This window comes from Podarcis gaigeae, assembly GCF_964106915.1.
Source record: "Podarcis gaigeae genome assembly, chromosome: 10".
NCBI classification, from domain to species: domain Eukaryota; kingdom Metazoa; phylum Chordata; class Lepidosauria; order Squamata; family Lacertidae; genus Podarcis; species Podarcis gaigeae.
Genome location: NC_139686.1, coordinates 66,944,688 through 67,233,045, shown reverse-complemented (window position 1 = coordinate 67,233,045; position 288,358 = coordinate 66,944,688). Strand labels below are relative to the sequence as shown.

Genomic DNA, 288,358 nt, shown 5'->3' with positions numbered 1-288,358 from the left:
AAAACCTTTCAGGGAAGCATCTGCAACCGTTTGGCACCATTTCTGAGTCAATTGCCAAAAGTCAGGTTTTTGATGAAATTGTGACCCCACGGCTTAGGGATTTTTTCAAAAAAATATTTTTCTGCCGGTCAAGTTGTTGAGGGCTGATTTCTTTTCCTGTGATAAAGAGCCTTCTCTTGTGACCGCCAAACCTTTCAGGGAAGCATGTGCAACTGTTTGGCACCATTTTTGAGTCAATTGCCGAAAATTAGATTTTTGATTAAATTGTGACCCCGGGGCTTAGGGATTTTTTCAAAAAAATATTTTTCTGCCGGTTAAGTTGTTGAGGGCTGATTTCTTTTCCTGTTATAAAAAGCCTTCTGTTTCGACCGGCAAACCTTTCAGGGGAGCATCTGCAACCCTTTGGCACCATTTTTGAGTGAATTGCCGAAAGTCAGAGTTTTGATGAAATTGTGACCCCGGGGCTTTGGGACTTTTTCAAAAAAATATTTTTCTGCCGGTTAAGTTGTCGAGGGCTGATTTCTTTTCCTGTGATAAAGAGCCTTCTCTTGTGACCGCCAAACCTTTCAGGGAAGCATGTGCAACTGTTTGGCACCATTTTTGAGTCAATTGCCGAAAGTCAGGTTTTTGATGAAATTGTGACCCCGGGGCTTAGGGATTTTTTCAAAAAAATATTTTTCTGCCGGTTAAGTTGTTGACGGCTGATTTCTTTTCCTGTGATGAAAAGCCTTCTTTTTCGACCGCCAAAGCTTTCAGGGGAGCATTTGCAACCGTTAAGCACCATTTCTGAGTCAATTGCCAAAAGTCAGGTTTTTGAGGAAATTGTGAGGAAATGCCCCTGAGACGTTACAAATTGGAAACGCTAATGGTAACACAAATGGGGATTGTCCCTATCCGAAGGAGGAGTTGGTAGCCGAATCGGTCTGCACAGGATGCGAGCAACTCCGTCTAATAATTAGAACTCTAAACTGTATATTTAAGAGAATTGACGGCCTATCCTCTCAGCTGCATAGCCTTCAGCAAAAACTGGATGACCAGCCGGCACAGACAGCCCAAGATGGAGCAGTAGATGTTCTATTGCGCCGGCAGAAAGCTCCACCAAACACTGATTGTATGAAGAACTGCAAATACAATCTCAACCCCGCACTGAATCGCCAATCCCTGATTCTACATCCAAGGAAGTTTTCCCTAACCTTCCGTTAAAGGGACCTAAGTTGGACAACGCTACATGGGTCTAAAGAGCACCTCAGATGGCTTCTAAAACTCGAGACATCACAAATAGATCTTTGTGCTGTGCTTCCCTTAGTCCGCCAGAACAGATATCAGAGAATAATGCTGGCTTTCCGCTCTGCAAAAATCCCCTCTCTTCTTATTCAGCAAAAAGTGTTTTTGAATAGTCTTGGCATTTTTCCAATGAGAGTTTTCATGGACTCCATAATTAGACCCCTCCTATCGGAGAGATTAATCAAGGAGACGGTACAACCTTCCCATCCTGAACCACAAAAGAGGGCTGAGCTGTACACCTCATGTCGGGGCCAGTCCCATAGTACCCCCACTCCTACAACTAAACACTATGATTGTGCCAGTAACTCTTTGACACCCCAGGAGGACAGAGAGCTTATCGCCTCCTTTGGAGAGTTACCAGCGATGGAACAACAAGAAATTATAAATAGGCTGGACTCACTTAAACTTCAGCTCCTAAGTATCGCCTGCAATGGAGTTACTATGAATAATACCCACTCTAACTTAGCGGTGCCATGCCCCATGGAGGTGGAAACAACAATCCCCCAATATCCAGCATATAAGGTGCCATCGGCATTGGATGGGAAGGTCTCACTGCTGGAGGCAGACTCTTCTCCTCCCCTTCACACTGGTAACTCATCCCTGCTTTTAATAGACTTATCTGTTCCCTCTGAGATTAACCAATCAAAGAATGAATCTCAGGATAACACTCCCCTGGATAAATCGTCGCCCCTGCACCCCTCCATGCCGGACTTGGAATCAACATACATCGAAGACCATCCACGACCTGAGACGGTAGTGGCCACTCCAAGTCAGGCTTCTCCACCAAAAATCCAAAAATTATGTGAGGAAGACACTATAGTGTCGAGAGTCAACACAGAGTGGACTGAAGACCCAGCAGGACATATAAATCAAATGATCACAAGTGTTTCGGTTAGATCCACAAAGAGGACGGCTCCAGCGGACTTGGCAGGAGCCTCTTCAGAGCCTAGTTGGGCCCGACAGCTAAAATCGCCAAATATTATCTCTACTCACCAGGATGCTAACTCTTTTCTGCCCCCCCAAAAGTCTGGCCCTTGCGACTTGATCGTGCCACAACCGACTCGCACCAGAGCAAAAGACCCACCACAACCGGCACGCACCAGAGCAAAAGACTCACCACACCAGGACGTCAACCCTCAGCAAAGGAAAATAACGGACTTCTTTAAGGGAGCGTCCTTGCTGCATAAGAGCTTCCCACAAGAATTTAAATGACGGTTAGCCGGACAACCCAAAAAACCACCAATATCGATCCTCTGTTGGAACATCGCTAGCTGGCGTAGGAAAAAATGTGATCCAGAATTCCAGTCGTATATCAATTCGTTTCATATCATTCTATTGCAAGAAACTTGGGAGGAGGGTGAAATTGTTATAAATGGATTCGACCTTCTATCTCTTCCAGCTTGCCCCTCCCAGAAAGGAGGACGGCCGAAAGGTGGTCTAGTAATTGGTATCTCACTGAAGCTGCATTTCAAATTTTCATTAGTTTTGACTGCTCCCCCCTATGCTTTATCCGGGTTGATGTCGGGGGGGGGGAAGTATCACTGCTAATCTCCAATGTCTACCTCCCGCCAGGGGGTTCGTCCCTTGAACTGCATGATAGATGGGAAATATTAGAAGATCATTTAGTATCATGCCGAGTTAAATATTCCAATAGCCAATCCTTAATTGGGGGTGACTTTAACGCACGCATAGCAGCAAATTGGGTCGATTTAACTAAAGCTAAATGGTGGTCTGCTCCATGCCTCGACAATTATGATTTGAGACACGCCATGAGGAGAACCTCAAAAGACTCTAAAGTAAACGAGGCGGGAGTACTTCTTTACCAAATGGCTATTCGCTTAAACCTAGTACCCCTGAATGGTTGCTGCCCTCCCGATATACCGGGGGAGTATACCCACCTAGGCATAAAATCAAACAGTGTACTAGATTACCTTTTAGCCTCGAGTGATCTGATGCCGAAAGCTCTCTCTTTTAAGATTGACAATATTCAGTTCAGTGACCACCTTCCACTTGCTGCTATGTTTGACCTAGACTGGCACGGGGACGAGTACAGTCATCCAACTCAATTAGACACTAACACAGAAAACCCGGTAGAGGGCATTAATACGGCATTACGAGTGAAGGGTATAAAGTGGTCTGCAACGCAGGCTCAAAAATATTCTCAATTTTTTCAGCAGGAGATCGTACAAACCTATTCAGCCCTTGACATAACCTCATATGAACACGATCAAACTATTAATCTATTTGCCAATCTGTTGAATGACCTCACGTCATTCTTTACTGTCCCAACCCACCAGGTAAATCGGGCCCACTCCAAGACAGGTGCACTGTGGTTTAACCGTAATTGCAAACAAGCCAAACAACATCTTTGTGCTATTTATAATGATTACAAATCCTCAGGGGCGACTATGCTTCCCAAGGAGTACTATCAGGCAAAATCAGCTTACAAATATGTGCAAAAAAAGGCCAAACAGGAATGGCAACTGAACCGCTGGCATGCACTTATAGCTGCCTCAAATACCCGTAATTCCCGAAAATTCTGGCTGTTGGTTAACAGAAAATCTAAAAGTTACCCACTAACCGTTATTCCTGCCCCAGTTTGGGAATCATTTCCAAGGAACTATTTTGCCTTACCAGACCTTAATATTAATAAAATCGATGGATTCTATGAGCAGCTCCCTCTTTGGCCACCCACTGACCCGGAAGAAATCCACGGACTCATTTCCAATCTCAAAGTTGGAAAAGCCCCCGGTCCCGACCTAGTCCCGGCGGAAGCTATAAAACTTCATGCACACTGGTGGGCGAAAATCCTGGCCGTTACTTTTGATGCTGTAAACAACAGTGGGAAGGTTCCAAGAATATGGAAGGATGCGATTATTATTCCAATTCATAAAAAGGGCTCGACAGATGACCCGGGAAATTACAGGAATATCAGTTTATTGTCAATAATTGGGAAAATATATGCACGGTTCTTGTTAACTAAGCTTACTAAGTGGGCCGAAGAGAACAACCTGATTGGGCCTGAACAGGCTGGTTTTAGACCGAATCAGTCAGCAGTTGATCATGTCTTAGTTTTATACCACCTTGCCCGGAAATATTCCGCCCCAAATAGAGGCCAACTTTGTGCAGCCTTTATTGATTTAAAGGCCGCTTTTGACAGCATCCCCAGGGGATTACTTTGGGGGAAATTAGCACGATGGGGAATAGACAAAAGACTTTTGTGGCTAATAACTAAATTGCATGACGGATCAGCCGCAAGGGTGAGAATCACTCCGGCCGGCGACCTCTCAAATTCAGTAACCATCAATAGAGGTGTCCGTCAAGGATGTATCCTTGCTCCGACCCTTTTTAATCTATTTATAAGTGATATGACGGCGCCTCTGATAGATTCTCAAGAAACGACCCATGCCCCCCGCCTTGCCCAATATCGTTGCCCCCTTCTACTCTACGCAGACGACGCAGTGATCCTATCTTTCTCAAGAGTAGGCCTTAGGAGGGCACTGAAAATTTTTGATGCTTACTGCAAATCAAATTTTCTTACAATTAATCATGCCAAGTCCAAAGTTCTAATTTTCACCAAGAGTCGAAAAACCTATAATTGGAGAATAGACGGAAAAGCCATTGACCAAGTCTTTAAATTTCAATACTTGGGAGTCCTTCTCCAACACAACATGCGCTGGAAGGTCCATCTGGCATATGTATTAAATAGAGCTAAAGCCCTTTCCTTTGCGCTACTGCGTTTTTTCTTTTCAGATGGGGCTTTCCATATTCCATCAGTGTTAAAAGTTTTCAAGGCAAAGGTGATTGCAACAATAGCATATGCAATCCCAATATGGGGGTCCTTTGTTAATCTAACCCAATTGGAGGTAATCCAAAACCAGCTGCTAAGAAGGTTGCTAAAATTACCCAGGTGTGTAGGCAATACTGCTATATGTCTCGAACTAAATGTTACATCTCTAGAAACCACATTATGGAAATGCATCCTCTGTTACTGGTTGGCATTATGGCATAAACTTCCAAATCTCCACTTGATACAGTGTCTCTGGAGAGACGACTTCCCTAGCCCTTGGGCAAAAATAATACATGGGAAACTTGTGTCCTTAGGACTATCTCCATCTGAACTACTAAAATTGGATTTAATTTCTGCCAAGAGAATTATAACTCACAAATTAGAGGAGATGGATTTACAATTTAATATTGCGACAGGTGGTGGCACCTGTTCGCCGATAAACCTTGGCTTAACACCACCAACAAAGCTTCCATCTTATTTAACTACCTTATCTGTGGTGATGCACAGGTACGCCTTTATAAAGGCTAGATTCAATGTTTTCCCATCAAATGTGTTGGGTAACAGACTCTCCAACGGACAGATCTCACTCCTCTGTGACTGTAAAAGTGGATCTACAGAATCATTATATCATACAATCTTCTGTTGTCATATACATTCGGCTTCACGGTCCAAGTTTTTGGCCCCATATTTATCGAGAATAGCTGACAGACCTCAGGAAGCCCAAATAATATACTTATTAAACGATGAAGACTCAAGTAGATCCCTTGCAGTAGCTAGATACCTGATTAATGTCTTATTTCATAAGAGGAGAAATGGATCACTGTATGACTCTGACAGCTTAGCCAACTTAAGAACCATCAATAAGTGCCAGAACTAAGAGGCATATCCCCCCAAATCTGAGGGATTTGAATTTCGGTTGACATAGAGGGAGCTTATTGTGTATAGTTTACTTAATTGAAGTAAAATTGGTTTTATAGGGGTGTTTTAACTTGGAACTGTTTAAATTTTATTGTTTATGGATAAATTTTGATGTATTGTTTTTAGATATGGGCCAATGGCCGTAATAAACCAATCAATCAATCAATGAGGAAATTGTGACCCCGGGGCTTAGGGATTTTTTCAAAAAAAATATTTTTCTGCCGGTTAAGTTGTCGAGGGCTGATTTCTTTTCCTGTGATAAAAAACCTTCTGTTTCGACCGCCAAACCTTTCATGGAAGCATGTGCAACTGTTTGGCACCATTTCTGAGTCAATTGCCGAAAGTCAGGTTTTTGATGAAATTGTGACCCCGGGGTTTAGGGATTTTTTCAAAAAAATATTTTTCTGCCGGTTAAGTTGTCGAGGACTGATTTCTTTTCCTGTGATAAAAAACCTTCTGTTTCGACCGCCAAACCTTTCAGGGGAGCATTTGCAACCGTTTGGCACCGTTTTTGAGTGAATTGCCGAAAGTCAGAGTTTTGATGAAATTGTGACCCCGGGGCTTTTAGGGATTTCTTCAAAAAAATATTTTTTTGCCAGTTACATTGTTGAGGGCTGATTTTCTGTCCTGTGATAAAAAGGCTTCTGTTTCGACCGCCAAACCTTTCAGGGGAGCATTTGCAAACGTTTGGCACCATTTTTGAGTCAATTGCCGAAAATTAGATTTTTGATGAAATTGTGAGCCCGGGGCTTAGGGATTTTTTCAAAAAAATATTTTTCTGCCGGTTATGTTGTTGAGGGCTGATTTCTTTTCCTGTGATGAAAAGGCTTCTGTTTCGACCGGCAAACCTTTCAGGGGAGCATCTGCAACCCTTTGGCACCATTTTTGAGTGAATTGCCGAAAGTCAGAGTTTTGATGAAATTGTGACCCCGGGGGTTAGGGACTTTTTCAAAAAAATATTTTTCTGCCGGTTAAGTTGTCGAGGGCTGATTTCTTTTCCTGTGATAAAGAGCCTTCTCTTGTGACCGCCAAACCTTTCAGGGAAGCATGTGAAACTGTTTGGCACCATTTCAGAGTCAATTGCCGAAAGTCAGGTTTTTGATGAAATTGTGACCCCGGGGCTTATGGATTTTTTCAAAAAAATATTTTTCTGCCGGTTAAGTTGTCGAGGACTGATTTCTTTTCCTGTGATAAAAAACCTTCTGTTTCGACCGCCAAACGTTTCAGGGGAGCATGTGCAACAGTTTGGCACCATTTCTGAGTGAATTGCCGACATTCAGATTTTTGATGAAATTATGACCCCGAGGTTTAGGGATTTTTTCAAAAAAATATTTTTTCGCCGGTTACGTTGTTGAGGGCTGATTTCTTTTCCATTTATAAAAAGCCTTCTGTTTCGACCGGAAAACCTTTCAGGGAAGCATCTGCAACCGTTTGGCACCATTTCTGAGTCAATTGCCAAAAGTCAGGTTTTTGATGAAATTGTGACCCCACGGCTTAGGGATTTTTTCAAAAAAATATTTTTCTGCCGGTCAAGTTGTTGAGGGCTGATTTCTTTTCCTGTGATAAAGAGCCTTCTCTTGTGACCGCCAAACCTTTCAGGGAAGCATGTGCAACTGTTTGGCACCATTTTTGAGTCAATTGCCGAAAATTAGATTTTTGATTAAATTGTGACCCCGGGGCTTAGGGATTTTTTCAAAAAAATATTTTTCTGCCGGTTAAGTTGTTGAGGGCTGATTTCTTTTCCTGTTATAAAAAGCCTTCTGTTTCGACCGGCAAACCTTTCAGGGGAGCATCTGCAACCCTTTGGCACCATTTTTGAGTGAATTGCCGAAAGTCAGAGTTTTGATGAAATTGTGACCCCGGGGCTTTGGGACTTTTTCAAAAAAATATTTTTCTGCCGGTTAAGTTGTCGAGGGCTGATTTCTTTTCCTGTGATAAAGAGCCTTCTCTTGTGACCGCCAAACCTTTCAGGGAAGCATGTGCAACTGTTTGGCACCATTTTTGAGTCAATTGCCGAAAGTCAGGTTTTTGATGAAATTGTGACCCCGGGGCTTAGGGATTTTTTCAAAAAAATATTTTTCTGCCGGTTAAGTTGTTGACGGCTGATTTCTTTTCCTGTGATGAAAAGCCTTCTTTTTCGACCGCCAAAGCTTTCAGGGGAGCATTTGCAACCGTTAAGCACCATTTCTGAGTCAATTGCCAAAAGTCAGGTTTTTGAGGAAATTGTGAGGAAATGCCCCTGAGACGTTACAAATTGGAAACGCTAATGGTAACACAAATGGGGATTGTCCCTATCCGAAGGAGGAGTTGGTAGCCGAATCGGTCTGCACAGGATGCGAGCAACTCCGTCTAATAATTAGAACTCTAAACTGTATATTTAAGAGAATTGACGGCCTATCCTCTCAGCTGCATAGCCTTCAGCAAAAACTGGATGACCAGCCGGCACAGACAGCCCAAGATGGAGCAGTAGATGTTCTATTGCGCCGGCAGAAAGCTCCACCAAACACTGATTGTATGAAGAACTGCAAATACAATCTCAACCCCGCACTGAATCGCCAATCCCTGATTCTACATCCAAGGAAGTTTTCCCTAACCTTCCGTTAAAGGGACCTAAGTTGGACAACGCTACATGGGTCTAAAGAGCACCTCAGATGGCTTCTAAAACTCGAGACATCACAAATAGATCTTTGTGCTGTGCTTCCCTTAGTCCGCCAGAACAGATATCAGAGAATAATGCTGGCTTTCCGCTCTGCAAAAATCCCCTCTCTTCTTATTCAGCAAAAAGTGTTTTTGAATAGTCTTGGCATTTTTCCAATGAGAGTTTTCATGGACTCCATAATTAGACCCCTCCTATCGGAGAGATTAATCAAGGAGACGGTACAACCTTCCCATCCTGAACCACAAAAGAGGGCTGAGCTGTACACCTCATGTCGGGGCCAGTCCCATAGTACCCCCACTCCTACAACTAAACACTATGATTGTGCCAGTAACTCTTTGACACCCCAGGAGGACAGAGAGCTTATCGCCTCCTTTGGAGAGTTACCAGCGATGGAACAACAAGAAATTATAAATAGGCTGGACTCACTTAAACTTCAGCTCCTAAGTATCGCCTGCAATGGAGTTACTATGAATAATACCCACTCTAACTTAGCGGTGCCATGCCCCATGGAGGTGGAAACAACAATCCCCCAATATCCAGCATATAAGGTGCCATCGGCATTGGATGGGAAGGTCTCACTGCTGGAGGCAGACTCTTCTCCTCCCCTTCACACTGGTAACTCATCCCTGCTTTTAATAGACTTATCTGTTCCCTCTGAGATTAACCAATCAAAGAATGAATCTCAGGATAACACTCCCCTGGATAAATCGTCGCCCCTGCACCCCTCCATGCCGGACTTGGAATCAACATACATCGAAGACCATCCACGACCTGAGACGGTAGTGGCCACTCCAAGTCAGGCTTCTCCACCAAAAATCCAAAAATTATGTGAGGAAGACACTATAGTGTCGAGAGTCAACACAGAGTGGACTGAAGACCCAGCAGGACATATAAATCAAATGATCACAAGTGTTTCGGTTAGATCCACAAAGAGGACGGCTCCAGCGGACTTGGCAGGAGCCTCTTCAGAGCCTAGTTGGGCCCGACAGCTAAAATCGCCAAATATTATCTCTACTCACCAGGATGCTAACTCTTTTCTGCCCCCCCAAAAGTCTGGCCCTTGCGACTTGATCGTGCCACAACCGACTCGCACCAGAGCAAAAGACCCACCACAACCGGCACGCACCAGAGCAAAAGACTCACCACACCAGGACGTCAACCCTCAGCAAAGGAAAATAACGGACTTCTTTAAGGGAGCGTCCTTGCTGCATAAGAGCTTCCCACAAGAATTTAAATGACGGTTAGCCGGACAACCCAAAAAACCACCAATATCGATCCTCTGTTGGAACATCGCTAGCTGGCGTAGGAAAAAATGTGATCCAGAATTCCAGTCGTATATCAATTCGTTTCATATCATTCTATTGCAAGAAACTTGGGAGGAGGGTGAAATTGTTATAAATGGATTCGACCTTCTATCTCTTCCAGCTTGCCCCTCCCAGAAAGGAGGACGGCCGAAAGGTGGTCTAGTAATTGGTATCTCACTGAAGCTGCATTTCAAATTTTCATTAGTTTTGACTGCTCCCCCCTATGCTTTATCCGGGTTGATGTCGGGGGGGGGGAAGTATCACTGCTAATCTCCAATGTCTACCTCCCGCCAGGGGGTTCGTCCCTTGAACTGCATGATAGATGGGAAATATTAGAAGATCATTTAGTATCATGCCGAGTTAAATATTCCAATAGCCAATCCTTAATTGGGGGTGACTTTAACGCACGCATAGCAGCAAATTGGGTCGATTTAACTAAAGCTAAATGGTGGTCTGCTCCATGCCTCGACAATTATGATTTGAGACACGCCATGAGGAGAACCTCAAAAGACTCTAAAGTAAACGAGGCGGGAGTACTTCTTTACCAAATGGCTATTCGCTTAAACCTAGTACCCCTGAATGGTTGCTGCCCTCCCGATATACCGGGGGAGTATACCCACCTAGGCATAAAATCAAACAGTGTACTAGATTACCTTTTAGCCTCGAGTGATCTGATGCCGAAAGCTCTCTCTTTTAAGATTGACAATATTCAGTTCAGTGACCACCTTCCACTTGCTGCTATGTTTGACCTAGACTGGCACGGGGACGAGTACAGTCATCCAACTCAATTAGACACTAACACAGAAAACCCGGTAGAGGGCATTAATACGGCATTACGAGTGAAGGGTATAAAGTGGTCTGCAACGCAGGCTCAAAAATATTCTCAATTTTTTCAGCAGGAGATCGTACAAACCTATTCAGCCCTTGACATAACCTCATATGAACACGATCAAACTATTAATCTATTTGCCAATCTGTTGAATGACCTCACGTCATTCTTTACTGTCCCAACCCACCAGGTAAATCGGGCCCACTCCAAGACAGGTGCACTGTGGTTTAACCGTAATTGCAAACAAGCCAAACAACATCTTTGTGCTATTTATAATGATTACAAATCCTCAGGGGCGACTATGCTTCCCAAGGAGTACTATCAGGCAAAATCAGCTTACAAATATGTGCAAAAAAAGGCCAAACAGGAATGGCAACTGAACCGCTGGCATGCACTTATAGCTGCCTCAAATACCCGTAATTCCCGAAAATTCTGGCTGTTGGTTAACAGAAAATCTAAAAGTTACCCACTAACCGTTATTCCTGCCCCAGTTTGGGAATCATTTCCAAGGAACTATTTTGCCTTACCAGACCTTAATATTAATAAAATCGATGGATTCTATGAGCAGCTCCCTCTTTGGCCACCCACTGACCCGGAAGAAATCCACGGACTCATTTCCAATCTCAAAGTTGGAAAAGCCCCCGGTCCCGACCTAGTCCCGGCGGAAGCTATAAAACTTCATGCACACTGGTGGGCGAAAATCCTGGCCGTTACTTTTGATGCTGTAAACAACAGTGGGAAGGTTCCAAGAATATGGAAGGATGCGATTATTATTCCAATTCATAAAAAGGGCTCGACAGATGACCCGGGAAATTACAGGAATATCAGTTTATTGTCAATAATTGGGAAAATATATGCACGGTTCTTGTTAACTAAGCTTACTAAGTGGGCCGAAGAGAACAACCTGATTGGGCCTGAACAGGCTGGTTTTAGACCGAATCAGTCAGCAGTTGATCATGTCTTAGTTTTATACCACCTTGCCCGGAAATATTCCGCCCCAAATAGAGGCCAACTTTGTGCAGCCTTTATTGATTTAAAGGCCGCTTTTGACAGCATCCCCAGGGGATTACTTTGGGGGAAATTAGCACGATGGGGAATAGACAAAAGACTTTTGTGGCTAATAACTAAATTGCATGACGGATCAGCCGCAAGGGTGAGAATCACTCCGGCCGGCGACCTCTCAAATTCAGTAACCATCAATAGAGGTGTCCGTCAAGGATGTATCCTTGCTCCGACCCTTTTTAATCTATTTATAAGTGATATGACGGCGCCTCTGATAGATTCTCAAGAAACGACCCATGCCCCCCGCCTTGCCCAATATCGTTGCCCCCTTCTACTCTACGCAGACGACGCAGTGATCCTATCTTTCTCAAGAGTAGGCCTTAGGAGGGCACTGAAAATTTTTGATGCTTACTGCAAATCAAATTTTCTTACAATTAATCATGCCAAGTCCAAAGTTCTAATTTTCACCAAGAGTCGAAAAACCTATAATTGGAGAATAGACGGAAAAGCCATTGACCAAGTCTTTAAATTTCAATACTTGGGAGTCCTTCTCCAACACAACATGCGCTGGAAGGTCCATCTGGCATATGTATTAAATAGAGCTAAAGCCCTTTCCTTTGCGCTACTGCGTTTTTTCTTTTCAGATGGGGCTTTCCATATTCCATCAGTGTTAAAAGTTTTCAAGGCAAAGGTGATTGCAACAATAGCATATGCAATCCCAATATGGGGGTCCTTTGTTAATCTAACCCAATTGGAGGTAATCCAAAACCAGCTGCTAAGAAGGTTGCTAAAATTACCCAGGTGTGTAGGCAATACTGCTATATGTCTCGAACTAAATGTTACATCTCTAGAAACCACATTATGGAAATGCATCCTCTGTTACTGGTTGGCATTATGGCATAAACTTCCAAATCTCCACTTGATACAGTGTCTCTGGAGAGACGACTTCCCTAGCCCTTGGGCAAAAATAATACATGGGAAACTTGTGTCCTTAGGACTATCTCCATCTGAACTACTAAAATTGGATTTAATTTCTGCCAAGAGAATTATAACTCACAAATTAGAGGAGATGGATTTACAATTTAATATTGCGACAGGTGGTGGCACCTGTTCGCCGATAAACCTTGGCTTAACACCACCAACAAAGCTTCCATCTTATTTAACTACCTTATCTGTGGTGATGCACAGGTACGCCTTTATAAAGGCTAGATTCAATGTTTTCCCATCAAATGTGTTGGGTAACAGACTCTCCAACGGACAGATCTCACTCCTCTGTGACTGTAAAAGTGGATCTACAGAATCATTATATCATACAATCTTCTGTTGTCATATACATTCGGCTTCACGGTCCAAGTTTTTGGCCCCATATTTATCGAGAATAGCTGACAGACCTCAGGAAGCCCAAATAATATACTTATTAAACGATGAAGACTCAAGTAGATCCCTTGCAGTAGCTAGATACCTGATTAATGTCTTATTTCATAAGAGGAGAAATGGATCACTGTATGACTCTGACAGCTTAGCCAACTTAAGAACCATCAATAAGTGCCAGAACTAAGAGGCATATCCCCCCAAATCTGAGGGATTTGAATTTCGGTTGACATAGAGGGAGCTTATTGTGTATAGTTTACTTAATTGAAGTAAAATTGGTTTTATAGGGGTGTTTTAACTTGGAACTGTTTAAATTTTATTGTTTATGGATAAATTTTGATGTATTGTTTTTAGATATGGGCCAATGGCCGTAATAAACCAATCAATCAATCAATGAGGAAATTGTGACCCCGGGGCTTAGGGATTTTTTCAAAAAAAATATTTTTCTGCCGGTTAAGTTGTCGAGGGCTGATTTCTTTTCCTGTGATAAAAAACCTTCTGTTTCGACCGCCAAACCTTTCATGGAAGCATGTGCAACTGTTTGGCACCATTTCTGAGTCAATTGCCGAAAGTCAGGTTTTTGATGAAATTGTGACCCCGGGGTTTAGGGATTTTTTCAAAAAAATATTTTTCTGCCGGTTAAGTTGTCGAGGACTGATTTCTTTTCCTGTGATAAAAAACCTTCTGTTTCGACCGCCAAACCTTTCAGGGGAGCATTTGCAACCGTTTGGCACCGTTTTTGAGTGAATTGCCGAAAGTCAGAGTTTTGATGAAATTGTGACCCCGGGGCTTTTAGGGATTTCTTCAAAAAAATATTTTTTTGCCAGTTACATTGTTGAGGGCTGATTTTCTGTCCTGTGATAAAAAGGCTTCTGTTTCGACCGCCAAACCTTTCAGGGGAGCATTTGCAAACGTTTGGCACCATTTTTGAGTCAATTGCCGAAAATTAGATTTTTGATGAAATTGTGAGCCCGGGGCTTAGGGATTTTTTCAAAAAAATATTTTTCTGCCGGTTATGTTGTTGAGGGCTGATTTCTTTTCCTGTGATGAAAAGGCTTCTGTTTCGACCGGCAAACCTTTCAGGGGAGCATCTGCAACCCTTTGGCACCATTTTTGAGTGAATTGCCGAAAGTCAGAGTTTTGATGAAATTGTGACCCCGGGGGTTAGGGACTTTTTCAAAAAAATATTTTTCTGCCGGTTAAGTTGTCGAGGGCTGATTTCTTTTCCTGTGATAAAGAGCCTTCTCTTGTGACCGCCAAACCTTTCAGGGAAGCATGTGAAACTGTTTGGCACCATTTCAGAGTCAATTGCCGAAAGTCAGGTTTTTGATGAAATTGTGACCCCGGGGCTTACGGATTTTTTCAAAAAAATATTTTTCTGCCGGTTAAGTTGTCGAGGACTGATTTCTTTTCCTGTGATAAAAAACCTTCTGTTTCGACCGCCAAACGTTTCAGGGGAGCATGTGCAACAGTTTGGCACCATTTCTGAGTGAATTGCCGACATTCAGATTTTTGATGAAATTATGACCCCGAGGTTTAGGGATTTTTTCAAAAAAATATTTTTTCGCCGGTTACGTTGTTGAGGGCTGATTTCTTTTCCATTTATAAAAAGCCTTCTGTTTCGACCGGAAAACCTTTCAGGGAAGCATCTGCAACCGTTTGGCACCATTTCTGAGTCAATTGCCAAAAGTCAGGTTTTTGATGAAATTGTGACCCCACGGCTTAGGGATTTTTTCAAAAAAATATTTTTCTGCCGGTCAAGTTGTTCAGGGCTGATTTCTTTTCCTGTTATAAAAAGCCTTCTCTTTCGACCGCCAAACCTTTCAGGGGAGCATTCGCAAAAAAAAAATTCAAAAAAATATTTTTCTGCGGGTTAAGTTGTCGAGGGCTGATTTCGTGTCCTGTGTTTAAAAGCCTTCTGTTTCGACCGCCAAACCTTTCAGGGGAGCATTTAAAATCGTTTGGCACCATTTCTGAGTCAATTGCAGAAAGTCAGGTTTTGATGAAATTTTGACCCCGGGGCTTAGGGATTTTTTCAAAAAATTATTTTTCTGCTGATTAAGTTGTCGAGGGCGGATTTCTTGTCCTGTGTTAAAAAGCCTTCTGTTTCGACCGCCAAACCTTTCAGGGGAGCATTAGCAACCGTTTGGCACCATTTCTGAGTCAATTACCAAAAGTCAGGTTTTTGATGAAATTGTGACCCTGGGGCTTAGGGATTTTTTCAAAAAAATATTTTTTTGCCGTTTACGTTGTTGAGGGCTGATTTTCTGTCCTGTGATAAAAAGGCTTCTGTTTCGACCGCCAAACCTTTCAGGGGAGCATTTGCAACCATTTGGCACCATTTCTGAGTCAATTGCCGAAAATTAGATTTTTGATGAAATTGTGACCCCGGGGTTTAGGGATTTTTTCAAAAAAATATTTTTTTGCCGCTTACGTTGTTGAGGGCTGATTTTCTGTCCTGTGATAAAAAGGCTTCTGTTTCAACCGCCAAACCTTTCAGGGGAGCATTTGCAACCCTTTGGCACCATTTTTGAGTGAATTGCCGAAAGTCAGAGTTTTGATGAAATTGTGACCCCGGGGCTTAGGGATTTTTTCAAAAAAATATTTTTCTGCCGGTTAAGTTGTCGAGGGCTGATTTCTTTTCCTGTGATAAAGAGCCTTCTCTTGTGACCGCCAAACCTTTCAGGGAAGCATGTGCAACTGTTTGGCACCATTTCTGAGTCAATTGCCGAAAGTCAGGTTTTTGATGAAATTGTGACCCCGGGGTTTAGGCATTTTTTCAAAAAAATATTTTTCTGCCGGTTAAGTTGTCGACGGCTGATTTCTTTTCCTGTGATGAAAAGCGTTCTTTTTCGACCGCCAAAACTTTCAGGGGAGCATTTAAAACCGTTTGGCACCATTTCTGAGTCAATTGCCAAAAGTCAGGTTTTTGATGAAATTGTGACCCCGGGGCTTAGGGATTTTTTCAAAAAAAATATTTTTCTGCCGGTTAAGTTGTCGAGGGCTGATTTCTTTTCCTGTGATAAAAAACCTTCTGTTTCGACCGCCAAACCTTTCAGGGGAGCATTTATAACCGTTTGGCACCATTTCTGAGTCAATTGCCGAAAGTCAGGTTTTTGATGAAATTGTGACCCCGGGGCTTCGGGATTTTTTCAAAAAAATATTTTTCTGCTGGTTAAGTTGTCGAGGGCTGATTTCTTGTCTTGTGTTTAAAAGCCTTCTGTTTCGACCGCCAACCTTTCCGGGGAGCATTTGCAACCGTTTGGCACCATTTCTGAGTCAATTACAGAAAGTCAGATTTTTGATGAAATTCTGACCCCGGGGCTTAGGGATTTTTTCCAAAAAATATTTTTCTGCCGGTTAAGTTGTCGAGGGCGGATTTCTTGTCCTGTGTTTAAAAGCCTTCTGTTTCGACCGCCAAACCTTTCACGTGAGCATTTAAAACCGTTTGGCACCATTTTTGAGTCAATTGCCGAAAGTCAGAGTTTTGATGAAATTGTGACCCCGGGGCTTAGGGATTTTTTCAAAAAAATATTTTTCTTCCTGTTAAGTTGTCGAGGGCTGATTTCTTTTCCAGTGATAAAGAGCCTTCTGTTTCGACCGCCAAACATTTCAGGGGAGCATTTGCTACCGTTTGGCACCATTTTTGAGTCAATTGCCGAAAATTAGATTTTTGATGAAATTGTGACCCCGGGGCTTAGGGATTTTTTCAAAAAAATATTTTTCTGCCGGTTAAGTTGTCGAGGGCTGATTTCTATTCCAGTGCTAAAGAGCCTTCTGTTTCGACAGCCAAACCTTTCAGGGGAGCATCTGCAACCCTTTGGCAACATTTTTGAGTGAATTGCCGAAAGTCAGAGTTTTGATGAAATTGTGACCCCGGGGCTTAGGGACTTTTTCAAAAACATATTTTTCTGCCGGTTAAGTTGTCGAGGTCTGATTTCTTTTCCTGTGATAAAGCCATCTGTTTCGAACGGCAAACCTTTCAGGGGAGCATTTGCAACCGTTTGGCACCATTTCTGAGTGAATTGCCGAAAATTAGATTTTGATGAAATTGTGACCCCGGGGCTTAGGGATTTTTTCAAAAAAATATTTTTTTGCCGGTTAAGTTGTCGAGGGCTTTTCCAGTGATAAAGAGCCTTCTGTTTCGACCGCCAAACATTTCAGGGGAGTATTTGCAACCGTTTGGCACCATTTTTGAGTCAATTGCCGAAAATTAGATTTTTGATGAAATTGTGACCCCGGGGCTTAGGGATTTTTTCAAAAAAATATTTTTCTGCCGGTTAAGTTGTCGAGGGCTGATTTCTATTCCAGTGCTAAAGAGCCTTCTGTTTCGACAGCCAAACCTTTCAGGGGAGCATTTGCAAAAAAATATTTTCAAAAAAATATTTTTTCTGCCGGTTAAGTTGTCGAGGGCTGATTTCTTTTCTTGTGATAAAAAGCCTTCTGTTTTGACCACCAAGCCTTTCAGTGGAGCATTTGCAAAAAAATATTTTCAAAAAAATATTTTTCTTCCGGTTAAGTTGTCGAGGGCTGATTTCTTGTCCTGTGATAAAAAGCCTTCTGTTTCGACCGGCAAACCTTTCAGGGGAGCATCTGCAACCCTTTGGCAACATTTTTGAGTGAATTGCCGAAAGTCAGAGTTTTGATGAAATTGTGACCCCGGGGCTTAAGGACTTTTTCAAAAACATATTTTTCTGCCGGTTAAGTTGTCGAGGTCTGATTTCTTTTCCTGTGATAAAGCCATCTGTTTCGAACGGCAAACCTTTCAGGGGAGCATTTGCAACCGTTTGGCACCATTTCTGAGTGAATTGCCGAAAGTCAGATTTTTGATGAAATTGTGACCCCGGGGTTTAGGGATTTTTTCAAAAAAATATTGTTCTGCCGGTTAAGTTGTCGAGGGCTGATTTCCTGTCCTGTGATAAAAAACCTTCTGTTTCGACCGCCAAACCTTTCAGGGGAGCATTTATAACCGTTTGGCACCATTTTTGAGTGAATTGCCGAAAGTCAGATTTTTTATGGAATTGTGACCCCGGGGCTTTTTTCTGCCGGTTAAGTTGTCGAGGGCTGATTTCTTTTCCTGTGATAAAGAGCCTTCTCTTGTGACCGCCAAACCTTTCAGGGAAGCATGTGCAACTGTTTGGCACCATTTTTGAGTCAATTGCCGAAAGTCAGGTTTTTGATGAAATTGTGACCCCGGGGCTTAGGGATTTTTTCAAAAAAATATTTTTCTGCCGGTTAAGTTGTTGACGGCTGATTTCTTTTCCTGTGATGAAAAGCCTTCTTTTTCGACCGCCAAAGCTTTCAGGGGAGCATTTGCAACCGTTAAGCACCATTTCTGAGTCAATTGCCAAAAGTCAGGTTTTTGAGGAAATTGTGAGGAAATGCCCCTGAGACGTTACAAATTGGAAACGCTAATGGTAACACAAATGGGGATTGTCCCTATCCGAAGGAGGAGTTGGTAGCCGAATCGGTCTGCACAGGATGCGAGCAACTCCGTCTAATAATTAGAACTCTAAACTGTATATTTAAGAGAATTGACGGCCTATCCTCTCAGCTGCATAGCCTTCAGCAAAAACTGGATGACCAGCTGGCACAGACAGCCCAAGATGGAGCAGTAGATGTTCTATTGCGCCGGCAGAAAGCTCCACCAAACACTGATTGTATGAAGAACTGCAAATACAATCTCAACCCCGCACTGAATCGCCAATCCCTGATTCTACATCCAAGGAAGTTTTCCCTAACCTTCCGTTAAAGGGACCTAAGTTGGACAACGCTACATGGGTCTAAAGAGCACCTCAGATGGCTTCTAAAACTCGAGACATCACAAATAGATCTTTGTGCTGTGCTTCCCTTAGTCCGCCAGAACAGATATCAGAGAATAATGCTGGCTTTCCGCTCTGCAAAAATCCCCTCTCTTCTTATTCAGCAAAAAGTGTTTTTGAATAGTCTTGGCATTTTTCCAATGAGAGTTTTCATGGACTCCATAATTAGACCCCTCCTATCGGAGAGATTAATCAAGGAGACGGTACAACCTTCCCATCCTGAACCACAAAAGAGGGCTGAGCTGTACACCTCATGTCGGGGCCAGTCCCATAGTACCCCCACTCCTACAACTAAACACTATGATTGTGCCAGTAACTCTTTGACACCCCAGGAGGACAGAGAGCTTATCGCCTCCTTTGGAGAGTTACCAGCGATGGAACAACAAGAAATTATAAATAGGCTGGACTCACTTAAACTTCAGCTCCTAAGTATCGCCTGCAATGGAGTTACTATGAATAATACCCACTCTAACTTAGCGGTGCCATGCCCCATGGAGGTGGAAACAACAATCCCCCAATATCCAGCATATAAGGTGCCATCGGCATTGGATGGGAAGGTCTCACTGCTGGAGGCAGACTCTTCTCCTCCCCTTCACACTGGTAACTCATCCCTGCTTTTAATAGACTTATCTGTTCCCTCTGAGATTAACCGATCAAAGAATGAATCTCAGGATAACACTCCCCTGGATAAATCGTCGCCCCTGCACCCCTCCATGCCGGACTTGGAATCAACATACATCGAAGACCATCCACGACCTGAGACGGTAGTGGCCACTCCAAGTCAGGCTTCTCCACCAAAAATCCAAAAATTATGTGAGGAAGACACTATAGTGTCGAGAGTCAACACAGAGTGGACTGAAGACCCAGCAGGACATATAAATCAAATGATCACAAGTGTTTCGGTTAGATCCACAAAGAGGACGGCTCCAGCGGACTTGGCAGGAGCCTCTTCAGAGCCTAGTTGGGCCCGACAGCTAAAATCGCCAAATATTATCTCTACTCACCAGGATGCTAACTCTTTTCTGCCCCCCAAAAAGTCTGGCCCTTGCGACTTGATCGTGCCACAACCGACTCGCACCAGAGCAAAAGACCCACCACAACCGGCACGCACCAGAGCAAAAGACTCACCACACCAGGACGTCAACCCTCAGCAAAGGAAAATAACGGACTTCTTTAAGGGAGCGTCCTTGCTGCATAAGAGCTTCCCACAAGAATTTAAATGACGGTTAGCCGGACAACCCAAAAAACCACCAATATCGATCCTCTGTTGGAACATCGCTAGCTGGCGTAGGAAAAAATGTGACCCAGAATTCCAGTCGTATATCAATTCGTTTCATATCATTCTATTCCAAGAAACTTGGGAGGAGGGTGAAATTGTTATAAATGGATTCGACCTTCTATCTCTTCCAGCTTGCCCCTCCCAGAAAGGAGGACGGCCGAAAGGTGGTCTAGTAATTGGTATCTCACTGAAGCTGCATTTCAAATTTTCATTAGTTTTGACTGCTCCCCCCTATGCTTTATCCGGGTTGATGTTGGGGGGGGGAAGTATCACTGCTAATCTCCAATGTCTACCTCCCGCCAGGGGGTTCGTCCCTTGAACTGCATGATAGATGGGAAATATTAGAAGATCATTTAGTATCATGCCGAGTTAAATATTCCAATAGCCAATCCTTAATTGGGGGTGACTTTAACGCACGCATAGCAGCAAATTGGGTCGATTTAACTAAAGCTAAATGGTGGTCTGCTCCATGCCTCGACAATTATGATTTGAGACACGCCATGAGGAGAACCTCAAAAGACTCTAAAGTAAACGAGGCGGGAGTACTTCTTTACCAAATGGCTATTCGCTTAAACCTAGTACCCCTGAATGGTTGCTGCCCTCCCGATATACCGGGGGAGTATACCCACCTAGGCATAAAATCAAACAGTGTACTAGATTACCTTTTAGCCTCGAGTGATCTGATGCCGAAAGCTCTCTCTTTTAAGATTGACAATATTCAGTTCAGTGACCACCTTCCACTTGCTGCTATGTTTGACCTAGACTGGCACGGGGACGAGTACAGTCATCCAACTCAATTAGACACTAACACAGAAAACCCGGTAGAGGGCATTAATACGGCATTACGAGTGAAGGGTATAAAGTGGTCTGCAACGCAGGCTCAAAAATATTCTCAATTTTTTCAGCAGGAGATCGTACAAACCTATTCAGCCCTTGACATAACCTCATATGAACACGATCAAACTATTAATCTATTTGCCAATCTGTTGAATGACCTCACGTCATTCTTTACTGTCCCAACCCACCAGGTAAATCGGGCCCACTCCAAGACAGGTGCACTGTGGTTTAACCGTAATTGCAAACAAGCCAAACAACATCTTTGTGCTATTTATAATGATTACAAATCCTCAGGGGCGACTATGCTTCCCAAGGAGTACTATCAGGCAAAATCAGCTTACAAATATGTGCAAAAAAAGGCCAAACAGGAATGGCAACTGAACCGCTGGCATGCACTTATAGCTGCCTCAAATACCCGTAATTCCCGAAAATTCTGGCTGTTGGTTAACAGAAAATCTAAAAGTTACCCACTAACCGTTATTCCTGCCCCAGTTTGGGAATCATTTCCAAGGAACTATTTTGCCTTACCAGACCTTAATATTAATAAAATCGATGGATTCTATGAGCAGCTCCCTCTTTGGCCACCCACTGACCCGGAAGAAATCCACGGACTCATTTCCAATCTCAAAGTTGGAAAAGCCCCCGGTCCCGACCTAGTCCCGGCGGAAGCTATAAAACTTCATGCACACTGGTGGGCGAAAATCCTGGCCGTTACTTTTGATGCTGTAAACAACAGTGGGAAGGTTCCAAGAATATGGAAGGATGCGATTATTATTCCAATTCATAAAAAGGGCTCGACAGATGACCCGGGAAATTACAGGAATATCAGTTTATTGTCAATAATTGGGAAAATATATGCACGGTTCTTGTTAACTAAGCTTACTAAGTGGGCCGAAGAGAACAACCTGATTGGGCCTGAACAGGCTGGTTTTAGACCGAATCAGTCAGCAGTTGATCATGTCTTAGTTTTATACCACCTTGCCCGGAAATATTCCGCCCCAAATAGAGGCCAACTTTGTGCAGCCTTTATTGATTTAAAGGCCGCTTTTGACAGCATCCCCAGGGGATTACTTTGGGGGAAATTAGCACGATGGGGAATAGACAAAAGACTTTTGTGGCTAATAACTAAATTGCATGACGGATCAGCCGCAAGGGTGAGAATCACTCCGGCCGGCGACCTCTCAAATTCAGTAACCATCAATAGAGGTGTCCGTCAAGGATGTATCCTTGCTCCGACCCTTTTTAATCTATTTATAAGTGATATGACGGCGCCTCTGATAGATTCTCAAGAAACGACCCATGCCCCCCGCCTTGCCCAATATCGTTGCCCCCTTCTACTCTACGCAGACGACGCAGTGATCCTATCTTTCTCAAGAGTAGGCCTTAGGAGGGCACTGAAAATTTTTGATGCTTACTGCAAATCAAATTTTCTTACAATTAATCATGCCAAGTCCAAAGTTCTAATTTTCACCAAGAGTCGAAAAACCTATAATTGGAGAATAGACGGAAAAGCCATTGACCAAGTCTTTAAATTTCAATACTTGGGAGTCCTTCTCCAACACAACATGCGCTGGAAGGTCCATCTGGCATATGTATTAAATAGAGCTAAAGCCCTTTCCTTTGCGCTACTGCGTTTTTTCTTTTCAGATGGGGCTTTCCATATTCCATCAGTGTTAAAAGTTTTCAAGGCAAAGGTGATTGCAACAATAGCATATGCAATCCCAATATGGGGGTCCTTTGTTAATCTAACCCAATTGGAGGTAATCCAAAACCAGCTGCTAAGAAGGTTGCTAAAATTACCCAGGTGTGTAGGCAATACTGCTATATGTCTCGAACTAAATGTTACATCTCTAGAAACCACATTATGGAAATGCATCCTCTGTTACTGGTTGGCATTATGGCATAAACTTCCAAATCTCCACTTGATACAGTGTCTCTGGAGAGACGACTTCCCTAGCCCTTGGGCAAAAATAATACATGGGAAACTTGTGTCCTTAGGACTATCTCCATCTGAACTACTAAAATTGGATTTAATTTCTGCCAAGAGAATTATAACTCACAAATTAGAGGAGATGGATTTACAATTTAATATTGCGACAGGTGGTGGCACCTGTTCGCCGATAAACCTTGGCTTAACACCACCAACAAAGCTTCCATCTTATTTAACTACCTTATCTGTGGTGATGCACAGGTACGCCTTTATAAAGGCTAGATTCAATGTTTTCCCATCAAATGTGTTGGGTAACAGACTCTCCAACGGACAGATCTCACTCCTCTGTGACTGTAAAAGTGGATCTACAGAATCATTATATCATACAATCTTCTGTTGTCATATACATTCGGCTTCACGGTCCAAGTTTTTGGCCCCATATTTATCGAGAATAGCTGACAGACCTCAGGAAGCCCAAATAATATACTTATTAAACGATGAAGACTCAAGTAGATCCCTTGCAGTAGCTAGATACCTGATTAATGTCTTATTTCATAAGAGGAGAAATGGATCACTGTATGACTCTGACAGCTTAGCCAACTTAAGAACCATCAATAAGTGCCAGAACTAAGAGGCATATCCCCCCAAATCTGAGGGATTTGAATTTCGGTTGACATAGAGGGAGCTTATTGTGTATAGTTTACTTAATTGAAGTAAAATTGGTTTTATAGGGGTGTTTTAACTTGGAACTGTTTAAATTTTATTGTTTATGGATAAATTTTGATGTATTGTTTTTAGATATGGGCCAATGGCCGTAATAAACCAATCAATCAATCAATGAGGAAATTGTGACCCCGGGGCTTAGGGATTTTTTCAAAAAAAATATTTTTCTGCCGGTTAAGTTGTCGAGGGCTGATTTCTTTTCCTGTGATAAAAAACCTTCTGTTTCGACCGCCAAACCTTTCATGGAAGCATGTGCAACTGTTTGGCACCATTTCTGAGTCAATTGCCGAAAGTCAGGTTTTTGATGAAATTGTGACCCCGGGGTTTAGGGATTTTTTCAAAAAAATATTTTTCTGCCGGTTAAGTTGTCGAGGACTGATTTCTTTTCCTGTGATAAAAAACCTTCTGTTTCGACCGCCAAACCTTTCAGGGGAGCATTTGCAACCGTTTGGCACCGTTTTTGAGTGAATTGCCGAAAGTCAGAGTTTTGATGAAATTGTGACCCCGGGGCTTTTAGGGATTTCTTCAAAAAAATATTTTTTTGCCAGTTACATTGTTGAGGGCTGATTTTCTGTCCTGTGATAAAAAGGCTTCTGTTTCGACCGCCAAACCTTTCAGGGGAGCATTTGCAAACGTTTGGCACCATTTTTGAGTCAATTGCCGAAAATTAGATTTTTGATGAAATTGTGAGCCCGGGGCTTAGGGATTTTTTCAAAAAAATATTTTTCTGCCGGTTATGTTGTTGAGGGCTGATTTCTTTTCCTGTGATGAAAAGGCTTCTGTTTCGACCGGCAAACCTTTCAGGGGAGCATCTGCAACCCTTTGGCACCATTTTTGAGTGAATTGCCGAAAGTCAGAGTTTTGATGAAATTGTGACCCCGGGGGTTAGGGACTTTTTCAAAAAAATATTTTTCTGCCGGTTAAGTTGTCGAGGGCTGATTTCTTTTCCTGTGATAAAGAGCCTTCTCTTGTGACCGCCAAACCTTTCAGGGAAGCATGTGAAACTGTTTGGCACCATTTCAGAGTCAATTGCCGAAAGTCAGGTTTTTGATGAAATTGTGACCCCGGGGCTTATGGATTTTTTCAAAAAAATATTTTTCTGCCGGTTAAGTTGTCGAGGACTGATTTCTTTTCCTGTGATAAAAAACCTTCTGTTTCGACCGCCAAACGTTTCAGGGGAGCATGTGCAACAGTTTGGCACCATTTCTGAGTGAATTGCCGACATTCAGATTTTTGATGAAATTATGACCCCGAGGTTTAGGGATTTTTTCAAAAAAATATTTTTTCGCCGGTTACGTTGTTGAGGGCTGATTTCTTTTCCATTTATAAAAAGCCTTCTGTTTCGACCGGAAAACCTTTCAGGGAAGCATCTGCAACCGTTTGGCACCATTTCTGAGTCAATTGCCAAAAGTCAGGTTTTTGATGAAATTGTGACCCCACGGCTTAGGGATTTTTTCAAAAAAATATTTTTCTGCCGGTCAAGTTGTTGAGGGCTGATTTCTTTTCCTGTGATAAAGAGCCTTCTCTTGTGACCGCCAAACCTTTCAGGGAAGCATGTGCAACTGTTTGGCACCATTTTTGAGTCAATTGCCGAAAATTAGATTTTTGATTAAATTGTGACCCCGGGGCTTAGGGATTTTTTCAAAAAAATATTTTTCTGCCGGTTAAGTTGTTGAGGGCTGATTTCTTTTCCTGTTATAAAAAGCCTTCTGTTTCGACCGGCAAACCTTTCAGGGGAGCATCTGCAACCCTTTGGCACCATTTTTGAGTGAATTGCCGAAAGTCAGAGTTTTGATGAAATTGTGACCCCGGGGCTTTGGGACTTTTTCAAAAAAATATTTTTCTGCCGGTTAAGTTGTCGAGGGCTGATTTCTTTTCCTGTGATAAAGAGCCTTCTCTTGTGACCGCCAAACCTTTCAGGGAAGCATGTGCAACTGTTTGGCACCATTTTTGAGTCAATTGCCGAAAGTCAGGTTTTTGATGAAATTGTGACCCCGGGGCTTAGGGATTTTTTCAAAAAAATATTTTTCTGCCGGTTAAGTTGTTGACGGCTGATTTCTTTTCCTGTGATGAAAAGCCTTCTTTTTCGACCGCCAAAGCTTTCAGGGGAGCATTTGCAACCGTTAAGCACCATTTCTGAGTCAATTGCCAAAAGTCAGGTTTTTGAGGAAATTGTGAGGAAATGCCCCTGAGACGTTACAAATTGGAAACGCTAATGGTAACACAAATGGGGATTGTCCCTATCCGAAGGAGGAGTTGGTAGCCGAATCGGTCTGCACAGGATGCGAGCAACTCCGTCTAATAATTAGAACTCTAAACTGTATATTTAAGAGAATTGACGGCCTATCCTCTCAGCTGCATAGCCTTCAGCAAAAACTGGATGACCAGCCGGCACAGACAGCCCAAGATGGAGCAGTAGATGTTCTATTGCGCCGGCAGAAAGCTCCACCAAACACTGATTGTATGAAGAACTGCAAATACAATCTCAACCCCGCACTGAATCGCCAATCCCTGATTCTACATCCAAGGAAGTTTTCCCTAACCTTCCGTTAAAGGGACCTAAGTTGGACAACGCTACATGGGTCTAAAGAGCACCTCAGATGGCTTCTAAAACTCGAGACATCACAAATAGATCTTTGTGCTGTGCTTCCCTTAGTCCGCCAGAACAGATATCAGAGAATAATGCTGGCTTTCCGCTCTGCAAAAATCCCCTCTCTTCTTATTCAGCAAAAAGTGTTTTTGAATAGTCTTGGCATTTTTCCAATGAGAGTTTTCATGGACTCCATAATTAGACCCCTCCTATCGGAGAGATTAATCAAGGAGACGGTACAACCTTCCCATCCTGAACCACAAAAGAGGGCTGAGCTGTACACCTCATGTCGGGGCCAGTCCCATAGTACCCCCACTCCTACAACTAAACACTATGATTGTGCCAGTAACTCTTTGACACCCCAGGAGGACAGAGAGCTTATCGCCTCCTTTGGAGAGTTACCAGCGATGGAACAACAAGAAATTATAAATAGGCTGGACTCACTTAAACTTCAGCTCCTAAGTATCGCCTGCAATGGAGTTACTATGAATAATACCCACTCTAACTTAGCGGTGCCATGCCCCATGGAGGTGGAAACAACAATCCCCCAATATCCAGCATATAAGGTGCCATCGGCATTGGATGGGAAGGTCTCACTGCTGGAGGCAGACTCTTCTCCTCCCCTTCACACTGGTAACTCATCCCTGCTTTTAATAGACTTATCTGTTCCCTCTGAGATTAACCAATCAAAGAATGAATCTCAGGATAACACTCCCCTGGATAAATCGTCGCCCCTGCACCCCTCCATGCCGGACTTGGAATCAACATACATCGAAGACCATCCACGACCTGAGACGGTAGTGGCCACTCCAAGTCAGGCTTCTCCACCAAAAATCCAAAAATTATGTGAGGAAGACACTATAGTGTCGAGAGTCAACACAGAGTGGACTGAAGACCCAGCAGGACATATAAATCAAATGATCACAAGTGTTTCGGTTAGATCCACAAAGAGGACGGCTCCAGCGGACTTGGCAGGAGCCTCTTCAGAGCCTAGTTGGGCCCGACAGCTAAAATCGCCAAATATTATCTCTACTCACCAGGATGCTAACTCTTTTCTGCCCCCCCAAAAGTCTGGCCCTTGCGACTTGATCGTGCCACAACCGACTCGCACCAGAGCAAAAGACCCACCACAACCGGCACGCACCAGAGCAAAAGACTCACCACACCAGGACGTCAACCCTCAGCAAAGGAAAATAACGGACTTCTTTAAGGGAGCGTCCTTGCTGCATAAGAGCTTCCCACAAGAATTTAAATGACGGTTAGCCGGACAACCCAAAAAACCACCAATATCGATCCTCTGTTGGAACATCGCTAGCTGGCGTAGGAAAAAATGTGATCCAGAATTCCAGTCGTATATCAATTCGTTTCATATCATTCTATTGCAAGAAACTTGGGAGGAGGGTGAAATTGTTATAAATGGATTCGACCTTCTATCTCTTCCAGCTTGCCCCTCCCAGAAAGGAGGACGGCCGAAAGGTGGTCTAGTAATTGGTATCTCACTGAAGCTGCATTTCAAATTTTCATTAGTTTTGACTGCTCCCCCCTATGCTTTATCCGGGTTGATGTCGGGGGGGGGGAAGTATCACTGCTAATCTCCAATGTCTACCTCCCGCCAGGGGGTTCGTCCCTTGAACTGCATGATAGATGGGAAATATTAGAAGATCATTTAGTATCATGCCGAGTTAAATATTCCAATAGCCAATCCTTAATTGGGGGTGACTTTAACGCACGCATAGCAGCAAATTGGGTCGATTTAACTAAAGCTAAATGGTGGTCTGCTCCATGCCTCGACAATTATGATTTGAGACACGCCATGAGGAGAACCTCAAAAGACTCTAAAGTAAACGAGGCGGGAGTACTTCTTTACCAAATGGCTATTCGCTTAAACCTAGTACCCCTGAATGGTTGCTGCCCTCCCGATATACCGGGGGAGTATACCCACCTAGGCATAAAATCAAACAGTGTACTAGATTACCTTTTAGCCTCGAGTGATCTGATGCCGAAAGCTCTCTCTTTTAAGATTGACAATATTCAGTTCAGTGACCACCTTCCACTTGCTGCTATGTTTGACCTAGACTGGCACGGGGACGAGTACAGTCATCCAACTCAATTAGACACTAACACAGAAAACCCGGTAGAGGGCATTAATACGGCATTACGAGTGAAGGGTATAAAGTGGTCTGCAACGCAGGCTCAAAAATATTCTCAATTTTTTCAGCAGGAGATCGTACAAACCTATTCAGCCCTTGACATAACCTCATATGAACACGATCAAACTATTAATCTATTTGCCAATCTGTTGAATGACCTCACGTCATTCTTTACTGTCCCAACCCACCAGGTAAATCGGGCCCACTCCAAGACAGGTGCACTGTGGTTTAACCGTAATTGCAAACAAGCCAAACAACATCTTTGTGCTATTTATAATGATTACAAATCCTCAGGGGCGACTATGCTTCCCAAGGAGTACTATCAGGCAAAATCAGCTTACAAATATGTGCAAAAAAAGGCCAAACAGGAATGGCAACTGAACCGCTGGCATGCACTTATAGCTGCCTCAAATACCCGTAATTCCCGAAAATTCTGGCTGTTGGTTAACAGAAAATCTAAAAGTTACCCACTAACCGTTATTCCTGCCCCAGTTTGGGAATCATTTCCAAGGAACTATTTTGCCTTACCAGACCTTAATATTAATAAAATCGATGGATTCTATGAGCAGCTCCCTCTTTGGCCACCCACTGACCCGGAAGAAATCCACGGACTCATTTCCAATCTCAAAGTTGGAAAAGCCCCCGGTCCCGACCTAGTCCCGGCGGAAGCTATAAAACTTCATGCACACTGGTGGGCGAAAATCCTGGCCGTTACTTTTGATGCTGTAAACAACAGTGGGAAGGTTCCAAGAATATGGAAGGATGCGATTATTATTCCAATTCATAAAAAGGGCTCGACAGATGACCCGGGAAATTACAGGAATATCAGTTTATTGTCAATAATTGGGAAAATATATGCACGGTTCTTGTTAACTAAGCTTACTAAGTGGGCCGAAGAGAACAACCTGATTGGGCCTGAACAGGCTGGTTTTAGACCGAATCAGTCAGCAGTTGATCATGTCTTAGTTTTATACCACCTTGCCCGGAAATATTCCGCCCCAAATAGAGGCCAACTTTGTGCAGCCTTTATTGATTTAAAGGCCGCTTTTGACAGCATCCCCAGGGGATTACTTTGGGGGAAATTAGCACGATGGGGAATAGACAAAAGACTTTTGTGGCTAATAACTAAATTGCATGACGGATCAGCCGCAAGGGTGAGAATCACTCCGGCCGGCGACCTCTCAAATTCAGTAACCATCAATAGAGGTGTCCGTCAAGGATGTATCCTTGCTCCGACCCTTTTTAATCTATTTATAAGTGATATGACGGCGCCTCTGATAGATTCTCAAGAAACGACCCATGCCCCCCGCCTTGCCCAATATCGTTGCCCCCTTCTACTCTACGCAGACGACGCAGTGATCCTATCTTTCTCAAGAGTAGGCCTTAGGAGGGCACTGAAAATTTTTGATGCTTACTGCAAATCAAATTTTCTTACAATTAATCATGCCAAGTCCAAAGTTCTAATTTTCACCAAGAGTCGAAAAACCTATAATTGGAGAATAGACGGAAAAGCCATTGACCAAGTCTTTAAATTTCAATACTTGGGAGTCCTTCTCCAACACAACATGCGCTGGAAGGTCCATCTGGCATATGTATTAAATAGAGCTAAAGCCCTTTCCTTTGCGCTACTGCGTTTTTTCTTTTCAGATGGGGCTTTCCATATTCCATCAGTGTTAAAAGTTTTCAAGGCAAAGGTGATTGCAACAATAGCATATGCAATCCCAATATGGGGGTCCTTTGTTAATCTAACCCAATTGGAGGTAATCCAAAACCAGCTGCTAAGAAGGTTGCTAAAATTACCCAGGTGTGTAGGCAATACTGCTATATGTCTCGAACTAAATGTTACATCTCTAGAAACCACATTATGGAAATGCATCCTCTGTTACTGGTTGGCATTATGGCATAAACTTCCAAATCTCCACTTGATACAGTGTCTCTGGAGAGACGACTTCCCTAGCCCTTGGGCAAAAATAATACATGGGAAACTTGTGTCCTTAGGACTATCTCCATCTGAACTACTAAAATTGGATTTAATTTCTGCCAAGAGAATTATAACTCACAAATTAGAGGAGATGGATTTACAATTTAATATTGCGACAGGTGGTGGCACCTGTTCGCCGATAAACCTTGGCTTAACACCACCAACAAAGCTTCCATCTTATTTAACTACCTTATCTGTGGTGATGCACAGGTACGCCTTTATAAAGGCTAGATTCAATGTTTTCCCATCAAATGTGTTGGGTAACAGACTCTCCAACGGACAGATCTCACTCCTCTGTGACTGTAAAAGTGGATCTACAGAATCATTATATCATACAATCTTCTGTTGTCATATACATTCGGCTTCACGGTCCAAGTTTTTGGCCCCATATTTATCGAGAATAGCTGACAGACCTCAGGAAGCCCAAATAATATACTTATTAAACGATGAAGACTCAAGTAGATCCCTTGCAGTAGCTAGATACCTGATTAATGTCTTATTTCATAAGAGGAGAAATGGATCACTGTATGACTCTGACAGCTTAGCCAACTTAAGAACCATCAATAAGTGCCAGAACTAAGAGGCATATCCCCCCAAATCTGAGGGATTTGAATTTCGGTTGACATAGAGGGAGCTTATTGTGTATAGTTTACTTAATTGAAGTAAAATTGGTTTTATAGGGGTGTTTTAACTTGGAACTGTTTAAATTTTATTGTTTATGGATAAATTTTGATGTATTGTTTTTAGATATGGGCCAATGGCCGTAATAAACCAATCAATCAATCAATGAGGAAATTGTGACCCCGGGGCTTAGGGATTTTTTCAAAAAAAATATTTTTCTGCCGGTTAAGTTGTCGAGGGCTGATTTCTTTTCCTGTGATAAAAAACCTTCTGTTTCGACCGCCAAACCTTTCATGGAAGCATGTGCAACTGTTTGGCACCATTTCTGAGTCAATTGCCGAAAGTCAGGTTTTTGATGAAATTGTGACCCCGGGGTTTAGGGATTTTTTCAAAAAAATATTTTTCTGCCGGTTAAGTTGTCGAGGACTGATTTCTTTTCCTGTGATAAAAAACCTTCTGTTTCGACCGCCAAACCTTTCAGGGGAGCATTTGCAACCGTTTGGCACCGTTTTTGAGTGAATTGCCGAAAGTCAGAGTTTTGATGAAATTGTGACCCCGGGGCTTTTAGGGATTTCTTCAAAAAAATATTTTTTTGCCAGTTACATTGTTGAGGGCTGATTTTCTGTCCTGTGATAAAAAGGCTTCTGTTTCGACCGCCAAACCTTTCAGGGGAGCATTTGCAAACGTTTGGCACCATTTTTGAGTCAATTGCCGAAAATTAGATTTTTGATGAAATTGTGAGCCCGGGGCTTAGGGATTTTTTCAAAAAAATATTTTTCTGCCGGTTATGTTGTTGAGGGCTGATTTCTTTTCCTGTGATGAAAAGGCTTCTGTTTCGACCGGCAAACCTTTCAGGGGAGCATCTGCAACCCTTTGGCACCATTTTTGAGTGAATTGCCGAAAGTCAGAGTTTTGATGAAATTGTGACCCCGGGGGTTAGGGACTTTTTCAAAAAAATATTTTTCTGCCGGTTAAGTTGTCGAGGGCTGATTTCTTTTCCTGTGATAAAGAGCCTTCTCTTGTGACCGCCAAACCTTTCAGGGAAGCATGTGAAACTGTTTGGCACCATTTCAGAGTCAATTGCCGAAAGTCAGGTTTTTGATGAAATTGTGACCCCGGGGCTTACGGATTTTTTCAAAAAAATATTTTTCTGCCGGTTAAGTTGTCGAGGACTGATTTCTTTTCCTGTGATAAAAAACCTTCTGTTTCGACCGCCAAACGTTTCAGGGGAGCATGTGCAACAGTTTGGCACCATTTCTGAGTGAATTGCCGACATTCAGATTTTTGATGAAATTATGACCCCGAGGTTTAGGGATTTTTTCAAAAAAATATTTTTTCGCCGGTTACGTTGTTGAGGGCTGATTTCTTTTCCATTTATAAAAAGCCTTCTGTTTCGACCGGAAAACCTTTCAGGGAAGCATCTGCAACCGTTTGGCACCATTTCTGAGTCAATTGCCAAAAGTCAGGTTTTTGATGAAATTGTGACCCCACGGCTTAGGGATTTTTTCAAAAAAATATTTTTCTGCCGGTCAAGTTGTTCAGGGCTGATTTCTTTTCCTGTTATAAAAAGCCTTCTCTTTCGACCGCCAAACCTTTCAGGGGAGCATTCGCAAAAAAAAAATTCAAAAAAATATTTTTCTGCGGGTTAAGTTGTCGAGGGCTGATTTCGTGTCCTGTGTTTAAAAGCCTTCTGTTTCGACCGCCAAACCTTTCAGGGGAGCATTTAAAATCGTTTGGCACCATTTCTGAGTCAATTGCAGAAAGTCAGGTTTTGATGAAATTTTGACCCCGGGGCTTAGGGATTTTTTCAAAAAATTATTTTTCTGCTGATTAAGTTGTCGAGGGCGGATTTCTTGTCCTGTGTTAAAAAGCCTTCTGTTTCGACCGCCAAACCTTTCAGGGGAGCATTAGCAACCGTTTGGCACCATTTCTGAGTCAATTACCAAAAGTCAGGTTTTTGATGAAATTGTGACCCTGGGGCTTAGGGATTTTTTCAAAAAAATATTTTTTTGCCGTTTACGTTGTTGAGGGCTGATTTTCTGTCCTGTGATAAAAAGGCTTCTGTTTCGACCGCCAAACCTTTCAGGGGAGCATTTGCAACCATTTGGCACCATTTCTGAGTCAATTGCCGAAAATTAGATTTTTGATGAAATTGTGACCCCGGGGTTTAGGGATTTTTTCAAAAAAATATTTTTTTGCCGCTTACGTTGTTGAGGGCTGATTTTCTGTCCTGTGATAAAAAGGCTTCTGTTTCAACCGCCAAACCTTTCAGGGGAGCATTTGCAACCCTTTGGCACCATTTTTGAGTGAATTGCCGAAAGTCAGAGTTTTGATGAAATTGTGACCCCGGGGCTTAGGGATTTTTTCAAAAAAATATTTTTCTGCCGGTTAAGTTGTCGAGGGCTGATTTCTTTTCCTGTGATAAAGAGCCTTCTCTTGTGACCGCCAAACCTTTCAGGGAAGCATGTGCAACTGTTTGGCACCATTTCTGAGTCAATTGCCGAAAGTCAGGTTTTTGATGAAATTGTGACCCCGGGGTTTAGGCATTTTTTCAAAAAAATATTTTTCTGCCGGTTAAGTTGTCGACGGCTGATTTCTTTTCCTGTGATGAAAAGCGTTCTTTTTCGACCGCCAAAACTTTCAGGGGAGCATTTAAAACCGTTTGGCACCATTTCTGAGTCAATTGCCAAAAGTCAGGTTTTTGATGAAATTGTGACCCCGGGGCTTAGGGATTTTTTCAAAAAAAATATTTTTCTGCCGGTTAAGTTGTCGAGGGCTGATTTCTTTTCCTGTGATAAAAAACCTTCTGTTTCGACCGCCAAACCTTTCAGGGGAGCATTTATAACCGTTTGGCACCATTTCTGAGTCAATTGCCGAAAGTCAGGTTTTTGATGAAATTGTGACCCCGGGGCTTCGGGATTTTTTCAAAAAAATATTTTTCTGCTGGTTAAGTTGTCGAGGGCTGATTTCTTGTCTTGTGTTTAAAAGCCTTCTGTTTCGACCGCCAACCTTTCCGGGGAGCATTTGCAACCGTTTGGCACCATTTCTGAGTCAATTACAGAAAGTCAGATTTTTGATGAAATTCTGACCCCGGGGCTTAGGGATTTTTTCCAAAAAATATTTTTCTGCCGGTTAAGTTGTCGAGGGCGGATTTCTTGTCCTGTGTTTAAAAGCCTTCTGTTTCGACCGCCAAACCTTTCACGTGAGCATTTAAAACCGTTTGGCACCATTTTTGAGTCAATTGCCGAAAGTCAGAGTTTTGATGAAATTGTGACCCCGGGGCTTAGGGATTTTTTCAAAAAAATATTTTTCTTCCTGTTAAGTTGTCGAGGGCTGATTTCTTTTCCAGTGATAAAGAGCCTTCTGTTTCGACCGCCAAACATTTCAGGGGAGCATTTGCTACCGTTTGGCACCATTTTTGAGTCAATTGCCGAAAATTAGATTTTTGATGAAATTGTGACCCCGGGGCTTAGGGATTTTTTCAAAAAAATATTTTTCTGCCGGTTAAGTTGTCGAGGGCTGATTTCTATTCCAGTGCTAAAGAGCCTTCTGTTTCGACAGCCAAACCTTTCAGGGGAGCATCTGCAACCCTTTGGCAACATTTTTGAGTGAATTGCCGAAAGTCAGAGTTTTGATGAAATTGTGACCCCGGGGCTTAGGGACTTTTTCAAAAACATATTTTTCTGCCGGTTAAGTTGTCGAGGTCTGATTTCTTTTCCTGTGATAAAGCCATCTGTTTCGAACGGCAAACCTTTCAGGGGAGCATTTGCAACCGTTTGGCACCATTTCTGAGTGAATTGCCGAAAATTAGATTTTGATGAAATTGTGACCCCGGGGCTTAGGGATTTTTTCAAAAAAATATTTTTTTGCCGGTTAAGTTGTCGAGGGCTTTTCCAGTGATAAAGAGCCTTCTGTTTCGACCGCCAAACATTTCAGGGGAGTATTTGCAACCGTTTGGCACCATTTTTGAGTCAATTGCCGAAAATTAGATTTTTGATGAAATTGTGACCCCGGGGCTTAGGGATTTTTTCAAAAAAATATTTTTCTGCCGGTTAAGTTGTCGAGGGCTGATTTCTATTCCAGTGCTAAAGAGCCTTCTGTTTCGACAGCCAAACCTTTCAGGGGAGCATTTGCAAAAAAATATTTTCAAAAAAATATTTTTTCTGCCGGTTAAGTTGTCGAGGGCTGATTTCTTTTCTTGTGATAAAAAGCCTTCTGTTTTGACCACCAAGCCTTTCAGTGGAGCATTTGCAAAAAAATATTTTCAAAAAAATATTTTTCTTCCGGTTAAGTTGTCGAGGGCTGATTTCTTGTCCTGTGATAAAAAGCCTTCTGTTTCGACCGGCAAACCTTTCAGGGGAGCATCTGCAACCCTTTGGCAACATTTTTGAGTGAATTGCCGAAAGTCAGAGTTTTGATGAAATTGTGACCCCGGGGCTTAAGGACTTTTTCAAAAACATATTTTTCTGCCGGTTAAGTTGTCGAGGTCTGATTTCTTTTCCTGTGATAAAGCCATCTGTTTCGAACGGCAAACCTTTCAGGGGAGCATTTGCAACCGTTTGGCACCATTTCTGAGTGAATTGCCGAAAGTCAGATTTTTGATGAAATTGTGACCCCGGGGTTTAGGGATTTTTTCAAAAAAATATTGTTCTGCCGGTTAAGTTGTCGAGGGCTGATTTCCTGTCCTGTGATAAAAAACCTTCTGTTTCGACCGCCAAACCTTTCAGGGGAGCATTTATAACCGTTTGGCACCATTTTTGAGTGAATTGCCGAAAGTCAGATTTTTTATGGAATTGTGACCCCGGGGCTTTTTTCTGCCGGTTAAGTTGTCGAGGGCTGATTTCTTTTCCTGTGATAAAGAGCCTTCTCTTGTGACCGCCAAACCTTTCAGGGAAGCATGTGCAACTGTTTGGCACCATTTTTGAGTCAATTGCCGAAAGTCAGGTTTTTGATGAAATTGTGACCCCGGGGCTTAGGGATTTTTTCAAAAAAATATTTTTCTGCCGGTTAAGTTGTTGACGGCTGATTTCTTTTCCTGTGATGAAAAGCCTTCTTTTTCGACCGCCAAAGCTTTCAGGGGAGCATTTGCAACCGTTAAGCACCATTTCTGAGTCAATTGCCAAAAGTCAGGTTTTTGAGGAAATTGTGAGGAAATGCCCCTGAGACGTTACAAATTGGAAACGCTAATGGTAACACAAATGGGGATTGTCCCTATCCGAAGGAGGAGTTGGTAGCCGAATCGGTCTGCACAGGATGCGAGCAACTCCGTCTAATAATTAGAACTCTAAACTGTATATTTAAGAGAATTGACGGCCTATCCTCTCAGCTGCATAGCCTTCAGCAAAAACTGGATGACCAGCTGGCACAGACAGCCCAAGATGGAGCAGTAGATGTTCTATTGCGCCGGCAGAAAGCTCCACCAAACACTGATTGTATGAAGAACTGCAAATACAATCTCAACCCCGCACTGAATCGCCAATCCCTGATTCTACATCCAAGGAAGTTTTCCCTAACCTTCCGTTAAAGGGACCTAAGTTGGACAACGCTACATGGGTCTAAAGAGCACCTCAGATGGCTTCTAAAACTCGAGACATCACAAATAGATCTTTGTGCTGTGCTTCCCTTAGTCCGCCAGAACAGATATCAGAGAATAATGCTGGCTTTCCGCTCTGCAAAAATCCCCTCTCTTCTTATTCAGCAAAAAGTGTTTTTGAATAGTCTTGGCATTTTTCCAATGAGAGTTTTCATGGACTCCATAATTAGACCCCTCCTATCGGAGAGATTAATCAAGGAGACGGTACAACCTTCCCATCCTGAACCACAAAAGAGGGCTGAGCTGTACACCTCATGTCGGGGCCAGTCCCATAGTACCCCCACTCCTACAACTAAACACTATGATTGTGCCAGTAACTCTTTGACACCCCAGGAGGACAGAGAGCTTATCGCCTCCTTTGGAGAGTTACCAGCGATGGAACAACAAGAAATTATAAATAGGCTGGACTCACTTAAACTTCAGCTCCTAAGTATCGCCTGCAATGGAGTTACTATGAATAATACCCACTCTAACTTAGCGGTGCCATGCCCCATGGAGGTGGAAACAACAATCCCCCAATATCCAGCATATAAGGTGCCATCGGCATTGGATGGGAAGGTCTCACTGCTGGAGGCAGACTCTTCTCCTCCCCTTCACACTGGTAACTCATCCCTGCTTTTAATAGACTTATCTGTTCCCTCTGAGATTAACCGATCAAAGAATGAATCTCAGGATAACACTCCCCTGGATAAATCGTCGCCCCTGCACCCCTCCATGCCGGACTTGGAATCAACATACATCGAAGACCATCCACGACCTGAGACGGTAGTGGCCACTCCAAGTCAGGCTTCTCCACCAAAAATCCAAAAATTATGTGAGGAAGACACTATAGTGTCGAGAGTCAACACAGAGTGGACTGAAGACCCAGCAGGACATATAAATCAAATGATCACAAGTGTTTCGGTTAGATCCACAAAGAGGACGGCTCCAGCGGACTTGGCAGGAGCCTCTTCAGAGCCTAGTTGGGCCCGACAGCTAAAATCGCCAAATATTATCTCTACTCACCAGGATGCTAACTCTTTTCTGCCCCCCAAAAAGTCTGGCCCTTGCGACTTGATCGTGCCACAACCGACTCGCACCAGAGCAAAAGACCCACCACAACCGGCACGCACCAGAGCAAAAGACTCACCACACCAGGACGTCAACCCTCAGCAAAGGAAAATAACGGACTTCTTTAAGGGAGCGTCCTTGCTGCATAAGAGCTTCCCACAAGAATTTAAATGACGGTTAGCCGGACAACCCAAAAAACCACCAATATCGATCCTCTGTTGGAACATCGCTAGCTGGCGTAGGAAAAAATGTGACCCAGAATTCCAGTCGTATATCAATTCGTTTCATATCATTCTATTCCAAGAAACTTGGGAGGAGGGTGAAATTGTTATAAATGGATTCGACCTTCTATCTCTTCCAGCTTGCCCCTCCCAGAAAGGAGGACGGCCGAAAGGTGGTCTAGTAATTGGTATCTCACTGAAGCTGCATTTCAAATTTTCATTAGTTTTGACTGCTCCCCCCTATGCTTTATCCGGGTTGATGTTGGGGGGGGGAAGTATCACTGCTAATCTCCAATGTCTACCTCCCGCCAGGGGGTTCGTCCCTTGAACTGCATGATAGATGGGAAATATTAGAAGATCATTTAGTATCATGCCGAGTTAAATATTCCAATAGCCAATCCTTAATTGGGGGTGACTTTAACGCACGCATAGCAGCAAATTGGGTCGATTTAACTAAAGCTAAATGGTGGTCTGCTCCATGCCTCGACAATTATGATTTGAGACACGCCATGAGGAGAACCTCAAAAGACTCTAAAGTAAACGAGGCGGGAGTACTTCTTTACCAAATGGCTATTCGCTTAAACCTAGTACCCCTGAATGGTTGCTGCCCTCCCGATATACCGGGGGAGTATACCCACCTAGGCATAAAATCAAACAGTGTACTAGATTACCTTTTAGCCTCGAGTGATCTGATGCCGAAAGCTCTCTCTTTTAAGATTGACAATATTCAGTTCAGTGACCACCTTCCACTTGCTGCTATGTTTGACCTAGACTGGCACGGGGACGAGTACAGTCATCCAACTCAATTAGACACTAACACAGAAAACCCGGTAGAGGGCATTAATACGGCATTACGAGTGAAGGGTATAAAGTGGTCTGCAACGCAGGCTCAAAAATATTCTCAATTTTTTCAGCAGGAGATCGTACAAACCTATTCAGCCCTTGACATAACCTCATATGAACACGATCAAACTATTAATCTATTTGCCAATCTGTTGAATGACCTCACGTCATTCTTTACTGTCCCAACCCACCAGGTAAATCGGGCCCACTCCAAGACAGGTGCACTGTGGTTTAACCGTAATTGCAAACAAGCCAAACAACATCTTTGTGCTATTTATAATGATTACAAATCCTCAGGGGCGACTATGCTTCCCAAGGAGTACTATCAGGCAAAATCAGCTTACAAATATGTGCAAAAAAAGGCCAAACAGGAATGGCAACTGAACCGCTGGCATGCACTTATAGCTGCCTCAAATACCCGTAATTCCCGAAAATTCTGGCTGTTGGTTAACAGAAAATCTAAAAGTTACCCACTAACCGTTATTCCTGCCCCAGTTTGGGAATCATTTCCAAGGAACTATTTTGCCTTACCAGACCTTAATATTAATAAAATCGATGGATTCTATGAGCAGCTCCCTCTTTGGCCACCCACTGACCCGGAAGAAATCCACGGACTCATTTCCAATCTCAAAGTTGGAAAAGCCCCCGGTCCCGACCTAGTCCCGGCGGAAGCTATAAAACTTCATGCACACTGGTGGGCGAAAATCCTGGCCGTTACTTTTGATGCTGTAAACAACAGTGGGAAGGTTCCAAGAATATGGAAGGATGCGATTATTATTCCAATTCATAAAAAGGGCTCGACAGATGACCCGGGAAATTACAGGAATATCAGTTTATTGTCAATAATTGGGAAAATATATGCACGGTTCTTGTTAACTAAGCTTACTAAGTGGGCCGAAGAGAACAACCTGATTGGGCCTGAACAGGCTGGTTTTAGACCGAATCAGTCAGCAGTTGATCATGTCTTAGTTTTATACCACCTTGCCCGGAAATATTCCGCCCCAAATAGAGGCCAACTTTGTGCAGCCTTTATTGATTTAAAGGCCGCTTTTGACAGCATCCCCAGGGGATTACTTTGGGGGAAATTAGCACGATGGGGAATAGACAAAAGACTTTTGTGGCTAATAACTAAATTGCATGACGGATCAGCCGCAAGGGTGAGAATCACTCCGGCCGGCGACCTCTCAAATTCAGTAACCATCAATAGAGGTGTCCGTCAAGGATGTATCCTTGCTCCGACCCTTTTTAATCTATTTATAAGTGATATGACGGCGCCTCTGATAGATTCTCAAGAAACGACCCATGCCCCCCGCCTTGCCCAATATCGTTGCCCCCTTCTACTCTACGCAGACGACGCAGTGATCCTATCTTTCTCAAGAGTAGGCCTTAGGAGGGCACTGAAAATTTTTGATGCTTACTGCAAATCAAATTTTCTTACAATTAATCATGCCAAGTCCAAAGTTCTAATTTTCACCAAGAGTCGAAAAACCTATAATTGGAGAGTAGACGGAAAAGCCATTGACCAAGTCTTTAAATTTCAATACTTGGGAGTCCTTCTCCAACACAACATGCGCTGGAAGGTCCATCTGGCATATGTATTAAATAGAGCTAAAGCCCTTTCCTTTGCGCTACTGCGTTTTTTCTTTTCAGATGGGGCTTTCCATATTCCATCAGTGTTAAAAGTTTTCAAGGCAAAGGTGATTGCAACAATAGCATATGCAATCCCAATATGGGGGTCCTTTGTTAATCTAACCCAATTGGAGGTAATCCAAAACCAGCTGCTAAGAAGGTTGCTAAAATTACCCAGGTGTGTAGGCAATACTGCTATATGTCTCGAACTAAATGTTACATCTCTAGAAACCACATTATGGAAATGCATCCTCTGTTACTGGTTGGCATTATGGCATAAACTTCCAAATCTCCACTTGATACAGTGTCTCTGGAGAGACGACTTCCCTAGCCCTTGGGCAAAAATAATACATGGGAAACTTGTGTCCTTAGGACTATCTCCATCTGAACTACTAAAATTGGATTTAATTTCTGCCAAGAGAATTATAACTCACAAATTAGAGGAGATGGATTTACAATTTAATATTGCGACAGGTGGTGGCACCTGTTCGCCGATAAACCTTGGCTTAACACCACCAACAAAGCTTCCATCTTATTTAACTACCTTATCTGTGGTGATGCACAGGTACGCCTTTATAAAGGCTAGATTCAATGTTTTCCCATCAAATGTGTTGGGTAACAGACTCTCCAACGGACAGATCTCACTCCTCTGTGACTGTAAAAGTGGATCTACAGAATCATTATATCATATAATCTTCTGTTGTCATATACATTCAGCTTCACGGTCCAAGTTTCTGGCCCCATATTTATCGAGAATAGCTGACAGACCTCAGGAAGCCCAAATAATATACTTATTAAACGATGAAGACTCAAGTAGATCCCTTGCAGTAGCTAGATACCTGATTAATGTCTTATTTCATAAGAGGAGAAATGGATCACTGTATGACTCTGACAGCTTAGCCAACTTAAGAACCATCAATAAGTGCCAGAACTAAGAGGCATATCCCCCCAAATCTGAGGGATTTGAATTTCGGTTGACATAGAGGGAGCTTATTGTGTATAGTTTACTTAATTGAAGTAAAATTGGTTTTATAGGGGTGTTTTAACTTGGAACTGTTTAAATTTTATTGTTTATGGATAAATTTTGATGTATTGTTTTTAGATATGGGCCAATGGCCGTAATAAACCAATCAATCAATCAATGAGGAAATTGTGACCCCGGGGCTTAGGGATTTTTTCAAAAAAAATATTTTTCTGCCGGTTAAGTTGTCGAGGGCTGATTTCTTTTCCTGTGATAAAAAACCTTCTGTTTCGACCGCCAAACCTTTCATGGAAGCATGTGCAACTGTTTGGCACCATTTCTGAGTCAATTGCCGAAAGTCAGGTTTTTGATGAAATTGTGACCCCGGGGTTTAGGGATTTTTTCAAAAAAATATTTTTCTGCCGGTTAAGTTGTCGAGGACTGATTTCTTTTCCTGTGATAAAAAACCTTCTGTTTCGACCGCCAAACCTTTCAGGGGAGCATTTGCAACCGTTTGGCACCGTTTTTGAGTGAATTGCCGAAAGTCAGAGTTTTGATGAAATTGTGACCCCGGGGCTTTTAGGGATTTCTTCAAAAAAATATTTTTTTGCCAGTTACATTGTTGAGGGCTGATTTTCTGTCCTGTGATAAAAAGGCTTCTGTTTCGACCGCCAAACCTTTCAGGGGAGCATTTGCAAACGTTTGGCACCATTTTTGAGTCAATTGCCGAAAATTAGATTTTTGATGAAATTGTGAGCCCGGGGCTTAGGGATTTTTTCAAAAAAATATTTTTCTGCCGGTTATGTTGTTGAGGGCTGATTTCTTTTCCTGTGATGAAAAGGCTTCTGTTTCGACCGGCAAACCTTTCAGGGGAGCATCTGCAACCCTTTGGCACCATTTTTGAGTGAATTGCCGAAAGTCAGAGTTTTGATGAAATTGTGACCCCGGGGGTTAGGGACTTTTTCAAAAAAATATTTTTCTGCCGGTTAAGTTGTCGAGGGCTGATTTCTTTTCCTGTGATAAAGAGCCTTCTCTTGTGACCGCCAAACCTTTCAGGGAAGCATGTGAAACTGTTTGGCACCATTTCAGAGTCAATTGCCGAAAGTCAGGTTTTTGATGAAATTGTGACCCCGGGGCTTACGGATTTTTTCAAAAAAATATTTTTCTGCCGGTTAAGTTGTCGAGGACTGATTTCTTTTCCTGTGATAAAAAACCTTCTGTTTCGACCGCCAAACGTTTCAGGGGAGCATGTGCAACAGTTTGGCACCATTTCTGAGTGAATTGCCGACATTCAGATTTTTGATGAAATTATGACCCCGAGGTTTAGGGATTTTTTCAAAAAAATATTTTTTCGCCGGTTACGTTGTTGAGGGCTGATTTCTTTTCCATTTATAAAAAGCCTTCTGTTTCGACCGGAAAACCTTTCAGGGAAGCATCTGCAACCGTTTGGCACCATTTCTGAGTCAATTGCCAAAAGTCAGGTTTTTGATGAAATTGTGACCCCACGGCTTAGGGATTTTTTCAAAAAAATATTTTTCTGCCGGTCAAGTTGTTGAGGGCTGATTTCTTTTCCTGTTATAAAAAGCCTTCTCTTTCGACCGCCAAACCTTTCAGGGGAGCATTCGCAAAAAAAAAATTCAAAAAAATATTTTTCTGCGGGTTAAGTTGTCGAGGGCTGATTTCGTGTCCTGTGTTTAAAAGCCTTCTGTTTCGACCGCCAAACCTTTCAGGGGAGCATTTAAAATCGTTTGGCACCATTTCTGAGTCAATTGCAGAAAGTCAGGTTTTGATGAAATTTTGACCCCGGGGCTTAGGGATTTTTTCAAAAAATTATTTTTCTGCTGATTAAGTTGTCGAGGGCGGATTTCTTGTCCTGTGTTAAAAAGCCTTCTGTTTCGACCGCCAAACCTTTCAGGGGAGCATTAGCAACCGTTTGGCACCATTTCTGAGTCAATTACCAAAAGTCAGGTTTTTGATGAAATTGTGACCCTGGGGCTTAGGGATTTTTTCAAAAAAATATTTTTTTGCCGTTTACGTTGTTGAGGGCTGATTTTCTGTCCTGTGATAAAAAGGCTTCTGTTTCGACCGCCAAACCTTTCAGGGGAGCATTTGCAACCATTTGGCACCATTTCTGAGTCAATTGCCGAAAATTAGATTTTTGATGAAATTGTGACCCCGGGGTTTAGGGATTTTTTCAAAAAAATATTTTTTTGCCGCTTACGTTGTTGAGGGCTGATTTTCTGTCCTGTGATAAAAAGGCTTCTGTTTCGACCGCCAAACCTTTCAGGGGAGCATTTGCAACCCTTTGGCACCATTTTTGAGTGAATTGCCGAAAGTCAGAGTTTTGATGAAATTGTGACCCCGGGGCTTAGGGATTTTTTCAAAAAAATATTTTTCTGCCGGTTAAGTTGTCGAGGGCTGATTTCTTTTCCTGTGATAAAGAGCCTTCTCTTGTGACCGCCAAACCTTTCAGGGAAGCATGTGCAACTGTTTGGCACCATTTCTGAGTCAATTGCCGAAAGTCAGGTTTTTGATGAAATTGTGACCCCGGGGTTTAGGCATTTTTTCAAAAAAATATTTTTCTGCCGGTTAAGTTGTCGACGGCTGATTTCTTTTCCTGTGATGAAAAGCGTTCTTTTTCGACCGCCAAAACTTTCAGGGGAGCATTTAAAACCGTTTGGCACCATTTCTGAGTCAATTGCCAAAAGTCAGGTTTTTGATGAAATTGTGACCCCGGGGCTTAGGGATTTTTTCAAAAAAAATATTTTTCTGCCGGTTAAGTTGTCGAGGGCTGATTTCTTTTCCTGTGATAAAAAACCTTCTGTTTCGACCGCCAAACCTTTCAGGGGAGCATTTATAACCGTTTGGCACCATTTCTGAGTCAATTGCCGAAAGTCAGGTTTTTGATGAAATTGTGACCCCGGGGCTTCGGGATTTTTTCAAAAAAATATTTTTCTGCTGGTTAAGTTGTCGAGGGCTGATTTCTTGTCTTGTGTTTAAAAGCCTTCTGTTTCGACCGCCAACCTTTCCGGGGAGCATTTGCAACCGTTTGGCACCATTTCTGAGTCAATTACAGAAAGTCAGATTTTTGATGAAATTCTGACCCCGGGGCTTAGGGATTTTTTCCAAAAAATATTTTTCTGCCGGTTAAGTTGTCGAGGGCGGATTTCTTGTCCTGTGTTTAAAAGCCTTCTGTTTCGACCGCCAAACCTTTCACGTGAGCATTTAAAACCGTTTGGCACCATTTTTGAGTCAATTGCCGAAAGTCAGAGTTTTGATGAAATTGTGACCCCGGGGCTTAGGGATTTTTTCAAAAAAATATTTTTCTTCCTGTTAAGTTGTCGAGGGCTGATTTCTTTTCCAGTGATAAAGAGCCTTCTGTTTCGACCGCCAAACATTTCAGGGGAGCATTTGCAACCGTTTGGCACCATTTTTGAGTCAATTGCCGAAAATTAGATTTTTGATGAAATTGTGACCCCGGGGCTTAGGGATTTTTTCAAAAAAATATTTTTCTGCCGGTTAAGTTGTCGAGGGCTGATTTCTATTCCAGTGCTAAAGAGCCTTCTGTTTCGACAGCCAAACCTTTCAGGGGAGCATCTTCAACCCTTTGGCAACATTTTTGAGTGAATTGCCGAAAGTCAGAGTTTTGATGAAATTGTGACCCCGGGGCTTAGGGACTTTTTCAAAAACATATTTTTCTGCCGGTTAAGTTGTCGAGGTCTGATTTCTTTTCCTGTGATAAAGCCATCTGTTTCGAACGGCAAACCTTTCAGGGGAGCATTTGCAACCGTTTGGCACCATTTCTGAGTGAATTGCCGAAAATTAGATTTTGATGAAATTGTGACCCCGGGGATTAGGGATTTTTTCAAAAAAATATTTTTTTGCCGGTTAAGTTGTCGAGGGCTGATTTCTTTTCCAGTGATAAAGAGCCTTCTGTTTCGACCGCCAAACATTTCAGGGGAGTATTTGCAACCGTTTGGCACCATTTTTGAGTCAATTGCCGAAAATTAGATTTTTGATGAAATTGTGACCCCGGGGCTTAGGGATTTTTTCAAAAAAATATTTTTCTGCCGGTGAAGTTGTCGAGGGCTGATTTCTATTCCAGTGCTAAAGAGCCTTCTGTTTCGACAGCCAAACCTTTCAGGGGAGCATTTGCAAAAAAATATTTTCAAAAAAATATTTTTTCTGCCGGTTAAGTTGTCGAGGGCTGATTTCTTTTCTTGTGATAAAAAGCCTTCTGTTTTGACCACCAAGCCTTTCAGTGGAGCATTTGCAAAAAAATATTTTCAAAAAAATATTTTTCTTCCGGTTAAGTTGTCGAGGGCTGATTTCTTGTCCTGTGATAAAAAGCCTTCTGTTTCGACCGGCACACCTTTCAGGGGAGCATCTGCAACCCTTTGGCAACATTTTTGAGTGAATTGCCGAAAGTCAGAGTTTTGATGAAATTGTGACCCCGGGGCTTAAGGACTTTTTCAAAAACATATTTTTCTGCCGGTTAAGTTGTCGAGGTCTGATTTCTTTTCCTGTGATAAAGCCATCTGTTTCGAACGGCAAACCTTTCAGGGGAGCATTTGCAACCGTTTGGCACCATTTCTGAGTGAATTGCCGAAAGTCAGATTTTTGATGAAATTGTGACCCCGGGGTTTAGGGATTTTTTCAAAAAAATATTGTTCTGCCGGTTAAGTTGTCGAGGGCTGATTTCCTGTCCTGTGATAAAAAGCCTTCTGTTTCGACCGGCAAACCTTTCAAGGGAGCATTTGCAACCCTTTGGCACCATTTTTGAGTGAATTGCCGAAAGTCAGAGTTTTGATGAAATTGTGACCCCGGGGCTTAGGGACTTTTTCAAAAAAATATTTTTCTGCAGGTTAAGTTGTCGAGGGCTGATTTCTTTTCCTGTGATAAAGAGCCTTCTCTTGTGACCGCCAAACCTTTCAGGGAAGCATGTGCAACTGTTTGGCACCATTTCTGAGTCAATTGCCGAAAGTCAGGTTTTTGATGAAATTGTGACCCCGGGGTTTAGGCATTTTTTCAAAAAAATATTTTTCTGCCGGTTAAGTTGTCGACGGCTGATTTCTTTTCCTGTGATGAAAAGCGTTCTTTTTCGACCGCCAAAACTTTCAGGGGAGCATTTAAAACCGTTTGGCACCATTTCTGAGTCAATTGCCAAAAGTCAGGTTTTTGATGAAATTGTGACCCCGGGGCTTAGGGATTTTTTCAAAAAAAATATTTTTCTGCCGGTTAAGTTGTCGAGGGCTGATTTCTTTTCCTGTGATAAAAAACCTTCTGTTTCGACCGCCAAACCTTTCAGGGGAGCATTTATAACCGTTTGGCCCCATTTCTGAGTCAATTGCCAAAAGTCAGGTTTTTGATGAAATTGTGACCCCGGGGCTTAGGGATTTTTTCAAAAAAAATATTTTTCTGCCGGTTAAGTTGTCGAGGGCTGATTTCTTTTCCTGTGATAAAAAACCTTCTGTTTCGACCGCCAAACCTTTCAGGGGAGCATTTATAACCGTTTGGCACCATTTCTGAGTCAATTGCCGAAAGTCAGGTTTTTGATGAAATTGTGACCCCGGGGCTTCGGGATTTTTTCAAAAAAATATTTTTCTGCTGGTTAAGTTGTCGAGGGCTGATTTCTTGTCTTGTGTTTAAAAGCCTTCTGTTTCGACCGCCAAACCTTTCCGGGGAGCATTTGCAACCGTTTGGCACCATTTCTGAGTCAATTACAGAAAGTCAGATTTTTGATGAAATTCTGACCCCGGGGCTTAGGGATTTTTTCCAAAAAATATTTTTCTGCCGGTTAAGTTGTCGAGGGCGGATTTCTTGTCCTGTGTTTAAAAGCCTTCTGTTTCGACCGCCAAACCTTTCAGGTGAGCATTTAAAACCGTTTGGCACCATTTTTGAGTCAATTGCCGAAAGTCAGAGTTTTGATGAAATTGTGACCCCGGGGCTTAGGGATTTTTTCAAAAAAATATTTTTCTTCCTGTTAAGTTGTCGAGGGCTGATTTCTTTTCCAGTGATAAAGAGCCTTCTGTTTCGACCGCCAAACATTTCAGGGGAGCATTTGCAACCGTTTGGCACCATTTTTGAGTCAATTGCCGAAAATTAGATTTTTGATGAAATTGTGACCCCGGGGCTTAGGGATTTTTTCAAAAAAATATTTTTCTGCCGGTTAAGTTGTCGAGGGCTGATTTCTATTCCAGTGCTAAAGAGCCTTCTGTTTCGACAGCCAAACCTTTCAGGGGAGCATCTGCAACCCTTTGGCAACATTTTTGAGTGAATTGCCGAAAGTCAGAGTTTTGATGAAATTGTGACCCCGGGGCTTAGGGACTTTTTCAAAAACATATTTTTCTGCCGGTTAAGTTGTCGAGGTCTGATTTCTTTTCCTGTGATAAAGCCATCTGTTTCGAACGGCAAACCTTTCAGGGGAGCATTTGCAACCGTTTGGCACCATTTCTGAGTGAATTGCCGAAAGTCAGATTTTTGATGAAATTGTGACCCCGGGGTTTAGGGATTTTTTCAAAAAAATATTGTTCTGCCGGTTAAGTTGTCGAGGGCTGATTTCCTGTCCTGTGATAAAAAGCCTTCTGTTTCGACCGGCAAACCTTTCAGGGGAGCATTTGCAACCCTTTGGCACCATTTTTGAGTGAATTGCCGAAAGTCAGAGTTTTGATGAAATTGTGACCCCGGGGCTTAGGGACTTTTTCAAAAAAATATTTTTCTGCAGGTTAAGTTGTCGAGGGCTGATTTCTTTTCCTGTGATAAAGAGCCTTCTCTTGTGACCGCCAAACCTTTCAGGGAAGCATGTGCAACTGTTTGGCACCATTTCTGAGTCAATTGCCGAAAGTCAGGTTTTTGATGAAATTGTGACCCCGGGGTTTAGGCATTTTTTCAAAAAAATATTTTTCTGCCGGTTAAGTTGTCGACGGCTGATTTCTTTTCCTGTGATGAAAAGCGTTCTTTTTCGACCGCCAAAACTTTCAGGGGAGCATTTAAAACCGTTTGGCACCATTTCTGAGTCAATTGCCAAAAGTCAGGTTTTTGATGAAATTGTGACCCCGGGGCTTAGGGATTTTTTCAAAAAAAATATTTTTCTGCCGGTTAAGTTGTCGAGGGCTGATTTCTTTTCCTGTGATAAAAAACCTTCTGTTTCGACCGCCAAACCTTTCAGGGGAGCATTTATAACCGTTTGGCCCCATTTCTGAGTCAATTGCCAAAAGTCAGGTTTTTGATGAAATTGTGACCCCGGGGCTTAGGGATTTTTTCAAAAAAAATATTTTTCTGCCGGTTAAGTTGTCGAGGGCTGATTTCTTTTCCTGTGATAAAAAACCTTCTGTTTCGACCGCCAAACCTTTCAGGGGAGCATTTATAACCGTTTGGCACCATTTCTGAGTCAATTGCCGAAAGTCAGGTTTTTGATGAAATTGTGACCCCGGGGCTTCGGGATTTTTTCAAAAAAATATTTTTCTGCTGGTTAAGTTGTCGAGGGCTGATTTCTTGTCTTGTGTTTAAAAGCCTTCTGTTTCGACCGCCAAACCTTTCCGGGGAGCATTTGCAACCGTTTGGCACCATTTCTGAGTCAATTACAGAAAGTCAGATTTTTGATGAAATTCTGACCCCGGGGCTTAGGGATTTTTTCCAAAAAATATTTTTCTGCCGGTTAAGTTGTCGAGGGCGGATTTCTTGTCCTGTGTTTAAAAGCCTTCTGTTTCGACCGCCAAACCTTTCAGGTGAGCATTTAAAACCGTTTGGCACCATTTTTGAGTCAATTGCCGAAAGTCAGAGTTTTGATGAAATTGTGACCCCGGGGCTTAGGGATTTTTTCAAAAAAATATTTTTCTTCCTGTTAAGTTGTCGAGGGCTGATTTCTTTTCCAGTGATAAAGAGCCTTCTGTTTCGACCGCCAAACATTTCAGGGGAGCATTTGCAACCGTTTGGCACCATTTTTGAGTCAATTGCCGAAAATTAGATTTTTGATGAAATTGTGACCCCGGGGCTTAGGGATTTTTTCAAAAAAATATTTTTCTGCCGGTTAAGTTGTCGAGGGCTGATTTCTATTCCAGTGCTAAAGAGCCTTCTGTTTCGACAGCCAAACCTTTCAGGGGAGCATCTGCAACCCTTTGGCAACATTTTTGAGTGAATTGCCGAAAGTCAGAGTTTTGATGAAATTGTGACCCCGGGGCTTAGGGACTTTTTCAAAAACATATTTTTCTGCCGGTTAAGTTGTCGAGGTCTGATTTCTTTTCCTGTGATAAAGCCATCTGTTTCGAACGGCAAACCTTTCAGGGGAGCATTTGCAACCGTTTGGCACCATTTCTGAGTGAATTGCCGAAAATTAGATTTTGATGAAATTGTGACCCCGGGGATTAGGGATTTTTTCAAAAAAATATTTTTTTGCCGGTTAAGTTGTCGAGGGCTGATTTCTTTTCCAGTGATAAAGAGCCTTCTGTTTCGACCGCCAAACATTTCAGGGGAGTATTTGCAACCGTTTGGCACCATTTTTGAGTCAATTGCCGAAAATTAGATTTTTGATGAAATTGTGACCCCGGGGCTTAGGGATTTTTTCAAAAAAATATTTTTCTGCCGGTTAAGTTGTCGAGGGCTGATTTCTATTCCAGTGCTAAAGAGCCTTCTGTTTCGACAGCCAAACCTTTCAGGGGAGCATTTGCAAAAAAATATTTTCAAAAAAATATTTTTTCTGCCGGTTAAGTTGTCGAGGGCTGATTTCTTTTCTTGTGATAAAAAGCCTTCTGTTTTGACCACCAAGCCTTTCAGTGGAGCATTTGCAAAAAAATATTTTCAAAAAAATATTTTTCTTCCGGTTAAGTTGTCGAGGGCTGATTTCTTGTCCTGTGATAAAAAGCCTTCTGTTTCGACCGGCAAACCTTTCAGGGGAGCATCTGCAAACCTTTGGCAACATTTTTGAGTGAATTGCCGAAAGTCAGAGTTTTGATGAAATTGTGACCCCGGGGCTTAAGGACTTTTTCAAAAACATATTTTTCTGCCGCTTAAGTTGTCGAGGTCTGATTTCTTTTCCTGTGATAAAGCCATCTGTTTCGAACGGCAAACCTTTCAGGGGAGCATTTGCAACCGTTTGGCACCATTTCTGAGTGAATTGCCGAAAGTCAGATTTTTGATGAAATTGTGACCCCGGGGTTTAGGCATTTTTTCAAAAAAATATTTTTTTGCCGGTTAAGTTGTCGACGGCTGATTTCTTTTCCTGTGATGAAAAGCGTTCTTTTTCGACCGCCAAAACTTTCAGGGGAGCATTTGCAACCGTTTGGCACCATTTCTGAGTCAATTGCCAAAAGTCAGATTTTTGATGAAATTGTGACCCCGGGGCTTAGGGATTTTTTCAAAAAAATATTTTTCTGCCGGTTAAGTTGTCGAGGGCTGATTTCTATTCCAGTGCTAAAGAGCCTTCTGTTTCGACAGCCAAACCTTTCAGGGGAGCATTTGCAAAAAAATATTTTCAAAAAAATATTTTTTCTGCCGGTTAAGTTGTCGAGGGCTGATTTCTTTTCTTGTGATAAAAAGCCTTCTGTTTTGACCACCAAGCCTTTCAGTGGAGCATTTGCAAAAAAATATTTTCAAAAAAATATTTTTCTTCCGGTTAAGTTGTCGAGGGCTGATTTCTTGTCCTGTGATAAAAAGCCTTCTGTTTCGACCGGCACACCTTTCAGGGGAGCATCTGCAACCCTTTGGCAACATTTTTGAGTGAATTGCCGAAAGTCAGAGTTTTGATGAAATTGTGACCCCGGGGCTTAAGGACTTTTTCAAAAACATATTTTTCTGCCGGTTAAGTTGTCGAGGTCTGATTTCTTTTCCTGTGATAAAGCCATCTGTTTCGAACGGCAAACCTTTCAGGGGAGCATTTGCAACCGTTTGGCACCATTTCTGAGTGAATTGCCGAAAGTCAGATTTTTGATGAAATTGTGACCCCGGGGTTTAGGGATTTTTTCAAAAAAATATTGTTCTGCCGGTTAAGTTGTCGAGGGCTGATTTCCTGTCCTGTGATAAAAAGCCTTCTGTTTCGACCGGCAAACCTTTCAGGGGAGCATTTGCAACCCTTTGGCACCATTTTTGAGTGAATTGCCGAAAGTCAGAGTTTTGATGAAATTGTGACCCCGGGGCTTAGGGACTTTTTCAAAAAAATATTTTTCTGCAGGTTAAGTTGTCGAGGGCTGATTTCTTTTCCTGTGATAAAGAGCCTTCTCTTGTGACCGCCAAACCTTTCAGGGAAGCATGTGCAACTGTTTGGCACCATTTCTGAGTCAATTGCCGAAAGTCAGGTTTTTGATGAAATTGTGACCCCGGGGTTTAGGCATTTTTTCAAAAAAATATTTTTCTGCCGGTTAAGTTGTCGACGGCTGATTTCTTTTCCTGTGATGAAAAGCGTTCTTTTTCGACCGCCAAAACTTTCAGGGGAGCATTTAAAACCGTTTGGCACCATTTCTGAGTCAATTGCCAAAAGTCAGGTTTTTGATGAAATTGTGACCCCGGGGCTTAGGGATTTTTTCAAAAAAAATATTTTTCTGCCGGTTAAGTTGTCGAGGGCTGATTTCTTTTCCTGTGATAAAAAACCTTCTGTTTCGACCGCCAAACCTTTCAGGGGAGCATTTATAACCGTTTGGCCCCATTTCTGAGTCAATTGCCAAAAGTCAGGTTTTTGATGAAATTGTGACCCCGGGGCTTAGGGATTTTTTCAAAAAAAATATTTTTCTGCCGGTTAAGTTGTCGAGGGCTGATTTCTTTTCCTGTGATAAAAAACCTTCTGTTTCGACCGCCAAACCTTTCAGGGGAGCATTTATAACCGTTTGGCACCATTTCTGAGTCAATTGCCGAAAGTCAGGTTTTTGATGAAATTGTGACCCCGGGGCTTCGGGATTTTTTCAAAAAAATATTTTTCTGCTGGTTAAGTTGTCGAGGGCTGATTTCTTGTCTTGTGTTTAAAAGCCTTCTGTTTCGACCGCCAAACCTTTCCGGGGAGCATTTGCAACCGTTTGGCACCATTTCTGAGTCAATTACAGAAAGTCAGATTTTTGATGAAATTCTGACCCCGGGGCTTAGGGATTTTTTCCAAAAAATATTTTTCTGCCGGTTAAGTTGTCGAGGGCGGATTTCTTGTCCTGTGTTTAAAAGCCTTCTGTTTCGACCGCCAAACCTTTCAGGTGAGCATTTAAAACCGTTTGGCACCATTTTTGAGTCAATTGCCGAAAGTCAGAGTTTTGATGAAATTGTGACCCCGGGGCTTAGGGATTTTTTCAAAAAAATATTTTTCTTCCTGTTAAGTTGTCGAGGGCTGATTTCTTTTCCAGTGATAAAGAGCCTTCTGTTTCGACCGCCAAACATTTCAGGGGAGCATTTGCAACCGTTTGGCACCATTTTTGAGTCAATTGCCGAAAATTAGATTTTTGATGAAATTGTGACCCCGGGGCTTAGGGATTTTTTCAAAAAAATATTTTTCTGCCGGTTAAGTTGTCGAGGGCTGATTTCTATTCCAGTGCTAAAGAGCCTTCTGTTTCGACAGCCAAACCTTTCAGGGGAGCATCTGCAACCCTTTGGCAACATTTTTGAGTGAATTGCCGAAAGTCAGAGTTTTGATGAAATTGTGACCCCGGGGCTTAGGGACTTTTTCAAAAACATATTTTTCTGCCGGTTAAGTTGTCGAGGTCTGATTTCTTTTCCTGTGATAAAGCCATCTGTTTCGAACGGCAAACCTTTCAGGGGAGCATTTGCAACCGTTTGGCACCATTTCTGAGTGAATTGCCGAAAATTAGATTTTGATGAAATTGTGACCCCGGGGATTAGGGATTTTTTCAAAAAAATATTTTTTTGCCGGTTAAGTTGTCGAGGGCTGATTTCTTTTCCAGTGATAAAGAGCCTTCTGTTTCGACCGCCAAACATTTCAGGGGAGTATTTGCAACCGTTTGGCACCATTTTTGAGTCAATTGCCGAAAATTAGATTTTTGATGAAATTGTGACCCCGGGGCTTAGGGATTTTTTCAAAAAAATATTTTTCTGCCGGTTAAGTTGTCGAGGGCTGATTTCTATTCCAGTGCTAAAGAGCCTTCTGTTTCGACAGCCAAACCTTTCAGGGGAGCATTTGCAAAAAAATATTTTCAAAAAAATATTTTTTCTGCCGGTTAAGTTGTCGAGGGCTGATTTCTTGTCCTGTGATAAAAAGCCTTCTGTTTCGACCGGCAAACCTTTCAGGGGAGCATCTGCAAACCTTTGGCAACATTTTTGAGTGAATTGCCGAAAGTCAGAGTTTTGATGAAATTGTGACCCCGGGGCTTAAGGACTTTTTCAAAAACATATTTTTCTGCCGCTTAAGTTGTCGAGGTCTGATTTCTTTTCCTGTGATAAAGCCATCTGTTTCGAACGGCAAACCTTTCAGGGGAGCATTTGCAACCGTTTGGCACCATTTCTGAGTGAATTGCCGAAAGTCAGATTTTTGATGAAATTGTGACCCCGGGGTTTAGGCATTTTTTCAAAAAAATATTTTTCTGCCGGTTAAGTTGTCGACGGCTGATTTCTTTTCCTGTGATGAAAAGCGTTCTTTTTCGACCGCCAAAACTTTCAGGGGAGCATTTATAACCGTTTGGCCCCATTTCTGAGTCAATTGCCAAAAGTCAGGTTTTTGATGAAATTGTGACCCCGGGGCTTAGGGATTTTTTCAAAAAAATATTTTTCTGCCGCTTAAGTTGTCGACGGCTGATTACTTTTCCTGTGATAAAGAGCCTTCTCTTTCGACTGCCAAACCTTTCAGGGGAGCATTTGCAACCGTTTGGCACCTTTTTTGAGTCAATTGCCGAAAATTAGATTTTTGATGAAATTGTGACCCCGGGGCTTAGGGATTTTTTCAAAAAAAAAAATTTTTCCCGGTTACCTTGCTGAGGGCTGATTTCCTGTCCTGTGATAAAAAGCCTTCTGTTTCGGCCGCCAAACCTTTCAGGGGAGCATTTGCAACCGTTTGGCACCATTTCTGAGTCAATTGCCGAAAGTCAGGTTTTTGATGAAATTGTGACCCCGGGGCTTCGGGATTTTTTCAAAAAAATATTTTCTGCTGGTTAAGTTGTCGAGGGCTGATTTCTTGTCCTGTGTTTAAAAGCCTTCTGTTTCGACCGCCAAACCTTTCCGGGGAGCATTTGCAACCGTTTGGCACCATTTCTGAGTCAATTACAGAAAGTCAGATTTTTGATGAAATTCTGACCCCGGGGCTTAGGGATTTTTTCCAAAAAATATTTTTCTGCCGGTTAAGTTGTCGAGGGCGGATTTCTTGTCCTGTGTTTAAAAGCCTTCTGTTTCGACCGCCAAACCTTTCAGGGGAGCATTTAAAACCGTTTGGCACCATTTTTGAGTCAATTGCCGAAAGTCAGAGTTTTGATGAAATTGTGACCCCGGGGCTTAGGGATTTTTTCAAAAAAATATTTTTCTTCCTGTTAAGTTGTCGAGGGCTGATTTCTTTTCCAGTGATAAAGAGCCTTCTGTTTCGACCGCCAAACATTTCAGGGGAGCATTTGCAACCGTTTGGCACCATTTTTGAGTCAATTGCCGAAAATTAGATTTTTGATGAAATTGCGACCCCGGGGCTTAGGGATTTTTTCAAAAAAATATTTTTCTGCCGGTTAAGTTGTCGAGGGCTGATTTCTATTCCAGTGATAAAGAGCCTTCTGTTTCGACAGCCAAACCTTTCAGGGGAGCATTTGCAAAAAAATATTTTCAAAAAAATATTTTTCTTCCGGTTAAGTTGTCGAGGGCTGATTTCTTGTCCTGTGATAAAAAGCCTTCTGTTTCGAGCGGCAAACCTTTCAGGGGAGCATCTGCAACCCTTTGGCAACATTTTTGAGTGAATTGCCGAAAGTCAGAGTTTTGATAAAATTGTGACCCCGGGGCTTAGGGACTTTTTCAAAAACATATTTTTCTGCCGGTTAAGTTGTCGAGGTCTGATTTCTTTTCCTGTGATAAAGCCATCTGTTTCGAACGGCAAACCTTTCAGTGGAGCATTTGCAACCGTTTGGCACCATTTCTGAGTGAATTGCCGAAAATTAGATTTTGATGAAATTGTGACCCCGGGGCTTAGGGATTTTTTCAAAAAAATATTTTTCTGCCGGTTAAGTTGTCGAGGGCTGATTTCTATTCCAGTGCTAAAGAGCCTTCTGTTTCGACAGCCAAACCTTTCAGGGGAGCATTTGCAAAAAAATATTTTCAAAAAAATATTTTTTCTGCCGGTTAAGTTGTCGAGGGCTGATTTCTTTTCTTGTGATAAAAAGCCTTCTGTTTTGACCACCAAGCCTTTCAGTGGAGCATTTGCAAAAAAATATTTTCAAAAAAATATTTTTCTTCCGGTTAAGTTGTCGAGGGCTGATTTCTTGTCCTGTGATAAAAAGCCTTCTGTTTCCACCGGCAAACCTTTCAGGGGAGCATCTGCAACCCTTTGGCAACATTTTTGAGTGAATTGCCGAAAGTCAGAGTTTTGATGAAATTGTGACCCCGGGGCTTAAGGACTTTTTCAAAAACATATTTTTCTGCCGGTTAAGTTGTCGAGGTCTGATTTCTTTTCCTGTGATAAAGCCATCTGTTTCGAACGGCAAACCTTTCAGGGGAGCATTTGCAACCGTTTGGCACCATTTCTGAGTGAATTGCCGAAAGTCAGATTTTTGATGAAATTGTGACCCCGGGGCTTAGGGATTTTTTTAAAAAAAAAAATTTCTTCCGGTTAAGTTGTCGAGGGCTGATTTCTTTTCCTGTGATAAAGCCTTCTGTTTCGAACGCCAAACCTTTCAGGGGAGCATTTGCAACCGTTTGGCACCATTTTTGAGTCAATTGCCGAAAGTCAGAGTTTTGATGAAATTGTGACCCCGGTGCTTCGAGATTACTTCAAAAAAATATATTTCTGCCGGTTATGTTGTCGAGGGCTGATTTCTTTTCCTGTGATAAAGAGCCTTCTGTTTCGACCGCAAACCTTTCAGGGGAGCATTTGCAACCGTTTGGCACCATTTTTGAGTCAATTGCCAAATGTCAGGTTTTTGATGAAATTGTGACCCCGGGGCTTAGGGATTTTTTCAAAAAAATATTTTTCTGCCGGTTAAGTTGTTGCGGGCTGATTTCGTGTCCTGTGATGAAGAGCCTTATGTTTCGAATGGCAAACCTTTCAGGGGAGCATTTGCAACCCTTTGGCACCATTTTTGAGTGAATTGCCTAAAGTCAGAGTTTTGATGAAATTGTGACCCCGGGGCTTAGGGATTTTTTCAAAAAAATATTTTTCTTCCGGTTAAGTTGTCGAGGGCTGATTTCGTGTCCTGTGATGAAAAGCCATCCTTTTCGAACGCCAAACCTTTCAGGGGAGCATGTGCAACTGTTTGGCACCATTTCTGAGTCAATTGCCGAAAGTCAGGTTTTTGATGAAATTGTGACCCCGGGGCTTAGGGATTTTTTCCAAAAAATATTTTTCTGCCGGTTAAGTTGTTGCGGGCTGATTTCGTGTCCTGTGATGAAAAGCCTTCTGTTTCGAATCCCAAACCTTTCAGGGGAGCATTTGCAACCCTTTGGCACCATTTTTGAGTGAATTGCCTAAAGTCAGAGTTTTGATGAAATTGTGACCCCGGGGCTTAGGGATTTTTTCCAAAAAATATTTTTCTGCCGGTTAAGTTGTCGAGGGCGGATTTCTTGTCCTGTGTTTAAAAGCCTTCTGTTTCGACCGCCAAACCTTTCAGGTGAGCATTTAAAACCGTTTGGCACCATTTTTGAGTCAATTGCCGAAAGTCAGAGTTTTGATGAAATTGTGACCCCGGGGCTTAGGGATTTTTTCAAAAAAATATTTTTCTTCCTGTTAAGTTGTCGAGGGCTGATTTCTTTTCCAGTGATAAAGAGCCTTCTGTTTCGACCGCCAAACATTTCAGGGGAGCATTTGCAACCGTTTGGCACCATTTTTGAGTCAATTGCCGAAAATTAGATTTTTGATGAAATTGTGACCCCGGGGCTTAGGGATTTTTTCAAAAAAATATTTTTCTGCCGGTTAAGTTGTCGAGGGCTGATTTCTATTCCAGTGCTAAAGAGCCTTCTGTTTCGACAGCCAAACCTTTCAGGGGAGCATCTGCAACCCTTTGGCAACATTTTTGAGTGAATTGCCGAAAGTCAGAGTTTTGATGAAATTGTGACCCCGGGGCTTAGGGACTTTTTCAAAAACATATTTTTCTGCCGGTTAAGTTGTCGAGGTCTGATTTCTTTTCCTGTGATAAAGCCATCTGTTTCGAACGGCAAACCTTTCAGGGGAGCATTTGCAACCGTTTGGCACCATTTCTGAGTGAATTGCCGAAAATTAGATTTTGATGAAATTGTGACCCCGGGGATTAGGGATTTTTTCAAAAAAATATTTTTTTGCCGGTTAAGTTGTCGAGGGCTGATTTCTTTTCCAGTGATAAAGAGCCTTCTGTTTCGACCGCCAAACATTTCAGGGGAGTATTTGCAACCGTTTGGCACCATTTTTGAGTCAATTGCCGAAAATTAGATTTTTGATGAAATTGTGACCCCGGGGCTTAGGGATTTTTTCAAAAAAATATTTTTCTGCCGGTTAAGTTGTCGAGGGCTGATTTCTATTCCAGTGCTAAAGAGCCTTCTGTTTCGACAGCCAAACCTTTCAGGGGAGCATTTGCAAAAAAATATTTTCAAAAAAATATTTTTTCTGCCGGTTAAGTTGTCGAGGGCTGATTTCTTTTCTTGTGATAAAAAGCCTTCTGTTTTGACCACCAAGCCTTTCAGTGGAGCATTTGCAAAAAAATATTTTCAAAAAAATATTTTTCTTCCGGTTAAGTTGTCGAGGGCTGATTTCTTGTCCTGTGATAAAAAGCCTTCTGTTTCGACCGGCAAACCTTTCAGGGGAGCATCTGCAAACCTTTGGCAACATTTTTGAGTGAATTGCCGAAAGTCAGAGTTTTGATGAAATTGTGACCCCGGGGCTTAAGGACTTTTTCAAAAACATATTTTTCTGCCGCTTAAGTTGTCGAGGTCTGATTTCTTTTCCTGTGATAAAGCCATCTGTTTCGAACGGCAAACCTTTCAGGGGAGCATTTGCAACCGTTTGGCACCATTTCTGAGTGAATTGCCGAAAGTCAGATTTTTGATGAAATTGTGACCCCGGGGTTTAGGCATTTTTTCAAAAAAATATTTTTCTGCCGGTTAAGTTGTCGACGGCTGATTTCTTTTCCTGTGATGAAAAGCGTTCTTTTTCGACCGCCAAAACTTTCAGGGGAGCATTTAAAACCGTTTGGCACCATTTCTGAGTCAATTGCCAAAAGTCAGATTTTTGATGAAATTGTGACCCCGGGGCTTAGGGATTTTTTCAAAAAAAATATTTTTCTGCCGGTTAAGTTGTCGAGGGCTGATTTCTTTTCCTGTGATAAAAAACCTTCTGTTTCGACCGCCAAACCTTTCAGGGGAGCATTTATAACCGTTTGGCCCCATTTCTGAGTCAATTGCCAAAAGTCAGGTTTTTGATGAAATTGTGACCCCGGGGCTTAGGGATTTTTTCAAAAAAATATTTTTCTGCCGCTTAAGTTGTCGACGGCTGATTTCTTTTCCTGTGATAAAGAGCCTTCTCTTTCGACTGCCAAACCTTTCAGGGGAGCATTTGCAACCGTTTGGCACCTTTTTTGAGTCAATTGCCGAAAATTAGATTTTTGATGAAATTGTGACCCCGGGGCTTAGGGATTTTTTCAAAAAAAAAAATTTTTCCCGGTTACCTTGCTGAGGGCTGATTTCCTGTCCTGTGATAAAAAGCCTTCTGTTTCGACCGCCAAACCTTTCAGGGGAGCATTTGCAACCGTTTGGCACCATTTCTGAGTCAATTGCCGAAAGTCAGGTTTTTGATGAAATTGTGACCCCGGGGCTTCGGGATTTTTTCAAAAAAATATTTTTCTGCTGGTTAAGTTGTCGAGGGCTGATTTCTTGTCCTGTGTTTAAAAGCCTTCTGTTTCGACCGCCAAACCTTTCCGGGGAGCATTTGCAACCGTTTGGCACCATTTCTGAGTCAATTACAGAAAGTCAGATTTTTGATGAAATTCTGACCCCGGGGCTTAGGGATTTTTTCCAAAAAATATTTTTCTGCCGGTTAAGTTGTCGAGGGCGGATTTCTTGTCCTGTGTTTAAAAGCCTTCTGTTTCGACCGCCAAACCTTTCAGGGGAGCATTTAAAACCGTTTGGCACCATTTTTGAGTCAATTGCCGAAAGTCAGAGTTTTGATGAAATTGTGACCCCGGGGCTTAGGGATTTTTTCAAAAAAATATTTTTCTTCCTGTTAAGTTGTCGAGGGCTGATTTCTTTTCCAGTGATAAAGAGCCTTCTGTTTCGACCGCCAAACATTTCAGGGGAGCATTTGCAACCGTTTGGCACCATTTTTGAGTCAATTGCCGAAAATTAGATTTTTGATGAAATTGCGACCCCGGGGCTTAGGGATTTTTTCAAAAAAATATTTTTCTGCCGGTTAAGTTGTCGAGGGCTGATTTCTATTCCAGTGATAAAGAGCCTTCTGTTTCGACAGCCAAACCTTTCAGGGGAGCATTTGCAAAAAAATATTTTCAAAAAAATATTTTTCTTCCGGTTAAGTTGTCGAGGGCTGATTTCTTGTCCTGTGATAAAAAGCCTTCTGTTTCGAGCGGCAAACCTTTCAGGGGAGCATCTGCAACCCTTTGGCAACATTTTTGAGTGAATTGCCGAAAGTCAGAGTTTTGATAAAATTGTGACCCCGGGGCTTAGGGACTTTTTCAAAAACATATTTTTCTGCCGGTTAAGTTGTCGAGGTCTGATTTCTTTTCCTGTGATCAAGCCATCTGTTTCGAACGGCAAACCTTTCAGTGGAGCATTTGCAACCGTTTGGCACCATTTCTGAGTGAATTGCCGAAAATTAGATTTTGATGAAATTGTGACCCCGGGGCTTAGGGATTTTTTCAAAAAAATATTTTTCTGCCGGTTAAGTTGTCGAGGGCTGATTTCTATTCCAGTGCTAAAGAGCCTTCTGTTTCGACAGCCAAACCTTTCAGGGGAGCATTTGCAAAAAAATATTTTCAAAAAAATATTTTTTCTGCCGGTTAAGTTGTCGAGGGCTGATTTCTTTTCTTGTGATAAAAAGCCTTCTGTTTTGACCACCAAGCCTTTCAGTGGAGCATTTGCAAAAAAATATTTTCAAAAAAATATTTTTCTTCCGGTTAAGTTGTCGAGGGCTGATTTCTTGTCCTGTGATAAAAAGCCTTCTGTTTCGACCGGGAAACCTTTCAGGGGAGCATCTGCAACCCTTTGGCAACATTTTTGAGTGAATTGCCGAAAGTCAGAGTTTTGATGAAATTGTGACCCCGGGGCTTAAGGACTTTTTCAAAAACATATTTTTCTGCCGGTTAAGTTGTCGAGGTCTGATTTCTTTTCCTGTGATAAAGCCATCTGTTTCGAACGGCAAACCTTTCAGGGGAGCATTTGCAACCGTTTGGCACCATTTCTGAGTGAATTGCCGAAAGTCAGATTTTTGATGAAATTGTGACCCCGGGGCTTAGGGATTTTTTTTAAAAAAAAAATTTCTTCCGGTTAAGTTGTCGAGGGCTGATTTCTTTTCCTGTGATAAAGCCTTCTGTTTCGAACGCCAAACCTTTCAGGGGAGCATTTGCAACCGTTTGGCACCATTTTTGAGTCAATTGCCGAAAGTCAGAGTTTTGATGAAATTGTGACCCCGGTGCTTCGAGATTACTTCAAAAAAATATATTTCTGCCGGTTATGTTGTCGAGGGCTGATTTCTTTTCCTGTGATAAAGAGCCTTCTGTTTCGACCGCAAACCTTTCAGGGGAGCATTTGCAACCGTTTGGCACCATTTTTGAGTCAATTGCCAAATGTCAGGTTTTTGATGAAATTGTGACCCCGGGGCTTAGGGATTTTTTCAAAAAAATATTTTTCTGCCGGTTAAGTTGTTGCGGGCTGATTTCGTGTCCTGTGATGAAGAGCCTTATGTTTCGAATGGCAAACCTTTCAGGGGAGCATTTGCAACCCTTTGGCACCATTTTTGAGTGAATTGCCTAAAGTCAGAGTTTTGATGAAATTGTGACCCCGGGGCTTAGGGATTTTTTCAAAAAAATATTTTTCTTCCGGTTAAGTTGTCGAGGGCTGATTTCGTGTCCTGTGATGAAAAGCCATCCTTTTCGAACGCCAAACCTTTCAGGGGAGCATGTGCAACTGTTTGGCACCATTTCTGAGTGAATTGCCGAAAATTAGATTTTGATGAAATTGTGACCCCGGGGCTTAGGGATTTTTTCAAAAAAATATTTTTCTGCCGGTTAAGTTGTTGCGGGCTGATTTCGTGTCCTGTGATGAAAAGCCTTCTGTTTCGAATCCCAAACCTTTCAGGGGAGCATTTGCAACCCTTTGGCACCATTTTTGAGTGAATTGCCTAAAGTCAGAGTTTTGATGAAATTGTGACCCCGGGGCTTAGGGATTTTTTCAAAAAAATATTTTTCTGCTGGTTAAGTTGTCGAGGGCGGATTTCTTGTCCTGTGTTTAAAAGCCTTCTGTTTCGACCGCCAAACCTTTCAGGGGAGCATTTAAAACCGTTTCGCACCATTTTTGGGGCAATTGACGAAAGTCAGAGTTTTGATGAAATTGTGACCCCCGGGCTTAGGGATTTTTTTAAAAAATATTTTTCTGCCAGTTAAGTTGTCGAGGGCTGATTTCTTTTCCTGTGATAAAGAGTCTTCTCTTTCGACCGCCAAACCTTTCAGGGGAGCATTTGCAACCCTTTGGCACCATTTTTGAGTGAATTGCCGAAAGTCAGATTTTTGATGAAATTGTGACCCCAGGGCTTAGGGATTTTTTTCAATAAAATATTTTTCTGCCGGTTAATTGTCGAGGGCTGATTTCTTGTCCTGTGATAAAAAGCCTTCTGTTTCGACCGCCAAACCTTTCAGGGGAGCATTTGCTACCGTTTGGCACCATTTCTGAGTCAGTTGCCAAAAGTCAGGTTTTTGATGAAATTGTGACCCCGGGGCTTAGGGATTTTTTAAAAAATATCTTTTTCTGCCGGTTAAGTTGCCGAGGGCTGATTTCTTTTCTTGTGATAAAAAGCCTTCTTTTTTGACCACCAAGCCTTTCAGGGGAGCATTTGCAAGAAAATATTTTCATAAAATATTTTTCTGCCGGTTAAGTTGTCAAGGGCTGATTTCGTGTCCTGTGATGAAAAGCCTTCTGTTTCGAACGCCAAACCTTTCAGGGGAGCATGTGCAACTGTTTGGCACCATTTCTGAGTCAATTGCCGAAAGTCAGGTTTTTGATGAAATTGTGACCCCGGGGTTTAGGGATTTTTTCAAAAAAATATTTTTCTGCCGGTTAAGTTGTCGAGGGCTGATTTCTTGTCCTGTGATAAAAAACCTTCTGTTTAGACCGCCAGACCTTTCCGGGGAGCATTTAAAACCGTTTGGCACCAATTCTGAGTCAATTGCCGAAAGTTAGGTTTTTGATGAAATTGTGACCCCGGGGTTTAGGGATTTTTTCAAAAAAATATTTTTCTGCTGGTTAAGTTGTCAAGGGCTGATTTCTTTTCCTGTGATAAAAAGCCTCCTGTTTCTACCGGCAAACCTTTCAGGGGAACATTTGCAACCCTTTGGCACCATTTTTGAGTCAATTGCCGCTTAAGTTGTCGAGGTTTTTTTTTCTGCCGCTTAAGTTGTCGAGGGCTGATTTCTTTTGTTGTGATAAAAAGCCTTCTGTTTTTACCGCCAAGCCTTTCAGGGGAGCATGTGCAAAAAAATATTTTCAAAAAAATATTTTTCTGCCGGTTAAGTTGTCGAGGGCTGATTTCGTGTCCTGTGATGAAAAGCCTTCTGTTTCGACCGCCAAACCTTTCAGGGGAACATTTGCAACCCTTTGACACCATTTTTGAGTCAATTGCCGAAAGTCAGGTTTTTGATGAAATTGTGACCCTCGGGCTAAGGGATTTTTTCAAAAAAATATTTCTCTGCTGGTTAAGTTGTCGAGGGCTGATTTCTTATCCTGTGATGAAAAGCCTTCTGTTTCGACCGCCAAACCTTTCAGGGGAGCATTTCCAATCCTTTGGCACCATTTCTGAGTGAGTTACCGACATTCAGATTTTTGATGAAATTGTGACCCCGGGGCTTAGGGATTTTTTCAAAAAAATATTTTTTTTGCCGCTTAAGTTGTCGAGGGCTGATTTTCTGTCCTGTGATAAAAAGGCTTCTGTTTCGACCGCCAAACCTTTCAGGGGAGCATTTGCAACCCTTTGGCACCATTTTTGAGTCAATTGCCGAACGTCAGGTTTTTGATGAAATTGTGTCCCTCGGGCTAAGGGATTTTTTCAAAAAAATATTTTTCTACCGGTTAAGTTGTTGAGGGCTGATTTCTTGTCCTGTTATAAAAAGCCTTCTCTTTCGACCGCCAAACCTTTCAGGGGAGCATTTGCAACCATTTGGCACCATTTCTGAGTCAATTGCCGAAAGTCGGGTTTTTGATGAAATTGTGACCCCGGGGCTTAGGGATTTTTTCAAAAAAATATTTTGCTGCCGCTTAAGTTGTCGAGGGCTGTTAATAAATATTTTTTTTTTAAAAAAAGTTGTCGAGGGTTGATTTCTTTTCCTGTGATAAAAAGCGTTCTGTTTCGACCGCCAAACCTTTCAGGGGAGCATTAGCAACCGTTTGGCACCATTTTTGAGTCAATTGCCAAAAGTCAGGTTTTTGATGAAATTGTGACCCCGGGGCTTAGGGATTTTTTCAAAAAAATATTTTTCTGCCGCTTAAGTTGTCGAGGGCTGATTTCTTTTGTTGTGATAAAAAGCCTTCTGTTTTGACCGCCAAGCCTTTCAGGGGAGCATGTGCAAAAAAATATTTTCAAAAAAATATTTTTCTGCCGGTTAAGTTGTCGAGTTCTGATTTCGTGTCCTGTGATGAAAAGCCTTCTGTTTCGACCGCCAAACCTTTCAGGGGAGCATTTGCAACCCTTTGGCACCATTTTTGAGTCAATTGCCGAAAGTCAGGTTTTTGATGAAATTGTGACCCCGGGGCTTAGGGATTTTTTCAAAAAAATATTTTTCTGCCGCTTAAGTTGTCGAGGGCTGATTTCTTTTGTTGTGATAAAAAGCCTTCTGTTTTGACCGCCAAGCCTTTCAGGGGAGCATGTGCAAAAAAATATTTTCAAAAAAATATTTTTCTGCCGGTTAAGTTGTCGAGTTCTGATTTCGTGTCCTGTGATGAAAAGCCTTCTGTTTCGACCGCCAAACCTTTCAGGGGAGCATTTGCAACCCTTTGGCACCATTTTTGAGTCAATTGCCGACATTCAGATTTTTGATGAAATTGTGACCCCGGGGGCTTAGGGATTTTTTCAAAAAAAAAATTTTCTACCGGTTAAGTTGTTGAGGGCTGATTTCTTGTCCTGTTATAAAAAGCCTTCTCTTTCGACCGCCAAACCTTTCAGGGGAGCATTAGCAACCGTTTGGCACCATTTTGGAGTCAATTGCCCAAAGTCAGATTTTTTCATGAAATTGTGACCCCGGGGCTTAGGGATTTTTTCAAAAAAATATTTTTCTGCCGGTTAAGTTGTCGAGGGCTGATTTCTTTTCCTGTGATTAAAAGGCTTCAATTTCGACCGCCAAACCTTTCAGCGGAGCATTTGCAACCGTTTGGCACCATTTTTGAGTCAATTGCTGAAAGTCAGATTTTTGATGAAATTGTGACCCTCGGGCTTAGGGATTTTTTCAAAAAAATATTTTTCTGCTGGTTAAGTTGTCGAGGGCAGATTTCTTTACTGTGATGAAAAGCCTTCTGTTTCGACCGCCAAACCTTTCAGGGGAGCATTAGCAACCGTTTGGCACCATTTTTGATTCAATTGCCGAAAGTCAGGTTTTTGATGAAATTGTGACCCCGGGGCTTAGGGATTTTTTCAAAAAAATATTTTTCTGCCGCTTAAGTTGTCGAGGGCTGATTTCTTTTGTTGTGATAAAAAGCCTTCTGTTTTTACCGCCAAGCCTTTCAGGGGAGCATGTGCAAAAAAATATTTTCAAAAAAATATTTTTCTGCCGGTTAAGTTGTCGAGGGCTGATTTCGTGTCCTGTGATGAAAAGCCTTCTGTTTCGACCGCCAAACCTTTCAGGGGAACATTTGCAACCCTTTGGCACCATTTTTGAGTCAATTGCCGAAAGTCAGGTTTTTGATGAAATTGTGACCCTCGGGCTAAGGGATTTTTTCAAAAAAATATTTCTCTGCTGGTTAAGTTGTCGAGGGCTGATTTCTTATCCTGTGATGAAAAGCCTTCTGTTTCGACCGCCAAACCTTTCAGGGGAGCATTTCCAACCCTTTGGCACCATTTCTGAGTGAGTTACCGACATTCAGATTTTTGATGAAATTGTGACCCCGGGGCTTAGGGATTTTTTCAAAAAAATATTTTTTTTGCCGCTTAAGTTGTCGAGGGCTGATTTTCTGTCCTGTGATAAAAAGCCTTCTGTTACGACCGACAAACCTTTCAGGGGAACATTTGCAACTCTTTGGCACCATTTTTGAGTCAATTGCCGAACGTCAGGTTTTTGATGAAATTGTGTCCCTCGGGCTAAGGGATTTTTTCAAAAAAATATTTTTCTACCGGTTAAGTTGTTGAGGGCTGATTTCTTGTCCTGTTATAAAAAGCCTTCTGTTTCGACCGCCAAACCTTTCAGGGGAGCATTTGCAACCCTTTGGCACCAATTTTGAGTCAATTGCCGAACGTCAGGTTTTTGATGAAATTGTGTCCCTCGGGCTAAGGGATTTTTTCAAAAAAATATTTTTCTACCGGTTAAGTTGTTGAGGGCTGATTTCTTGTCCTGTTATAAAAAGCCTTCTCTTTCGACCGCCAAACCTTTCAGGGGAGCATTTGCAACCATTTGGCACCATTTCTGAGTCAATTGCCGAAAGTCGGGTTTTTGATGAAATTGTGACCCCGGGGCTTAGGGATTTTTTCAAAAAAATATTTTGCTGCCGCTTAAGTTGTCGAGGGCTGTTAATAAATATTTTTTTTAAAAAAAAAGTTGTCGAGGGTTGATTTCTTTTCCTGTGATAAAAAGCCTTCTGTTTCGACCGCCAAACCTTTCAGGGGAGCATTAGCAACCGTTTGGCACCATTTTTGAGTCAATTGCCAAAAGTCAGGTTTTTGATGAAATTGTGACCCCGGGGCTTAGGGATTTTTTCAAAAAAATATTTTTCTGCCACTTAAGTTGTCAAGGGCTGATTTCTTTTGTTGTGATAAAAAGCCTTCTGTTTTGACCGCCAAGCCTTTCAGGGGAGCATTTGCAACCCTTTGGCACCATTTTTGAGTCAATTGCCGAAAGTCAGGTTTTTGATGAAATTGTGACCCTCGGGCTAAGGGATTTTTTCAAAAAAATCTTTTTCTGCTGGTTAAGTTGTCGAGGGCTGATTTCTTGTCCTGTGATATAAAGCCTTCTGTTACGACCGCCAAACCTTTCACCGGAATATTTGCAACCGTTTGGCACCATATTTGAGTGCGTTGCCGAAAGTCAGATTTTGGAAGAAATTGTGACCGTGGAATTTTTCTGCATCCAGAATTGTGCCCTGCTCAGCTCACCCTCCACCATCAACCTCCCTATTTTCACGTTCTGGGTATGTGTGCAACTCCTCTGTGTGGTAAACTACAAATTATTTATTGTTGTTATTTATTAAATTTGTATACCGCCCTTAATCTGCATCTCTCCCCCCCCCCCCCCGCTATAGAGTGGCGTAATCCCTGTTTATCAGAGAACTTGGGGTATTGTAGTTTTGGGAGGGGACAAGGGGCCTCATGGCAACTGTCAGCAATCTTAACAAACTACTGTTCCTAGAATCCTCAAGTGGCAAGTTTAAATGTGTAGTGCACATAGGGCCTAAGTCAGACTGCCCCTATTGAATAATCCATCCGCCATCTGAAATGGTTGTTGTTGTTGTTTAGTCGTTTAGCCGTGTCCAACTCTTCGTGACCCCATGGACCAGAGCACGCCAGGCACTCCTGTCTTCCAATGCCCCCCACAGTTTGGTCAAACTCAGGCTGGTAGCTTCGAGGACACTGTCCAACCATCTTGTCCTCTGCCGTCCCCTTCTCCTTGTGCCCTCCATCTTTCCCAACATCAGGGTCTTTTTCAGGGAGTGGCCATGAGGTGGCCAAAGTATTGGAGCCTCAGCTTCAGGATCTGTCCTTCCAGTGAGCACTCAGGGCTGATTTCCTTCAGAATGGATAGGTTTGATCTTCCTGCAGTCCATGAGACTCTCAAGAGTCTCCTCCAGCACCAGAATTCAAAAGCATAAATTCTTCAGCAATCAGCCTTCTTTATGGTCCAGCTCTCACTTCCTTACATCACTATTGGCAAAACCATAGCTTTAACTATACGGACATTTGTTGGCAAAGTGATGTCTCTGCTTTTTAAGATGTCTTTTTTAAAGATACTTTTTAAAAGATGTCTCTGAAATGCTAGATAACACTATTAAAGACTGCAACCTTGTGAGTTCCTCATTTACTATCACTGTGAGCTGACAATAACATCTTACAGCACATGCAATATTATGATCTAGCACCTGACTAGTTCACTATCTTTGTATAGCTGCAGACCCACAGAAGTGTGCAGATATGATTTGCCTTTTGCAGTCCCTTCTTTGTGCCCATATCCCATGCGCTCCTTCGCATGCACGATCCACACATTCACACTGGGGGGTGGGGCGGAACTAATGGCCTTTGGTGCAATGTTCCCACATTGAGATTGTCTCCGGGGAAGGAAACCGTTTTGTAAGCTGAAACAAGTTTCTGGGCTCTATAACAAGAGTCAATACAATTATCACAATTTGTGGGGTACAACCTAGTCAGTTTACTAAGACTGCATTTTTATTTGTTTATTTATTTATTGCAAAGAAATGAACCTAGCGATGCTAGTAGTGCTATAGCGCAATTTTAGTAAACTATGCATAATCCTTGTTCTGCACATTACAGCAATTGGATTATTTTATTATTGAGGTTGCTTAGAAGTTTCAGCACCACAGATAGCTCCAGGTGAGCAACTTGTTTCAAGACAGGTTGCGCGCAGACTGAGCCTCTTTTGCTCATAAGAGCCAGTGTGGTGCAGTGGTTAAGAGCCGTAGTCTTGTAATCTGGGGAACCGGGTTCGAGTCTCCGCTCCTCCACATGCAGCTGCTGGGTGACCTTGGGCCAGTCACACTTCTGTGAAGTCTCTCAGCCCCACTCACCTCACAGAGTGTTTGTTGTGGGGGAGGAAGGGAAAGGAGAATGTTAGCCGCTTTGAGACTCCTGAAGGGGAGTGAAAGGCGGGATATCAAATCCAAACTCTTCATAAAACATCTCCCTGTTTCCACCCTTTTGTAACTACAGTGCCTGGAGCTGGAGACTTCTCTACTCCTCAACCTTTTGCCTGGTGCCCTCCCTTCATCACTGACCGGTGACGTCTCAGGGGGAGCAGGGGTTAGTTCCTCAGGCTCAGAGGAAGGTGCCTCTGAAGGTTCAGGCCCTATAGATCCAGGGGGTTCTTCTAGGGCAGGGGTCAGCAAACTTTTTCAGCAAAGACCTTGTGGGGGGTCGGCCTATATTTTGAAGGGTGGGCGGAGAACGAATTCCTATGCCCCACAAATAACCCAGAGATGCATTTTAAATAAAAGGACACATTCTGCTCATGTAAAAACATGCTGATTCCCGGACCGTGCTAGACACTGGGGGCCATGACACCCACCGAAGTGCAGTGGTACCTCGGGTTAAGAACTTAATTTGTTCCGGAGGTTTGTTCTTAACCTGAAACTGTTCTTAACCTGAAGCACCACTTTAGCTAATGGGGCTTCCTGATGCCGCCGCGCCGCCAGAGCACGATTTCTGTTCTCATCCTGAAGCAAGTTCTTAACCCGAGGTACTATTTCTGGGTTAGCGGAGTCTGTAACCTGAAGCGTCTGTAACCAGAGGTACCACTGTACATTTAATAGCTGGTATTTGTACATCAGCAAAAAAAAAGGTATGGCACACAACCTCTCGAACCCCCAATTGAGAAATGTTTTGGAGCATGACACCACTGAAATTCTGATTTAGCAAATAGTCACAAATCCAATTTCCACGCTACACATTTATGAAAGCCTGAATGAGGGGGTGCTGTGCTCTCTAGCCCCATTCTGGAGTGGCGTAGGAATTATGATTCAGCAGAATCTTATTCAGTGGAACCCCCCATGGCCACTGTATTGGCCAGGAAACCATGGTTTTAATTGCATATTACCCTCGGCTGCTACTCACATCCCACTCACTCACTCACTCACTCATTCACACACACACACACACAACCCACACAAACTAATAGCTGGCTACCACTGTGACGATGATGCTTCCCTCCTCTGCATCCTTTCCTGTTAACAGCTCCACCGATCCCTATATCTCTCCTTATAATATAGCAAACACAACAGTAATTGTTCACACTTTTATAATCACCCTGTAACTTCAGCAGCTCAGCTGATGGGGAACAGAATCATAGAATCATAGAGAGTTGGAAGAGACCACAAGGGCCATCGAGTCCAACCCCCTGCCAAGCAGGAAACACCATCAGAGCACTCCTGACATATGGTTGTCAAGCCTCTGCTTAAAGACCTCCAAAGAAGGAGACTCCACCACACTCCTTGGCAGCAAATTCCACTGTCAAACAGCTCTTACTGTCAGGAAGTTCTTCCTAATGTTTAGGTGGAATCTTCTTTCTTGTAGTTTGGAACCATTGCTCCGTGTCCGCTTCTCTGGAGCAGCAGAAAGCAACCTTTCTCCCTCCTCTGTGTGACATCCTTTTATATATTTGAACATGGCTATCATATCACCCCTTAACCTCCTCTTCTCCAGGCTAAACATGCCCAGCTCCCTTAGCCGTTCCTCATAGGGCATCGTTTCCAGGCCTTTGACCATTTTGGTTGCCCTCCTCTGGACACGTTCCAGTTTGTCAGTGTCCTTCTTGAACTGTGGTGTCCAGAACTGGACACAGTACTCCAGGTGAGGTCTGACCAGAGCAGAATACAGTGGCACTATTACTTCCCTTGATCTAGATGCTATACTCCTATTGAGTATCTCCTATAGGAGATATTTCATTCAGCTGAATCCAGATTGGCTACTAACCCTGACGGCTAAGTTCTCCTTCCACTATTGGACGGTAGTATGCTTCTGAATACCAGGTGTGGCGATCATACAGGGTCCCCGGATGTTTAACGGTCTATTGATCCCTGTGCCACCACTGTGATCGCTTCCCCGCTGCCACCAACCCATTACTCTCGGGTAAAACACTGAGTCCAGTCAGTTGTTAAAAGTGAACAAAAAAACCCAAGTTTATTTTACAAACATTAACAAGTTTATGGTTCCTCAGATAATATTCCTGTCAGTATCTTAACTTTAAGGTCCGTATAGTTAAAGTTATGGTTTTCCCCAGTAGTATGTATGGAAGTGAGAGCTGGACCATAAAGAAGGCTGACTGCCGAAGAATTGATGCTTTTGAATTATGTTGCTGGAGGAGACTCATGAGAGCCCCATGGACTGCAAGAAGATCAAACCTCTCCAGTGGCGTAGCGTGGGGGGTGCATGTTGCTATCAAAGGGTTAAAAGGTAGCAGAAACGCTCTAATCACTGAGCAGCTGGAGGTCATTAGGCTTCCAGGAACATGAGTTTGTATAAATAGTCTCCTGTGTGTTTGTTCTTCCCTTTCTCCCCTTTTTGGGCGTGTTTGCTGAGATGTGTGGTTCTTCGCCAGGGTTGTTTTTTGTTTTGTAAATAAACCTTATCTTTGAGTTACAAACCGCATGCTCCAAGACTCCTCTTTGAAAAGATACTGCCTCTCCTGCCCTTCTTCAACTGCTGTGCGAAATACTCTGCTGTAGTGGGACTTGTGACGATGGAAGCGCACTGGGCATTTACATTAAACTAATTAAAGTTTAATGGGACAGTGCAGGGGGGGCCGGCCGCACTGGGCGCAACATCTGGGGGTTAGGGTTAGGGGGCGCAAATCCACAGGTTAGGGGGCGCAAATTACTTGCCTTGCTCCGGGTGCTGACAACCCACGCTACGCCACTGAACCTCTCCATTCTTAAGGAAATCAGCCCTGAGTGCTCACTGGAAGGACAGATCCTGAAGCTGAGGCTCCAATACTTTGGCCACCTCATGAGAAGAGAAGACTCCCTGGAAAAGACCCTGATGTTGGGAAAGATGGAGGGCAGAAGGAGAAGGGGATGACAGAGGACGAGATGGTGCGACAGTGTTCTCGAAGCTAACAGCATGAGTTTGACCAAAATGCGGGAGGCGGTGGAAGACAGGAGTGCCTGGCGTGCTCTGGTCCAGGAGGTCAAGAAGAGTGAGACACGTCTAAACGACTAAACAACAACAACAAAGTTAGTCATGTCCATTAATTTTAATGTCTTTAGCCTGAGCATGACTAATACTGAATACAACCTAATGGGATTCAGTGCTGTGCCAGGGGGGTTCTCTTGGTGCAATTGGACTTCCTTTCCTCCACCCTGTGCCCCCCCAATCTTCTCCAGATGATTCCCCAACCCTCCAGCGCTGTTTTTGAGGGTGTGCAGGAGGCTGGAGGGGACAGGAAAAGAAGTTCCATTGCACACCAGCTGAGCGTTGGAGATGGCCCCATGTCTTAACTTGATGTTGAAAAGCTGGTAACAACAGAGACAACTGCATCTCCGATGGGAGAGAATTCGACATCCAGGTGCCATCACAGAGAAGGCCCTGCTCCACATTGTCATACAATGAACCATGGCTGACCTTGGGCCAAGCACTATCTTGTAGCCTAACCTAACTCATAGTGTTGTGATGATAAAATGGCACCAGCTCCTTGGAGCAAAGGTGGAATAGAAATCTAATAAAAATCAATACGTTTGTCACAGGCAGATGCTGAAATTTTGTAATCTGAATTAACTAACTGTGGACTAGGAAATGACTAAATGACTAAACAACAACAACATCTTAACATTAGTTTCTTTACCAGCCTATACCTTCCTAATACCTTCTGACTGGTTATCTCAACTGTTTGACTGACTCCTCGTAACAAATTCTCTCCCTCTCTCACACCAGACTAGCCCAACCCACAAATTTATCTTCTCTGTCTCTCCTAACTCCAGACTGTCTTCTCAACAACTCTAACTCCCTCCACAAAAACTCTGTGCTTAAAACCTTATACAAAGTTAACTCCGTCCCTTGGGTTCCCATTGGTTAGTCATTTTACAATTAGTTATCCCTTTCCTTATGAACCCAGTATGATGTCACACACCTAGGAGGACAAACGCCACACCAGGTATTAGAAATGGAAGGAGGGGAGAGTGCTTTGGGGCTCCAATCCAGCTTGCAGGTTTCCTATAGGCATCTGGTTGGCTGCTGGGAGAACAGCTGGGCTGTTTGGGCTACTGGCCTGACCTAGGAGTTTCTTCTTATATTCAGAGCTGTCGGTACAAACAAGCTAAGAAGGCTTCAGAGACCAAAACATATTTCTCCTCTTTTTATCATTTTCCTTCTTTGCCACTTTCTTTTCATTTTTAGCCTCCAAATATTCTATTATATTCAAAATATTCCTTATATTCTCCTTCATTTGTCTTCCTGGTAGGAACCCGGCTGGATCTTGATGTATATATTCATTTAATATTTTTTTAAATCTGTTAGCTAGAATATTTGCAAACAATTTGCAATCGTTATTTAACAAGGAGATAGGCCTATAGTTTTTAATCTGCAGCAAATCTGCGCCTTGTTTTGGAATTACTGTTATATAGGCCTGTTTCCATGTTTCTGGGATTTCGCCTGTGTTCAATATTTCATTCATGACATCTTTCGATGGGTTCGCTAATTGTTCACTAATTGTTTATCGTTTTCCTTCTGTGCTATATAGTGGTACCTTGGCTTGCAACCGTTTTGGATTACAACCGTTTTGGATTACAACCGTTTTGGATTAAAACCACGTCAAACACTGAAGTGTGTGTCCCTTTTTTTGGATTACAACTCATATTTTTCAGATTACAACCATTTATTTTTTGGGGGGAGGCCCCACTGGCGAAAGCGCGCCTTGGGTACAACCTGTTTTGGTTTACAACTGGACCTCCGGAACAGATTATGGTTGTAAACCAAGGTATCACTGTATTATGAAATCAGATTTGTAGTGTTTGCTTGAAATGGATCCCTGTTTCCTTGTTGTAAGCCTCTTTGAGCACAAGCAACTGTCAACCCATGCCACTTGGAGCATTATTATTTGTGTGTGTGGAAAAGCAGTATACAAATAAATCTAATAAATGAATGAAAGAATGAATGCCAGTCACCTCCAAACCCTACTTAGCATCCCATGGGCTGGCAGTCTGGCTGGAGCAGGATGTTAGTTCCATTATTAGGAAATGTTAGGAAAAAAGAAATTTCTGCCAAATGTGTAATTAGTGTTTATTGAGATTTAAAAGCCCATTTTTCATTCACTCTCTCTCATATGCCATCTAAAATGTCCTCCTATTTGGTCCTTGGCTATTCCCCCCTTTTTGTTACTGCATATCCATTTTTAAACATCTATTTTTATTTCATTTTTTTTGAATTATAGGCATTTAGCCTGATTTCTGAAGAGAGCAAGTTATCCTTAGCCTCTGTACCAGATTGAAGGAGTGGGTGTTTGGCAGAGTTCACTCTCATAGTGAGCAGTGAGAATCAGCTGACTTCCTTTTCCCCCCTTCAAATAAAGTGAAAGTTGATTTAGCACCTACCCACTTAAGCAAATTGTTCTTTTTTGACATGTGAAAAGATGTCACTCCATTTATGCAACATAAAGGTAAAGGACCCTTGGACAGTTAAATCCAGTCGAATTTGCCTTTGTGTGCAGTGCTCATCTCTGCTTCCAGGTTGAGGGAGCTGGCATTTGACCGCAGACAGCTTCCTGGGTCATGTGCCCAGCATGACTAAACCACTTCTGGCACAACAGAACATCGTGGCAAGTGCCAGAGCACATGGAAACATCATGTACCTTCCTGTCACAGTGGTACCTATTTATCTACTCGCACTGGTATGCATTTGAACTGCTAGGTTGGCACGAGTAGCCAAAGTGAGCCACTCTGGACATGGTTGGATTCCAGTTCTCATCAACCCCAGACAACATGGCCAAGGGCCAGGGATGATGTAACCCAGCAATAGTAGGGACGCAGGTGGCGCTGTGGTCTAAACCACTGTGGTCAAACCTATCCATTCTTAAGGAAATCAGCCCTGAATGCGCACTGGAAGGACAGATCGTGAAGCTGAGACTCCAATACTTTGGCCACCTCATGAGAAGAGAAGACTCCCTGGAAAAGACCCTGATGTTGGGAAAGATGGAGGGCACAAGGAGAAGGGGGCGACAGAGGACGAGATGGTTGGATAGTGTTCTCGAAGCTACCAGCATGAGTTTGACAAAACTGTGGGAGGCAGTGGAAGACAGGATGCCTGGCGTGCTCTGGCCCATGGGGTCACGAAGAGTCGGACACGACTAAGCGACTAAACAACAACAACAACAAATCTCCCTACAAACAAATTGGGATGTATGCTATCTATCTACAAACAGGAAGTATCTAGTCAATGTGATATGTAGGTTGGAATTTAAGAACAAGCCTTGAAGGTGATCTTGAGAACTATTACTGATTTAATAAAAGGCGAAGGTCCGTAACCAAAAACGCCCAACATTTTCCTTCTCCTTATAAACCAACATGGCTCCCTTTGCTCCTAACCTTCTAGCTGTCAGCAAGCTGTAAATGTTAAATAAAGCAGTACAGATATCACTTCCCTCTCCACTTTGGTTTCGCTGTCCTTTTGTAAGCGTCTTCATAGACCATGTCTGAAAACTGTTGGCTTGTTTACCGGGAAGATTTGTAGGCATGTAGCGTCGGCTGTTGGGTCCCAAATCTTCCCGACAAGATTTGTGGCTTTCATTATAACTTTCTGCAAACTGGATTGGTTTGGCAGCTCTTGTGGGCACTGAAGCAAGGTTTCCCCATTGGGACTTGGAGGAGCATTTTAAAGTTTGAAGCAGCCATCCTGACATCTACCCCTCAAACCCTGCCAGCAGCAGGGTTTGAAAAATGATCTGTAGGGGAGTTGACTGACACATGACTCTTTTTTTGCCATTATCTTTGTTTCTTACCTGCTTACCTGTCAGCCTATGATTCATGAACTCATCCACTACCTTGCAGATCTGTCTTTCGACAAAGACAATAGGTTGTTTTTAAAAGCAGGAATAACGAACGATTTTAACATCTGTCAGAGCATAGTTTCTTCTCCGGTAGATGCCGCAATGCAGTCGGGGGCAAAAGTGGACAGGAACGGAGAGATATGGAGCACTAGGGAAACAATTATGAAGCGTATAAAACAAAACGTTTGATTGCAGCACAGCGGTATGGGATTGCAGGGGAAAGACGTTAATCAAAGATTAATTGGAATGGGGATACACTTATGTGATGTACTGAAGTTCTTACCCTGGGCCAGCAGGGGATACTGTAGATAGTTCAGGTCCACATATGCAAATAAGGGATCGAAAGTGACGTTCAGTGATTGGATAGTTACAGAACGTTCTTACAGTTACATTGTACTGGAGCTCTATATAAGGCTGGCTGAACCCTTCAGTTCAGTTCTGTTCTGGCCTATGAATAAACAAAAGCTGTTTGAAGAATCGCTGTGTCGTCTGATATGTTCACCCACAACTTAACAACTTACACCATAGCTCCATGGTAAAGCATTGGTTTTGCACACAAAAGGTCCCAGTTTCAGCCCCCAACATCTCCAGGCTGTGAAAGGCCCCTCTGTCCCCAAACCCCTAAAACTCAGACCTTGGTGATTTGGCTGCCATATAATGTATAGGGTCTAGCACCAACTGTGCAAGGTAGTACACTGCCCCTACTCCTCAAATCCAAGCAGCCTAGGCCAGGATGTTAGAATTCCTGCTCCATGATTGCAGTCATGGGATTGTTGTCTATCACATGATGGTATATGTTTTGACTCCAGAGTGGGAAGTGAGGGAGACAGGATGTTTGTGTGTTACTGTGTTTCCTGAAGTGGGACTATTGTCCTTTTTCTCTTTGTTGTCTGATGCTAGAGAGAGAGGGAGCCATGTTGCAGTGCACTTTGTGTGTTTATATGTAAATAAAGTAGATTAGCCAATATGCTGAGTCGCTGAGGTCTGTCACGCGCATGATGCGCAAACTCTGCGGATCCTTAAGTGAGCCGGTGTCGGTTGGCATCGGTCGCTGTGATGTTTGGGCTGAAGAAAGCTTTAAGCAGAGGCTTGACAACCATATGTCAGGAGTGCTCTGATGGTGTTTCCTGCTTGGCAGGGGGTTGGACTCGATGGCCCTTGTGGTCTATTCCAACTCTATGATTCTATGATACTTATGAAGCTCCCGAATGATCAACCAGAAGGGAGGGAACGGGCCAGTTGGGCATGTGTCTCTGCCAGGGTCCTACTCAAGTGTAGGCTGAACTCCTGACACAGGAGTCTCCCAGGCCTTACCAGACACCCCTAAGATTCCAGAAAAGAGCTAGTGTCTCCCTGAAACTCAGGTAAATAACTTACGCAGTAACAAATCATAAAGAAGTTCGAGGAAGTGGGCCCAATACCAAGGCTTGACCCAAAATGGAAGCCAGTTTTAAATGAGATAGATTTATTTTTAAAGAAAGGAGTAAAATCGAATAAAGATAGCCGCATGTAAGGCGACGGAAAGGCCCAAAAACTACAGATCTAAAATACAGTTGACAATGACGGGCATAAGAATCAGCCCATGACACACACAATATAATCTCCCAGAGGTTGCATAGAAACAGGTAAGAGACAAAGGAGACGAAGGCGAAAGCTAGCTTTATGGTAAAAAGTACTTTCTGGCACTTGGGTAGACGGTTTTTCCACAGAAATGAGTCCCTAATTAGTAGGCTTCCTCCATGGCCTTGAAGCCCAGAGAACACAGGTGCTTCAACTTGATGAGATCATCCTAATTACTGGGAAGTAGCTTCGTTCCAAAAGGCCAGCTTTTTACCCAGAGACCCAAGCTAGGGAACAATTTTCTTGGCCGTTTCCAAATGCATAGTGAACAAACAAACAACTTTCCAAAATGCATAGAAGATTCTGACTGGCAGAAACACTTCAAGGTCATTACAGATGGTCACACAATCTTAGTGGGAAGGCTACCTGGTGTGTTATAATCATATTATTATTATTATTATTATTATTATTATTAATAATAATAATAATAATACCCAGCCCATCTGGCTGGGTTTTCCCAATCACTCTGGGGGGCTTACAGAATATAAAAAACATAATAAAGCATCAAACATTAATAACTTCCCGTTATAGGTGTCTTCTAAAAGCTATGTAGTTCTTAATGTCCTTGACATCTGAAGGGAGGGCATTCTCCCATGTTGGCAAACTTGGAAGCATTAGCACATCCGTAAAGTTCTAGCATTTTTCAGGAGCTTTCCCCCCCTTTGACTGTTAGTATATGCGGGTGGCGCTGTGGTCTAAACCACTGAGCCTAGGGCTTGCCGATCAGAAGGTCGGCGGTCGTTGCTCGGTCCCTGCTCCTGCCAACCTAGCAGTTCGAAAGCACGTCAAAGTGCAAATAGATAAATAGGTAAGGTGGGAAGGTAAACGGTGTTTCCATGCGCTGCTCTGGTTCGCCATAAGTGGCTTAGTCATGCTGGCCACATGACCCAGAAGTTGTATGCTGGCTCCCTCGGCCAATAAAGCGAGATGAGCGCTGCAACCCCAGAGTTGGCCACAACTGGACCTAACAGTCAGGGGTCCCTTTACCTTTACCTAAAGTTCTAGCATTTTTCAGATGTCCCCCCCCCCCTTTGACTGTTAGTACATGCTTTATTTTATTTTTTAAAAAAAACTTAATACAAAGTTAAAGTACAGTAGACACTCGGGTTGCGAACGTGATCCATGCGGGATGCATGTTTGCAACCCGCAGCGGTGCATCTTAGCACACACGGGTTGTGATTTGGCGCTTCTGTGCATGTGCGACTGCCTAAACTCGGAAGTAACCCATTCTGGTACTTCCGGGTTTCGGCGGGTCCGTAACCCTAAAAAACGCAGCCTGAAGCATATGTAACCCGAGGTATGACTGTATACTAAAATTACCCATAAATACCAGAAGAAAAGTATATTCACAGTTCTATTATCCTATTTTCTCTTTGGTTTGGAAAAGTAGTTTTATCCAGCAAAGCCAAGGACTGGCATCCCGAATGGTACTTAGAGGTCCCACACTTCTTCTGCATAATGTGAAGACGCTCCTCTGTTGTACTCTTTCTTATTTATATGTGCACTAAAGTCATACCAATCCACTGTAAAGATGTCAAAGTGTTTTTGTTCTTCTAATAAGGAAAGCATCCGAGTAAGTTTTTCTCTTAAGGCAATGTGCCACGTTTTGCTTTACCACTTTTCCAGCGTTACTCCTTTCATATCCTTCCAGTACAGCTTTTATTTAAAATGCATCTCTGGGTTATTTGTGGGGCATAGAAATTTGTTCATCCCCCCCAAAAAAGTATAGTCCGGGCCCCCACAAGGTCTGAGGGACAGTGGACTGGCCCCCTGCTGAAAAAGTTGGCTGAACCCCTAGCGGAACCATTTAGGTGGATTCCTCCCTTTTACTTTGTGTTTTATCTGTTGTTTTCCAGTTTTTGATACTCTTGTTTTTTTGTTTTTATATTTATTGTTCTTAGTCTTGAGACCTTGAGGCTGTAGTGAAAAAGCGAAAAGCAAAAGAGAGCAGGCAAGCGGGCAGAGTAGCAGTCTTTAAATATTAAATAAATTCATATCTGTGCCCAAAGTTAATGGAAGCAATCCTTTCGGTTAACAGATCTGCTTCTGCTTCAACAGAGGACAAAAGAAATATCACAAGTGGCAGTGTCATATGGTACATTCTCCCTCTTGCCTTGTCCCTCAAAGCTGGAGAAGAAAGCATTCCTCATTCCTGCTCCAGGCTACAGAGATGACTGTTTGTTTTGGAACATGAAAAAGAGTTCCTTTCACTATTCTCCTTTAAGTCATACCCTGGATGCAGTAGGGAACTCATCTGGATTTATTTAATCTTCACAGACAGTAATGGGGGAAAAGAGGTTTCCTTTACTCTCAATTTTGCTACAAAAGCTTCCTTAGGCGCTCTCCATAATTCAGAGATATTAATTGCCCAGCCAGCTGAATGAGTAACTGATCCTGGGGCAGCCTGACTCGACACACCGCCATCAGCTTTCTCCTGCAAAGGTCTTTTCAATTATCGCTTCAATTAATCGTTTTTCCAAGAATGCAATAGTGAATCACCGCCGGAAAGAAGGCAAACTTTTTGCAGCTTGAATATTTTGCTGAAGGTTATTACGGATAACTTCTAGTCTCCAGGATTTACCTGTGATAGCGGCGCCTCACAGCGGATGGAAAGGCCTGTTTTCTGTGACAAAAGAGGCAGGTGAGTCATGCTCCTCCTTTATCTTACATCATAGCTGTCAAGTGTCCCTTATTTGAAGGGACAGTCCCTTATTCCAGCGCCATGTCCCACTGCTGTCCCTTATTGATGGATGTCCCTTAAATGTCCCTTAAATGATGTCCCTTAAATTTCAAAGGAAGCAGCTCCTCTCCCTCCCTCCCTCCCTGCCGGCCAGGGAGGAGGGAGGCTCCAACTGTGTTGCTTGGCTGTGTTGCTCACCCAATAAGAAGTCTAAGAATGGCTGGGGGGTGGAGCTTGCATGCCTTGTGTGTGGCTAGTTAATGCAAGCTGAGGGGGTTTTTGAATGCTGGACGCCATTTTGTTGCACGTGCTGCTGCAAACTTTGCAGTGCAAAGCCAGGCCGGGGATCCATCTTAAGTTGAGGCTGCAAAGGCCTTGTGGTGCATGTGATTCAGATTCTATTCAGTTGAACCTCTGGTTACAAAGTTGGTTGGACAGTGTTCTGGAAGCTAACAGCATGAGTTTGACCAGACTGCAGGAGGACAGGAAGACTGGAGTGCCTGGAACAGGTGAGGCTGCAGGTCCCTTATTTTGGCTGCTGATCCCTTATTTTCAAGGCTGCTGGTATGTCTTACATTACCCCTGCCCCATTGTAGCAGGAAACATGTATAGGATTGCCCCAGACAAGACCCAGATGTTTGAAATATATTGAAAAGAAACTCATCTGATTTTCCAATTATCACTTTTTTTTTCTAATGTGTGTGAAAATAACTTTTTAAGGATTTTTCCGTTTGTAATCTAATCGAGCACATCTTATTAGATCCTTCCGTGTATAATCTTTCTCCCAGTGCAGCTGCATGAGGAACAAGTCTGGCCTTGGGAGTAATGATTTTTAATAACATCTTGTTCCAGAAGAAGCCAACTGTAGCAGTCACTATCATGTGATGCTCGCAGATGTAGCCTGCCCTACTGATTAGCTTTCTTTTCTATATCGTCTTCCACAAACTGTGCAGCACACAAGGCTTAAAAGGGTAAAAAAAGTCAACTGAAATGAAAGAGCTGGTCTTCTACCACATAAAAGCCACTCCTTAAACCAACGGTCACAAGGTTGGAGTAGATTTTAAATACATTGCATGTCAGTAGATTATTTGATACATCCTTACAAAAGAATATATTGTGCTCTAGCAAAGCAAAATGTGCTGTAGAGGGCTTGGTGCAATTATTTGCCTGGAGCAATGCAAACCCACTACTGGATTTTTGGTGAATTTGGACAGAATTTTCTACTGAAGCTGTTCCACAAAAGCATTTAGTACACACATTGCTGAAGAACCTGGGGCTCTTCAGCTAGTATTCTGGAATAATATATACTCAAAACCCCGCTTTTTCTTGTAACACCCAAAATCTGACTTTGTGAAAAATCTGGCATGGATCCTCGATATTTTGTAGTGTGGCGCGTGCACAAACATCATCCCACTTTTTATAGGGGTGGTTGGGGTTATGGTTTGGGAGATTTCTCTTTCTGTGCAAGGTATCTGCTTGCAAGCTCAGTTCAGAGGAGAGAGATGGCTGAGAAAGACAGTTGTACTGAGTCCAAGAACTGCAGACAAAACTTCACTCTGATAGCCAGGTTTGCCATAGCTCAGGAAGACATGTAGTTCCTCTTCTAATCCCCTATGCTCCTATAAAATCAGCAGATGGTATAAAGGTAAAGGGACCCCTGACCATTAGGTCCAGCCGTGGCTGACTCTGGGGTTGCGGCGCTCATCTTGCTTTATTGGCCAAGGGAGCCGGCGTACAGCTTCCGGGTCATGTGGCCAGCATGACTAAGCCGCTTCTGGCAAACCAGAGCAGCGCACGGAAACGCCGTTTACCTTCCCGCCGGAGCGGTACCTATTTATCTACTTGCACTTTGACGTGCTTTTGAACTGTTAGGTTGGCAGGAGCAGGGACTGAGCAATGGGAGCTCACCCCGTTGTGGGGATTCAAACCACCGACCTTCTGATCGGCAAGTCCTAGGCTCTGTGGTTTAACCCACAGCGCCACCCTCGTCGCTAGCAGACGATATACTAGGCATTAAATAGGAGGAGGGGAGAGAGGACTGTCACTGTGCCCATAACCATAACTCCCAACATTCACAGAGTGGGGGGACATGAGGGTACATTAAGAGTGTGAACAGTGGAACATTGGAAATGGAACATTTCTCAATTCAGGCACAACCCACAATTAATGTGGAAAGGAAACACAGTGACATACGAGTAAAGGGCAATGTCTGCCCTGAGAAGGCTTATGTGTAAATGATAAGGAACTATACAGTATGTGTCCACTCCAGTCTGGAGGAGCTGAGAGATTCAATTTGCTTTACCCCATCTGCAAACCCAGCTCAAATGATTTCATTTACCCATGTGTCACTCACGGGACATCTATTTGACAGGAAGAATGTGAGACTTGCTGCTTGCTGCTAAAATGATCCGTTGGTTGATTTTGCTTAATGAGATTTTAATTTGAAGATCACAGTATGCTTCATTTCACAGAAGGAGCTGAAAGTTATTTATTTATGCAGGACAGGCACGCATACTTACACACCGCCTGAAACCCAAAGGTTTCCAGAGTGATGCTCACCAGCATACAAAAGGTCAAACATAACTATTCACAGTAAATAAAAGCATTAAAAACAAACAAACACATTCGCCAACGTATTGAAACTATAAAAGCAATTTATAATGCAAAACAGCACCTCAGCAGAAAGAGACATCCGTTCTTTAAATGCCCCCCCCCCTAAATCAGAAAGGAAAATGTCTCGATGTCTAAAAGCTGTTAATGTAAGGGAGAAGCATAGCTCTAATGGCAAAGAGATCCAGGGTGCCACAACAGAGAAGCCCCTGCTTCACATTATTGCACAGTGAACTGCAGTTGTCAGTTGAACGACAAGCATAGCTTCCACCCCCAGATCTTAAGGCACAGGTTGGTAGCTATGGGGAGAGGTGCTCTTTCATATGTTTGGGTCACAAGTAATTTAGGGTACATACTGTGTGCTTTTGAATTATGGTGCTGGAGGAGACTCTTGAGAGTCCCATGGACTGCAAGAAGATCAAACCGATCCATTCTTAAGGAATTCAGCCCTGAGTGCTCACTGGAAGGACAGATCGTGAAGCTGAGGCTCCAATACTTTGGCCACCTCATGAGAAGAGAAGACTCCCTGGAAAAGACCCTGATTCTGGGAAAGATGGAGGGCAGAAGGAGAAGGGGACGACAGAGGACGAGATGGTGGGACAGTGTTCTCGCAGCTACCAGCATGAGTTTGACCAAACTGCGGGAGGCAGTGGAAGACAGGAGTACCTGGCGTGCTCTGGTCCATGGGGTCACAAAGAGTCGGACATGACTAAACAACTAAACAACAACAACAATATGACTTAGTCAGCACCTTAAACTGGGCTTGGGAGCCAACAGGCATCTAGAGCAGCTCTTGTAAGACTTGTGAAATATGACCCCATTTTGTAGTGCTAGTCAACACCTTGGCAGCTGCACTTTGTACCAGCTGCAGTTTTCAGACCTGTCTTCAAGGGCAGCCCCATGCCGAATGCACTGCAACAGACTAAACATGAGATTGCCAGAATGTTTGCAACCATAGCCAGGCTATCCTGGCCCAGAAAGATCCATAGCTGGCAAAAACAGCTGGAGCTGGAAATAGGTGACTTACCTGAGCCTCAAGCGACAATTGTGACTCTAGGCATACCTTAAAGGTATAAAAGTGTAAAGGACCCCTGGACGGTTAAGTCTAGTCAAAGGGGTGTGGCACTCATCCCACTTTCAGGGCAAGGGAGCCGGTGTTTGACAACAGACAGCTTTCTGGATCATGTGGCCAGCATGACTAAACCACTTCTCGCGCAACGGGACACCGTGATGGAAACCAGAACACACAGAAACGCTGTTTACCTTCCCGCCACAGCGGTACCTATTTATCTACTTGCACTGGTGTGCTTTCAAACTGCTAGGTTGGCAGGAACGCAACAAAAGCTCACCCCACTGCGGGGATTCGAACCGCCAACCTTTCAACCTTTCACAGTGCCACCCGCGTCCCATGACACCCTACGCCATGAGCCTTCTCCTTTAGGGGCAGCCCAACACCTCCAGAACAGGCTGTCAACCCAACTATTGGATTGAGAACTGCCTACCATCAACAGGGCCTCCATTTTGAGTGGATTCATCTTCAGTTTCCTGACTCTCATTTAGCCACTTTTTGCCTCCAGATACTGTTCTAGCAACCTAAACAGCATCTCATGGGACTTTCTTTGGAACATTCATAATAGGATTATGCTGCTAAGTGATTATTAAATGACAGGCTTTTGAATTAGGTGATTCTTTTTGTATTCAATTATCTTGTTGTTGCGTTTACGCTTCTCGTACAGACCGGTTTGCTACACATTTCATGAGTTCTCGGCGTTATTGAAACGATAACTTTACAAATAACTGTTTTCCAGACTGTGGAGGTCACTGAGGAATACCATGTTCTTTTCGGCTAAGCCTATTTGCAGTGCAGGCGGGAGTTTTCTGTTTGACACATAAGAACATAAAAGGTCATTCTGACATATGCGCGTTCTCTGGTATTTCCAAGCAGAAGTGGTATTTCTCTGGAGACTCCCGTGAGACAGGCAGCCCAGTTCCATCTCCTGCTGCTGCGATTCTGGAGCAAGCAGAAGATTGTGCCTCAGGGTGAAAGTGGCAACTTGAGCAAGTAGAGCTCCCTCTCAGCACCCCTTCAGTGGGATCTTACACAGCTGAATGCGTGATTTTACTATTCTCCAGAAGCTCTGGAGCCAAGTGAGGATTCCCAGGTAAGATCCTCCCTCTATTGTGTGGGCAGGTAATCCCTCCCCTACCTGGCCTGGTCTCCTTGGCAACGCTTCCCCCAGGTGGGATTGGGCAACTGGCTGAGGTAGGCGGAGACCTCCAGGTATCCCACCTGAGGGAAGGCAAGCCAAGCCTATGCTGATGGAGCCGCTCCAGATCTAGGGGCTGTGCGCATCCACGCAAAGGGCGCCCCCCGTTTTAAGCGGGGAGCGGTCATTCTGCTGGGAGCCGCCCAGAGTGGCTGAGGAAACCCAGCCAGAGGGGTGGGGTATAAATAATAAAATTATGATTATTATAGTTGTAAGATGGAAAGAAGCAAGAGGGGCTATCGGTTGGTTTAGTTTCACACTGCAGGGCAGACAAAAATGTGTTTACCTCACAGCAATGCTATGGAATGGATAATTATTATAATGTTGATTTTCACAAACAAGATCGGGGGGGGGGGGGAGTGGTTGAATGGTGGGTGGAAAACAGATTTGAAATTTACGGCATGTTGTTCATTGAAAGAAGACTACATGAAAATCATGTACCGGTAGTATTAAACCTCAATCAAATTAGCAAAGATGTATAGAACGAGCTCAAATACTTGCTAGAAATGTAAAGAAAAAGAAGGTACCTTTCACCATATGTGGTGGACATGTAATTAAAAATTTCTGGGGAATGATATATAATGAAATGAAAAAAAATATTTAAAATAACTTTTGTTTAAAAAACCAGAAGCTTTCTTATTAGGGATTATAGGTACTGAGATTCCAAAGGACCAGAAAAGACTGTTCATGTATGTGACTACAGCCGCACAGATACTTTTAGCCCAGAGATGGATGGAAGAGACAACCCCGACCAGAGAAGAATGGCAAACCAAGTTGATGGACTATGCCAAAATGGCAAAATTAACTGGGAAGCTCAGAAATCAAGAAGAGAAGAACTTTAAAAAAAGAATGGGGAAAGTTTATAATTTATATATGAGATCATCGTAAGCAATTTTAAACACTAGCAGGATTTTAACCACACTTGTAATGTAACGGAATGTATGGATAATTTAGAAAGACAAAAAATTGGAGAAGTATTGATATGCCGTTGAAAATATTATCAATACGACCCGTGAAAGGGATGGATGGAAGTCAGGAGATTCAGAGTAATCTCAATATTTGGATTCTGAATTAGTTTTTGGTGTATGTTTATATTTTTGAAAATCAAATAACAATTTATTTATTTTTTAAGTGGTTGAATGGTAGCATATGGCTGCCATGAACTTTTATTGTGTCAAAAATAAGGCAATTTCCTATAAACATATTCTCTCTCTTCGCTCATGCATTCATACATCATTGGTTTAACTGCCGATGCCATGTCCCACACTTGGTTTAACCAGCCCATTATTGATGGGGTATATTTTAAAGAGGTATTCTTGCACCCATCTTACATAGGTGGCACTGACTGTGTGTCACCAAAACCAAGGGAGGTGGAGAAATGTCTTGTTATGGCCTTAACTACTGAACCTAGCAAGGCCTTCTTTACTCATTCTGCTTGTTCCTGTGACTTGCTGAATCCCATAAAAATCTCCTTCATTGCATGCTTTAATTCCCAGGGACAGATCCCCTGAGAAAAGGACACTGTTAGTCCAACCCTGTGCATTCTTATTCCCAGGTATGTGGCTATTGTTAAATTGTGGGTGAACATATCAGACGACACAGCGATTCTTCAAACAGCTCTTGTTTATTCACAGGCCAGAACAGAAATGAACTGAATTCAGCCAACCTGCTTATATAGAGCTCAACTACAAGGCAACAGTAACAATTTTCTGTAACTATCCAATCACTAGGGACGCGGGTGGCGCTGTGGGTTAAACCACAGACCCTAGGACTTGCCGATCAGAAGGTCGGCAGTTCGAATCCCTGCGACGGGGTGAGCTCCTGTTGCTCGGTCCTAGCTCCTGCCAACCTAGCAGTCTGAAAGCTCCCTCGGCCAATAAAGCGAGATGAGCGCCGCAACCCCAGAGTCGGTCACGACTGGACCTAATGGTCAGGGGTCCCTTTACCTTTACCTTATCCAATCACTGAACGTCACTTTCAATCCCTTATTTGCATATGTGGACCTGAGTGAAAACTATCTACAGTATCCCCCTGCTGGCCCAGGGTGAGAACTTCAGTACGTAACAGATATAGGATTGCAGCCTCTAGACAAGCAAAACTTGTCATTCATTCATTCATTCATTTGATGGCACTGCTCTTATGCCTTCAACAGTATCCTACACAAATATAAACTAGGACAAACTTTTCCCACTTCTTTCATCTGTGTCAGGAAAAGCTTTACCAGTTTGTTTCAGCCCAAAAGTACAGTGGAAGGGCCAGTAAATATGGGATGTCCACGTAAATTTGAGTGCCGTTCTACTATGTTATTTGTCATGATATAATCTTTTTTAAAAAAAATCTTCAGTCTTAACTTTTTATTTCCCTTTCCATTCTTTCCATCAGATAAGTTTGCTAAGAAGAAAAACCGCAACCCAATCAAAATGTGCTCAAAACCTAAATCCAACAAAATAATTCTTTCTAGAAATACAAGGCTAGGTTTGTATCACACCACAGGGAAGAATGGCTCCCCCCCCCCCCTTCTCCTTGAAGGCTGGTCAAAAAGCAATGTGCTAAAAGGTTTCCTTTGAAAAGTCAGTGTTCCATCAAATTCTATTATGTAGATTTGTGTTATCCTTTATTGTACATCATCACAATAATCCATGGCTCTGAAATGCAATCCCCTCTGTTTTCCACATGTACAGACGAAAAGCTCTCTGTGGGTATCCATTAAATGTTTTTCATATTTATTACTTTATTATTTTAGAGATGTTAATTATAATAACAGCAATAAATTGTTTGGTAATCCTGTGGTGCCAGCTGAATAGAATAAACATTACTATTTTTACCTTCGTAGGAATGACATGCTTTAATCCTTTTGAAAGACTGTGTTTAAAAAAAAAAAAGGAACTAGAATTTTTGGAATAGAGGCAGAGGGCCTTCCGGAGATTAAAATAATGGTCTCTCAGTGCTAGATAACAAAAATATCGCAAATTAAAAATGAGCAATGATATACCCTGTGATCTTCAGCAATACTAACTCATAAACAAAGGATTAAAGAACTAACAGAAACACTCAGAATCCAAATTGTTTCATGGGATCTACTTTAGATTAATTTCTTACGGTCTTTCTAAGTCAATGATGCTGCTATAATGATCGCTGATGGACTATTTCTTCACAAGTGGGAAAAAAAACCTTGTAAGTATCTACTTTTTTTATTGGTTGAAATGCTAAAAGAGTAAAAGACAAAAACTACATGGCCTCATGTACCTTGAGACCATATTCTGGGCAAACACATCCAGCACAACCAAGAACCTATTGCAGTTGTATCCATTGATCGGGTGGAGGATGAATGGAGAAGAAAATTAAGTAAGGAATTGTTATGTACTGAGTTGAATAGGATCAAAAATGCAGCAGTCTGATTGGTCCTAGAACAATAGGATCCAAAATGCAGCAGTCTGATTGGTCCTAGAACAATAGGATTCAGAATGCAGCAGTCTGATTGGTCCTAGAACAATGCAGCAGTATGATTGGTCTGCAGGAGCCACCAGATCCAGCTCCAGATGGAAGTGAATCCACAACCTGATTGGCCTACAGGAGAATTCCGGAATTAGCCAATCACGTGCAGCCCATTGTGTAAATAATGTATATAAAGCAGATACTTTGGGGGAACTTTCATTCCTCCTCACCACTATGAGCTGAATAAAGAGCATGAAATCCACTCTCGACTCTGAGTATATTTCAGGAATGCCTGCATTTATCTTTCTTTTGTGATCTACTTCAGTGACTGCAGCATGCTTGCTTGGCTAAGGCAGCCTTGGCTAAAGAGCCTTTACTGTCATAGGAATTGCTTCCGCAATGAGCTTTGTTGTTGCTTTTTAATTGGGTTTTGAAAGTATGTCTGCCTATTAGTCCTACTCCTAATTAGCAACTAATTGGGGCACTAATTGTGAAGTATAAAATCATTACTGTTTAGCAGAAACTTGAAAGCTTGCATATTTTAAAAGGAATCATTTTTACCTGTTTAGAAACTTGTGGGTGCAGTTGAAAGAAAGTCGTCTTCTCTGAGATTAGCCGTTGCTGTTATCGCATTACAGTGGTGCTCACTTGCCCAGTTAAAGTTCCTCCCAAACTCTTCTCCCCATGTAAAATTGGACACAAGAACTGATTAAGAGACAGGTAACAAATCTCATAGTCAGTGAGCATCATCTTCTAAGCCATCATCTTGATTTTAGAGACCGCTATCAAATCTAGCGGTGGGGCGATCTGTTTTGTTATAATTGTGCTATCTAACATGTGTCAAAAGTCTACTGGATGGAACCCAAGACCCTTTGACTTTGGGAATCAAGACGCATGGGGATTTCTCTCTCTTAAGTCTTGGAATTTAAAGACTTTTATTAAGATATTCGCATGCACGGTTCTACATTTATCTTAATCTTTGTAAGCTAATCAAATGAATGAAGGTAGCCTTGACACATGCAGCTATAAGACTAATTGTGGGGGATATGGCCATGATGGAAGCAGTGTGCCTCTGAATACCATTTACTGGGAATCACAAGGGAAGAATGCTGTTTTTGCGTGTCAATGTCCCCAAGCCACCCCCCTAAATGAATCACAATTCACAACTAATTTTTGTTTAAGGTTTTTGGCATAATTTTGGCCACAACTTTATTAAAAAACATAATGTGAGTGGTTGCTTAGGCATTGGTTAAGGCTATCTGTCCCCGCTCCTGGACAGAACTGACTTCCAGATTCCAGTGAAAGCCAGTAAGGGAAAACAATATTGGGGAGAGAATGGGACTGGGCACCATACTGTCACCCTTCCCCGCATGCTCCCAGGAGGTTGCACGGCCCTAGCCCCTTGCCAGGGATACGGACAAAAGCATGGCGAGCCCCTGGATTCCTTTAATGGAATTCCTTTGCAACAGCAGCATTGGAGGGGCAGGCACAGCCAACCCTTACCCCTCCACCAACCAAATTTTAACCAATGCCTAACCGCAACCTTACAAGTTGTGACAATTTGCTACGCAGTAGGCAAAAACCAAATGGCACCAGCCGATCTGCCAAATGGACAAAAATCCTACCAGGCCCCTGCCCCAAGAGCAGACGACCCCATGACAGACATAGCAAGGTCAAACGCAACAGCCCTAAATTAGGGAGGGTGGGCGAGCGGGCGATCCGATGCACGCAAAAGAGACTGAAAAAAGCTGTGTGCCAAGAATATGTAACCTTTGTGCCAACCCTCTAAATTATAACATCAAAATCTCCCCAACAACCCAACTTGGCCCACTCACAGTCATGGCCACTCAAACGGTTCCACCCAGAAACCTAGAGGGGGTGTCTTGCTAGACCCCACCGCAACACGTGCTCTCCATGAAGGAGAACACACTTTCCCTAGTATTACTTTTGAGCTTCCCATAGGTATCTGGTTGTAAAAACAGGGTGCTGGACTAGTTGGCCCATTAGCCTGATCCATCAGGTTCTTCTTATGTTCTTAAACATCTACCATGATAGGTTCTAAAGTGTAGGTGGGGTCCCACGAGGCAAGACACAGTGATAACAGCAAGAAACTTTATTGAGCTAACAGAACTAGACAACAGGGGCAAAGCAATTGCTTATATACATTTCTGAAGGCCTGAGCCACTCCCACTCCCAATGTGATTGGCTATCTAAACTTCCAAGCTGCGAATCATATTTCAGAGTTTAAAGGCCAGTGGCAGAGGTCCCAATCCTGAATTGTTCTCTGATTGGATATCATGTATCAAATCAGAACACAGGGGCTCAGAATCCTTAGACCAGACTCAAGCTCAGGCAAACACAGGCCACCGAATACATAACAGGTACGGTCATGTATTTACCATCTGATGCATAAGGTATCTACTTCCTTATAAGCTCACACAATACTACACAGATAACTTATGTAACCAGGAGGCAAGTGAAATGTGTATTCCTACTTAGCTGGGAATAAGTCCCCAAGATCAGACCAGATTGGGCATGTTCAGGGTAGTATGGATTGATGCTGAAATCCAGCATCACCTGAGTTCTGAGAGTGCGGCTTTCTCCCAATTGAAGTGCGGAGTGTTTGAGGACTGGGACATTTGCAGGGAAACAAAATGTTTGTTTACAAAGCTATTGTACTACCAACCTTACTGTATGCTTATGAAACATGGACCACTTATAAACGCCATCTCCAACTGCTCAAAAGATTCCATCAATGGTGTCTCCAAAAAATTTTACACATCACTTGGGAAGACAGGTGAACTAATTACCAGTGTACTGGAAGAAGCAAAGATTACCAGTATTGAAGCAATGATTCTTCAACATCTACTTCGTTGGAGTGGTCATGTTGTGTGGATGCCTGATGATCGTCTTCCAAAGCAACTACTCTATTCCAAACTTAAAAATGGAAAGCGTAATACTGGTAGTCAACAAAAGAGGTTTAAAGACTGTCTCAAGGCAAATCTTTAAAAATTAATATAAACACCAACAATTGGGAAACACTTGCCTGTGAGGACTTCAAATGGAGAACAGCCTTTACCAAAGGTGTCATGGGCTTTGAAGACACTCGAACTCATGACGCAAGGGAGAAACGTGCTAAGAGGAAGGCATGCTTGGCAAATCCACACCGTGATCAACTCCTGCCCGGGAACCAATGTCCCCACTGTGGAAGGACGTGTGGATCCAGAATTGGCCTCCACAGTCACTTACGGACTCACTGTTAAAACCGTGTTTATGGAAGATAATCTTACTCGGCTATGAGTGATCGCTGAAGAAGAAGAAGAAGAAGAAGAAGAAGAAGAAGAAGAAGAAGAAGAAGAAGTCCCAGTGAAATCAAGAGGACTTGCTTCTGAATAAACACACATTGGAATGGGGTGCAATGCAGAACCTGGGAAGACTTGTCCCTTGCAATGTGTTCAGAAAACATGCTGAGCTGAGTGAACTGTCCTCTGTATATAAGAATCAGGGATGTAGTCAGCAGGGATGGAAGTTTTGTTATTTAAAAACCCAACAAAACAAAAAGCCTTGTTCAGGCAAGAATAGGACTAGGCCTTAGACTATATTTTTTCCCTTCGTTAAGCCTAATGTTTTCAACCACTAGGAGGCATAGTGATCCTATCTGTACTACTTTCAGAGAGTTGCGGAAATACAATTTAAAGCCTCAGAATGTCATTGCATCTTCTTTTGTTTACCCCTGCCTCTGCCCCCCCTCATTCTCTGTTGTTTCTCTTTTGTCTATTGTCCCTTAAATGCATTAACATTTATAGAGTACCATCTATGGACTACCTGGAGTGTAACAGCTGTGCCACGCACAGAGGTGGCGCTTAGATAGATTGATAATATGCATACTTTCTTAGGAATAAGTCCCATTGAGCATTCTGAAATTTACATCCATACAACTGGGTTGTATTTCATCCTGCTCCATGTTTTATTCCATATTATTTCATTGCTATGTTTTTATTGCAGAATGAAGATTTGAAAAAGTTTTTGCGAAACAAAGAGATCTATTATTTTAAAATTTTCACTGACTGGCCTCTTTATTTTCTTAGCATCCTGTTAATTTTCAGACTAGGGCGTATATCAAACATGCTTTCATAAGCCATCCAATTAAAAATGTCTAAAAGTGAGAGAGAATGTGAACCTGGAAGGTTTGTTTAACAGAGCTGGATGAAGCAGAAGCAATTTTAAATGAAAAGACACTCAGCTGAGGCTTTGCTGGTTTAATCCGTTGTTATAAAAATAAGGAGCATTTTTGCAACCCTCCTAAGAAAATGAGTTAGAAATTGTCCTCTTTCCCCCTGAAAAAATCTTGCCCATGGGCTATTTGCATGCTTAGCTTCCAAGCTAATGAGTTAACGGGGGGGGGGGGGGGGAAGAAGTTTGGTTACATGAGAGAAAACCAGCTAGACAGGTTCAAAACCAGTTAAGTAGAACCAATGTCATTTGCCTTATATTTTAGCCCAGCAATTCTCTATTCAGAAGCAAGTTCTATTGCACCCACATGTCATTGGTGTTAAAATGCCATATTTTTTCTCATTTAATCTGGATTTACCCTTTCTGCGGGGGGAAAACAAAACTTTTTAAAAAAAAAAACTGTTGGCAACAGCTTGTTTTCTATATCTGAACAACTTGTTTGCAGTATTAAGCCCCCATCTGGAAGCACTATAGGGATGGGGAAGGGACGAAGCAGAGGCAGGAAAGAAAGAAAGAAAGAAAGAAAGAAAGAAAGAAAGAAAGAAAGAAAGAAAGAAAGACTTTCTAACTGTTAAGGGAAGATCCATACACTCAGTAAATTGCATCCTCCACTGGAGTTTTACACAAGACTTCCATCCCCACCTTTAAAGAATTTGGGGTTCTAAAATCTGAGGCCTAACTGTGCATCCTCACTTTTGACTTTCAGGAGTCTCTTAAAGACTTTTTTATGTCAACGAGCCTATCCAGTTATTTAAAATGTGCCTTAAGCAGCCAGCCATTTTAACCATCGCTTCAAACTGCTTTAAAAATGTTTTATGCTGTTGTGCACTGCCGTCACGCTTTGTGAAAGTGTGCCATATGAATTTTTTTTTTATATAAACAAAACAACAATCTACTCAAAAGCAAGTCCTATTGAATTCCAAGAGAGTGTGCAATGGAAAAAATTTTCTACTGCAGGGATGGCGAACCTACAGCCCTCCGGATGTTGCTGGATTGCAACTCGCATCAGCCCCAACCAGTGTACGCGATGTTGGAAATACTGTATCTGAAGCCGGAGTTGGAAATACTGTGTCTGAAGGCCCACAAGTCTCCTATCCCTATCCTACTGCAATTCCTGTACTCAGTGAGATTTGCCACAAACTACTCAAGCTGCCAACGTGAATGGGATTGCCATTTTACAGCCTGATCCTGTTCGTATTTACTCAATAATAATTGCAGTCTTCATTTTGGTGGTTCAAGCTGTTGTCCCTAGTGCAGTTAGGTAATTTCAGACTTAACAGTTTTCTGTTTTCTGGAAGCCCTTCTTTAACATTTTACTTCACTTTGGAGCCCCTATTTTATGGGAGGGATTCCAGCACATACCGGAAATTTAGGGTTGCACAGTTAGTGGATCAAAGTGCTCTGTTGCATTGGCAAACTTTAAAAAAAGTGGCTTTGGGGGGTTAGCATAGCGAAGGGGATGCGGGTGGCGCTGTGGATTAAACCACAGAGCCACTTTTTTAAAGAGCCTAGGACTTGCCGATTAGAAGGTCGGCAGTTCGAATCCCCGCGATGGAGTGAGCTCCCGTTGCTCGGTCCCTGCTCCTGCCAACCTAGCAATTCGAAAGCACGTCAAAGTGCAAGTAGATAAATAGGTACCGCTCCGGCGGGAAGGTAAACGGCGTTTCCGTGCGCTACTCTGGTTCGCCAGAAGCAGCTTAGTCCTGCTGGCCACATGACCCAGAAGCTGTACGCCGGCTCCCTTGGCCAATAAAGCGAGATGAGCGCCGCAACCCCAGAGTCGGCCACAACTGGACCTAATGGTCAGGGGTCCCTTTACCTTTATAGAGAAGGGGAAACACACTGGAAAGTGTGGAATGAAGTAAGTTATAAGAAAATAAGGGAACGAAACTTTACTTGTTTTTAAACAGTTTTTTAGTTTTGTATTTTGTACTTTTATATTTGTTATTTTTTGTGTTTGTGTTTTGTTTTTATTACTGTTTTCTTGTATAATTTTTAAAACTTCAATAAATATCTTTTTAAAAAAAGAAAGAAAGTGTGGAATGAAGATTTTTAAAAAAATAAACAGCAACCCGCAACAAAATCAGGATGACACCTCCCGGTTGTATAAGTCCTCCAGGAAACAAATCAGAGCAGATGCTCAATAAAGGCCAGACATAGACTATCCTAAGGCCTGCATAGCTCAGTTGGCAGAGGTTGAGACACTTAACCTGAGTGTCATGGTTCGAGCCCCACGTTGGGCAAAAGATTCCTGCATTGCATGGGCTTGGACTAGATGACCCTCATAGCCCCTTCTAACTCTATAATTCTATGATCCTCCGCGTACGCTTTGCACAAGCAGATCAGAATGACAGCCCCTCCCGCGTCCCCATTTTCCAGGGACAGTCCGGGATTAACAGAAGCTGTCCCGATTTCCAATTTGATCCCAGAATGTCCAGCTTTTCCTTGGGACACCCCTATTTTCATCAGAAAAATGTTGGAGTTATGCGAGATAAGTAACTATGCAACCTTTAGAAGACATCTGAAGGCAGCCCTGTATGGGAATTTTTTTTTTAAAAAATGTTTTATTATGTTTTTATATATATTGGAAGCCACCTAGAGTGGCTGCGACAACCCATTATTATTATTAGGGCTTTTTTTCAGGGGAACTCACTGGAACTCAGTCCCGACATCTCTCAGATGTGCGCTATTGCCATTATAAGAATAAGAGAACAAGGGAGGTGCTAATGATGAGCTCCAGCACCTCTTTTTCTAGAAAGACAGCACCTATTATCTATTATTATTATTATTATTATTGAAGAGGACATCCCTATTTTCATCAGAGGAATGTTGAAGCGTATGGAGTTATGCAACCCCCAAGCCAAGGAGATAAGGAACTATACACAGCCTTTAGAAGACATCTGAAGGCAGCCCTGCATGAGAAAGATTTCAATGTTTTATGATGTCTTTAATATACATTGGAAGCCGACTACAATGGCCAGGGGCAACTCAGTCGGATGAGTGGGGTATAAATAAAATAAATGATGATAATGATGATGGAATAGGACATCCCTATTTTTGTGGGAGAAATGTTGGGAGGGTGCGGGATGAATGCTACAAAATGTGACATATAATGAGTTGAAAAAAATGTTTAAAATAACCTTTTCTAAAAAAACAACAACCCAAAGCCTTCCTTTTAGGAATTCTAGGTGCCAAAATCCCATGGGAGCAGAAAAGACTATTTATGTATGCAACCACGACTGCGCAGATGTTATTGGCCCAGAGATGGAAAGAATAAAGTCCCTACCAGAGACGAATGGCAGATCAAGTTGATGGATTATGCTGAAATGGCCCAAATGACCGGAAGAACCAGAAATCAGGAAGACCAAAATTTTAACAAGGAACAGGGGAAATTGATAATTTATCTTAAAAGACCATTGTAAACAGTTAAAATCGTTCATAGGATTGGAACATGGGTAGGCAAACTAAGGCCCGGGGGCCGGATGCGGCCCAATCGCCTTCTAAATCCGGCCGGAATCAGCATGTTTTTACATGAGTAGAATGTGTCCTTTTATTTAAAATGCATCTCTGGGTTATTTGTGGGGCACAGAATTCGTTCGTTTTCTTCCTTCAAAATATAGTCTGGCCCCCCACAAGGTCTGAGGGACAGTGGACCGGCCCCCTGCTGAAAAAGTTTGCTGACTCCTGGATCGGAATATCACTTGTACTTTAATGGTGAATTTTGGACACAACAGTTCTGGATTATTATAAAAGATGCAGGAGGAAATGATGGACAATAGGGCCCACAAAGGGGAGGAGATTTTTTGGAATCTTGTTTTTATGTCGCATGTTGGATATGTGAGTGTAACCTTTTAATCTGAAAAAAACCAAATAAATATTATTATTATTTTTAAAAAGAATGCTTCAAAATGTGCTGGCATTAGGGCCCCTCCTACAGAGCGGGGGTCCTGATTCCCCCACCCCCGCCAGTCCTGCCGTGAGTTCCAGGGGCGGGATCCCCGTGACGCGTGGGCGTCCAAACCCACGCGATCCCGGCCACGGATTTCAAAGCCCCACGCGGACCCCTGAGGGAACAGGCCGGGCCATTTCCCCCCTCAGCGACCACTACGCGCGTGCTCAAAATACGCCTTCCCCGCGCTTGCTCTGTGCCTGCGAGGACGACGACGGCGACGGGAAAGGGATATTTATTTATTTTCCTGAGGGAAAGAATGTAAAATAAATAAAAAAAAGAGGTGGGCGGCTACACACAAAACACACGCACAGGCCGCCCCGCCCTTTCTCCCGCCCTTCGCCCCGCCTCATGGCCGCCCCGCTCGCTTCCTCGCTGGGCCAGTCACGGGCTGAGGTGGCAGTTCGCTCCTGGCTCCTTCCTTCGCTCGAGGCCCCGGTGGGCGTGAGGCGGCGGCGACGGTGGCAAGCGGCGCTCCTTCGCCTCAGCGAGCGAAGAAGAGGAGGAGGATGAGAGGCGGCTGCAGCAGTGGCGAGGCGCCTCGGCAGCGAGTCGCGCACTGAGCCGCCTCTCGACACACGCCGCCCGCCCGCCTGCCTGACCGCCCGCCATCCCGAGCGGGGCTTTTACCTCAGGGCGCTTCTTCCCGCGCCCGCCAGCAGAGGCCGCCGAAGAGGGCTGGCGGCGCCGGCTGCCCCATGTCCCGCAAGGCCAATGTGGAATATACCCTGAAGAGCCTCAGCAACCTGATGGGGGAGAAGCGCCGACGGCAGCAGCAGCAGCCGGCGCCCGCCGCCGCCGCCGCCGAAGGCTCGGCTAGCCTGGGCGAGAGGAGCCTGCTGGCCGCCGCCGAGTCGTGCTCCAGCCTCCACAGCCAAGCGTCCGGCGGCGGCGGCGGCGGCGGCTGCTCGGACTTGGAGCGGGCGGCCCGGCGGCAGTTCCAGCGGGACGAGACGCCCAGCTTCGTGTACGTGGCGTCGGTCTTCTCGGCGCTGGGCGGCTTCCTCTTCGGCTACGACACGGGCGTGGTGTCCGGGGCGCTGCTGCTGCTCAAGAAGGAGCTCCACCTGGACGCCTTCTGGCAGGAGCTGCTGGTCTCCAGCACCGTGGGCGCCGCCGCCCTCTCGGCGCTGCTGGGCGGCGTCCTCAACGGCTGGTGCGGCCGGAGAGCCTGCATCCTGCTGGCCAGCGGCATCTTCACGGCCGGGGCAGCCGTGCTGGCGGCCGCGCAGGACAAGGAGACGCTGCTGGCCGGGCGCCTCGTGGTGGGGCTGGGCATAGGTAAGAAGCCACCCTCCCCTCGGCTCCCCCTGGGAAAACTTGTGGCATTGCTGTCATCTTTTTTTTTTTTGGCATCCTCCGCGCACCCCTTTCCCTGCAGTGTTGTTGTTTAGTCGTGTCCGACTCTTCCTGACCCCATGTATATTATTTTGGGGATCATCTTGTTTGCAGGATTGTTAAATGGTGGCTGCCTTAAATATGTATTGAATTCCACAGCATCCTAGCATTTTGTGAAATAGGGTAAGATTGGAGGACTTAGACTAAGATTGTTGTTGTTTAGTTGTGTCCGACTCTTCGTGACCCCATGGACCAGAGCACGCCAGGCACTCCTGTCTTCCACTGCCTCCCGCAGTTTGGTCAAACTCATGCTGGTGGCTTCAACAACACTGTCCCCTTCTCCTTGCGCCCTCCATCTTTCCCAACATCAGGGTCTTTCCCAGGGAGTCTTCTCCAAAGTATTGGAGTCTCAGCTTCAGGATCTGTCCTTCCAGTGAGCATTCAGGGCTGATTTCCTTCAGAATGGATCGGTTTGATCTTCTTGCAGTCCATGGGACTCTCAAGAGTCTCCTCCAGGACCATAATTCAAAAGCATAAATTCTTCAGCGATCAGTCTTCTTTATGGTCCAGCTCTCACTTCCATACGTACATCACTAGTGGGAAAACTCAGTGGTCCTTAATTCACATGTTGTTGTTTAGTTGTTTAGTTGTTTAGTCGTGTCCGACTCTTCTTGACCCCATGGACCAGAGCACGCCAGGCACTCCTGTCTTCCACTGCCTCCCGCAGTTTGGTCAAACTCAGGCTGGTAGCTTCAAGAACACTGTCCAACCATCTCGTCCTCTGTCGTCCCCTTCTCCTTGCGCCCTCCATCTTTCCCAACATCAGGGTCTTTTCCAGGGATTCTTCTCTTCTCATGAGGTGGCCAAAGTATTGGAGCCTCAGCTTCAGGATCTGTCCTTCCAGTGCGCACTCAGGGCTGATTTCCTTAAGAATGGATAGGTTTGAGTTTGATCTTCTTGCAATCTATGGGACTCTCAAGAGTCTCCTCCAGCACCATAATTCAAAAGCATCAATTCTTCGGCGATCAGCCTTCTTTATGGTCCAGCTCTCACTTCCATACATCACTATGTCCTGCACTGCACACACCACACTTGCCCGCCCCCCCCCCCCCGTTTCAGCTCCACTTTGGGGCATTGCAACAGACCTGCGTGCCTGTTTGTTTCAGTGGAAATGGACTGAGACTGTTTCGTGAAGGAATCTTGCAGCTTGCCTCTTTTAAGTCTCTCTCTCTCTCCCCCCCAAAAGCTAGTTTCTTTGCACATATGTAGAGTTTCCCCGCATATTGTAACCAATGCTTTTCTTAGAGAAAAAGGTGCCTGTGGCAGTGCTCGCCATAAAGTGGTTACAGTAAGTGCCACACTTTTAACCAGGGATTTTCTTCTTTGGCGATCACCTGTAGCCGAGTAAGATTGTCTTCCATACACATGGTTTTACAATGAGGCCAATTCTGGATCCACATGTCCTTTCACAGTGGGGACATTAAAAAAGTGCCAGAGCTTGCCGTAAAGTGGTTACAGTAAGTGCCACACTTTTAACCAGTGTTTTTCTTTTAGAGAAAAAAGGTGCCAGTGTTCACCATAAAGTGGCTACAGTAAGTGCCACACTTTTAACCAGGGCCTTTCTTCTAGAAAAACGTGCCTGTACTGCATGCCCTTGAGTATCCCTAGAAAAAAAAACACTGGTTGTAACATACAGCAAACTTTTCTTGAGGGTAGTATTGGCGGGGCTAGAGGAGAGAACTCCTCTTCCTCAAAAGACCCCCAATTCTGTGGTGTGTGCAGTGCAGAACAGGTAACTTTGTCAAACTGCTCGGGGTTTGCACCCTTGTAACCTCAGCGTTTTTCCATTTAGAGCGAATAGATGGCTTTCCATCTCCCCTTTCATCTGTCCACCTCTTAGCCTGGATAACTTTAGAAATTAAGACTTCAGCTCTTAATGTCTACTGCCAAGTGAAGAGCCTGACTCTAATGTAAGAAGGAAGTTGTTAACAGGATGTTAGTCATTATTATTTATCATCATTGTAATTGTCTTTTTAAAAGAAAAGCCCTATGTTTATCTGTTCTCAAAGGGAACTGTTTGTGCTGTTAAGTGACCCTCATTGTCCTTTTGCAAGTCAGAAATTCATTTTAAAGGTGATCATTGTTGTCACTGCCAGTGCTGTTTTCTTTATCATAGAATATTTAATGTAGCCTAGCTGGCAAAATACACTTATATTGTAGCTTGAAAGTGGTGCTTTATATTTTTGAAAGATGTTCAGGAGGGCTAACCTTGGCTCAAAAGACCCTGAGTTAAAATTCAGATGATGCAACTAATGGTATTGTGGGGAGAAACGTCACATCTCTGAAAAGGCACCATTTATCTGTACAGCTGGGAAAGCAATTCCACAGTTAATTTGTAGCATTACTTAAGTAAGTTTAAGTACAGTAATGGCAAACAATCTTTACCTGTTTCATTTTTTTCTCCTAGCATATTGAAGGGTTCTTGCTGTTTCTTATGATGCCATCGTTCAATAATGCACAGTATCTGAAAGTTGAGCTTTCCCAGAACTTACTTTATGAATTGACCTTGGAGGATAAACTTGCTAAAGTCTTTTAACAGTTGACAACACATAACCTGCAACCATACAAACTTGCCTCAGAGTAAGTCTCATTGAATCATGTGGGACATCTGCATAGATGTGTGTAGGATTTTGCATTTAGTGGCATACATTTTTGTAGAAGGAATATTTTTTGTAGAACTTTTATTCAGTCCTCCTGGCAAGGAGTTTAGGGAAGCCTATATGATCTTCCCACTCTCTTTCCCCCATAACTCTCTAGGATAGGCTTAGACTGAGAGTGTAACTGTGAAAATAGTTTTAAACCCAGGCATCAGCCCTGTACAGCTTACTATTTGTGTAGAAAAATGCTGAGGAAGAAAGCCTAGTGATAAGTGCTGGTCAGATGATCAAATTATTAACAATGGAACACGTACACCTTTTCTACTTCATTTTTTAACAGTTCATTTGGAATTTTGTTTAAGTATGTCTAGGTGTCTACGTTCGGTAATCTCAATCTTGGACAAAGGCAAGATGGCGATAGAGAAACCTCTTTTCTCTATCTTAAAAGTTTGTGGTTTTGTTATTTTGCCCATATTTACCTTTTCTTCTCTTGGTATATTTTCTTTTTTTCTGGCTGTTTGCAGTGTGAAAACTTTGTCACTGATTCAGCCCATGCCTTCAGTTACATCTTTTCTTGGAGATCATTCAGCACTATGCTGTTCTTTTTGTCATAAATATTCTGATTTCAATCTTACTTCCGTTTGTCTCCTCTAATGTGATCTGTTAGAATTGGATCCTGTGGGCAGAGTCTGTTTCCATTTTTTTTAACCCTTTGACAATATAAATGAGAACTAAACCTTGTAATCAACAAGTACTACAAATACGTGAGATCACACTTGTCTCTTGCCATTGGTTTTTCATTACACACCTTTTTTTAAATAACTTGCTCAGTTGTGATGCATACTTCAAGCTTATTTCTTGTTGGGAGACAGAACCAGCTAGTTGAGAACCATTGTTGCATTGCTTTTCACAGTTTGCATCTGTGAAGCTGTACTGTTGCAAGCTTTTGTTATCAGAAGCATGGGATGTGCTTTTCAAACAGAGCAGCAACTTTTTGAAAACAGATAGAGGGAGCCTCTGCTCTCAGCCATTCATTGAACAATTACAGGAGTTTGTAGAATACTCCTTCTGAGAAAAAAAAAAATCCTTCCAGTAGCACCTTAAAGACCAACTAAGTTAGTTCTTGGTATGAGCTTTCGTGTGCATGCACACTTCTTCAGATACTTCTCCTTCTGAGAAGTTAGTGTAATTGTATTGGCATAAGGCTGGTGAATCGTGAGTAATAATTCATAATTATTCATACTGCTCAGCTGTGTTTATTTCTGGGAATTCATAATTTAGTGTGTTTACACTTGAAGTACATATATTTGACTCTTCGTTTGTTGTACAAAGCTTTTGGGTACTGTAATTATTGGGACTGAAGTGCAGTTAGACTGGATCTAACCCTCTGCAGAAAAGGTAATTTGGCAATTAGTCTTAAAAGTAAAAATGAACATTATGGTTTTTTTCTTTATATGTGCACCTACTTTTAAATTGATATAATTTGCATAGACTAACTAACCTGTATGTCAGTCTGTGTTCTGCACGTCTTGTAAAGGAAAATTAAGCAACATGATATCTCCTTTAATAGGTTTGAGTTATCAGGTTTTGGTCTAAACACTTACGCTTTAGTGGGAGTAAAACCCTGGCTTGCTGCCCTTCTTCATTTGTTTGATTCAACCAGATTTGCCCATTGAGTCATGAATAGCATGGATTTAAACAGTAGTCCATTTAATTCAGTAGTCCTAGGTCACCAGATGGAACCACTTCAGTGTGAATAATGGATTTCAGCCTTAGGTGCTCAGCAAATGTATCTGATGTGAATTACTTGGTTGTAAAATGGTCTAGAAAAATAGTGAAATAGTTTAATGATGGTGTCTGTGTGTTTATAGGTGTAGCCTTCAGCAAGCTTTGCTTTTTTCTGTTGGTAAGATAAGAACTTAAAAAACTTGCTTTAGTCTGCAGGGTGTCTTAAAAGTGTCTGTTGCAGTATAAAAGCAAGCAGGAGTGGACCTAGTTTGTAGCAGGATGCTTGGAAGTCACGTGGAAGTCAACTGGGTTCTTTGTAGAAAAAAGATAATTAGTTCAGTTCTAAGGTGGAATGAACATCTCTGAAAGGCTTAATCAATTATTTTCAGGTTCTGATAAGCTGAACACAACAGCTAATGGAAAAAAACGTAATCATACCAACCAAATGGAAATAACCCAAGACTACTTCAAGTATAAAGTATTCCTGTGACTGTAATTTGTTTTGAACTGTTTTAAATACAGAATTTAAAATTGATGTAACCTGTCCTGGGACATTATTGTAAAGAGTGGGTAATTAAAAATAATAGTAGTAGTAGCAGCAAGATTTAAAGCAGAGATGAGAACCTGTAGACCTTTAGAGGTTGTTAGACTAAGTTACCATTGGCCATGCAGGTTGGGACTGATGGGACTTGGGAATCCAACAATATCTAGAGTGCTTCTAGTACCATATCCCTAAATTTAAAGGCCTCTTTTCTGCTCTTGAAAAAAATCACAATTAACTTTTTCATTGTCAAATCGACCATCAGAGGGAGCTAAGGGGCTTAAGTAACTTCTTGAGGGCTGTAAAAAAACCAATAAACATAGCTGAACAGTAAGTGTATGTTCAGATTAGACATAATAGGTTGGAACACTAAAGAGCAATAAGGAAAACTGACTCATCTTTTCTGTGTTCTTGAGCTATGGGGCACTAGTAGAAGTTTTCATTTTGTGTGTATTGTGACTTAATGTTTTAGACAAGGCTATTGTCTTTACTGATTTTATATTTTATCTTTCAACATCGTTTCTTGTTTTGATGTATTAAAAACTGAGTTAAATACTCTTAAATAGTGGTACCTTATTAAATTATCACCACTGCTCTCAATATGAACATGGTTGGTGATGCTGAATTGATGCCAAATAACTGCTATTCAGTTGATTAGTATAAAGTGCTAGACATTATAATTCATGTTGTCATGTTGATTGTTGTTCAATAGAGCAGCTTTGCAATTAAGTCCACAAAATTTAATAGCCAGCACACCTGTGTCAGTGCTTTTGTGGAATTCTGATGGAAAGGGGAGAAACAGAGAATCCAGCTGCCTTTGCCGATAAGAGGTTTATTGCCTTGTTGTATGGTAAAAGTTCTTACTTGCCACTGGTATATACACCAGCATTCGAAATTTGCCAGGTACATTTTGCACCTGCCTATCAGCCACCTGCGACCAAGTGGAGATGCCTGGGTGCCATCCTGGCTCCTGACATCTCCACCATCTGGAGGTGCATGCCTGGGGATCCTTGGATCTTGACTATTTTCACACACTAACAACACATATCTGTTATATTTTATCTGCACAATCAGAATGTATTTCAGGAACAAAAAAGTCATATTGAAAAATACAACTTTCGAACCGTCTGGCCCCAAAATGGCAAGTAGGCATTCCGTTTGCAAACTGTGTAAACGTTTGTTTGTGACTGTAAACCTGGTTTAAGGAGCCATTTGGCACTTGGCTTATATATTGAGGAGTTTCCAACACAAATACTGTCAGCTAGCCACATACCTGTGATTTAGTAATATGGCTGTATAACAATATCCAGCCCATGCTTTCCCCCCAACAACAGATCAGTGCTTAATAGCTTTAAAGGAAAAATTTGTAGTGAGTTTGCTTCTAATTTTGCATTGAAAATACAAGTATAACTGTGTGGGATGCAGGTACAAACTACTGTTTAATGTTTTTGTTTAAGGAACAGTGCATGTTGTATCCATTTTCTATAACCTCCACACTGACAAGTGAGGAGAAATGCTAGAAGTTTGCGCTTGGGTGAGTTGTATGCATTAAAAAAATAAAACACTTCCATATAGGCTTGTTTCTTAATTTCAATTTCAGTTAGCTTTCGCCAGACCTCCTTGTGTAGATGTTGCTGAAGTTTTTGCATACAGTTAACATACTTTGAATACTGGAAAGTATAGCAGCCTGAAGCCTTCTAATATGTCAGCTTTTTTAAAATCACTGAAAACTCTAATGCCCCGAACGACCACTTTTGAAGTGAAATATTTATCCTTTAGTAAAACAGAACCTTGAAGTTTGACTGCTGAATGCTTTAAAAAAATACTTTACATTTAAAACACATTTCTCTTCCCTCCCCCCAAGTCATGGAAACTGTAGTTTACCCCTTTCAAAACTACAATTCCTAGCACCCTTAACAAACTGCAGCTTAAATGTGTGATGTGTGCTGCCTCTCACATTGACTGAGGGTATCCTCTCCCTCTCGTCTTGGAAAAACAGATTCACCCAGTGAAGCAGCTGAGTGAGTTCTGGTTTGTGATGGCCATCTCCAGTTAAGAATTCTATGTGTGATATATAAATCATTGTAGCTACGAATGGCCCAAGACATTACCTTCTTGAAGCATAAAGTTCCAAAGTTATAGTGAATGAGCACACTATTTCCCATTTGATATCAATCCTAATCAAGTTGCTTATGCTGATGTGTGAAGCCCATGCCTGACAGAAATCACTGTAAAAGTGACTTGTTTTTCTCATTATCATGTTAGACAGCCATGACTCTGTACAAGGGTATTACATATGCAAGAAGACCACTTGCTTGAAGGTGAAGTTTGCAATCCTGGGCATACGTATTTCAAACTATTAAACAAAGTAGGATTGACTTTGAGGAGATTTGCACAGGCAGGGCTCTAACACAGATCCAGGTATAACGCTGGACAAAATGGAATGAGATGGAAAGTACATACCTATGCTGGTTGAGTAGTCAAATCATAAATAGTCAACTAGACAATGGAAAATAGTGCAGAACTCAAATAGTTGGAAGGCATAAAAAAGGAGTAGAAATGTGGCCTCAGCAGATGTCCTGATATGCGGGAGGGTATACCCTAGATTCTAGGATTTGTGAGTTGCTACTCCCTAAGCCTGGGCATGGGACGCAGCTGGCTCTGTGGGTAAAACCTCAGCGCCTAGGACTTGCTGATCACATGGTCGGCGGTTCGAATCCCCACGGTGGGGTGAGCTCCCGTCGTTCGGTCCTAGCTCGTCGTTCGGACCCAGAAGTGTCTGCGGACAGCGCTGGCCCCCGGCCTCTAGAGTGAGATGAGCGCACAACCCTAGAGTCTGTCAAGACTGGCCCGTACGGGCAGGGGTACCTTTACCTTTAACCCTGGGCATGATACAGTACATGACACTATCTCATTTTTCTATTCAGAACACCACTGATTTTTAACTCTTGGTTTGGCAGATATTTATGAATAATTTTTAATACCTAAGTTAAGACTTGAGCATATTTTTTATTCTGTTTCCTTTCAAATTAGGTTGCTTTGAAACATGCTTTATTTGTTTTTGTTTTTTAAATCTGATTTTAAAAATCCATTCCATCCACTCAGTGTGGCTAGGAGCGATTACAGTACGAGAGGTCAAACTTAAAGTGCAGCAGCTACCAAATTAATGGGGGCTATGTACTGACAGCCAGTGTCTGCAGTAAATAATGGGAGTGATGCTTATTACTAATGCATGAACAGATTTCTGTTGTTACTTGACAGTCAACCTATGTTGACTGTTGTTCTTCAGTACATCTTCTGTACAGGGACTGCTTTGTAAGACATACAAATGAGGTGTGGGTTGTCTGTTCCTCTTTGGAAACTGCATAATGAGCATTCCAGTATTTGAACTGCTTCTGGTTCATTAGGGAAATCAGTAGATGCACATGAATTTAAATTAAGATGTGTAAGTTATTCAAATTACTTGACTGCTGTATAACATCTTGCCCTTAGAAGGCGATAGATATTTTCAAGGTGAAAAACTTGAGCGGAATAATTGGAAATCTACAGAAATTGAGGTCCCTATTTCTGTCTGTGGGAGTGTTTAAGCGTATCATCCATGTTGTAATGAAAATCCAGAGACTGGTTGCAAGAAGGCTGCTACTGATGTACAGTAGTAGTAGAACAGTGAAGATAACCCAATTTTCCTGTTCGTAGCATGCTGGAGTTGCAGAACTCTGGACTTGAGATACTCATGTTTTGCAAGTAGAAGCACAGTAGATAGATACACTAAATTTCCTTTACTGTCCAGCTTAGATGCTTTCTATAGTATAGACAATAGAACAACTTCTATTGAAAATATTTGTCTTTTTGTGTATGTGCTTGAGAAAACCTGGGATTCTCAGATAAGTAGAAGGGGAAGATGCAGAGTTGAGGCAATGAGGCTTGTAGTGACTTCTCTGTCCACTTCTACTAGTCCTTTACATTTGTTTTATGCTTCTGTTTATATTTGGGAAAACCTAAGACTTGAGATTTAACAGAAGGGCATAGGTTTCAATGCTAAAACAGTTTCAGATTCTTAATGACTGCAGTAATGTCAGCTTCCAGGGAAGTCAACTTGGAAAGTGCAATTAATTACCAAATACATTTTGGTAATATGCATTGTTTCTTTGCCTGGGAAACAGCAAGCAGATGTTTGACATGATTCATTGCACTTTGAGTATTGCTTCATGTCGGCGTATTAAATCCCTGAAATTATACACATAATCTACTTGGAGATCTGATTACAGTTCCCAGTTTTTAATGACATAGTACAAGAACCCTTCCACGGGGATGCGTTTTGTTGTTCCATGGTTTCTCATTCTGTTGCATGGTGATGTGAAAAAGATAATGAAGCATTCTGTCAAGCAATAAGCTTTTTGGAAACTGAGTGTGAAGTGACATGTGTCATCGAGAAGCTGCATTATAGGGTTGTTTTAGTTATCCTTGAAATGGTTGGTTACCCAGACAACCAGCAGCACTTTTTCTATTCCCCTGGGCGGACTGTTGCCCAAATAGATGTAGAGCTGGTACAGACATAATGCTGCCGATCTCTTCACCATGGTTAAAAGATCAGGAGCAATTCATGGACTCCCTTCATTTGCTAGTGTTAATTAGGGTGTAGTAATATTCCTGCAGTGAAGGCAACCAGCATTCATTTCCTACTGATCTGATGGTGATTTTAGAGACTTGTTCCTTGCACATTCCTTATTCACGTAACCAATAAAACCAGTAGAACAGTAAAATATAATGTGCACCCCTGCAGCAGAGTAAAAGCCGCTCTTTTAGAAAAAAGATGTCAGGTAGCAAGAAGCCACACAGTTGGAAAGGCATTTTATTATTATCGCTACCTGCAAAACTGTTCATACAGTCTATTAAGCATTGTAAAAGATTGGTAAAACATGCCTCAAGCAGGCCTGTGTGGCGCAGCCACAAGCCCGTGTTTTGGTACGATAGGGTGCTCCTCAGAACGGCATTGGTTTTTCAGCATTTTGGTGTCTGCTTATAGACAATGTGTTTTTGCTGCGTAATTGCTTTGAGTTTATTTACCTCTCTTGCCCCAATATGAAAAATATTTTAAGTATTAACTGAGAACGTTAACCATCCATGTCATAGGGTAGGACACTTGATGCAGGTACTTTTACATGTTGTAGGGGCATAAGCTTTTATTCAGAAGCTGTGACTAGTTTATATATAGATTAGACTTCATGTATTAAGATTTTGTCTTTTTTCTTTATTTGCCCTCGGTGTTCATTGCTTTTATGCTCTCTTTAATTATTGGCTCGAGGAGCAGTCATTAGACAAAGGAAGATAAAGTTAATCACTTCATTCTCCCCAGTGGAAAGTGACTGAACACTGGACCAAAATTGACTTGAGTGGGTCTCTGAATTGGAGGTTACCAGGTTCAGTTAATTAAACAGGAAGGATACCACTCCTGTGTCTGATTGTAGTTGGACTTAAACCTGTGGATAGGGACCTTTTTTAAAGGACTTTTTAAGGTCTGTAAAGCTGGTGTAGAAGTGAACATGCAAACAACCTTCTTAACGTCCCTCATATTAACAAAGCTTGATAAATAGCTGTCAGTGGAAAAAGCCTTTTGTTACTGTGACAAACCTCAAACATACCAGCAAAGAGGGAAGGAGACATCAGGGTTTGCTCTGGCAAGACTCTCAGCTCCCCATGATAGAGTCTGTCACTCGGCTATGCTACTAACAGCTGCCATGATGGAAGGATCCTGATGACACCAGTATATCCATATTATTGTGATTTTTTAAAAGTAGTTAAATGTTACTTGTAAATTGCCTTTGAAGGACTTGTATCCAGGAAAACAGGATATAAATTATTGTAATAAGTACGTTTCTAAAAATGCTATCCTTGTTCGTTTTTGCTTTGTATAATACTATTCCTGAGCAGTTGGTTTAGTAGGTACATGATAAAAATATACCTCCTTCAAGATGTTAGCTTTCTAGTGAGTTTAAGGCATCATTTTTATCCAACTTTTCCCTCTCCCAGTCACTTTCCATTCAATAACAATGATTCATACTCAAGCCTAGGGTGTAGTTCATGAGCACAACATTGAAAGAAAATTATTAATGAAAGTGTCTTTTGGTCTGCAGAGAAGCAAAAAAGAAGCTGAAGGCACTTGAAGTTTAATATTGGATAAATTCTCTTGCATCTTCAGTGTTGGATTTCCTCTAAAGTGGCTAAGTATCTTAAAATCTAGTTTTATATGTAGAAGGAGTCCTTTTGAATTAGCTGTGGAGATTGCATTTTAGGAAATTTCCACGCTAAAATGCAAAGCCTGAGAGTGGTTCAAATATTAAAGTACAGGAGTTGTCTTCCTCTGCTATTCATGGTGCTGTACTTGCTCTGCTATTCATGCTATTACCTCTGCACTCTCCCCAATTTTACAAAATCAGTTTATCATGAATGAGCCACTGTGGCATCCTGGCAAATAAATACCTTTGGTCTCCTAACCACTTTATAACTATGCTGCAAAATTGATATTGAAACACCATAAGAAAGACAGGCTACAAGAAGGTAGAGTGGAAATTAAGTCAAGCACCCTTCAAACCTGTGGATGAATAGGAGAGATTTCAGCACATGCTTAGTCCTTCCGTTGAAATAGACATAAAAAGTGTCAAACCCTAGTAGGGCACAATTCAGCCAATCACTTATTACTCTGCCACTTGGGTTATTTTTCAGTAATCCCTCATATTACATGCATTTGTATGGGCGGGGTATAAATAAATTATTATTATTAATATTATTATTATTATTATTAGTCTTGCACGATTTCAAACAAATGTGGTAGAAGGCAGGATGGTTAAAATTCCACAAATCAAATCCCAAGCATAACAGAGAGCTTAAAAGCTCTTTTCATTCTGGGTCCACTTGTGGTTACCTGGAGCAAAAAGATCTTTTAAGCTCTCTACTTTGCTTGCTGGGCAATGTCTGCTCAGCGCACCACCTCTGCAAGGCTCAGGGATGCATTTGCAGGACAAAACTGGCACATCAAGTGGGCCTCCCCCCCCCCAAGCAAGTCCAAGAGCTTGAAAGCTTTTTTTTTTAAATGTGGGTAATCTAAACACGCATCAGCAGTGGTGACCACATGCTTGAGGTCCTAGACAGTTTTGTCTGCCTGAGCTCCACCATAATCAGCAACCTTTCCATTGATTCTGAGCTGCACAAGTGTATTGGCAAGGCTGCTACAGCAATAGCTCGCCTCTCCAAAAGGGTATGGGAGAATGTGATGCTAATGACCAATACCAAGATGAAGGACTACCAGGCTTGCATGTTGAGCACACTGCTTTATGGGAAAGAGTCGTGGGCAACTCACATCCACCAGGACCAATGCCTCAGTGCCTTTCATATGTGCTGCATTAGGGAAATTTTGAGCATTGCATAGCAGGACCAAACAATGATCTGCTCTCCGAAGCACGCATTCCCAGCATCTTTGTACTCTGATCTCAGTGATGTCTATGCCAGCTTGGTCATGTCCACAGAATGGAAGATTTATTTATTGAATTTATATGGCAGGATCACCGAGGACATGCTCTGTGGGGAGGTGGCTTCAGGCACTAGGCCTGTTGGCAGACCAACTCCATGTTACAAAGATGTCTGCGATCTTGACATGAAGGATGGCAACATTAAACCTGCCATATGAGAATCCCTTGCAGACAGTTACAATGCCTGAAGGCAGGTTGTGTATCCATAGCAGTGACTAGAGGAGGTATGACTGCTGGGAGGAGTGCAGACTGAAGAAACACCATTGTGCATCCGTCATCTGACCCTGCTGCAACAGTACATGTCTCTTCCATATCGGTCTCTACAGCTATAGCAGGTGCTGTAACTCACCAACAGTTTGATTTTACCCCTGAAGGTGCACCCTTCCATTGTCTCCCAAGACAGATAGATGCCAGCAACAAGGACAACAAGAGACTGAATATAACCTAAGAACACATTTTTAATCTTTGAATCATGCTGCTGAATTTTATTTGCTTAGAAACAGCAGCCAGATTTCTGTCGGGTGCAATCCTTATGGATTTGCAGTTCTTATGGATTTGGCATTAAATACTAGTGAACAAAGTGGGACTGAGTTCGGAGTATATGGCCATAAGATGGCTGTAACAAGTGTTTTCAAGAAGCAGCAGATGGTAGTAACTGTACAAAATAGTGCTGGCTAAAATAGAATGTGATGGAAAGTAAATATCCTTGTTGAAGTACAGGACCATCCATATGGGCTCAATGGATGATCTTGCCAAGTTACACTTCCTAAATTTCTGCACCGTGATGAGTAGCTAGTCGTGGGTTCATTTGGAACCTCGTAATAATAAATACAATATGCAGCATACTGTATTTATAATGCCCACACCTAAAGTAGCTTTTATCTGTCTGACAGATGGTCATGATTCAGTTTTATGAGATAAATGTAGACCAACATATTTATATTCAGGTTATTTTTTCCCCAAAAAAATACATACTAGAAAAACAGAGTTCAAATTGGTTTTAAAAGCTCTTCAAATTATTCTCCCATTGATGTTTGGAATATTTGGATTTGTATGATAATCTCAAGAGCTTGCAAGGCTCCAGGTGAAAATATGATGGCACCCACCTTAATGGTCATGTTGTGAAACCCTAAAGTATTGTAGATGTAAGCATTGATTTCCCACTTCCACTATACCATGTTGGCTCAATTTGCCATGAAAAAAGATACATCTAAAGGAAATTTTCCAAATGTAATAGTCTAGAGTCTACTGTTGCTAATATTTTTTATTTAAGACTTACAATCCTTATTTTCCTAAATCCAAGGGATCTAGCATCTAAAACAATGCAACATGGGGGGGGGGGATACAAAAGTTTAAGCAGCGTACATCAGTGAGACAAAACAGAACAGATAAAAGCAGCAGAAGGAAACAAAACGAATGATTGATACCAGTATCATAAAACCATCTCAGCCAGCCAAAAACCAGCCAGAATGTCAAAAGGGAGAGAATGAAAGGTAATGGGTACATGGCTTGGAAAGCTATTGCACCCAAAGTAAACATTTTAGAAGGATTAAATCACTTGTACCTTATGGTGATATTCAATTATATTTTATTCAGAGTAGACCCATTGAAATGAAGGAACATTACTAAGTTAGGTCCATTAATTTCAATGGGTCTACTCTGACTAAAATTTTGTTACTACCACCAGGACCTCCATACACACTGTCCAGGCTAGCACCATAGAGAGGTCACTTCGGTGTTGCTATTGCAGTGGTTTGACTTCACCCCCAGAGGTGGTCTATTGTCTTTTGAGCCAGAGGATACCAACAATATGATAGGGAAGCAGCCAGGTCACACTCAACTTCTAACAACTGGTAAGAGCAGTTCTTAATGCCAGTTGTTTTATTGGTGGCTTTTTTGTGCAGAAAATACTACAGTATATTGTTGAATCCACACACACACACACCCGCACACACACACACACACACACACACACACACACCCTGCCACCTCTGCGTTTCTACTGCGTCTATTAACACTCCTTCCAGATCCTGCAATTGAACAGTAAAAACTCTTATCTCAAACTGTCATGCAAGTGATGGAAAAATCAGAAGTGTTAATAGACCTTTCTGCCCAGCAGCTAGCAAAAAGCCTGAGGATTTATTCATCCCATGTGATTTGGAACTGAGAGTTTGCTAACCAGGAGGTGAAAGAGATGAGGCAGCACGTACTGAAATTAAATATTTGTTTAAAAGGTAGAACTTCATTAGTTACCAGCAAGAGCAAGTTGGGGAACTTGATGCGCTCGAAACAGCTTAAGGTAATCTTTTATAACCAGCATAGCTGGGAGGGCTGAGCTGAAGTGTAGCCTATTAATTTTGGGGAGAAAGGGAGGTTTTCAATGGATGCACTGTTTCCTGAATAGTCCCTTTAGCGTAGCTCCTTTACATTTTCATCTGTTTGCAGGGATTGTTTCCTCCTCTGTGTTGCTGCTGTTCCTAGTGCCCCTTTCCTCTAGCTTTGCTCTTTTGAATGATCCTAGCCACTCAAAAATAGTGAAAGGTAAAGGACCCCTGGACGGTTAAGTCCAGTCAAAGGCGACTATGGGGATGCAGCACTCATCTTGCTTTCAGGCTGAGAGAGCCGGTGTTTGTCCACAGACAGTTTTCTGGGTCATGTGGCCAGCATGAGGAAATGGCTTCTGGCGCAACGGAACACCAAGACGGAAACCAGAGCACACAGAAATGCCGTTTACCTTCCCGCCGCAGCGGTACCTATTTATCTACTTGCACTGGTGTGCTTTCAAACTGCTAGGTTGGCAGGAGCGCAACGGGAGCTCACCCCATCACAGGGATTCGAATTGCCAACCTTTCAGTCAGCAAGCCCAAGAGGCTCAGTGCCACCCGCATCCCTTTTTAATACTGTTCAAAAATAGTATAATAAATGTGGCAGTATCATAAAGCTACGGTATGTCACCAGTCAGATTTTGTTAATGGCACAAGTCTCAAAACCAAATCTGAGGGGTGATTGGCTGGTCGTATCCTAAGATATTTAGCAGCGCAATAGGATAACACTGAACTTATATTGTTTACATTTTAAAGATTTGTCTAGTATCCTTCCGGTTGCCTAATCTGACTTGAATTTGTCTTGAATTATACCACTGATTTAATTTATGAAACAAGTCGTTTCAAAGTAGATAATTGTTCGTGGAGCATTTTTGACCCCACATCAGTGGCTGTTATACTCATAGCTTCTTCCTTTATACTGATGCTGATGTACTTGCCCAGAGCAACTGCATTTATTTAGACTAACAAAAGCTTATTGGAAAATGCCAAGGTGTAATTTAAACACCCCCTTTTGGAACACAGGGATAATTAACTTATCTTTTGTTAGGAATGTCCTGCATTATCTAAATATAGTTCACATAAATTAATGTGCACTGCTTGATTCAGTTAATGTGTATAAGAAGCAGCACTACTTTGAAGTGACCTGCCTCTTATCTTCACAGCCACATCTGGAACATGAGTTGGTGGATGTGTCCTTTAACTCATTAAGTGTAAGCTCTGTGCTTGATATGACACATCTTTTGTTATTTTCGCTGTTGGATGCTGCATGTTGTTTAAGTAATCTTGTTATCTTTATCATGTTGAAATGTGGGGGTTTTGTATATTAGTATATTTGCTATCGTTTTGCGGTATGTTATTATGAATTTTTTTGTGGTGTTTGTTTGAAATGTATTCGTGTTTTCTTTGTTGTAAGCCACTTAGAGCATGATTTTTTTTTGTTTGTGGAAAAGCGGCATACAAATAAAATGCATAAATGAATGATTATACAACCAAGTTTTTGTATTTCTCTTGCAAGAAATACAGAGGGGCTTCTCGGTAGTGGCACCCGCCCTGTGGAACGCCCTCCCATCAGATGTCAAAGAGAAAAATAACTGCCAAACTTTTAGAAGACACCTGAAGGCAGTCCTGTTTAGGGAAGCTTTTAATGTTTAATAGGTTATTGTATTTTAGTGTTTTGTTGGAAGCTGCCCAGAGTGGCTGGGGAAACCCAGCCAGATGGGCAGGGTATAAATTATTATTATTATTATTATTATTATTATTATTATTATTATTATTATTATTATTATTATCTTCTTAGGACATACGATATCAGAAGCTTGCTAACATTGGCAAATATTAAAAGTTGCAAACTGATTTACTTTTTTGAGGTATTATTTTAATAAAGTTATCTACTAGTGTGTTTGTGATCCATGAACTTCAGATTGACTTTGGAATTCGAATATACCATCGTAACTAACAAACTTCATGTTAATGCCTGTCATTTCTGATACATTTCTGAAGCATGCCACGGTTCTCCATTCTGAACATGAACTCAAGTTTTCCGTATTGTTTTATTTTGTCTAAAAGTTAATGAAAGGCTTTGGGGATGCAGTCCCATCAAATAATTTATGGGGGGGGGGGACACAGTGGGACCTTGGCCCATAGGAGTTGGCTCTTATGAATATAGCTAAGCAGCCATATTTCCTTGGTTGTTCATTAACTTGTACATCACCTAAAAACTTGTATCCGCTGCAAATTCTTTCTCTAGAATGAAATATTTCGCCATAGTGCAAACATTTCACAATGAGAATGATAGACTTTGAAAAGCAGTGTGTAGTGTTAATAAGTTGAATTAGCTGGAGGATCTTAAAGGGGGAAAATAGACATTAAAATGTTCAAAGCTGCCACCGTTCCTCCTACCTTGTAATGTGTAATGTAAACATTGTGTAATGTGTGAATCACCATCTGCCATCCCCTTGATTTGTGGCTGGCAGGGAGAAGCCAAGTCTTAGAAAGAAGGCAGAGAAAAATATATATAGATAGACAATGCAGATAATGCACATTTTGTAATGTTTAGTTTGGCTCTGACTCTAATTGTGTCCTTAAGCATTAACTTGCACTCCTTCATCCCATTTCAGTTTAACATGGTGGGGACAGAGTTGGCAGAAGAGAGGTTCCAGCAACTTTGTTGTGTGGAACTGAAAACCATAACCAGCTCTTTTGTATCTTTCAATTTATCCTATCTCATAATTTCCTGTAATTGGTGGTTTAGGCCATCTGTTTGGCTGGCATAATACCGTGTACAATATGCTGCTGGCAGGTATCTGTTGAACGGTGGCCACAAATTGGAGAAGCTGACATGAGTAGCCTGGGCTCATCTATCACAAAGCATTTGAAGATGAAAGGGATTTCATCTTGGTTGTAACATGTACAAATGGCTGCTAGGAGAGTTTCTGCTACATGTTTCTAGTTTGCCCCTTGCAGAGTCCTGCAAGCTCAGTACACAGTGTTCTTCAACCGTGGCTGCCCACATGTGGTCCCATCATCTTCAGCTATAGCTTAGGGATGATGAGAGTTGCAGCCCAACAACATCTGGGTACCCAAGGTTGAAGAACATAGGGTATGGCATTTCAGCTTATTGAGGCTGTTCAAAAGAAAGCTTTTTTTGTTTGTTCGTTACTGTCTTTAAAAATCTTAGTGTTCTTAGGTGCAAGATATTAGTCGTGCAACAAAATCCATGCCAAGGCAGCCAAATTGAGAACCAAGAATAGTGAAGAGTGTAATTCGGATAAAATACAGCTTCTCCCACAGAGGCTGCCTGGCGCTCAACTCACCTGGAATTGAATTATTTCTGCAAGCTCAGTGCAGATAAAGTATGGGCCAACAATTCAGTCGGTCACTGGACTTCTTAGCATTTAAAATAATAATAATACTACTACTACTAATGATGATGATGATGATGATAATGATAATAATAATAATAATAAATTAATTCTTAAGACTCCATTTCTGCAAAAGTTACTTCAGGCACAGAGATCTGCTCTATGCCCTTCCCTGTGAAGACAGAGTCAAAGTGTATCTGATACAGTTCTTCTGGCTTTGGTTTCGAAAAGGGGTTGGTTTCTAGCATCTGACTTGATACAGCTGAATTGGCAGAATAAGTAAGTTTTCGATGGATATAAGATTATAATATTCTTAACTCTCTAAGTACTTAGACTAATCTCTAAGTATTAGGTGTGCTTTGAGACACGAGTTGGAAAAAACACAACATAAAAAATACAGCCACAAAAACCAGTTAGCTTACTTTTTTCTTAGGAAGTTGTAGCAATTTGGTAAGATGCCTGTTACTGAAATCTGTTTTAATAAAGTGCTTTGTGGACGAGCTGGTAATTTAGTTCATGTCAATGGAAATACACCAGTATGAGGGAGTCATAATGTAGCCCGGGTTGGTATTGGGCTAAGATATGTTAAAGTGCCAGATGACATATGCCCTGTTCTATTAGGCTTTAATTGCCTTTGATGATTTTTTTTTTTTCAAATTCTTTTTATTAATTTTCGCTTAAATAACCAAAAAAGAAAAACGAAAAACGAAAAACAGTTACAACCTGTCAGGGAACTGCCATCGGAGAGTCAGGTGGTGGAAGGGCTCAAGGAGGCCAGGAGAGCCTCGGATGCGGAGGAAGGAACCAGTAGGGGGAGAGGGAGAGTTCCTGCAGAAACTTAATCGGAGGAAGGGCTCCAAGATGTTTCCAGTGAGAATAGCGGGGAGGGCTCAGGACCTCCGCTGGGGACGCCCACTCCGCGGAGGAAACTGTCACGCAGAGAATCCAGAAGACGAGTTTCCGTCAAGGAACTCTTATGTTGGAGTAAATTCCGGAAACGCCCACTGACGGATTCTGCCAGCGATTGAGGTAGCCACGCACCCATGGCTCCTCGGACTGGGAAAGTTTAGGAACTGATGGTAAAGCTTGGAGGCTTTAAACGCTTATGCACGAGCAGCCCCCTTTTCCCATTACACAACCATTACATAAAACCCCAAAAACACAAAAAGAAAATTAAGTAAATTTCTGGGCATAACAGAAAAATAGTGACCATTTCCCATTACAATTCTTTGTCTTCTCATTTGTCTCTTTATATCTTTAGATACTTAAATCGTTCCTTTGTACACCTATTGACTTCCATGCCTTTGATGATTTTTAATGGTTACAGATATCCCTTAATGGATTGCTTACAACTCATTCCTTTTTTAGTCGACTATGTTGTTTGCTACTATTCTTTTGTATTATGATTTGAGATGAGGGATATAAATCCCTTCAAACATATAAATAGTCACCACGCTTCCTACATGTTCAGCTTCTGTTTGCTTATCTATTGACAATCTCTTTTATCTGATTATTTTCAACTTGCAGTGCAATTCTCTATGCTCTATTCACGATCAAATGATTTCTCCTCCGTTTGGAACTCTTATCTTTCAGATGCGCTGTAAACATGCTATATTTATATAGCATGTACTTTGGTTTGATTACTTATTTGAAAGGTAGAACATTTCCTCCTGTTTATGATTGAGTGTCATGATTGTAGATAACACATGCCAATGATAAAATAATAGTTCTTATTTGTAAAGAGGTTCATACTGAATTTTAATTACTTTCTTCCAGGTATTGCTTCTATGACAGTCCCAGTATACATTGCAGAAGTTGCTCCACCTCATCTAAGAGGCAGATTAGTGACTATAAACACACTCTTCATCACAGGAGGACAGTTCTTTGCAAGCGTTATAGATGGAGCCTTCAGTTATCTTCCAAAGGATGGGTGGAGGTTAGTGTAATCTTTTTGTTTGTTATTGAAAGTAAAGTTAGAGCTGCACTGCCATTTAGATTCAAATGCTGTGTGTGTGAAATGTGTGTGTAGTACACACAAATATTTATTTGTATACACACATGATAAAGATACATTTTTTGTTTGCAATGTCTTTTGTACTCTTTAGTGAAAAAAATTAATTACCCTTTTTAAATCACAATAAGGAGCAATAATAATAATAATAATAATAGTTGCAAAGTTTTTATCGGTGGTTGCAAGAACCAATGATCCCTATATTCTGAACAAAATGCTTGTTTAACCTGCAGGTAGGCTGTTTGAATTGTGTATTGCTTTGTAACGATTTGTTGGGTCTTTGGACCGTAATAAAGATTGATGATGATGAATAATAATAGGTGACAAAGAAACTATCCAGATGTGTTACATTTTACAGATTACATTTTTATTTTAAACCCAACAATTTTAGATGCAAATCTAAATGATTTAAATGTAGACTTTGTTTTTGCACACTAGGAATCTTCCTTTTTGTGGTTTTAAGTTGATGCCCTTAGAATGCTAATTGGCTTTGAATAATGGCAGCAAATCCAGCTGAAATTTACTAATGGATTGAATTAAGGAGCTATGGATTTTATCTTTCAACATTGTAATTTGCAGGGTGGCAAGATCTATAGCAAATGTAATCAAGATGCATGCTAGCTTTCTTGGAGACCCATGGCTTCAATTCTGTGGTTCTCAGTACAATATCATGTAAAGTCTTGATTCTTCTGTTACCCAAAGAACTAATTTTAAGAATCCCCGAAGCTAATTTTTTTAAAAAAATTGCTTGGTTTTGAATAGACCATCTTCTGTCTGTGATCTAGAAAAATCATTAAATGTAGCAATAGCACCAGCTTGGATGGCTTCAAAAGAGTGCTAGACAAATTCATGGAGGATAGGGCTATCAGTAGCAATAATAATAATAATAATAATAATAATAATAATAATAATAATAATAATAACAACAACAACAACAACAACAACAACAATTTATTATTTATACCCCGCCCATCTGGCTGAGTTTCCCCAGCCACTCTGGGAGGCTCCCAATTGAGTGTTAAAAACAATACAGCATTAAATATAAAAACTTCCCTAAACAGGGCTGCCTTCAGATGTCTATAGGATAGTTGTCTATTTCCTTGACATCTGATGGGTGGATGCCACTACCGAGAAGGCCCTCTGTCTGGTTCCCTGTAATCTCACTTCTCGCAATGAGGAAACCGCCAGAAGGGCCTCGGAGCTGGACCTCAGTATCCAGGCTGAACGATGCGGGTGGAGACGCTCCTTCAGGTATACAGGACCGAGGCCGTTTAGGGCTTTAAAGGTCAGCACCAACACTTTGAATTGTCCTTGGAAACATACTGGGAGCCAATGCTGATCTCTCAGGACTGGTGTTATGTGGTCCCCGCGGCCACTCCCAGTCACCAGTCTAGCTGCTGCATTCTGGATTAATTGCAGTTTCCGGGTCACCTTCAAAGGTCGCCCCACGTAGAGCGCATTGCAGTAGTCCAAGCAGGAGATAACTAGAGCATGCACCACTCTGGCGAGACAGTCTGCAGGCAGGCAGCGTCTCAGCCTGCATACCAGATGGAACTGGTAGACAGCCACCCTGGACACAGAATTAACCTGCACCTCCATGGACAGCTGTGAGTCCAAAATGACTCCCAGGCTGCGCACCTGGTCCTTCAAGGGCACAGTTACCCTATTCAGGACCAGGGAATCCCCCACACCCGCCCACACCCTGTCCTCCAAAACAGCACTTCTGTCTTGTCAGGATTCAACCTCAATCATGATGGCTATGTTCTATCTCTGCATGCCCACTGAATGCCCAGTGCTTGGAATCACAAATGGGAAGAGCCCTGTTTCACTTAGCTCCTGCTTGCAGGCTTCCCTCAGACATTTGGTTGAGCACTCTGTGAGCGTGATCCCACAGGGTGCTTAAGTATTTTTAAATGGTATAGTTTCATGCCTGTTTAGTTAGTGAAGAGAACTTGTTTGTACTTTAAAGATGCATTATAGAACCCTGGGTGATAGCCAACTAACTCACCATAAGATTTCCTCCTGCATGGTTTGTGTATTTTTAAACCGAACTGTAATAAAAATAATATTTGAATTATCAGGGGAGGGGAGCTCCTTTTTATAGAAAATTGCAATAGTGTGCTTGAATTGATTTAAGAGTGAGTTGGGAGGTGTGGATTTCAGATTCAGTTTTTTCCACTTGCCATTACAAGAAATTCTGTCATAATAGTGAAAGGAACAAATATTACATGTTAGTAACATTAAAGTAAAACATTTACTTAAAGCAAAACTTACTTGTATGTTAGTAGCATTAAGTAAAAACATTTTAAAATATAATAACATTAACCATTTGTTAGAAGCCATTGCAATCTGCAAGTCAGTAAATATCTTTAAAAATAGAATGGCCAACTTTTGGAATGCTAATTACCAAGATAAAATTCAACCATGCTGCTGGTTTTGTGTTTTTGCGTACTATAGTAATCCATAAGATTTTCATTACACTTAAAAGTATCTGAACATTTTTGCTATTCTAAATGTAACACACTTACCAATGTCATTTTAGCAGGAACAGCAGCTTATCTTATCAAGGGACAAAAGTGAAATGGAACTTTTCTCCCCCAGAATGAAGTACTTTTATTTTTGATTCCAAGAAAACCAACAGTACAAGAATGCTTCCAGCCCAGTGTGGAACAATTTGGAAAAATAGTTAATGATTCAGTATGTAAGGAATTGTCAATTAATGTTGTTTACGATGCGTCAAGCTCTTGTTTGACAAACATGATGGCAGATGCGGGTGGTTGCTCTTGAGTAACCAGGCAGGACTCTGACCTGTCTTTTACAGGTTTTATTGGTGCAAACTATTTACAGTGCATAACCACAAAGTTCATGTCCATCTTAGTCACTTGCAGAATCCGGGAGTGGCCCCTTCCGGCTTTTCCCCAATGTAAGAACTTAGACACCCCAAATCTCCACCTCCCCTCCTTGGATCAGGTTTAAGGTGCTGGTTTTAACCTTTAAAGCCCTATCCGGCTTAGGACCCTCGTACCTACGGGACTGCCTATCCTGGTATGTCCCACAGAGGAACTTACAGTCTTCAAACAAAAACATCTTGAAGGTCCCAGGCCACAGAGAGGTTAGGCTGGCCTCAACTAGAGCCAGGGCTTTTTCGGCTGCAGCTCCAATCTGGTGGAACGCTCTGTCACAAGAGACTAGGGCCTGCAAAACAGAGCTGTTCCACCAGGCCTTAGGCCAGGGCACAGCCTGACTCCCTCCTTTGGCAATCTTTACAGAACTTAAGCTTATGGTTGCCATCAATTTGATTTTAATTACTTTTTATAATGAAATGTTTTTAGAATGTTTCACTATTTTATTGTTGTTAGCCGCCCTGAGCCCGGCTTCAGCTGGGGAGTGCGGGATATAAATAAAATTTATTTTTATTATTATTATTGTGTTTCACATCCCTGTGCAAGCTGGGCGACGGAAGGGGCGCACATCCCTCCTGGCCAGCTGGGCTAGGTGAGGCGCTTGGGCTCTCAGTAGCATCTTTGAGCCCTCTCCTCGCTTGGCTGGCCCCTTCCCTCTCTACTCCACTTGAGGTTTGGCTTTCTCCACTGCTGGAGCTAGTGTCGGAGGTTTTCTGTATTCCCCTGCCTCCCTCCCCTGTTCTGATGGCAGTCCCCTTACACATGACAACTGTGATTGTCTTCTATATTAGATCCATAATGGGAGAGAATAATATGTCAGCTGTCATGCCACTGTAGTTGTATGCCTCTTTAGTTGGTCTGGAGTTGCATTTGTTCAGCGAATTTGCTGTTTGATACATGTAAATAATTGTAGTTCTCAATCTAATATAAGTTAACTTTGGGCTAAGTTTATGTTATCTAACAGTAATTGAAATAACTGATTTGCAAACAGCAATGTTAAAATTATGTCTGCAGGGAACAACTGAAAACCTGTTCAAGAGTTCTTGGAATCGTCTGATACAGAAATCTCAGGATATAAACTATGTTACCTCCATCTGCTTATTTAGAGAAATACTGAGCGTATTCAGAAAGCGGCTTAAAGCCTTGCTGTTCTTTATGGAGAGAATCTTGATAAATTTGCATTAAAAATGTTTCTTTTCTTTCCCCCAGATATATGTTGGGCCTCTCGGCAGTTCCAGCTGTAATACAGTTTTTTGGCTTCCTCTTTCTTCCTGAAAGCCCCCGTTGGCTTATTCAAAAAGGACAGACTCAAAAGGCAAGAAGAATCTTGTCTCTGATGCGGGGTAATCAAACAATAGATGAAGAATATGATAGCATCAAGAATAACATAGAAGAGGAAGAAAAAGAAGTTGGTGCAGGTAAGGCTGAATTTCTGCTTTCTTTGTACGTTTATTAATGAGTGACAGTGTTAACAGTATTTTAGGTTAGTTTGAAATAGATTTTATATTATTACTCCTACTACTACCACGACTACTAATATTATTTGTATAGCACCTGCAGGTCTCAGGGCAGTTCTCAACTTAAAATCACAATATTAAAACACAACATACATAATAACAAGGAAAAAAAAGAAGAACCAATAATTTGCAACCCATGGTTTCAGGCAATCCTAATTGGTTCTAACCATACTCCCAGTGAAAATAAGATTAAACTAAGCTCTATGCTTTATACAGCCTTGCTCCTACATCAATTCTATTGGTATTTTTCAGAAGAAATTAATATGTTAATATCAGACTTGGTTCCGTACTGTAACATAATGAAATTATAATTGTCTTAAGAATTGCTAATGAGTTTCAAGGATTCAGTTAAACAGGGGAAGCCAATATAATAATCAGCCATATATACTTTTTCAAACAAATTAATAATTTGAAGGATAATTTTTGTTCTGTTCTCAATTGACTGGGTGTATATATTCTAATTGTCACAACCTAATTATATAATTGCTTGTCAGGAGTAACTCACAAGTGCACGCTAGCTCTGATATCCTTCAGTTGCAATATTAAAACTTGGGATTCTACAGTGACCTTTCAGTCTGTTGCCTCTCTTTATTCGCAGTGGATTTTGACGTGTGAGGTTTCCAGTATGGTTACAAAGAAATAAAGGCAAATTCCAACTAGCATATTGAATTCTTGTGAGTTGCTTCTGTTAGCTTTTGGGTCATGCAAATTATACTTGCCTTATACAGCCACTTCTGTGCATTTTCTGTAACCAAACTGGAATGAGACTTCAGTCATAGTGAACATGTTTGTGAACGGAATAAACTTTTCAACCCATGCTACTAGTGTTTGAACTTCCCCATTTATACCAGTCTCTGTTAGAGTTTATTTAACAGGATTAGGTTTTTTAATCTGTTAAAAAGTATATAAACACGGACTGGCAGTATACAGTACAGATCCAGTGGCAGGGAAATGCAAGAAGCAGATTTATGTTTTAGATCAGGGGTCAGCAAACGTTTTCAGCAGGGAGCTGGTCCACTGTCCCTCAGACCTTGTCTCTCAAACTTTTTAGCAGGGGGCCGGTCCACTGTCCCTCAAACCGGACTATATTTTGAAAAAAAAAAAATGAACGAATTCCTATGCCCCACAAATAACCCAGAGATGCATTTTAAATAAAAGCACACATTCTACTCATGTAAAAACACCAGGCAGGCCCCACAAATAACCCAGTGATGCATTTTAAACAAAAGCACACATTCTACTCATGCTGATTCCTGGACCGTCCACAGGCCGGATTTAGAAGGTGATTGGGCTGGATCTGGCCCCCGAGCCATAGTTTTCCTACCCATGTTTTAGATGCTTCTTCAGAGAGAAGGTGGGTTGGTCTATTGTTGTTATCAAATGAGCCGTGCCAACTAGGGTGAATGTCCACTGATGCTTCTGCAGGTGATCCCACTGGCTGCTCTGGGATAGAAGGGTTAAGGTGGTCTCAGACGTAGCTTGGACCTAAATGGTCCAGGGCTTTGTAATTCAATACATGGACCTTGAACTTGGCTTTGTAGTAGATGGGCAGCCAGTGCAGATTCTTCAACAATGCTTTCATATGTTGTCAGCCAGATGCCCCCATGAGCAATCTGGCTGCTGCATTCTTCACCAGTTGGCGCTTCCAAGGACAGCCCCACGTAGAGGCATTGCAGTAATCCAGCCTTGAGGTTACCAACACATGGGCTATAGTTGGTGGCCCTGTAAGGAGGATGCTGTGAAGTAGTCCAACTGGAGCGGGCAGTGAGGTACCGTATTTTTCTCTCTATAGGACACACTTTTCCCCCTCCAAAAATTAAGGGGAAATGTGTGTGCGTCCTATGGAGCGAATTCAGGCTCCTTGGCTTCAGCAGTAGCAAGCGAAGCCTCCGAAGTGCAAAGGGAGCGCTCCGAAGTGCAAAGGGTGTGCACCGACCCCTCTTGCTCTCCAGGCTTCAGGGATAGCCGCCTGAAGCCTCTGGAGCGCAACAGGAGCTCCCACTGTGCTCCGAAGGCTTCGGGTTCCTTTTGCTGAAGCCGGGAGAGCAAGACTCTCCTGGCTTCATCAGAGAGGGAGAGCTGCGCAGCGCCCCTTCAGCGAAGCGGGAGGAGAAATGGAAGGGGCTCCGTTTCTCCTGCCGCTTCGCTGAAGGGGCGCTGAGCAGAGAGGGGGAGAATTTTTTTTTCCGTGTTCTCCCCCTCTATAACAAGGTGCGTCCTATGGTCGGGTGCGTCCTATAGAGCAAAAAATACAGTAATCTTTTCCATCCCAAGCCTTCATTACTTGGTCCCAAGATAATGACATAGGATGAAAAACTTGAATGCAGTCTGTTTCTACCACAGCATTTCCCAGTGCTGGAAAAGGGGTGAAATCTTAAAATCTGCAAAACAGCCTATCTCTTCTGTGGCCTGTGTTTACAGATCCCCATGCAAGTGTTTCGGTTTCTTTGGATTGTGGTGGTTATCTAGGCTGAGATCCAGAAAGTCCCCCCCCCCCCAACTAGTTAAGCCAAGAGGTTTTGGCTTCTGTTTTTGTGAATTGAAACTGTGCATTATTGCAAACCACTTCTGAAACCATGTGGACTTTTAAGAGCTGTTTGTGTTAAGTCTCCGGGGTCTGTAGCTAAAATAATAATAATAATAAAAATCCTCTGGGCTTGCCTAAACTGTGCTGCTTAATGTTGCTGTTTGGCGTCTAGCCCGTGATGATTTTTCCCATGAGATGTGGGTCTGACATAAGAGTGTTAAAGTGAATCATAGGTTAAGGTTTTTTTATGCATTTACTCACTTGCTGTTCTGCACACTAAATATGTAACACAATATTATGTGTTGTTGACCATAAGGGGGAAATGGCTTATGGCTTATGGCTTTTTCTTGGATCAGAGTTTATTCTAAAAATGGAAATAAAATCAAATTATTGTGATTCAAGGGTTGTTATTATGTTTGTGTTGAGATATTACCAATTCTTGTTTTTCTCATTGATGGTAAAATGGGGTTTCTTAAAAATGACCCAAGAAGTTCCTTCTGGTACTGTACCCAAATAATTGTTTAGGAAAAATATATTTTTCTTAAAGGGAATTTTGCATTGGTGAAGAAGCTCTTGACACTGATATGAGAGGATATAAGAGGATTTTCCTCATTTACCTTTCAAGATGCAAAACAGATTCTGAAACACTGGCCTCTTATTTATAGTGTACGGATTTAAGCAGATTAATGTATAATTCTTATTTCCTGTAAAGCAGATATTAGCAGGATAAGTCTGGTCTCAAATTTATGCAGCCCTGACTACTCAAACTTCAATTTATCAATATATTTCTTGCTCATGGGACTTTGGAAAGTCATGATGAAGGGTTTCAGATAAGTTCTTTCCTCCTTAAAAACTCAGAAGATTTTAACATTTCAGAGCTAGCAGTTTTAGTGAGCTTCGAATGCAGTGATATTCGGTGATCTTGTTTGTGTTCATTCTGTTATGACTTTGGCTTTCAGGTCAAGCATTGTTGTCAACACTGCATTAGAGGAGTTCTGTTTTTAGGATTTCCTCTTTCCTAACAAGAAGCTGGGAGAGGCAGCACATGAACCTTAGTACTACCACAAATTTCATTATGCAGGGGTGGAGATTTCTTGAATTTACATCACAGCCTGAAATACAAACAATATCAACATTGCACTATTTTTGCATCAAAAAGATTGCTTATAAATAATGGAACTAAAGCTCAAGCTCTATTGTATTTGAGTGGTTTTCTGTGACTTCAGTGATTATACCGGAATTGGATTATTCTCTTGCATATTAGCATTTTTTTTATAAGAGCGAACAAGCAGTTCTAAGAGGGAGCTCTGAAGTGTTAACATTCTGTTAAAACTAAATTAGATCTGTTAGAAGCAAGAATAAAATGACAGTTTATGGCAGATTCTAAACAAGTGAATAGCTACAGAAATGCCTGTATAGAACATCTTTATTCACATTTTATTTCAAAAGTGCTGCGCTTTATAGTATTTAGCTTCCATTGCTGTGACAATGGAAAACAGTTTTCCCAGTAGCTTGCAGCATTTGTAAATGCAGAACAAGAAAATGTTTGGATATAGCTACAGTCCAACAGCCTTGAACAAACAGATGTATTAAACTGAAGTTACAATTTTGGCAGTACCTTATTTCTAGAAGTATGAACACAGAAAAGGTTTAAGTTGACATGTGTTGCATTTGCCACGCATTGATATTTTTGAATTGTTATTTTAAAAAAAGACAAACTGAAATCATTGTGAGTCTGCCAACCAAATGACATGGACTTTCACCTTGTATCTCATTGAGAAACACTATTTTGCTGCCACCCACTGCTTTTAGACACCTGTTATACCCCAATCATGCATGTATATTCAGTATATACTGTATGTCTTTTGTTCTCGTATGTACTTTGTTCAAAGGGACTAGCCCTAGCCTTCAAGTAAGTAACCTTTCTTAGCATCCTATGCCAGGCTGAAGAGAAGAAAGCCTTAAGCCCCAGGCAACTGAGGGTTTGTACCAGTCTACTGCTGCAAGCGCTGGCCACAACATGTGGGTAGCATTCCCCCATGGTCCCAGTTTTCTGATAGTTTGGTTCTTTAAGTGCTCTTAAAAACATGCTTTTCCTACATACCTTGAAGGTTTCTACTTCAGCTGCCTTTCCCCTTTCCTTATTTTGCCATTCAGCATTTCATTATCCACCTTAGAAGGAGCAATTTGCCCTTGTTTGTTTCAGAGCCTGTTCTGTTTTATTTTGTGCCTTTATATCCTTCCTGGCTTCCGTTGAACTCCAGGCAGCATGTATAGGACTCCTGGGAAGTGTCCAAGCCAATCCAGGCCTATGTAGTTTCAGCAGAGTTAATGTATTGTATGCCATGCCCTGGGATCTGGAACCCTGATGCTACATAAAAACAGTGCTCAAGTAGGTGACTAGTTCCCAGTTCCTTATTTGCTTGCAAGTTCAAAACACTGAAAAGAATGAAAATTCATTCATCCCTGAACCCCAGATAGCATTTGTGCCCCATATAGTATATTTCCATGACTGGGGACTCACACCTTTGAGTCCTAGAACAGTTGTTTTTGGCCCAAATTACCTTGCTTATGAAATGCTCATAATAAATTAAATCAGCAACTGGTTGTGCCTACCCCACAACATGAATCACACACCCATCCATCTGGGGGAGTGTGCCTTGTGAGATGACATTGGATCCTGCCTAGCCCAGAGCTTCCTGCAGGCACATAGCATAGTCGGCTGCATCTGTACATACTAACAATAGCTAAAATGTGTAAAAAAGAAGATGATGATATGCTTTGGGCAACAAACAACAAATCATGCACCCACAAAATAAAGTATAATGATATTGATAATCATATTAATTGTTCCTAATTATTTTTTGTAGATTGATAGAAGATTAAATATGAGGATATACTAATCTTATTGAAAGGAAAATGGGGTCTAGCATATGTTTTTATTCCTGATAAACATCGAAAAGGGAATATTGAAGAATTGTTGACCTTTATTACACTGCTTTGTAATAAGAATTATAGAGAACATACAACTCCCGAGTTTCATCACTGCCTCCTGTGAGAGCAGTGATCGTAGCATTACGCAAAGCAATAATACATGTAGATGGTGTGACTTGTACTGGTGTTTGGAGTGGTTTACCATGTACAGTGGTTTGAAAGCAGCCTATGAATTAGTACAGTGATAGGCGGTGGCAGCAGCAGCAACTCCTTTCCAAACAGGGTTGGATGAAGCAACTGGGTCAAGTGGCAGATTCAGCAGTTGTTACTTCTAAGCTGCTTGGCGATTCCCCTCTCTTGGAGGACAGAGCTTGTACATGCTATGTAGCCTCTCCGGTTCCCCCAGACCTAGCCTGGTACTTTAGGTGCAGTGAATGATGCTAATCTGCTATCATTGTGAGGAGTAAGATTCAACTGTCTGTCCGGGCCGTTTTTGAATGCGCAATAGGGAAGGAGTGCCAGCCCTTCACCACTAACAGCAAAATATTTGGGGCCAGACCTGCTTTTAAAACATGTTTTTGTGGTTTTCCAGAGCTTGGTTTCAGCTGTGGGGAAGCTGAAGTATACTCTCTGCATCAGTGAGATTGCTTCTGAGTTCATCATCGTCCAACCTTTTGTAGAATCCTTTTCAGTGTATCCTAGCAACAAGAATGGCAATATGCACAAAGGCCATTAGGGACCCTTACTTTAAAAAATTTAATCTACCCTCAGTTTTAAAAAAATCTACAAATTTAAGATAACTTGAAGTCTAAAGCACGTCTACTAAAGGATTTTCTAATTCTATTGACTTTTTCCAGAATAGTAGTAACTACAAAATATTATACAACAAATATTATAACCCTTGGAAAGGTTAATCAGTGTAACAGACTTAATGGTTTAAAATCTTTATTCTTATGACTACATGTTTCACAAATGAATGTTTGGTTAATTGTGTTTGCTTGAGTACTTAAATGATAATCTGAAAAATAACATTTCCACTCAGCACCCGTCATCTAGATAAATATTTAACAACCTGTTTGGACACTGGGCAATAGGAATCCCTGGAGTCCTAAAGAACTGCTGTTTCCCCCTTTAGTGTATGTTTACTGCTTCTGCCCTGTGGTCTGGTAGTCCTTGGAAGCGCTGTGGTTTGCTCTTCCTTTTTTCCAAGCAACCAGAATGCATTTTTCCTGTGGTGCGTTTGTCTGAGGTCAGATACACCTTAGAAAGTATTTTCTGCACATAAAAGGTAAAGGACCCCTGGCAGTTAGGTCCAGTCGCGAATGACTCTGGGGTTGCAGCGCTCATCTCGCTTTACTGGCCAAGGGAGCTGACGTTTGTCCACAAACGCTTCTGGGTCACGTGGCCAGCATGACTAAGCCACTTCTGGCGAAACCAGAACAGCGCACGGAAACGTCGTTTACCTTCCCGCCGGAGCGGTACTTATTCATCTACTTGGACTTTGACATGCTTTCGAACTGTTAGGTTGGCAGGAGCTGGGACTGAGCAACGGGAGCTCACCTTGTCACGGGGATTTGAACTGCCGACCTTCTGATCGGCAAGCTCGAGGCTCAGCGGTTTAGACCACAGCACCACCCACATCTCTAAGGTAAAGGACCCCTGACAGTTAAGTCCAGTCGTGAACGACTCTGGGGTTGTGGCGCTCATCTCGCTTTACTGGCCGAGGGAGTTGACATTTGTCTGCAGACAGTTTTTCCGGGTCATGTGGCCAGCATGACTAAGCCGCTTTTGGTGAAACCAGAATACTGCTACACAATAAGTACAGAATCTCCGACCCAAATGGAAAATGCAAAAGGTTTAACACTTTACAAAAAATCATAGAATTGTAGAGTTGGAAAAGAGTTCATCTAGTCCAAAGAGACTTAGACATGTCTTCTGCTCTACAGCAGACACTCACTGAGATTTCACTTACAGTACAACACATTATATGTCAACTCAGAAGTCGATTTCTTTGTGTTTGATGGGGTAAGTGGTACAGGATAGCAGCCTAAGGTTTGTTTAAGGGTTTGGGGTTTTTTGAGGGAGGACGGTTCCTGTTGCTTTTACAGCTGTAACTCCACAGTCAAGGTCAATGGGACATTGCTGACTTCCCATGGTATGCATGGGGTCAGCCCAGTGTAGTTGGTTTTTTAAAAGATCATTGTCATGCTTCATTCTCCCCACCAGCCACTTTCGGTTTGTATTATTTAGCTCTTGTTACAGAACTTGTTTCTTCCATATTTAACTTCATTGCTGGCAGGGATGAAGTATGGTGCATGGCTCTCATTCTGCTAAGAAAACAAGGAAAGGGGCCTTTATTCAATCATCCATTTTTTTTCCTGGGAAGCGTGGCTTGACGTTCTGATTTTAATCCTGAGAATAAATGGTTACAGTGACATTTCTAGACTTTATAATATGATAGAATATTTTGACATAATTGAAGGTGTTCCATTCCTTTGAAAATAGCCATGCCCTGTCCCTGTGAGAAGTTAACAAAACACCCGGGTAATTGAAACTGTGCTGGAGAGTAGAACAATACTTTATTCCAACAGAAATAATTAAATCAGAGCAGGATGACCTTGGCACCATGTTATTTTCCTGTTGATTTCTTAAGTATCTGAGGAAGACTTGGAATAAAGAAATAAGCTCTGGAACCCCTACTGGAAGATGCATAGTCTTTGTACAGTTGTAATAAAGTGAGCATTAAAACCTCTGTTTCAAACAATTAAACTGTATTGAATAGCATAATAGGAAAATTCTGGAGAAATAATTAGTTATGCATGCTATTTTGATTTGAAAAACTTTTATAGAGGTTTATAGACCACAGATATAATTTTAAAATGACAAATCAAATAAATAAGCACTTTAATGTTATTTGATAGGAAAACATATCATGGGAATAAAAACTTCTCATCTGCAGTTGCTGATGTGTTTTGGAATTGTGTAGTGCTTTCGTTCATTAATGAGAACTTCATTGGATTTTGTTTAGTGATAAATTGCCTTCAAGAAGGGTAACATATGGTTCTGCCTAGGTAGAATAAAATTGTGGTTGTGAAGTAAATTTCTGGCATTGGTAAAATGGGCTAAAAGGCTGCATTTGGTTTTCAAGTAGAGCTGTTTGGAGTCAAATCTGCAAAGTGAACTTTCTTGTACAGGCAATTCTCAGCTTACACTGGGGTTACATTTCGGGGATAATGCATAAACTCAAAATCACATATAGCAAAGTGCATGGGATTCAGTGGGGGATGGGATTGCCAAGGTCTTTTTTTCCTGGCCTTCCCTGGCCTTCTTTCTTTCTTTCTTTCTTTCTTTCTTTCTTTCTTTCTTTCTTTCTACCTGCCTGCCTACCTATCTACCTACCTACCTACCTACCTACCTACCTACCTATTTTATTGCCGAGTGCATAAAGCTGAATGCGCACAAGTTAAATAAACATAAGTTGTCAGTTACCTGTATCCTAAAACGTTGGTAGGAAAAAACCCAATACTTTTAAGATAGCACTGAATGACCATAAACCATGCATCTTGTTATGAACTGCTGTACTTGACTGTTTTGTCTCCTTGCTTTTAAATTGGTGGTACCTTTTAAAGAAGCGAAATCAGACTCTATGTTTTAGATAAATGAATTTATTAAGCCAACAGTAAGTGTCTTACAGTTTTTTTTACTAACAATTAAATAATTTATACCGTACATTATTTATAATGGAAAGGTTGGCTCTCCTGAATTGGATAGTTGTGATTTAATCTTTTTTTTTTTAAGTGAGCAGATTGGACCTCCTTAAAAGGTACAATTGAGAGATCTAAATTTGAGGCTGATGAGTTAGGTTTTTGTGTTACCTTTCGTCCAAATGCAGCAGTTAACTGTATTTTAATATAACAGTGAATCAACCTTATTGGGTAGCGAATGAATGCTGTTAAGCAAATAGAAAAAATCATATCTAAGGTTACGTATAATTTATTCCCTATAAATATTGATTTTGAGCCGAACTTCATGGACAGTGTTGTCTGAATGCCATGCATTTAATCTCTTGTGAATATATTGACCTAGGAGTCACTGTACTGAAGACGGTTGAGCTACCTCAGCTGCTTTTATTTCTCTTGGTGAATTCTCCAACCCTCACCATGTATAATTAAGACATGCTAAAGATGGTTTTCTATATGAAGGCAGACAGATAATACAAGAAAAGAGAGTGCTTAGGGAAGGTCCTAGAGGAGCAATAAGCTTGAAGAAACAATAGCTGCTTCGTTTACCAACAAGCAATGCATGGGGAGTGAAGACATCTCTTATATCTTATTGATTGGAAGAGAACTGACTGATAATTTGTCATTTAGTATACTAAGCACTCATCCTGCTGTATATGGTAAGGATGTGTGTACCACACATCTATTCAGTTTTTGAGTTTTTGAGAAACTTAATGACTTCTCACAGCTGTCCATGGAGGCGCAGGTCAATTCTGTGTCCAGGGCAGCTGTTTATCAGCTCCATCTGGAACGCAGGCTGAGACCCTACCTGCCTGTGGACAGTCTTGCCAGAGTGGTGCATGCTCTAGGTAGCTCTCCCTTGGACTACTGCAATGTGCTCTATGTGGGGCTACCGTTGAAGGTGACCTGGAAACGAAAACTAATCCAGAATGCGGCACCTAGACTGGTAACTGGGAGCGGCTGCCAAGACCACATAACACCAGTTTTGAAAGACCTACATTGGCTCCCAGTACGTTTCTGAGCAAAATTCAAAGTGTTGGTGCTGACCTTTTAAGCCCTAAACGGCCTTGGTTCAGTATACCTGAAGGAGCGTCTCCACCCACATCGTTCACCCCCGGGTGCTGAGGGCCTTCTGGCGGTTCCCTTGCGAGAAGCGAAGTTACAGGGAACTAGGCAGAGGGCCTTCTCGGTAGTGGCACCAGCCCTGTGGAACGCCCTCCCACCAGATGTCAAAGTGAAAAACAATTACCAGACTTTTAGAAGACATCTGAAGGCAGCCCTGTTTAGGGAAGCTTTTAATGTTTAACAGACTATTGTATTTTAGTATTTTGTTGGAAGCCGCCCAGAGTGGCTGGGGAAAGCCAGCCAGATGGGTGGGATAAAAATAATAAATTATTATTATTATTATTATTATTATTATTATTATTATTATTATCATCATCATCATCAAGACTGAAGATTATCAGTACTTGTTTTTATGCCTGTATTGTTGCAGTAGATACTTTTAATTACCATGTTTTATATATGTGGGGAATAGTGTCATAATTTAAATTTTTAGAACAGTGCATAATTTTAAAGACTAGAGCAATATCTGAATTATAAAACCTGCCGTGAGTATGCAATGGCTATAGTATTATATTTTTATGGATTTTAGTTGCATTGCTAATTTTAAAATATGGACATTAAAATTAATAGGGGAATAGCATAGAGAAATAACCTTAGTGCTTCTTGTTTTTTATATAGATTTCAGCAGCAATTGTATAATTAACCAACTTTCATTTTCCCTGCTGGTGTTGTATATCATAAGGTCTCCCAAACTTGGGTGTTCAGCTGTTTTGGCGCCATAATTCCCATAATCCCTGACCACTGGTTCTGCTAGCTAGGAATGATGGGAGTTGTAGACCTAAGACTGGGAAACCCTGGTATAGTGTATCCCTTCTTTCAGGTCCTGCAGTATTTATTAAACTAAAGTTACTGGAAAATTATTAATTTAAATTCTTACCCTTAGACCAGTATATGAACAATTGTTGCATATATATCTGAAATTAATTAATTTTGCAAGCCATTTGTAATGTGGATTTGATGGCACTATCATTTTTGGCTTTCTGCTTTCCTGAAATACCCACCTTTATATATCATTTGTCTTCCAGAGGCTTGAAACATTTTATTTCATTGATTGTTAAGTCCCAGCATGACAACAGTCTTGAAACCACTTGATAGTTATTCATCTACTATACATAATAAAGAATGTATGAAATCCGCTGTGGAAAAGCGTGTGGAAAAGTTCAAAATATGGGATGTGGTTGGTTGCCATAATGGGAAATACTGATTGATGTAATGAATTTCATTTTTCTTTACTTTTTCAAGCTGGACCTGTGATCTGCAGAATGCTGACCTATCCTCCAACTCGAAGAGAGTTAATAGTGGGCTGTGGTCTACAAATGTTCCAGCAACTGGCAGGTATTAACACAGTCATGTATGTATCACTTTTTCAACTTTGGTTTTTTTTATTTAAAAAACATGTTTCATTTGGTACAACAGAAAATAGACAAAAAGCTTTCAGTGACATGTATATTTTTCAGATAGTATAGAGGGCGAGGGGTGACCAGTAAAGAAAATGTCAGCAAGCCCAGAAACAATGGAAATAGTATAAAGGTGATTTATAAATTGACATAATCCACTTGTAAGAAACTCTCCATTTGTTGCGATAAAGCATGGGATGCAGTGCAGGAAATCTTGTCATATTAATTTGAGATGTTTGGAGATACTGTTGTAATTGTTACCCAACAGTGGCAACTGTTTAAGTTTATATATACATCCACATGTAATAATATTTTGTAAATTTAATAATCACTTTTCTACTGTTTACAGTGTTCTGTAGATTCCTGTGGTTTTCTGTTTTTCATATCCCTGGGGACCTTCTCCTTTGTTTTAGATGTGTGCTTTTCAAATTTTGCATGAAAATGCATTATCAACTGCATTTAGACTAATGTTCAAGGTAACAGAGCAGATTTTTCTGCAGTGCACCTATTTAAGCATGCTTCCCTAGGAGGCGAAACAAAATCCACAAAGTATAGGATTGGCATCAAATTACTTTGAAAATGTGATGTGTGCATATGGTAAATGAGAAAATATCTGAAGTTCCCGAAGAAAAAACACAGTTGGAGTAGGTCCAAATCTTTTTTCTTTCTCTGGAAATATATTGAAACCCTGTAAGATTTATGGTACTCATTAGCTGACTTTGCTTATCCTAAACTTACAGATGTGCTTAGATCAGAAACACCTTACCAAGCAGTAGTTTTTGCAGACTGTGAATGGAACAGATCTAGTTGACAATGAGGAAGTGGAGAAGGGCGGAAGTTACTGCAAAAAAAACTCTTAAATTCTAAAATGCGTTACAGCAGCTCTGGTGTGGATTTATTAAGTAAATCTTTAGGCACCAAGTATTAGAAACACACAATTCAGTGTTAAATTGATTTCCCTTCAGTTTGTTTTTTGGTGTTTGAGATACAGACACACACAAATGTATGTTAGGGGACTCGCACTGTGAAATGCTTTGATTGAAAACCTGTCGCCTTGCTAGATATAAATTGTAGTATATGACAGCAGACTGCTTGGTAACCTTCAGCACATTCTATGACCTATACATTTTAATGACTTACTAACGTAAAGATGCGGCACTGCACACATTTAGCCTTCTGCCATCTTTTCCAGCTGACTGTATTTTAAATGAGAGGACCATGGTAGCAGAGTGAACCATAGCTTTTGCATGTTGGGTAGGGAGGGAAATGTGCTAAACAAGGTTTTTCCATGTGCAGCTGTTGAAGAAACTGGTCTCATTATATTTACTACATGTTTTGTACAGAAGGGTCATAGTTCAGTGGTGGAGAATCTGCTTTCCATATAGAAGAAAGTTTCCTTTTTGGAAACCTTGTACAACTAGCTGCCAGTCAGTTTAAGCAGTGCTGAGCTAATGGACCAATGGTCTCAGCCTGTATAAAACAGCCTCATGTGTTCCTATATATTACTTTTTGTTTGCATTTTTATAACAGTGACTTGTGATCTGATACAAAGGAGGAAAATAAGCAAATTCAGGTACTAAGTCTTTCACGCTATTATGTAATGAAGTTACATAACAAACCAGCTGGAATAGCAGCTGATGGAGACGGTTCTGATAGAAGAGGAACCAAATAGCATTTGGACCCAGCTGAGCTGATAAAGGAGGACTAACTGTTTCTTTTCTGTCAGTTGCAACCAAGTGGAAGATTCAGAGAGCCCGATATTACTGCGTCCTAAATCCTAATTGAACTCTGACTCCATTAGTTTCCCTGCATAACTTTTACGATCTTCAAAATTTATTATTGCTCATTTTATGCCTGCTGATTGTCACTGGTGTGGCGAACCTGTGTTGAGAACTTGGGACTGGGCTAACATCCTTGAATGTAGCTCCATAACCCTTTCTAATATCCCTGCACAAAGAAGGGTTAGGCTTCTTACTGTGATATGGTATAGCAGTCAGAGTGACACCAGAAATGTCAAGGTTTAAGGCTCCACTTGATAGATGACGTGGGGCCAATAATTCTCTCAAATGAAGGTGCTGTGCCCCACCCCAATCTCATTGACAAATGCAGTGATTTTTATGTGGACGGGCATCATGTAACCTTATATCTGCAGCCTAGCTGGTGGCATTGCTACGTGAAGAAAGTCTTAAATAAGTTTAAAAACAAACAAATGGGAGAATGCCATAGGCAAAATCTAGTCTGTTTTGGGAAGGGTATTGGAGATAGGAAACTCCCGACTTACAGGACAGTAATTGTCATTCTAATGGTGGAGGTCATTTAGAAATGCTTTATTGGCCTTGTAGACTTGCATCCTCATAATGTGACACTTGATCGTGGGGATTCAATGATAGGAAGTATAATTGAAAACTGTAAATCAGAGTGAGGATATTCAAATGTCAAAGGACTAGGAGATTAAATGACCTGCTGATAAACTCTAGCAAAATGATGTTGCATGAAATCATACAAAATTAGTAGAAATTAGTAGGAATGTTTTACTTATAACCTTAAGAAACTGATATGTCTTAAATATGAAAACTATCAGTTATTTTAATGATTTCAGACAATATTTTTGTGGCTGTGAGATCCTGTGTAAGAATTCAGTAGTATTGCAGACTTAATAATTTTGCTTTGGGAGAAATGTATCTTGCTGGTGCCTTTGTATTCTTCTCTGTTCCTATTTTTAAGCCATTTGTGTGAGTCTTTCACAGTCCAGCCATTTCTCCTCCTTGATCCTGCCAGGAAGTCATAGTACTATTTGATTTCAGCCTGTTGCCTTGGTAATAACTGTAATGTCACAAATTCAGCATTATAACTTCACTGCATGATCAAAAAGCTGTGAGTGTGTGCTATGTGGGAGAGAGCCCAAAGGCTTTGTTGTAATACACAGCTTTGATAATTAGTAAAACTGAGAGAGAACGACTTGCTTTTTTCAAACATAGCAGCCTGCCAGATTTGAGGTGCTGAAATTCATCTCATCTCCATTAAAAAAAAATGTAACGTTCAGTCAATCGGTTTCCCTTTCACAATATTCCTATGCATCCTTCCCACTACTCATCAGATATTTGTTGATGTTTGGAAGAATACATAGCCAACATTATCTGTATTAAGAGCAAGGTATGGAAGGTAGGTATGTTTAAAAACCTCATTGTCACTTAAGTCACTTTAGTCTTCCGTATTTAAATGCACACTTGAGATGTAAGCCAAATTCATAAATTTGTTAATAAGGTTGTGCAGGAGGTTTCTTGGGCTCGTTTCTCGTATGTTTTGAAAAACACTGATCAATCAGGATGTTTACTCAATTGTTCATCTTGGAGTTGGAGCTATAAATACTGCACTTTATACAACCCATTTTTCCTTTAAAAAAAAAGGGGGGGGGAGAGACACGATTTGCCATGAGGTGAAATCTTTTGAAAGATGGTCAGTGTGAAATCTGATGATGGTTGGCAGGAATTGAACGCAACCCTTCCTGCTAAAGTTATTATAGCAAATGGCACCATGTCTTGCACTTTGTGGATTTTAGTCACCGTTATTTTGAGAGCGTCAAAACAGGTTCTGCTGGTGAGAGACTGACATATCTAGGTAACCAAACTCAGTTGGAGTTTAACAAGAAACAATCTCACACCGAGATTAAGTGAGTGGGCAGGACTTGATGAAAAAGAGTCGCACCTGTGACATGCTTCTCTCCCCCAGGAGGTCTTTTGAAAATAAGGTCTTTTATCTTCTGACTGAGGTGTACTTTCCAATAGGAGGCAACTCCTTTATATATTCTTAAATGCAGTAACTCGATAGTGTGACCTGGGAGTTTGATGGGTGTGGGTGTGGGTGTGGCTGGAATGTGGTTTGTTTGGTTGTTGTTGTTGTGTTGCTTTTGTTGTTTTTAAGGGATGGCATCCAATTTCGTTGCACTTGTGCAATGTTGCACTTGTGTAATGACAATAAAGAATCTATCTATCTATCTATCTATCTATCTATCTATCTATCTATCTATCTATTTTATAAAATGCGTAGGCAGTTAGCAGAAGAGACTTGCTATATCAGTTGGTCCAAATAGGTTCCAGTTTATTTTAATGCACGTTCTGCATTAAATTAATAGTCCACAACTATTTGTTTATTTGTTTGACGACTGTGACAACCCACAGTTGGTCTTTTCGTGTTAACTGAACATTCTCACCTCTAAGACTCTCCTTCAGTATTGCTCTACAACGACAGCAGCAAGATGAAAGGGATACAGGATCCATTCAAAAATTTGACTAAAATAGGATAGAGGATAGTGCCCCTTGTGGTATTTTGTATCCTTAATGCTTCAACAAAATGTTGCCTGTAGCATTTCTTTATTCTCTCCACCCCTCAGTGCAATATATAAGCTGGCCAACACCTTTTGAAGAATATTAAAGCTTAGCTAGAAATGACAAAAAAAGATTATTCTTGCACAAGAAACTAAATTCCCTATCCAGCTTGGGAACTGCGTATCATTCTAATCTACCCCTGAAAGGCATCTTACCTATCAATTCTCCTGCTGTACCAGAAGTAGGAAGAGCCTTCTTTACATATCTCTTACATGTGATCTGATAGCTTATGAATAGTCTCTGAGAAGGTACCTGCTTGAATAGCAAGGTATAGAGAGTCTGGGGAGGAAGGAATATCTCTCCTCTATGCCAACTCTGCCCCAGCTTCTGCCAACCTAGCAGTTCAAAAGCATACCAGTTCAAGTAGATTAGTAGGTACCACTGTGCACTCTGGCACTTCACGGTCCTCCGTGCAGTAGCGGTTTAGTCATGCTGGCCACATGCCTCAGAAAGCTGTGGACAAACACTGGCTCCCCTTGGCCTAAAAAGTGAAATGAGTGCTGCACCCCATAGTCGCCTTTGACTAGACTTAACCGCCCAGGGGTTCTTTACTAACACATCTATGACCTTGGTGGCTCTTGGAGAAGGGAGGATTATTGCCAGTGCAGCAAATTGCCTGCTTGGTTGCTGCAGGCGACGCTAACAATAAATCATGTGGCAGTTTTCATATGCATGCGTTCCTGAAAAGTCTAGGTAGCATGTTAATTTATATTTTATAATTTATATCTGGTATGCCCCACGGAGAGCCTCAAGGTCCATAAATAGCAACACCCTAGTGGTCCCGGGCCCTAAGGAGGTTAGATTAGCTTCAACCAGAGCCAGGGCCTTTTCAACACTGGCTCCGGCCTGGTGGAACGCTCTGCCTCATGAGACCAGGGCCCTGCAGGATCTGATTTCTTTCCGCAGGGCCTGTAAGACAGAGTTGTTCTGCCTGGCCTTTGGCTTGGAGCTAATTTGATTCCCTCCCTCTCTTTCTTTTTCCTTTTTCCTTTCTCCTGTGATGAGGCTGCATTTTAATATTTTAATGTTTCAATATTTTAATTATTTCAATCTTGTTTTTAAGTTGTATTCATTCAACTTGTTTTTATTATTGCTTGTTAGCCGTCCTGAGCCCGGACTTGGCTGGGGAGGGCGGGGTATAAATAAAAATTATTGTTATTATCATTATTAGTCTTTAGCAACAGTAGCCAGGTGAAGAGGGACCACGATGACTTCTGCTGCTCTTGAGGTTTGCCTTTTTTGGAAATCTTAAAACCTCCTGGAGGTTGTGTTTTGATACGTCCATTGTATCCAGGACTTAAGTGTGTTACAGATGTTGTAGTTCTGGGTGGGTTCACTGCTTGCCCTACCAGTAGCATTGAAAACGACTCCTGCTGTTCAGCATTCATTACGTCCTACCATTTACCCTGTAACAAGTTTATATGTGGAGTTCCTCTCCCCCCCATTTAGAAAACACATACACAGACAGAGAAATGCATTATGAGATGTGATGCGTGTAATGTGCCTGGGAGTGGAGTGTGGCTTATTAGTAAAATAGGACAGTTCTCTTGGGAAATATGCTCTCATTTTGAATCATTTCACCCTCCTCTTGCTGTGTCTACTTCATCTTAAATATGTCCATTATAGTAGAATAGTTGCTGTGAGTGACACACATATAATTGGAAAATGTTTCACATATATTTTGATTTGAAGTAGTCTTGTAAAAGTCAACTGAATTGTTCAGAAACATAAGTAGGTTTGGACTACTATATTTTCAGAGATGAAGACTTTTTTTGCAAAAATATCTTTGTATATTCCTTTTTGTTCCTTTTTTCTTATGGGATTAATTAAATTTAGAGATCTAATCATTCTCTCATGTGAGGAAAATAATCTGATAAGGAAGCTGTAGCTCAGGGGTAGAAATAGCTGTTACGTTTTGCCTGATTAAATATAGAAAAATTAAATATATTGCAGTGATTAACAAAAACAGAGATATTAAATTCTTATAGCAACTGTTCTCTTTATTTTTTAAAAAACTATAGGTCAAGCAAAACTGTCTAGAATTTTCTCTTTGGGCAGCATCTCATTCAAAGAGTCTGAAATTTAAAAAAAAACACATTTTATAGTGCAATCCTCTACATGTAAACTACATGTAAACCTATTAAGCTGAATAGAATTTACGGTACTTCCAAGTAAGTGGAATAAGATTACAGCCTCAGTCACTTTCTGCAGGCTTTAAAATTCTAATAGGTGTGGGGCTCTTTAGGTTGCTGAACTACAACTCCCATTGACCCTGAACATTGGTCATATTTGCTAGGATTCCCCCCTTCTTTCCAGCACTTGGATCCCTTTGTGTAACTTCCAGAATACACAGTCTTAGATGATGGACCCCTTTGAGACCATGATTGAGATGGTTTTGATTAACATAAAGGCAATAATGAAATAACTGAGTTCTTAATCATTCCTGAATTATATTTAGTGATAAGGTCAGAGTTGCCACAAAGAGCAAAACACTTTTATTAATCCTTATTTGCATTGCAACAATTATTTAAAATATTGTCTTTTGCAAATCCAAATATTTAGTTTATAACCTGATTTGATGAAATTATGGCAATGGTTTATTTGTCATGGATTATATTGGATTATATTTTAAGGTATTTTTCACTTTTGTGATTAGAATTTCTCCACACTCATAAAGTTGAAAAACTTCTAATGAAAGCCAGAAAACTGCTGCATTCACATGTAGCTCCAGCGTTTTTAATGAAAGTTTGATATTGATCGGATCCAAATGGGGTTTTTTGAAATGATGAAATTTTTCAGCTCTCTGAAATGTGCCACGGATAATATGCATCTCCTTGACGTGCGTGTGTTGTCTGTATTTAAAGTTTATTGTTTATTCCTTAGGCAGTACCTCCTGAATCACATTCTATTCTGTCTGGGTCTGCTTCAGCAAAGATGATTGAGGGATTGCAACCTGGGGGCAGTGGAATATATCCCAGAATGCTGTGTCGATAGTCTCATCTTTCTATACAGTAGCCCTTTTCACATACTTTTATTCTTTATGCATGATAGAACAGTGGAGCTGTGACCACTTGGATTTAATATGCAATTATGCCTAGGGACGTGGGTGGCGCTGTGGGTAAAACCTCAGCGCCTAGGACTTGCCTATTGCATGGTCGGCGGTTCGAATCCCCGCGGTGGGGTGCGCTCCCGTCGTTCGGTCCCAGCGCCTGCCAACCTAGCAATTCGAAAGCACCCCCGGGTGCAAGTAGATAAATAGGGACAGCTTACCAGCGGGAAGGTAAACGGCGTTCCATGTGCTGCGCTGGCTCGCCAAATGCAGCGTGTCACGCTGGCCACGTGACCCGGAAATGTCTGCGAACAGCGCTGGCTCCCGGCCTATAGAGTGAGATAAGCGCACAACCCCAGAGCCTGTCAAGACTGGCCCGTACGGGCAGGGGTACCTTTACCTTTACCTTTACCTTTACCTTTACCTTATGCCTAGTTACAGAGTCCAGCATGAGAGTCCAACGACCTCTTGCTCGTTGTCACCAATTTAACCAGTGTAGTTTATTGGTTGTGTGTATTCTAAGCATCCATGCATCCAAGAGGGTGAATGAGTGTGCAAAAAGCATATGCCTACTTGAGGCAGCGTGATTAAAGCTAATTTGGCCGTGTCTTTATGGCTTTTTCTGTGTTTGCCTCTTGGATTTGTAGTATTTTTGATATAGAGCCAGTTAATTTAATGATTTAATTGAAGAGCTCATTTCTGTCAAGGAGTCTTTAAAATGTGCTCCAAAATATGCAGATTGGGGTCTAGTGCTTAAATGCAGAGTTGAGAAAGACATGTTCAGAAAAATAAGTGCAGAAAAACACACACACATGAATAAATATAGTGGGCAAAAACTGAAATTCCTGTCATATCATTTACCCCCAGTAGGAAGGAAGCCTCATTTATTTCAACAGAGCTACTTCTGAGTAAAGCATACCAGTTGTGTTTTATTCAGCAAAGACAGCACATTGAATGAATGAAATGATAATGAGGAAGGTGCTCTAACAAGCATACCCCAGTATCCTCCTCCTTCTCTTGCCTTTCTTTCTTTCTTTCTTTCTTTCTTTCTTTCTTTCTTTCTTTTGCAGCTCTGGGAGGGACCCTTCCCAAATCACAGATGAGGGCATCCACATTTCTTCCTCTTAATGCTCAGCAACAGTGATTAAGCGATGGTCATTTGCAATTGTGCTGCCTGAGTGTTAAATCATAATGGCTACATCTGCATGTTGTGTGCTAACTTTCTTCAGAAATGTCTGGTCAACCTTTTTAAAAAAGAAAGAAAGAAAGAAAAGAATCTGGGCCCTGTGCTGGCCTTGGTCACACCAGAATCCTAACCCTTCCACCCATCTGTCTGTAGACCTGCCTCAATTCTGTTACTCCATTTCCCTTCCAGTTCTTCAAATCCCCTAATAGTCATGATTTTCCACATTCTGTATCACAAAAGATAGCAATAAGGTGACAACCCTGGATTTGACTTACTTTTAAACCTTTTCCAGGCCATATTCAGTCCAGATTTCCTCTAAACAATTTACATTGGTGTAAAGAATGAAGGTTTACACATTCTCTTCGAGGAGAGCCGCCTGAAAGTTGGGATGGCTATCGGCCAGCCTGTTCCTTGCCTTGATAACCCTTCCTTTTAAGTGAGAAGGAACTACGGACCAGCCCAGCACATGCTTTCAAAGCCCTCATCTCTGAGCAGCCTCCTCACCTTAGGAAGGGACATTTTGGAACGCTTGAAGGTATAGATTGCATTGTCAGAAATAGAGGGAATATTGCTACTTCAAGATGTGTATACAATGAAGCATCCTAAGACAATTAACAAGGCTGTGGATGTTGGCTGTTCTTGATCATAACTTCCAAAAGTTAAATTCTGGGATTTGTAGCTGCCAGACATTTTCTTTGTAGGTTCCCATTGATCACTGAATAATATGCCAAAACAGATGGAGCAGAAGCAAACATTTTAGGTTTGTGTGCATCAGGAGTGGATGCTGCCAAATTAGTACTCAGATGGCAAACACATTAATATTACTATGCAGTTAACTACCAGGGCCTAAATAGTAATTTTTGGTACATTTTGTAGGGATGGGGCAAAAATACCCCCAAGATTGAATTAATGTTTGGTGTGGGTGTGGTAAAATCAAATAACCCTTCCCGGAAAGTGTAGGTTTAAGAATTTTTAAGCAGCAAAAATGCTTCAACACTTCAAGCAACTCACTTGCCCTTAGCATCCAGCAGTCACCCCCACCTAAACATTCATCAATTTTAGGAAAATTAGTACAGTCAAACCTCGGTTGTCTAACGTAATCCATTCTGGAAGCCCGTTTGGCTTCTGAAACGTTCGACAACCAAGGTGCGGCTTATGATTGGTTGCAAGAGCTTTCTGCACTCAAGTGGAAGCCACGTCAGATGTTCGGCTTCCGAAAAACGTTCAAAAACCAGAGCATTTTCTTCTGGGTTTTCAGCATTCGGGAGCCGAAATGTTCCAAAATGGAGGCGTTCGGGAACCGAGGTCTGGTTGTAGTCTTATACTGAATCAGACCACTGATCCATTTAGCTCAGTTTTTTATTCTGGCAGGCTGCAGTTCTCCAGTGTTTCAGACACAGGACATTTCCAACCTTATCTGGAAATGCTGATACCTTCTGCATAAAAAACTGATGCTGTATGAGCTACATCATCATCAAAACCCCCACATTCCATGGATACGAACAGTTCTGTGAAAGTGGGGATGATACTCAGTTCAGTTTGATTTCATTTACATTGTGTCTTGAAAGCACAGAAGAATAAATTTAATTGGTCTTGTGGCACATTGCTTACTACTTACTTATGTAATTGTTGGTGTTGGCAACACTCTCTGTCTCGAAAGACAATGGAGTGTGCTTCTGGGGGGCGAAGACAAACTTCTGCATTCGCAGCACCAAAGTGACCCCCCTAGAGTCCAAGCCTGGGCAGGGTATATGGCGGTCCTGGGCTGCCCAGGTGACAAAATCCCCCCTCTGTTGGCTTCATTGATGTGGTCCAAAAGAAAGCACAGCAATATGTTTGGCACCAGCTTGGCTGCAGGAGTTGCCAGAAGGAGGCATACAAGGTGCCATCCAACTATTTTAGGGACTCCACTCCGGATTTGTGTAGAATTGACTATTTAGCCTTTTCTTCTCCTGAAGATAATTCCTCAAGGCAGTAGAGGTTTCGGATCAGAGTTTTCCTTCCGCTATATGGGCTACCTTTCCAGGTTATGTAATACATAGAAAGTAATGACATTAACCTTCACTGCCCAATGGATAGCTTCACTTTCTTCCTCATGTGTAGTGAGTGGTAGATAATATCCGAGCACCAAAGGAATAGCAATATGTAACCTGATTTGCAGGCGGTTTGCATGAGGTGTATGTCTAAGTAAATGCATAAAAGCCTTTAACTCGCACGGGTCTAGATTGTTGCTGCAGATGGTGAAACAGTCTCTAGGCAACTATGCTGAAGAAATACATGACCCAGATGCTCTTCCATAATGTATGTGAGTAACATGAAAACTCGGGGTCAAGTCTGCTATAGGTCATGAGCCACCTCTTGGCCCCACTGAACGTATTTAGTAAATGTGTTGTACACAGCCTGGGAGCAATCTATACTACGATATTTAAGCATACTGAAGCTTTAGTAACTTAGTTTCACAGCTTAATTTTGTAATGATTGTCACTGCGTGTTAAAGTTATTTCTTATATCAACTCCTGATTCGTAGCTGGATTGTTTTAATTACTAGTGTGCCCCTACCCTGAAATATTTGGATAGAGAGTGGGTTCTAAATATTTTAATAAATATACACATACACAAAAATGCTATTCAGAACTAACAACTATGCCTGTTGCTTTAAAATTTAAGATTGGTGGGCACCTAAAGATATATGCATTTATATTCTTTATATATAATTAGTCTAATATAATATCTCAATGTTTGATTATGAAAAGAAAACCAGTATTCCCAGGAATTGTCTGGTTTTAGGCTGGCGGCTCTTACTGATGTTAATTAAGCAGTCCTAAAAGTTTAGACGTGTTTCTTTTAAAAAGTTAATTTATGCAAGGTAAATATTACTGATGTAGCACATTTAATTAAAAGTTGAAAAGGGAGAAAATAATGAGATGGTTTCTGTGTGTGAACTTAAACTTGAAGTGTTCCTGGAATTTTAAATACCTTCACTATGCTATTCAAGAATAATTTGGTTCAAGAGAATGATTTCATTAGGGGATAACACTCTGTATGCAAAGAAGTCTGTATGTTAATGCATTTTCATAATGTTGAGGAATTGTGCAGTCTTTTCTATTTTTTTTACTATGTCATCATAGTAAGGGATGTTGGCAGGGGGGAGGGGGACATAGAATGTGTAATTTTAAGGTACCATGGCTTGAATTATCTACCAGTCCAAAAGCTAGACAAGAGCTTTGTCATATACTGTACCTTAAATAAGAACAGGAAACTGTCTGCCCATTTACAACTTAGTCCAGTACCACCTAATGACCACACTATATATTGGCCTTATCCACACAGTTTTAGTTTAGCTGCACTGTGACAATTGAGTATTAAACAAAACAAAATATGCATGGCATGATTTGCTCTCCCTTCTCTCACTAGGAGGCAGCCTTCTGAAATGGGGAGCCTTTCATTGGTGAACGTTGAGGGTTCTCAAACTCATGAAAAGGGCGTCAGTGCATGTCTTCTGCACGGGGTACTTGGGGTTCTAGTAAAAGACAGGTGAACATAACCACCACATTTGCACATAACATTAAACCCAAAGCATGGCTTCCTCAGAATGAGGAGGCAGGTGCTTTGCTCCTCCCAGGTTCTTTTGATTTGACATGTCAGTAACTCCAAGGAGTGGATAATTCTAGCTTTCAAAAGTATGTTTGAGTTGAATACTATTTTGCCCACAAGCAACAACATACATTGTGTTGATCATTGAAAACAGCACAGGGGTTTTCTAGCACTCCCAACATTTTTGTATTGGGGATGTGTGTTCTGAACATGAAAATCTCATCCATGAGATTTTACAGTGCCTCTGGTACTGAATAATAATCATTCAAAGTGGCTTCTTTCTACAATTTTCCATTTTGGAGAGGTCTGGTGTCTTTATTCTAGATGTATTGCCTCTAGTGTTCAGTTACAGATAGGTAGCCGTGTTGGTCTGCCATAGTCAAAACAAAAAAAAATTCCTTCCAGTAGCACCTTAAAGACCAACTAAGTTAGTTCTTGGTATGAGCTTTCATGTGCATGCATGCAAGTGTATCTGAAGAAGTGTGCATGCACACGAAAGCTCATACCAAGAACTAACTTAGTTGGTCTTTAAGGTGCTACTGGAAGGAATTTTTTTTGTTTTGCCTCTAGTATGCTTTTGTCACCACAATTAATTTTCAGATGTGGAATTTATTTGTCTTAGTCCGTTACAATTTATATTATTATTATTATTATTATTATTATTATTAGTTTATTTATACTTCGCCTATTTCTCTTATGGCACTCAAGGCGGCTTACAGATTAAAAACAAGAACCTCTCAAAAAAACCAGAAAATCAATAATTAAAATACAATTGATAGAATTAAAACTATATACATATATAAGATCCGTTTAAAAACATACCAGTGACTACAATAAAAACAGCAGGGCACCAGCTCTTTAATTAAAAGCAATCAGTTCCCAAAAGCCTGTGGCAACAAGAAAGTACTCACCTGCCAGTAGGACAGCAAGGAGGGAGCTGGTCTAGCTTCTTTAGGGAAGGAGTTCCCAGAAGTCTGGGAGCAGACCACTGATAAGGCTGTCTCCCATCTCCCCACCAAGAATGCCTGAATATTGTGAATGTTCTGTTCAGGATTCAAGTGTAGGGATATCGCGGAGTGGGCAGTGGTGTCCGGAGGGATCACACTTCCCCACCAGAAGGCAGCCACAGTCTGCCTGCGCGCGTGACCCTGGGGTGCTTAGCATACTCCCCCTCACAGACAACGTCATGGCTGTCTAGAACATCGTTCCCTCTGTCTGACCTTTTGCGGTCTCAGCAGTCTGCGGTGTCCTGTCTGTAACCTTTGTCTCTGAGACCTTTTGTCTCCTTCATCATACACTGTGCAAGGGGGAAATGACGCTGTGGAAACAGGTGCCAAAATAACTTTGTACCACCCCACGATCTCGGGACCGAAGATGTGTAAAGGTCACAGCCCAAAATGTATCTGCCTGGTTTGCATATTTGTCTCAATAAAAGGAGGCTCCACAGGGCTAGCCAGCAGCTTGCTTCAGCTCACCTGTGCGCAGCTCACCTGATGACCAACCCCCAGTCTTGTGCCTTCACTTCACAAACATAACCATACCAATCTAGCAGTAGAAATACACAGGTATGTCCTGTTGTCTTGCCTGTTCCTTTATTGAGTGCGGACATGTTTCTTGCTTTTTCGTTTTTTATGTCCTTGTTGTCTAATTTGTATTGTGGGTAATGCACCATTGACAGTTTGTTTAGTTGCATCATAAAATTTCCAGTAATAATAATAACAATTTCTCACCAAAGTTGACTTATTTTTTTTCTTTGCTAAATGATATCAATAAATAGGTGGCCTGCTGTGTTAAGAAATTAGGATAAGGTTTATAGGAGAGGTGTCTATTTACTGTGCAGCAGATTGCCTCAACTGATAAAACGGTTTCAATCAGTACTGGTGATTAACACACGGTAGTGACATAATCTTGGATTGTTTTCAGACTTCCTGTTTGTTCAAACAAATGTTCAACAGTGTTTGTGGGGAGGTGAGACAAGGTTAGATTGAGCATCCATTCTGGTTGCCGGGAGGTTATAAAACGTTGTGTCAAGCAATGGTTATCCAACTTTCTAGCACATTTTCCTGACACTCTCCTTCAGCAAAATGTTCAGTTTTGGTGGAAAGGGGGTTTGCTACACAAGAGCACCAAATTAGCTTTAGCTGCACAACCTGGGATTGTTGGTATGCAATTGAATTCCACCTGAACATAGCCCTTAAATTGGTTTAATGTTTCATATTATTGCATTTATTTATTTATTGTAACTGTGTGTATTTGCTAAGACTTTTCACCAAAAGCAATAAATACAACGCAGTACTGGAATGGATGAGGCACAATCCATTCTGTTTAAAGACTGTGTAGATGTGCAGCAGAGGAAGACACGCCACATCTGAGAGAAGAGTAGCAAAGATTAATAAGCACTCTGATGAAAGCGGTAGAAGTAAAAAAATAGATACAAGTCAAGTGCTTTAGCATGATTGCCTATACTTGACTTGAACTAAGAGATACTCATACATGGCTACACCTTTATCAAGCTATCTTGCTCCAAAACACTGGAACATCAAGAAAGAGTTTAAAAATAGCTATGTGGTAACCACTAGACAAGGATTTTGTCTCGGCAAATGGATTCGAAAACCACATTAAGGATTGAACATGGTTATATTGTCACAGAAAGCATTACTGAAGCAATTTAGATGATGCTCCAAACCAAGGGTTTCTGGTTCTGGTTTGAATGGAAAGCAGTAAAGCATAGTTTGCTAACTGGGACATCACAGCAGGATGTCAATATCAAGTCAGGAAATAGAAAGTGGAGTTGCATATAGTGGGGAAAGGCAGTATATGCCCATCAGCTTGTTCCTGATCCATCATATCATGGTTTGGGCTACGGGATGGTCTGAACTGAGCTAGGGTATGTGTTGCTTTCTTCTCAGAACTTCAGGAAATTTTCTATACAGTCACCGATGTGAATGTGCAAAAGCCCAGAAAGATGGTGAATGTGTTACCTTTAAGCAGGCGTGGCTAACCTGTTCAACTCCCATCAGCCACACCTAGCATGGTCAAAAGAGCATTACAAGTTAGCCTCATCTGCCCTAAAGGGAAAAAATAAATTTGCTAATCCTTAAGAAATATAGTTTACTTTTACTGGATCATGAAAGTAAGTATGCATGACTATATTAAATACACTATCCATTAGTATATTACAAGACCATTGTGGGCTCTTTTTGTGTGTGTGATAAACTGATTTTTAACCTCACGTGTTGAAACAGTTGTGGGACAGTTTTTGCTACTCAGGAAAGTAATATCTTGCTGCACATAATGAATGGATTGTACTCTTTACGTTCAGCTTTTTTTTCAGTTACCAAGCTTTAAATGGAACACTTTCAGTTCAGTGATTTCTCCCCTCCACCCCTCTCGTTCTTGTCATATATCACTGCCTTGTAAAATGTTCCTTTGGTTTGCGTGAGACTAACCTGGGCTCAATGGTTGCAAAATTTCAAGATAGCAGCACTGTTTTTTGATTTGCGGAAATGGAGGCGAAGAATAGCCAATAGCTGGGTTCAGACACTGGGTTTTAGCATAATGTGAATCAACCGACTTTTGTGCTTCAATCTTCCCCTCTCCTTCTGACAGGAATTGTATATATTAACAACATAAACCTGATTTGGTTAAGCACAGTCATATTTGAACAGCATTTTGAATTTCAGTATCTCACTGTGTTTCTACAAGATACCTTTTCTGGAGTCAAATGGATAAAATAGTCCCATAAGAATTGGTATTGTGAAGGCAGAAAAAGGTACATGAGTCAGTTGTAAAACTATTTGCTTCAGTTCTTTTCTAAAGCTTTAACAATTTTGCTAGAGTGCTGCTTGTGGTATCATTTTGCCTTGAGCTGAGTTTGCAGTTGAGTTACAAGTTGTGGAGAAAGCGGTTTCCTAGACACTTTCCTAAACTGCGTTAATGCGTTAAGAAATTGTTCTTGCTATTTTTGCATTGTAAAAGGTATGTAAGAATATAATGGCTCTGAAAGAGAAACTACTGTAGCTGCTGAAAGGTGGTTTTGCCCTGGAAACATTCATCCTATTTAACTGTGATTGAAAAGTCTGTCAAACCACTGAAAAGCCAACTTCATTAAGAATCAGTTTGCAAAAGATAGGTAAAGGTAAAGGTACCCCTGCCCGTACGGGCCAGTCTTGCCAGACTCTGGTGTTGGTGCGCCCATCTCACTCAAGAGGCCGGGGGCCAGCGCTGTCCGGAGACACTTCCCGGTCACGTGGCCAGCATGACATCGCTGCTCTGGCGAGCCAGAGCCGCACACGGAAACGCCGTTTACCTTCCCGCTGGTAAGCAGTCCCTATTTATCTACTTGCACCCAGGGGTGCTTTCGAACTGCTAGGTTGGCAGGCGCTGGGACCAAACGACGGGAGCGCACCCCGCCGCAGGGATTCGAACCGCCGACCTTTCGATCGGCAAGCCCTAGGCGCTGAGGTTTTACCCACAGCGCCACCTGAGGTATACATACTATGAAGGTTAAATAATTACAGAGTTAAGAAACTAAGAGGATGACAGCATCGTTTTCACTGCGGAAACACAGCGTTCACTTGTTTGGGTTTCATATCCAGCAGTTTGATGAGCTAAACAGAAAATCTAAATTATGAATGATACTGAGAGTTGGGATTTCCTCTTTCTCTTACCAGCAGTGACACAGTGACATCCAAAGAAATAGTTTAAGATTTCAGATTGAGGATTAAAAATTGCAGGCAGTAATTTTGAGCCAGATGTAATTCAGAGGAGCAAAGGGACTAACAAGCGCATATTACTGAAATGTCAATATGTAGTGAGTAGGAACATTTGAAAAAGGAAAAGAGTGGTGATTGTTCTGAAATACATTGATATATAAAATTTACCTTTTCACACATTTTAAAGGTCCGCCTTTCAGCCTTTGTCTAATTTGCCTCTTTTGTCTCAGTTCCAGTGTTCCTGAATTGTGTTCTTAGCCTAGGATACTTAGTCTGTTCATTCCATCATGTGAAAGCATGGTTGCTTGTGCTAAATACAGAGTTGATACTTATGGGTGAGAGAGTGTTTCAAAAGCACCACTTCCTCAGAAGTATACTGTTTATTGTGAGGGCTCCCTCTGGTGGTCTGTGCTACCAACTCTGAGAAATACAAGGAGCCGTGGCTTGTCCACTGGAATCTTTTTCAATTTAAAAGTTGGAGCATCTGAGAGGACTTCTAACAAGAAAAGCTTTTTTTTTTTAAAGTGTCCTTAGTTGAGCAGGTAGCAGCTGTCTGTTTGCCAACTATGCTTGAAAATGAAGTTTAATCAGTTAGACTTTTGTCATAGTCAGGAACTGATAGGGATTTATTCCAGACATAATTATGGCTTAGCATTATGTGCACAAGGCTGGAGTGCCCATATTTCCCTTTCCTGGTGCTCTGGTGTAGCTGCAAAGAGATTGGAAGCTCTTTTTTCTGCTTTCAGGCAACTCTGGTTAGTCTTGCACTGGGATGCAGAAGCTGTGCTCCTCCATGTGTTGCCATGCTGAAGGAAGTTCAAATCCAATAATATCTGGAGGGCCACAGAGTTTCCCCGTCCCTGCCTTAAACTATAGTTAAGATTAACCACTGCTTTTCTGAGTTCAGATATAATGAATAATTCTGGTTATCTTGAAACAGATGCAAACCCTGCCAATCTACTCATGGCTGTGTCAGAGAAAAAAGGAGCATATGAGATAGGGACGAATTCACTATGGTTTAAGATTGTGTCTAAACAATAGAGACCCTTTCTTGTGAATAGGAGGCTGAATGGAAGCTTTGTCAGAGTTTTCTTGTGGAAAGCACGGATAAATTGAATCTGCAATCAGACCCCTGCCCTGAAAGCAGGAGGAGAAGGACTAATGTAATAATAAGGAAAAAAACATGAGCAAAAAGGAGGAATTGGCTCTGAGAGGCTTTGAAAGTACCAGCATCCTCTGGTATTTTATGTGATGGTAAAATAGAAATGATTTGGTGATTCCAGGATATTTCAGTTATAGCAGAACAAAAGATCACAACCATTATGTTTCTTTGGATCATAAAATCTTTGTGTGTTGATGAGATGGCATTTCATACAAATGAAGTGCAGACTTAAAATGAAAGCTGGACTGCAGCATTTTGTTTGCTGGGGACTTCATCAAAACTTGAAAGATTTTGCAATTTGGAATCAAGAACTTGAATGCTTAAACAATTCTCACTGAAGCATTTCGGAGTGCTAGCATTTGTAGTAGTAATTTAGAAATCTATTTTGAAATTTGACATGCAATCTTGTCATAAGAACACACTACCAGCCGTTCAGGACAAAGATGAATCCTTCTGCTTTAAAGGTTGGCTTAAATTTGTCATGTTTAAGCATAAGATTTCAGACTCCCCCCCCCCCAAGTTTATAACACTTGTTAAATTCCATTATTTTGAAATGTGTACTAAATAGACTGCTCAGCAGACCCACTAGTGACAAGCATTTTTATCGCCTGCAACAGCAACACATTTTGTTTGAATGCAGTATAGACACTGGAAGAGAGTAGCCTTTTGTCATCATCAAAGGCCCTTCTTTGTGTTCCTCCTCCACAAGAGGTCCAGAGGGTGGCAACATGAGAATGGACCTTTTCTGCAGTGGCTCCCCACTTGTGGATTACTCTCCCCAGTAATGCTCACTTGGCACCTTCATTACATATCTTTAGGCATGAGGCAAAAACATCCCTCTTTTCCCAGGCCTTTGGCTGATTAAACAATCTATGCCCTTTTAAACTGTTTTTGTTTATTACTATGGGATGTATTTTTATGTTTTTATATTGTAAACTGCCTTGTGATTCCCTGATGAATGGCAGTATAGAAATTATAATTTAACTTACAGGAGTTGTTGTTTACTTGTTTAGTTGTGTCCAACTCTTCATGACTCCATGGACCAGAGCATGCCAGGCACTCCTGTCTTCCACTGCCTCCCGCGGTTTGGTCAGACTCATGTTGGTAGCTTCGAGAACACTGTCCAACCATCTCGTCCTCTGTCGTCCTCTTCTCCTTGTGCCCTCCATCTTTCCCAACATCAGGGTCTTTTCCAGGGAATCTTCTCTTCTCATGAGGTGGCCAAAGTATTGGAGCCTCAGCTTCAGGATCTGGACTGGAGTCCAGGATCTGGACTTCTTACAGGAGTGGAGAATAGCAATTAAGAGTTTTTAATTCTTAAATTTGTTAAGAATTAACACTCTTAATTGGTGTCACGTTCTCCATGGCAACATTCCATCCCTTTCTCATGTTCTTCTGTAGGAAGATCTCTCCAGTGTTGTCCCCAACTGGCCTCAAAGCAACAAGGATTTGTGAGTGTCAGGAGAACAGTATTCCTAGGACATGTGTTGGAAATTTCAGAGCCTTTTAAGCGACAAGTTTCTGGAGTCTCCCGAGTCAAGCTGCCAAGCAAAGCACAGGACATATTCAGTTCCTTAGTGCCATTGTAAAAGAAAACATTGTAACTACCCAAATGTAGAAACCTCATACTGTACTCTCCATAATGAAAACCCATATATGAAATCATTTTATCATTGACCAAATCAGGGGCAATGCTTTTTATTCTCTTTTATTTGACTTTTCAGGTATTACAGTGCCACCATTATGCAGATGTCAGGTGTTCAAGATGACCGGCTTGCAATTTGGCTTGCTGCAGTGACAGCATTCACTAATTTCATTTTCACTCTTGTTGGAGTCTGGCTTGTTGAGAAAGTGGGCCGGCGAAAACTCACCCTCGGAAGCTTAGCAGGTACAACTTTCATTATTGTGTGACATGTTGTTTCAGGCCAAGATGGACTGCGTAGGAGAAAGTTTATTGAGACAGGGAAATGCAGTAACGATGGCAGAAGATTGCTCTTAAAGCTTCTTAAATTAACAAGCCAAGTTGGGGTCTGTAGGTCTGTAGGAAGTGGCAGGCCTTGATCAGGTGTGGCATATTTGGGGTTCTTTTGGATGAGTTGCCTCTCTGCAGGTTTAGAATGAAAGGTAATAAGCATATATGCCCCCATAAGCAATCACATTATAAAATTGTAGAGTTGGAAGGGACACCAAGTGTCATCTAGTCCAATCCCCTGTGATGCAGGAGTTTAAACTACAGTGTTACCTTGGTTTACAAACTTAATCCGTTCCAGAAGTCCGTTCTTAAACCAAAGCGTTCTGAAACCGGGTGTGCTTTCCCATAGCAGCAGGAGGGACTCAATTTACAAATGGAACACACTCAACAGGAAGCGGAACGTGTTCTGCTTCCAAGACAAAGTTCAAAAACCAAAACACCTACTTCTGGGTTTGCAGCGTTCTTAATCCAAGTTGTTCGTAAACTAAGCTGTTCTTAAACCAAGATACCACTGTAGATCATACATGACAGATGGCCAAACACCTTCTGCTTAAAAACCTCCAAGGAAGGTGAGTCCGCCTGGAACTCCCTCCTGGGAGTCTGTCCCACTCTCAAACAGCTCTTAACTGCCAGAAAGTTTTTCCTGATGTTTAACAAGCATCTCCAGTGTGGTGTAGTGGTTAAGAGTGGTAGTCTCGTAATCTGGGGAACTGGGTTCGAGTCTCCGCTCCTCCACATGCATCTGCTGGGTGACCTTGGGCCAGTCACACTTCTCTGAAGTCTCTCAGCCCCACTCACCTCACAGAGTGTTTGTTGTGGGGGAGGAAGGGAAAGGAGAATGCTAGCCGCTTTGAGACTCCTTAAAAAGGGAGTGAAAGGCGGGATATCAAATCCAAACTCTTCTTCTTCTTCTTCTTGTAACTTGGATCCATTGCTTCAGTTCCTAGCCTTGGGAGCAGGAATAGCAACCAGTAACAAGCAGTTATGAATCGAAGACCTGGGATAGCCAAGTTGTTAGAGAATGAGACGCCTAATTTTAGGCTTGTGGGTTTGAGCCCAACATTAGGCAAAATATTTCTGCATTGCAGGGACTTGGACTATACAGTGGTACCTTGGGTTATATACGCTTCAGGTTATATACGCTTCAGGTTACAGACTCCTCTAACCCAGAAATAGTGCTTCAGGTTAAGGACTTTGCTTCAGGATGAGAACAGAAATCGTGCTCCAGCGGTGTGGTGGCAGCAGGAGGCCCCATTGGCTAAAGTGGTGCTTCAGGTTAAGAACAGTTTCAGGTTAAGAACGGACCTCCGGAACGAATTAAGTACTTAACCCGAGGTACCACTGTATGACCCTTACGGTCCCTTCCAACTCTACAATTCTATGCTTCTTAAGTAACAATGTAGAATGGTAAGACTTCGTAATAGCTAATCTTGATAACAGTGTTGCACATTAAAATAATGTAACTCTCAGTCTTCTGTGCAAATTCTTAAGAGTTTCTAAATTAATTTGCCCGTGTAAATAGTTTTTATCCAGCCTGGTTTGCATTGATAAGTGAACTAGCTATGGCGTGCTCATCTTTATTTAGTGTTCACTGTTGTATGCCTAGACCTGGTTCACACAACATGGTAAACCAAAGTTAGACTTCCCTAGACCCAGAGAAGAGCTCACAGCTGCTTTGCTGGTCTTTTTCGTTCCTCCTGAACAAAGCCAAAGCTTGGCTTTTGTGTCTGCACTGCAGTTTGTGGGTAAGCTCTGTCCTCAACCCTGAGCGGTAGCCAAGAACAAACCTTGGCTACAGCATGTGATCGTGAGATGATAGCTGACCTGTGGAACCCAGTTTGGATGACATACCGAGCCAAATGTTGACCTGGTTCTGCATAGTGCAGCAGTAAAAGGGAGAAAGGAAGAGGAAAGACTGTGAGCAGCTCTCCATGGTCTCCACATCTGCATGCTCTTGGTAAGCCATAGGTTTGCATGATATAAGCCAAAACAAATAAATACCAAATACAGCTTCTATTTAATTAGCTGTCTGCTTTTGATTTGATTGTGCTTTCTATGTTAAAATTCCAAGAGATACCCTGTTCTGTTTGCCCTAAACCACTGTAAGAGCTAGTAATGTAAAGCATTTTGTAAATAGTAATTTTCAGTAACAATGAGTAACTAACTTTTCTCAGCTGGTGACTGTTTTCAATTTCCAGTTGCTTTTTTGAAACCCTGTAGTAATTCAAGCATTTTTTTAATAAAGAAGTCAGTCTGCTGTTTTTCTGAAAACGGGTTGTTGAAACTCCATCCTATTCAAACCTGTAGAGTACTGTAAGTTCTGCTGACAGATTTCAGTGAATACATCTTACTATAAAGAGACTGGATTTCAGACTGAATGTCGCAGATTTTTCAAGTGCTTCAACATGCTTCAGCATGTTTCAGAGATGAGAAGGAAGGGTCATTGCCCGCTTGATCTAAATTTTCAATGCTGCTGAGAGGCAGAACTATCCTTTCCCTCAAAGTACCTACACTTAGCAAGTGAGCTGCAAGAAGAAGCCAGTATATAGCATGCCGTTAATTCATGATTTAAAAAATCCATAACATTTTAAACCACTTATGAACACCTGCTACTTGGCTCGCTCTGACAAAGTGTTGTGTTCTCATTTTCGAGGAAAACCTGCAGAGGGCCTCACTTGTCTCTTGTTTGGGGAGGCTTAAAGTTACAAGGTAGTGTAGGACTTTGCAGCCATAAGGTTCCAACCTCCTTTCTTATATTGTAAAGATAAATCATTTCTTGCCTGGTCTGTGCAACATCTTTTTCTTGTTTATAGATGCCATAGAATGAATTTGGGCCTTCAGGAATGCAAATCTCTGAAGAAATGTTGTCCTCTTAATGCTACCTGCCATGTTTTCCTCAGATAAACAGAATTCTGCACTCAGTATTTCTTAACAAAAGGACTATCTAAACACCTGTTTACTTCAGCCTCAGGTGTTACAAGGCAGATTGGATTGACAGATGCTAGAATTGGATGCTATTGTGACATTCGCCTTTTTGTAGATATCATTGTATCTGAGCATGTGGATGAAGTGCCAACATGTTGTGAGGAATTTTTAACCAAAGTAGCAACTCGGTCCCATGTTCCTGGCCATCCTGTGTTATGTGATGTTCTTGAGCGTTGCATATGTCAAGGAGTTAGGTGCCTAATATAAATACTTTATTGCAACGGACAAAGTCAGCTCAACATTGTTAAACTGAACAAAATAGCAGTTTTCTGCTAAAGAAGCACATTTGTGTTAGTAAAATTCTGTTCTGAACTAAAGTGTTTTGTTTCTTTCTTGTAGGCACTACAGTTGCACTTCTTATTTTAGCTTTGGGATTTTTGCTGTCAGCTCAGGTTTCACCACAAGTCACTCTTAATCCCGAAGGCCCTTCAGGTCAAAATTCTACCTGCACAAAATACAGGTAAGTTGCTGTGATTTCCTCATAAAAACCTCTGATGAGAATCCAATTTATTTTTCTAGTGTGTTCAAAACACATTAGGGGCATTCTGTTCCTTCCTTCATAGGGTTTGTACCTTTGCAGTTGAGGTGTGCCAATGAGCAATGTTAGTAGCTCATTGTATTTTGATTGCTATTAATTGTATATCAGCAGAAGATGTACTGACCTCTTTGGTAGTTGTCTGTCTGCAGTAAAAACTTAGAAAGAACTCAACTTGTGCAGAACTTACTCCATGCACCTTTCCTGTAGAGAATTCCTAAGTTGGTCCAATTGCTTTCCTAGGGTTCAGGAAACTTAGTCTATTACTTGGGTCAGAGTGGGGGCCCTTCAGCCTTCCATTTATTTTATTTTTTGTTCCATTTCCTATTAGGCCCAAGTGGTCAGGAACGATGGGGAGTTGTAGTCGACAACATCTGGAGGGCCACACATTCCCCATTCCTGATTTAGGCAAACACTTTGGCTTAGATCCGAAGAGCCCCTGGCACAAAACAAGGCAAGGCATGCTTACTCACAAGACTCATGCCCTGCAAGATCACCAAGCATGGAGATGCTCTCTGGGTTGGGGAGTGCCACTGGGTCTTGGGCGACCAGGCTGTGCCCTCCCCATCACCCTATGAGATGCCCATTGTTGTTCTCGTCTCCCTGGGAGGAAAGAAGGAAGATGGGAGTCCTCGTTCCCCAGCCAGGGCAGCTGCCTTCTTCCCCCAGTATTAACTCCCCATGTCACCTCCTTTTCCCCTCACCTGTCTCAGCCTGGTACTCCACTTCGGAGTCCGATGATGCCTCAGGACTCATGGCAGGGTAGCTTCTACATTGTGCAGTTTGTGCAAACTGCTACAGCACGATTGCTTGACGAGACTTCAGTTCTGTCGGCATATTATGCTTTTGCTCAACAATCGTCTGTGGTTTCACTGTGGTATATAAAGCTCTTAATAGCGTGGGACCTGGTTACTTAAGGGACCCCCATGCTCCATGTATGCCTATTTGATTACCGTATTTTTTGCTCTATAAGACTCACTTTTCCCCTCCTAAAAAGTAAGGGGAAATGTGTGTGCGTCTTATGAAGCGAATACAGGCTGCGCAGCTATCCCAGAAGCCAGAACAGCAAGAGGGATTGCTGCTTTCACTGTGCAGCAATCCCTCCTGCTGTTCTGGCTTCTGAGATTCAGAATATTTTTTTTCTTGTTTTCCTCCTCCAAAAACTAGGTGCATCTTGTGGTCTGGTGCGTCTTATAGAGCGAAAAATACGGTACTTTGTTTGGGAGACCTTGTACTTTTACGATTTCCACATAATATTTGTTCCACATTTCTGAGAAGTTTGGGAGAACTTGTACTTTTACGATTTCCACATAATATTTGTTCCACATTTCTGAGAAGTTGTTCCTTTAATGTTCTCTGCTCTTGTGAGCCATTCTCACTACATTGTTTTAGATGCTTGCTTCAAACTTTTCTTATCCGGGAAAATGATTTGATTACTTATTATTTGTTTTAAAGTGTTGTTGGTTTTTTATATTCGTTTTTAATTATGATGGTTTTTAATATAGGCAGTGACTGATTTGCGCGAAGGTTGTGTTCTAGACCTCCGCCCCTTTCTGTGATGTTTGTGGGTTACATCCAGGTTTGCCGTGGTTTGCGCATGTGAGATCATGCACATAAGATGCATCTGAAGTGGTCACAGCCTGTTTTTCCTTCACAGATTTTAGCCCTATGTAGGTTTGGAAAATTCTTTTGAAGAAGTGGTTTACAAATATTCTAAATAAATAAGCATTTCTTTGTAAAGAGAAGTTGTCAGAACAACAAAGGAAGAGGGCAGTATTATATTTTAAGCTAAACATATTTATAGAAATATAATGACTTTTTCTCTTCCTGATGAAACACTGACTGAATTGCATTTGGCAATACAGGAGGCATAGATAAAAAAAATTATAAATTAAAGGAATGCTTGTAGAAACTGATCTGAACTTGAGCTTATGTCTCACAAAGCTGATTCTTGCAATATTGCCAGCTCTCCTCTAAGGGATACATTACTTGGATGAAAGCATGATATTATACTGTATCTCAGCTTACATTTACAGCGTATCTGCCACCTATAAGCATATTGGAAACCAATAGCAGATGCCTGGAGTGTTGGAGATGAAGGAGCTGTGCAGAGTTACTACTATATAACACTGACTTCTTATTTCACAAGTAATACCTAAAAAGGTGAATTTTAATGAGTTCAGTTTGTGGGTGCAGACAATTGCTGAAGTAGGGGACAGTGATACCTTTATGTTCATGGAGCTTCTGATGTGATATTTCTCCTCCTTGTAAGGTTTTACAGCTGTCAAAAGCTTTGGATATCGCCCTGCAATTCCAGCTGACCATGTCTATCTAATTTATAATTGCTGGAAATTTAGTCAAATGAGAACGGTAATTCCCATCTGCATGCAAACTGCCAAAGAAATGCGGTTCCATGTATAGCTTTATAAACAAACTTCTGTCACAGAAGTTTCTCTAATGCCAGCGTAGCATAGCTTTCTCATTTGTGTGTTGATTGACCCTATCTCTCTTCTCCCAGTACATGATTTCTTTGCTATTACTAGAACAAGATTGAAGACGGAACTAACTCCAGATGATAAGAACAGAATTGCTTTCACAACTTAGGGAAAGCAATTTTAATGCACACATCTCTTTTCGTGGTAGGGTGTTTGAAGGGCAAATAGCCTACTGCAGAGAAATGTGGTAGAAATGCAACTTAATATGGTAACTCCTCGATTTAAAACCTAGTTCACATAAAATGAAAAACAGGTTCCGGTTATAGTACAAATTAGTGGAGAAATGGAACCTGAGATTGTAGTTTATTGGTGGCATTGTGGAAATTACATCAGGTGTAGAAAACATTGTGTTATTCAAATGTTTTGGACTACAATTCCCATCATGCCTGACCGTGCTGGCTGGGCTTATGGGAGCTGTACCCCAAACATCTGGAAGACTTTACATTGGCTACATCATCTAGCAATGGATGAGGTACACTTTCAGTCTAACAAATGAAGTTGAGAGCAGAAGAGAAACAGTTAACGGTACTCAGATCATATTCAGGTGCGCTGGATGAAATTAAGGTTGGATTATGCTATTAGATTCTAATAGGTACGTTGAAAATACTTGACTTTTGTGTTTCTTTCGCTGCTGTGGATTGGCATGAATACATTTTAAGCAATTTCATTAGACGTTCAGATTGTGGATTATATCTGATTGTGCGGAATTGACATAAATTGCTTTGGGTGCCCACTGGCTAGGGGTGGAAAATTTGTGTACGTTCCTGATCACGTGTCTCAAAAAAGATATTATAGAGCTAGAAAAGGGCAGAAGGGGTTGGGCAGTCATCCAGAATGATAAAGGGGTAGAGCACTTTGGAGCTCTTTTCTTCGGAAAAGAATAATGTGGAGAATTGGGTGGAGCACTTCTTACTCTCATTGTAGCTGTTAAATTGCATGCTCCACTCCTTTATTAAATAAAAGAACACCCAGTTACTTTATTGATGCAATAAAAGAGAACCAGAATATCTACCTCTTATTAGACTACAAACTCTGCAATTACTTTTGGGGGTTCGGGCAGTGGGTTTAAAATATTTTTTAAAAATCAATTATACTAAACAACAAAAAATCCCAAACTTTTAAACTTCTAAGGTGTCACATACTATCTTGCATATTTGTAATAGTTCTCAGTTAATTTAAGGTCAGTAGAATAAGCCGATTACCTTAATCACTATGGAAATATTTGTGAATCTCTCATTCCAGATCCTTATTCCACACTGTAATACTTAATGGTTTGGAAATTAATCATAATTTGATAAAAGTCTAGGCAACCCTTTTGTTCAAAATAACTTTTACAAACTCAGTTTTCTTTCTTGTTAGATACCCATTTACCATATTTTTCCCTGTATAAGACTAGGTTTTTTCCCTAAAAAATAATGTCAACAATTTGGGGGTGTCTTATAGACAGATACATCTGCCCCATTTTCATAAATCAGAATCCCCCCAAACAGGGGGTGTCTTTATACATGGGGGCATCTTATAGATGGAAAAATACGGCAATTTTTTTATGCATCCACTGTCTTAATAGAAACAGTGGATATCTTAAATAGTATTTACTCTATTTAATACTCTAACAGTATTATGGTAATATTCCAAATAGGAGATCTTAAATGCTTGTCTTGCTACATGAAACTCTTTTACACTCTAATGGTATTATGGTAATATTCCGAATAGAATGAAGCCTTGTGTAATAATAAATATTGTTCCATATTTACATAATTGGTACACTTTTTCCATTACTACACTTTCAATTTTGAGCAAGGACTGTTAGAGGAGCAGAAATGTACTTTATTGAGCCTGCTTTTTAAGGCACAAAGGTGCCCTAAGACATAGTAGATTAGCCCTAAGAAGCAGGGTGGGGGAAACAAATTGACTTAAAAAGATTTTTTTTAAAGCAGGCAGCGCATGCTCAACTATGAGACATGGTACGGGATTCTAGTTGTGTTAATTTACCATTTACTACTCAGTTTTGCAGCCTTTGTGGATCAATGTAAAAATGCGAACTTCTGTATAGATATTTGTGTGTCTGTGTGTGTGTGTTTTCAACAAAACAGAAATCTAAATGTTCTGTTTTGTGTAACTTAGATCCAGACATTAAATGGGGCGGCATTCCTACATGTGTTTTCCTCCAGACAAACGTCTTCTAGAGCCAGTTGTGTGTAGAGTTCATGTGAGGCAAAGATGACAATCTGTTGCCCCAGCACACACCAATGAATGAGTCATCTTCACAGAATTAACTTTGCAAATTAGTCATACCAATCTTCACTGCTGACTGAAATGAAAGTTTTGGTATAATAGATGCATGGTGTGTCGAAATAGCACATTGTTTGCTGCTTCAAGATTTAGTGATGGCCACCAGCTTGGATGGTTTTGATTAGGTCGATAGGGCTACTTAGCCACAATAGTTGTGTCCTGTGTCCACAGTTGGAGGTAGTATGCCTCTGAATACATTGCTGAGAATTACAGGTATATCACTTCCTGTTTCCGGCGGTGGAAAATGGCTGATCCCACACGATCGGACCTCAGCTGTTCCGATAATTCAGGGCTGATATGGGGGGTAATTAGCCCTGGCAGCCTCCCCAGGGCAGGGGAGGACTGTCTCAATGACTTGCGGTCTGCCCCAGATTGCCGATGTGGCAGACGGCAGGGGCACTGGGTCACGGAGTTAGGGACGGCTGACACTCCTGCGACGCCACCCCATAGCCGGACGCATCTGTTTGGGAAAATATAAAGATTTGGAAAGAGATCCTCATCACGACGTTTGGAATGTGGAGGGGCTTGGTATTTAAAAAAAACATTCTTTTATCCTTAACATCAACAATCCGTAATGCATGCCAAGCCTCATTAAGAACTTAAATTGCTCTTCAGAAAGTGAGTTCAGATGGACCTTCATATATAATTGGGATCTACTCACAGCCACTTCTCTTCTAAGACCGGAAATGTCTGTTAAAGACGAAAACAAAGGACAAAATGGCTTCTACCCACTACATCTTTATTGAATATCTGAAATACTTCCCTGATTAAGAGAAACAGGAGCTAACTGATGGTTGGTTATAAAGACTGGAAACAATATTACATATACAACTGTTTGGAAAAAGATGTTTTTTTGATTACGAGCGAGAGAGAGGGCTAAATGGATGTCTGGCAGCCCCCCTCTAGGGCCCGGAGGGGGGACTGGGAGGATTCCAAAGGCCAATTGCTAACTGTCTGATATATGGCTACATTGCAAACAGTCTGTTTAAGATAAATCAACAAGGAGGTTACAGAAGGAAATTTCTCTCTGTTTCTTTGATAACACCTGGACGGGAAAGATTAACGATCTGGGAGCTGCCAAAATAACAACTCTCAAAGAGCTGGACAAAACTTTGAAATTGGATACAGTTAAATGACGCGGTGCGATGAAAAAACAGCTGAAGGAGTACAATATACGGACAAATCTGCACTCCATAGAAAAAAAAAAGTATCTGTTTTCTGACATGAATGAGGATCGTAGAACCAGAGTCAAAATGTGGAGGGGGAAAATCGGACATGGAATTATGAATAACATTGAGGATGATGAGAGGCAAGACTATGATGTTGAATGCGCTTCGAAATTCAGACCGTGGGAAGTCAAAACAAAATTATTACAATTTGGAAGACAATTGGACCTTTTTTATTTTTATTTTTTATTTTTATTGGATTTGATTTGATATGTTAATTGGATGTTTTTATTGGAAAATTAATAAACGCTTTTTTTTAAAAAGAGAGAGAATTAGAGGTATGGAGTGTACCATTGCCCTTTTGGATTTCCTGTACGCATCTGATTGGCAATTCTGCAAACAGGACGTTGGACAAAATGAACACTTGACTTGACTGAGCAGGGATGTTCTTATATTCTTTAATGTAGCAACCAGCAGATGCTCCATTAAAAACTGGTCTGTATTCCATTGGTCTGCTCATCCATGGTCTAATCTGTACCAGCATTTAAGTGCCCTGGGATTTTAAAAGCCACACTTTACTCCAGTTAGTGCCCTTTAAAACATTTCTATGTTTTGTTACAATATAAAATACAAGCCCCATGTAGCTGACAAATAGAGGTTCTGGTGGTTTCCATGAAAAGCTCCGAAGAACCGAATCCCAGAATGAAGCACATGTGCCTGTTCCAACCATTTTCCACTGCTCTAATCAAAATGTAATTAAAATTCTATTGGAAAGCTCATGCTGTAGAGCTGAAGAATGACCTTATAATAAATCCTGAAATTGACTGAGCAATAAAAGCTGTTCCCGGGTACTATCATTTAACCTTTCTTTAGCATGTTTCTCTCTCTATTAAATCTCCTAATTTAATTTAAAACCCTGGAGGGTAGCATCTCTCAACACAGAGAGTCCAGACATCTGTCATGTTAGTAATAAAATATGAAATATGAAATTAATTTTATTTTTAGGTCATGAAGAAAGGAGTATTATTTTTTTTAGTATGTAATAGAATGTTGACATTTTGCAATGCCACACTCTTAATTTTTGATAGGTTAGCTGTCACAGGTTAGGCAGGCAGCTAATGGATGATGGTGGTTGGTTGGTTGGTTGGTCTATACCCCTCCTTTTTCTGACATAGACCTAAGGTGGATTACAAATAAAATAAGAACAGGTAAAAACGGGGGTGGGGGGATTAAATAATAATAATTGGTAGGCGTCCCTACCAAGCGTGCCTGTGGTGGTGGGCCTCTCACAAAGATCTCAAAACCCAAGCAGGGTTTGTATGAGAGAAAACAGACTTTCAGATAGTTTGGACCTAAGCCAGCACTTTGAATTGTGGCTGGAAGAGGACTGTTAGTCAGGAGTTGTTAGGTTCCATATAGCCAGCCCCACTCAACAATCTGGCTGCAGCCAGTTGAAGTTTCTGAGCACTTTTCAAAGGCAGCCTGACACGGAGAGTGTTAGAGTATTAGATGAGGTATGCTTGATATCACCAATGTGCATTGGAAAACAAAAGGTTTAAAATAAATAGTATAAGGGGGAAAACACTGACCTTGAGATACAATGGCAGTTCGGGTTACATACGCTTCAGGTTACATACGCTTCAGGTTACAGACTCCACTAACCCAGAAGTAGTGCTTCAGGTTAAGAACTTTGCTTCAGGATAAGAACAGAAATTGTGCTCCGGCAGCGTGGCAGCAGCGGGAGGCCCGATTAGCTAAAGTGGTGCTTCAGTTTAAGAACAGTTTCAGGTTAAGTACAGACCTCCGGAACGAATTAAGGACTTAACCCGAGGTACCACTGTATAAAGTGTCCCTTGTGTTGCTGTATTGCATTTTTATTATATAATACAAGGGGGAAGTAGAACAAAATCTTGCTGGGTAGGGTGCTCCTTTTCAGTGTTCCAGATAGAGTACCCTGAAATAAAGCTCTTCCAGGGACAGGGAACCTGTGGCCCTCAAGCTCTTATTAGACTACAAGTTCCATCATCCTTGACCACTGGTCCTGTTGGGAGTTGTAATCCAGCAGCATCTGCACAGCCATAAGTTTCCCATCCCTGCTCTGCTCTGTTCCCCATTCCAAGTTCCACATCTGACTTCCATAAGCATAGCTGTCAACCGTCCCTTATTTGGCGGGAAACTCCCTTATCCCAGTGCCGTTTCCCGCTGCTGTCCCGGATTGATGATTCCCTTAAATTTCCCGCGTTTCATGCTCACCCGGCTCGGGAGGGAAGCAGCGGCTCGGGGTCCTCCGCCTCGAGAGAGCGAGAAAGAGCACGCGCACGAGCTGCCACGCCTCCGTCTCTCCCTTTCCCCCCTCAGGGGCGCTTTGTGAGGAGGCGGGTGGCAGGTGGGCAGGCAGCCCCTCTCTTGCGAGACTTCCGCCGCGCTGCCAGGGGAAGCTGGAGGTGGCAGTGCCGGTGGCAGTGACTGAGGAGGCGGCCTGAGGGAGGAGGAAGAGGAGGGGATGGGGAGGGACGCAGAAGGGCGGCGCTTTAGTGGCCACGGCGGCAACCGCCTCATGCCAGGCCTGCGGGCAGCGTAGGCGAGAGTCTCTCTCCCTCCCTCTCTCTCAGGTGGGGAAGGGCCGATGGAAGTCCTCCCGCCAGGACGGCAGCCCCGACGTGCTGCTTAGCATACCCTCCAACCAGTGCAGCATCTTAATGTAGTGATTTTCCCCTCTGCATCCCTTTCATAACTCTCTTTTTATAAATCATTTGTCCATCCATAATTCAAATTTTTACTACAAGTTTTCTGTCAATCCTACCAATGTATGTAACTCTATAAAATAGCTTTTCAATTAAATTATAGACTTTCCCCATTCTTTATTAAAGAGGTCCTCTTCCTGGTTTCTAATTCTGCCTGTAAGCTTTACCATCTCGACGTCGTTCATCAGTTTTGTCTGCCACTCTTCTTTGGTCGGAGTCGTAGACCCTTAGGATCATCTAGTCCAACCCCCCGCAAAACACTGTCAGTCACAGCCAAAGCAGCATGGCTCCATCAGTATAAGCTCCATGTATGTATAAGCTAAGCCAAAATCCCTTATTTTGGCTGCTGATCCTTTATTTTTGAGGCTGCTGATACCTTATTTTCAAATCTGTAAGTTAACAGCTATGCTTAAGGAAAGTAGAAATGTTAACACAGAAATCACCGTAGCACTACATTGAATTCCTTCCCTAGTTTGAATGTATCATTGTTCACTTTTGCTGCTCCTAGATTTCTGTTTGCTTTGTTCTTAAGTGTTGTATTTTATTGCTTTCAGAGATTGCTTTTTAACTGTCGTGTTTTATATGATAATTTATTTCATTTATGAATAGCTTCCCATGAGGCATCCCAGAGCAATTTGTAATGTAAGGACATAAAAAAACAAAACAGTTGGATATATTAAAAAGTTGTAAAAAACTGAATATAAAAATAATTTTATAAAACAATTATAAATATAAAAGCAGTTTAAAACAACAGCACATAAAGTCAATGTCATTCAAAGACAGATATCAACAGGGATAAATATTTTAGGGGGGAAAGGTTTTTTATTATTATTATATGGTTTTGATAGGGAATTATACTGTTCTGGGTATTTTAATGGAACAACATACATATAGTATTGAAACTGGAATCTTATTACTTGTATGTGGTGGGTTAGGATAGGAAGCTGCCACCTTGCAGAAGCTGAGCAGGTCTCAGTGTGGTCACCTGGGAACGACGCGGATGCTACCTTGGGTTCCATGATGGGAAAAAGGCAGGATATAAATGTAATTTTCCAAAGTACATTTTCCAAAGGCCACTTTCAGTCTTGTAATGCAGTTTGCAACTAGGTACATGGGAAATAGCCCTGGAATAGAATAGACTGTGCAGCATTTCAGTACTAGTTCTAACAGCTAAAGAATGTGAGCTACAGCTGTGACAATTTCCCTCTCTGTAGAGGACAAATCTAAGCCTGATTTCTATGTAGCAGACTGACAGTCCGATTTTTCACCTTGCTTTCCTCCATAACAACAGCCTGTCGGGGGATTATTACCCACACCCTTGTATAAGCACACAGAATATTTAGTGTTTAAGGAAGAGGCATTTAAATATATTTTGTTTACTTAATAGAGCTTAATCAAGCATTCCAGAAGATACCTGAGATTAATAGCATATAGAACTTTATACATTACAAATCTAAAATATTGGTTGATGCATTGCTAAGAAACCCTTAATTACCTGATTCAGCAAGGATACAATTGGGCAGCAAGCAAAAGATGATATAAAATGAGAGGGTGGTGGAAGATGTTCAAAGAAAGGCATGTTTATACCCCAGTTATTAGTTACCAAAGAAAAACAGCCCCATTCCACAATATATCCAACTTAATGAAAGGTTGATAAACCATATACCCAAAACACACTTCTGCAACAATCTTGATTAAGCAAGAGAATTTTAGCAATATCTAATAGAACTACATCAAATACCAATGATTGCTTTTTTTAAAAAAGGCATGTCTAAAAAAAACCCTCCACAAAACCTAAATTATACAAAAGTGTGTTTGGCTCACATCTAAGGGTACTAAAAATATCAATGTTAAAAATAATATTTGATGTAAATATAACTTGTTTAACTAATCTATAAAGGTGGGTTGAATGAATCAGGCCAATCCAACGTTTTCTTTTTGTACCAGGGGACAAGCATATTGTTGCTAAATAGGGCAGGTAGAGTAGCAGTTGTTTGAACGTTTGTTGATATCAACTTGATCTGCACCTGCAGCGGCTCCACTCATGCCCTAGGCTTCAAGGCTATATGGTGCACAGTTCTAGCCTGTCTCTGAAGTACATTAAAGGTAAAGGGTAAAGGGACCCCTGACCATTAGGTCCAGTTGTGGCCGACTCTGGGGTTGCGGCACTCATCTCGCTTTATTGGGCAGGGGAGCCGGCGTGCAGCTTCCGGGTCATGTGGCCAGCATGACTAAGCCGCTTCTGGCAAACCAGAGCAGCGCACGGAAACACCGTTTACCTTCCCACCGGAACGGTACCTATTTATCTACTTGCACTTTGACATGCTTTCGAACTGCTAGGTTGGCAGGAGCAGGGACTGAGCAACGGGAGCTCACCCTGTCACTGGGATTCGAACCGCCGACCTTCTGATCAACAAGCCCTAGGCGAATAGAAATATGTATTCTATTCCCATTTTGACAGATCTAATTGTGCTGCATTGGGGTACAGAAAATTAGCCATAGGGCCTCTCTCTGGCACCAGCAAAAATAGGTGCTTTGCAACATAGCACACTGTCTGTATCGCTGCAGGAAGTGGCTGACCGGACAACACGTCCGATCTCCTGCACATTACCCCAGTAGTTGGAATATATTTTCCTCTTCCTTCCCTGCTGTGTGTTGCTAGGTGAGAATCCTCATTTATTGAAATGTGTGACAGCTTTAAAGCGGTGGACCTGCTACTTGTAGCTTAGCCTTTTGCAAGGAAATCCCTCTCTCGTTTGTCAAAAGAAACGAAACTTCCATAAATACTCCGTACACCAAGGAATACAAGATGTTCTGAATCTGAAGCACTTCTGCTCTTCTTGAAACTTAATTATAAGTTGTATTGAGGTTTTTAAGTATTTTGAAAGCTTTTCCTTTGACAGGTTGATTCATACTCCTAGAAGTATGATGAAATTTTTGTTGTGTTTCTTTTTATGCAACTCTGTTTACATGAGCAACTAGGTGTAAGGTAAATTATTTTTGCAGGTTGCAATATTGTGTAGAAACAGTTAAATTAAATGTTGTGCTTTTGGTTGATGCTGAGTTAGTCTGCTACCTAAAATAAAAAAAATGGTATAATATAGGTAGTGACTGGTTATTTTACTAAGCAGTTGGCTGTTTGCTTTATATATAATGAGAGGCAGCTACTTTAGTCAGTTCATAACATTTCAGAGTAGTTCTAGCAGTATCCAGTCATGGGGGAGGGAAGATTTTCCTTAAGACCGTTGTGTATAAATTAAGGTTACCAGATTTTTTTTCCAATGAATCTGGGGACACTTTTCAACTTCAATGGATTTTGTACGGGGACTGATTTGTAAATCCGGGGACTGTTCCCAGGAAACGGGTACGTCTGGTAACCTTAGTATAAATGGCCTCTCCCCGCTACTGCATTCTTGATCATGCTGGCCTCCACCGCAGTTCAGGATGGGCGGACTATTGAGAAGGAAATGGCTACAGCAAGTCACACAGGCCATACCTGAGCAGAAGAGCAGTGTCATAGCCAATGTACACCTGGAAAACTGTGCATTTACTGCACTGAGTTATAAACAGTTGGATTTCCTGAGCTTAGGGAGGAGGGGAGCAGAAACTGAACAGGCAAGTGTCTCGTAAGTGTAAGTGAACAAAAGTGTGGTTGTTCCATAGTGTGTGTGCCCAATGTGGAAGCACTCTTTGAGAGGACCAGTTTTGTGATAAAAGATTGTGTATTTAGCATCACCTGAACTAAGGCCTGTTCATAAGGTAAAGGGACCCCTGACTGTTAGGTTCAGTTTTGGAAGGCTCTGGGGTTGCGGCGCTCATCTTGCTTTACTGGCTGAGGGAGCCGGCGTACAGCTTCCAGGTCATGTGGCCAGCATGAATAAGCCACTTCTGACGAAACCCAGAGCAGTGCACAGAAACACAGTTTACCTTCCCACCAGAGTGGTACCTATTTATCAACTTGCACTGTGTGCTTTCGAACTGCTAGGTTGGCAGCAGCAGGGACCGAGCAACGGCAGCTCACCCCATCATGGGGATTTGAACCACCGACCTTCTGATCGGCAAGCCCTAGGCTCAGTGGTTTAGACCACAGCGCCACCCACGTCCTGTTCATAGGTCCCTATAAAATCAGTGCTGTGATTCCTACTTGCCACAATAAAACTACCCAATTTTTACGTGGTTTCCTTAGAAGAACAAAATAATACATCTCCTTAATCAGACAAAGGGCCTATCTAGCCTAGGATCCAGTTTAAAGTGGCCTAGCAGAAGCTCACAAGAGCACCTGAAGGCAAGACCCCTCCCCATCATTTACTCAGGAAATAGTTGCAGTCATTGAACAAAAGGACAGAGTCTTTCCCTCCCCACACCATACATAATTAAACCTCTTATCGTCCTCTCTGTTGGGTTCTTGTCTTTTTTTCTAACTTAAAAAGCTTCAAACCTTTTAACCTTTTCTCATATAGAAAGTGCTCCCAACCCCCTAGATAATTTTGCCTGCCTTTTTCTGCAGTGTTTGGTTCTCCAGTATTACCTAACACAATATTCAATATGAGGCTAGATCATGTATTTACATAAGAACATTATTACATTGGCCATTTTTATTTTTATGATCATTCAGTCCTTCTCCTAATAATTCCCAGCATGGCAATTTGCCATGTTCACTGATTAAACATAATGAGTTGACATTTTTCATTGAGTTATTCACAGTGATTCCATGCTCCTTTTCCTGACTGGTTACTGTCAGCTTGCATATGTACCAATAGGGTAAAATATCCTAGTTTCAGAGCTTATCATTTTATACCTGCATATATTTTACTCTTTTGTTGTGCTTTCCCAATTTGGAAAGGTTCCTTTGGAGTCATCTTGTCTGCTTGGTTTTTTTTACCACCCTGAATCATGTTTGTGTCATACACAGATATGGGTGCTTACCTGCTCACCTCAAGCTTCAGATATTTCTAAAATAAATATCATCCCTGCCAATACAGATCCTTGTGGAACCTGAATACTTTCCTTCTTTCCACTGTAATAGTCGGTTGATTCTTTCCTTTCAACCTCCCTTCAACCTTACAGTCCATTGGAGAACCAATCTTCATATTCAGTGACTCCTAAGAGCTTTTGGTGATGGGTTTTGTCAAAAGCCTTTTGGAAGTTCAAGTATTCAGTGTCTTAATGTGTTTGTTGACAGGAACCTCTATAACAGGCATAGGCAAACTCCGGCCCTCTAGATATTTGGGACTACAATTCCCATCATCCCTAGCTAACAAGACCAGTGGTCAGGGATGATGGGAACTGTAGTCCCAAACAACTGGAGGGCCGGAGTTTGCCTATGCCTGTTCTAAAAGTTTGATGAGGCAGGATTCCCCATTGAGGAAGCGCTTCCCATTGGCTCTGTACTTTGTTCTTCAATATGCTTAATAATGCCTTCTACCAATTTACCATGGATAGACATTAGACCAACAGGACTATAATTTTCCTGCTCCCTTTGAACCTGTTTTTCAGTGTTTTTACATTGGCTACCTTCTGATTATCCAGTACTGAAATATGTAAGACGTTACACATCTTTGTCAAAAGATGAACCATTTCACATTTGAGTTCCTAAGGAAGTCTCAGGTAGGAAGAAGTGACATCCTCTGCCAGTTGTGCAGGGCATGGAAGGCCTCCCTGGCCCAGCAGTAAACTGCACTGGGCCACAACTGGCACCCCTTGTGAAAGCTGAGCAATATATTCCACTAGATTCCTCCTATTAACATTATTTTCCCAATAACGTATTTATATGTGTAAATTTACTGAACATGTGGACAGTAACTGGACATACCACCAATACCTCATATGTCCTTTATGTTAGAATTCCTGCTTTGTGATTGCAGTCATAGGATTGTTGTCTATCACATGATGGTGTATGTTTTGACTCCACAAAGTGGGAAATGACGGATACAGGATGTTTGTGTTACTGTGTTTCGTGAAGTGGGACTATTGTCCTTTGTTCTTTTTCTGTTTGCTGTCTGATGCTAGAGAGGGAGCCATGTTGCAGTGTTCTGTGTGTATTTATATGTAAATGAAGTAGATTAGCCAAAATGCTGAGTTGCTGAGGTCTCTTATGCAAGCTGCGAAAACTCTGCGGATCCCTAAGTGTGCCGATGTCTGTTGGCATCGGTCGCTGTGATGTTCGGGCAGAAGAAAGCTTTTGAAACCCCGAATGATTGACCAGGAGGGAGGGAACATGCCAGTCGGGTGTGTGTCTCTACCAGGGTTCTACTCGAGTGTAGGACGAGCTCCTGACACTTTATAGTGGAGTATAATGCCACCATTGCCTTTGGTTTTAAAATATATACTTTAAAATTGTAATATTAAACTGTTCCTTTTTGGTGGCTTATAGTCAGTTGTGCACAGTTTATTTCAAGGGTCAGCTATTAATCTGGCTCAGCTATTAATCTTACACGTAATTTATGGATAATAACCAAAAACAAGGTGAAAGAAAATGAGCTGGTCTCCATGTGGTGGTAATGTCATTTCCACCACTGATACTGGATGACTTCATATTACACGCACTTGCAAAGAACAGCCCTCACCTTTTTACAGACTCAAACCCTCAAATAAATAGGGACAGAAAAGTCACAATTGCTAACAGTACTTGGAATCTATCCCTTTCTGGAAAGTAGTAAGCATACTCAATTGATTAGTAGCTTTGAAGTTTATATTTGTCAGATCTATGTAAAAACTAGTAAATTTTGTTGCTGTTTGGTGTAAGATGTGTGTTTGGTTTTATTGTTCATCTGAAGTTAGGGGTGTATGTAAGAGTGTGTGAGTGCGTAGAGATGTGCACAAACACACAAAATATATGCTATTTTGACTGATGATCAACCCTGCCTTAATTATCATTGCTAAAACTTAATTTCAATTCAACAGTGTCTTAATTCCTTCCTGTCTGCAATTGGTAATTGTAGGGATATTTTTCTTATCTGTCTACTTATTGAGAAGAAAATTTCACTGCTGTCCAATGATGACTTATCCATCAAACTGGGCTTTTCTGTCTCTCCAGATCCAGAGTTGGCCATCCCTCCTCAAACCACTTTATAACTGTTGTATGGGGCCATCCATCTGTCAATTGCTTGATGTCATATCAGGCACAGGAAAGATGGTTGTGGTTCACCCAAAATTCCAGAGGTTCGCCACCACCAGTTTAAACCATAGTTAAAAATGAACTATTAACGTGAACAAGCAGTGTGCTGATGTACACTTTCCAAGCAAAACACAAGTTGGAGACAAACCATTAAACTTAGATCATTAGCATGATTTATATTGCTAGTCCAGCTTCATCAAAATTTAGCAACAATATTCCTGATCCAGCTGATGTTTCCCCTATCCGTCTGCTTCTGTTTCAAAGGGAAGCTTTCAGCATGCTTAATTATGTAATTAAAACCATGGGAAAATCTGTACTACTTAATTTTGACGGGATTTTATTCTGTATGTTCAGCTTATTTACCTTTTATTTTCAGCAATTGTGCAGATGTTCTCCGTGCAGCAAAACTTTCTCAGTTTTAATGTTAGCAAGAGTTACCAAAAGTTGTTGATATCCAAGGTACAAACTTGCCCTGTGAACCAGTCTGATTGCTTCCATTGGCTAATTGATGTTTTGCTGTGAAAAGGTTGGGCTTATTCTTGTGATTTTTCATTTCTTTCAGCTACTGTAATGGGTGCATGCTGGATCCAATTTGTGGCTTTTGCTACAAACTAAACAAGTCAAGTGTTGTGGAGTCCTCCTGTGTCCCTGTCGATAGGAAGTCTACAATGGAAGCAGCCTGGGGCAGGTACGTTGCTTTTGTGTTGCTTAATTTCATATTAAAAGGACCTTAATATCCTTTTATAAGAAGTGCCACTGTTACACTTGTCCTCAAACTGGTATTTTGTCATTATAATAATAATGTGCACCAGAGGTTTCCTCTTGTCAAAAACCCTCTCATTTGGCTTCCATTTCCCCCCTTTCTCAGAAAATAAAAACGCTGTAGGATGGAATCATTTGTGAGTGCTGACTTAAAGGTCACATCACACTTTCTTTTTGAACATCAATGGCAAAGACAAAAACAAACCTTAATAACCCTTGTGCCAAGACCCAATGCTGACTCTGGCAGTGGAGGAACTTAGAGCACATCAAATTGATGAGGTGGCAAGAAGCAAAAATAATTAAAGATGACACAATGTTGCAACAGTAAATATTGCATCATGCACCCTGATCTCTGAGCAGCTTTCAGGGGTTCATGAGCCATTTTATTCCCATTTTTTATTCCCAGGTAGAGGGGCATAGAAAGTGATAGTAGGGAGAAAGGCCAAAGGAAATAGATAGTGGTAAATTCAAGAACATGCTACTCACTGAATTTCAATGAGCCAAAAGGCAGCCAGTGTGTGCATTCACAAAGTAGCCATCTCTGATGCTACCTTCTAATGTGCCATATCCCTTCATGCTCCTTTAATATGTCCCACCAACCCAAAACTTGTGATTTATGGTTATAACACACACACACACACACACACACACTCTTCTTTTCATTCAGATACCTCTTGAAAAGCAAATACCAACTCATAACAATGTGAAAGATTACATACTATTTTGTGTCATCCGTGTCCCATTGACCTGCTGAAATTTCACTCCTTTTTAGTATTTTCATGCGATGCATCAAACTGCATAGCTGTCAGAATGACTGACTTAAACTGTGCTTGAGAAGGTGGAATTATCACTTGGGTTCATACAAATCTAGTCACAGTTGTCAAAAGTAATGGGCTGTTTGTTAATGAGTGTCACACTCTTTTCACACCATTAGTGCTTTTTTTAAATATGTCCACATCAGTGTTTATAAAAGTTCCTAATTATTTGGTGCCAGTAGAAGTTTGGTCTTACATCAATTGCAGCAATGCATAATACCTCTCAGTTTTAGGGGGATTTAAGAATATGGCCCCTCTCAATATGTATTGTTCCATGACGTCCCAGTCTCTGAGCAATTCACGATTCCAGGGTTTCCAGGCGCTTATTTACCCAGGGTTCGGTTTCCTTGGCATGAGGGACAGCAGAGACTGTGGTGTCTTAATGATATATGGTTTATTTACGCATAAATGCAACCTGAGCCTATGATGGAGGAGCTCACAGCATTAACACTGCAGAGGGTCTTGCTTCTCCCATAGCCACAGTCTTTGATTCAAGCAGAAATCAAGCATGGCTCTCACTCTCAGGCTTCTGCCTGCAGCCTGCTTCCAGTCCAGCTCAAACACACACCGCACTTTTGTCTTTTTCACTACCAGCCAAGTGAGGGAAAGGGCCCTCCCATTTGCTCTCTGGCACAGTGCAACTTCTTTTCTTATACTAGTGACCAATACAGCCAATGGGATCTTCCATTAGGTTTTAACCCTTGCTGGATCCAGGTATTAGAAAGGGCTTAGGCATCATAACAACCTAACCCCCACCCTAACGCAGAACAGTATTCTCTTTAGTCTTCCACTCCTTTCCCCCCCTTTCCTCAAAAGACAAAGAGATTGAAGAATTGTAACCATTCCAAAAAGTTGAGATATTTTTGGTCATTTTCATAAGTCTAATTTTCCTGAGATAGATTAAATAATCCACTTTAATGAAAGGTTAATTATTTAAGATTGGATCTACTAATTGTATTTGTAACATAACTTCAATGCAGTTGTGAAATATGTTAAGACTGGCTAGTTTAATAATGTATAGGTCAGTCAGGTTAGTAAATGGTATTTGTATAATGTGCTATAAGAATGCATGAAATTTATATTTAGTACTCAAAGCTGCACCAATGAATTGCACTACCTTTTGAATGTATCATTCAGGATTAGAGCACAATCATGCTGTTAGTTCATTCATGTGGGAAGAACCTAGTTCTGTCATCTGGAAGCTTCACAATTCACCTTCCGACTCTAAAACAGTTGAAATATTTCAAGACAAAAATCAACGTCAAGTGTGATTAATGTAATCATTGTTCTTCTGACAAACATGTCTCTGTGCTCTTCTATTCTTATGCTGTTGATTACAGCTGTTATAATTGTACTTAATGATGGCTAATGACTGAAATAGCGTTTAGAATAATAGGACATTAAAGCAAGGCTATGCGCTGTTCACTTCTTTCTGTTAAGAAGACCTTTCACAATGGTGCGAACATAAAAGACCAACTAAATACTGTTGCTTGCATGCAAAAGTTGCTTTCTTGCAATCCAATGAAGTGCGAGCCTTGTAACATAAGGAAAAGGGAATATCACATTGGAAGAAGAAGAATACAACAAATTGAAAAGAAAACCCAACTTGGTTTACTCTGTAAGGACTAAAATCAAAGTCATGTTTGAAATTGATGGCATTGGAGAACAAGCTTACGTCAGGACATTAGAAACACTTTAGCTTTAAGTCTCATTAAACCTGGGCGAATGCGAAAAGCTTCTTGGCAACCCAAGTAATCATTGCAGTATTCTTGGGAGGTGTTATTCACTACTGAATAGCTTGTTTTCTATTCCCTGATTTTGATCTGCTTAAGGACCAGTTTGCTAAGTATATCGCTGGGTGGTTGCAATGTGTTCAAGGGTACCCTTCTCAATTGAAAAGTGGAGGAGTTACAAACCTTTATAAGAACAGGAGGGTGGATGTGTTCAGAATGCAGACAATATATTTAATGTCCACCTCGCTTAGTGTCTTTGGCCACACTGTGACATTCTGGGGTGTTAGATGTTCATGAGCATTTTCTGCATTGGTGTCAGGATGATTGGTGATAAAAATTCTGAAGGCTGCAGAGCATAGCTCCTGGTGTTTCGGCTCTAGACTAACTTTCTGGTTTGTATACAGTAGCAAATGCCTTGTTTGGGCGAAACCGATTAAAATGACACCATTGTGCCCTCAACTGCAGTTCAGTTGCCTAGTCACTTGCTTAGTGTCATAATAAATTGTATGAAAGCTGGACAGAGTTAAGCAAACAGTCTTCCCTATTCATGCAGCTGTGCTTTTCCCTGTGCTGTGCTGAGGACAGACAGCGCACATTTAGTGGTGAAATTCAGGATTACTGAAATTCAGGATTGCAGTGGCCCAGCTGCACATCATGGTAAACCATAGAATTCTGTGTATGTTCCCCTACCCCTAGAGCAGTGTTTTTCAACCCTTTTTGGGCAAAGGCACACTTGTTTCATGAAAAAAAATCACGAGGCACACCACCATTAGAAAATGTTTAATATATTTTTCTTTAATGGCAAACAAAAACGTTGCAGACCGTTCTCTGCTCAGCGGGGATCGATCCGCTGATCCCCGCTGAGCCAGCGGATGACAACTCTGTCTCCGCACTGTGTGCGGAGAGGGAGATGTCAGAGCCCCGCTGCTCTCTATGGGGAATCGGATGAGAGCAGACCGCCTGTCCGCTCTCATCCAATCCCATCTGATTTTATCCCCACCCAGGACAGATGGAAAATAGGGTGGACACAGTCTGGCGCCCGCCTAGTGGGCGAAAATTTGACTTTTTTTAAAAAAAATCTCTTTAATTTTTTAATTTTTCCCACGGCACACCAGGCAATATCTTGCGGCATACTAGTGTGCCGCGGGACAGTGGTTGAAAAACACTGCCCTAGAGCAAACAACGATCCCTACCTTATTTCTGCATCTAACCTGGGAGTTATAGTTTGTTTCTCTACAAACCAACCATACTTGGTTAGTCAAGAGCAAACCTTGTCTGAACATGGTTGGGTGTTTTGGAACACGGCAAACCATGATCCTCGGTTTGGATGTAATACTAAGCCAGGGGTTGTGATTTTCGCTACTGCTGGGGGAGCAGTGAAGCAAGAGCCATCTGTGTGCTCACAGTAAACCATTAGCTATAGTTTGGCTCTGTTCGTCTGTCACAGTAATGCCTGTGGGAAGTAGGTTGGCCACTGTGAACAGGATTAGGTGTGCCTTTGGGTTCTTCGAGACACACAAAAGTAACAACTTATTTTCCTTTTGAAGCTGGTTATTTATGTGCATTTAATAGCTTACTGGCCCACTTTCTAGAGCTGCTAAACTTAAAAATGAGTTGCTGTTCATATAGAAGAATAGAGCCCTTGATGAAATATACACGAGCAGCATAATGTGTAAGGTGAATAAAAGGTAAAGATAAAGGGACCCCTGACCATTAGGTCCAGTCGTGGCTGACTCTGGGGTTGTGGCACTCATCTCGCTTTATTGGCCAAGGGAGCCGGCGTACAGCTTCCAGGTCATGTGGCCAGCATGACTAAGCCGCTTCTGGCGAACCAGAGCAGCACACAGAAATGCCATTTACCTTCCCGCTGGAGCGGTACCTATTTATCTACTTGCACTTTGACGTGCTTTTGAACTGCTAGGTTGGCGGAGCAGGGACCGAGCAACGGGAGTTCACCCCGTTGCAGGGATTCGAACCGCTGACCTTCTGATCAGCAAGTCCTAGGCTCTGTGGTTTAACCCACAGCGCCACCCGCGTCCCTGTAAGGTGAATACTTGTACAATTAAGTCTCAATGCCTTTGGTTCACAGACAAAAAAACCACCCATGTTCTCAGACATTCTGTTAATATAGTTGAGAACCTAAGTATGGCCATTCTGAGTCAGACTAATATCTATCTAGTTGTCATTGTTTTGAGAAGTGGACAGCTGGTAATCAGAGACAGGGTATTGACATAATTATCCTCACATTTTAAGCTATTTTAAAAGCAGATAAGGACTATGCCCTAAATATTCCTCTCTCTTAATTTTGTGAGCTTAAAAGTGCTGTGAGGAGAAAACTTCAAAAACATGATAGCAGCATTCCTCCTTTTAATAACGCTCAGTGCCATATTTTTAATTTGCTGTTGGTCTGGCGCTTGTTGCTGCTTCTTCCTGGAAAAGTCACAAGAGAAGATACGAAGAGGCCTTCCTATCTAGCCCAACATCCTGCTCCCATAGTTGTTAGATGCCTATGGGAAACCCACAAACAGGACACAAGGACAGTAGTCCTCTCCTTCTGTTGTTACCAAATGATTGGCATCTCACCCTGGAAAGAGTTTATCCCTGCTCCTGCCAACCTAGCAGTTCGAAAGCATGTCGAAGTGCAAGTAAATAAATAGATACTGCTCCAGCGGGAAGGTAAACGGCGTTCCGTGTGCTGCTCTGGTTCACCAGAAGCGGCTTAGTCATGACCCGGAAGCTGTACGCCGGCTCCCTTGGCCAATAAAGCGAGGTGAGCGCCTCAACCCCAGAGTCGGCCACGGCTGGACCTAATGGTCAGGGGTCTCTTTACCTTTTACTAGACACAAGGTCTTGCACTAGCTGTTTAGGAATGCATACACTACAGTCAAACTTCGGTTCTCAAACGGCTCCAATGCCGAACATTTTGGCTCCCGAACACCGAAAACCCGAAAGTAAATGCTCCGGTTTTCGAACCTTTTTCAGAACCTGAACATCCAACACAGCTGCTGCTTGAGTGCAAGAAGCTCTTGCAACCAATCAGAAGCCGAGCCTCTGTTGTCAAACGGTCTTCCGGAATGGATTACATTCAACAACCGAGGTTTGACTGTATTGAAAGCTAAGGACAGCATGAGCATTGGTTCTTAAAAGCAAGAATAGTAAAGGTAAAGGGACCCCTGACCATTAGGTCCAGTCGTGACCATAGCTGTCAACCGTCCCTTATTTGGCAGGAAACTCCCTTATCCCAGTGCCGTGTCCCGCTGCTGTCCCTTATTGATGATGTCCCTTAAATTTCCCGGGTTTTAAAGGAAGCAGCTCCTCTCTCCCTTCCTCCCTGCTAGCTAGGGAGGAGGGAGACTTCAACTGTGTTGCTTGGTTGCGTTGCTCACCCAATAAGGAGTCTAAGAACAACTGGGGGGTGGAGCTTGCATGCCTTGTGCCAATCAAATTGACCGCGTTGCCTGGGGACTCACCCTTGCCCAGCGCTTCCCAGCGGAGAGGTGACGGTGGTTTTCCTAGCTGCATCCCCTTTGCTGGGTTGCTGCGCTGTGGGAACCACTACTTGAGGCTTCGTTTGGCTGCTGGATGGGCTTTTGCCTTTGGTTTGGAGGGGCTCAGAAGTTGAACATACCTGTGCTCAGAATCAGATGGCTACGTCATTGACGGCCCACTCACCCTTGCTGGGGAAAAGGTCTGTCTGGAGCGGGGACACATGGTGGGGGTGGAGGAAACTCCTTATTTTAGCTGCTAATCCCTTATTTCGAGGCTGCTGGTCCCTTATTTTCAAATCTGTAAGTTGACAGCTATGGTCGTGACCAACTCTGGGGTTGCGGCGCTCATCTCGCTTTATTGGCCGAGGGAGCCTGCATACAGCTTCTGGGTCATGTGGCCAACATGACTAAGCCGCTTCTGGCGAACCAGAGCAGGGCACGGGGACGCCATTTACCTTCCCGCCGGAGTGGTACCTATTTATCTACTTGCACTGCTTGCTTTCGAACTGCTAGGTTGGCAGGAGCAGGGACTGAGTAATGGGAGCTCACCCCGTTGCGGGGATTCGAACTGCCAACCTTCGCATATCCTAGGCTCTGTGGTTTAACCCAAAGCGCCACTTGCGTCCCAAAGAATAGTAATGACACCCAATAAATCGGTGAACATGGGGGAGGGATTCAAACGGGCACTGCTTCTGCACATCTCTGCAAAGTAGTTTGTGCTTAGCCGAAAGCAGTCTAAATTAATGGTTGTGGCCACACTGTTTGGTGGGATTTCATATGTGCTGTGAGGAATTACTTTCTTTTGTCTCTCCTGAATCTCATCTGTCCTCAGCCAATTCTGTTAGGCGGCCCAGAGTTCTGTGCTGTACAAAACAGAGTAGAATGTGTCTGTAGCTACTCTGCATACTAATAATTTTATAATGCTCCCATGGTCCTGCTTAGGCTCAAGTTAGATGTTACTTTAGTTGTGTGGTTAGCACGTAAGAGACCCAACATGGAGGCCCATTGGCCTAAATATTGGGAAATAATTGAAAAAATTGGAGACAATTGGAGGCTGCTAAGCTTGGAGAAATTGAAAACTAAGGTACGAGATTGGCTGCACTATGCGCAAATTCAAGAGGTATTTAAAATAGATAAAAAAGTTGGATTCCAGGTGGAAAAATCGAAACTAGAGACTGAATTGTTAGAGCCAAAAAGTAAGCTACTTTCGAGAATGTATAACTTGCTGCTTAAGTGGAATACACAGGATGAGACAGTCAAATCCGCTATGATAAAATGGGCTCAGGATGTGGGGCATAACATTATGTTTGCAGACTGGGAAAGGTTATGGAACACCGGTTTGAAATTCACGGCTTGCATTGCCTTGAAGGAAAATATTATGAAAATGGTATACCGGTGGTACATGACCCCAGTCAAATTAGCCAAGATATATCATCTGTCTGACAACAAATGTTGCAAATGTGGAGAGGCGGAAGGGACATTCTTTCATCTCTGGTGGACCTGCCCGAAAGTGAAGGCCTTCTGGGAAATGATCCATAATGAACTAAAAAAGGTACTGAGATTTACCTTACCTAAAAAACCAGAGGCCTTCCTTCTGGGCATGGTGGACCAGAGAGTGCTTAAGAAGGACAGAACCTTTTTCATGTATGCTACCACAGCAGCAAGGATCCTGATTGCAAAATATTGGAAGACACAAGATTTACCCAAGCTGGAGGAATGGCAATCGCAGTTGATGGACTATATGGAACTGGCTGAAATGACTGGCAGAATCCGAGACGTGGGAGAAGAAACAACGGAGGAGGATTGGGAAAAGTTTAAGGACTATTTGAAAAAACACTATAAGCTGTATGAATGTTAAAAAATGCACCTTTCAGGAAATTCTAACTTCAGCAAATGTAAGTTAATGAAATGAAAATTAAGACACAAGAATTTTAGAGGTAAAATAATGAAATAACTTTATTGTGTTTAATACAAAGCATACAAGAATTGGGTTACAGTAAAATTGAAATTAGGGAACATGATAAAATGGAAGATACAATAAGTTTTGAAATAAGTTAACAAATTGCTGATGCTTTATAAGACAGAGAACGCAGGGTTCGGAGGATGTGGGGAAGTCCTATAGATTAGATGGAAAAAGAATATGGAAATTTGTTATTTTTCTATCTTATTCTCTTAACTCTTTATTCTTTTTTCTGTATTTCTGTATTTCTAAAAAGTAATAAAAATATTTTAAAAAAAAATAGTTGTGTGGTTAGCGACCACATCAGGGGATTTCCTTTTCAATGAATACTAGTTGCAGAGGGCTCCAGTTGTCATTGGGAACACATGGGGCAAAAGTTTAGCTGTATTTTTGACAAAAATCACACACAACTAACCCCTTAAAGAAGAGAGTGACTCTGATTGGCGCCAATGGGAGGTTTTCTTTGTAAGGCGTTTCTTATTCATTAGAAGCACAGCTGGGGATGGAACAGTTAAACATCACTGGAGATATTCTGAAGTATAAAGAATGTATATTGTGCTATATGTATTAATTTATTATGGCAGTTACACATACACACACACCCTTTGCATGATGTCTGTGGAAAGTACAAGAGGAGCAATATGCATAAATCTGTTTTAACAACAAGACTTCTATGCTTCCACTTTCTCAGTAATTTTGAGGGAAATGTTGTTATCTAGCCTTATTATTTTATAATCCACATAAATCATGACATGTTCTTGTTTACAACTCTTTAGCCCTGACTCAGATAATTTTTCTGCAAATTATTTTGCCATAATTTTTCTCCTTTTATCTTTGCATTTCCATTAATCTGAGTTAATTGTTGGAAGAGTGTCTAAATAATTGATATATGCAAAAACTAAATAAAACTCAAGATGTTGTGGCAACTCATGCAGTATTAAGTTAGGGCATCTAAGCAAAGTGGTCAAAATAACCACATTTTTACGGTACTTCCATAGCAGCAGAGTTGTGAGCATGCTCTCTGTTTGTTTGCATGTGGTGATGTTATGCTCAGAATACACTTTTCACAGAATTCACTGTTGTCTCCATCCAAATCACCTTGATCAGGCTGTGACCTAATGGAAGAAGTGTTCCTGGCTAATGGCCGCTTAATGCTCAAAATACTCTTTCCAAAACTGCTTTTTATATAGGGCAGGTGATGGGTGAAGAGACAGGGACCACAGCTATTCCCCCTGTCCCCTAGTTCCCAAAGGCATAGTGATTCTGAGCTGGAAATAAATGACCATGTGAGAAAGGTCTGAGCAGCATCTCCCAAACCATACTTCTTCCACTTAAAGCAGCTTGGTAAGGCCAGACAGCATCACCTTGCCAACAAAGGACCGTATAGTTAAAGCTATGGTTTTCCCAGTAGTGATGTATGGAAGTGAGAGCTGGACCATAAAGAAGGCTGGTCGCCGAAGAATTGATGCTTTTGATTTATGGTGCTGGAGGAGACTCTTGAGAGTCCCATGGACTGCAAGAAGATCAAACTGATCCATTCTGAAGGAAATCAGCCCTGAGTGCTCACTGGAAGGACAGATCATGAAGCTGATGCTCCAATACCTTGGCCACCTCATGAGAAGAGAAGACTCCCTGGAAAAGACCCTGATGCTGGGAAAGATGGAGGGCACAAGGAGAAGGGGGCGACAGAGGACGAGACAGTTGGACAGTGTTCTTGAAGCTACCAGCATGAGTTTGACCAAACTGCGGGAGGCAGTGGAAGACAGGAGTGCCTGGCGTGCTTTGGTCCATGGGGTCACGAAGAGTCAGACACGACTAAACAACAACAACAAGGCCAGGTCTTACATTTGAAAAACAAGAATATTGCTGGAAAGAATAATGGAAAAGGCTGTTACACAGTGGTAGAGCAACTGTTTTGCATACAAAAAGTCCCAGGTAGACCAATGATGTGACTTGATTTCCTGTGGAACACGTGTAATGTGTCATTTCAGCCTCAACCTTCATCAGTGGCCTGGATCTTTTCCTGTGTTCTGTGTTGAAGATACTGTCCCAGAAGGCGCATATTCGCTAGACTTTGGCTATAGTTACAAGTTTAGAGCTCTGTCTATACTGAACATGAACTTGAACTAGTACCTGGCATCTCAGGTGGTGCAAAGGGTCATTGTGGCTGGCTGTTAACCAGAAGGTTGGTGTTTCAAGCCCACCCAGGGATAGCTGTGGGCAGGATTATTGCATTGCAGTGGGTTCAACTAGATGATCCTTGCAACTTAAAATTATTTGATTCTATACACATCAGAAATATATGCTGCTTTCTCTCCATGCCAAGCCAGCTCCTATACCTGATATTTAGAAAACATTTTGTGGGCATGCCATGTTCCCTGTTAATAAAGAGCAAGTTGAAGAGTGTCTGCCTCTCTCCTCCACCTCCCCATGGTTACTTTTAACAGTTATTCTGGAAAGTGACTTGCACCAGCCCTTTAATAATGCATCCCTTGGGCTCCTTGGAATTCCTGCTTGCTTTGGCAATAGCAACAAAGCTGATTTAAAACCGGCTGGCATTCTGTTTATACCTCTCCAGTGGTTTGCTGAAAAAATAGGTCTGAGGCAGATGGAGAAGAATTCCTGGAGCTCTCAACTTGCCAACACTAATGAGCATGCTCAGAAGCAACAAGCTCTGGGAATGGCTAAAGAAGCTATGGGAATTGGAGAGGCTAATTAAATGTGACAGTTGGGAAAACAAGCTGCCAGGCATTTTGGCTTTCTGATCCTGTGTGACAAGGAAAGTGGGGAGTTGGTGGAGCCAAAGTCAACAAAGCAATTGGAAAATGTATCATCCAGGGAACACCTGACTCCAGTTTGAGCTAAGAGAAGATAGCACCTTTGGCCCTGGGCTGCCATGGCTTTTCGGTTGCTGAAGGAAAGGCTTTGAATCCCATCAGCCCTGACTCAGCTGGAAGAACGGAAGGAAGAGCCAAACTCAGTGGAATGCTGAAAGTCTCAAGAAACAGTAAAAGGCTGAGATTGCTTTGACTATGCGAGGACTTTTTTGTGGGAGCTGTTCTTTGGACATACGCAGTGTGACATCATCTAAATAATCCATCAGAGTATCCATCTTTGTCTCATATAATAAGGTACAGGGCCATATGCTATGTGGCAGGGGGTTAACCCTTTCTCCTGTGCCATATTTCAAAAGCAATCCACTCACCCTGGAGTTGCTGTTTGTTGCATTAAGGCAATCGTGGCTGCTCCCATGACTGTTTTTTTTTATTTAGAAAAATAGGAAATAATTACTACTGTCAGCAGATCACCACCATCTAATCTATTTTGGCCTAAATCACCTGCTGCAATATGCACAGGTATCTGAGGCTGGTGAAGAAAGGAATCTGTAAATGAGGTGAGAAGTTGTAATTCCATTTATCTGCCCTATTTTTCTTTCTATCTGGTAGAATAACTGAGCATCTTTGCCCATTCACCCTTATTTCCAGAAATATTACCTCATGCAAATTGAGAGAGTGAAGGCTCAGGTTTCCTAACAGTATAAATAGCATGTTCAGTTATTTGCTTTTAAAAGAAATTAGAGGCACGAGAGCCTATCGTGAATCTCTCAGATTCGTGTCTCGTTTGTCATCCTAGTTTGTGTTTCAGGGCACTGTAGCCATTAATGGAGTGACGAAGGAAAGAAGATTTTTGGTGTTTCCAGCAAGGTTGGGAGGAATGAGTAAGCAGCTTCATTTCCTGCTGCCTTCCATGCAGGATTTTTGAAGTGCTGCGGTTGAATGAATAGGTCTATCATCTTCACATTCACCCCTACCCTGCAGCCAGCTAGAAATCCTAACGTCTCCTAAGTCAGGGCAGGAGAATTTTTTGGCCCTCCCGGATGTTATTTGCCTACAGCTGACATAATCACTGACCATTGACCATGCTGACTGGGTTTGATAGAAGTTGTAAGGCCACAAGTTGTCCACAGGAAGACCCCTGTGAAGATGTAAATGGAGAACATCCTGAGTGCTATACGTGCAAAGATGGAAGTTATTTCTGCCCAGGGTTATAAGTCACTGCATGCCTGTGTATACGGAAACCAATTTGTAGAGTTTCACCATCCTTTAGCATGCCCAAGAATCAGATCCCCAGATAGAGAGGTGAGGCTATGTAGACAGGGGATGCTTGATTCTTGACTTGCAGTCTGGGACACTGCCAAACATGCTGATTCTCCCGGTTCCTAGGATCTCAATTGTGTTAAAGGCAGAAGACTGCTGTGCTGGTCCCGGGGGTTAACCCGTGAGGCAAGGTACGAGTCTAGTCCGAGGTCGAGGGTGCAATAGGGAGGCAGTCTGTCAAAACGGAAGCTGGGTACAAGGCAGGGAGTTGAGTGAGGTCAGGAGCTCTGGCAGAAAGGCAGGAGAGGGTCAGGCAGGAACAGGCTACCAACAATGTTGCTCCCGCAACCTGGGACTGGGGCTGGCTGGCTTTTATCTGCCCTGAGGCATAGGGCGGCCCCAGTCCACAGGTGACTCGCCTCTCCTGGCCTGGAGGCGAGCACTCCTCCTGGGGGAACTTAGTTCCCTCCGCCTCTCTGCCCCGAGCCTTTGCAGCTCAGGAGAGGCTGGAGGGTTACTCGACCCAGAGGCAACATCAGCTTCCTCTGACGGGGCTGAGAGTGGAGCACCTGCAGGCAATGGGTCCTCCATCACCTCAGGAGCCAGAGCAGACTCAGCTGGTGCTTGCACCGAGGATCCAGCACAGGTGAGGACCCTTCAGGCTCAAGCCCCAGCCCCGGCTCAGCTGGTTCTGGAGGCGGGGAATCCTGTGCAGGCTGGGATCCCTCAGGTTCAGCCTCCGAGTCTGAATCCCAGGCCACACCTGCTCTCCAGCCTTGTTCCTGCAGTAGAGATTTCAAAGAAAATGCAGTGTGGCTCCCAGGTGCAGAGCATATAGAGAGGCACTGCTTCCCTTATGACAGGGGTAGGCAGCCTAAGGCCCAGGGGCCACAAGCGGCCCACGGGGGTCATTTAACCGGCCCCCAAGCTGCCCCCGAAACAAGCTGCCTGCTTGGCGAGTCCCCGCACGCTGCGCTAAACCGGCACAGCACGGGGACTCACTTCCACGGTGCTGGAAGTCGCATCTGTGCAGACGCTGGAAATCGCGGCCGCACGTGGGCGATCCAGCCCATGGAGGGATCTCTGCTGGAGTGAACCGGCCCAGGCGAGGTCAACCTTGCCAACCCCTGCCTTATGAGACCTCAAGATATTCGTGTGCTCCTGCTTAGCATATTCTGCCAGTTTTAAGGATGGGCGTTTTGATAATTACAAATGTAAGCTACTGAGCAGACAGCTTCATACCGCCTAACAGGAATGCAAGATGACAAACTGACTAGCATCTTTATTTACTGCGTTCCTAAGAAAACATTGGACTTCACTTTAGTGGGCAGCTGCAGTGCTGCCTGAAAGGAATCTACTAAGCCAATTACAGTATTGTTTGCTTCAAGACACTTCAAACGTGGATAATCAGCCACTATTCATCACTGTGCACCTGCTCAAAAAATACTAACGCAATACTAAAAGGAGCTGATGGGATGTGAAGCTGTTATCCTATTGTCCGTAATTTAAACTGACGTAAATGCAAGAATCTGGCCATACAAGGTGGGTCAGAGAAAGAGTTAGATGTGTTGAATCCACTTGTTTAGTAGGGGAGAAACCCACAGCGCATGTGCATAGTGCTGCTCTTCAATGCAAAGACAAAAATTGCCTCCATCACCCTTAATTACTAGCAATAATGGGAGAATATATAACTATTTTACCATGTAAGGCTTATCACAAAGGCTCTCATGGTTACTGGAGTCAGCCATCACACTTCAGACAAAACAAGCGGATGAAATGAGAAAGAAGAGATTGTGGTTGCAGCTGATACGATCTTTACAATATGGGTTTAAGCCTACATGAGATTTGATTTCTTTATTTTCTATAAGGGACTGCCAGATATAAACATTTTCAAGTTCAAGGTGGCTAATGGTATGAAAAGTACCAAATACAGACAAAGCACTCAAAAATTAAAGCCAAACTGATGGGGGGAAACTAGACTGTGAAGGGGAGCAGTTTAGGATTTGTATTGGACACCTGCCTGCATTCAAAGCATGCTCTCTCCCTGTGGCTTTCAAATCTGATCATAGACAGGTTCCCCAAATCAAAGAACTGGCTGAGCTTCTAGGAGAAACCATTTCCCAATCCCAGTTCTCACTTTCCTCCCTTCTCCATGTGATAATGGATCTGCATACGCAGTTGCATAGAGAAATACGAACAGCCATGCGTGAACTAGAACTACATAGGGAAGTACTTACCAGCTGGCATATGCTGCTGTTGGTAGTCTCTGAACAAAGGAAATGGGGCCTATTTATTTTGACTGCACGCTTGCAGTCAGAATTCGGTTAATTTTTTACATTCTACAGCATTCTGGTTTTTATGTGCTTCAGAAATGTTGTTATTCTTTCCCCGTGAGAAACTTGATGATCATGGCATTCCGCCTTCTGGGCACTTATGCCTTCTGTAGCATGGGGAAACACTTCCACAACGGTGGGTAGAATCTTACTCCAGGGTCCTAAAGGAACAGTGTGTGTGTGTGTGTTTCACTTGCAGAAAAGGTTCGAGGCAGTTCTGAGCTTTAAAAGAATCTCGGAAGAGCAGCAAAGCAACAAGAGTCTTGAGGCATCTAACAAATTAATTATACAGCATAAGCTTTTGTGGGCAAGTGGGCTTGACGGCTCAATGCCACCAGTTTGTTACTGAGCTCAGTTCAAGATTCTGGTGCAGATGTACAGTGCCCTATACAACTTAGGACCACAATATCTAAAATACCACCTCATCCTTTGTATACCTGAGAGGCCCTCCTGCAGATACCATCTCATCAGGAGGTTCATTCCGTATGGTGTAGGAATCGTGCCTTTAATGTGACAGCACCTACCCTTAAAAACTCCATCCCATAACATATCACACAAATATCATCTGTTTTCTTTTCAGCAACTGTTGAAGACAAGCCTTTTAAGTGGAGATATTTACCCCACCCTGTTCTGTATCTGTCTGGATCCGAAACTGGTTTTCTGTATATTTTTATGGCTATGTTTTTATTGTAATGGCTTTCGGATGTTTCATGAGCAACTGTTCCTAAGTAAAATAAATGAATAAAATTATTTATTAGCTTTTTAGGTACCACGAGACTTATTTTGTTATGGGTGGGGGGTTTGGGGGGAGGGGGTGCTGTGGGAGACTGACACAGCTACCCCTGTGGAGATCAGAAGAGCAGCAATATTTGTCCACCTTATCCTCTGAGACAGGAGAATAAGCAACACTTCTGAAATACACAGGGCATCAATTTTTGTCAAGTTTCTGTCTATAAGAATAATTCAGCAATGGAATAAGCTGCCTGCGGTATTATGGAACGGTCTTCTTCTAGAGACTTTGCCTGCATGCAGTGATCTGCTTTTAGCCAGTAGGTACAATGTTTCTTTGGTCTGAGTCTGCCTGCTATAACTTAATGATTCTTATTCTTTCCTCGTAGCGCTCACTTTATCCTTAAGCCTTTGTTTTGCTCTTTGCTTATAGATGTTGGTTTTACCTTTAAACCTTTGTTTTATATGCTGGCTATCTTGCAGATGTTCAAATGAGACCAGATTCAAAACTGAAGAGACATATTGGGCATATAACTTCTGCCCTACACCATACTCTTGGACAGCGCTCGTGGGACTTATTTTATACCTGGTTTTCTTTGCACCAGGTAAACAGATTTGGCGTGTTTAGTTGTCATGTGAAATAAATTGGACCTGTGGAGCTGCTTTATTCCAGGAAAAATTCTAGGACTGATAAAAGTCTTAGACATATTTGTGTGCCTGCCTCACTTCGAGGAGAAAATGATGAGCAAACTGCCTCTCTTGCCTTTATTTGAACACACTGTGTCCTTGGCCACCGGATTGAAAACCTCTGTTCTCTGACAAGAGTGGGCAGGGAGATATTGCTTTCAAATAACTGGTATAACCCAGTTCACTCACTCATCACTCTCCCCCCCCCCCCCCCGTGAAAGACGTCTGTGTGAGAGCCTCAGGCTCATATTGGATCAAGAACTCTCCTGGAATGTAACAACTCAACAGATTGACCTTTGCAATAATGATTAATATTATCTTGCTGCTCAGCCTTTGTTTTACTATACCTTTTTGATTTTTCATATTTTTTCCCCAGTGTTACAGGAATTTCTCCCCCTTTTCCAGTTCCCTTAATGTTGCTGTTCACTTCCTTGATTTTAAATTTAAATGAAAAATCAAAGGAGGGGGATTAAGGCTACATTCTCCTGCCATTTCTGCATATTGTTAACACATTCCATACCTCATTCCTTTACTTAAAATAATCCCCCAAAGGCCCACGTATCTCTTTGCTTTTCTTGGTGCCCTTGCCAGTTTCAATATCCTTTGTATATTCTTCTTGCTAAAACTATCGGCTCCATGTGCCGAGTGTCAGTGTGTTGAAGAGTTAGTTCATTTTAGCATTGTAGGAGCAAGACCTTAGTTTACGAACTTAATCCGTTCTGGAAGTCCATTCTTAAACCAAAGCGTTCTTAAACCAAGGCGTGCTTTCCCATAGCAGCGGGGGACTCAATTTACAAATGGAACACACTCAACAGGAAGCGGAACATGTTCTGCTTCCAAGGCAAAGATTACAAACCAAAACACCTTCTGGGTTTGCAATGTTCTTAGTCCATTAATCATAAACTAAGCTATTCTTAAACTAAGGTACCACTGTATTTAAATAATTCTATTCAAATGACGATTTTCTGAACTACAGAAATATATACAATAAAGAGTCATCTTTCTAAGCCATAGGAATACATACAATAATGGTTGGAATACCTCCATCTATGCATCAATAAAAACAGGTTGACTTTTCGCCTTCCTGTTCCCAAAAGCATCCTTTCATCAGATCCACAGTTAGGTATTCTTCAATCTCCATTTCCTTCTGTCACTCCCAACAGACACTAGTGTGTACTGAATAATATCCCCCCCCCCCAATATAAGATTTAGATCTCTGAGTAACTTAATTTTTCCTCATATGACGGCTTTCCACTGAAGTAAAATATTACTGTTCCAACATTTTGTTTGTACCACATCCCATTTTTGAAGATTTGATGTGAATGTTTATTAAAATTAATTTTGTGGCATGTTTCTTTTAAAAGGAATGGGACCAATGCCATGGACAGTAAATTCTGAAATATACCCCCTTTGGGCTAGAAGTACAGGAAATGCCTGTTCTTCCGGCGTGAACTGGATTTTCAACGTCCTAGTGTCACTTACATTTCTGCACACAGCTGAATATCTGACGTACTATGGTAAGAAGTTAAATAGTACCAAGATCATTGCGTTTAAGATCCTTGGAATTTTAGCTTTTCATCAGCTAAGGTCTCGATGGGCAGTTTAGCTTTCCTTTTTCAAGGCCTCTAGAAAACTTGTGTATATATCCTCATTTCAAGACTTTGTGTTGCTAAGTTCTGTTTCTAAAAAGCATTCCCAAAGCTGTATTAGTGCTTTCGGTGGTTTGTGAGTAGTTAAACTTCCAAGTAGTAGATGTTTTACATTTTTTAATCATTTGGCTTTAAGGACAGGGCCACCCATCACTGAGTCATCCCAGGCCAGTTTCAGGGTTGAGATGCCCTTGGCCACATGCTCTCTGTTGGTTCCCCAACAGTTGTACCCATAAATCCTAGCTCTCCCAAAACGTAATGCTTGGCTGTGTGACATTGTGGTGACAAAAACCCATGTTGGCATGGAACAGTGGAAAGTCTGGGACATTACACTTTAGGAAAACTAAGGTGGCATCCAGGGCCTGGTGTGGAGACTCAGCAGTTACCACCATTGACAGGGGAGCCTTGCCAACTTCACCATGATGCCAGGACGTGCCTGGGGCCACATTCCTGAGTGCAGGCCTTCAAGTCATGCTGCTTGTAATCTAGCTGATAAAGGTAAAGGGACCCCTAACCATTAGGTCCAGTCGCAGACGACTCTGGGGTTGCGGCGCTCATCTCGCTTTATTGGCTGAGGGAGACGGCGTATAGTTTCTGGGTCATGTGGCCAGCATGACTAAGCCACTTCTGGCGAACCAGAGCAGCACACAGAAACGCCGTTTACCTTCCCGCCGGAGCGGTACCTATTTATCTACTTGCACTTTGACGTGCTTTCGAACTGCTAGGTTGGCAGGAGCAGGGACCGAGCAACAGGAGCTCACCCCGTCGCTGGGATTCGAACCGCCAACCTTCTGATCAGCAAGTCCTAGGCTCTGTGGTTTAACCCACAGCACCACCCGCGTCCCATAATCTAGCTGATAGCTTTGCCCTTTTCCCCAAAACCCATATTACTGAGTTCCCGCAGTCTCTCTCTGTGGTAACCTGCATTCTTTAGGAAGTCTCTTTACAAAATACATTTTAAATGAGATTTGAGTGTTATTGGGATGCCATCATGGTTTTGCAAAAATTAAATATTTGGAATCTTGACCAATATAATTATTTGAATGCATATTCAAATAATTATTTGTTTCTGAAACCTTCATTTTAACTTTTCTAAGATATATAGTAGATCTTTTATTGTTGTGACCTTGTATTTTGTTTTAGAGGAAAACTTTCCATTAACTCTGTGTCTGGGGGGTTGTTTGTTTGTTTGTTTGTATTGCAGGAGCATTCTTCCTTTATGCGGGATTTGCTTTTGTGGGACTCATTTTCCTCTACGGCTGCCTTCCTGAGACGAAAGGGAAGAAACTGGAGGAAATTGAATGCTTATTTGAGAACTCACTGTGTACATGTGGCATTTCAGATTCAGATGACGGGAGGTATATTGAATATATCCGGGTGAAGGGAAGTAATTACCATCTTTCTGACAATGATGCTTCTGATGTGGAATGATTTTCAGCTGCTGGTGTATTTAATCAAGCCGGGGTGTTGTTGTTTTTGGCAGGGGGGGGTGGTGGTGGTGGTGAAGGAGCTGTTCTTGATGACCTCACTGCCCTGCTTCTGGTCTAGTTCTCCTTTCTACTGTCTTATCCAGCTTCACATTCCTGTTCCAAACCATGTCATTTGAGACGAATACAGCAAAACAGGACACTGATCTTTCAATTAGTCAAAATGGGACAATTGTGAGGGGGAGGGAATTATTCTGGGAGGATACAAACATTCCAGGTGGGTGTATGTCTGAGGTCCTAGAATTGACAATACCAAACTCAATTGATGATATATACCATGCATTTTTGTCCCACTTGAAAAAAGTGAAAAAGAACAGTTAGTCAGAAACCAGATGAATCATTAAAGTACGGTTACCTGGCAACCGAGGGTTGATACAAAAGTGCTCAGCCTCTTACAAAACAAGCGGGAGAGAGAGAGAGAAATCGGCTGCCAGCTGTGGAAATTGTAATTTAATATTATTACTTCTTTCAAAAGTAGATTAATTTGTATGCAAGGAGAAGGCAGGGTGTTGCAGCCCTTTGGGCTGCTTCCTTCCTTCCTTCCTTCCTTCCTTCCTTCCTTCCTTCCTTCCTTCCTTTGGGCATGCCTATCTTTGTAATAACTTGCCACTGTTTTACGACCATTGCTCTGCACAAGGGACCCCCTAGAACAGCCACAGGGCAGGTCTGCAGAGAATTTTGGCGCTGGTTTTTAGCTTGCTCTCTTGGGTAGTGTTGTGGGTGGTTGCTTGAAACACAACTGCACGCGAGCAATTCAGGGTAGCAGTCTGTTTTGTTCAACAGCAGATCCATGCACATTGCTTCCTTGAACCTGGTAAAATTTGACAAAAGCCGATCCCTTCATGAAGCCACTTCTCCTTTATGAATCTATGGGTAAGCTAGAACTTCTACCATAAATAGGGTGAGGGGGCAGATACACAGAGCTTCCTAGCGTCCATTTATTTCCCCTTATTCTGCCCTCCCCAAAGAATGGAAAGCACCATTGGAGCAACTAATGTTCATCTCTAATCCTCCCAGAGATCAAACAAACAAGTAGGACCTGTGCACAGGAAACGTTCCATTAACTTGGTTGAGCACCTTTTATTGAATGAAACTTGCTCATGGGTAAACACTACAGAAGACTCTTGGCCATTGAGGAGAGCATGGTTGGTAATAGAGTTCTGGATTAAATCCTGTGCAGAACCTTCACTTCCAGCTAAACACAGAAAAGTATAAACGAAAGGGCTCTAGTACAGAAATGAGTGTGAAGCACTCTAAACACTCTGAAAGCATACATCAGGAGCGGGGGTCCTGTGGCCCTTGGGATGCTGTTGAACCTAAATTCCCATCAGCCCCGGCCAGTGTGGCCAGTGGTCAGAAATGGTGGTAGTTGTAGTCCCAAGGCGACAAAGTTCTCCTCCTGCATATAATTGTATGCCTAAGGAAAAGGTGGTTCTGCAGAAGACCAAGAAGTTAAAAGCACATGCCTAGGTTATCAACTAGGGACGCGGGTGGCGCTGTGGGTTAAACCACAGAGCCTAGGACTTGCCGATCAGAAGGTCACAGTTCGAATCCCTGCGACGGGGTGAGCTCCCGTTGCTCGGTCCCTGCTCCTGCCAACCTAGCAGTTCGAAAGCACGTCAAAGTGCAAGTAGATAAATAGGCACCGCTCCGGTGGGAAGGTAAACGGCGTTTCTGTGTGCTGCTCTGGTTCGCCAGAAGTGGCTTAGTCATGCTGGCCACATGACCCAGAAGCTGTACGCCGGCTCCCTCGGCCAATAAAGCGAGATGAGCACCGCAACCCCAGAGTCGGCCACGACTGGACCTAATGGTCAGGGGTCCCTTTACCTTTACCTTTGAGGAAAAGGTGGTTCTGCAGAAGAACAAGAAGTTAAAAGCACATGCCTAGGTTAGCAACTGCACTAATCAAAGAGTTAGTACTGCCATCGAATTTCTGCTGTGTCGAATGGGTGTTTTCTGTTATTCCCTTCTGATTCTGCTTCCCTTGGATAGTATTTGGCTCAAGAGACTTTTGGGATTTTTAAAAAAGCCAGTTAAGGGGATAATATTGTAGACCCCGATCTGTAGCTTATAGCCTCTTCCAAATTGCATTTAAGGCATATGCATCCTCCTTTGTGACTGGGAGAAAGGAAATAAGAATTTCCTTCAGCAAAAGATACCTTTAAAAGGCAAATTAATCGTTCATTTTTTAAGTGCTGCTTGTAAAACCCACATTTGAAAAGCTGTTTGGGAGGTTTGGCATGAGAGTGACCCCAAAGAGGACTTGCATTCCCACTGGCTCTTTCTGCTAAACATCCACCTGCCCTTTTAACCTTTTGAAGTTTCAGGCAGGGAACTGATGGAAAGGAAGCACTGTCTTTCTCAAGTGTAGAGCTCCATCTTTTCAAGCTAGCTGCTCTGTTTCCAGAACAATTCCACATTTTCCACAGCCACCGTTCAACTTTGAAATGTATGGTTCCATCAAACGAACAGCGTTGCCTTAAAATGGGTTTAATCTGCATCTGCCTTTTAAAAATGGGCAAATACACCAAACCGGTCTGCTTTTATGATGAAACTGGTTTCTGCCTGCCCCTTAAACATCCTCTTGGAATTGGTTGCTATGACCAATAAAGTCCAATCATAATGAAATCTGTGCCAAAATGCTGCCTTTAATAGGGCCAGCCCTTAAATAGGCCTTCACTGGTTTTCCTGCCTAAAGCCTTAATTGAGGGGAAATGTGTGAAAGGTATGCCCAGGAGGAGATTTCAAACTGATCTCAGAAATTTGCAGGGTTGGGACTTAAAGCCACATGGGTGTTTAATTGGTGATCTATTCGTCTTCTGTGGCTCTGGTTATCTGCTTTGGGACAATAAAAATTGCTCCTTGCTCCCCCAATCAGATCAAAAGACTTTTGCTCTAGACCAGTGTTTCCCAACCTTGGGTCTCCAGCTGTTTTGGGACTACAACTCCCATCATTCCTAGCTAGCAGGACCAGTTGTCAGGAATGATGGGAATTGTAGTCCCAAAACAGCTGGAGACCCAAGGTTGGGAAACACTGCTCTGGACAGAACCTTGTCACAAGCCCATGTGTTGAGCATTGCAAATAGTGTTCCCATTTATATTAACTTTCTTATTTTTCCAGACTTCGCTGAGGTCTTTATCAACGGAAAAGCATTAGCCAGCATTTGGGTTCTTTGACATTCTCTCAAATGACGTTCAGCCATCCGCCATCCTCATCTCTTTTTCTGAAACATATTTTATCTTCTTAGGGAGTATATTTTTTCAAAGCCAGGCCTGACATTTCCCCCCTCTCTCTACCTGTTAGAGGCCGAAAGCAGTATATTTGAGCTCACTAACAAGAGCACAAAATCCACAGCCACCTTTTTTTCCATTGCTTTATTTTCCCTTCTAGACACGCTGGCATAAGTCTTCCTTTTGATGTTGCTTTATGCTGTAATAATGCCTTAGTCACAGTACCAAGAATTACTTATAATAACAATGAATCGAATGTTACTTGAAAAAGTCCTACAAAATTGGGGGTTTTATTTTTGGAATCTGTGAATGTTTATAATCAAAGAGTAAAGGAGAAATGTTTCTATTTTACAGCATATTTTTGTTTATATTTTACATCTTAACTTTGTCAGAAAAGCCTAGTTTTAATATTCGAGATACAGCTATTTAATTACAATAGATGATATGTATTTTAGCCCTACTCAAGAGTAGACCCATTGAAATCGGTGGACGTCACTTAAGTATGACTAATGTTGAATGTTCTCCAGTGTAGCAGGTCAATCTCTTCTACTAGGACTTTTATTTGTAACAGAACACGGACAGCATACCTAAGCACAACACTTTTATTCAAACTTTCTGATGCCCACATGTTTCTCTAGGTCTGTTTGATTCAGATCTATTGTGCTTCAGGACAGTTAGTAGTTTCAGATATGGTGTATTTGAGAAATCTTAAAATACCTCTTCTAAGAACTCATCTTAGCCTAGCAAAAGCAATCTGCAGGTCGGCGGAGGCTTCCAGTCTGAGGATCAGGTCCTTTGGGCACAAAAAGTTGCAGTGCAAGATTGGAGTGGTGGCATCTGTCTACACCTAGGGTTGTGTGTGCAATGGACCATACCAGTTCGGGTCCAAGGGAGCACATTTGATAAGGCAGATGATTGGTACTGTATGCTCACCATCTTATGGCTCTAATTACCTGTTTTGGGACAATAACACTTATTTGTTGCTTGTCTGATTGAATCAGAAGGCGATTGCTCTAAATAGATGTTTGTCACAAACCATGCAGCCCACTCTGGGATGATCTAAAATAGCACATCATTGTTACAAACACACCTTTGGAAAATAATGATAATTCAGGATTGTTGGTTAATTCTGTCTCTCCCCCTCCCGCCCCAGTTTATCCATATCTTCTATTTTGTTCAACATTCAGGTAGATTTTTATTTGTCTCATAGTATGATAGAATGGTATCATACTATACAAGAATATTTTACTCAACATGGGGCTCAAACCCACAACCATAAGATTAAGAGGCCCATGCCCTACTGATTTAGCTAAGTAGAAAATATTCATTTATTTTCTGTTATACACCCCCCCCCTTAAGTTATTAAGTATGAGTAAATAGGGTGAGTTCTTAGGAACTTAATAAAAACAAGTAGCCTTGCTTGTTATATGTCCGCCAAACTAAATTTCCATAACTTTTATTGTCCTGTGAATTATAGTGAAAGCACTGTTACGAGCAAAATGAGAGCAGGAGATCATGTAGAATTTATTTTGAAGGAAGCTCACATTAGGAATGGGAAGTCAATATGTTTTTAATGTCTAAGACCACTGAGGGAAATGCCAAGGAAACAGGTTATGATTGATGCCCACTATTAGTAAGGATGAGGTGTTCTCGTTGAGATTTCTATAAAGATTAAATTCTATAAACATTAAGCGGGTTTGGAATGTATTCAGTAAATATACCAAAATAGTAGTCTCTGTCCCATTCAACATAGAAGGCTTTGTACAAGGATGTGTGCCATCTTGGACATAGAGCAGCTCGCCTATATAGGACCAAAAAGAGGGGTCTCAAAGCAGGCATTGGGAAAGACTTGCCAACTTTGTGCCAGTAGGTGCCAGTTCATCCTCCAGTATCTCCTACGGTGACCCCAGAAATCCACATGACACCAGAAACTGTTGGCTGTTTCTGCTCTGTTCCTATTTGCACTGGCTTGGCCCCTCCTATATTGACCATGCCCCTTTAAACATGGTCCTTTAAACATGCTCACGTTTCATTGGATGCCAGGACAACCCACCCTCCCACCTGTTCAGAACAGAAATGATGTACAAATTCTTGGCGAGTGAGTTCAGTAGTAGCTGATGCAGATGCCCTTTTCACCATTGAGTGCCCTCACCATTTTCTGGTCCCATGTCTCAGAGATGTGGCATCCATTATGCCATGTCCCCACGGTAGCCATTTGTGCCTGCTGCCCATGGCACCTTCTCAAAACTCCAAGAATGCCCACTGGCCCAGAAAGCTTGGTGGCTCCTGGTTGAGAAATTTACAGACTGCGTATAAGCATATAGCCAACATACATGCCAAGCAATGAGTCAGCATCGTGCACCAAGAAGAACTGAGTTGGCTCTCAGAATTGGATGGATTCAGAAGGGTGTGCCCATTTAAAAATAAATAAAGGAGCACCATTAATTACAGCGGAAGCCCATATTTGGCCTGATGGTTGTTTGGACTCCAGCTTCCCCTGCTTCCAATTTCCTTCTCCCCTTTCTGAAATTTACCTAGTGGAAGATCGTTTCAAGGCATGTCAAAGGGCCAGCTTTAACTTCCCAGTGTCTCTAAGCAACATAATGTACCTAATGAGCATGCTTCTGGATCCGTTGCTTCTGGATCTGTGAGTTTTTATTTTGACGTCTTCTCAGCTCACTCAATTCAGATTGGAGGAATTAAAATTAATTCTCAGCGGCAGTAGAAGGGGGGTGAAGAGTGTCCATTGTGTCACCAGTAGTCACAGGGACCTAAAAGCTGAACTGTCCACCAACCCCAGATTGGAGTTCGAAAAGCTAGACTTGTTTTTGAGCTAGGTCCAGGGCGACAAGGTATGTTCACCCAGTACTAGCTCAAAACGAGTGATTCAGAAGTTACTGCAACTTTGGTTGCGTTCTATAGATATGAGCCCATGGATGTTTTTGTACATCTTCCATTTGACTTGATGGCCCTTCATAGGAGAAGCTCCCAGTGGACTGTGCCCGTGGTTATCGCTAAATGTCAAATGTGTTTCCCAGTAGTCCTTAAAACTTCTAGAAATGTGAGAGAAGCTGCAATGAAATCAGTATTTGAAAAATTAATGTGAAGATAAATTATCTGAGTAGCACTTTAATCAATTGATTTGTGCGTTTTTCTTTCTTTTGCCTCTTTTCTGGATGTGTATCAGGCCAGAAGCAGTGAGGCTACAATATGTGTTTTATGGGGTTTTTTTATTATTAAAACGTGTGTTATTGCGGGTAACTTTGACAGCTTAAATGTAGCTACTGATGACAAAATAATCCTGAATTATTCTTTGGATTAAACAAGTCACATTTTTTTTTCTTGCAAAATTGTTGTTTTCTATAAATAGCCTTGTGTACAGCTACCATTTGGTGTAACCTAGAATGGTTTCAGTTGAGATGATGTTTTCAAGGTAAGAAGTCAGCAAAGTATATTCTTCTCGGTAAAAATGGCTCCAGTACTGGAGAGTAAATTATTTAAAGGTAATTACATAGATTTAAAAATAAGAAAAATATTGGGAAGTTATTTATTTTGTGTATTTTCATATAGAGAAAGGTTTTTAATGTGCCAATAATAATCACTGTGGTGTTTTGTAACAAAGTGCTAATGTTGTTCCAAGTACTGTATATGAAAATATTTTAGCCAACAGATTTGTTAGTACAATATGAAAACATATTTCCTAAACTGACTTGCATCTCTTGAAATCAAAGCAGTTAAAATTAAGTTAAGAAACTAGTTTCTATAAATTTTTGTATGTAATAAATATAAACTATATTACATTCAGGAACTGGGCATGTGTAACTATAAAGCTTTACATATAAATATATAATGTTGGAGTACATATATTCTTTGGGTCTTTTCCAAATAGATGTTGACATTTTATTTTATTTTATGTAACATACCAAAGAAGGGAAGTAGATGTTTTCTACTTCAAGGGTCACATGGATTGATATAAAAGAAAAAAATCTGTATTAGAGCTGCCTCTGTCCTGGAACATGTTTAAGTACATGATTGGTACTGTACTGTATTGTTTTATGTTTGTTTTTTAAAGTTCCCGGCACTTAGAAAGCTAGATGTCAGGGATTTTCTTTTTATGGAAGAAAATTTAGTTATACATTTGTCTTACCTCCCCTGCTGCAGAATATTCAGTCATATTTCTCCTCTATCTCTCCACCGATCTGCCGCCCAAGTCTGAATTGGCGTTGTCCAAAAGCAGTTACGCCTCATCACAAGCATTTGTTTTCACATGCAGGTGATTTTTAGGCAAACACCTCGCCGCGTGAAATTTGGGTGGTGAAATAACACGTGAGAAATTCTGCCTGTGACATCAGAAAGGCACGTATTGAATCAGTCATCCTCCCCTCCCTCACATTTAACATAACGCCGTTTTGTTGCTCAACCAACCAAGCCTATAATGTATAAAAAGTGGTGTAAATTTTATGACAATGTAGTGCTACACAGTTGAATGTTTTTATGTTCAAATTACCCTCCTGAAAGTTCAGTGTCTCTCTACATAAGAATAAATATCTTTATTAAAGAATTGTCTGACAATTGTAAATGAACAAAAATAAAGGTGAGGCACTTGATTACAAAATCTTTCTTGGGGTTTTATTTGTGCTTGACAGAGTTTTAAAGAACATTGTCAAGAAACTGCTGTGACAGAACCTGATAAGGAATTCTGTGAATATGTTTCGCAAAATGACACTTACCTCTCCTAAGTGGTAGTAAAATTCATAGAACATTAAACTCCTGAAATCTTGCTGAACGATGCAGCACAAAGGTTCTGATTCCAATATGATGTCAACCAGTCTCAGATTTTGGCATTTGCCTTCATTCAGCAAACTTTAAACAGTCATACCCAGGAAAATGGCGCTATGGGCTCCTGGAGTTGTAAACTTTCCTTCAGTGAACACCCTTAACTTTAGAGCCCAAGGTAACTTAGCTATGGTCTGAAACTAACTTTTTCTCTGCTCCAAAACAACCCCGAAAAAGAGATCCCTTTTCATGTGAAAAGGTCACTTTTGAAGCACTTTTTGATTTTATGGCAATTAAATTGATAAATGTCAAGACACGTCATAAAATCCATAGTGATCTATGTAGCATTTGGTCATTTGTTACTTTTGACCTATTAAAGGCTGCTTTTTGTGTCAAAAGTTAACACTATGCTTCGATTAAAACCACCCACAAATTGTGACTGTGAAAAGCAAAATACTCTTTTTAAGGCAGCTGGTATAGAATTCAAATGTCTATTTATTTATTTTTTTAACAATCGCCTTAGCTAGGAAGTCTTCTCTACGCAGACACCCACCTAGACCTGGCAGCAAAACTTAAAAATTGCAAATGGGTATCTGAGGCCTACAGCTGTGCATGCTAATTTGGACAAGAAATGGCATTTTTCATACAATCCTCAGATCTTTACCCAGAAGGCAAGTTTTAATGTCGTCATATGGTAAAACATTAGGTCTCCCCCTTGTTTCTCTTTTTTTTAAAAAAACAAAGATTTTTATTAAATTTTCAAAAGTTATATAAAAACAAAACAAAACAATAATAAAAAACAGACAAAAATAAAAAACAAGTATAATTTCAATCGCTTTTTTTCTTATAACTAACTTTCCCGACTTCCTCATACCTCCCCTCTCTGTATTCCAATTTCTATTTTATTAGTTCAGCAAATCCTTTCCCTTAATTTTCATTTAATTTTTGACCTTTCTTTTCTTTTTACTTATCCATTACAGCTGGAAACCACATAGTTTCTAAACCAATGTCTTTCTAACATTCATTAATTTTGCAATGTTTCTTGAGATAGTCCTTAAATTTCTTCCGATCTTCTTCCGCTGTTTCTCTCCCCTGGTCTCGGATTCTGCCAGTCATTTCTGCCAGTCCCATGTAATCTATCACCTTCATCTGCCATTCTTCCAAGGTGGGTAGATCTTGTGTCTTCCAATACTTTGCGATGAGTATTCTTGCTGCTGTTGTAGCATACATAAAGAATGTTCTATCCTTCTTTGGCACCAATTGGCCGGCAGGTCTCCCCCTTGTTTCTCAAGGTATACCGTAAGTGAACACAAGTGGAACTAAAATACAGGTGAAACTCAGAAAATTAGAATATCGTGGAGAAGTTCATTTATTTCAGTAATTCAACTTAAAAGGTGAAACTAATATATGAGATAGACTCATGACATGCAAAGCAAGAGTCAAGCCTCTATTTGTTATAATTGTGATGATCATGGCGTACAGCTGATGAAAACCCCAAATTAACAATCTCAGAAAATCAGAATATTAAATGAAATCAGCAAAACAAGGATTGCAAATAGACCAATATTGGACCTCTGAGAAGGAGAAGCATGCATATGGACTCAGAGCTTGGTTTGGGCCCTTTTTGCATCAATTACTGCCTCAATGCAGCCTGTGGCACTGCTGAGTTGTTATGGAAGACCAGGATACTTCAATAGTAGCCTCCAGCTCTTCTGCATTGCTCAGTCTCTTTTTTTTCTTTTTTTCTTTTTTCTTTTTAATATAATTTTTATTATTTTTCAATACAAAAAAATACAATTATGCCAAATTTTCACAGATTTTCACAAATTTGTTACTTTTTAGACTTCCTTCGGATTCTCTGACAATCATCCATATTTACTTCTCAGTTTACGCATTTCTCTGTTACGCATTGCTCAGTCTCATGTCTCTCATCTGTCTCTTGGCAATGCCCCATAGATTCTATATGGGGTTCAGGTCAGGCAAGTTTGCTGATTTCATTTAATATTCTAATTTTCTGAGATTGTTAATTTGGGATTTTCATCAGCTGTACACCATGATCGTCATAATTATAGCAAATCAAGGCTTGACATATCTCGCCTTGCATGTCATGAGTCTATCTCATATATTAGTTTCACCTTTAAAGTTGAATTACTGAAATAAATGAACTTCTCCCCAATATTCTAATTTTCCGAGTTTCACCTGTACCTATGTGAAAACTGCATGAAGATATTGCTGAGAAGCGATCCACCTTAATAGCGTCAAGATCCAAAGGCTGAGGGTTTGGCCACGACGGTGATTTTTATTTTGATCTGCCGGAAGGTCGTGCCGTGCAGACTGCTTTTCAAGTTATCCTCAGTTTCAGCAAGGTTTGCCATGAGGACGATCTGCAGGAAGAACTTGAGATCCAAAGCTTTCTGGGTGTGCGGAAAGTGGTTGCACAGCTCTTTGGATCCAGGCCTCAACTTACAGATAATAACTGCCCGTCCTGCTGATCTGCAGTCTAACCGCAGTAGACTTGATGATTTTGCATCTTCCCTGAATGCCACCGATGCAAGATGACAGCGAAACCTTTTTCTGCGTGGGCGCGAATACCGCTTCCCCTCCTGCTATTCCCTGGTGCTTTGATGCAATCCTGCCTAATGAATTTGCTGGGGAGAGGTGGGGGGGTATGTTGTGTGCTGTGTAGTGGCATCAAAGCAAAGTCACAAGTCAGCAGCACCTGCTGCTTGCTTATTACTTGGAAAAGACGGGAGTCGTCAGAGATAACATAAAAGTAGCCGCAACGGAGTAAGCAATTTTCTTATGAGCTAGAGAGGAAGATGGCTTATGCCCCCTGCTTGATAGCTTTTAAATAAAACTTCCCGGTGGGGTCAGAAATCATTACTACCTATCTGATTCGTTGGGAAAATGCAAAAGCTTTAGATCTGGAGATGGAGAGCCCGAATGAGATTCCAAAGAGTGATTGTCTGCGACGATTCTGCTCCACTGGCTTCATTCTATATCGGCAAGATTTTTTATATTTTTGCTATTTACATATGCTTGTTGTGAGCAAGCTGGCATCTCGGCAGAATGCAGCTGCTGCCACAAAATTCAGATTAATCTGGACAAGGGGATGCAGAGTCAGGAGACTCAGGTATCCTAGGAAACAGCAGCTGGAATTGCCGTTGCCTTCATATAGGCTCTAAAGTTGATGTCTCCTTGTGGACGGGCGTGCATCAATAACATATGAATGAAGCGGGTTGGTGACTTCGGTTACGCGGTGCCACATACGGCGTGGTCACAGACGCCAGATTCCATGTGACAATCAGCCTTTTTTCTCTGCAATGTGCATCACTGGTGAGAACATTGACCAAGGGTGACCTTATGAGGCCACTGAGGTCTACCCTTCTGACAGTGTTCGTAAGGCTACTTCACATATTATCCAACATGAGCATATTTATCTAGCAGAGATGCACTACTAATCACAGTTCCTTGGAATTTGGAAATGTTCAGAGGGCCTTCTTGGTGGTGGCGCCTGGTCTGTGGAATGCCTTCCCATCAGATGTCCAGGAAATAAACAACTCTCTGACTTTTAGAAGGCATCTGAAGGCAACCCTGTAGAGGGAAGTATTTAAACGTTTGACGTCTTACTGTGTTTGATGTTTTAATTTGCTGGAGGCTGCCCAGGGTGGCAGGGGCAGCCCAATCAGATGGGTGGCATATAAATGAATTCTTGCTATTATTGTTAATATTATTAGCCAGTGTAATATATACAACTTCAAACTGCTTCCCAGTGAAGAAAAGTAGTATTTAAATATGGAACAACATAACCGAGCACTGGTCGCTTTTACTCAAATGGTGTCTTGCATACGTTTTGAAATAATTGTTGTATAAATAGCATTGTCAACGGCACAGCAAAAATCCCTACACCCAAGCAATTTACAATCTTGGTCTGCAATCCTAAACGCACTTACTAGGGAGAATGCCTCGTTGAACTCAGGAGGACTTACTCCTGAGTAAACATGCTTAAAAGGTAAAGGTACCCCTGCCCGTACGGGCCAGTCTTGACAGACTCTGGGGTTGTGCGTCCATCTCACTCAAGAGGCCAGGGGCCAGCGCTGTCCGGAGACACTTCCGGGTCACGTGGCCAGCGTGACAAAGCTGCATCTGGCGAGCCAGAGCTGCACACGGAAACGCCGTTTACCTTCCCGCTAGAAAGCGGTCCCTATTTATCTACTTGCACCCGGAGGTGCTTTCGAACTGCTAGGTTGGCAGGCGCTGGGACCAAGCAGCGGGAGCGCACCCCGCCGCAGGGATTCGAACCGCCGACCTTTCGATCGGCAAGTCCTAGGCGCTGAGGCCTTCCTAAGATTGCTAGCCCTCTATATGAGCAGATGGATTTTTGAAGGTAACTGTGATGGGACCACTTTATGAAACATTACTGGGAAAGAATAACTATTAAAGGTTGGATGTTGATTCTGGACCATGTGGCCATATTTGCTTGGCAGTACTATTAATTCTGTTGGAACTGATTCCTTTTTGGCAAAGGTTTGAAGGCCCTTTTTGAGGTGACGGATGTAGCTGACAAAGGAGCCTGTGTGGAATGCAGCCTGGAAATCAAATCCTCTTGCAAGCAAATTGAGTTTTGGAAATGGTTATTTAGTTAGATAGCTTCCTGCTGGAGAATCAGTGTATGTATCTGCACAACTGGACCTCGCCCTTTCCAAATGCATTAGATTTCATAGTGAGATATCAAAATCCCAAAGGAGCAGAAAATCCTATTTATGTATGCAACCACAGCTGTGCAAATGTTATTGGCCAAGAGATGGAAAGAGGACAAAGAATAGCAGATTAAGTTGGTGGATTATGCCAAAGTGGCAAAAATGACCGGAAGAGTCAAAAATCAGGAAGACCGAAATTTAAATAAGGAATAGGGAAAATTTATAATTCACCTTAAAAGCTTTTGTAAACAGTTAAAATCATTAGTAGGATTGGACTAACACTTGTAGTTTAATGGTGAATTTTCGATATAACGGAGATGTAAAAGATTTGGATTATTATAAAAGATGCAGGAAGAAATGATTAATAATAGGACCCACAAAGGGGAGGAGGGAAGTCCTGGAGATTCTTTGGAATCTTGCCTTTATGTTGTATGTGGGATATGTGAATGTAAAATTCTAATTTGAAAAACCAAATAAAAAACTTTAAAAAAATCATTGGGAGATATAAGCAGCTGAAGAACGATGAAAAGAGTTTTTCCATTAAAACCCTGCAGTGCAGAATTCAGAGAACAGGTACCTAATTGAAACTACAAACAGCACAAACAAGCCTAGGATCACAGGTTTCTAAAAGGAAACATTTATTCTTGTGAAGTATCCTTATGCTGGGCCAAACAGCTGTTACCCTGCATATGGAATTTCCATGCTTGGTCATGGTGCCTAGTTGATAAATTCATTTCTACGACCAGAAAGCCAGCTTGGCAGGTATGCTCCTCTACATTAAGAAACTTGCTCTGGCTCCTGGTAACCATGACTACAATAGTACAGCCAAAATGCAAATGAGGTCATGTGATTAGGATTTCCTTGAGCCTTAGCCTTGCCCATATATAACCAGCTTGATAATTTAGCACTGACAAAAGTAGGAGCATGCATATATATATATATATGAGATAACATATGGTCAATGAAAATGCATGATCTCCTATCAGAAATCAGCTGCGCTAATTAGAACTATGCTTGAACTTATCTTCCAGCCTCTAAATCCCACAAGGGTAAGACAAATACAGTGTACAATGTTTACTAATCTTCAGTCCATGGGGCCTTTTGAAATTGGATTTTGAATGATTTACACGTTAAGTTTTCGAGTTATTTTAGCAAGCACTCCATCTAAGTAGGTAGCGATTGATTCACCATAGCTTATATTAAAATACATTATAAAGTATAGGTAGTGTGATTTATAAGGGCATGTTCTATGTGCCCTCCTTCAACCAAGTGAAATGTTCAATGGAAATGTTCTTTTGGGACTGAGAGCCTGTGGAGGATCCTGTTAACTGTTTTGCAGTGATGCACTGAAAACCAGCTGTCTCTTTAAGGGGCTGCATTCCTAAATATTTTCCACGATGAACTGCCAAAGCACTCTTGAAACGACTTAGTTATGTGGGGACTGTGCCCTGATGAAAATGTGTTTTGATTTATGTCGAGGCTGAGAAGAGAATGGATGAGCAACAGTAGTGAATCCATGTCGCAGTGCCCCGAGGTGAATTCAAAGACTGCACAAACATACACAGCCAATATATCTAAAAAGGCTTTCCTCTTCCTGCATTTGTTTTATGCAGCCTCAGCTAGTGCTACCATAGATTACCTTGTATTCTGTAACATTTGCATGGCAGGTGGAGGAGGAGGAGAAGAAGAAGAAGAAGAAGAAGAAGAAGAAGAAGAAGAAGAAGAGGAGGAGGAGGAAGAAAAATAAGAATTTTTATTTATACCCCACTCTCCCCAGCCAAGGGCGCTCAGGGCGGCTAACAAGCAATAATAAAAACAAGTTGAATTAATACAACTTAAAAACAAGATTATAATACAACATTAAGATGCAGCCTCATCGCAGGAGGAGAAAGGAAAGAGGGGGAGGGAATAAAATTGGCTCCAAGCCAAAGGCCAGGCGGAACAACTCTGTCTTACAGGCCCTGCGGAAAGAAATCAGATCCTGCAGGGCCCTGGTCTCATGAGGCAGGCCGGAGCCAGTGTTGAAAAGGCCCTGGCTCTGATTGAAGCTAATCTAACTTCCTTAGTGTCTGGGACCTCTAGGGTGTTGCTATTTATGGACCTTGAGACTCTCCGTGAGGCATACCAGGAGAGGCGGTCCCGTAGGTACGAGGGTCCTAGGCTGTGAAGGGCAGGTACAGCTTCTCACATTGCACTTACAGGATGGGAAACACTTCATTTTCTGGTTCTTACTTATCATTCACCACCCAAAGGCACAGTTGACTTTGAGAAATGCTAGCTTAGAATAGCTTTGCTCCCATACTGTGCATTTAGACCGGAAAACCCCACCTTTTCCTTGCGGCACTCCAGCCAAACAAGTATTCCAACAAGGAACTTGAATCCCTTGATTATTAGGCTGCTGGTTGCTCAGACAAGAGAGGCAGTGGCAAACCACTCCTTAGTTTTGTATTTGAAGAGATGGCTTTGTCTGTGTAAGCTCAGAGAATGGGCAAGAACAAAAATGTTGCACGTTTATTAGTAAAAGTAAAGACTTTCAGCTCACAACTTTTGGAAACAGTATTCTTAACTACTAATTAGAGTTATCACATACATCCCAGTTTATATATAATATATACACTCTTCTGATGCATAATTGATACTCTTCTTTTTGCTTGCTTTGCTGAAATGTGTTTATTGAATTGATTTTTATTACATAAAGGACATTTGAACTGGATGAAATATTGGTCCTGTATGTGTGCTAGACAAAGTGCGAGATTGGCTTCATTATTATCAAATAAGGGAGGCCTACAATTTAGACAAGAAAATTGGCTTCCAGGTGGAAAAATCAAAATTGGAAACAGAACTGTTAGATCCCAAAACTAAGACACTATCAAGAATGTATAACTTGCTGTTGAAATGGAATACTCAGGCTGAAACGGTGAAATCTGCTATGATAAAATGGGCACAAGATGTTGGACATAACATTATGTTGGCTGACTGGGAACAGTTATGGACCACAGGTATGAAATTTACGGCATGTAATGCCTTAAGAGAGAATATTATGAAAATGATATATGACACCAGTCAAGCTTGCAAAAATTTACCATTTGCCCGATAATAAATGTTGGAAATATAAAGAAAATGAAGGTACATTCTTTCACCTTTGGTGGACATGCCCAAGGATTAAGGCTTTCTGGGAGATGATATATAATGAAATGAAAAGGGTATTGAAATATACCTTCCTGAAGAAACCAGAGGCCTTTCTCCTGGGCATGGTCGGCCAATTGGTGTTAAAGAAGGATAGAACTTTTTTAATGTATGCCACAACAGCAGCAAGAATACTCATGGCAAAGTATTGGAAGACACAAGATCTACCCACCCAGGAAGAATGGCAGATGAAAGTTATGGACTATATGGAACTGGCGGAAATGACTGGCAGAATCCGAGAACAGGGAGAAGAGTTGGTGGAAGAAGATTGGAAGAAATTTAAAGACTACTTAGATGAATACTGTAAAATTAAGGAATGTTAGAATGATGTCGGAATGAAGTTAAGTGGTTTTGGCAATAATGTTATAAAAGAGTATGTAAAAATGGATTGTTATTAGGCGAGAAGGTAAAGTTACAATACATTAAGGTAAAGGATTAAGATAAAAACAAAGAGGGAAAGGACTTGCTGAATTAACCAATTGAACTGGAATTCAAAAAAGGGAGGCGTGAGGAGGTCAGGGAAACAAGTAAATGAAATATAAGATATGAAAAGATTGATTTGTTTTTAACTGTTTTCTATTTTTTGTATTTTGTATTTTTTCTTTGTATTTTTGTACTTTTTTATTTTTCTTTTTTCTTCTTTTTTCCTTTGTAACCTCTTTCTTTTTGTAAAACTTTAATAAATATTTTTTTAAAAAAAAAAAGGCAGCATCTTAAAAAGCAGAGACATCACCTTGCCAACAAAGATCCCTATAGTTAAAGCTATGGTTTTCCTAGTATCTGTGTATCTGAAGAAGTGTGCATGCACACGAAAGCTCATACCAAGAACTGACTTAGTTGGTATTTAAGGTGCTACTGGAAGGAATTTTTTTTGTTTTGACTATGGCAGACCAACACGGCTACCTATCTGTAACTGGAACTATGGAAGGCACCACATTGAGCCGCATGAAATGGAAGTCCATCAGTGTATCTGAAGAAGTGTGCATGCACACGAAAGCTCATACCAAGAACTGACTTAGTTGGTATTTAAGGTGCTACTGGAAGGAATTTTTTTTGTTTTGACTATGGCAGACCAACACGGCTACCTATCTGTAACTGGAACTATGGAAGGCACCACATTGAGCCGCATGAAATGGAAGTCCATCAGTGTATCTGAAGAAGTGTGCATGCACACGAAAGCTCATACCAAGAACTGACTTAGTTGGTCTTTAAGGTGCTACTGGAAGAATTTTTTTTTTGTTTTGACTATGGCAGACCAACACGGCTACCTATCTGTAACTGGTTTTCCTAGTAATAATAATAATAATAATTTTTTATTTATACCCCGCCCTCCCCAGCCAAGGCCGGGCTCAGAGCGGCTTACAAGCAATAATAAAAACAAGATGAATGATTACAAACTTAAAAACAAAAATAAAACACAACAATTAAAATAATGGAACATTAAAATATTAAAATGTAGCCTCATCGAAGGAGGAGAAGGAAAAGAAGGGGGAAAAAGAGAGAGGGGGGAGGGAGGGAATCAAAAAAACAAGATTAAAATAAAACAAAACATTAAAAGGCAGCCTCATCACAGGAGGAGAAAGGAAATAAGAAAGAGGGGGAGGGAATCAAATTGGCTCCAAGCCAAAGGCCAGGCGGAACAACTCTGTCTTACAGGCCCTGCGGAAAGAAATCAGATCCTGCAGGGCCCTGGTCTCATGAGGCAGAGCGTTCCACCAGGCCGGAGCCAGAGTTGAAAAGCCCCTGGCTCTGGTTGAAGCCAATCTAACTTCCTTAGGGCCCGGGACCACTAGGGTGTTGTTATTTATGGACCTTGAGGCTCTCCGTGGGGCATACCAGGAGAGGCGGTCCCGGAGGTACGAGGGTGTGATGTATGGAAGTTAGAGCTGGACTATAAAGAAGGCTGATCGCCGAAGAATTGATGCTTTTGAATTATGGTGCTGGAAGAGACTCTTGAGAGTCCCATGGACTGCAAGAAGATCAAACCTATCCATTCTGAAGGAAATCAGCCCTCAATGCTCACAGGAAGTACAGATCCTGAAGCTGAGGCTCCAAGACTTTGGCCACCTCATGAGAAGAAAAAACTCCCTGGAAAAGACCCTGATGTTGGGAAAGATGGAGGGCACAAGCAGAAGGGAATGACAGAGAACGAGATGGTTGGACAGTGTTCTCGAAGCTACCAGCATAAGTTTGACCAAACTGCGGGAGGCAGTGGAAGACAGGAGTGCCTGGCATGCTCTGGTCCATGGGGTCATGAAGAGTCGGACACGACTAAACGACTAAACAACAACAATGTGTGCTAGTTCTGCTAATCTGTTTGTATATATTGCCTTTCCCAAAAATGTTGAGTGCAAGGCAGTTTAGTTACTAAGACTGATGAGACTGGTAAGCCCAGAATGGACACTTAAATCTTGCCTGCAGAAGATGGAAAGGACCAAGTAAAGAAAATAGTCTTGTGTCTTTCTTCTGGATTCTTCCTCTGCCAGCAGGTTGGTATAGATTCTAAGAGAAGCACTTTCAGTTTTCGGTTATGTAGGAATTATAGCACCCTCGAGTGTCCTGCAGTAGAAACACCTACTTGGCCAACGTCTACTGGTTTGTGTGATGCCTGTCAAGGAAAATTGTCGTTGTTGTTTTATATGTGAATCTGCTTCTGGTGCTTTAAAACACAGTTTGAATGCCGGAGAACACACACACAAACCTTTTACATGACAACATCTCCTGAATGAGAAACATGCTACCAGAAGGACCCAGCTGAAGCAGGGTCAGCAAATCTTTCAACAATGCTCACTGAGAAGGAAAAAGGCACAGCATATTAACCTTCAGTTAATCCCTGCCTTTCTTGCAGTACTGAAAGAACAGCAGTTAATGTCTCTCTTCTGACCCAAAACATTTCCTAACAAAATGGGATCGTGGGAAATAATCAGAACGCCAGAGTTTAAAATGAAAGTGGAGGTTCTGTTCAACCACAGCTTGTCAGGGCTGACTGACACTGATGTAGCAGTGCTGAAGCAGGGAATACAGTCAACAGCCAATAGAGGATTTGGGTGTCACAGCAGAGTTACGTTTCAAAGAACAGGGAGTAAAAGAAAACAATTTTATTCCAGATTGCAGATCACATAGCTACTGAATAAAATAAGAGTAAATATCAACCTTTCAGGCTCAAGAAAATCATCCAAACAAAGTAAAAGCCAATAGTGGTTAAATTAAGTTAAACAGCTGAGAAATGATGTTTTGGAATATGTTTTTTATTTTATATACTACCATTCGTAATGTTTATGCAATAGCAGATTACAATGAAGTAACTTTGGTTAACAGTTCTAATTGCACAATGAATTTCTATGTTCCTGCTCAGCAATTTCTAATGCAGATAATGAAAAGAGTATTTTGTGTGTTGACAACAGAGGTGGAAACAATTGGTTCTATATAAAGACTCCCTTTTCCACGATCCTATTCAGATGTAAGGGGCCTTTTCCAAGCCATCAGTTTCTTGGCACATGAAGAACCAACAAGCTTGTCCTATCCTGTCCCTTTCCTTTCCATTCCTCTTCCTTTTGCACAGTCACTGCAGAGGAAACACAGTTTTATAAACCACAGTTTTTGAATATAAACCCAGAAACTGTGTTTTAAGTGCTGCCCCCCAACCAGCACTGCAAACTAATTCTGGTTGTAGTCAGTGCTTAAACCGCAGTTCTCCAGTTTGGAGATCACAGGCAAATATGGTTTAAGAAACCTGTAAGTTTTTTCTGCAGCTGAGCACACATGGAGGAGGTTGAGGGATGGGGTAGAGGAGGGCTTGTTCAAGCTTGTTCCTCTACCAACAAACCATGGTTTGTCCAAGCAACTTGTTACCTCTGAATAGGTCCATTGCCTTCAGGAAGAAAAAGGCAGAATTAAAATAGAGACATTTCTTTTACCATATGTTCTTATCAGTTGTGTATACTACAGAAGGATATACTGAATTTTTTTGGGGGGGAGGAGCAAACAGCTGTGCAAAAGAGGTCGCCACCCAACGCAACACACCTTGTTTAAACTGGCTCCAATTAACACTAAATTAACCATGCTTAAGCCTGTTACAATCACTGTAGTATACATTTAACCCTATGTTTCATCATGGCCAAGGGATTTAACTGTGTCTGAGCAGGACAAATATGTGTGTCCACATTCTTTAAAAAGAATAAATCGGTCAAAACTCCCATATTTATGAAACAGCTAATAAGCATATAGATTGATTTGATATGACTTCTTTATTTAATCACACCCCTCCCCTTTATTACTGTAATCCAGAATGCCTAAGTTTATTTTGCCATGTACTGTTTCAAGAGACAAACTCTTAACTCTCAACAAATGGGTGCTTCTCAGAGCAGTGCTTCAGCTTTCATCTGCAGGAATGTTCTGCCCTCCAGTGGTCTCTACCTTGCTGGCGGAAGTGGTGATTTCAGCACTATGGACAGAGGATGGCACGGTATTACAGCTGCAAGCCTGCATTATATTGCATTGCACGGCTGCGTCAGATTTTTCTATTTCTTCAGCACGTGTCTCTGTTTGCGACCAAGCGTTGAGCTGCGCCTTGAAATTAGCATGTTTATTTTCACACGATCTGTGTGTTTGAGCTCTGTACAACATATCTTTCTTCAGGGGCCTGGCTGGTTTTGCCTGGGGGTGAATGTCAGTTGTTTTCTTGTCGAGGAAAATGGAATACATGGCCGTTGACTGGCAACTGCACCCCAGCTTTTGATTTCCTGAAACTGGAAGTGGATTGCCATCATTTCTTGCAAAAGAGTTTTCAAAGTATGACACTGCTCTTCCATCCTGCTCTTCCTCTTCAGACTGTTGAAACAGAATTGTCAGTTTAATTGTGCACGTCTGGGTCCAGTGAATCACCATTATAGTTAATGTCATATAGGAATGATTTTTGCTGTTTATGTGACCCGCTGTATTAAACCCTGCTCATAAATATATACACTCTACTGGGCTAAAAAAACAAAACAAAAAACCATTGGCACCCCTGCTTATTCCCAGACACTTGGATAAGCTTGTGTAAACTCAGTTGTGGCAATATTTGCCTCGCTTTACCTCAGCAGATGTAGTAGTGGCATAGCTCTCTGTTCGGTTTGGAGAATAACTAGGTGACTGGTTGCTTAGCTGAGATTCTTCATCTGAAACAATATATATCTCAAAATTCTAAGCACTAACAAACTTTTCTAAAAGAATGTTGTCTAATTTCCCCATGATTTAGAACCAATGGGAGGGAAACATTTTTTAAAAGATGAAAATGACTAAGTGGCAAGGGACAGTGGGAAGGAGGAAATTAAAGGACACTTATTTTGCTCTGTTGTCAAGAGCGCCATATGGCTTTGGACTGGGTGATATCTTCCACCGCAGATTCTCCCTCCTCACCCTCATAGGCTTGTTCCGCCCAGTGGTTTATACGATATCTTTATTGTCATTGTCCCATACAGAACAATGAAATTGAAAATCTACATAAAACATTCAAAAACCCCTAAAAACTCTGAAACCCCATTTTAAAATACAATATACTATAGAGACTTCTTATGCTGTGTTTAGAACCAGAATTGCATTTGTGTAGAAACTGTTTCTCAGGCGGCTAGTCCTGGTATTTATAACCCTATACCTTCTTCCAGAAGGCAGAAGCTGAAAGAGATCATTTCCGGGGTGTGCACTATCCTGCACTATCTCTGCAGCTTTCTTATGGCACCTGACAGCATAGATTTGATCTAAGGTGGGAAGAGTGCACCCAATTATTCTCTCTGCAATCTTTACAACCCTGAACAGCATTATTTTTCCCCTGGCCATGCAGCTCCCAAACCACACACACAGACCATAAGTTAATACACTCTCCACAGTACAATGGTAAAATGCCATCAACAGGTCCATCAACAGTGGTTTACCTATTTAAGAAGAGTTAAAGCTACATAACAACTCATTAGGTGAGATACTCAGACTTAAAGAACATGTGTTCTGTTCTTCTTGACCATTAAGAAAACTAAGGAATCTGAAATTAGTACTAACTTTTTTGTTTTCCATGCTTTGAATGCTGATCATAGTAACTGCAGGTTTCCTTTCTCGGGTTGTTGTTGTTGTTTTTGAGAAAATTAAAGATGGTGTTAGTCTAACTTCATTTACTGTACATTTTACTTTGGGTTCCTCAGTTTTGTTTCAGGCAAATCCCATAAATTGTTGACCAGTCATTCCAATAATATTGCACTAAGCAGCTCACATTCTCCTATTTCTACCATGATCTCAAACCATAAGCTTCGAAGTTAACCCAGGAAAATGGACATAACTTGCCTTTTACATAAAGAAAGATTACTAGGTCATTATCTGTCTTCATAGCAACTGGCCCACTGGACCTTTGCTAAATGACTTAACAAGGTGTAGATATTCACTCATGAGACTGCTGCACAACACTGACTCTACATAGAAGAGGTCATTCAGTATAAGGAACCAGGCCTCCTATACTTTCTTCCTAGGCTTCACAATCCTCACTGAATGAGACACAGGTTAAGTGGAAAGGACTAGAGGCCGACATGCATGTAGGACTGAATTTCTGCTATTGCTAAGTGGTGGGAAGGAAGAGTAAAAGGCAACACCTATCAAGCCAAGTTGACCTAAGGACCTTCTCTCACCTGCAGCTGCAGATGGGGAGTTGTGCTTCATTGTTATTGCTACAACTACTGTTTGTAGAGGGCTGGACTATAGGCAGTCAACCCCCAGATTGCACCCTGAGACAAAAGCACTGTAGCTTCTCGTTCATGCACAAACACAGCTTGCTGAAATGAAATGGGGAAAGTGAGGCTCCTCTTTGCAGGAGTTTGTTCCCCCATCTTATTGAGTGCTGCCTTGGCCCTTCCAAGTCTGGCGAGTTTTCACCTGCATCTCCATCATTCTAGGCCGTTCCTCTGTCCTGGTCTGAACCAGGTAAGGTATCTTTTCACCACCAGATGAGACAAATGAGTTTATTCAACATCTGATGCTATTAAAAATGGAGAGTATGATTAGGAGAATCATCTCGCCCTTCATCTGTGCAGCTCCACTGCCTGAACCAATTGATCTGATCTTCCTAAGTTCTGCTGCTACAGTGATCTAGCTCTTTTCTCCAGATGTACTCTAGGAGTGTGGCTCTCAGATTTGCTGAGAGCAGTTTGGGGGAATGGCAGGCAACTGGACCACTGTAGAATGAGAACAGTCTCTAATATTCCAGCTTTTCCCTTATCACACACACACACAAGAGAAATAAGCGCTGAGCTGATAGGGAAGGGTAACACTTGAGTGTATCGTGTGCAGTACATAGGCTCTTGTCACACACATTTGAGATGAGCCATGTGGTGTTTTACACTATGCTTTTGTTCTTGTAATGCGCTTTGTTTCAATATGTTGGAAGCTGGCTTAGAAGGGGTAACGCTGAAAGATGACCTAGAAAGTATGGGCCCCTTTGGGAGGAAGGGTGGGATATAGATTTAATGAATAAATAAAACAGACAAATTAATTAATAAAACACTTCAGGAAAATCAAATACGGTTTCTCCTCATCACAACCTTCATATCTGATATAAATCCTTGGGAATTTGCCCACTTTCCACAGGAGTGATGAGTGGCAATTAGCCAGTCCTCTTTGGGTTAGTAATAGTTTCCCACTTCATAATTAACTCCCCCTTAACAGCTGAATCATACTCTCAAAAACAAGTCAGTTGCCAACATACTAATGCCATTCTCTATACAGAACCTAACATTTTGTCATACTGAGTTTGAGAAAACAACTAAAATGTCAAGGTCTTGATGCTTGGTAATCTATAGAAAGGGCTGTCAATTTTATACTTGAAAAAAAATATCAAAATTCCACTCCAAGGTAACCCAAGTAAAAGCTACCCATAATAATAATGGCATTTGCCATACTAATTTCAAATTATACTAACTTTAATAATTGTTTTGACGTTATAGCAGAGCTAGAAAAGAAAGAGCAAAGAGCTGTCATGGAATCATATAGTTGGAAGTGCCCATGAGGGCCATCAAATCCAACCCCTGCAATGCCCAACGTGGAGCCCAAACCCATGACCGTGAGATTAAGAGTCTCATGCTCTACTGAGTGAGCCATCCCAGGGTAGGAAATACTGATCTCTCTCTTTCACTGCTCAGCCTTTTGCTCCCACTGAATTCTTAAGGGCTGATTCTACAGGCTGATCTAGATGTGATAACAAATGTGGGTTGACCAACAAAAATGGAAACCCTACAGCAAGTTACTCTGTTCACCATGCCCACAGGGGCATGGTGAATGCTAGGTGGGGGAACAACCTGCATGATGCTATCCTGTCCTGGAGTTCCATAGTATCTACCTGCTTGCCTGCTACCTATATTGCCATCTACATTCTCGGCTGTGATATTCCATCACTTTGCCCCTGCTTTCTTTATTGCATTCTCCTCAGCTCCGCCCACAATTGATTCTGATTCCCAGTTTAGTTCGCATCATGATGTGTCTGTTTGCACATACTCTCAGTACAGTGGCATGAAATGCAGTGTTTGAAACAAATGTGAGTCGTGCTCCTCTAAGTAGTACTGCTAACCTGGAACATTTTTGAAAATTTACTCTTCAAAACATACCCCCCTAAAGAATTTTGCTTAATATTTGGTGTAGCCCACCAATATTCAGACAATTAAGGAATAGTCAAGAGCCCAATCTAAGCTCATCGGAAGAGACTTCCTTTCCTCATATAATGAGAAAAGTGCTCAAGATGCCAGGTTTCAGCACCAGAGGGCACACAGCATAAATGAAAACATGCCATATTCTACTCGAGCTGCTTCCCTTTACACACAATGCAAACCATACAAAGCTTTTACCTGTTCAAGTCCAAATATCTGCAAGTTACTCAGATTATGTTCTGCCCATCCAGCCTTCCTGCTGCAAAATATTGGGAGAGGGGAGTCACTTCTATTGCAGTTTCAGTCCCTGATCACCAAACTAAAACTAACATTGCTAGTGGTGTTTTGGTATGTTACGGTAGCTATAATTAAACTATTTATAGTGTTAACTGAATAGTTTATACCTTTTTGAGTAATGGAGATCTAACACTAGGACCCTGATCTGAAAACGCCTGTTCTATGCCACACTGTAACAGTAGAAGTCAGAGGAATAAGATGCATTATCATATAAAACATTAGCCTAATGGGACCAAAGACTGTAATTCTAAAATAAGTCATATGCTCAGCCTTTATCTTTGTTCAAAAATAACTGCATACAATAGGCAGTAGGTTTCCTTGCTCAATAATAACTGCTAAACATTCAACAGGTATTACTGTATTTCTTAACACAACCATTTTTGTTATGAAACAAAGTTGGGGAAGGAGTGTGAGGTAGCTTGCAACCTGAAATGGAGTGATAGCATGGGATCTTCTGATGTAACACAAACACCAGCCTAACCTTTAGTGTGATATGCTGGTATGTCCTTTTGTCATTCAGATCAATTTAAAACTCTTAGGCCTTAGGGCAACTGCACAATGACTTACTCTGAGAAACTGCAGTAAGTACACAAACATCTAGGATGCTTTGCTGAACAAAAGCTATCACTAATTAACTGCTATCACCTCAGGCGATGACTTTGGCAGGGGTAACCAACATGTTGCCCTCCAGACATTGTCCGACTTCAGCTTCCATCAGTCCCAGGCAGCATGGCCAATGATCATGGTGCTTGTAGTCCACCAGATATGGAGGGGGCCGTGTTGGTTACCACTAACCTGTGGTGTGCAAGCTGACAGATGTGGATCATAAAACTAAGCTTTTAAAAATGCACACATTGAACCGGACACTGAAACTGGAGAGCCAGAGTGCTATAGAGATTGTAACAACAGAAATACTTGAATATATGCACTAGGCACCATATCACTACTTTAAAGGCTAAATCAGGGGTCGACAACCTGCAGCCCATGGGCGACAAGCGGCCCACGGGGGTCGTTTAAATGGCCGATGGACCGCCCCCAAACCGAGCCACCCGCTCTGTGAGTCCCTGCTCATTGCGCTAAACCGGCACGGAGCAGGGACTCACTTCCACGGTGCCAGAAATCGCATATGCGCAGACGCACTCTGGCTGACGGAGTGATCTCCATGGGAGTGAATTGGCCCAGGCGAGGTAAATCGTGCCGACCCCTGGGTTAAATGAAGCACAAATGCTTCAAAGACTTACCTTTTCTCTAAGCAAATTTGCATGCTGTCTGCTACCTTGATATTTCTCTTTTGGCTTTCAAATCCCACTGAAAATAAAAAAGTTATAAAATATAACTTCAGATACATCCATAATAACCATTAAACAAAAAAACAAAAAACAACAACCATGTATGTACCGCACATATGTGATGTGTTGTGTTTTAGGTGTGGAGAATCTTAATGAAACACTTTCCCTGGAACAATTTCTCCATTAATTTTAATGGGAATCCATTCGCTCACTGACTTCCTCCCTGGAAATGAATGGGAATCCCCACTTGTATAGAAGCTTCATATACACACATAGAATTCTGGATCAATATGTCTATCTGTAATCTAATTCTAAATGCAACCAGATAACCAGCAGTGATCATTGTTGCTGCATCTCCCCATAGCTCCATGACAAGAACAGTTATGTATGCTGTTAATCCACTTCCAAATTTGGCAGGAAGCCAATGCACTGCACATATAATGATGATATTGGTAACTTATTTTAAAAGACAAGGGTATTGGTAATAAGCTTAAAAGCCAAGATGTATTCTGCAGAAGTGGGGCTTTGCATAGAGGTTGGCTCTCTGTCCTCTTTCTTGATGGAATCCATGCAATAATATGGGATAAAGTTAAGTGGGATGCAATGCAAATACATTTGAGAGAAAGCAAATATGGTTCCTCAGTTAGGATTCTGGGCCTAGTAAGATGCAGCTTCAGCACCCAACCCTTCCCTCTAATTTCTCCCAGACAAGTGAATGGCTGCCATTCCCTTACATGGTGAAAAAGAAAGCAGTGTGTAAGAGACGTTGTCTCAACCAATAGCACCCTATGGTGAGTGCAGTGCATCTGTGTGTATCCCCTTCAATATATAGGTCCTCAAGAGGTCCCTTTGATATATAGGTCCTCATATGAAGCACTTAAGGGATGCGGGTGGTGCTGTGGGTTAAACCACAGAGCCTAGGACTTGCCGATCAGAAGGTTGGCAGTTCGAATCCCCGTGACGGAGTGAGCTCCCATTGCTCGGTCCCTGCTCCTGCCAACCTAGCAGTTCGAAAGCACATCAAAGTGCAAGTAGATAAATCGGTACCGCTCTGGCGGGAAGGTAAACAGCATTTTCATGCGCTGCTCTGGTTCACCAGAGGCAGCTTAGTCATGCTGGCCGCATGACCCGGAAGCTGTATGCTGGCTCCCTCGGCCAGTAAAGCGAGATGAGCGCTGCAACCCCAGAGTCGGTCACGACTGGACCTAATGGTCAGGGGTCCCTTTACCTTTACTTTATGAAGCACTTTATGAAGCACAAAGGACAATTTACTAATTGTATTATTGGGCTCCTTAAATATGAGAAGACCTCTACATTGTAATTACTTTACATTTACCTGTATTTCCAAAGTTTTTAGCATTCTCTTGCTGTTCAGAAAACATTACAGGCTTTCGTTCTTGAATACAGTAATCTCTTGGCTGATTAATGGACTCCTGGGTACTTGCATTTAAGCTCTGGCTGTTTGGGAAGAAAATCTGCTCTGGAGCTGTGAAAATGCCTCTGAGGTCTCTTTCAGCATGGCACCTGTGAGCACAACTTGACATCTGGTGCATTTCTTCCATATCGTAAGGACTAGGCATTCTGGATATTTCATTTGCATTAGCTGAATCGGTAAACAGCTGGTCGATGATACTTTTGTTACCGAAAGAATGGCTGGAATCGGAAGAAGGAGCAGTTGGAAACTGCTGTTTCTCCTCTTCAAAGAAAGCTGCAATGGGTCGAGAGCTTTCACCAGCAGTAGCCTCTAATATGTTATTCACAAACCCAAACAATGGCTCTTCATTGCAATGGCTTCTGAAATTTGTGTCATCACTGACCTTGGGAGACTTGCCAAATGGGTTACTATAGTCTGGACTTTGTGGGGATGGGGTGGAGAAAATGAAAAGGTGAGCACTTAAACAGCTAAGCAACATATAATCTGCTGACATATTATATTAATAGTATAAACCTGCATGGGACGTGGGTGGCGCTGTGGATTAAACCACTGAGCCTAGGACTTGCCGATCAGAAGGTCGGCGGTTCGAATCCCCACGACGGGGTGAGCTCCCGTTGCTCGGTTCCTGCTCCTGCCCACCTAGCGGTTCAAAAGCACGTTAAAGTACAAGTAGATCAATAGGTACCGCTCCTGCAGAAAGGTAAACAGCGTTTCCGTGCGCTGCTCTGGTTCACCAGAAGCGGCTTAGTCATGCTGGCCACATGACCCGGAAGCTGTACACCGGCTCCCTCAGCCAGTAAAGGGAGATGAGCGCCGCAACCCCAGAGTCGGTCATGACTGGACCTAATGGTCAGGGGTCCCTTTACCTTATAAACCTGCATGTTCTTCACTTCAATATGATCTCTCTCTCTCTCTCTCTCTCTCTCTCTCTCTCTCTCTCTTTCTTTCTCTCTCTCTCTCTGTCTCTCTCTCTGGAATTACCCAATTTTTTAGAATTCCGAATACTTTAAGCACGTTATATCTCGATTATGAAGAGAAACTGGGACCTTGTTTTAGTCTTTTTCAGAATCATATGAAACATCTTATTTTAAGCAGTTGTGACTAACTAGTTCAACCACTGTATGTCACTGCAGCTCCACTGCAGTAAACTTGACAGTAGCAGGAGGAGAGGAATAAAGCACTTTTGCATGAAAAGCACAGGGAAAGATGTTAGCAATATGCAACACCTAATGGGCTATCATGCATACTGTGATAGAATTCTGAAAGCATGTTCGGATCCATAATGGCTCTCGGAATACTATCATGCCATACTTAACAATACATTTTAAATGTATTGTTAAAAATAGGCCGTGTGTTTGCTGAGAGCATCAGTTGTCTACGATCCCATTTGTGCAAGTATGGTTTAATGAGACAAAAGAAGCTAATAATTGTCACGCTGTGTCATTTCAATAGTCCATTTGGCTTTGTTCCCTGTTCTGTTTATGTAATTTATGAGAGCGTTCTGATCCTCTTTCGTCATAAGCAAATTCATAAATTAAGCACAGTGATTAATGCAAGGACTGGCAGAAGAAATTTACATTAAACCAAAGCGTCCTGTAGATGTTTGATATGCATGGTGCAGGGATCACAACTGTGATGTTTGGTTGCTTATCTGATGTGCATACCCACCCACGTTGTAATGATCTTATATTGGATCATCCTTTTGCATATAGGCTTAAGTTTGTAGTCAAAAATGTCAAGGCCCCAGCCATGCAATCTGTACATGACAAAATTAGAATGTATAGATTGGGTGGCTGCACCCTGCAGGCAATGGGCTCTATGACCGTAGGCCCCTCTGCAAATATGACAATCCATCATGTGATGCTAGGACTGGAGTTGTGTGTGAGGGGAAACGTGATTCTGATATGCTCACCATGCCTAGTCTCCAATGTCTGTACAAAGCTCCAGCAATACCACAATATGTGTTGTGAAAACAACTCTAGAATCTGAATTCTCAGAACAACAAAGAACTGAATTCTCTGTATATGAAAAACAAAAAGCACAGCAAGCCTAGTACAGTAATATCTTAGCTCAAGTGTTATATTCAAGATGCAAAAAAACCAAAAAGTAATATAATTATGCACTTCAGAAGCCATTATATTTTTAAGCGGATAAAAATCCACTCTGCATTATATTTTATTTGCAATATAAAGCCTGTCCCTACCTATTCAATTGCTGGAAATATAGACCAGAAGCTGTGTCTACATCTGGGTTACTGAAATTCCTTTGCCTGCAGGCAGCCTTTGAAAACCAAGGTTCTTCACATATAGTATTTGCTGGCTGAGAAGACTGTAGGCACTGTCAACAGATTATAAGAACACTTTGTAGCAGATGCAGTATGTCCTTGGACACTTGCTTAACTTCTAAAACCCTGGGAAATCTGTTTTTTTTTTCCTGATAGACAATCAAATGAACCTTGAGACTTTCTACTAGCATACACTGATTTACTTATGCTTATGAATCTTATTTTAAAATAGTATTTTGATGATTATGGGTTTATATGCCACCACCAGCACTATTTGGGGAAAGACAACTATTAAACAAAACTATGCAATAAATGTAAATCACTAGGGCATAAACTTTTATTGTACAAGATCTCACAGGAATTTTAGCAAGAGCCATTTGGTGGATGCAAAATATTATGCTGTAACTAGCATAGAGCCAACAGTGACACAACTGAGTGTAACATAAAAAGCTTGGTAGGCATGTTATAAGCATAGCTTACTTGGGACTGAATGTTCTGCTTTTCTGATAGATATTTTCTTCTTTTTTCTAATACCTCCTGTTGTAGCCTATTATGACAAGGAAATTTAATAATAATAATAATAATAATAATAATAATAATAACAACAACAACAACAACAACAACAACAACTTTATACCCTGTCCTCCATGGCCAGGACCAGGCTCAGGGCAGCTAACATCAAATTATATGATACATTAAAAACATAAATCAAACAATCGATTAAAATACAGCTTAAAATCAGGAGCAGAATAAAATCAGATGGCAACCCACGGATTGGGTTGGGATACTATAGGGGTTGGGAGTATTGAGTGCTCACCAGGCCCAAATGTTTGTGCTCGTCTTATATGAGCCAGTGGAAAGGGTTAGGGAGGCCACTTGCATACAGGGTCTTATTAAAAAAAGAAGAAGAAGGGGTCAGACTGGACCCCAGCCAAAGACCTGGAAGGACAGCTCCATCTTGCAGGCTTTGCGGAAAGATATCAAATCCCGCAGGGCCCTGGTCTCTTGCAAAAAAGCGTTCCACCAGGCTGGGGCCAGGGCTGAAAAGGCCCTGGCTGTGGTCAAAGCCAGTCTAATCTCCTTGAGGCCTGGGACCTCCAAGGTGTTATTGTTTGAGAAAAAAATTGTATATTTTCAGAGGTACTGAGATTTGCATCTTTATCAGAGTACGTAGAGGGCATTTGGTATTCTTGGGTTTTCTTGACGCTGACTCGGGCAAAATTAAACTCTTACACTGTAATCCTATGCCTATCTACTCATGGCCTTAGTGACAAACTTCAGGTGTATAGCAGCAAAAGGAGGCTGTGGTCTCCTCCAGGACCTTGAGTCCAAGCTAACTTGTATATTGTGGCATAAACTTTCATGTCCCAGACTCCACTTTGTCAAATGGATAGTAATCATAACACCAAAAGGCCAAGCCAAGCAAAAGATAATGAGGTGCGTCACCACTTTATTATGCAGAGCCCAAATAAATAAGTCATGTTTTATTATTTGAATAAATAATGTTGATTCTGAGCCCAATAGCTTTACTAGGGGCACTAAAGAGGGCTTTCTGCTGTGACAGGCTCCCAAACACATCTGTACATGGAACACCTCTTTTAAATGTAAAAAACATTCACACTGTTTTATACCAACAGGAAGATCTATTAATCGGTTTAAAGCAGGAGCTCAAGCTGTATGCAACCACTGTCAACGTCACCATTCTTTCATAATGTTAAAACTTTTCTCAGCTTGTCTTGTTGGGATCCTCTGACTTCAGAAAGAAACGGTAGCATCTCATGGCGATTGATTTTCATAAGGGATCAGAAAATTCCATAGCATTCTTATAGGCTACTGACATTTTCACTTTAATGTGTGAGAGATTGTGGCATATATAAGAAAAAGAGCTAAGAATCTGTGATGTGCAGTGATTATTAAAACATTTGCCTGGGATGTATTCATTTCAGCTAGAACCTATAACTCTTCACATAGCTGCACCTGCATGCCAATGTAGTCTATGATAGGTAGGTAGGGAGGTACGTACGTCGGTAGGTAGACAGATACAACGAATCAAAATATTACAATTCAGAAAATTATATTGGGATGTACCTGTGCTCAGTGTCATCTTGGTATGGTTTAGACTGCCTATGTTGTGGTGACTCAGGAAGTTCTACATTGTGCCTTCTCAGCGGGAATTTTACTCCTCTGTTAATATCCACATGAACTGCCTTTCGAACATTTTCTGTAATGAAAGTACTCAAAAGATTAACAGTCCTTTGAGTGAATTAAAGAGGGACATCCAATGTTTTGGTAAGACTGCAGGACCAAAACACTTTTTAAACAGTGCTATACAGTACTCATTACTGTTGCTATGTTCATTGTGGGTTACAACTTTTTCAGCATTATGTTTTCATTTTTAGTTAGCAGGACATTCAATGAACACAAAAAGGTTGTGGTTCAGATTTGATGAAGTAGGAGTAAATTTGATGGAGTGAATGTTGGAGAACTTAGCCACATTTTTCCTATGGTGATGCTTTTAATTGTAAAACTTTGACAATTAAGTTTGCAGTTAAACTCACCAGAACAATCTTTCTTGGTAGATATCTGATTAACAACACACAGATTGAGGAGATCTAAGCTGACAGCTGAGCTTTTAAGGGGAGAAATTCCCAACAGCTTCATCTTTGATTTAAGCTTTTCTTTTTCGAAGAAGTCCTATTATATTAAGAATGACAGGAAAATGTCATAACAATGTACACTTCCTTGCTAAAGAAACAGGCCCTTAGTCATACATATATGCCACCTCAAGGCGGCAAACAATTACAAACTGCCTTAAAAAAAAAAGAACTTTCCCTTGATCATTCCACCAAGATCCTCAAAACAGCTAGTGCCATTGGCAGCAAAAGAGAAGAGTTAGCAGTTGTGAAAGAATTCAGCCTGAAAGTAGAACCTTGAAAAGGACACTGACAATATGAACCGAAAAAACATGATTTGGGAATGGCTGACTTGCATGGGTTTTTAATTCCTCATTTCCAATCACGGGACATTTCTGTCTACAAGCAGAAAAAATGGAGTGTTTGAACACTGTGAATGGCTTCATATTATCACATCTTCCTCTCTGGAAAAATTAATCTGTTTCCAGACTTCAATGATGCTAATACTCTCTTCTCTGTTGTTGATTTCTGGCAAGCAGAAATCACATTTGCACTTGCCTCCTAATTCAGTGTAATCCCTCCTTACCTTCTGCTTTCTTTTCTCCTTGGTGAGCATGATTCTTTTACTTGAAAGATTTAAAAGAAACATGAATTTGTAATTACATTCGTAATATACAGAAATAATAAATGATTGCAGACATTTACATACAGCATGTTTAATACTCTTCTATTTACCAGGTCATCAGCTAAAGCAAATCTGCACTAATCAATTGAATGCTTCAATTCTTAAATGCCTGTTAATTCGAAGTTTTAAAGCCAACTAGCCAGTAATAGACTTTTCTCCGTTGGAGGGAAAACAAATAAAATAAAGGAAAATACTTAAATTCTACATTTTGATCAAAGGACTTGAGCACAACAGCGCTCTGCCTACTTGTGATTCCCAGTGACTTGACATTCCAACAGTGGAGGCAGAACATAGCCATTGCTAGTCTTACCCTCTGTGGATTTGTCTAATCCTAGGGCCTCATCTGAATCAATAATTCTTCTTAAAAAAAAGCAATTCCTTTAAAAAATCAACGTGACAAGAACCCTTCTTGCCAGTCTTGGATGCAAAAGGAATTTATACTTGGAGAAACATTCCAAACATGAGAAAGTCAAGCATGTTTATACTTTGTGTCTTTCCAATGCACATATACAGTAAAGAGGTGTGAGATCTTCTTACAACAAAAATGTTCATTAGTGTGTGGAGTTAAACCCACATCTTATATGCGGAGGGCAGCCTACCGCATGGTCAAAGTGTGGTGAAAATAGTAATGATTCCCAGAATACAGATGCCTCAACATAGAATCACAGAAGAATTGGAAGGGACCCTGCGGGTCATCTAGACCAACCCCCGACAATGCAGGAATATGCCTGTAGCAAAAACGTCTACCACAATTAGAATATTACTCTTTATCTCTCTCTCTCTTCACCCTCAGTCATGTGAGCCTTGACCTGAAGCGGTGAAGCCCTGAGGCAGCTTTTATCACCTGAATGAATACTAGGCCTCAGTCAAGGCCTGTGTGGTTCTAGGACCACAGAGATTGAGGTTCTGGAAAACTTGGGTCACGGAATGAATTTGCCATCTTCGGCACATCCGCTTCTGTCATCCTCAAATGCCCGATTGTGAATTATAAAGAGTACAACTTTTTGAACTGGCAAACACAACGCTCATTGGAAAGCACTTTTAAAAATCAAGTGTTCTAATGAATAGGGAGAGATGCTGTCCTTTTGCACCTGAGCTGCACAGATCAGTTCCAATATGGCTGCCATCTTCTCCCCAAACAGCAGGCAAAAATTCAAAGCCCTCCCCTTGCAAAAATAAAAATAAAAGCTTCATTGTTTATCTATTGTGGTCCTGCTTTGGTGGCCCTACAGCCCCCAGAACCACAATAAGTGTAATGTGATGATTTAAAGAAACCAAAACCTACATTTGAGGAAGCGTAACATAATGATTTAAGGAAATCTACATTTGCAAATCTGCATTTGAGGAACTTAATATGCTCCCAGCTGTCTTGCAGCAATTCTTTCACAAAACCTTTGCCTGAGGTCAGAGGCCTTCATTTCTGCTGCAAGCTGTTTGCTTTAGCAGTTATGAGGCCCTTTTGGCTGCACTCACCGAGAGCCACCAACCCAGTTCATTTTCTCTCCCAAGAAAACAGAGCGGTCTAAGGATGATTTATTTATTTTATATATAAAAAACCACCCTTCTAGGTAGGCCTTGCAGGAAGGCAACTGGCTCTTGCAATGAGCCCCCCAGGAATGAATGTGGCACGAAGGCCAGACTCCTCTGCGTCTCTCTTCCCCTCAGAGACCATCAAGGCCTCCCTGGAGCTCTGGAAGGAGCAAAGTCAGAGGCAGCTTTTCTCCAGCAGTTAAATAAGGAATAGAAACCAGAAATATTATTTTTTTAAAAAAAAAAAAAAGGCAGGGGGCAGATAAGGGTGTAATCAAAAGGCTTGAGGAGCTGGGGTAGAATTAGACAATGGCCAAAGTTCCCATCCCATCTGATTTAACATCCACACAGAACATTGCGTTCCGCCCCCCTCTCGTCTCTGCATGTGTGTTCATGGCCATACATGATTTAAACGTGTCTGGGGGGGGGGCTTGTACTGTGTGAAAGATATAGAATCTCCACCCGTTTTCACCCCAGCATTTGGAGTTATGCGAGATACAAGTAACTTTAGAAGACATCTGAAGGCAGCCCTGTATAGGGAAGTTTTTTTAAAAAAAAAATGTTTTATTATGTTTTGATATATGTTGGAAGCCTTCTAGAGTGGCTTGGGCAACCCAGTCAGAAGGCTGGGGTGTAATAATAATAATAATAATAATAATAATAATAATAATAATAATTTATTATTTATACCCCGCCCATCTGGCTGCGTTTCCCCAGCCACTCTGGGCGGCTTCCAACAAAACACTAAAATTCAATAACCTATTAAACATTAAAAGCTTCCCTAAACAGGGCTGCCTTCAGATGTCTTCTAAAAGTCTGGTAGTTGTTTTTCTCTTTGACATCTGGTGGGAGGGCGTTCCACAGGGCGGGCGCCACTACCGAGAAGGCCCTTTGCCTGGTTCCCTGTAACTTGGCTTCTTGCAGGGAGGGAACCGCCAGAAGTCCCTGGGTGCTGGACCTCAGTGTCTGGGCAGAACGATGGGGGTGGAGACGCTCCTTCAGGTATACAGGACTGAGGCCGTTTAGAAGGCCTTCTGGGAAATGATATATAATGAGTTGAAAAAGGTATTTAAGTATACCTTCACTAAGAAACCAGAGGCCTTCCTTCTGGGTATTGTCGGCCAGAAGGTGTTAAAGAAGGACCGAACATTTTTTCTGTACGCAACAACGGCAGCAAGGATACTTATCGCCAAGAACTGGAAAACGCAAGATTTACCCACATTGGAAGAGTGGCAGATGCAGCTGATGGACTATATGCAATTGGCCGAGATGACTGGCAGAATCCGAGACCTGGGAGAAGAGAGGATTGAGGAAGACTGGAAGAAATTTAAGATGTATTTACAAAAACATTGTAATTTGTTTGAATGTTAAGAAGGATGCTAGATTATAAATAATTGGCCACCACTAAATTAGATCTGAATTTGATTATAAGTGAGGTTAAAGAAAACACAAACCTTTTGGAGAATTATTAGATTGTATTTAAATGAGTGGATACAAGATTGTAAACAAGTTGATAATTTGCTTGGAAAAACTTTTTAACGATGTAAGTGGGAGCGGGAGACGTGAGGGAGTCCAAAGAAGTGATGAAACCACGTTTTGATATAAGTAATGTTGTTTATTATTTGGGTATTTGTATCAAAAAACTTTAATAAATATTTATTTTTTTTTAAAAAAGGACTGAGGCCGTTTAGGGCTTTAAAGGTCAACACCAGCACTTTGAATTGTGCTCGGAAACGTACTGGGAGCCAATGTAGGTCTTTCAAGACCGGTGTTATATGGTCTCGGCGGCCGCTCCCAGTCACCAGTCTAGCTGCCGCATTCTGGATTAGTTGTACCTTCAAAGGTAGCCCCACGTAGAGTGCATTGCAGTAGTCCAAGTGAGAGATAACCAGAGCATGCACCACTCTGGCAAGACAGTCCGCAGGCAGATAGGGTCTCAGCCTACGTACCAGATGGAGCTGGTAGACAGCTGCCCTGGTCACAGAATTGACCTGCGCCTCCATGGACAGCTGTGAGTCCAAAATGACTCCCAGGCTGCGCACCTGGTCCTTCAGGGGCACAGTTACCCCATTCAGGACCAGGGAATCCCCTACACCCGCCCGCCCCCTGTTCCCCAAAAACAGTACTTCTGTCTTGTCAGGATTCAACCTCAATGTTATAAATAATAACATTATCATCATCATCGGGGCTTTTTTTCAGCTGGAACTCTCCGGATCTCAGTCCCGACATCTCTTCGTTGGGTGCTATTGCCATTATAAAAGAACAAGGAAGGCATTCCTGATGAGTTCCGGCACGTTTTCTAGAAAAATAACACTGGTTATTGTTGTTGTTGAAGAGGACGTCCCTATTTTCATCACTGAAATGTTGGAGGACATGAAATTAACCTACCACAGATCATATTTGTAGAGGAATAATTTAGTAGTCTGGTGTCACCCTACTGTGGTCTTTTGAGCTATGATCCTCTTTTTTCTCAAGGCTGCCAAGGGCTATGATGTTGTCTTGTTCTCGGGGACTGGGTCTCCCCAAAGGTTCTAGAAAGTTAAACACAAACACAAAGTCACAACTACCGGTACTTTGAAGTTGGCAGGTTTAAAATCAGCTTGTCGGGAGAAAAGATGGTTCATAACTTGAGGGTTGCATGTTCCACATTTGGATTAGTTACCCTTTAACAACCTTAAACCGCCATGTCATGGTCACAGTAGGAATTACAGTCTTCTTTCTCCGCTGTTGGGTGTGAAACCAGAAAGGTGTTAATTCTGGAACAAAGCAGAATGCAGACAAGGATGTGATCTCGTGTATATGGTGTGGAATATTTGGTACTGAACGCATTGTTTTCCCCATGCACCTTAGTTAGCACTATTGTTTTTGCTGTCATATCATTCGCAGGTGCCTTTCCTCAGCAACCCAGCTCATTGCCCTTGGGTCCTCAATTAAAACTGCATCTGCAGATGAGCCCAAAGCCTTTACTGAACACTGTAAAAGCAGCAACAGGTTTCTGCACAAAGACTATGGCTGCCACTTGTAGCAGATTTGCCTTTAAAAGGTTGAGCACAGCAAGGATGGAAACATATTTGGGGAGCTATACATGAGATTCCATTCTCTTTTATTCTTTTTCCCCAAAATTTTTAAATTAGTTTTCACAATATTATAAACAAACAAACGCACAAAACAGACAAACATAAATAATAGCCTTATTGAAAATTACAGTTATTCACTTTGTTAAGTGACTTCCACGCTTCCCCTTGGTTGAATTTCATTGCATGTCCTTTTAACGGTTTTCCAAATCCCAATTTTTATGAAATTTAACTTAAACATTAACATCCTTAGATCTTCACCTTATGGAATTAAACATATTAATTCATCACTTAACATAAATAAAATCCTTAGCCCATTAAGCATTTGCAAGCTGTTTTCAGTTAGTTTAACTTAACAAATTTAACTAAATAATCATTAAATTTATTCCACTCTTCCTGATACTCCTCCTCCTTCTGGTCGCGGACTCTTCCGGTTAGGTTGGCTAGCTCCGAAAAATCCATCATCTTCATCTGCCATTCTTCTATCGTTGGTAATACTTGGGTTTTCCACTTTTTAGCTAACAAAATACGAGCAGCAGTTGTGGCATACAAAAATAGTTTAACATCTTTCTTGGGCAATTCCAAACCTGTTATTCCAAGAAGAAAGGCCTCGGTTTTCTTTATAAAAGTATATTTCAACATTTTTTTCAATTCATTATAGATCTTTTCCCAGAAGTCTTTCACCTTGGGACAGGTCCACCACATATGATAAAGGGTTCTTTCCTTTTCTTTACATTTCCAACATATATTGTCACAATTATGATATATCTTTGCTAATTTTACAGGAGTCAAATACCATCTATACATCATTTTCATTATATTTTCCTTTAACAAAGTACATGCGGTGAACTTGACCCCTTTCTTCCACAATATTTCCCAGTCCTCAAACATTATATTGTGTCCTACATCTCTTGCCCAATCTATCATCACAGATTTAACTTGTTCATCTTTTGTATGCCACTCCAACAATAGCTTATACATTTTAGATAAATTTTTACCTTTAATATCCAACAACTCTGTCTCCAACTTAGATTTTTCAAAAGCAAAACCATTTTTCTTATCCAATTTATACAATTCATTGATCTGGTGGTAATGTAACCAATTTAGCTTATCTTTAACTTGATCAAATGGTTTTAATTTGTAACCTTCCTCTTCTTCTATTAATAAATCATAATATCTCAACCATTTGGTGTCCATATTTAATTTTTTCTGGGCTCTTGCCTCCATTGGTGAAAGCCATCTGGGTGTCTTTCTTTCTAAGAGATCTTTATATTTTATCCAAACATTATACAACGATTTCCTAATTACATGGTTTTTAAATGTGTTATGGGCCTTTACCTTGTCATACTATAAATATGCATGCCAGCCGAACACATTGTCAAATCCCTCCAAATCTAATAGATCTGTGTCTTCTAATTGCACCATTCTCTTTTATTCTGGGTAACCTATTTATTTGCTTTATGTATTAAGATTTGTTAAAAAAACAGAAGCTTTTCTGTTGGGTATTTTGGGACAAGAGTTGCCAAAAGAAAAATGGACATTATTTATGTATGCTACAACAGAATGTTAATAGCACAAAACTGGAAGACTGGAGGAGTACCATCCAAAGAACAATGCAAGAAAATTTGATGAACTATGTAGAGTTAGCAAAATTAATGGACAAGTTGCATGAAAAGGACAATAGTGACTTTGAAAAAGAATGGGACCCCTTTACAACATATTTGCAGAAACAAACAAAAAAAATGGACTCACTGGCAGGATTTAAATAAACATTTACAATTTTATTTACAGAGAACAAGAAATATAACAATGGGAAAACATAGTATCACATATAAACAGTAGATTTTACCATCTGATGTAACAAACCAGAAATGGAGGTTGAGGGAAGTCAACAGGGAGGGGGGAAATTGGAAAATAAATGTTTATTAATGATTATGCATATTTGTTGCAAAAAAGAAAAAAAAATTAAGTAAATATATATTTCATGCTTGGTTAACGTGCTATGTTTTGTGCAATGTGTTATAATTATAGCACTATGTATTTATATATAATTAGATATGGGTGCTAATTCACTTGGTGTGATTTTAAAATACTGCAAGCTGAAAGATGTTGCATATCTTGCTCATATGGTCAGCTTTGTGCAATGTGTCATTTTTGGAGTGCTGTGAGCTTCTTATTATATATGGGTGATGATATTTGACATCAGAATGCTGCATACTGCCTCATTGGTAGAGAAGTGGAATATAAATGGTTAAATGAAAAAGCTGAATAAACGAAGCTTGCTGTGCAGACTGTGTTCCATCAGTCTTCACTTTGGTTTGCAGTTACATCTAACTTTGGGCTTCCTGACTCATTGCAGAACTCTGCTTTCAGTAAGTTCTCCAACTTGCCCTCTTGCTACTGTCATGGCAGTGCTCTAGAAATCTTCCAAATACCACATTATTTGGTCCACAGGCTTTGCCTCCAAAACCCATCCATGCCCTCCCCATTAAATGGCTGTTCCATTCTGAACCATATCATTTGTTTAAAAACACTTACAATTAAAATAACCAAACTGTATTTTTAAAAGACACACACACACACACACACACACACACACACACACACACACACACACGTGTGTATATGTATATTTCTGGATGTTTATGTGTCTAACAGTGAAATTAGATCATAGTGACCTCCATAAACTGTTAACAACCTGCCTGCATAGATTTAATTTATTTCATTTGACACTTTGGGGCCACTCAACACAGACAGATAAACTAGAGTTACCAACCAGAAGCCGTTTTTAATGGGGGTGCATGAGCTTTCAAATCACACTCATATGCACTACATTGTTTATGAGAAATGATGGCCACATTTGTTGTGTGTGTGTATCTGCAATGTGTACACCTGCCCCTTAATTACAGGGATGTGGAGATGATTGGTGCCATATTTTGGGGTGAACCTGGCAAGATGGCTTGCATATGTGATGGCCTCTCAGTCATAGGTCTGCAGAAAAGCTGAACAGCATTGACTAAAACCCAGGCCATGAAACATGAGCAGTATTTCAGCTGCTTCCCGGTGTGCGTTGGTCCTCAAAGGAAGAAAACTAGATAGGACATGAATGGCTATTAGTCACATTGTAAAAGAAAAAGACGTTTCAAGCCTCTTGTTGCAAAATGGATCGTTGTGTTGGTGCTTACAAGTATTTTAATTAAGAAATTGTTTAAAGCATGTTAAAGTGGTGTACTGGATGTTTTCCTTGTATGCACCGTATTTTTTGCACTATAACACTCACTTTTTTCCTCCTAGAAAGTAATGGGAAATGTCTGTGCGTGTTATGGAGGGAATGCCTATGGGTGGCATGCCTACGGATTTTCCTCCTCTAAAAACTATGTGCGTGTTATTGTCGGGTGCGTGTTATAGAGTGAAAAATATGGTAACTTAGGGGCCAAATTCCACAATCGGCCAAGCCAGCAGCAGAAAGAAAAAGTCCACGGAAATGAGAACTGCAGCTTGAGCTCATTGACACGGGCACCATGTTGGCAGTCAATTGGGTTGCAACCTAAAATACTAAAAAGTGGGAAAAGTTCCACAGTTAATGTGGTTAGGATCACAGCCTTCATGAGACAAGTCAGCATCAAAACAGTGCCATAAAAAAGTTGGGCTTGCAGAAAGTGAAAACCTCAAGCCTTAAACTGTATTCTTGCTAGCTCACAAACAAGAATAGAAGTTTATATATGTACTGTACGTTATTTAAATCAATGTCAGGATGAGGGCAGCAATAACCACACAGGGTTTTTTCAGATGATAATTACTGTGCTGTGGTCTTCTTAGCACTTTGTCTTTCAGTTCAGCACTTAGCGCATGAGGAAGTTTCTGCTAGCCAAGTTCTTCTATCAATGGAGTGCTGTCAGAGAGCCCTAACATCCTTTTGTCCTTTTGAGGTTGCCACCATTTTTCTGATGCGGCATCTGTGCCTTTAGCAGAAGCAGAAAACAAAACTTTTCTCGACATGCAATTGCATCAATATGGTACCAAGGCCCTGTCCCCCTCATCTCCAAAGCAGCAAACCTATTTTCTATTGCTCAAGGGTCTGTCTGAGAACAGTATAGAAATGACTAGAGAGCTCTTCTCCTTAGTAGGCCATCTGAAAAAACTGCCTTCTTCCCTACAGAATCCCCCTTAGGTGTTAAGATCAGCAGAGGTTGTTCCATCACTCTCTGAACCTTGGGGGGTTGGCAGCCCAGCAGAGGGCATTCTCTGTGGTAGCCCTTAAATTGTGGAACTCCCTCTGCACAGAGGTGGGTCTGGCATCTTCATTATACAGCTTTCAGAAGATGCTGAAGACATCACTTTAACCTGGCTTTTGACACCTGAGATGTATATTTTTAGGACCCACCTTATTTCTGATTGGAAATTATTTAAAACTGCTTTTAACAATGTCTTTTAATCGCTGTAATCCTCCTTGGGACCTTAGGGTGAAGTGTGGGTTATTAATAATAGCAATAATAATACTTTGATGCTCACTGGAAGGACAGATCCTGAAGCTGAGGCTCCAATACTTTGGCCACCTCATGAGAAGAGAAGACTCCCTGGAAAAGACCCTGATGTGGGGAAAGATGGAGGGCACAAGGAGAAGGGGACGACAGAGGATGAGATGGTTGGACAGTGTTCTTGAAGCTACCAGCATGAGTTTAACCAAACTGCAGGAGGCAGTGGAAGACAGGAGTGCCTGGCATGCTCTGGTCCATGGGGTCATGAAGAGTCAGACACAACTAAACAACAACAACAATATTTTGATGTGACTAAGACGGTGGCGCTGTGGGTTAAACCACAGAGCCTAGGACTTGCCAATCAGAAGGTCGGTGGTTCAAATCCCCTTGACGGGGTGAGCTCCCATTGCTCGGTCCCTGCTCCTGCCCACCTAGCAGTTCGAAAGCACGTCAAAGTGCAAGTAGATGAATAGGTACCGCTCCTGCGGGAAGGTAAACGGCGTTTCCGTGCGCTGCTCTGGTTTGCCAGAAGCAGCTTAGTCATGCTGGCCACATGACCCGGAAGCTCCTTCGGCCAATAAAGCGAGATGAGCACCGCAACCCCAGAGTCGGTCACAACTGGACCTAATGGTCAGGGGTCCCTTTAGCTTTACCTTAAGAATAGTTTGCACATGCAGATTCATTCACAGAATTCTCAAGTCACCTGACCAGTCCCCATTCCAGGGATGACTTCGTTTTGTTTTTTTAAAAGTTAATTCCAAGTTTTGCATCTCTGATTGCAAGGCTCATTCAAATATGCAAGGCAGCACTATGCCCGGGGAACTTGCATGTGCGAACCCCTCCTTTTAAAATCCCTGGATGTGAGCAGGGACAATTTCTCAGCTTCCACTGCCTTGGCTCGCAATGCAACCCTTTTGGGAAGGCTGCAACTGGGCAGCAGAAGCAACGGGGGGAGAGAAGGGCAAGTTTTTGCAGACTAGGCTACAGATCGATCTCGGAAAGCCTGTGATGATGGGCGGAGCCCCTCCTTCCACCTCTCTGTTCCACACCTTCCCCCAGGACAGGAACATGTGCGGGGCAGCAGATCCCGAAAGATCACCGAGATCACCGCATGCCACCACTGGGAGAAGAGAGAGCATAGCTCTCAACCGTCCCTTATTTGGTGGGAAACTCCCTTATTCCAGTACAGTTTCCCACTGCTGTCCCGGATTGATGAGGTCCCTTAAATTTCCTGGGTTTCATGCTCGCCCGGCTCGGGAGGGAAGCAGCGGCTCGGGGTCCTCCGCCGCGAGAGAGCGAGCGCACCAGCTGCCGCGTCTCCGTCTCTCCCTTTTCCCCCTCAGGGGCACATTGTGAAGAGATGGGTGGCAGCGGGCGGGCAGGCAGCCCCTCTCTTGCGAGACTTCCGCCGCGCTGCCAGGGGAAGCCGGAGGTGGCAGTGGCGGCAGCTGAGGAGGCGGCCTGAGGGAGGAGGAAGAGGAGGGGATGGGGAGGGACGCAGAAGGGTGGCGCTTCAGTGGTCGTAGCGGCGCCGCAACCGCCTCATGCTGGGCTTGTGGGCGGCGTGGGCGAGAGTCTCCCTCCCTCCCTCTCTCTCGGGTGGGGAAGGGCCGATGGAACTCCTCACATCAGGACGACGGCAGCCCTGACGTGCTGTTTAGCATCCCCTCCAACCAGTTCAGCATCTTAATGTGGTGATTTCCCCCTCTGCATCCCTTTCATAACTCTCTTTTTATAAATCATTTGTCCATCCATAGTTCAAATTTTTACTACAAGTTTTCTGTCAATCCTACCAATGTATGTAACTCTTTACAATAGCTTTTTAAACAAATTATAAACTTTCCCCATTCTTTATTAAAGAGGTCCTCTTCCTGGTTTCTAATTCTGCCTGTAAGCTTTGCCATCTCGACGTCGTTCATCAGTTTTGTCTGCCACTCTTCTTTGGTCGGAGTCGTAGACCCTTAGGATCATCTAGTCCAACCCCCTGCAAAACACAGTCAGTGGCAGCAAAAGCAGCATGGCTCCATCAGTGCCGGATTGACGTACAGTGGTACCTCGGGTTACAGACGCTTCAGGTTACATATGCTTCAGGTTACAGACTCTGCTAACCCAGAAATAGTGCTTCAGGTTAAGAACTTTGCTTCAGGATGAGAACAGAAATCGTGCTCCAGCAGCGCAGCGGCAGTAGGAGGCCCCATTAGCTAAAGTGGTGCTTCAGGTTAAGAACAGTTTCAGGTTCAGAACGGACCTCTGGAACGAATAAAGTTCTTAACCCGAGGTACCAATGTATAAACCAAGCAAAATCCCTTATTTTGGCTGCTGGTCCCTTATTTTCGAGGCTGCTGGTCCCTTATTTTCAAATCTGTAAATTGACAGCAGAGAGAGAGAGAGATGACAGCAGATGCTTTCGACGCTACACCAACCCGGCAGCGGAAAGGATTTCCGCTGCTCGGCTTCGGAATCCCACTTTTTAACCGAGAGCGCTGTGGAGGACCAGAAGGAAAGCGACGCCGCTCGCCGGCCGAGGATTTCCCAGGCCTCGGCGACCAATGAGCGTGCGGCGGGGGCGTGGCTTGCCGCGACGGGGCGGGCAAGGATTCGCCGGTGGTGGCAGGGAAAAAGCCTCGGCTGCCGGCGGACCGGGAGTCATTCCGCCTGGGTCGCGGGCGCGATCGGCGGCGTGGGGGGAAGGGGGCCACGTGAAGATGGGTCTCCCCAGGCCTGGATGAGCGGCCGCCGTCCCTGCGCCCCTCCCTCTGGGCGGGTGGAATAGATAAGCCAGGCAGCAGGAGGAGGAGGATCCCCGGGAAAATGCCCCCCGGGCGCGGGAAATGGAGCCGCTCGGGCGCCGCGAAGAGGGCGGCGTGCTTGCTGGCTGCGGTGTACGGGCTGAAGATCCTGTGCCCGCTGGTCCGCAGGCGGCTCCGGCAGGCGGGCTGCAAGAAGGACCCGCAGCAGAGGCAGATGGCCAGCGGCAGCCGGGCTGATCTTCCTCCGGAGCTGCAGCTGCTGCCTTGCCCGGGTCTCCCCGCCGCCGGCCGAGCGTCTCCGGCGGCCAATGCGGAATTTTTCCGCCAGCTGCTGGCGCTGCGCAAGATCCTCTTCCCGCGGGCGGTGAGCGCGGAGAGCGGCTGGCTGTGCCTGCACTCGGCGGCGCTGGTGTCGCGGACCTTCCTCTCCATCTACGTGGCCGGCCTGGACGGCAAGATCGTCAAGAGCATCGTGGAGAAGCGGCCGCGCAGCTTCGCCTGGAAGCTGATCAAGTGGCTGGCCATCGCCATCCCGGCCACCTTCGTCAACAGCGCCATCCGCTACCTGGAGGGCAAGCTGGCGCTGGCTTTCCGCACCCGCCTGGTGGATCACGCCTACCAGACCTACTTCGCCGACCAGACCTACTACAAGGTGATCAACATGGACAGCCGGCTGGCCAACCCGGACCAGTCGCTCACCGACGACATGGCCATGTTCTCGCAGTCGGTGGCGCACCTCTACTCCAATCTGACCAAGCCCATCCTCGACGTGGTGCTCACCTCCTACACCCTCATCCAGACGGCCAGGTCCAGGGGGGCCAGCCCCATCGGGCCCACGCTCCTGGCCGGGCTGGTGGTCTACGCCACCGCCAAGGTGCTCAAAGCCTGCTCGCCCAGGTTTGGCAAGCTGGTGGCCGAGGAGGCCCAGCGCAAGGGCTACCTGCGCTACGTCCACTCTCGGATCATCGCCAACGTGGAGGAGATCGCCTTCTACAGGGGCCACAAGGTAAGAAGAGGAGGAGGAGGAGGAGACACAGGAGCTGGGTGACATCGGAGAGAGGAGAGACCTCTCAGCTGTAGTACTTGGCAATCTCCTGATTCTGCTGCCCTCATCCCTGGGAGAGTTGAATTCCTATGACACCCAGACCTGTTTACAATCTAGGTTCCTGCAGGCTTAGTAAAGGAGCCTTGTTTTTCTCCTTTACCTGGAAAAGGCCAGAGCAAGTACTGGCAGTAGTAGCTTAACAATCATTAGCTCTCTCCCTTTAATACGTGCTAAGTACTCTTTTCTTCCTCCAAAGGGTGAATTTCCCTTCTGTTGCAGCCACAGTGGCTGCAGAACCTGAGGTTTGGGATTAATTAATACAGAATAAAAAGGCCACGGACTTAACTAAACACTCCCATGTGAACCCCATTTTCTACTCTTTCTCTCCCAGTTGTTTGGATGACTGATAGTGCAGGCCTATGCATGACTAACTCAGATGTAAACCCATCGTATTCAGTAGGGTTTACTCCCGTGTAAGAGTGCCAAAGGCTGCAATCCCTAAACCCTTACTGGCGAGTAAGCGCCATTGAACTTGGAGGGACTCACTCCTGAGACAACACATGTGAGGGCTAAACATAAAATGGGCTTTGTTTTCAATCATTTCTTATAGACTGTTCTTCCTATTCTATGAAATCATTTCCCCTCCCCCTCCTGTCCCACCCTGATCAATGCAGCACTTTCACTTGGCAGCCTGGGGAAAACTTTGCTCTTTCAATGTGGACAGCAAATACAACCTTTGCCATTGATCTGTGTAGCTGAGCAGAGATGCAGCGCTGCAAAGTCTTTAAATAGCTCAGGCCAAAGTGTTGTGGGTGCTTTAACAACTAGTTACATAAAATGAATGAGTATTTTTTTAAAAAATCAAGGTGGCAAATATATTCAATGCACATGTTAAAAAATTGTTTTAATGTGGGGACAGAGTCTTCCACCTTAGAAACAGGCTCTTCTTATGTCACTAACCTGGATTTGGGTCTTGCTTGCACCAGAGCTTCTTATGGTGTCACATTGGTCTTTAGCACAGGTGGAAGGAGAAGTTGTCTTCCTTGGAGCAATACAAGGAACTAGCCTAGACTGAGAGCTGGTGCAAGAACAATGCAGGCCTGAGTCATACCAGCTGTACCTCCAAATTCTCCCAAAATCTTGCTTTCTCTTAATGGGTTAGGAGAGCTGAAAAAAATTAAAATCTGGCAACCAATGTGCCCTTTGGTTTCAGATGGTACATGGGTAAGCGAGACTAGAAAACCCAGAACAAACTAAACCTCCTAGAACAAAATAATACATCAAGAAGCTTAGTTTGGTCAGAATTGAGTAAAAATGCTTAATGCTGAATACATCACTTCTGGTAAACGAACCACCATAGACGCTGGAAGGCTGTGAAAATTTGTGTCCCAGGCTTTTAGACTCATCTACCCATGTGCCATCTGAAACCAAAGGGGCACATTGTTTGCCAGATGTGAAATATATTGGCATTCTTTTCAGCTCTCCTACCCTACTATCTGGGGACGCGGGTGGCGCTATGGGTTAAACCACAGAGCTTAGGACTTGCCACTCAGAAGGTCGGCGATTCGAATCCCCGCGATGGGGTGAGCTCCCGTTGCTCGGTCCCTGCTCCTGCCAACCTAGCAGTTTGAAAGCATGTCAAAGTGCAAGTAGATAAATAGGTACCACTCTGGCAGGAAGGTAAATGGCATTTCCGTGCGCTGCTCTGGTTCGCCAGAAGCGGCTTAGTCATGCTGGCCACATGACCCGGAAGCTGTACGCCAGCTCCCTCGGCCAATAAAGCAAGATGAGTGCCACAACCCCAGAGTTGGCCACAACTGGACCTAATGGTCAGGGGTCCCTTTACCTTTACCTTACTATCTAGAATAGAAGTTTATTGGCTATAGCCTTCATAACCCTTTAAGGCTATGCAGGAAATGATTGATATGCAGCCATGGGCAAGTTTAGCTGTCAGCATTTGAGGAATTTGCAGTTGACTTGCAGCACGTGGGTGTGTGCTTGGTGATGCCCACTCAACTGCTTGGCATGGGGAAATGTGGCACTGCTGGCGATAAGTGCTTTAATGTGGCACTCGCATATGCAGCCATCACAGTTTGTACCAGTTTTAGCAGTCCTCTTGCAACTTACAGCGATTGTGTGTGTGGGCCTCACGTGGAGGCAGTGGTTCATATGGTCAGAGCGTCCACACAAGCCGATAACGAACCCATGCAGCCCCACAAGTGATTGCAAGTGGGCCAATGGGAATCTGAACCAAGTCTCAGGCTCATTCAGAGGAAAACAGAAAGGAAAGTTCATCAAAGGAATATTATTATCTGAGTGTATAACAGAACCTATAGAAGGGTTAATCCTCTGAAAAATAACGGACTGCTCATTTTCACATTCAGCATCTGTCAGGTAGCTAAGCCTGTATCAGTTGTGCACGTAAATAGAGCATTCACCACAAAAACAGAGTTGAGAATTCCTGAGGATGTCCAGCAAAGGATGTTTTGCCATACTTCAAAGATCACAGCTCCAGGCAGAAGCACACAAACATTATTAAAAGCAATTTTTATAATCAAGTTTGACTGAATCAAAGCTCCTAGAATTCTCTGACCTAAGTAAGACTTGCAGGTCTGAATCTAAAAGCAGCAACAAAGCCATTAAGTTATAATTTGCTTTTAAATTATTTATCCTCGCCTTGGCTCCTGGTTTGTATTTTGATGGAGTTAAAAATAACAACGCAATGTTTCGTTTTAATTTGAAGATGGGTATTTGCTAAAATCACCATTCATTTGCAAACAGCAATTCTGATTCATAAATATCTGTACTCGTTATAAAAGTATTATCATCATCATCCATGCTGTAAGTGATTGAGTTGATGCTAGTATTAACTGGACAGATGTTCAGCTGGTATATGTTGGTAGAGATTCCTTAGCCAAGCAAAATGAAGAAGGTTGCAGGATGTTTAAAGGATTAGCTCTTATTCCACAGCAGCAGTGTCCCATAGGAGCCAGAAAGTGTGCCTTGTTCCACAACACTACAGCTTGAAAGGATGCCATAGGCAGTGGCGTAGCGTGGGTTGTCAGCACCCGGGGCAAGGCAAGTAATTTGCGCCCCCTAACCTGTGGATTTGCACCCCCTAACCCGTGGATTTGCCCCCCCCAACCCTACCCCCCAGATGTTGCGCCCGGTGCGGCCGGCCCCCCCTGCACCCCCCACGCTATGCCACTGGCCATAGGATAGTGCAAAGATCTAGAGTGAACTTGATGGAGAAGCTGTATAATGGGTAGAGTTGTAATGAGTCACCATTTTATGTGACTGAGGAGATGGAGCTTAGTGGTAGAACATGTATGGTGTCCCACATTCAACCCTCTCACATTTCCATATAGATCTGGAAGCAGGACTGAGATGCACTTCTGTCTAATACCCTGGAGGTCTTCTGCCCATCAGAGTAGGCAGTGTTTGGGCTATAGGTACAGCCCTCATGGAACTGGGGTAGGTTGCTCTTGGGTGTACACACCTTGATTTGCTGCTATGTGATATGTGTAACAGGGAGGCGGGTGGCACTGTGGGTTAAACCACAGAGCCTAGGACTTGCCGATCAGAAGGTTGGTGGTTCAAATCCCCGCGACGGGGTGAGTTCCCATTGCTCGGTCCCTGCTCCTGCCAACCTAGCAGTTCGAAAGCACGTCAAAGTGCAAGTAGATAAACAGGTACCACTCCGGCGGGAAGGTAAACAGCATTTCCGTGCGCTGCTCTGGTTTGCCAGAAGCGGCTTAGTCATGCTGGCCACATGACCCAGAAGCTGTACGCCGGCGCCCTCGGCCAATAAAGCGAGATGAGCGCCGCAACCCCAGAGTCGGTCACGACTGGACCTACTGGTCAGGGGTCCCTTTATCCTTTTTAATATGTGAAATAACCAGGATCAGGTGTCTTGAACCAACAGGTCTACCAATGTGACCATATTAATATAAAGGTTGCTTTTCTGGGGTGGTTCCAGATGGGACACAAAGTGGAAGGATGAGTGAGTTTTGTCTCCATCTTCCTCCCTGCTGAGTTCTGCAAGAGCAACTCTGAGGCTAAGGTGGATGAAGCTGACAAGCAGTGCCACCTCGTTGGACTGCTTGTTGTAAGAATTTGGGCAAGCGGGTGGGGATTGGGTGAGGGCAGGCTGAGGTTGGTAGAGCAGTGCTTTGTTTGCCTTAATGTTCCAGCCTCCACTGCATATCTCACTTCGAGGAAGATACGTCCAAGCTACCCTGTTTGGGTTGTTGAGTTGATCAAAACTACATATACCAACTGAGACCCTGCCTAACAGTTTTATTTATTTATTTATTTATTTCCCACCCATCTGGCTGGGTTTCCCCAGCCACTCTAGATAGCTCTCAACAGAATATCAAAAACACGATCAAACATTAAAAACTTCCCTAAACAGGGTTATCTTCAGATGTCTTCTAAAAGTCAGATAGTTGTTTATTTCCTTGACATCTGACGGGAGGGCGTTCCACAGGGTGGGCGCCACCACCGAGAAGGCCCTCTGCCTGGTTCCCTGTAACTTGGCTTCTTGCAGCGAGGGAACCGCCAGAAGGCCCTCGGAGCTGAACCTCAGTGTCTGGGCTGAACGATGGGGGTGGGGACGCTCCTTCAGGTATACTGGAGCGAGGCTGTTTAGGGCTTTAAAGGTCAGCACCAACACTTTGAATTGTGCTTGGAAATGTACTGGGAGCCAATGTAGATCTTTCAGGACCAGTGTTAATGGTGTCCTAAAAGCCAGGTAAGAATATGAGTCTTCTTTCTGGTCACCTGGTGTTGTTGATTTCTGTCTGTTTCTGTACAGATATAAATTCACTTGTTTAGGCTTATCTGTTTAAAGTGCATACATAATCACATGTACCGTGCTCTTATCAGTACCTGCATTTTTACACTGTAGGTAGAAATGAACCAACTACAGAAAAGTTACAAAGCTCTAGCAGACCAAATGAACCTCATTTTGTCCAAACGCTTATGGTACATCATGCTGGAGCAGTTCTTGATGAAGTACGTCTGGAGCAGCAGCGGCTTGATTATGGTGGCTGTGCCTATCATCACTGCGACGGGATTTGCTGATGGCGGTAATAACATTTTATTGAACGTGAAACGTTTTGTGTGGCAGTTTCGTCCCAGTGGGATTATCTGAAGGAATCGGTCAGAAAGATGTCTATATATTCTTAGCTGCAGCAACCCTGTGTCTGCCCAGCATTGTGTGGCTAGCTGGAATAACTCTAGGAAAAACTAAGTTATAAAAACAGCTGTCTTATCCAAAAATCTTTTGTTTCCTTGGGCAGAATAGTAAATGGTTTCCCCAGGCTCAAGTCAAGGTGCTTAGTGCTCAAGGTAGGTCAAATTACTTTGGTGCCTGAGGCAGAAAATCCCCCACCATGTTTTCTTGGCAGTAAACGTACAATAATACTAAAAGAAACAACTACAGATTTGTTGCCCTTTAAATAAAGGTGGGTCCAGCTATTGCTATTACACACATGCAATTTTTGTTCTTTTCTTAATTGTTTCTGATAACTGGTTTAGCACATCATGCAAGACCTTTTCTCCACTTGCAAGCAGTCTCAGGAAGAAAGAGAAAATGAGATGAATTCTAGCCAGTTCATACTGTATAATCAATACATTATACTGACTTGTGCAAACACTATTTATTATATTCAGCATTTAGTTATCGCCTATCCCTCTGCAGCAGTGGATATATGCAAATGGCGTCTGAAACAAACCATTGGATGGGCAGCCTGACATGTCAGGATACTCCAGGAAATTATTCTCCCTCTTTCCTCCCAACCCCATGCCTCAAAAGAGGCTTGACTTGGGATGCATAAATCTCTGAATTTCAGTTTCACTCCCTTTTGTCATTTTCCCAGACTTCTCCACATTTCCTTGTCAGTTTGCGTTTTAAAAAAAAGTTAAGGGTTTTTCCTCCCTCACAACGCAAACATAATGCCCTAGTGACAAAAATAAAATGATTCCCCACAAAGTAAATTTCTTTATTCAACTGCATTATTGTAATATTCTCAAATGGGGGGGGGGGCTTGTTTTCTAAAATAACAAGAACATATTTAATAGCTGTTCTAGTCAAAACAAGCAAATGAAAGTCGAGCCTTGAGAGGAATTTGTTCTCTCGGCACATGCTCTGAAGGGACATAACACAGGGACTTTTCTGAAAGTAATTAGTTCTTTGCCAGTGTCTGGGAACACCGCCTTGAATTCTGTGGAAAACATATAGTGAATATAAATGATGATGATAATAATAATATAATAATTTATTATTTCTACCCCACGCATCTCGCTGGGTTTACCCAGCCACTCTGGGCGGCTTCCAACAAAAGATTAAAAATACATTAAAACGTCAGTCATTTAAAAGTTCCCTAATGAAACAAATTGATAGAGTTCTAGTAATGATCAGTGATTAATGGTAGAGGTGAAGAAATTATTCAGGATTTACAGTACAAATCCTATGTGACTCTAATCCGCCCCTGAGCTCAGTGGAGCTTGCCCTCCCAATTTCAGGCCTGTCTATGGGATAGACACAGCCATGGTTGTCTTATTGGGCGACTTACACTGAGGGCTGGATGAGGAAGTTCAGTCGGATTGGTTCTTCTGAACCTCTAAGTAACTTTCCATGTCATCAAACATGGTATCTTTCTGGAGCATTTTGCTGGGTTGGCCATTGACCTTTGGTGTGCCACAAGATTCCATTGTGTGCCCCGTGCATTTTAACATCTGCATGCAAAAATTGAGGGAAGTACAGTCGTATCTTCATTCTCGGACGCCGAAAACCTGGAAGTAAGTGTTCTGGTTTTTGCATGTTTTTTCGGAAGCCAAACATCCAACACGGCCTTCACTTGAGTGCAGGAAGCTCCTGCAGCCAATCGGAAGTTGCGTCTTGGTTTTGGAACAGTCTCGGGAGTCGGATGGACTCCCGGAATGGAGTGTGTTCGAGAACCAAGGTTCCACTGTAACGCAGAGGTTTTGGCTGAAGTGTCATTGTAGCACCCTGCTTGTGGTTAACGCTTAGCTGGAATGAAATATTCAACGCACAATAGAGAAATTAAAATAGTAATTTATTTGTCAGACAAATAAATGAGAGGCACAGTGGTATATGGTTACCAAGCTCTGGCCTGGCCTCCTGCCATTCTGGCCAGCACTTATATTTCCTTAATCCAGCCCCCTTGCTCCTCCTGTGGCTGCCTCTGTCCAATCAGTCTGGTTGAAATTCCTATTGGCTGTTTGCTAGAACCAATCACAAAAGATACACCCATTTCCTTTCGCCCTTTTATGGGACACAAAAAGCTATATATTCTTATATCTATAAATGACAAATAAGTAGTAATATATCTTACATGTGTCTCAACAAGGAATCTTAATTACCAGCTCACCTCTTGCCCTCCTTGCCCTATTGCCTTCCAAAACAGATGGTTAATCTTAACTTTTTATCTTCAAGGATCTTGAGTTCACATCATCATTGAAAGATCTCCTTCATTTGGAGGTCTCTAAACAAAAGGCCTGACAACCATATATCTAATGATGTTTCCTGCTTGGCAGGGGGGCTGGGCTGGTGGCTGACTTAATTTCAGGATAGTTACAACTCTTACAACTATATGAAATAAGAATCTAGCATTTCTTAAATCCTTTGCATAATTACATTTAAGCCAATATATTTAATACATAAATAACCTTTTAAAAGGAAAAGAAATCTTCTCAAAGTAAAAAAGGAAGGAACAGTTTCCAGCCTCAAAATAAGATAGGAAGAAACCTATCTTCTCCAGCCAAGCCAGTTGCCTTTTTCACTGCTCTTGACCTTTTAACCTTAGGAAAATATGGCTCAAGTTTAATGGGAGGCACATGGTGTTATTTTACTATTTACCCACTCTTAATTTTGACCACTCTTACAGCTTAATTGTACTCTGTAACATGCAAGGTCAGTGTCCTGCTCTCAGCCTGTAATTCCCTTTTTACGACTTTGAGAATTGTTTTCTGCTATAAATCAGGGGGCCCCCTTGTCTAGGAGGAAAAACATTGCCAAGGTTCTTAGGCAGCTGGACTTCTGCCTGGCATGAAACATTTGAAAATCTTTAAGCTCATTTTAAAATACAAGCCCTGATCAAACATATAAGCTTTGATAAAAATGCAGGCTTATGATTAGATGCCTCATCATCACTCTGTGAGTGATAATTTTCTTTCCATCTGCTTCTCCAAGGGAGGTGATGCTCTGTATATGGCTGCTTTTTAAAGATAATTTGGAACCTTCCAGCGGTGAACAATATGGCTGCCCATGTGACTTAGACGCGTTTTATTGCTTTTAAATGTCACTAGTGTTATTTGTTCTTCATTTTTAGCATTATGTTTTTGAATAATCAATATGCAATATAAATAATTGTAAATTTCTGTGTCACCTTGGGAAGGGCAGCTTATAATTATCATAAATAGATATATACAGTGTGTATAAGAATGAAGCCTTAGCTTCCTTAATTCTTCTTTGACTTTCTAAGGCTTCCTAAATTCTACTTTGATGACAGGTTGGTTTGTTTTTTTACACGCACATAATAGAATTTGCCTTCAGTCAATTGCACTATGGATTATGTTTTATTTTAATGATAATTGATTGTATTCCCTTCTGGAATCATTTTGTATGATGAAAACAGGGACAGAATGAACAAACAAATGAGTGAAATCTTTTTAAGACATACAAACAGGAATCATGGGGCATTGGGTGACAAACCACTGGGTAATGGCAAAGCCGGAGACAATTGTTGTCATTCGTTTGCTCATGTTATACTATTTGTATTTATTTTTATATAAAAAATTCTGTCCCACCCTTCTGGTCCCTATGGTGGTACTCAGGGTGTCTTGCAACAATTTAAAACCTTACTGTCCTTTAAAAACAACACATGTGTTTTTGAAATCCACATAATCGTGAATCCCTTCCTGAAATTTCAGTTTTATATTGTAAAATGCCCTGTGATCCTTGGATGAAGAGCTGTATAGAAACTTAATAAATAATAATAATAATAATAATAATAATAATAATAATAATTCAATTAAAGTTCAGTGAAAATACAACAGAAGCAGAGACATGAACCACACTTTTAAAATAAAATATTAGGTGCTCAGCAAAGAAAAAGACTGACAACCTTTATAAAAGTCTTCACCTTCTTTTCTTCTCCTTCTTCTTTGGCGACCACTCATAGCCGAATAAGATGGTCTTCCATAAACACGGTCTTAACAATGAGTCTGTAAGTGACGCTGGAGGCCAATTGTATCCACACCAACCAGCACATGACAACTAGAGAGTGGCTTTTTTACCCCTGCATGGTACATGGTTTTTGGTGCACCTCAAAAGCCCTATCTCTTGCCACAATCAGTTGTGCTCCACACTAAGAGGAGTGGAGGGAGCAGGTAAATTGATAAAGCAGAATGTATTCTTTTGGGTATTTTGGATCCGTTGCCTTTGGGTCAAAGCTTTATGACCCGATAGTTACATGGTCCTCCAAGGAAGAAGAAGAAGAGTTTGGATTTGATATCCGCTTTATCACTACCCGAAGGAGTCTCAAAGCGGCTAACATTCTCCTTTCCCTTCCTCCCCCACAACAAACACTCTGTGAGGTGAGTGGGGCTGAGAGACTTCAGAGAAGTGTGACAGGCCCAAGGTCACCCAGCAGCTGCAGGTGGAGGAGCCGGGAAGCGAACCCAGTTCACCAGATTACGAGTCCACTGCTCTTAACCACTACACCACACTGGCTATGTGTCAATGCCACCCAAAATGTGTGTAGTATAAAAGTGCCCTCGCACACACGTATGTATACCAGAGCATGCACACACACACACACACACACACACACCATGATAGGCTGAGGAATTTGGATCCTTGGCCCTAGATGGAAATCGTAGCACAATTTTGACCGCACACAATTTCCCCCACATCCTTTCCCCCTGCCAACTGCAGCAGGTACTTCACCATGTGACCCAAATGAGATCGGTAGGACTGCATTTGTTTTTGCAGCTGCTGCCACCAAAGTACCAGGGGTTTTCAGGGGTCGTATCAGACCACGCATTTGCCACCTGATTGTAGGGTTTTAAATGTAGCTAACCGTGCTTTGAATTATGCTGAGATGGAAATATGAAATCCAGTTGCCGCAGTCTCCAAAACTGTTCTTCCAAAACCGGAATTACTCAAATGCTCTTGTATTTTTGATGACTGCATAGTGGGGAGACTTTAGGCAGATGCTGCAGTTTCCTTTTCTTGAGTGTGCTGGCAAGAGAAGGAGTATTTGTCAAGGTCTCCTTGACACGCTGCTGCTGCCACAGGACCGTTCTTTGAGTCAGGATTTGGCAACTGCGTTTGACTGATTCTGATTTAACTACACAAATTTTGCCCACATCTCCTTCTAGAGAAGTTTCTCTTTAGTGGAGTTAGACTATGCTTCAAGTAGGTTTGCTCTAATTAAGATTTCTTTATTTCCTTTAGAATTAGAAGATGGTCAGAAACAAGCGATGGTCAGCGAGAGGACGGAAACCTTCACCACTTCAAGAAATTTACTGGCCTCTGGAGCAGATGCCATTGAAAGGATTATGTCTTCTTACAAAGAGGTACTGGATGAAATATGCTTGACAGCAAAAATAATAGCAATTGGGGTTTTTTTTTGGGGGGGGGGGACGTAAACGTAGTCTAAAATGCAATTGTGTATACCCATTTGAGGGAGGGTGGGAACAGGAAATCCGGACAAGATTCACAGGAAGCTTCAAAAGTTCCTCGATATAGTCACTATTAAATCCCAAGGTTGTTTTTTTTAAAAGCATTTGTTGTGTCTACTTTTGAATACAGTCGTATCTTGGATCCCAAACGCCCTGGAACTCAGACGTTTTGGCTCCCGAACGCCGCAAACCCGGAAGTGATTGTTCTGGTTTGCGAATGCTCTTTTGGAACCCAAACGTTCGATGGGGCTTCCGCGGCTTCTGATTGGCTGCAGCCGCTTCCTGCAGCCAATCAGAAGCTGCGATTTGGTTTCCGAACGTTTTGGAAGTCGAATAGACTTCCAGAATGGATTCCATTCAACTTCCAAGGTATGACTGTATTTCTTATAATGACCACAGATGCAAGTCTTCCTAAGGAATAAATAGACTTGAATCCCAAGTTGCTCCTCTATTCACATAAAGTGATTTTCACCAACCTCCCCCTCCATCAGCAGCTTCCTGCAGGATATTTCACACCATTCTCAAGAATTCTCCAATCCATCCAGCCACCACCAGCAGGGGGATATGAGATAGGGAACTCCTGTTAAGTGAATGTAAATAGCTTGGGGTTTGGGGGATGTATGCCGCCTGGAGTTTTTGAAATACTGCTTTGTACATGCAATTAGAAAGGAAGGCTGGGGTCCAAATTATAGAGACTATCATCGGGGGAAGGGTGAGTTGCCACCACAGCCACTGTACACAGTGGTGTAGCATCAGTTGCTGGTGCCCAGGGTTGGTGGGTGGGTGGGTGCGGGCGCTGGGCGGGGAGGGCGTCAGCCCATCCGATGCTGCTGGAGCGACCCCATCCCCCCCAGAACAAAGTGGGGCTGTGCTGCGCCACCTGCCCAGGGGGAGCCCAGCCGGCCGACACAGCCCTTGACAGGTGGAGAGGAGCACCAGGCCAGGCTGCTCTGGGGTCGCTTGCGTGGGGGCACCTGCCCCCTCAAAAATTGTGTGCCTGGGGCAACGCCCCCCCAGCACACACACATCCCCACGCTGTGCCCCTGACTGTACATGCACTTCAGATTTAGCAACATCAATATATTCATCATCAATCTTTATTACGGTCCAGAGACCCAACAAATCGTTACAAAGCAATACACAATTCATACAGCCTACCTCCAGCTTAAACAAGTATTTTGTTCCGGATATAGGGATCGTTGGTTCTTGCAACCACCGATAAAAACTTTGCCACTGCTAATGTTCTAGCGTTTGTCCAGTCTTCCAATAGGAGCCTGACATAGTGAGCCTCTGATTTTCCCGGGAAAGGTACCAGCGAGGGTAATATCAGTTCAGCGCTGGCTTGCTCATATTTTGCACAGTGCAGCAAAATATGTTTTAAGGAATCGATGTCTTGAGCACAAGAGCAAAGTCTGTCCTAGTAGGGAACTCCTCTCAACCTGCCATCCAACACTGCAGAAGGAAAGACGTTTAGTCTGGCTTTGGTGAAAAGCCTTTGATAGTTTGGACTGTCAGGTTTTTAATGTAAGATGTTAACTTAAAGACATGCCCATATTGTACTACTGCCAGCGGCCTACAGACTGTGTGTGATCAAGATCGCAAGTCACTGTGTGCATTATCCCATAATCTTTACTTTAATGTCTTTATGGTGCCTTCATAACCCAGGTAATACAGTTGGGGGAGAGGGTGACAGACCAATAGAGGTAGCTTTTTTAGCCATGGTTTTCTGCCATTTGCTGACAAATTCCTCATTGGTCAGGGGTTGGTACAAACCCTTCCCTAGATCAAACACTGAAACACTGAAATCCATTGTGCCAGTGAGAGTTCTTGTAGTGGCTTCCACTAGTGTACTGGGTCACCTCAGGTGTTTCTGTGGAGTGAATGAAGAATTTGGCTCAATCTTACTCTATACAGGCAATGTTTTAATGTAAGTTAAGATTTGCAATCTACAAGTCCAAACTTAAGTGCCAGAGACGGTTAAAAACTGTGTGTTTATTTCCCAAGTTGGTTTATATTTCTGCAAGTTCTTGCTGTGAAATAGATGTCCACATTTTTATTATTTATTACTTATTCATGATGAAACCAATACTATGCAATGTAATACTAGAGCTACACGTGCAGGTTTACAAGTACAAATCTGTTGAATTGTGTAGAATGTTCCAACACCAGGCTCCTCATTTTTTGCCAGGACTGTTTTTGAACCCAGGTTGCTTGGGCTAAAAGACAACTCAACCTTGCATCTCGAACTGTCATCATTTCTGACATGTTTGAGATGGCTAGCTGTCATGATTTTTAAACTGTATTTATTCGTTGTTTAAATGGCCAATCTGGGCTCCTTCTGGAAGAAGAGGCAAGATGAAAATAAATAATAATAATAATATTCAGTGCAAACTTTTGAAACAAATGCCAACACCTACTCGGTCTGGTTGAGCTTTCAAATAAAGAGTTATATGTGACTTTTTTACACCAGGATGTTTCAGGGTGTTCATCCAAGTGTACATGGGAACACACATTTCATTGAGAACTGTGCAGGGTAGGGTTATATAGTTCACAAGACAGGTGAGCAAGCAGGGACATTATAGACACCTGGTAATGCTATGATATCAGGTGACTCATTTTTCCTTTCCAGTGTGGTGGGCTGTGCTAGAATGGAAAATCCTAGTACAGCTCAGCAGGCCTTGAAGCTACTCCTCAGACATAGAATCCTTAAATTGTGAGGTGAATTAGATAACCAAGAGTTTTGTTTGTTTGTTTGTTTGGTTGGTTGGTTGTTTCCCTCTTGGTCTTCGCTTCAGCCGCTGGAAGCGTCCTGGCCGCCATTTTGTCTCAGGCAACGGCGGGGGAAAAAAATTAGATAACCAAGAGACGTGTGGTGAATGCGGTGGAAGTCTTTTATAATATTTTAACTAGGATTTATATATTGTAATGTTTGAAGTATGAATTTGGAATTCTTGATTATGAAAAGCATTTTTTTTCTTCATTTTTTGTTTCTTTCTTTTATTTTTCTTCTTTCTTCTTTTCTAGTCTGCATTCTGGAAAATTGTATAGATAAATGTTTTTATGTACGGTCAAGTATTGTTTCTATTTATTTATTTATTTATTTATTTTGCAATATTTAATAAAATTTAATTTTTTTAAAAAAAGAATCCTCAAATTGTACACCTGGATGGGACCCTGAGGATAAACCAAGTCCCTGCAAGGCAGGAATATGCAGCAGTCCCATACAGGGATTGAACCTGCAGCCATGGTTTTATCAGCACCACACTCTAACCACCTGAGCTTATCCAGGCTTTAAAGCATGGGTAGGCAAACTAAGGCCCGGCGGCCGGATCCGGCCCAATCGCCTTCTAAATCCGGCCCACAGATGGTCTGGGAATCAGCATGTTTTTACATGAGTAGAATGTGTGCTTTTGTTTAAAATGCATCTCTGGGTTATTTGTGGGGCATAGGAATTTGTTCTTTTTTTCCATTTCCAAAATATAGTCCGGCCCCCCACAAGGTCTGAGGGACAGTGGACCGGCCCCCTGCTAAAAAAGTTTGCTGACCCCTGCTTTAAAGCTTGATCGGCACCAACTTCAGGCTTCACTTTCCTCTAGGATCAGCTGAGATTGGCTGGGAATCTCGGCAGGGCTGCCAATCTCAGCAGATATCTTACTATCTTAGCAGAGTGTCTGTGGCAGGACCTTTCTGTAATGTTTTAGTGTCACTTCCGGTGACGAAGGCAGAGGCATCTTCTCCCTGCATGAACCCCCGATCCCCACCTGTGTTTTAATTGGCACCTAGCAACCTAGCAGTCCTGCCAACCTAGCAGTTCGAAAGCACGTTAAAGTGCAAGTAGATAAATAGGTACCACTCCGGCGGGAAGGTAAACGGCATTTCCGTGCGCTGCTCTGGTTCGCCAGAAGTGGCTTAGTCATGCTGGCCACATGACCCAGAAGCTGTATGCCGGCTCCCTCGGCCAATAAAGCGAGATGAGCGCCGCAATCCCAGAGTTGGCCACAAACTGGACCTAATGGTCAAGGGTCCCTTTACCTTTACCTTTAGGAAGACATAGTGGCAGCTAGTGGAGAAGTCCCGGCCCCTGCTGCTTTAATAGAAAGCACCATGGGGAGAACAGGACAGGAAACCTACTGCTGCCCTCACAAAAGGTGGCATTTTAATTGTGTGTGTCGCTTTTTAAGACGCTGTTGCTTCTGGCCACTTATTATTAATAATCAACATTATCATTCTTATCCTGCTCATCTGGTTGGGTTATCCCACCCACACTGGGCAGCTTCCAACGCATGTAAGAACAAACCGTATTGGCCTGAATATAAGCCTCACTTTTTCCCCAAATTCCGACCATGAACATTTAAAGTGTGGCTTAAATTCACAGCCTTACAAAAATTGGCTTTTGAGATATCACTGCTGAAACAGACATACGGTAAAATGGAACGGGTGTGAGTGCCTGTGGAATTTTAAGGGAGCGGCTTATATTTGGGTGTTGTCTCTGTCTCTCCCCCCCTCCTTGAATTTTAAAGCTGCGGCTTATATTCGGGTGCTGGTTATATTTGGGCCAATACGGTAACAAAACATCGAACATTAAAAACTTCCTGATAAATGGCTGCCTTCAGATGTCTTCTAAAAGTTGCTCTTTACCTCCTTGACATCTGATGGGAGGACGTCACTGCTGAGAAGGCCCCCCCTCTGCCTGGTTCCCTGTATCCCTGTTACAGTTCCCTGCCTGGTTCCCTGAATGACAGTGGTGGAGATGCTCCTTCAGGAGCATAGGCTGTTTAGGGCTTTAAAGGTCAGCTGCAACACTTTGAATTGTGCTTGGAAACATACTGGGAACCAGTGTAGATCCTTTAGGCCTGGTGCTATACAGTGGTACCTCAGGTTACAAACGCTTCGGGTTACAAACCTCAGGATGAGAACAGAAATCGCACAGCGGTGGCAGCAGGAGGCCCCATTAGCGAAAGCGTGCCTCAGGTTAAGAATGGTTTCGGGCTAAGAACGGACCTCCAGAACGAATTAAGTTCGTAACCCGAGGTACCATTGTATATGGCCCCGGTGGCTGCTCCCAATCACCAGTCTTAACTTCCACATTCTGGATTAATTGTAGTTTCTGGGTCACCTTCAAAGGTAGCCCCACGTAGAGCACATTGCAGTAGTCCATGCAGGAAATAACCAGAGCATGTACCACTCCGGCGAGACAGTCAACACCCCGGCTCCCACCCAAACTGGCAAACCAGTTTGGGGACACACACACAGGTTACCAGCTCCGTTTCAGGGCACAGAGAGCTCAGTACCAGCGATGAAGCCCAAAACTTCTGCCAGCCCTCAATTAATTTATGGAATTTGCCCTGAGAAGACCTGCTGATGCCCGCAAGCTTATATGGCTTTGGAAAGTGGGAGGGGACCTCTGGGTTCAGATACACTATAGAGTGGTACCTCGGGTTAAGAATTTAATTTGTTCTGAAGGTCTGTTCTTAACCTGAAACTGTTCTTAACCTGAGGTACCACTTTAGCTAATGGGCCTCCCGCTGCTGCCACCGCGCGATTTCTGTTCTCATCCTGAAGCAAAGTTCTTAATCCGAGGTACTATTTCGGGTTAGCAGAGTCTGTAACCTGAAGCGTCTATAACCCAAGGTACCACTGTACCTTTGAATGCCAGTTGGTGGGAGCAGAAACAGGAGACAAGTATTGCTTCAAGCCTGTGTTGGCATCCTGGTGGCATCTGGTTGCCCACTGTAGGAATCTGAGTTCTGGGCTAAATGGATTTTTGCCTTCATCCATCTTGCTGGTCCAGATGTTTTGGCCTACTTCCTTTCTGCCACCAGATGGAGACGGCACATTACAGTTTGGGGTTGTCATAATTTGTGGATTGGGAACTCTCCAGCTTTCAGAATCTCTCCCCATCGCACACCCCAGAAATTTGGGTGTGGTTTCCTACGTTTTTGGAAGACAGGCTGAGCCAGGGCCAAAGGCATAGGAATAATTTCAGCCGCCGTCTATAACAGAGGCATCGTGGAAGAATCAGATAAGGAAGTGAGGGCCTGAGTAGAGTGAGCCAACATTATTCCGGTGAGGGTGGATGGGATTTGCATTCAAACATTTTCCTACACACAAAAATCCAAGCAACTTCCACGGCATCTTCTTTCATTGGGGTCAAGACACAACTGAATGATTCTGTTGTAAAATTGATGTGTGTGTGGGAAGTGCTTCCACATAGATGTTCAGGGTTGAATCAGCAGGTCTGGTTCACTTGTGTTTAATGAGGTTTTCACGCAACACTGTCATCTAATCCTTGTCATTCACCATCTGCCTTGTGAGGAGAAATAAGAGGCTGATGGAGGGAGGCACAGGCCTGATCCAGCCAGACTGCTAATGCCTCTCTTGGGCAGATGGTAATCCATTGGGATACTGTGAGGAGGAGAAAGGATGTGCAGGAAGCAGACACCAATAAGGTCTGCTCTAGCAGAACTGTTCCCTCCCCACAGCCAACATTAAATGTTATCTCATGTTTTTAGTCCATAAAAATTGTAAATTGACTAGGATGCCTTAGGCGGAAAGGTGGTAAAGGTAAAGGGACCCCTGACCATTAGGTCCAGTCGTGGCCGACTCTGGGGTTGCAGCACTCATCTCGCTTTACTGGCTGAGGGAGCCGGCGTACAGCTTCCGGGTCATGTGGCCAGCATGACTAAGCCGCTTCTGGCGAACCAGAGCAGCGCACGGAAATGCCGTTTACCTTTCCGCTGGAGCGCTACCTATTTATCTATTTGCACTTTGACGTGCTTTTGAACTGCTAGGTTGGCAGGAGCAGGGACCGAGCAACTGGAGCTCACCCCGTCGTGGGGATTCGAACCGCCGACCTTCTGATTAGCAAGTCCTAGGCTGTGTGGTTTAACCCACAGCGCCACCTGCGTCCCCGTTGTTGTTGTTGTTGTTGTTGTTATTATTATTATTATTATTATTTATTTATTTATTTCACTTGTGGAGCTTCTGTCTCTTCTCAGACTGCAAAAAGCAGTCTTTTAAAAAGAGAATGGAAGAATTGCACCGTTTTCACTATGTAGATGCCTTTAGCACTACTTGTCAATCTTTTTAAAATAGCTGGGTTTAGACATGGGCAGGGATGGATCAGGAAGGGAATTCATCTCTATTTAACACCCATTCATTATAACCCTTGTGGTGGGTACCATTTTATGACCCCGTTTTTGTTTTGTTAAAGTCAATCTTTCAGTTATCATTCAAATTATTTTCTAGTTAAAGAGAGGTGTATAAGATTGCAACACTGTGGAATTCGACTTGTGCAGCAGTATAGGATTAGAACAGCAAGTTGTTGTAGCGCTGGACATCTCTCTTCGTTTTCTTTTAAAGCCAGAAAAATCCTACAGCCGTATTTAATAATCAATTGCAAAATAAAAGCAGGGATGTAAAATGGTTACAGTGGATGCATGGTGTGCTGAATCTGGCTGCACCTACAGCAGCAATGGCATTTTCAGAACATTGCAGGACATAGACATAAAAAAATCACAGTATGCTTGAAAGTGTGTGCAATAGTAGTCTGAATGTTGTTGTGTTTGACCTGATATGTGAGCATGCATGAGTGTGTGTGCATGCACACATGCATTTAGATCAGGGGTCAGCAACCTTTTTCAGCCGGGGGCTGGTCCACGGTCCCTCAGACCTTGTGGGGGGCTGGACTATATTTTGAAAAAAACATACTGTCAGGACTGCCGCTAGGTCCCAGCTCACAGAGGACCAACGCCCAGTGGATATTATATACAAAAGTCTTTATTGAAGTTTAGTTTCCATTTCCAAGCTCTGGGCGCGCAGGCCCACGTCTTAACGCTAGACCGGCTAAGTCCCCTCTGACTCACTGCTCCACCCACACCAGTTTAAGATTCTAGCCCGGCTCCACCTCTTGCGCTGCTCTTTCCTGCGTTGGGTCCTTCTGCCCTCTGGGGTTCCCTCCTTCCTGGACTCCTCTGACGCGGAGTCTCCTGAGTCTTGCCCCTCCCTCCGGCGGGCTTTAGGACCTGGCTCCCTTCCCGGGCTCCCCGCTGTGCCGCGCTCCTGTACATTTGAACTTGGCGCGCGCGCCCAGCCGGTGACTTTCCTTCTGACCGTTTCCCCGCTTCCTGATGTGGGTGTTGCCAAACCTGACTCCTCTCCTCCCTCTGGTGGTGAGGACACTGGTCCCGACTCCTGGGACTCCCCCTCCCCACTGCGCTCTGGTGGAGACGCTGGCCCTGATCTCCAGCTGCTGTTCAGGGACTCCCCGCTGGCCCCTCCCTCTTGAGGTTTCTCCCTTGGAATCTCCCTTGCTCTGGCCACCGGCGCTCCCTTCTGTGAGTCCTCCGATTCGCTAGAGAGGCTTGTGGAATAACTCTGGCCACTGTCACTGCCTGCGCCCCCCTCGTACTCCTCCTCCTCACTCTCCATTTGCTCCCCCTCCTGTGTCTCTCCTTCTGAACCCCTGACACATATGAATGAATTCCTATGCCCCACAAATAACCCAGAGATGCATTTTAAATAAAAGCACACATTCTACTCGTGTAAAAACACACTGATTCCCAAACCGTCCACAGGCTGGATTGAGAAGGCGATTGGGCCGGATCCGGCCTCCGGGCCTTAGTTTGCCTACCTGTGATGTAGATGAATTGGGGAGTCCACAACAGACCATTAATCCAGTTTTCGTTCATATGCAAAATTCCTCCTTCAAATAACATCTCAAGCAAATGTTTCCGAAAGGGAAGGGGGGAATAAATTGGTAAAAAGGCATCAAGCCCTACTTTTAAATCAAGCAGTGGTGTCCTGACCCTTGCCTAGAATTTAATGTTTACTTGTGCATCTGAAAGTGTGTCTTTGACAGGCAAACAGGAGGGCATTAGGCCTAGAGTTGCTTTCTGTATCAGTCACCAGATGCTGGTTGAAGCCAAGTGAACGGCGTTGCCTTTCTCTAAGAAGCTGGAGGTTATTATTTATTGAGGTTGTTATTTATTCCTTGAGGTTGTTATTTATTGGTCCACAAATCACAGACAACTTAAAACTGCTGAAGTTTCTCCTGCCCCTGCCATCCAGTGATTTTCAGGTGGTGATATCATCATACCCTACAACCGCTAAGAAGCTGAACTTCTATAGGAAGCTCCTATCCTTAGGAAGAAATATCTGAATGCCCATCAAAATAGGATTCAGTGCTTTCATGGAATCATCTTGTTCCCCTGGAATAACAGAACACAATGCACATTACACGGTGGTATACTTGGTAGAGTAAAAGCACGTGCTACAATAATTCGTCAGCACAGTTCTGTTTTTAATCTTTGCAATCATTTACCGTTTTGCAGGTCACAGAGTTAGCAGGCTACACAGCTCGTGTGTACAACATGTTTTCAGTCTTCGATGAAGTGAAGAGGGGCATTTACAAAAGGACAGCTGTTTCTCAAGAATGTGAAAGCAACAATAAGAAAAGAGATAAAACAGAGCAACATATCGACGGCCCATTGGAAATCAAGGGTAATGAATGATGCATTTTTAATTTTTTTTTAAGATTCCTCTTTAACAGCTTGCAATTTGAAATTGAAACCCTGGGACAGCTATTTAAACAAAACTATCCACATAATTCGTTCCTTTTGCCTAGAATAATAGATCCTGGTACCTTCTGGTCCCAGCTACGCATATTCTACATCCAACTCTTAACTTTTATAAACTTTTTTTTCTGTGAGATGCTAAAGGCTGATCTGTGCATTTAATAATAATAATATTAAAAGCAACATGGTACCTGGATCCTGTAGCTGCACCATTTCAGATGGAAGGTGACATACCTGAATACTCCACCACTTCAAAATCCTCCTGCACATGGAAACATAGTATGTCAGGAAGATAATTCTAGTTTAGTATTCTCTGTGATAGAATGAAAAACGTGGCATTGCATTTCAAACTTTCACTTTTCCACTTTGGTGCAATCCCAGGAATTGTATGCGTACATTTGCGTGAAGGTCTTCTGCTAATGGAATTCCTATATTTTCATTCATCTCTCCCTTTTTCTCTGCATGCCTGTTACTTCTCATGGTATGCCTTGCTGCTTGCCTTCTAGTAACCCTCATCTAATACATATTTTATTTCCTGGCTTATCCAGAAAACTTCCTTCCCCGTTATCTCCCTTCTCTTTAACAAACCTTAGTAAATACTCTTTTCCTGTTCATTGCTTCCAATGCATACACTTCCTCCCCCCCAACTGATTTTTGACTGCCCCTCATTCTGTCTATTAACATGTATATTATTTTGGGGGTCATCTTGCTTGCAGGATTGTTAAACGATGGCTTATAAGGTGCTGCCAAATATGTATTGAATTCCACAGCATCCTAGCATGTTGTGAAATAGGGTAGGATTGGAGGACTTACACAAACTAAGAGAACTTGTTGTTGTTTGGTCGTTTAGTCGTGTCTGACTCTTCGTGACCCCATGGGCCAGATCACGCCAGGCCCTCCTGTCTTCCAACTGCCTCCCGCAGTTTGGTCAGACTCATGCTGGTAGCTCGAGAACACTATCCAACCATCTCGTCCTCTGCCGTCCCCTTCTCCTTGTGCCCTCCATCTTTCCCAACATCAGGGTCTTCTCCAGGGAGTCTTCTCATGAGGTGGCCAAAGTATTGGAGCCTCAGCTTCAGCATCTGTCCTTTCAGTGAGCACTCAGGGCTGATTTCCTTAAGAATGGATAGGTTTGATCTTCTTGCAGTCCATGGGACTCTCAAGAGTCTCCTCCAGCACCATAATTCAAAAGCATCAATTCTTTGGCGATCAGCCTTCTTTATGGTCCAGCTCTCACTTCCATACATCACTACTGGGAAAACCATAGCTTTAACTATACGGATCTTTGTTGGCAAGGTAATGTCTCTGCTTTTTAAAATGCTGTCTAGGTTTGTCATTGCTTTTCTCCCAAGAAGGAGGCGTCTTTTAATTTCGTGACTTCTGTCACCATCTGCAGTGATCATGGAGCCCAAGAAAGTAAAATCTCTCACTGCCTCCATCTCTTCCCCTTCTATTTGCCAGGAGGTGATGGGACCAGTGGCCATGATCTTCGTTTTTTTGATGTTGAGCTTCTGACCATATTTTGCGCTCTCCTCTTTTACCCTCATTAAGTGGTTCTTTAAGAGAACTTACTGAAAAGTAATTTCTGGTTCTGCTGTGAGGTTTCAAATCGTGTGCACTTTTCTAAATTGTAACCACATTTTCTGGTTAAGTTTTGTGTTCTGAGGATAGTACTCCCAGCTCTCTGTCAAAGTCCATGAGTTGAAAATTACAACCTTTTTATGTAGGATGGAGACTGTAAAGGAGACAATCTTGACTTTAGATATTTCTAACTACAGCTCAGATAGGTATTTTACCCTATACCATTATGTTTCCTTCACTTCTCATGATCAAAAGTGTATAATAAATCAGTTATATAGCCCACTACTGTATTGTAATTTACAATTATAGTAAGGGACCCGGGTGGCGCTGTGGGTAAAACCTCAGTGCCTAGGACTGGCTGATTGTATGGTCGGCGGTTCGAATCCCCGCGGCGGGGTGAGCTCCCGTCTTTCGGTCCCAGCTCCTGCCCACCTAGCAGTTCGAAAGCACCCTTAAGTGCAAGTAGATAAATAGGTACCACTTCATAGCGGGAAGGTAAACGGCGTTTCCGTGTGCTGCGCTGGTGCTGGCTCGCCAGAGTAGCTTCGTCACGCTGGCCACGTGACCCGGAAGTGTCTCCGGACAGCGCTGGCTCCCGGCCTCTTAAGTGAGATGGGCACACAACCCTAGAGTTGGACACAACTGGCCTGTACGGGCAGGGGTACCTTTACCTTTACAATTATAGTGGCAAACAACAATGGGGGTTAGGGAAGGTCATTCTATAAATACATTGTCAAAAGTGTGGCTATAGTATGCTGCTACTGCTTTAGTCGTTCCCTGGTTACAAATCTGGATTATTTAAAAGCATATCTGAACTCTTGTTAATCTTCAGAGAATTGCTGCCAGACTTTATAATGAATCTATTGTTTATTTTACATTAGGAACAATAGTTGAATAGTTTTCAGCTATTTGAAACAGTTTTAAGTCTTTGAGAAAAGGTATTGCATTCATTCAGTGATACATTCTTGCGATGAAGAAGGGTTTCAGTATTTAGGTTAGACATGTGGATTCATATAAGTTAAAAAAAAAAGTCAAATGGCTTCGCCTTTCTTAGTACTTTCTGAACAGTTTCTGCTCATCTGTAGCGAAGCGTGCTTTGGATATTGAAATACAATGATAAACCAGTGAATTCAGAAGCTAGAGGCTGGTTTCAATGTAATGTTTAAGATCATATTCACAGAGAGAAGCAGCTGTGAGACTCCTGTTTAGCATTAGGTAAGGCAGTGTCCTTCACATCCAGCCAAAAGGAGACAGGCTAACCTTACTGTGGCCCAACAAACAACACCGTATTCCTGTTAATGGCTGGAAAGAGCGTTCCTGCTCCATCTGCTGGGACTTAAAAGAAATAACCATGCAGTGTGCTTTAATGCTGTTTAATCACCCCTAATACCATTCATTCTCTCTAATGCTAAGTGAAGGTGAAGCCAAGGAGTGCTTTGCAGACTTAGAAGATCCTGAAAGGAGAAGGGTGGGTTCAGAAGTTGTGTTGTAGCCTAGGGCTTGCCAATCAGAAGGTCGGCGGTTCAAATCCCCGCGACAGGGTGAGCTCCCGTTGCTCGGTCCCTGCTCCTGCCAACCTAGCAGTTCGAAAGCACGTCAAAGTGCAAGTAGATAAATAGGTACCACTCCGGCGGGAAGGTAAACAGTGTTTCCATACGCTGCTCTGGTTCGCCAGAAGCGGCTTAATCATGCTGGCCACATGACCCAGAAGCTGTACGCCGGCTCCCTCGGCCAGTAAAGCGAGATGAGCACCACAACCCCAGAGTCGGTCATGACTGGACCTAATGGTCAGGAGTACCTTACCTTTACTAAGAGTTTTAAAGTGTAATGGCTGGTGACCACACAGAGCAAGGGGTAGCAAAAGATGTTGTTGAACGATAGTTTCCATCAGTCCCAGCCAGCATGGCCAATGGTTAGGGGTGATGAGCATTTGGAGGGCACCACATTGACTATCCCTGACAGAGGCAAGAGGATTTTTGCCGCCCTCCAGCAACTGCTTGGGAATAGAAGGAAGTGACAGTAGTTTCAGCGCTTCAATTACTCTTGGCCAGAGGCTACAGATGCCTGGTCTCTGTGGGGTTTAGAGCTAACGCAATATAAAGTTTTAAAATGGGCAATAAATGTTTCTGTGCCTCTAGCCTCCCAAGCAGTGGAGATAGAGCAGTTGCCAGCTGCCTGTAAAGGGGCCTTTAACGGCTGTTCGTTCCTTTTATTTGCGTCCCGTTTTTCTACACAACAAATCGTGCTCAAAGCGGCTTACGACAAAGAAAACAAGAACACATTTCAAACAGACACCGCAAAAACAGTTTCATAATAACACAGTGAAACAACAAAGGAACTGCAGCAAAACATAGGAAATCAACATAAGCAAATATAGAAACATAAAGAAAGCCGCATTTCAATACTATGGTGCTGTTCAACATGCAGCCAGCATCCCATAGTACAAATAACAAAGGAGCTTCACAGTTTTACCTTTGTCCAGTGTTTCCCAGCCTTGGGTCTCCAGCTGTTTTTGTTTTTGTTTTGGACTACAACTCCCATGATCCCTAGCTAGCAGCCCCAGTGGTCAGGAGTGATGGGAATTGTAGTCCAAAATCCAAGTTTGGGGAAACCCTGCCTTAGTCCTAGAAACACGTGACCCGTGATGTTGCTCAGGGTCCCTCTCCTGCAGCCACTTGCATGGCTTCCAGGGGCAAGGAGTGGAGTAGCTACAGACCTCCCTCCCTTGATGGGAATCAGCAAAATTCCATAGAAGGGAAATGAGGAAAATGACACTCAGGTGTCTTATTCTGAATGAGAACGACCCGATGGCCTGAACACAGGGGGAATAATATCAACCGTTTGTTGATCAAGAAACTCTAAAGGAGGAAACTCCATATTTTCAACACAGCTGTAAGCAGAATTTGAAAGTTATGTTTGAGGAAGCATAATAATGCATGTTCATCACATAAAACATTCTCAGATGTGGCTTTTTCCTCTGTAGGTTCCTTGCTCTTGGAAGCAGGGAGGTTTTAATTTGATAGCCTGCAATCCTAGTGAATATACATTACACCTTTCCCATCTGGTAAAAGGTAAAGGGACCCCTGACCACTAGGTCCAGTCGTGGCTGACTCTGGGGTTGCGGCGCTCATCTCGCTTTATTGGCCGAGGGAGCCGGCGTACAGCTTCCGGGTCATGTGGCCAGCATGACTAAGCCGCTTCTGGCAAACCAGAGCAGTGCACGGAAACGCCGTTTACCTTCCCGCCGGAGCGGTACCTATTTATCTATTTGCACTTTGACGTGCTTTCGAACTGCCAGGTTGGCAGGAGCAGGGACCGAGCAACGGGAGCTCACCCCGTCATGGGGATTCAAACCACTGACCTTCTGATCGGCAAGTCCTAGGCTCTGTAGTTTAACCCACAGCGCCCGCGTCCCTTTCCCATCTGGAGTTGGTGGCAAAAACATAGAGTAAATACTGCATACCGTATTTTTCCGTGTATTGGACGAGGTTTTTTTGACACAAAAATCATGTCAAAAAACTGGGGTTGTCCAATGCACAAATAGTGGCATGGTGAGGGCGAGATGCGGCTGCGCGCAAGGAACGATCTGGGGTCACTGGCTGGCGGCGCACAGCTTTCCCCAATGCTGCTGCGTGAGGGAAACACTCCCTACCTGCGTCCGGGAAACGATCTTTTTTTTTTTTTTGCATAATTTTTATTGAGTTTTCCATATTTCATACATTTTCATTACACAAATCCCTAACTTAAAACATTGCTTACACAAAGCATCGACCTCCTTCCCTCCTTCTTACTGACTTCCACACATCTTTTACCAATTCTTCACATTTCTATTGCCACTTTTTAACCTTATATCTATCTTTTAACGTTCACCTTCTTGTATGTGAATCAGCTCCTTATTTTCACATTACCAAACTTTTCAACTCAGACCTACAAACGTTTTCAAATGTTTACAGTTTTCTTTCATATAAAATAGAAATTTGCTCCAGTCCTTTTGAAACAGTTCAATCGCGCAGATGAAGCGATCTAGGGTGTGTTTCCTGCTCACAGCTGCGTGAGAGGAGAGGCTCAACAACTTTGGGCCATCCCCACTCACTTTCTTAAAATTGAGCCCCTCAAAATAGACGGAAAAGTACGGTAATACGCGTTTGCTGTTCTTCTACTTTGTGTATGAGTGACGTCCGTGAGGTTTGTAGAGATGACCACCAGCTGAGTAACAAAGACTGAACGTAACAGCCAGCTATCACAGAAAGTGTGGTGTTTTTCAATGATGATGATGATGATGATGATAAAATAAATTTTATTTATACCCCGCCCTCCCCAGCCAAGACCGGGCTCAGGGCGGCTAACAGCCGATATAAAAACAAGCTGATTGAAATACAACTTAAAAAAACAAGATTAAAATAAAACAAAACATTAAAAGGCAGCCTCATCACAGGAGGAGAAAGGAAAAAAGAAAGAGGGGGAGGGAATCAAATTGGCTCCAAGCCAAAGGCCAGGCGTAACAACTCTGTCTTACAGGCCATGCAGAAAGAAATCAGATCCTGCAGGGCCCTGGTCTCATGAGACAGAGCGTTCCACCAGGCCGGAGCCAGTGTTGAAAAGGCCCTGGCTCTGGTTGAGGCTAATCTGACTTCCTTAGGGCCCGGGACCACTAGGGTGTTGCTATTTATGGACCTTAAGGTCCTCTGTGGGGCGTACCGGGAGAGGTGGTCCCGTAGGTACGAGGGTCCTAGGCGTTTCACAGGAAGGTCGTCCACCAACGATCAATGCATGTATAAGCATCCATTGATCTGATGATGCATGAATAAGCCCTTCCAAGACTGACAGCTTTTTGTCTGTCTTCCTGCACATGTGTGTGCTTCACTAACATGTTGTATTTTTTGTTTGTTTTACTTGCAGGAAGAGTAATAGATGTTGATCATGGAATTATCTGTGAAAACGTTCCTATCATTACCCCAAATGGAGATGTGGTGGCGTCAAGGCTAAACTTCAAAGTAAGACAATGTGCAAGAATCTTCCGACTGTGGCCACCACAGTTAGCACAAATGCACCATGAAGTTCACGTACCTTCTGTTAATTAATTGGACAACAATGTAGAAAAGAGGGGGAATCAAGCAAAGCAGACATAGTGACTCAACGCTAGAAGCAGATGCTTACAGTTTCTCTGACTTTAGTAAACAGGGAGACAGGATTCCCCTTCTCATGCTGCGGCCCACACATTAAATCAATGTGCAGAGGAAAACAGGCATCTATTGGTCTTTGCCCCTGTCCATTGCAGAGATCATGAGAAAAGACTATACATGCATGTAAACTATTACACATCTAGGAACAGTACTTGTATTAAGGAGCCCTTGCCATGTATACAGGCCCCGTGTAAGTACAGTCCTTTTTCTTGTTCCACCCAATGAGTGGATCATAGAAGTATATAGCCGGAAGGGACAGCAAGGGTCATCTAGTCCAACCCCCTGGAAAGCAGAAATCTGTTGCCTAATGTGGGGCTCAAACCCCTCACCCTGAGATTAAAAGTGCCGTGCTATACTGACTAGATAGATAGATGAACTTTATTTGCATTAGCCAACCGCCGTAGCAACATAAAACAAGCAATATATACAATTAAAAAACAACAACAATGGATAAAAAGGACCATCAAATGACCATCGTTCAAATAGTGGCCCTTAATCTCATTGCACCCTCGATAAACCTAATAATAATAATAATTTATTATTTATACCCCGCCCATCTGGCTGGGCCTCCCCAGCCACTCTGGGCGGCTTCCATAGAAACCAAAAATACAGTAAAATATCACACGTTAAAAACTTCCCTGAACAGGGCTGCCTTAAGATGTCTTCTGAATGTCAGGTAGTTGTTTATTGCTTTGACATCTGCTGGAAGGGCGTTCCACAGGGCGGGCGCCACTACCGAGAAGGCCCTCTGCCTGGTTCCCTGTAGCTTTGCTTCTCGCAATGAGGGAACCGCCAGAAGGCCCTATCCACCTAGCAACCTTTGCTGTTGTCTGACCATTCTGATCTGACAACAGGAAGAACTATGTGGCCTCAGATGGGCGGTCTCGCATGGTAAGTAGGAGTGAGGTGATGATCTCATTCCTCAGGTCTTTATAAAGGGGGCAAGACAGGAGAACATGAGCCACTGTTTCCAGAGGGGCAGAGTCGCTTCTCAGTTGGAATCCTTCGGTTTCTGCCCTCAAGTACGGCAGAGGGCATCACATCCAATCTGGCCAATGTGAAGGCACGTCTGTATTTTGGGATAGTTAATTTATACAAATATGGTGCCAGGGAGTCAAATTGGGGGGGGGGGAGGCATACCAAGGGCAGCGCTTCTTCATAATGTCCAGATTGTTCTGTTGCTCCAGGGTCCTTCAGACGCTGTTCATTTAGTGATTTCAGCTATACTGACTAAACTATTGGGAATTGGGTCACTGGCACACAGGCCCTTAGCTTAAGGACAAGGCCAGTTGCTGCAGTTCTGCCACCCTCAATGCATTGATTTAAATGTGTTGACTGGGATGTGCAAAGAGGGCTAGAAAGTGAGGACGGCCTTTTTCCATTATCATGCCATTTCCAGGTTAAGAACGACAGCTGGAACGCTCAGAGCACCTAGGAGCTACTCTTGGGTTCCATTGCTACCGTTAGATGTCCTATCTTTGCCTCCTAAGTAGACAAGCAGTGCTGCTTCTTGCCTTAAAAACATTATCAAGTCAAGAAAAGAGTATTAAAGTTGGGTGAGTGCTCTACTGCTGAGACAGCCTTGAGACTTCAGAATCCGTGGTCCTGAGGGCCAGGAAGATGGGAATGCATGCTTGATAGAAGGCTGGAAGTATTAACAGAACCTACTGGGTCTGGTTTTTGTTTTGTTTCTTTAGTTACTGAAAATAATTTTAACTAGCTTGTGTATACTATTTTAATCTATCCCATCCTTCTGGGCCGGTTGATAGCATACATTCCATACATACATTATTTCTCAGCACATTTAAAGCACACAGATTCCTCCAGAGAATCTGTGAAAGGATTGTTCGTGCTGGGAATTGTAGCTCTGTTGAGGGGTGAACTAGAGTTCCCAGGATTCAGGTGGGCTTGTGGGTGTGCTTGATGTGGATGTGGCTATTCACTTAGATTGACAGTAAGAAGTTAGTTTTTCTTCACTTTCATCCAGACACCTTTACTGACACCTTTAATAAAATAATGATAATATTTGTAACCAGCCCATCTGACTGAGTTCCCCCAGCGACTTTGGGCAGCAGCTTCCAACATATATAAAAACGTAATAAAACATTAAATATTTAAAAACTTCCCCTTCAGGGCTGCCTTCAGATGTCTTCTAAAGGTTGTATAGTTACTTATCTCCTTGACATCTGATGGGAGGGCGTTACACATGGTGGGCACCACTACCTAGAAGGCAAGTGGCCAGATTCGACATAAGGCAAGGTGTCAGCCTCTACTTTACTCAGTAATTGTGAAAAACAAAACACTATGGGGATTTCCCCCATATACTGTGGGAGAAGAAATGTGTTCTGAAATTCTCACTTCACCAAAAGTGTCAGCAACCTTTTTTAGCCATGGGCCGGTCTACCGTCCCTCAGACCATGTGGGGGGGCAGACTATATTTTTTTTGGGGGGGGAGAACACATTCCTATGTCCCACAAATGACCCAGAGATGCATTTTAAATAAAAGCACATATTCTACTCATGGGACACGGGTGGCACTGTGGCTTAAACCACTGAGCCTAGGACTTCCCGATCAGAAGGTCGGCAGTTCGAATCCCCGCAACGGGGTAAGCTCCTGTTGCTCGGTCCCTGCTCCTGCCAACCCTGCAGTTCGAAAGCACGTCAAAGTGCAAGTAGATAAATAGGTACCGCTCTGGCGGGAAGGTCAACGGTGTTTCCGTGCGCTGCTCTGGTTCGCCAGAAGCGGCTTAGTCATGCTGGCCACATGACCCGGAAGCTGTCTGTGGACAAACGCCAGCTCCCTCGGCCAATAAAGCGAGAAGAGCGCCACAACCCCAGAGTCGGTAACGACTGGACCTAACGGTCAGGGGTCCCTTTACCTTTACTTTATTCTACTCATGTAAAAACACCAGACAGGCCCCACAAATAACCCAGAGATGCATTTTAAATAAAAGGACGCATTCTACTCATGTAAAAACACGCGGATTCCCAGACTGTCAGCGGGCCGGATTGAGAAGGCGATTGGGCCAGATCCGGCCCCAGGCTTTAGGTTAGTGACCCTTGGTGAATAGCGTAGTGCGTCCAAAGAGACTGGGCCCTGAGATTCACGATCTGTCTTTTTGCAGTCTGTAAGCAAGGATTGTATATCAGTAAACTGATCCTGTTCCTTTTCAAAGTCGGTAGGAGCCTTCAGGATTTTAAGCATGGCTCATTTCCAGCCAAACGGACCTTGAGTTTTAAGGAACTAAGCAAATGTGCAGGCTACGGAATTGCAAACTTCAGAGCAGAATCTAAAAAAAATATGATTAAATTAGGACATGGTCAGTAGGGAGGGAATTTATCTTTGTGCTTCTGTGTTCTTGATACGGTTTCCTGATCCTGACACATAAGTGCTTCAGCACCAATATGCACCCAAGAGTTTCTGTGGCTTTCCCATTCATTTTAATACATTAATTTCTGCATGTTCTGCAGTTCCATCCGCTGAGATGAAGCAGGACCCACCTGAGCAGAGGACACCATAAATGGCAGAGTATCAGCAATGGAATTGGACTATGTGATTTTCCAGATAGCCCATATTTTTTCCTAGAGGATCCTTTTAGGGGCTTCCTCCACAGTAAAGAATAGAAGCATATAACCTCTCTCCCTACATATGCATAGATCCATGTGATATCATTGTTCCACGCTGCTTCCTCATGGGGTGGGGAGGGTGAGTCATATGTGATGATGATGATGATGATGATGATGATGATGATGATGGTGAACCCACTACTTCACCAAGTGGATAGCATTGCATGGCTTCATATCCAAATCAGCTGTTGGCCCACTGATGTGATAAACTTTTTCAGCCACATTAATTGGCTGAGAGCTGATCATGTAGATGCTGTGAGCCAGCAATACTGTATTTTTTGCTCTATAAGATGCACCCGACCATAAGACGCACCTAGTTTTTAGAGGAGGAAAACAAGAAAGCAACGCAACGCCTCATGAGCGAAGAGGGAGGAGCGCTCCTGCTGCGCTCAAGAGGCTTTGGGTGGCTATCCCTGAAGCCAGAAGAGCAAGAGGGATTGGTGCGCACTGATCCCTCTTGCTCTTCTGGCTTCTGGGACAGCTGTGCAGCCTGCATTCGCTCTATAGACGCACACACATTTCCCCTTACTTTTTAGGAGGGGAAAAGTGCGTCTTATAGAGCAAAAAATACAGTGCTTTATACCTGGCCAATTAGTAGGTACATCTTTATTCCTAGAACTTTCAGTGCTAGGAAATACAGTGGTACCTTGGGTTACATACGCTTCAGGTTACAGACTCCACTAAACCAGAAATAATGCTTCAGATTAACTTTGCTTCAGGATGAGAACAGAAATCGTGCTCCGGCGGCGCAGCAGCAGCAGGAGGCCCCATTAGCTAAAGTGGTGCTTCAGGTTAAGAACAGTTTCAGGTTAAGAACGGACGTCCGGAACGAATTAGGTACTTAACCCGAGGTACCACTGTAAACACCAGGAAATCTTTCACACTCCCCCCCCCCCCCCACAGAACATTTTAGTGGGGAATTCCCAGTAGGGAATGTGTGCTAATATTGCAACCATATGGCCAGGACTGATCGTGTGGGTTTTCCTCGCCTGATCAGCACTTCCCTAGGAATCATAGATTTGTAGAATTGCAGAGTTGGAAGCGACCACAAGGATCAGCCAGACCAACCCCTTGCAATACAGGAATCTTTCAGCCAATGTGGGGCTTGAACCCTCTACCCCGAGATTAAGAGTCTCCTGCTCTACCGACTGCGCTATTCCTCATTTGGCAGTAGGGGAATATATATCAGGTGGGAATAACCCAAGCAATGGGCAGTACCGCCCAATGATAATGTTTTACACACAATGGTATGAGATTGTGGCATAGGGTATCAGTTCCCACTTCTCTCTGTGTGTGTGTAATTTGTTTTTTGGGGGAGAGGGGGGTGTCTCATACTTTATTAGCACTATAACGTTTATGATTGTTGTAACTATAAAAAGAGACACTTTCTAAGTGCAGAAGGGGTAAAAATTCTGGCGAAAAAATTCCATGTTTATATATAGCTTTACTTCCTCCGCTCTGATATTCATTTAGATCTAAATATAAGCAGATGCATTTTTACTAAAGACAAATTGCTCACATACAGTGAGATCCTAGATTTTCCATATTAATCTCACTGCATGAAGACTGCAAAACTCAACACACTGTGGAAAGCAAATGTTACGATTTTGACCTTAGTGTGGTCAAGTCAACCGAGGAAGGGTTTTGTCCTAAAACTGTAGGTCCAGTCCAAAAAATATTGGGACTCTCGTTGATTATGACACATGTTGCATGGGCGTGTTTTTCACACACCTATTTTTGCAGAAGCCAAATGTTCCTACTTAGTAAAAAAATAAACTACAGTTAGTTTATAGCCAATAGAGGAAGCACACAGGAATAAAATACAAGCTATGAACTATATATATATATGAAGCCACTGTTCTTGGTTATGGTAAATGGGGCTCCACATTTATGTTTCAGTTGCCTTTTTCCTGCCCAAGCCACAGTGGGAGCACAGAAGACTAGTCTAAGAGTGTTTTTTATGCATAATTCTCACTGCAGCATTCTTCTTCACTGCCGTGTTTCCCCCAAACATAATATTAAAAAGGTAAATTGTGTGGATCGCTGCGAATCATGTGCATAAAAAACACTCTTTAATGCTAAACGGTGGTTTAACATTCCAGTTTGCATCGCCCTCCCGCCTGGCCTCTTTCGCCGCAGCAACAAGAAAGAGATGGGAAGCTTCCGCTTCCATGTTAGATTAACCACAGTTTAGCATGCTGCCTAAACCCTAAACTGTGGTTTGTCATAACTATGGTTGCTTGAAACAAGCCTGCTTCCTAAGCTGTAGTTTGAAGTTCAGACTGAAAACCATAGTTTGTTGAGACGCATTGTCATAACTCTGAGCTTTGGTTGATGTTGCATCAAAGTCAGTCCTGTGTTAGATTGCTGATGGAAATAATTGCTTTCTCAAAGGTTCTTGTGTTTCTCATAACTTGTAGGTGGAAGAAGGTATGCATCTTCTAATCACTGGACCTAATGGTTGTGGGAAGAGTTCTCTCTTCCGGATTCTAAGTGGTTTGTGGCCTGTCTATGAAGGAGTTCTTTACAAACCACCTCCTCAGCATATGTTCTACATTCCTCAGAGGTTTGTGATTTTACTTGTATCTGTTTTCGCAAAACAATATATTTTTTATAAATTACAAGTGTTTCCTGCTTTTTGAATCATAGAATCATAGAATCATAGAGTTGGAAGAGACCACAAGGGCCATCGAGTCCAACCCCCTGCCAAGCAGGAAACAGCATCAGAGCACTCCTGACATATGGTTGTCAAGCCTCTGCTTGAAGACCTCCAAAGAAGGAGACTCCACCACACTCCTTGGCAGCAAATTCCACTGTCGAACAGCTCTTACTGTCAGGAAGTTCTTCCTAATGTTTAGGTGGAATCTTCTTTCTTGCACATGCTGTGCAAATAACATCATATGAGTCCTCCATACCTTAAATCACTAAGATGTCTAATGCAAATACAGACAATGGTTAGTTAAACAACCACCTTGCCCAGCAACTAAGCAGATTTTGTTCCATGCCAGGATTGTTGGTTTACAGAGAACACAAAACCAAGATGTTTTTGAATGGAAAGTACAACAGATCTCCTGATCTTAGGAAGAGGAGAGGGGTGGGAGTTTCACTATGGATTACAATGTAGCATATTGTGAAAGCCAGCCTTTTTTTGTGCTACATAATGAACATTCGGAGAAGGCAGAAGGATAGGAAACAAGTTCGATACTCAGTGGTATTCAGTGGCTTGTTACAATAGTTTCAAGGGAAAACATGATTTTATCCTTTTACATACTTTCTCAGCAACCCTAAATAAAATTAGCTATTTAAAAAAAATTAAAGCTGTAATTTTCAAGCATGTCACATTCTCAATCTCTAAACAGGAAAAATCAAAAGGAGGATTACTGAAATTTTCACATTGGCGTGGTAGGTGGGAGGATATAGGAAAAGAGGGGACTTACTCATCGCCAGATACAGACACAGGGTAAGCACCAATTTGAAGAGTAATTAGGGTGGTCCAACAGCAGAATATTGCTCTATCTTGACAAAAGCAAGTGGGACTTTTAATGATGTTTGGATCTTGGGCAATAGCTTGATTAAAAACTGCCCACTCCTAACATGAAAAGCACATTAGCTCTTACCTAGCTGCTGAAAGCAATGGAAGAGCTGGTATTGTTGCTTTCCGTGAGATTCAGCCATGAATAACTCTCAACTGAAGTGGGGACAATAAGCTTAAACCACCAGAGGGCTTTTCTGTGTGAATATCTTTCAAGGGAAAGGGGCTTCTGGTGGGGTGTGAGGAACTTGTGGACCTTCAGATGCTTATAACTACAACTCCCATCAGCCCCAACAAGTGTGGCCAGTGGCCAGGAGTGATGGGAGGTGTAGTTCAGCGACATCTGAAGGGCCAAGGCCTCACCACAACTGGGCTAGTGCAGGAAAACATCTGGATTTATGTCATTATTAATGCCATCCTTCTTTCCAAAGTAGCCCAGGCCAGCCAACATCAAAAAGTCAAAACAATACATTTTAAAATGTAACAAAAACCTATTTAAAACATTTTGAACCCACCTAAGAACATTTAAAAAAATAGAATATCTAAAAGCTTACTGGTTTCAAGTTGTCCTGACCTGTATCTTTTAGCCATCAAATGCCTGGGTAAACAGGAATGTTTTTAAACTTCTCCCGAAAGTCAATAATGAAGGAGACATTGCAGCCATTGTCTGCTTGAATCGTACTCAGCACAGTTTGCAAATGCCACTATTTGTATTGGATTTCTCTGAATTAGTAGACTTGCCCTTTAAGGCAACATGCCATGTTGCCTTCCTAATTAAATGTAGCCCTAGCTGAATCTGCTCAGACAGGGATTGTCTTGATTCCATATGGTTTAATTGAGAATTTTGCTTGCCTTTGTCCGTAAGAAATCTCCATTTATAAGTGAATACACAGATAGCCTTAGGAATTGTTTTTGTATCGTTGTGCCTACTGATATAGCATGAGATACGGCCCAAAAATGTGACAATACTATTTACCATTATAAAATGTATAGGAGGAACCTGGGCAAGTCTCCAAGAAGGGAATATTAGCTTTAGAGATTAACTGTCATTTTCTCCCCTAGCGTCCCAGGCATTCTGGCCGTCTGCTAATTAGAAGCAGGGCTTAGAGTTAGAGAAATCCCAGACAGAGATTATATTTCCTAAAATACTTTGCACAACGTCAAAGTTGATATTTATAATGCCCCTTGCCTGGGAGGTTTTGAATGACGGAGGATTTGGTCAAAGTTAAGGAACACATATTTACACTTGCGCCCTAAGGTGTGTGTAAATGTCACGTAATAACTTTTTTAAAACCTTTTTTTAAATAATAAAAACTATGTAGATTACATCCAAAGCAAACATTTTGTACATAATTTTGCTTTCTTCATTTAATTAGTGTTGCAGATTATTTTAATACTTGTTGCTATTACTTATTACATTCACCAGCTTATATTATTATTATTATTATTATTATTATTATTATTAATTATTTTATACTCCGCCCATCTGGCTGGGTTTCCCCAGCAACTCTGGATGGCTTCCAACACACATAAAAACATAATAAAACATCAAACAGTAATAATAACTGTCTGACCAATACAAAAAAGTAACAGTAACTTTAAAAGAAACAACTTATCTCAAATAAAGCGAGATTCAACAATCTATTAGAATCTAATAGTAAACAGTATTGTTTGCTAACATTTAAACAGCTTACACTTACAATAAATAATTACTAAACTACAATCAATAAAAGCAACGGCGAGTCACAATGCATAAAATGCCACAAACCATACAAAACCACGTAAAAGGATGGAATTGAGAATCAAGAACACGCAGCTTAATAAAATTATTATTTTTAAATATCCCTGAACTCCTCTCTTCCTAGCTGCTTCTGCTGTTCTTCAAGAAGCTCAGGCAGGGATTTTAGGGTCCTTCCCCTCTCCACGTTATAGATAAAGATCAGCCCAGTGTGGTAGGTTAAGCTGTGATAGGATCACTGGCTCAAGGAGCTTCCTGGATGGATTGCAGATTTGAGTATCCAATACTGAGACCCAGAGCTAGCAATATGACACACACAGAGAGAGAGAGCTTTTTGAACCTGGCCTCCATCTTCACTGGTCCTGGGCCAGTTTTATTCCAACTTCTAGAAAGGACCACATTGGGTGCCTCCCACTCTAATCATTCCTACTGGGTTGTATGGTGCAGTAGAATATTTCAATTCTTTATGCACAGCCCTTCCTTCAGAGTTCCCTGACTCTGAATTCTGTCTTCATATGCTTAGCAGGAAACCTAACTATACAGTGACTATACAGTCATACCTCGGGTTGAAGTAGCCTTGGGTTGCGTTCCATGGTGACCCGGAAGTAATGGAATGCCTTACTTCCGGGTTTTGCCATTCATGCAGGCGCAGACGCTCAAAATGATGCCACGCGCATGTGCGGAAGCGGCGAATCGCAGCACGCGCAGACACGGGTTGCGTTCGCTTCAGGGTGCGAATGGGGCTCCAGAATGGATCCCGTTCGCATCCAGACCTACCACTGTAAACTGATTCAGCTACCCACACCCCATTTCAAAAATCTACATGTCTTGCATCTGCCCACTGAATACTTTCTCCCCGGTCGCCATATCTTAGGAACATGGTATTTCTTTCCCACCTTGTTTTTGTAGGCCTGAGGTTGCAGATATTTGCATAGTTTTGTCATGTCAACCTAACCCATCTCAGCTCTGCACGGTGGTTTAGAATGGTTTCACATACCGTATTGGCTCGAATATAAGCCGCACCTTTAACATTCAAGGGGGGGGGGGGGAGGAAATAAAAAAAGACAATACCTGAATATAAGCCACTCCCTTAAAATTCCGCAGGCACTCACATCCATTCCGTTTTACTGTATATCTGTTTCAGCAGCAATATCGTAAAAGCCCATTTTTTTGTAAGGTCACAAATTTATTTTTTTTGAAAATGATATTTATTGAAGTTTTACAGACAGAAAAAAGTTACAGAATAAAAAAAGGAAAAAAATAAAAATAAAAAGGTACAAAAATACAAAGGAAAAATACAAAATACATGGAAAATAAAAAACAATTAAAAACAGATCAATCTTTTCATGTCTTATATTTCATTTACTTGTTTCCTGACCTCCTCACACCTCCCTTTTTTGTATTCCAGTTCACATGGTTAATTCAGCAAATCCTTTCCCTCCTTGTTTTTATCTTAATTCTATATCTTAACATATTATCACTTCGTATTTTCATCTGTTTATCAATCCATTTTTACATATTCTTTTTAACCTTGTTGCTAAAGCCATTTCATTTCAATCCAACATCATTTTAACATTCATTAATTTTTCAATTTTACATTGTAAGGTCACAAATTTAAGCCACACTTAAACTTTTCACAGTTGGAATTTGGGGGGAAAGTGAGGCTTATATTCAGGCCAAGACAGTAAGTGCTTCTGCCTTACTATAGATTTGGCCAGTTTTCCCAGTGTGCCCCCCAGCTTGAAACAGATACTGACATCTATTTGTTAGGGTGGCAGTTCAAATACTTCTACTGGCTTGTATGTAAATAATAATAGCAATAACGATCATGTCAGCAGCAGCTGTTCACCAGTGTGCTCCCTAGTGGTGATGTAACAAGAAAGTTGACCGCCTTTTTGACTTGCTGATGTCACGGCCACGCATTACGTTCAGGCCATGTGTTCTTCTAATCTTTCCCCCAACTCTACGGCTCCTCCGTTTGGCACCTGAGCCTTACAGAGGAAGTGTCATAAAGGGCAGGAAATGTCCTGACAGCTGCTTGAGATTCCATAGCGCTGACTTTATCGTGATTGACAGCCAGCTCCCTGCTGCGTCTCCCCAGTGGTTCCGAATCCCTGACGGAGACAGTTTCGGATTTGCGCGGCTGCAAGGGAGCTGATAAAAATTTCATGAAATCAAGGAGCGTTGCTTAACCTGGCTCATCATTCAATCGCACGGCTTCCTTTCCGGATTAAGGATTTGTGCTCTTTCTGCGGTTCGGTTGTTTATTGTGCAATAATATATTTCTGCCTGTGACAGCAGCTTCTAATTACACATCGTGCTGGGAAAGCTCTATGATGCGTGCCCCGTAAACTATGTTAGCGGGTGTAAGGTAATTATGCTCAGGCTTGGTAATTGAGCTCCTTGAAATATTTAGCAGGCGCTCTTGGATACTGGAGAGGAAAGCTTATGGTTGGCTATTTTGGGCTCAAATCAATTATTTATATCTGGAGAGAGTTGTGGAAACTGCAGCTTGCCCTAAAACACCCTTGAACTTATTTCAATGGAGTGGGAGAATGCTATAGACATCCCACCAGACGTGTATATTTTAGCAGTTCCTCCACTTCCATCGTCATGATGGGCAAATGTATATAACAGAACATAACTTCCAACAGGGCAAATCTACGGTACATTTTTATTTTTGTTTTGTTTTTTGTTTTGTTACAATAAATATTTTATTCTTTATTCCATATAGAAAGTTACATTTGATACTCAACAATCATATTCCAGTTCAACAGAACTAGTGACTTCCTTCTCGCCCAACATCAATGTTTATATCCCAAGTTACATACAATTAGGGACTCGGGTGGCGCTGTGGGTTAAACCACAGAGCCTAGAGCTTGCCGATTAGAAGGTCGGCGGTTCGAATCCCCGCAACAGGGTGAGCTCCTGTTGCTCAGTCCCAGCTTCTGCCAACCTAGCAGTTTGAAAGCACGTCAAAGTGCAAGTAGATAAATAGGTACCACTCCAGCGGGAAGGTAAACGGCGTTTCCGTGCACTGCTCTGGTTTGCCAGAAGCGGCTTAGTCATGCTGGCCACATGTCCCGGAAGCTGTACGCCGGCTCCCTTGGCCAGTAAGCAAGATGAGCACTGCAACCCCAGAGTCGTCCACGACTGGACCTAATGGTCAGGGGTACCTTTACCTTTACCTTTACATACAATTGTGTTTTAAAGTTCTGTCATCTAATTTCATCCTCTCTAACATGTTTCCTAATATGTTCTGCTATTTTCTTACACTTCAGACCCCACTGTGGTCTTCGCATATGGGAAATAACTTTTTCTATAGACCAGAAAGGGTTGCCACTCTTCTTTAAAAGATTCTAAAGTTGTATGTTTTATCACTGCTGTCAGCTTTGTAATATGCCCTCTCTGCATATTACAAGATTTTTATCAACCATTCTTCCCTTGAGGGCGTTCACGTCTTCCATTTTGGTTCATAGAGAATCCTTGCTGCTGTAGTCACATACATAAAAACCATTGAGGCTGTCCTTAGTACAAATTTACAATGCAGCATCAGAATCACAGTTTGTTAAAGGTGTTGAGGATTCTTGGTTAAAGACCCCCTTACAGAACTACAGTTCCCAAAGTTCCCAGGAGATGGGGAATAGTTATTTAACCCACCGAGGTCTTTGGTATAAGATACACCCTTATTGTTTATGTTCTGTAAAAGCCTTCCGTTGTGTTCTGTAGATGATTTTTTCTATAGATCTTTTTTTCCTATCCTTGAGAATTCCAGCAAATGTTCATTGCACATCTGTAAGATGCAGATTTTGAAAGACTGCTGTGTCAGCCCAGCATCCATATTAGCCTAATCCCTAAGCTTTGGAGGGGCGGATCTCCCAGGAACAACAGAATAAAATCATCCCAGAGGCCTTAAGAAATTGCCACCAATACTAGCTTTCCCACAGAGCCTAGGACTTGCTAATCAGCGGTTTGAATCCTCGCGAAGGGGTGAGCTCCCGTTGCTCGGTCCCTGCTCCTGCCCACCTAGCAGTTTGAAAGCACGTCAAAGTGCAAGTACATAAGTAGGTACCGCTCCGGCGGGAAGGTAAACGGCGTTTCCATGCGCTGCTCTGGTTTGCCAGAAGCAGCTTAGTCATGCTGGCCACATGACCCTGAAGCTGTACGCCGGCTCCCTCGGCCAGTAAAGCGAGAAGAGCGCCGCAACCCCAGAGTCGGCCATGACCGGACCTAATGGTCAGGGGTCCCTTTACCTTTACTAGCTCTCACTGCCCAGTTGTTTGTCTCAGTTCTGATTCTGTGTTTTTAAATCGCTTTTCAAATGATCCAGTCCCCTATTTATACATAGATCATGGACTCTAAAGCGTTTTCACATTAAAAGGGCCATATTAACTATCTTCATGACTCAGCAGAATTATTTCTAGTTTATGAAGAGAGAATTGAAGCAAAGGAATGTTATTTTAGTCCCCCTCACTTTAATCTAGTGAGCCCATTGGTGGATTTTGATGGAACCCCATATTTTCAAGGTTCAGTGGTGGTTCATTGCCAGACCAGTGTGTCTGTGTGTGGCGTTCGTACGGAACTCCCGGCCGTCTCACGGACTATTGACCCATACACCACTAATCCGCTGCCACCAACCAGGTCCTCCCTGGTAAAATCACTTCAGTCTCAGTCAGCTTTTCAATTCATAAAGAAGAGTGTATTTTATTTCAGACTTGAAACAAAACTATTACAGCATTCCAAACAGTGTTCCTTTTTACTTTCTTAGTCTTATGTTCCATTCTCCATCTCTGCTACCACCCCACACTCAAGGACCAACTGCCCTAACTGTCCCTCGATTACCAACTGCCTTTCCCAACCAGCCAACCCACTCAAAACCAACCAACTACCCACCCACAACTCCCAACGAACTAACTCCCAGAACTCCTCCCACAACTCCTTTATAGACTCCACCCCACTGGGTCCTGTCTGTGCAACCTATTTAACTATTTCCCCTCCAGCACTCTCTCATATATGGTAACGTCACACTGTGGTCCTGCTGAGCCAGATTCAGTTCACATTGCTGTAGACATCGATCGTTGCTGCACAGATTCTCATAAGGAGGCAAGACAGTGGGTTCAAATAACTGGCTAGGTGCTTTAAAAAGCTGGGGCACCTACAATGGCTGAAATAAAGTGCATTCTATTAAGCATGTTAAAGGGCCATTCATTCTAGAAACATGGACCATCATCCAAATAATATGCGTGTGGAATTGCATTGCGTGCAAATGGTGTGTGAGGAATTGTGGATTTCGCTGGCGGTCTGCTCAGAGATTTCACTATAGTGATGCCCATTGCATGTGAGAACTGGAGACAGCCACCTCTCCAGTCGGAGATTTTCTTTCTATTTATGACGTAGCACTTATTATTATTGCAATTATATCCCACCATGCTTCCAAGGAGCTTGAGATGACTTGAGTAGTTCTCCCCCATTTAATCCCACCAACAACCCTCTGAAGTAGGTTAGGCTGAGAGACCATGACTCGCCTAAGGTCCCTCATTGAGCTTTGTGATTGAGTGGGAATTTGAGCCTAGGTCTCCTTGGTCCTAGTCCAGCACTGTAACCACTGTGCCACACTGTCTCTCTTCCCACTGCTGTGAAGACAAAGACCCTTGTGAAATGCAATATAGGCCAGTTTCTTTGGGAAGGAAGGGAGGGAGGGCCAAAGTCCTCTGATCACATTTGTTTTCAGCATCAGGTAAAATTATCAGTAATAAATTCAGGTCATATTATTACAGCTTTCTGACATGGGAACACATAGTATCATTAGTTTCAAATCACATATGTGTTCACCGTGTGAGTAAAAATATGGGTAATATGTACAATATGCATTAGTAGAAAGCAAAAAAACCAAGCTGGAAAACCCTTAAGAATGTAACATTTTTTGGTCATGCCATATCCTGACTCTGATTTCGTACTGAGTCAATGTCATTTGTCACAAGTAGCATGTGTCCATGTAACACAAAGAAGGAGGCATTTTTTGGAGCACTGGGTGCCAGTATTCAGTGAATGCAGTTTTCTTTTTAAATGCCCAGAGCAAATGAATTCCTTTAGTAAGCCACAGCAAAAGACTGCAGTTCCGCCTTAAGCTCATTTCACATGCGCATATTGATCCTGAATCCTTCTACAACCGCTGTGCTCATGTATATTTCATTATTTAGTTATTTATTTAAAGGAATTTCTAAACCTTTTAGCCCTTTAAAAACCCCTAAGTGGTGTACACTATCTCTAGTATAAAAACAATATCCATCGAAACAAATAATATAACAAAAAACCAATTAAACAACCTTAAAACATATGCAAGTGTGATAAAGGAAGTAAAGCAGAGATTCTGGGGATTCTCACACATAAAACAGGGTCCTTTGCTCAAATGGCTTATAATAGTATATAGCCTCTGTCCAAATACATTGTAATATTTGCTTTCTTATTTCTGGGTAGCCATCATATAATGTCAAGCAAATATTCATGGGTGCTCTAACTCTGTCCTGATATGTCACAGATGATCTGAAGTACAAGCCTTGGAGTTACAGTTAATATCATGTTTATTTAGGTATTGCATCTGATTCCGTGAAAATGTATTTCTAGTATCTAGTTCTATAAAAGTAGACTAAGTTTTCATGTGAAAACAAACATATACGATATACGATATCTTTATTGTCATTGTCCCATGTAGAACAATGAAATTGAAAAACTACATAAAACTACATTAAAACTACATAAAACTACCACAAAACTACATAAAAACTACATAAAACTACTACAAAACTACATAAAACATTCAAAACCCCCTAAAAACTCTAAAACCCCATTTTAAAATACACTATACTATAGAGACCCCTTTTGCTGCGTTTAGAACCAGAATTGCATTTGCATAGAAACTGTTTCTCAGGCGGCTAGTCCTGGCCTTACATTGTGGAACTATGAACCAAATATTCTCACAAGGTGTTTAGGATGAACCTTCAACCTGCCATAAAACAACAACAAAGCAATTACTCTTTTTGCTTCTTTCTTCAGCAATCACTCGTAGCTGAGTAAGATTGTCTTCCATAAACACGGTTTTAACAATGAGTCCATAAGTGACTGTGGAGGCCAATTCTGGACCCACACGTCCTTCCACATTGGGGACATTGGTTTCCATGCAGGAGTTGATCACAGTGTGGATTTGCCAAGCGTGCCTTCCTCTTAGCACGTTTCTCCCTTGCGTCCTGAGTTCGAGTGTCTTCAAAGTCCATGACATCTTTGGTAAAGGCTGTCCTCCAACTGGAGCACTCTAGGCTGCCCGTGTGCTTATCTATAGGAGAATCTAGCTTAGCAAATTGTCCTGGAAATTTCGTTTGTTTTGTCATTGCAAAAATACTACCATCCATAAGCCCAAATGAAATAATTATTTGTAGGCATCCAGCTATGCTCCATTTGCGGAGAACGAATATTGAATCTTACGTCTAGTTCTCATGTACCCTGGTCATAAATATTTGTAGATTCTTTGCTTGTAAACCTGGTGAATGTTGCTGTATTTGCTTGTTTGTGGCACAGACAGTTTTAGAGTCCGTCAGGCTGCCCACTATTCCATGTCTGCCATTATCTGAATGTGCCAGAGGACATTCTCAAGGCTGAGTACCCGTCAGAGTGAAGCTGGAAACCAGAAAGTTGTGCCAGAAGGTCAGAGCTGGGAAGTCAAGTCAGGAGTCAATACTGAGGAACAAGCTAGGAATGAAAGCTTGAAAGAAAGAATAAATCCAAAATGTGCCACAGCTGGGAAGGCTTTTGTGCCCAGGCCAGGCATAGGCAACCTCGGCCCTCCAGTGTTTTGGGACTACAACTCCCATGATCCCTAGCTAACAGGACCAGTGGTCAGGGATGATGGGAATTGTAGTCCCAAAAAACATCTGGAGGGCCGAGGTCGCCTATGCCTGTTCTAGCCCAAGGAGGAAGGCTGTGTGTGTGTGGGTGTGGTGTGTATATATAAATTTTCTGTTTTACAGTTTAAAATACTCATTTAAACATCCTTAAAATATCAATGACTTCCCTTCTTCCCTTTCCATGGTTCATTTTGCTTATCATAAATCCCTGCATATTTTACAAAAACTAAACCATTCAGTATTCTTCGAAGAATACTGACAGTAAGAGCTGTTCGACAGTGGAATTTGCTGCCAAGGAGTGTGGTGGAGTCTCCTGTACACAATTTTCACCAATATATTCAATAAACATTTTCCAGTCTTCTCTAAACGTATGTTCTTCTTGTTCTCTTATTCTACCTGTTAAGTCTGTAAGCTGTGCGTATTCTGTCAGCTCTAGTTGCCATTCTTCTTTGATTGGGATCTCACTCGTTTTCCATTTTTGGACTAACAAACCACGGGCCGCAGTATTGGCCTACATAAATAACTGTTTTTGACACCTGGGAGAAGGAAGGCTTTTGTAGTTCTTCCTGTTAGGAGGATTTGGTGGCCGGCCTGGGTGGGTAGGACCAGTCGAGCACCTGAGAACTTGTACATCCCTTAAAAAAATATGCTGCAAACTGCAGTCCTAGTGGCTCACTATAGAGAGCAGCAAAGAGCTGAAGATTCCCTGCTTAAGTCCTGGGAGCTCCTGATAAATGTATACAAATAATCCGTTGTCTTGGAAAATGGGGTGTGGGCCATTCTACTCAGTGTTAGATGTGGGCAACGTTAATTTCGAAAAATTGCAGCTTTTGAATAACCGAGGCTCAAAAATGAGAGTTCCATGGTGTACCTGGAAGAAATTGAACAGGGAAATGCATTCCTACTTCGATTTATGCTCTTGTGTGCTCAGGCAAGGTGACTTTTGTGTGAGGGATAATGTGCGGTTCTTCTTTATCAGGCGGGTTGCTCTTGAGCCACAGTGATCCATGTCGCTGCACTGCAGTCTGTTCTGCAAACAAGGCATTGTTCTCTAGAGTGTGTTTACTAAAACAGTCACCCTCAAATAATTACAGTATTTAGAAACACCACATTTAAAGCATTATGCGCTGCTCAAAGAACCCTAAACAGCAGGGTTGAGATGTGACTCCCCGGGAGGCAGCTAATTTTCTCTCTGCTGCTTTACAGACCTTACATGTCCATTGGAACGCTGCGGGATCAAGTGATCTACCCTGACTCTGTGGACGACATGCGCGAGAAGGGCTATCAAGACCAGGATCTGGAGTGCATCCTGCAGATCGTTCATTTGAATCACATAGTGCAAAGAGAAGGAGGTAAACGCTTGAGGTCTCCTATTTCAAATCGAGCAAGTTCAGGGCTGCCCCAATAATGTCAAGGTAAAAAGGTAAAGGACCCCTGGACAGATAAGTGCAGTCAAAGGGGACTGTGGAGTTGCGGCACTCATCTCGCTTTCAGGCCGAGGGAGCTGGCGTTTGTCCACAGACAGCTTTCCAGGTCATGTGGCCAGCAGGACTAAACCGCTTCTGGCGCAACGGGGTACCGTGACGGAAACCAAAGCACACGGAAATGCCGTTTACCTTCCTGCCGCAGCAGTGCCTATTTATCTACTTGCACTGGCGTGCTTTTGAACTGCTAGGTTGGCAGGAGCTGGGACAGAGCGACGGGAGCTCACCCCGTCGCAGGGATTTGAACCGCCGACCTTCCAATCGGCAAGCCTAAGAGGCTCGGTGGTTTAGACCAGTGTTTCCCAACCTTGAGTCTCCAGCTCCTTTTGGACTACAACTCCCATCATCCCTAGCTAGCAGTACCAGTGGTCAGGGATGGTGGGAAATGTAGTCCGAAAATAGCTAGAGACCAAAGGTTGGGAAACACGGGTTTAGACCACAGCGCCACCCGCGTCCCAGTAATGTCAGACACATCCTGCCCACTTAGAGGGGAGGAGAAAGGGGTCTGTTGGGAGAACTCAGGATCTGTCTTTAGTCTGGAAATGTTTCTGACTTTGCAAGTAATTAATAGCAATATAATTGTTGCTTTTTTTCCAAATCTGATGCCCTGCTCAGCGCCGTTTCCAGATCCTCCAGAGAAGGTGACAGGGCAGTTGCTGCAGGACCACAGATAGCTCCAAGGAACTATCTGTAGGAACTTGCTGTACTGTGGTACCTCGGGTTATGAATTTAATTCATTCCAGAGGTCCGTTCTTAACCCAAAACTGTTCTTAACCTGAGGCGCTCTTCTGCAAATGTGGCCTCCTGCTGCCGCCGCTGCACGATTCCCATTCTCATCCTGGGGCAAAGTTCGCAACCCGGAACAACTATCTCCGGGTTAGCGGAGTCTGTAACCCGAAGCATTTGTAACCTGTAGGGTTTGTAACCTGAGGTACCACTGTAGTTGAAAGCAGACTGAGCCTTTTAAGCTCAGTCTGCTTTCAACTTTTAAGCCCATGCCCAGTCTACCTCTCTCAGGTTGCAGCCCTTGTGCAGCTCATCTGCACTGTGCATATGTTTACAATCCAAATTTATAAAAATACCCAAAGTACAGTATAGTAAACGTCCATTTGTTACTTAAAGCTGCTCTCTGAACTCCAGTTACCTGGAAATAAGCTTCTTAGAATTCAGCTGGACTTTCTTCTGAGTAGACATGGTTAGGATTGTACTCTAAAGCTGACCTGTTAAAGACAAAAATGGAGAAAAGAAAGAAAAGGAAGTTTAAGTTGGAGAGTAAAACGTACCTGTTCTCTTTGGGTGACTTTGAAGGGTGGGATGCTGTTACAGACTGGAAGGATGTCCTGTCCGGAGGAGAAAAGCAGAGAATGGGGATGGCTCGGATGTTCTACCACAAGTAAGTAAATTTTTTCCAAGTATGGATAGGATGGACATAGGTAGATTGTTTTGGTATTGCTCAGGGGGTTCAAGGCAGAATAAAGCACATGGTGCTGTAGAGGACCCAATTCAAAGTGCTGGTATTGACCTATAAAGCCTCAAGACCTCTCTCCATACAAACTAACCTGGACCCTGCTCTCATCATTTGAGGCCCTTTTCTATGTCCCCCTTCCCTGAGAGGTTTGGAGGGTGGCAACATGAGGCTTTAGCTGTCCCCGAGTTGCTCTTTGCGCATTTATAGTCTGTAGAAACAAGAACCTTATTGTGCTGAAAAACAAAAACACACACACAAAAAACAACCATTTTCTTAAGGTCCAGCAACTTGTCTTGCCAAGCTGACAGAAGCTGCATTTAAGTAAGTTTACTTGTGGAAGGTGGTCCAGGTTGCTTTGAAATTAAGGGACAGTCCAAGCACAGGCATAGGCAAACTCGGCCCTCCAGATGTTTTGGGACTACAACTCCCATCATCCCTGACCACTGGTCCTGTTAGCTAGGGATGATGGGAGCTTTAGTTCCAAAACATCTGGAGGGCCGAGTTTGCCTATGCCTGGTCAAGCACATGGTGGGGGAAATAGTGTGGACTCCCATTTCCAGATAAAAACTTAGAAGAGACATTGTTTGGGGTGAAGAAATCTCTGCACCAGCTGCTCCCTATGTCACTGGGGGCATCAAGAAAAAGGATGCAGACCTCCATCTTTCCATACTCCATATAGTCCTTGGTAGCATTTTGGAAGATCATATTCAACTTTTTTGGAGAGGATTGCTGAAATCAGTTTCACAGTCTGAAGGATCCCCATTTGCTTTGCTCATAGTGATCATGAGAGCAAATTGCATTTCACGTCAATTAAGTTTGTTTCAAGTTCAAATGTGGATCATTCTCATGGGTGCACACACCTTGAGCTGCCTTGAATTTCTAATATGCGGGTGTCCGATGTAACTTTTCATTTAGCTTACAGAATTTATCTTGGGCAGCCTACCACATAAAAGGGGGGGGATTTCATTCAGTATATAGCTAAGATGATTGCTCTGAATCCAAAATTTCAGTGCATGTGGGGGGAATCCAGTGCACACTTGAATGCAAGTGTGATTCGCACGAGAATGTGCATCTTTGTTTGCCTAAAGCATGCCTCCTAGCTGTTTCAAAAAGTGAATGAATAACTATTTGTTTTCCTTCTTTACAAGGCCCAAATATGCATTGCTGGATGAGTGTACAAGTGCTGTCAGCATTGACGTCGAAGGAAAGATATTTCAGGCTGCTAAGGGGGCTGGCATATCCCTGCTTTCAATAACACACAGACCATCTCTTTGGTGAGTCTTTACCTAGGACCTTTTTAAAAAAACCTTCTTGCCTTATAATGTATGTAGGTTTCATCAGGTACTGTATTCACCTCGCGATTATGTGGCATTCCCAATCACAGGAAGACTCTTGAAGCAAACAGCACCTATTGTTGGCATCTGTCTGTCTCAAGAGACTATGAAGTGCACCTCCAGGTGTGAAGTCTTGCAGCTTCCAAGCTTTTGCAAATGCTCTTCTGAATTAACTCTAGGGAACTTGTTGCGTTTCTGGTCTCTTCCTGAGAGTCTGCCTGCTCATCATGGTGCTCCTGTGAATGTTTGAGGTTTTCTTGCTGGATTTCTCAGTGTTTCTTTTCTTCTCCTGCAGGAAGTACCACACACACTTGCTACAGTTTGATGGGGAAGGACACTGGCGCTTTGAGCAGTTGGACAATGCTATCCGCTTAACCCTCAGTGAGGAGAAACAGAGACTAGAATCCCAGCTTGCAGGAATGCCAAAAATGCAGCAGAGACTGAACGAACTTTGCAAAATCTTAGGGGAAGATTCCGTGCTTAAAACAATGGACAAAGAAGAATAAATGTTTTTAGTTCATTTCCCCACCCCAATTTTTTAAAAGTTAACGATGCACTTTGATTTCTGAGACACAGTGGTTTGCATGCACCTGATTAGTGTAGACTGTAAGGAATTGGCCACAAACTCAATGCTTCAGATAACTGTCAACTTCATAATGTGAAGGAAGAAAGTGGTTCAAACTAAGGCTGTCCTGAATTTTAGTGAGTTCTGGTTTTCGGTGTGGGGGGAAAACGTTCTGGGAAGGTGTATGAAAAGGCTCTTGCAAAATCTTCTATCTTCTTAATATGCTCCTGGTTCGATGCAATTTTTAGGGCTTTGTTTTAGGACTGGTTTCAGGCACAGCACCACAGAGCAAAGCAGATGTGAAGATGTGACAACATGCTCTGAGTTTGGGGGGCAAAAGAGGCAACTGGATTTAACTCCCAGTTCAGAGAAGGGTTGTGACACAGTGGGGGAGCACATGGGTTGCATGTCAGCCTCCTATGTTCAATCCCCAGCCTCCCTAGAGACCTAGCCCTAAAGACCCACA

General features: G+C 42.3%; 3 protein-coding genes across 9 annotated transcripts; 2 read left to right on the top strand and 1 right to left on the bottom strand.

Annotated features, from left to right (window-relative positions):
- Nucleotides 1-96,684: 96,684 nt before the first annotated feature.
- Nucleotides 96,685-200,990, top strand: SLC2A13 (solute carrier family 2 member 13). Its single transcript, XM_083701509.1, has 11 exons — nucleotides 96,685-97,658; nucleotides 117,630-117,789; nucleotides 121,977-122,185; nucleotides 133,853-133,961; nucleotides 153,823-153,986; nucleotides 157,395-157,515; nucleotides 173,967-174,092; nucleotides 189,805-189,926; nucleotides 191,373-191,525; nucleotides 192,862-196,047; nucleotides 196,192-200,990. Exons 1-10 carry the CDS (start codon nucleotides 97,076-97,078, stop codon nucleotides 193,086-193,088), a joined length of 1,974 nt encoding a protein of 657 aa, XP_083557635.1. The 5' UTR covers nucleotides 96,685-97,075; the 3' UTR covers nucleotides 193,089-196,047; nucleotides 196,192-200,990.
- An 11,279-nt stretch (nucleotides 200,991-212,269) lies between these two features.
- REDIC1 (regulator of DNA class I crossover intermediates 1) lies at nucleotides 212,270-228,346 on the bottom strand. 7 transcript variants are annotated; one of them, XM_083701529.1, is made up of 12 exons: nucleotides 227,162-228,346; nucleotides 226,219-226,258; nucleotides 225,558-225,693; nucleotides 225,088-225,220; nucleotides 223,480-223,546; nucleotides 222,919-223,052; nucleotides 220,617-221,134; nucleotides 219,233-219,299; nucleotides 217,893-217,953; nucleotides 215,071-215,119; nucleotides 214,114-214,196; nucleotides 212,270-213,870 (listed from the first exon to the last, which is right to left on the bottom strand). In XM_083701529.1, the coding sequence occupies exons 2-12, from the start codon at nucleotides 226,246-226,248 to the stop codon at nucleotides 213,409-213,411; spliced, it is 1,740 nt and encodes a 579-aa protein (XP_083557655.1). In that variant the 5' UTR covers nucleotides 226,249-226,258; nucleotides 227,162-228,346; the 3' UTR covers nucleotides 212,270-213,408. The 7 variants fall into 7 exon arrangements, with proteins under 7 accessions (XP_083557655.1, XP_083557656.1, XP_083557657.1 ...); XM_083701530.1 differs by having other exon boundaries at nucleotides 227,409-228,346; XM_083701531.1 differs by having other exon boundaries at nucleotides 227,603-228,346.
- Nucleotides 228,347-237,987: 9,641 nt separating this feature from the next.
- On the top strand, nucleotides 237,988-287,849 carry ABCD2 (ATP binding cassette subfamily D member 2). The gene is made up of 10 exons (XM_083701487.1): nucleotides 237,988-239,155; nucleotides 244,104-244,284; nucleotides 249,681-249,802; nucleotides 259,240-259,408; nucleotides 265,963-266,057; nucleotides 272,294-272,439; nucleotides 284,248-284,393; nucleotides 285,834-285,918; nucleotides 287,142-287,267; nucleotides 287,623-287,849. Exons 1-10 carry the CDS (start codon nucleotides 238,211-238,213, stop codon nucleotides 287,831-287,833), a joined length of 2,226 nt encoding a protein of 741 aa, XP_083557613.1. The 5' UTR covers nucleotides 237,988-238,210; the 3' UTR covers nucleotides 287,834-287,849.
- Nucleotides 287,850-288,358: the final 509 nt, after the last annotated feature.

Excerpts from the sequence above, each read along its gene's own strand:
- REDIC1 (XM_083701525.1), bottom strand. The coding sequence starts at position 227,813 with ATGAACTGGGTTGGTGGCTCTCG. Across the intron at positions 226,259-227,790 it reads AACTGGGTTGGTGGCTCTCG|TAAAAGAATCATGCTCACCA; the intron begins GTGAGTGCAGCC and ends AAATCTTTCAAG. Across the intron at positions 223,547-225,087 it reads CAAGATGACACTGAGCACAG|GCTACAACAGGAGGTATTAG; the intron begins GTACATCCCAAT and ends TTGTCATAATAG.
- SLC2A13 (XM_083701509.1), top strand. The coding sequence starts at position 97,076 with ATGTCCCGCAAGGCCAATGTGGAATATACCCTGAAGAGCCTCAGCAAC. Across the intron at positions 122,186-133,852 it reads AGAAAAAGAAGTTGGTGCAG|CTGGACCTGTGATCTGCAGA; the intron begins GTAAGGCTGAAT and ends TACTTTTTCAAG. Across the intron at positions 174,093-189,804 it reads ATGGAAGCAGCCTGGGGCAG|ATGTTCAAATGAGACCAGAT; the intron begins GTACGTTGCTTT and ends GCTATCTTGCAG.
- ABCD2 (XM_083701487.1), top strand. The coding sequence starts at position 238,211 with ATGCCCCCCGGGCGCGGGAAATGGAGCCGCTCGGGCGCCGCGAAGAGG. Across the intron at positions 249,803-259,239 it reads TTATGTCTTCTTACAAAGAG|GTCACAGAGTTAGCAGGCTA; the intron begins GTACTGGATGAA and ends ACCGTTTTGCAG. Across the intron at positions 259,409-265,962 it reads CGGCCCATTGGAAATCAAGG|GAAGAGTAATAGATGTTGAT; the intron begins GTAATGAATGAT and ends TTTTACTTGCAG.